The sequence below is a fragment of the Artibeus jamaicensis genome, unplaced genomic scaffold (genome assembly GCF_021234435.1).
Source record: "Artibeus jamaicensis isolate MK-2021 breed Jamaican fruit bat unplaced genomic scaffold, CSHL_Jam_final contig_700, whole genome shotgun sequence".
NCBI lineage: Eukaryota > Metazoa > Chordata > Mammalia > Chiroptera > Phyllostomidae > Artibeus > Artibeus jamaicensis.
Window position 1 is genome coordinate 9,224,625 of NW_026521930.1, and position 235,259 is coordinate 9,459,883.

The 235,259-nt window shown below is 52.7% G+C and overlaps 10 protein-coding genes across 26 annotated transcripts; 4 read left to right on the top strand and 6 right to left on the bottom strand.

Moving 5' to 3' along the window:
• Positions 1–33,382: 33,382 nt before the first annotated feature.
• LOC119058254 (mastin-like) lies at positions 33,383–35,859 on the bottom strand. The gene is made up of 6 exons (XM_037157359.2): positions 35,822–35,859; positions 35,666–35,726; positions 35,300–35,480; positions 34,924–35,195; positions 33,898–34,043; positions 33,383–33,808 (listed from the first exon to the last, which is right to left on the bottom strand). Exons 1-6 carry the CDS (start codon positions 35,837–35,839, stop codon positions 33,644–33,646), a joined length of 843 nt encoding a protein of 280 aa, XP_037013254.2. The 5' UTR covers positions 35,840–35,859; the 3' UTR covers positions 33,383–33,643.
• A 34,867-nt stretch (positions 35,860–70,726) lies between these two features.
• UBE2I (ubiquitin conjugating enzyme E2 I) lies at positions 70,727–87,102 on the top strand. 2 transcript variants are annotated; one of them, XM_037157242.2, is made up of 8 exons: positions 70,727–70,817; positions 72,402–72,490; positions 76,005–76,080; positions 76,275–76,358; positions 77,497–77,569; positions 82,096–82,205; positions 82,304–82,383; positions 85,006–87,102. In XM_037157242.2, exons 3-8 carry the CDS (start codon positions 76,015–76,017, stop codon positions 85,067–85,069), a joined length of 477 nt encoding a protein of 158 aa, XP_037013137.1. In that variant the 5' UTR covers positions 70,727–70,817; positions 72,402–72,490; positions 76,005–76,014; the 3' UTR covers positions 85,070–87,102. The 2 variants fall into 2 exon arrangements, with proteins under 2 accessions (XP_037013137.1, XP_037013138.1); XM_037157243.2 differs by lacking the exon at positions 72,402–72,490 and having other exon boundaries at positions 70,733–70,817.
• Positions 87,103–91,487: 4,385 nt separating this feature from the next.
• On the top strand, positions 91,488–105,372 carry BAIAP3 (BAI1 associated protein 3). Its single transcript, XM_037157234.2, has 34 exons — positions 91,488–91,538; positions 95,916–96,056; positions 96,256–96,343; positions 96,523–96,603; positions 96,944–97,051; positions 97,412–97,471; positions 97,609–97,675; positions 97,789–97,984; positions 98,287–98,331; positions 98,430–98,507; positions 98,592–98,694; positions 99,010–99,117; positions 99,207–99,302; positions 99,416–99,519; positions 99,683–99,803; positions 100,252–100,376; positions 100,455–100,545; positions 100,682–100,738; positions 100,831–100,928; positions 101,024–101,075; positions 101,167–101,297; positions 101,607–101,730; positions 101,809–101,952; positions 102,043–102,135; positions 102,237–102,428; positions 102,512–102,580; positions 102,673–102,752; positions 102,818–102,926; positions 103,297–103,368; positions 103,471–103,551; positions 103,632–103,752; positions 103,829–103,952; positions 104,029–104,234; positions 104,312–105,372. Exons 2-34 carry the CDS (start codon positions 95,926–95,928, stop codon positions 104,413–104,415), a joined length of 3,459 nt encoding a protein of 1,152 aa, XP_037013129.2. The 5' UTR covers positions 91,488–91,538; positions 95,916–95,925; the 3' UTR covers positions 104,416–105,372.
• On the bottom strand, positions 105,365–108,242 carry TSR3 (TSR3 ribosome maturation factor). Its single transcript, XM_037157232.2, has 6 exons — positions 108,022–108,242; positions 107,688–107,907; positions 106,895–107,088; positions 106,244–106,417; positions 106,034–106,097; positions 105,365–105,755 (listed from the first exon to the last, which is right to left on the bottom strand). Exons 1-6 carry the CDS (start codon positions 108,131–108,133, stop codon positions 105,572–105,574), a joined length of 948 nt encoding a protein of 315 aa, XP_037013127.2. The 5' UTR covers positions 108,134–108,242; the 3' UTR covers positions 105,365–105,571.
• Positions 108,240–126,139, top strand: GNPTG (N-acetylglucosamine-1-phosphate transferase subunit gamma). The gene is made up of 11 exons (XM_037157233.2): positions 108,240–108,341; positions 108,453–108,510; positions 108,595–108,662; positions 124,655–124,709; positions 124,775–124,858; positions 124,950–125,043; positions 125,114–125,228; positions 125,299–125,381; positions 125,459–125,590; positions 125,675–125,756; positions 125,851–126,139. Exons 1-11 carry the CDS (start codon positions 108,290–108,292, stop codon positions 125,943–125,945), a joined length of 918 nt encoding a protein of 305 aa, XP_037013128.2. The 5' UTR covers positions 108,240–108,289; the 3' UTR covers positions 125,946–126,139.
• Positions 126,140–128,471: 2,332 nt separating this feature from the next.
• Positions 128,472–180,318, bottom strand: UNKL (unk like zinc finger). 15 transcript variants are annotated; one of them, XM_053671617.1, is made up of 16 exons: positions 180,022–180,195; positions 178,579–178,788; positions 163,921–164,097; positions 163,374–163,507; positions 158,611–158,746; positions 157,671–157,788; positions 155,175–155,259; positions 154,365–154,450; positions 148,654–148,716; positions 141,665–141,842; positions 134,130–134,222; positions 132,538–132,765; positions 129,983–130,185; positions 129,633–129,887; positions 129,337–129,452; positions 128,640–128,721 (listed from the first exon to the last, which is right to left on the bottom strand). In XM_053671617.1, exons 1-16 carry the CDS (start codon positions 180,156–180,158, stop codon positions 128,718–128,720), a joined length of 2,223 nt encoding a protein of 740 aa, XP_053527592.1. In that variant the 5' UTR covers positions 180,159–180,195; the 3' UTR covers positions 128,640–128,717. The 15 variants fall into 15 exon arrangements, with proteins under 15 accessions (XP_037013009.2, XP_053527591.1, XP_037013012.2 ...); XM_037157114.2 differs by lacking the exons at positions 129,337–129,452; positions 180,022–180,195 and adding an exon at positions 180,221–180,318 and having other exon boundaries at positions 128,472–128,721; XM_053671616.1 differs by lacking the exon at positions 129,337–129,452 and having other exon boundaries at positions 128,472–128,721; positions 180,022–180,193.
• Positions 180,319–185,516: 5,198 nt separating this feature from the next.
• LOC119058258 (protein CCSMST1) lies at positions 185,517–186,478 on the bottom strand. Its single transcript, XM_037157364.2, has 2 exons — positions 186,407–186,478; positions 185,517–186,331 (listed from the first exon to the last, which is right to left on the bottom strand). The coding sequence occupies exons 1-2, from the start codon at positions 186,436–186,438 to the stop codon at positions 185,962–185,964; spliced, it is 402 nt and encodes a 133-aa protein (XP_037013259.2). The 5' UTR covers positions 186,439–186,478; the 3' UTR covers positions 185,517–185,961.
• Positions 186,479–194,749: 8,271 nt separating this feature from the next.
• PERCC1 (proline and glutamate rich with coiled coil 1) lies at positions 194,750–198,508 on the top strand. Its single transcript, XM_053671623.1, has 3 exons — positions 194,750–194,934; positions 196,426–198,163; positions 198,458–198,508. The coding sequence occupies exons 1-2, from the start codon at positions 194,881–194,883 to the stop codon at positions 197,284–197,286; spliced, it is 915 nt and encodes a 304-aa protein (XP_053527598.1). The 5' UTR covers positions 194,750–194,880; the 3' UTR covers positions 197,287–198,163; positions 198,458–198,508.
• CCDC154 (coiled-coil domain containing 154) lies at positions 198,123–207,849 on the bottom strand. The gene is made up of 20 exons (XM_053671735.1): positions 207,843–207,849; positions 207,541–207,725; positions 206,453–206,569; positions 206,167–206,282; positions 205,815–206,105; positions 205,541–205,730; positions 205,281–205,327; positions 204,841–204,936; positions 204,263–204,386; positions 202,416–202,517; positions 202,208–202,336; positions 202,010–202,134; positions 201,534–201,660; positions 201,315–201,452; positions 199,943–200,062; positions 199,784–199,860; positions 199,264–199,381; positions 198,839–198,925; positions 198,375–198,559; positions 198,123–198,273 (listed from the first exon to the last, which is right to left on the bottom strand). The coding sequence occupies exons 1-20, from the start codon at positions 207,847–207,849 to the stop codon at positions 198,156–198,158; spliced, it is 2,499 nt and encodes an 832-aa protein (XP_053527710.1). The 3' UTR covers positions 198,123–198,155.
• CLCN7 (chloride voltage-gated channel 7) lies at positions 207,287–234,643 on the bottom strand. Of its 2 annotated transcripts, XM_037157203.2 has the most exons (25): positions 234,448–234,643; positions 225,927–225,998; positions 222,120–222,191; positions 221,912–221,977; positions 221,304–221,436; positions 220,927–221,036; positions 220,080–220,160; positions 219,286–219,348; positions 219,106–219,189; positions 218,169–218,262; positions 217,830–217,894; positions 217,150–217,266; positions 216,041–216,095; positions 215,491–215,551; positions 214,812–214,950; positions 214,325–214,418; positions 213,401–213,570; positions 212,056–212,107; positions 211,693–211,820; positions 211,319–211,404; positions 210,808–210,937; positions 210,025–210,084; positions 209,753–209,929; positions 209,374–209,454; positions 207,287–209,183 (listed from the first exon to the last, which is right to left on the bottom strand). In XM_037157203.2, the coding sequence occupies exons 1-25, from the start codon at positions 234,598–234,600 to the stop codon at positions 209,097–209,099; spliced, it is 2,430 nt and encodes an 809-aa protein (XP_037013098.2). In that variant the 5' UTR covers positions 234,601–234,643; the 3' UTR covers positions 207,287–209,096. The 2 variants fall into 2 exon arrangements, with proteins under 2 accessions (XP_037013098.2, XP_053527590.1); XM_053671615.1 differs by lacking the exon at positions 225,927–225,998.
• Positions 234,644–235,259: the final 616 nt, after the last annotated feature.

Consider the following 235,259-nt stretch of genomic DNA (forward strand, 5'->3'; position numbering starts at 1 on the left):
AGACTGGCTCTGAATGGTGGCAGATAAACCAAGCTGGTAAACCGGGCATCCTGGGCCTGTCCTCTGCCTCTCACAGAGACATGGGGACAAGCCCTGGGGGCACTTCTGAACCATCTTCTCTAGGAGTGCAGAAGCCAGAGGCCTGAGGGGAGCTTGGGCCTGGGACTGGGTCAGAGGTGACTCTGCCAGTGTGGGCATCTGTGGCTGGAGAGAAGAGGTGAGGCTGGGCGTGCAGGAGTGAGTAGCCCCTCATGGCATCACTGACTCTCCTTACTTTTCCCTCCTGCTTCATTCTGGTTTCAGCAGCCTCTGCCCACAGCTGTTTCCTGTCTTCACGTTCAGTCTGGAGCTCCTAATGTTCCAAACTGGGGACAGAAGGTGGAGGAGCCACAGTCTGTGAAAGATGGAACCTGCGGGTTTTATAGACCCCCGGGGTGCGGCAGACTCTGGCCAGCAGAGTCTGCCTGTTGTGACTGACGACAAGAATGAATGCACAGGCTACAGCAACCCTGTGGAGAAAAGGGGGACGGCACGGCCACTCTCTCAAGGGGAGAGCACCCCGACCCTTGCCTGGACAGGCTTTTGTTGTTTTTCTCGGGTTTTACATCAAAGAAGGATTTATTATCTATTACATGCAGAATATTACTGTCTATAGTTTAGGTGCAATCAAGGAAATGAAAGTAACACATGCTGAAGGGAAAGGCAGTGAGCTGATTAGCTCTGTCCTTGGGAAAACTCACACAGGCTTGGAAATTACCTGGAAGATAGACATACACTTCTACTGTTTCAGACCAGGGTGAGGAATTTTTGGCAAGAGCAAGCCATAACAGTCTGTATGCATTTTCTAGGCCTGATTCTCATGGGAAAACTCGGTTTGAAGGTCTGGATCCTGCCCACCACCTCACTTCTGTAGGTTTTCCATACAGAACTGAGTCACATTTGCTAGACCAAATCAAACCAGTTCCCTACACCGGGCATCTGCTTACCTCAAGCCTCATCCCAGCCCCTACTGTGCAATGGATTTGGGGACAAAGAGGCAGCAAGTGAGTGGTGGTTTTTCCCTGTATCCTGATTTTCGGAAGCATGGTAGTCTCTGAGCTGCAGCTGTGCAGCTGGCTAACTAGCAGATGGTGCCTAACAGGATGGATGTACCCTCCTCCTGTGTGTGTGTGTGCGCATGCGCGCACACATGTATGCACATATACACACAGACTGTGTTTGCTGGGAGTGCCTCCTGCCCTCACAGGGCCTTCTCTGCAGTGCATTGTCCCAGGAAAGCAGATGCTGAGGGACTTCCTCCCGAGCCGTCTTCCGTAGGAATTTCCTCACCACGTGCTCCAAGGTGTCTTATGAGGGATAGCCTTCACTCAGCCGCAGGAGAAGTATCACTGTGCCTCAGAAACCGTGGGGCACCAACTGGATATAATGCACTGAAACCTCTCATTTGTCCAAATGTGGACCTTGGTCAAGCCATCTATCGTGGAAACTTGTAAGTCAGGGTCATGAACAAGTTTCTTGTAGCTAATGCAAATAACCTGAGGAGGCAGAACTGTCATTCCTGATATCCCATCCCCTGTTAGGATTGCTGTTCTTCATCCACTGGACTCCCCTTTCTGCACAGTCACTTCCTGTCCAGATCCCAGCTGTTCTTCAAAGTCCCAGATAGACACACCTACACCTTAGAAGAGCAGTAGGTGATTCCTGAATAAAAGTCATGGCTGATGTCCGGATCACCCGGGAAGAAGACTCTAACATGACAGCACCTTCTCCTTTCCCTGCCTTAGTGGGCTCAGTTCTGAAAGGCTTGGACTCTGTCCTTGGGGAGGCTGTCACTGTGGGCCATCTCGCTTGTGAGATCCGCACCAGAATGTGAGTTCGTGAGTGGCAGGGTCTCAGTCTCCTTGATGTTTCCCCTGTTGCTGTCTCACCCCTTGTGGCATGTGTCACCTGTTATGGGGTGCTCTGGTCATGCTCTCCTGTCCTTAGGGATCCCAGAACCTAGCAAACCCTAAGACTTTCCTGCAACTCAAAGTTGTATTTTGACCATGTTCGGCAGGAAGCAGTTACAGAAGTACAACTCTTGTCCCCAGCCCCTCAAGAATGAAAAGTGAAAAATCTCAGGAGGAATTGTTAAGTAGGAAAAGGGTCTGAAGGTCTGGGCAGTTCTTACTAAATCATGTCCTTGCTACATGGTAAGATGTAGCAGCCTATTTTTGCAGACACAGCTGTAAACAGGATGAGCTTGACAGGAACCCAACCAGAAAAGTGTAGCCAACTGCAAAGAAGAAATCAATGTGTGACTAGCCACATGTTGTATATGAGCAATGGCTACGCCTTCTTTCCAGAAGGCAGACTTTTGAATGTGAATCCTGTACGCTTTACTTGCTGCAAGTAAATAAAACTACCTAATAACAACCACGTCTCATTCTTGAATAGAACACCCCAAATGGCAAATCCCTTGAGTTTGATAACACTTGTGTTAATAGGGAGACTGGGGACAGTGGGGAGGGGGTAGGGGAAGGTACTTTCCTGAGGCAACACAGCAGACAGTAGAAGCAGGGGGTGGGAGTTCTCAGGATCCACACAGTCCCTGAGCCAAGGGCTACCTTCAGAGTGCCCTCATTCTCACATCCAATCAGAAACATATACGCAGGACCCTTCTCCTTGGGGCCCTTCCCCTTGGGGCACCAAGGTCAGGCCAGCAGTCCAGCCACATGTATCCTGCCTCTACACCACACCTTTGAGGTGCAGGTTCAGTGGGACCCCAGAGGTTCATAGAGTAAGCCACTTTCTGTAGAACCCCAGTCAGCCAGCCCTCATCACTCCCTAGTGATGTTTCCCCAAGTCTCCATCATACTTGCAATTTTTGCGATGTTACCCCAGCTGGTCACCCAGTACACTGTCCCAGGAAGGGCTCTAAGTGCGCCAGATGGGAGGATGACACGGCTGCCTGCTCGGAGAACAATACAGGTGCCCCTCCGGTTCCTGCAAGGTGATGTCCACATCCCCCCCAGGCAGACAAGCTCTAGTTGAACTTGGGGTGGTGGGTTATTTCCACCGCCTTAGGCAACTGGTCATGGGTCATAGAGTCTCAGCTGCCCAACTTGGACCCTAAAGCCACAGACTTCAAGTTCTCCCTGGGGAAAGGGGACCAAAAGCTTCTCAGAGAAGTTTGGAGAGGCCCAGAGCTGGGAAGGGGCCCACAGAAAGCCCACCTCCTGCACACAGCACACCTTCCCCACCTCTGCCTCCACCTACCTGTACCAGGTGAGGGGATGGGACCCAGGGCTGGCAGGAAGAAGGGGTACTCGCAGCTGGGTGCCACCATCTCTCCCAACTGGCCTGCCCCACCCCTGAGTGGGAGCAGTGAGCACTTGGCTGCTTCTGTATGTGCTCCAGGGGCAACCGCAGGTCACTCAGCCCATCCATCAGTCATGTCCAGGAAGGAGGCACATGCGGTCCCGATGGGAGGGGGTCTGGGGTCCTACCACAGGCAGGCACGCAGGCAGTGGGTCAGCTCTGCAGCAGTAAATGCAGACCAGCTTTGGGAGCAAGTGCCCGGAGCCAGGATGGCCGAGAGCAGCCCTGCTCAGCAAGCAGATCCTACCCCGGCCCTTCCCCAGGGACCAGACCCCCAGGATGCTGTGTCGGAGGGGGTTCTGGCTCCAGGCCTTAGGGACCCAGTATCTTGGTGCTTTTTCCCCTCTGGGGAACCACGGGTCTCTGGGGTTTCACAGCTAAGTCCCCTCTTGCCCCCTGACCATGGTGGTCTCCATCTACTGTCCCAGCTACTTCCAAGACTGGCCCCTCCATGATTATAGATCCTCTGCTTCTGATGGGGTCTTTCCCTGTCATGCCAAGATGACCACAGGGGCCTTCAAGGTCAGGCAGGAGTCTTACTCTGTGACTCCGTTTGGGGACTGGTCCGTGAGGCACAGACTTTGAAACCCATCTCCCGTGGCAGAATGTGAATTCATCTGAATGAGGGGCCAGCCCCACACTCCATATCCTTGCCCCATCATGGCCCTGTCCCCTAGATACTCACCACATAGTGCCCTCCTCTGCCCTGAGCCTGGACATCGTGTCTCTGGGGGCAGACTCTGAGGCGGCTGCCTCTTCCCAGGGCCCTGGACAAAGGGCTGGGAAGGGAGGAGAGAGCGTGCTAATTTCTCAGAAAGGACCTCACTGTCTCCTGGAGCCTGCACTCTGCCAGACTCCAGGGCAGAGATGAGTGGATCAAGCAAGATCTGTGTGTCTCAGCCACCTCCGGGCCCCAGATGGGACTAACACTGGATCCTCCCTTACTCACCTCCAGACCCGTCCCCAGACCGCAGGGTCGGGCAGTGTGGCTGCACCCTCACCTTGTATGACTGAAACAAAGTGGGGCCCAGGGCTACTTGTTCACCACCTGGATTAAGACCCCTCCTATACCCCTGGACCCATCTTGGGGTGAGGGTCTTGAACTGGATGGTAGGAAATGCTTTGCAACTGCACCAGCTGTTTCCACACTGTTCATGGGGTGTACGTCAACTCCACCCCCAATCATGGGGGGCGGTGAGAGAGTGTTCATTGCTCAACAACTGTGCAAACATGTGGTTTCACTGTACTTTTTCATTGTTCTCCAATCTGATGAGTGTGAAACCATTTCCTTCTATTTTCCTCAGTATTTCTCTGATTGTGAAGGAGGCCAGTCAATGCTTGTGACCATGCAGGTGTGTCTTCTGAGAATGGGGCGCAGGGCACTTTTTCTGTGAGCGCCTTGTTTCCTTTGCCCTGCACCATCCCTCTGAATCAGATTTCTTCTTCCTGGGATAGATCCTTAAATATCTATCTTAACGAGTGCCTGTAGGCAATAAACACTCTTCATGTTTTATGTCTTGTAATATCAGTATTTTGCCCTCCATGTTTCATGACAGTTTACCTGGGAATAAAACTTTATGTGGACAGTGTTTTTTCCTTGCACTTTAACGGCGTAGCTCCAGGCTCTCCCACCACCTGTCGCTGTTGATCAGAAATCCGCTGAGTCTGACAGTCATTTCTTTTTAGGTTAAACTGCCACTTGTTTCCACTGGCCTTTAATGTTTACATTTTGCAGTTTTACAAAAGTGGGTTTAAGGCAGGATTCATTTATATTTAAACTGCTGAATATTCACAGAGCACTTTCCGCTAAAGATCCATGTTTTTCTTTGATTCTATAAAATTCTCGGGTATTTTTGTACAAACATTGATTTTTAGTTTTTCCAGACAGTTTTTTGAGTTTCTTATAGAGGGTTCTGAATCTCTAATAAGCCTCTAATGTTGGAGGCTTTCAAACCATCTACCCAGAATCTTCAATGTTCTTTCATATTTTACGAGGTGTTTTTTTTTTTTAAGCTTCCTCTGTTTCTGACACTGAAGTTGAAAACTGAATAAGCCGACATTCAAATACACACTGAGCATGGCCCTCCATCCGCTCAAACCCCTCCCAAGCTCACGCTCTGTCCACACCGCCTCTGTTCCACTGCCTGGAGCTCCTTCCCCTGAGTCCCCATCCTGATCCTGCGTCATGAGCTAGGCCTGGCAGCTCAGCCCGGTCAGACCCACCCAACAGGTCCACGTTCTGTGTCACTCCAGCTTCGTCTCCATTACCTACCTCCACGCCATGTCCCACACTCACTGAAGCGGTGTGTTTATATGTCTGTTCTCAGCTCCCTGTGGATGTCAGCAGCCCAGGAACCAACTCGGTGAACTCCTTACTCCCAAGACCTTGCCCACACCAGGCACCTTTGATCAACGATAATTAAGAAAGGGAAGGAGAGATGATATAGGAAGAAAATGAGAAGAATATAGAGAAGCAGGGAAGGCAAATAGAAAGGAGGAAGAAGGAGGGAGGGAAGGAAGAAGTGAAAAGGGAGATGAAAGTGGAAGGAGGGAGGGAGGGACACTGGGGCGAGGACAACCCACCTGAGCTTCCAGAAATGCTATCACATGGAACTGCACCCCAGAAAACCTCCCCATGCCCAAACAGGGAGACCTGGAGCCCAGGGACCTCTCAGGGAGGCCCACACCACTCCCTCAGTCAATGCCATAATGAGGCCACACCACTATCCCAAGCCACAGTCTAGAGCCGTCTTTTTCAAATTCAATGAGAAACAGAGGGTGAGCAGGAGGCCATGGGTCCAGGCCCCTAACCCCTGGCCCAACCCACTGTGAGAGACACCAGCCTTCAGAGCATCTTCCTGTCTCTGCCACCCTAAAAGCAGGGAACATGGGGGCCCAGGAGGGCAGGAGAGTCTCAGCACCATGAGAGGGGTGAAGGGTGAGGAGGTTTGGGAGGATGAGGCTGGAATTGGGGAGGAAACAAGGGTAATCCCTGGCCTCATCTAGGGTCCAGGGGACAGAGAGACATATTGCTGGATCCAGGAAATGTAGCTCATCACTCGGGCATACACCCAGGGAAGTTGCGATGACCACAGACGTCTCCCCAGCTCACAGTCCCTGCTTGGATCCGGGTGCATTTCCAGCTGCACACTAGGGGCCCCCAGAGAAACCCTGTGGGGAGAGTCGGGACTCAGAGAACACCTCCACATGTGCAATGGAGCTTCTGAGTCCTGACTCCATGGGCTAGGAGGGGACAGAGGACAGAGGATGAAGGCAGCCGGTGGGGGTGGTCTCACCTGGTAGGAGTCCTGGCCCTCACTCCCAGCACATAGCGTGTTATCCTTGATAATCTAGCCAATGTTGTTTGATGAGTTCTGGTAGTACTGGTCACAGACCTCGTTCCCCACAATGGGGACCACCACTTCCTGAAGCTGGTAGGGTGGGGGCAGCGGTGTTGTGGGGAGGGGCTAGCTGAGAACCAGGGCTGGTCCAGGCTCCTGCCTTCTCCCAGCAACTCAGGTACTCCTTCCACTCCTGCTGGGCCACCCCTAGCTATCAGGGGAAGGCATGGGGAGCTGCTCTGTGGGCCCTGACCCTTGGGTCCAGAATCAGCTATACTGGCCCTGAGACTCAGCTTCCCTGCATTTACTAAACCCATTCAGTTCTAGGACTGTGATGCCCAACCTCATCAGCCAGAGGCTGGTCTCCACATGCCTGAGGACAGGCTCCAAGGAGAGTTATCCAGGATTTTTTTCCTTGAAAATGAATAGCTCAAGGGCTCATCACAAAGAAATATATTACAGCAGGAAGAAAACACTTCTGAGCTGATGAGTTCAGGTTTTCATTCTGATTTAGGCTCCTGTGCACTGTGAGATCATAGCAGGCCCTCGACACTCACTCCCAGGTTTATTCATGTTCAGGAAGACAATCAAGGTCCAAACACCCCCACACTGGCATGGGGAGAGATTGAGTTGTGAGGCTTTTGGGTGAGAGCCATTTTCCCCGTGTGCCCTGACAAGCTCTCTCTCTAAATGGCCAAATTTGCATCTGTTTTAGCCTGATGAACTCTACTTGCCTCATCCTGATGACCCCTTGAGGCCCTCCCCACTGCAAAATTTCTCAGGCCCCAGGCAAGAGGGGCTGGCCTTGGCGTACCTTCAGAACTTCACTGAGTGGCATCAAATCCAGCACTGGTGCCAAGTTTGAATCTGTATCAATCTGATGGTATCAGCACCGCTCAACCCTACCTGGTGACTCATTGAGAAACCAGCTCACGCAACTCGCATACTGCCAGAGGCCCCTGAAAGACACTACCCTGAAAGCCTAAAAGGCAGCTGACAGGAGGAGGCAGATTTTGGGGTGCCTTGTACCTTCTGTGTCCTGACCCAGGCTCAGTACTGGTGGAAACCACCCTTGGTATGTAGCTTGACCCCTCCCTCATGCAACCAGGTCCACTACAGAGGAAGCCACTTACTGTAGATCACTTTGTATCATCTCATCAGCAGCCCAGGGCTGGTCACAGGTGGTGTCTCATATTTGCCTGCACCGGAATTCCTCCCTAGAGGTCCCAGAATGAAGACACCCAGTGGCTGGCTACAGACCACATCAGAGTACAACCTGATTAGCACCACAAGCAGCGCACCCAAAGGGAGATCTCAGTAGGCACCAGACCCTGCTGGGGCACATTCTGCTTTTTGGGGTCAGCCTATGCACAGCAGTTCATATATTGTGGTTGGAGTTGGTCCTCACAGTCAGTCAGCCTGAGGGCCAACCCAACCTACAGACAGGCTGACAGCAATCGAGACTCGACTACAAAAGCAGTGCTCACATAAGGAACGTTCCTGCAGCACCTGGCTTAGATGATCAGGGAGACCACACCACTGAGCCCCACGGGACATGTACTAAATAAAGCCACCATACAAAGACTGGGAGACATAGCAGATCTACCCAACACGCAGGAACAAATGCAAAGAGGCAGCAAAAATTAAGAGACAAAGAAACATGCCACAAATAAAAGGAGAAGTCCCCAGAGAAAGAACTAAATGATGGAGGCAAACAATCTACCGGATACAGAGTTCAAAACAATGGTTATGAAGATGGTAAGGGAACTTAGGGGAAGAGCAGATGAATTCAGTGAGAACTTCAACAAAGAGATAATAAGCAAGAGAAATACATAAAAACCACAAAAAATCAAAAATGAAAATATAATATCTGAAATGAATACACTAGAAGGAATCAACAGCAGATTAGATGAAGCACATAATAGATTCTGCAATATGAAAGATAAGGTAGAAGAAAACACCTAATCAGAGCATCAGAAAGAAAAAAAGAATTTTAAAAGTTAGGATAATTTAAGGGACTTCTGGAATGACATCAAGCATAACACTACCTGCATCATAAGGGTAACAGAGGGAGGAGAGAGAGAGCAAGGGGTCAAGACCTATTTAAAGAAATAATGACCAATAAGTTCCTTAACCTGGTAAAGTAAAAAGACACACAAGTCCAGGAAGCACAGAGAGTCTCAACCAAGATGAACCCAAAGACACCCACACCAAGACACATCATAATTAAAATGACAAAGATTAAAGACAAAGAGAGACTCTTAAAAGCTGCAAGAGAAAGACAGTTACCCACAAGGGAGCTCCCATAAGACCAATTTCCCAACAGAAGCATTTCAGCCAGAAGGGATTCTCATGAAATATTTGAAGTGATGAAAATCAAGAATTTACAACCAAGACTACTCTACCCAGCAAGGCTGTCATTTAAAATTAAAAAAGAAATAAAGAACTTCCCAGAAAAGAAAAAGTTAAAAGGAGTTCATCACCACCAAATCACAAACAAAATGTTAAAGAAACTTCTTTAAGAAAAAAAATAGGAACATAAAAATGTTTAATACAAAGGCAGTAAGTAGGTACCTACTAATAATCATTTTAAATGTGAATGTATTAAGCCCTTCAATAAAAAAGATATAGGGTAGTTGAATGGAAAAGAAAACAACACCCATTTATATGCTGTTTACAAGAGACTCACTGCAGATCTGAAGACACACAGAGACTGAAAGTAAAGACATAGAAAAAGATAATGCATGCACATTGAATCCCCCCTGCAAGAAAAAAAAAAAAAGCTGAGGTGACCATACTTATATCAGACAAAAGAGGCTTTGAAACAAATAGATACAGAAAAACATTGCAGACTTTGGGCCAAGATGCAGATGTAGGTAGATATGCTGTATCTCCACTCACAACCAAAAAAAGAATAACAACAAATTTAAAAACAAAAAACAACCAAAACTGTCAAAAAATAAAACTGTATGGACGTTCAACAACCAAGAAGTTAAAGAAGAAACATTCATCCAGACTGGTAGGTGTTGGAAACCTCCCTGCCTGGTTTCAGGAGCTGTAACCCTCCATGGCTAAGGCTCAGTGACAGACCTTGGGACCATAAGCCACTGAAGAGACAAACCTTATCTCCCTGTCAGGGGCACCACCTCTACCCCCTTTACTTCACCCTGCTTGGCCCCAAGCCTGGCTCGTTAGCCAATGACAGGTAAGATTCCTCAAGAGAGGGACAACCTAAGACAGGCACAGTCATGAATGGGACTCCCGGGGAAGGACTTGGGGGGCTATAGAAAAAGGTGGTGATGAACCCTCACCCCTTAGCTTTGGCAGCCTGCATCCTCATTCTGTCTGCAAGAAGTCTCCTAATCTCTTGGCTGCCTTACTTCCCCTGCCTGACTTAAGCCTGAAACAATGATAGAGGGTGGTGCAGCCCTATGCTACAAAGGGTGGATTCCCCAGGGTGATCAGCCCTAAGAAAGAATACATAAAATCCCGTGAAACCTACTTTGCTAAGAATGCCCTCAATTTTATGAAAAGGGTCCAAGCAGGAAATGTTTGTTTCCCATTTCCCGAAGTTGTATAGCCCTTTAGCTAACTGACCCTGACTCAGAATAAGCCTTCATAGTTCTTTGTATGTTATCTATTGTTTGATCCTTACTGCCTGACAATGATTGATGAGCTTTACCTGTATTCCTGTGTAAATGAAACTCAGTAAAAGCCCATTGAGGAAAAGGCTCCTGGACCTTCTCCTTTGAGAGATCAGCCACCTTTCCTTTCCAAGCAGATCATGTCTTGGTAAACCTATTCTCATCCATGGCTCTGCTTGCAGAGCCCCACCACAGGTAGGAGGGGAAGAGACAGGCAGCAAGGAGGAGAGGACTTGAGGCAAGGCAGCAGCTGGAAGACTGAGTGAGGTGGCAGCTGGTGGAGCCAGTGGTTCCACATTTGCATGAGGATAAACAGAAAGGAACAACCAGGGAGCGAGACAGACCATGCAACCCAGGGTTCCAGCACAGGGAAATAAAGCCTCAAAACCTCTGGCTGAAAAATTCTGTGGGGGTTGCAGCAGCAGGAGAAATTACCAGACTCACAGGAAAGTTCACTGGAAAGACCCACATGGTCCTAGAATGCACACAAACCAACAGGAATCAGCCCAGGATGGGCCAAATTTGATTGTGGATAGCAGAGGAAGTGACTGAAAGCTGGCCCAGAGCTGAGCAAGCTGCACTGTTCCCTCTTGACCCCTCCACCACAGACAGCACCACAAAGTAGCAATGTGGATTTTCCCACCCTGGCCAATACCTGAGGCTCCACCCCTTACTGCATAACAGGTGCTCTGAGACAAAACAAATTGGCCCAAATGAAAGAACAGATCAAAGCTCCAGAAAAAATACAACTAAGCAATGAAAAGATAGTCAACCTATTGGGTGCACATTTCAAAACACTGATAATCAGGATTCTCACAGAAATGATTGAGCATAGTTGCAAAATAGAGAAAAAAGTGAAGACTATGAAAAGCTAAATAAAGGAAACTGTACTGGGAACCAACAGTGACAGGAAGAAAACCAGGATTCAAATAAAAAAAATTGGAGCAGAAGGAAGAAATAAACACTCAACCAGAACAGGATGAAGAAACAAGAATTCAAAACAATGATAAGAGGCTTAGAAAGCTCCAGGACAACTTTAAACATTCCAACATTGAAATCATATGGGTGCCAGGAGAAGAGGAAGAACAAGAAATGAAAAACTTATTTGAAAAAAATAATGAAGGAGAACTCCCCCAATCTGGCAAAGGAAATAGACTTCCAGGAAGTTCAGAAAGCTCAGAGAGCCCCAAAGAAATTGGACCCAAGAAAGCACACACCAAGGCACATCATAATTACATTACTCAAGATTAAAGATAAGGAGAGAATATTAAAAGCAGCAAGAGAAAAGGAGTTACCTACGAAGAAGTTCCCATAAGACTATCAGCTGATTTCTCAAAAGAAACCTTGCAAGCTAGAAAAGGCTGGAAAGAAGTATTCAAAGTCATGAAATGCAAGGACTTACATCCAAGATTACTCTATTTAGAAAAGTTATCATTTAGAATGGAATGGCAGGTATAGTGTGTCCCAGATAAGGCCAAGTTAAAGTAATTCATCATCACCAGAACTTTGTTATAGGAAATGTTAAAGGGACTTATCTAAGAAAAAGAAGATTAAAACTACGAACAGTAAAATGACAACAAACTCACAACTATCAGCAACCAAACCCAAAAAACAAAAACAAAAACAAAGGAAGCAAACAACTAGAATAGGAACAGAATCACAGAAATGGAATCACATGGAGGTTATCAGTGGGGGTGGGGGATGGGGAAAAGGTACAGAAAATAAGTAGCATAAATTGTAGGTATAAAATAGACATGGGTAGGTTAAGAATAGAATAAGAAATGTAGAAGCCAAAGACCTTATACGTCCAACCTATATGTTCATGGATATGAACTAAGGGGGAGGAGGGATACAGGTGTGAGTGGTACGCAGAATGGAGGGGAATAAAGCAGGGAAAATGGAACAACTGTAATAGCATAACCAATAAAGTATATTTTTAAAAAGAAAAACATTGCATAATTATAAAGGGACCAATCCAACAAAAGGTATAGCCTTTGTAAACATTTAGGCACCCAACACAGGAGCATCTAACTATATAAAGCAAATACAATGGACATAAAAAGACAGAATAACAGTAATACACTCATAGTACTCATAGTAGAGTACTTTAATACCCCATTTACATTAATGAATAGATTTTTCAGACATAAAGTCAACAACAGAGGCTTTAAATGAAACCCTAGACAAGATAGTTCTGATATTTTCAGAGTGTTTCACCCCAAAGCAGCAGAACATACATGGTTTTCAAGTACACATGAGACATTTTCCAGGGCACAAAAAAGTCTCAATAAATTTAAGAAGATTGTTGTAATATCAAGCATTTTCTCTGACCATAACAGCATGAAACTAGAAATTAATCACAAGAAAAAAAATGAAAAACACAAAAACATGGAGTCTAAATAACATGATACTAAACAATGAATGGATTAACGAGGAGAGCAAGGAAAAACATCAGCCCTGACTGGTGTGGCTCAGTGGATTGAGTGCTGGCCTGCTAATCAAAGAGCCAGTTCGATCCCCAGTCAGGGCACATGCCTGGCCAAGTCCCAGTGTGGGCAGTGTGAGAGGTAACCACACATTGATGTTTCTCTCCCTTTCCTTCTCCCTCTCTCCCCTTCTCTAAAAGTAAATGAATAAAATCTTTAAAAAATAAGGTAAATATTTTATAAAGGGAAAAATCAAAAGATACCTTGAAACAAATGAAAATGAAAACACAACAACTCAAAGTCTATGGGACAGAGTAATAGCAGTCCTAAGAGGGAAATTCATAGCTTACCTCAAGAAAAAAGAAAAATCTCAAATAAACAATCTAAATTTACATTTTAAAAAAACTAAACAAAGAACAACAAAGTCCAAAGTGAGTAGAAGAGAGGAAATAATAAAGATCAAGTATCAATAAACAAAATAGACTCTAAAAAATAATCAGAAAAGATAAATAAAACCACCCTGACTGGTGTGGTTCAACTGGTTGGGCATCTTCCTGCAAAATGAAAGGTCACTAGTTCAACTCCCAGCCAGGGTACATGTCTGGGTTGCAGGCAGGCTCCTGGTCAGGGTGCGTGTGAGAGGCGAAAGATCAGTGTCTCCCATTCTTTCTCCCTCCCTTCCCCTCTCTCTAAAATAAATAAATAAATAAAATCTTCAAAGATTGATAAAACCAAGGATTGGTTCTTTGAAAAGAGATAAACCTTTATCTCTCTTGGGTGGAGCACTCCCCTTCATGTGGCATCGGCCTCGGAGAAAGCAATGGTTCTACTCTCTGGACTCCCTCATACCTTACTCTGTGGAGCTTACACTCTGCTGAGGAGTCAGCTGCCTTGGCAGTACAGGGAAGGGAGTACAGGGCTGAGCAGGGGATGTTAGTGACTGAGCTGAGTGGCTTTAGGGTGCGGCCATTCTCTCCACTTTCCTGTGAACTTGAAGGGCACCTTCTCATGAGAGATCTTATAAACCTCCAGGCCTCTGGCAGACTCACTCTCTGTGCTCTGGAGGTCCCAGCAGCCCAATTCCTAGTGGCTCTATCCTGCTGAGGTTGAGGCAAAATCTGGGGCACACTGAGTAATGTGGCTCTGGGTGGGGGCCACCCCCCCCACTTTCCTTAAAGCTGGCCAACATCACCCCTTCACAGGGCAACCACTCACCTCTACCTAATAACTCATGTGAACCTAACTCATGCAATTTGACTACAACTAGAGGCTCTTTCAGTGACTTACCCTAACAGGCAGACAGCTGGTGGAGGCAGGCAGAGGCAAATCACAGGGTACTTTGGGATTTTTTCCATCTACCCCCAGGCTTGGTGCTGGTAAAACCTGGCCTTAGTGTACAGCTTGGTCCCTCCTGTGCAAACCCCAGCCCAGCAGAGGCAGCCACAAACTGTGGATCACTTGTAGTTCCAAATAGGTAACACAGGACCAGTCACAGACTGTCTGACATTGATCTGAAACAGAGTCCCTCCCAAGAGCCCAAGGACCAACCACACCCAGCGGCTAGCATCAAACATCAGAGCAGGATCCAATAAGCTTCACAAGCAGCATATGAAAAGGGAGATCTCAACAGGCACCAAACTCTGCTAAGATGAATTCTGCTCTTTGTGGTCAGCACCTGTATGGCAGCTTGCACACCATAGTCAATGTTGAGCCTCATGGTCAGCCACCTGAGGGTTGATCCCAGGCACAAATGGGCCAATAGCAATCAAGATTCAACTACAATAGGAGAACCTACATAAAATACACAAGGGACATCTCTGGAGCACCCAGCTCAGGTGATTAAGGAGATAGCACCATTGGACTCCACAGGACATGCACTACATAAGGCCGCCCACAAAGACTGGGAGTCATAGAGGATCTATCTAATACATAGAAGCAAATACAAAGAGGCAGTCAAAACAGAAAGATAAAGAAGCATGACCAGATGAAATAAAGGAGAAATCTCCAGAAAGAGCTAAATAAAATGTAGACAAACAATTTATCAGATTCACAGTAATGATTATAAGAATGCTCAACAACATGAAAAAGAATCTAGATATTATTTAAAAGGACCAGGCAGAAATGAAGAATACAATATCTGAAGTGAAGAATGCACTGGAAGGAATAAATAATAGGTTGGATATAACAAAGGATAGAAGCAGCAATTTAAAAAACAAGTTAAAAAAAAAACACCCAATCACAAAGGTAAGAAAAAAAGGAATTTAAAAAGTGAGGATAGTTTAAGGAACCTTTGTTACAACATGAAGTTTAACAATATCTGCATCATAGGGGTAACAGAAGGAGAGGAATGGATCAAGAATCTATTTTTAAAATAATGACTGAGAACTTCCCTAACCTGGTGAAGGGAAAGAAACACAAGTCCAGAAAGCTCAGAGCATCCTAAACAAGATTAACCCAAAGAAGCCCACACCACAACACATCATGACTAAAATGACAAAGGTTAATAGAGAAAGTGAGAATCTTAAAGGCTGCAAGAGAAAGGTAGTTAGTTACCTACAAGGGAGCTCCCATAAGACTGTCAGCTGATTTCTCAATGGAAACATTTCAGGCCAGAGGAATTGGAATGGAATATTCGAAGTGATGAGAAGCAAGGACCTACAACAAAGAGTACCTTACCCAAAAAGGCTTTTCTTTAAAACTGAAGGAAAAATAGAGAGCTTCCCAGACAAGAAATAGCTAAAGGAGTTTGTTACCACCAAACCAGCATTATATAAATGTTAAAGGGCCTATTTGAATAAAAGAGGAAGAAAGGAAGTGGTGGGGGAGAAGAAGAGGAACATAGTTAAAAGAATAAAATGAGAATAAATATATACCCATCAATAGTTACTTCAAATGGAAAAGATTTGCCCTTGCCTGTGTGGCTCAGTTGATTGGAATATCATGCTGAACACCAAAAGGCTGGGGGTTTGATTCCTGGTCACAGCACATACCTAAGTTGTAGGTTCATCACTGGTAAGGGCATATATGGAGTGCAACCAATCAATGTTCCTCTCTCACGTGAATGTTTCTCTCTCTCTCTCTCTCTCTCTCAACCTTCCTCTCTAAAATCAATTAAAAAATATTTTTTTAATTGTTAAAAGATCTTGCTGGTGTGGTTCAGTTGTTGGAGCATCGTTCCATACATCAAAAGGTTGGAGGTTCAATTCCCAGTCAGGGCACATACCTAGGCAGCAAATTCAGTCCCCAGTTGGGTCATGTATGGGAAGCAACCAATCAATGTTTCTCTCTCACATTGATGGTTTTTACTCTCCCCCTTCTTCTCTCTAAAATCAATAAACATCAAAAAATGTTTTTTAAAATAAGTATAAATTGTTTAGGTGCTCCAGTCAAAACACATAGGGCAGCTGAATGAATAAGAAAACGGGACCCATGTATATGCTGTCTATAAGACACCCATCTTAGAACAAAAGATACATACAGACTAAAAGTGAATGGATAGAGGAAGGTATTTCACACAAGTGGAAAGGAAAAGCGATGCTAGGATAGCAATACCCTCTATCTGACAAAATAGACTTTAAAACAAAGGTTATAGTAAGAAAAAAGAACATTCATCATGATAAAAGGAGCAATCTAACAAAAGGATATAACCCTCAAAAACCTTTAGGCATCCAAAATAGGAGCTCCTATAGACTTAAAGCAAACCTCGATGGACATGAGGAGAGAGATTAGCAGTAGTACCATAATAGCAGGGGATTTTAATACCTCATTGACATCAATGGATAAATCTCTCGGAGAGAAAATCAACAAGAATGGTGGACTTAAATTTCATACTAGATCAGATGAATTTATTTTTAAATATATTCATTGATTATGCTATTATACAGTTGTCCTAATTCCCCCCCCTTTGACCTACTCTACCTGGTACCCTTATTCTCTCCAGTAATCCCCCCTCTTAGTTCATGTCCATGGTTCATTCATATAAGTTCTTTGGCTTCTCCATTTCCTATACTATTCTTGAAATCCCCCTGTCTAATTTATACCTGGCAATTATGCTTCTTATTCCCTGTACCTTTTTCCCCATTCTCCACCCTTCTCTCATCTGATAACCCTCCAAATGATCGCCATATCTATGATTCTATTCCTATTCTGGTTGTTTGCTTAATTTGTTACTTTTAGATTCACTTGTGGATAGTTGTGAATTTGTTGCCTTTTTAATGTTCATAGTTTTGATCTTCTTTTCCTTAAATAAGTCCCTTTAACATTTCATATAGTCAGGGTTTGGTGATGATGAACTACTTTAGCATGACCTTATCTGGGAAGCACTCTATCTGGCCTTTAATCCTAAATTATAGTTTTGCTGGATAGAGTAATCTAAATCGTAGGTCCTTACTTTCCATCACCTGGAATACTTACCAATCCCTTCTAGATTGCAAAGTTTCTTTTGAGAAATCAACTGATAGTCTTATGAGCACTCCTTTGTAGGTAACTCTCTGCTTTTCTCTTTCTGTTTTTAAGGTTCTCTCTTTATTTTTAAACTTGGGCATTCTAATTATGATGTGTCTTGGTGTGATCCTGTTTGTGTCCATCTTATTTGGAACTCTCTGTGCTTCCTGGACTTGTATGCCTATTTCCTTCACCAAATTAGGAAGTTTTCTTCCATTCTTTTTTCTTCTATCTTTTTTCAATGTTCTTTTTTTAAGACTTTATTTATTTTTAGAGATGGAGAAGTAAAGGCAAAAGAGAGGAAGAGAAATGTCAATGTGTGGTTTCCTCTCATGCACCCCCCATGGGGGACCTGGCCCACAACCCAGGCATGTGCCCTGATGGGAACTGAACTGGGGACCCTTTGGTTTACGGCCCATACTCAATCCACTGAACTACACTAGCCAAGGCCTTTCATTATTTTTTTCAAATAAGTTTTCAATTTCTTGCTCTTTCTCTTCTCCTTCTGGTACCCCTATGACTAAAATGTTGGTACATTTGAAGTTGTCCCAGAGGCTCTTTACCCTGCCCTCATTTATTTGGATTTTTTTTCTTCTTGCTGCTATGATTAAACTTTTCTTCTTCCTTATGTTCCAAATCATTGATTTAATTTTTGGCTTCATCCACTCCACTGCTGATTCCCTGTAAATTTTTATTTATTTCACTTAGTGTGAACTTCATTTCTGCCTGGGTTTTTTTTTTTTATGTTGTTGAAATAGCCAATAAGTTCCTTGAACATCCTAATAGGGATGTTCCTAAACAGGGAAATTCATAGTATTACAGGCCTATCTCAAGAAACAAGAAAAATCACAAGTAAATAACCTAACTTTACACTTAAAGGAATTTGAAAAAGAGCAACAAATGAAGCCCAAAGTGAGTAGCAGAAAGGAAATAATAAAGATTAGGACAGAAATAAGTGAAATAGAGTCTTTAAAAAATACAAAAGATCAATGAAACCAAGAGCCAATTCTTTGAAAAGATAAACAAGATTAACAAACCTTTAACCTGACTCATCAAGAAAAAAAAGAGGACTCAAATAAATAAAATCAGAAATGAAACAGAAGTAACAACTGACATCAAACAAGTATGAAAGATTGTAAGAAATACAACAAAATGGACAATCTGAAAGTATTGGGTAAATTCCTAGAAACATACAATCTATCCAAAACTGAATAGAGAAGAATCAGAGAATTTGAATAGGCAGATCATAACCAATGAAATTGAGGAAGTAATCAGAGAACTTCCACCAAACAGAAGTCCAGGAAAGGATGTCTTCACAGGTGAATTTCATAAAACATTCAAAAAAGAACTAACACCTATCTTTCTCAAAGTATTTCAAAAATTCAAAAAAGCGGGCATGGCTGGTGTAGCTCAGTGGATTGAGCACGGGCCTGCGAACCAGACAATCATGGTTCAATTCCCAGTCAGGGCACATGCCTGGGTTGCAGGCTGGTTCCCTGCAGGCCAGTTCCCAGCAGGGGACGCACAAAAAGGCAACCATACATTGATGTTTCTCTCCCTCTCTCCCTCCCTTCCCCTCTAAAGAGAAATAAATAAAATCTTTTAAAAAATTCAAAGGAGGAAAGACTTACTAATTTTATGAGGCCAGCATTATCCTAATGCCAAAACCAGATAAAAAACATTACAAAGTAAGAAAAGTATAAGCCAATATCCCTGATGAACATAAATTCTAAAGTCCTCAACAAAATATTAGCAAATCAGATGCAGCAATACACTAAAAAGATCACACACAAGTGGGATTTATTCTGGGGTTGCAACATTGGTACAATATCTGCAAATCAATAAATGTGATAGACCACATAAGCAGAGTGGATAAAAATCATATGATCATAACAATAGATGCAAAAAAAGCATTCGATAAAATCCAACACCCATTTATAATTTAAAAAACCTCTCAGTAAAGTGGTAAGAGAGGGAACATACCTCAGCGTAATAAAGACCATATATGACAAACCCACAACCAACGTCATATTCAATGGGCAAAATATACAAGCTTTTCCCTTAATATTGGAACCAACACAGGAACATCCCCTTCACCAGTCTTTTTTTTTTAATTTTATTGCTTCCCTGAACCTTTCACCAGTTTTATTAAATATAGTATTAGAAGTTCTAGCCACAGCAATCAGACGAGGAAAATAAAAGGCATCCAAATTGAAAAGGAAGAAGTAAAACTGTCATTATTTGCAGATGACATAACATTGTATATAGAGAACTCTAAAGGTTTCACCAAAAAACTACTAGAAATGATTAATAAGTTTAGTAAAATAGCCATATACAAAATAAATATCCAGACACCAGTGGCATTTAATAGAACAATAATGAAGTATCAGAAAGGGAAACTAAAAAACAATTCCATTCACAATTGCTTTAAAAAATAAAATACCTAGGAATAAATCTGACCAAAAATTTAAAAGACTTGCCCTGGCTGACGTGGCTCAGTGGATTGAGAGCTGGCCTGAAAACCAAAGGGCATGGGTTCAATTCCCAGTCAGGACACATGCCTGAGTTGCAGGCCAATTCCCCAGTTGGAGGCACACAAGAGGCAACCACCCACTGAAGTTTCTCTCCCTCTCTTTCTCCTTTCCTTCCCCAGTCTCTATAAATAAATAAATAAATAAATAAATATTTTTAGAAAAGATCTATACTCAGAAAATTTAAGACACTGAAGAAAGAAATTGAAGAAGATACAGATAAGAGGAAGCATATATGTGTTCATGGATAGGAAGAATTAACATCATTAAAATGCCCATACCACCCAAAGCAATCTATAGGTTCAACACAATTTCTACCAAAATGCCAACAGCATATTTCATAAACTAGAACAAATATTTCAAAAATTTATGTGGAACCACAATAGGCTTTGAATAGCCACAGCAATCTTGAGAAAGAAGAACAAAGTTGGAAGAATCACGCTTCTGATATCAAACTATCCTACAAGATCATAGTAATCAAAACAGCATGGTATCGGCATAAAAACAGATGCATAGATCAATGGAACACAATAGAGAACCCAGAAATAAAGTCGTGCCTTTATAGTCAATTAATATTAGACAAAGGAGGAAAAAACATACAATAAGGCAAGATTGAACAGAATAGTGCAAAAAAAATAAAACTAGGCAACTTTCTTATCTGTACACAAGAGTAAACTTAAAATGGGCTAAAGACTTAAATGTTAGAATCAAAACCATAAAAATTCTAGAAGGAAACATAGGCAGTAAGATCTTGGACATTTCTCATTAATATTTTTTTGATACATCACCTCAGGCAAGAAAAATAAACAAAGGAGGTACATAAAACTAAAAAGTTTTGCACAGCGAAGGAAACCTTAAACAAAATGAAGAGACAACCCACTGAATGGAAGAACATATTCACCAGTGATACATCTGATAAGAGGTTAATATCCAACATTTATAAAGAACTTATATGACAAAAAATCCAATTTAAAAATTCAGCAAAGGACCTAAATAGACACTTCTCCAAAGAGGACATACAGATGTCCAATAAATGTGCAAAGATGTTTAATATCAGTAATCATCAGAGAAATACAAATTAAAACGACAATGAGATAGCATTTTCTACCTGTCAGAATGCCTATCATCAATAAATTAGCTAATATGTGGAGAAAAGACTCCTCATGCACTGTTGGTGAAAATGGGGATTAGTGCAACCACTGTGGAAAGCAATTTGGAGTTATTTCAAAAAATTAAAAATGGAACTGCCTTATAACCCGGTGATTCCACTTCTGGGAATATAGCCAAATAAACCTGAAATACTAATTCAAAACAATATATGCACCCCTAAGTTCATTGCAGCATTATTTACAATAGCTAATATTTGGAAGCAGCACAAGTGTCCAACAAGCGAATGAGTAGATTTTTAAAAAAGCTGCAGTACATTTACACAATGGAATGTTACTCAGCCACAAAAAAGAAGGAAATTTTACCCTTTGCAACACCATGGATAGACATGGAGAGCATTATAACAAGTGAAATAAGCCAGCTAGAGAAAGACAAGCACCGTATAATTTTAATTATATGTGGCATCTAATGAGCAAAATAAACAAACAGACAAAACAGAAACAGACTCATAGATATAAACAGACTGAAAACCGTCAGAGGGGAGGGGGGTTGTGGGGATAGATGGAAAAGGAGAAGGGATTAAGCAAAGACAAACAAACAAGCAAACAAACAAAACTCCTAGACACAGATGCCAGCATGGTGATTACCAGAGGGAAAGGTGGGTGGGGGAGGTGGAAGGGGAAATAGTGGGAACAAATGGTGATGTACAAAGACTTGATTGGGTGGTGAACACACAATACAATATACAGATGATGTATTATACAATGGTACACGTGAAACCTACATAATTTTACTATGTCATCCCAATAAAGTCTATAAAAAAAAATACTGAGACCTCCAGCCAAGATGAATGAATAGGTACATGCACTTTGCCTCCACATACAACCAAAAGAAGGACAACAACAAATTTAAAAACAGAAAACCACCAGAACTGCCAGAAAATCAAACTGTGCAGAAGTCCGACAACCAAGGAGTCAAAGAAGAAATATTCATCCAGACTGGTAGGAGGGGCAGAGATGGGCACCGGGGAGAAGAGAATGCTCATGGAAAGTGGCAGGTGGAGGACAAGGTGGGAGAGGCAGTGACTGGCAGACTGGGTGGTCCCACATTCCCACACACACACAAAAACGGGAGGAATAATGGAGGAGCAAGACAAACCACACATCCCAGAGTTCCAGCACTGGTAAATAAAGCCTCAAAAATTCTGACTGTAAAAATCTGTGGAGGGTGCAGCAGTGAAACTCCCAGCCTCACAGAAGAGCTCATTGGAGAGACCCACAGGGTCCCAGAACCTGCACAAACCCACCCACCCAGGAATCAGCACCAGAAGGGCCCAATTTGCTTGTGGGAGCAGAGAAACTGACTGAAAGCGGGTGGAGAGCTGAGCAAGCAGCACTGTTCCCTCTCAGCCCCCTCCCCATGGACAGCACCACAACGCAGCAACACACGCAGCCCTGCCCTGGTAAATACCTAACACTCCATCCTTTACAATGTAACAGGTACACTGAGAAAAAGAAACATGGCCCAAATGAAAGAGTAGATCAAAACTCCAGAAAAGGAACTAAGCAATAAGGAGACAGGCCACCTATCAGATGTGCAGTTTAAAACACTGGTAATCAGGATGCTCACAGAAATGGTTGAGTATGGTCACAAAATACAGGAAAAAGTGGAGGCTGTGTAAAATGAAATAAAGAAAAATATGCAGGGAACCAATAGTAAAGGGAAGGAAACCAGGATTCAATTAAACAATTCGGAGCAGAAGGAAGAAATAAACACTCAACCAGAACAGAATAAAGAAACAAGAATTCAAAACAATAAGGAGAGGCTTAGGAACCTCTGGGACAACTTTAAATGTTCCAACATCCGAATCATGGGGGCGCCAGAAGAGAAAAGAAAGAGCAAGAAATGGAAAATCTATTTGAAAAAATAATAATGAAGGAGAACTTCCCCAATCTAGCAAAAAAAAAAAATAGACCTTTAGGAAGTTCAGGAAGCTCAGAGAGTCCCAAAGAAATTGGACCCAAGAAGGAACACACCAAGGCACATCATCATTACATTAGCCAAGATTAAAATGAAGGAGAGAATCCTAGAAGCAGCAAGAGCTAAGGGGACAGTCACCTCCAAAGAAGTGCCCATAAGACTATAAGGTAATTTTTCAAAAGAAACCTTGCAGGCAACAAGGGGCTGTAGAGAAGTATTCAAAGTCATGACAGGCAAGGACCTCTATTCAAAATTACTCTGACCAGCAAAGCTGTCACTTAAAATGGAAGGGCAGATAAAGTGCTTCCAAGATAAGATCAAGTTAAAGGAGTTCATCGTCACCAAGCCCTTATCATATAAAATATTAAAGAGACTTATGTAAGAAAAAGAAGAAGATCAAAACTATGGACAATAAAATGACAACAAACACAACTATCAACAACTGAACCTAAAAAAATAAAAAAACTAGAACGAACTAACCAAACAAGTGGAACAGGAACAAAATCACAGAACTGGAGATCACATGGAGAATCATTAGTGGAGAATCATTAGTGGGAGAGGGGAGAACGGGGGGAAAGGTAGAGTGAATAAGAAGCATGATCGGTAGGCACAAACTAGACAGGAGGAGGTTAAGAACAGTATAGGAAATGGAGAAGCCAAAGAACTTACATGTACAACCCATGGACATGAGCTAAGGGGGTGGGAACGCTGGTGGGGGGTGCAGGGTGAAGGGGAATAAAGGGGATAAAAAAAATGGGACAACTGTAATAGCATAATCAATGATACACACACACATGATATAACAGCCTCAAATAGCACATTAGACCAAATGGACATGACTGACGTCTACAGGGCCTTTCACCCCAGAACACCAGGTTATACATTCTTCTCCAGGGCACGAGGAACATTCTCAAGGTTAGACCATATGTTAGAACACAAAACTAGCCTCTATGAATTTAAGAAAAGTAACATCATACCAAGCACGTACTCCAACCACGATGCTCTGAAAAGTCAAACTAACAGGAATGATAGGAGAACTCAGGTGTTAAAGAGCTTAGTCTTAATCGAAAAGCTCAAATGACTAATGCACATGAAAAGCTGTTTTTCCAAAACTGTGAAGCTTTAAAATAAAGACTCCTTTCGTTTATCCCCGAAGCGTTGCCTCTGGAATTTTGCCTGGAGGGTGGCGGGGGGGCAGTGGGACCCCACTTGCTGTTCAGTAAGATATGTATATAATGTATCATAGAATTATACACTTGAAACCCCTACAGTCTCACTAACCAATGTCATCCCAAGACATTTAATTTGTTTTTAAGGACAGACAAATGGCCAACAGACATATAAAAAGATGCTCAACATCACTAACCATCAGAGAAACTCAAATTAAAACCCCAGTGAGCTATCACCTCACGCCAGCCAGATGTCCATCATCAATAAATCAACAAACGAGAGCTGGCGAGACTGCGGAGAAAAGGAGCCCCTGGTGCACTGCTGAGGGGTGCAGACTGGTGCAGCCACTGTGGAAAACAGGATGGAGTTTCCTCCACAAATTAGAAATGGATCTGCCTTATGACTTAGTGACCCCACTTCCGGGCATACATCCGAAGGAACCCCAAACACCACCTGGAAAGGATGTGCGCACCCCCATGATCGCTGCAGCCTAAGTTACAATCGCCAAGACTCGGAAGCAGCTGAAGTGCCCAGTATGCTCAGTATCCAATGGACGGGTATAGAAAAGTGGTGGCACAAGCAGACGATGGATAAGGGGCCGTGAAAAGAATGACATCTTACCATTATGCTCAGTGAAGTCAGCCAGTCAGAGAAAGACAGATACCAGGGGTTTCACTTGTATGCAGAACCTAAAGAACAAAATAAACAAATAAAATAGGAACAGGCCACGGACACAGAAAACAGGCATGATTGCCAGAGTAGGGACAGGCGGCTGCGTGACAAAGGTGGAGGGATGCAGAAGGACGGAGCGGCCATCACAGACAGTCCCGGGGACGGCGCCCAGCGCAGGGAGCCAGGCCATGGTGCTGTGGGAACTGTGTGTGGTGCTGGGGGGAGCTGGGAGAAGAGTTTATAAAGTATTAATACATGATTATCTAACCACTGTGCTGTGCACCTGAAACAAAGACAAAATATTACTTATCAACTGCAAGTTAAAAATAAAATGGAGAACAGCCACTCTAACAGTTGCTTCAACACACAACAAGTTCATGGCAGCACCGTTCACAACAGCCAAAAGGTGAAAAGAGTCTATGAGCTCAGGTTGGACCAAAATGTGCTCCGTCCATACAATGGAATATTATTTGTCCATGAAAAGGAATGAAGTTCTGGCACGTGCTTTAAGGCAGTGGAACCTTGAAAAAAAGACCGTGCTAAGTGAAAGAAGCCACACACACACACACACACAAACACACACACTGTATGATTCCCATTTACATGAAATGGCCAGAACAGGTACCGTATTTTTCAGACTATAAGACACACCCACATTTCAGAATACAAAAAAATAAAATAAAGAAGAAGGCTCCTGCCTCCTGTGACGCCACTCCTCTGCCAAGCACCCCCCTTCCCCACAGTGAGCCAGGTAAGCGGCTTTCGGACTCTAAGACGCATCCCCATTTTTTCCCCAAACTTGGGAAGATGCATCTTATACTCTGAAAAATACGGTAGGTCAACAGAAAACAGAAAGCAGTGTTGTGACAACCAGGGCCCAGGGAGCAGAGTCATCACTGAGGGGGGACGAGCTTCTGTCTGGACGAGCGGGCGAGGACATCCTGGAGGAGGCGGTGGTGACGGCCGCACAGCAGTGTGAGTGTGCCAACGTCACTGACCTGTGTGCGTGACAGCGGTTAACACGGTCAGTTTTCCTTCTGTGTACTTTGCCACAGCCAAGGCGGAGGATTCCCCCAAAACCGCAGGGAACAAAGCATTTTCAGCGAAGCCACTCCCCCACACCCCGAGGACCGCCCTGCACCTGGCCTCCCGGAGCCTTTCCTCCGAGGCTGATGTAACCCTGCCGGTCACCCAGCACATCTTCCTCTCAGGGACCTTTAAACAGGCAGGCAGGAGAGCGGCCCGGCCGATGTGCTTGGAAGTGTCACCAGTGCCTCCAGGTTCAGTGGGGCAATGTCTGCCCCCCCCCCCCCCCCGCAGGCAGACAGGCTGCGTGCGGTTGAACTTGGGGCAGCAGATGATCTGAATCACATTTGTCGGTTTGTCCTGGGCAGAGTCTCAGCTGTCCAACTCGGACCCTGATGGCATAAGCCTCCAAGTCGTCCCTAAGGGACAGAGACCTGGAGCTTCTCAGAGGAGGCCAGGGGACAGGCCCCGTCTCAGCACAGCAGCAAGAACTCGGCCTTCCACTAACAGTGGCTTTCCCTGAGACCCAGAGACCTGCCCAAAACCCACTCCAATCACCACTTTGCGTGTTCCCCACCCCCACCGCTGCCCAGGGGCACCGGGCTGTGTGACTCACCACTGGGCACAGTGGGCAGTGGGCAGCACCCACTGCTGGTAGATGAGGGAGCCCCCACATGTGTGTGGCCACAGCTCAAGCTCTTCATGGTACTGTCGGAGGCTGACCTGCCAAGGCCACTGTTCAGCAGGGGCACTGTGTGCCCCCACAATGCCACCCTGTTTTCTCCTTGAGCTGGGATCTGGGAAGCAAAAAGGAGGCACCATCATAGACCCCAGCACGGCCTCTCACCCTCAGTCCCTCCCAGGAGTGGGCCCGCCAGTCCCACCCTGGGCTGGAGCTGAGGGTTCTGGACAGCCTGAGGCAGAAGACAGGGGCCGGGAGTCAGGACTCACTGGGAACAGAGGCACAAAGCCCCCAGGCCTGGGATGGTCAGGAACAGCAGCCACAGCATCTGTGGGGGTGGGCAGGGGCCTGGGTGAGGCCCCTGGGGGCCAGGACCCTGGCAGGAGATGGAGAAGCCCGGGTCTGAGCAGGGGCACCTGCATCCTGGTGGAAACCTCCTCTCACTCCCCTCCCGGCTCGCTGAGCCCCTTTACTCCCTGGCAGAGGAGGAGGCAGGAGGGGTCAGCCCCTTGGCTGGGCTGTGGGCAGGAAGCAGAGCTGCTACTTTCTCAGGCTCAGTCCAGGTCCGTGGCTCAGTCAACAGGCAACACAGAGCTCCTGCCCCCAGACCCGCCTCCAGGCTGTCAGTGGGGAACAAGTACACTCCAGCTGCAAGGACCTCAGCCTCAGAACAACCAACCAGGCCCATGGAGATGAGCAGAGGACAGGATGTCAAGAGGCGGGCAGGACAGGGGAGGCCGAGACACCAGGTGCTAGGCCACCGGAGCTGCAGGGCAGCCCCTCAACACGCTGAACCCCGGGAGGTGGCATGAGCGCACCACCCTTTGACTAGAGTGGGGCAGCCGCTGCCAGCGCTGCAGCCACCCTCACTGCCACCTGCTGAGGGACATGGCACACTGTCCTCACTGCAGGCTGAACTCTGCAGAAGCTGGCCCTGACACAGGGTGTTTCATGCAGGGTACAAATCGGGGAGAGGCGCCTGCAAGGTAGGTGGACAGAGCAAAGCAGGGCCGAGGGAGGGGCTGGAGCATAATGCAGGGCTGACAACGCCTCGGCCACCCCATGGGGACACCCAGTGCCCACGGGCCTCACTGCAACAGAATGCCAGTCCTTACCTCTTCCTGCAGGGACCAAGAGGGACCTGATGGGGTGACGCACAGGGAGCTGCTAGCCCTCCCGGACACTGGTCGCCAAGTCCAGCCCTGGAGGGAGCACTGAAGGCCCCTCTCTGCGTCCAGCACTGCCCAGCCTCCTCTGCCTCGTGTGCCGGGGACAGCTGTGCAGGACCACGGAGGACCTCTCCACCCACGCAAGGAGAGGTCGGAGCACAGCTGAGGCCATCGGGGCCCCTCCGCTGTCCGTGTGGATCTTCCCCCTTCGCTCTGGACCATGGCTCTGACCTGGTAGCACAAGGCAGATCCCCACCCCCGAGGGTCTGAGCTCTGTCTGGTCACATGGACTTCTCGGGACAGGTGGCTGCAGCTGCCCATCTGCCATTGCAATCGAGGAGGAGGTGCCCAGGGACACAGAAGTGTCCCTCATCTTCCCGGCCCTCCATTGTGACACAGAGGCCCTGCCTCCTCCTAGTGGTCAGTGTCATTGTCCCTACCAAGATGGTGGCACTTCTCGCTCACTGGCCCCTAGACACAGGAACTCAACACGCCCAGGCACCATCATAACTTACATCTCAGTACTATTCCTCGGACCCTGGCCAGTGCAGCTCAGCTGGTCGGAGCACCACCCCATACAGAAAGGTTGCAGGTTCGATTACCAGTCAGGGCACCTACCCAGCCTGCCGGTTTGGTCCCCAGTCTGGGTACAGGAGCGTGGGAGCCCGGTCCAAGTGGGAAGGATCCCGGTCTGGGCACGGCAGGGAGGCAAATCATTCTCCCTTCCTCTCTCTGTAAAAACCTCTCTCTGAAAAAAACGTATTTGGGCGAGGACAAAATAATAACAACAATAATGATAGTGGTAATATTCCTCGGTGCGCTCTGCGTGGCCCCGACGTTGCCACCACCACCCCCCCAGGGCTCGCCCACACCAACCTTTGACACCGCGTGTCTGCCGCGTCCCGCGGCACAGAGCGCGGCCTGGACCGGCAGCGGGCCCTTCCCAGCACTGGGCCTTCTCAGAACCCGCAGCCTTCGGTGTCGTCCTCCACCTGCCCGGCTGCGCAGCACTCGGAGGTGGGGCGCGCGGCCACCCGGGAGGTTCGGATGTCCTCACCGACCTGCTGTTGTGAAGGGGGTGCCCTGTACGCTTGACCAGGGGACCCCTAGATATTTAGTGTGGCAAGCCCCTGCATCTCCTCAGGGCGAAGCCCCCCTCTCAGCGGCAACAGCCTAACAGACGCCCTCACCGCAGAGGCAGATCCGTGCAGGTCAGTGAAGCCCGGACCTCAGAGCCAGGCCTTTTCTGGAAACAGGGTCACTGCGGGTGGAACTGCAGGTGTTAGGATGAGGTCGGACTGGAGTAGGGTGGGCCCGACATCCGAGGATGTCTGTCCTGGTAAGAAGAGGTGAGGTTGCAGACAGACCCAGAGGAGGCAGGGAGTGGGGAGGGGGCGAGACTCGGCCACAACCCAGGATTACCAGCTTCACCAGAAGTGGAAGAGGCGAGAGCCTCAAAATAGGTGTGGCCCCGGACACCTTGTTCGGACTCCCGGCCTCCAGGAAGTAAGGGGATGGATTTGTGTTGTTCTGAGCCCACTCCCCACCACCTGTGGGTTTTTGCTACTGCGACCCCAGGACACCGGCACAGGTGGGAGAGCCTGCCCCCAGGTAGAACACACTTCCAAGCCCTGACCGTGCCTCTCACTACCTCGGACAAGGGGAAGAGGCCAGCACCTGTGGGCCCTCACCCCAGAGTCCTCATGGGCACGGACCTGGCCCTGGAAGGGCCTCTCTGGGGTGACAATGTGTGGGAGCAACATTCTCGCAAGTCCCCCCAAGTGCCACGGGCACGAGTGAATCTGGCCAAGACATAACATGATCTGCTTGGGGAGGAGGAGTGGGCTGTGGCCAGTTTCTCAGGGGAGACAAAGGCCAGCAGCAGCCTCTCCTCAGAGAAACTGGCCCCGAGCCCCCTGCTCTATAGCCTTTTATTGGGTTGTAATACACAGGAATACAGGGCGGCAAGGATCAAACAATAGATAACATTTCAAAGAGATCTGAGGGCTTAGTATTGGTCAGTGTCTGTCAGGAAGAGAGTTGCAGAAACTTTGGGAGACATACTCATTTCCTCTCAGACCCTTATCATATGAATGAAAGCACTCTTAACAGAGCAGCTTAGCAGCTGCAGGTTTATCAGCAAGTCTTTGTGATGCCAGATTTTTCCCCAGGACATGCTCTAGCAAGGCAAGGAGCTGCACCCCTCCCATCAGGTATTCAGGCTGAGGGGGATTAGAGCCAGGAAGCGCTTCTCCCAGAGAACATGGGGACTCGGGCTATGTCAAAGGGGGGGGGGGACGGGGTCTTACCCATCATTGACTTCCGACCAAGCTCTGGGGGCAGGGAGAGGAACTGAGGCAGCATTTGCTACCAGGGATAAGCTTTGTCTCCTGCGGCTGGCATTCCAAAGGTCATCTCGCTCCCTTAGCCACAAGGGGTAGAGATACAGTTCCTAGAACCAGGCACAGCAGTCCACAACAACAGTGCCCTGCTGGCCCAGCTACCGCAGCACCCACCTCTGCCAGGCCAGAGCCCAGTTGGAACAGATCTCAGAGACTAGAAGCGACACGCCATCCCCAGCCTGCATCTCCAGCTCAGGCCTCCTGGCTCAACCAGCCTTGCATTGCAGCTGAGCCTAGGAGGTGAGGTGCTCTGGCGGTGATTTCAGCCAGATGGGGGCCAGGCCCTGGGCCTGATACAGGGTGCAGCCAGGGGGCCCCCCAAAAAAAGATTTGGAATAGTGTCCAGAATTTGAAGTGTATAGGAATATTGGAGAGACATATAAGATGTCCTCACACCTCCCCCCAGGGGGAAGAAACGAATGGAGCAGGGCCATTGAGAGCTGTTTTGCATAGCAACAGTTTTGGAGCTAACCTCTGGAATGGTTATTTAACATATGTATAACCTTTAACTGGTTTCATAGATATGTTAAATAGCAGTGGCCAAGTTTGGGGCCGAGGAAGAAGGGAGTAGCTGGAACTCAGGATGGAACAAGGGGCTGCACTCCTGAGTTGTCCGGCCCGCGGAGCAATCAACTGGGGCTCGACCACCTACCTAGAACAAATGAGTTGGGGGGACAAGAGGCGTGAAGAATGGCAGCAAGACAAAAGATTCTGATCAAGCTGCAAACTTTATTTTTCCGAACTGGGTATATATATAGGGGGGGGAGGGAGAGGAAGGAGATTAGGTTGCTTGCTATTGGCTAGCTTGAGACAAAGAAGGGCCCGCTTATTGATTACTTGGGTGCAACTGGTACTGGTGGACACCTCATGTGCCTGTAGCCGATTGGCTTTGTGGAGCGCACAGGTTCCTGTAATCAATGCAATGTTTTTAGCTAGAAGCCAGGTGTAAGGTTCCCAACACTGAGTGAGAAGGGTTTGGACTCAGAAGGTAACCAGGGGCTGCGCCCCTGAGTGGAAGGGCCGGTGTGTGGGAGCTTGGAAAAGACTGGCTCCAGGACATGAGGGGATAACTGCCCAGGTGAAAGGGAAAAACCACGCAGCTTTGCCAGAATGGAGATCCCTGCAGCCAGGTGAAGAAGAAAGCCACATGCTTTTGGTGGAGTGCAGACTCCTGCAACTTTGGTAGAAGAGGCCCACGCGGCTTTGGGGTGCCCCCTTTGGCCGCGGGGCCTGAAAAGCAAGAGAGAATTTGATTGGAACTGGGTACAAAGGACTCTTGCCAGTGGACCACAGTACTCCCACAGGAGAGGGTACCACAGTACTTTGGATTAACTAGAGAGAGATCCTGCCTGGACCGTGACACAGCTGACGGTGCCAGCGGCCTGCAACACAGACATGTGTTCTTTTCCTGATTTACGGTACCCGGAGTTGGGACAGTGGGAGAAGGGAGCGCTGTGTGGGTGTAGGTGTACAACCTAAAGGACTTTGATATTTTAGTGGTGGCGTTAGGCCTGAATAGCATTAAATAAACATTTTGTTTCCTTTTCACAAATCTCTGGCTTTAAGAGATGTCTTTCCAATTGGCGGCGGACAGAAGAGCCCAGTAGATATTAGTATTTTGTTCTTGGGAGGGGCCCCTGTTGTATAGCAGCTTTTGGCATCCCTAGGTGGGCCAAATATTGTATTGCCCATCCCTCGGACCTCTTGTTCGGTAACAGGCCCACCCTTTGGCCGTGCCTGCAGACACAGTTTCAGCTCGGGGGTCCAGCAGACCCGGCCCCGCCTCCAACACCAGGTCCCAGGTAAGTCCCTCTCCCTCCCTTGGGAGCTCCAGCCCCCAGTCTCTCAGACCCTCATTCTTCACCTACAAACACTAAAGTTCTGACCACTCCTCCCACCAGCGCAGGAAAGCTTTCACTGGCTGCAGATGGATTCATGATCCCACAGAACCCGCAGCAAGGCAGGCACACCCACACCCTCCTGCAGGCAGAGGGCGAACTGGATCTGGGTGCGTCACCCGGCAGCTGCCCTTCAGCGTGGCCTCATTGACATGTGCCTGGAACTCCAAGGAGGACGGTGCCAGGCTAAGCCTGTGTCAGCCCCTCTCTCTGCCAGGGTGCAGCAGACCCCCAAGGCGAGTCCATCTGCACAGTGGTGCCTTCCAGACGAATCTGAGGCTTCATTTTCCCAGAGAAGGGATTTGCTAGAGAGCTACTGGCTCCCAGGAAAGCCAGGCTTCAGTCCCTGGGCCCAAGGGGGAAGCAGCTGCTGACCCACCCTCTCTCAAACTTTCACTGTCCCTAACTCCAGGGTCCCACCTCCCCCCAGGCACCCGGTCACAGTCAGAGGAGAGGACTGTTTTCCCCTGGCCCCAGGGGGCAGGAGTCTTGGTTACTGAAAGGTCTCAAAGGCTGCCATCACATCTCCAAAATGAGACTCTGGGGACCAGCCTGTCTCTGAAGGGTGTGGAGGCCCCTCTCCCAAAATACAGGCCTGCATCAGGCTGCAAGGGCTCTCGTGGGTCCTGGCCCAACCTGAAGGTGCAGAGACCCACCCAGGAACGGGTGGGTTCAGCAGGACCATGCACATCGCTGCCTCGGGGTGGAGAGTGGCTTCACCGCTGACTAGATTTGAAATGGGGAGCTTTTCTGGTGCACTGGAACCCCCGTCCCACCCACGGAAAAAAGAGAGGAGCTCTGCAGAGGACTGGGAGGATGATGCAGCGCAGTTGCTCTCCAGCAGGGGGCGCCAACACCGGGAGAATGGTCTTGGTGAAGGCTCTACTTCAGCCTCTTCACTTCTCCTCCTCTCTGGCCACTTCAACCAAAGAGGACCCAGAAGTGAAGGGAGGGCAAGGACTTGGGATGGAAAGAATGGGAAACCGGACCTGTCCCTGGCCTTCTGCAGATTCCCCCGCCCAGGAGAAGCTCTGAATGAGAGACTGAGGTTCTGCATTGGAGCAGCTAGACTTTTTCGCCCCTAGAAATGGGACTGCACTTTATTTGGTCCAAGAAGCTGATCAAACTGGAGAATGAGGATTAGGTGCCCCGAGTCAGAAACAGCAGGGGCGACAATGGAAACACAAATCTTTCTGCTTTTATGCTGCCAAGTCAAGTCACTCAAAGCATCAGTTACAGGCTGATTGTGACTGAAGGAGGAAGGATGGAGTTCCCGTGCGGGACCACGGTGGGAGCAGTCCTCTGTGCCGAGGTTTCAGAGCCAGGGCAGAAATCCGCCCTTCACCCCACCAAGAGAACCCACCCACGTGGCCCTCTTCCATGCTGCGGTCAAGGTTGACTATCTGCCTCCCTCAACACCGTCCACCTTCTGTAGCCTGGGCTCCCCCTCCAAGAAGATGCCACCCACCAGCTGCCTCGGCCACACCCACAGGTAAGTACACTCAGTCCAGAGCCTGTGTTTGATGCAGTTTAATGAGCTACAGAGTGGGCCGGAGTCCTGGGATGCTGCCTCCCACCCCGGCCCCAGCCCCGCCTCTCCCTTCTACCTGTCAGGGGAGGGACGGAATGCTGAAGGAGGGGGCAGAGGCAGAAGGATCTCAGAGCAGGGGCTTGGAGGGGCAGTAGATGCAATGAAGAGCTAGCTTCGGGGAAGGAGCCGGGAGGGTCCCCAGGTGCCCTAGAGGGACTGTCTCCATCGCATGTGGGCAGCATCCTTGTCCACGTCCTGGGCTCAAGTAGAGGAGTGGAGGTAGCCATGGATCCAGGACAAGAAGGATGTCACTCGGGCATAGACTCCAGGAAAGTTGGGCAGGCCGCAGCCTTCACCCCAACTCACCACTCCAACCTGCAACCAGGTGCCCCTCCAGTTACAGACCAAGGGGCCCCCAGAGTCACACTGTGGGAAGAAGAAACAGATGTTCAATAATCAGGGTCCCTGTGAGCAGGAGCAGTGGATGGAGGCCACAGTCGGGGCAGGGGTCTCACCTGGCAGGAGTCCCGGCCCTTGCTCCCCGCACACAGCATGTCGGCCTTGATAAAGTCTCCGATCAGGCGGTACTGCTGCCTGCAGATTTTGTCTGCCACGATGGGGACCTCCACCTCCTGTAGGTGGTGGGGTGGGGGCAATGGTTCTGAAAAGAAGCCAAGAGAGCTTGTGGTCCTGAGGGGCAGACACTCATAGGTCGTGGGTTCCAGGAGCACCCTCCGAGCCTCAGTGCCCCAGGGACGCTGGGTGGGAGTTCCCCAGGGCTTCACCTCCCCGGGGTCATTCCAGGTCAGAGGCTGATAATCTCTAGGCTGACACTGTGGGCACCAGGCTCCGAAAAGAAGCAAAGGGATAGATTTTTTTGTTTGTTTTTTGTTTTTTAAAGGATTTTGTTTATTTATTTTTAGAGAGAGAGGAAGGGGCGAAGAAAGAGAGGGAGAGAAACACCAATGTGAGAGAGAAACATCAATTAGTTGCTTTTTGCACACCCCCAGCTGGGGACCTGACCCACAACCCAGGCGTGTGCCCTGACTGGGAATCCAACCAGCGACCTTTCAGTCCGCAGGCCGGCGCTCAGTCCATCGAGCCACACCAGCCAGGGCAGATGGCTCTTTCACCCACAAATAATTATTTTTAAAAAGCCAGAGCAAGTGCTTTCCCCCAGGAAATGCAGAGTGAGTTAAACATAGAGTGAAATTTGACTTTGTCCTTTTAATAATCAATCCTTGAGCAAGTCGCTCAGGTTCTCTCCCCTCGTTTTCCAACCCCCCTTCCAGACTGCGGGGAGAATGGGGACTGAGGAAAGGGGGAACCCACGTGAGGGCACACACAGGGCTTGGCCTGGCTCTGGCTCCTCTGGTCTCTGCTCCTGAACAGAGTCCTGGTGAGCTGCCTGCCTCCCCCTCCCAGGAGAGGCCCCAGCAAGCGTCCCCGCTAAGGCCTCACCTGCAAAGCCTGCCAGTCGCCCCACTGGGTCTGCCCCAGAGTCACCTCTTCCTGAGGTGACTCGTCATCCTGATTCTTACCATTGACAGCAATGTGACCCCAGCCTGTCACCCAGCACCTCGTGCCTGGGGGGACTGTGAGACTCGCTGGTGGGAGGGTGACACAGTTGACCAGGTTGGACAGTCTCACGGGCGCCTTCAGCTTGAGAAGTGCCACGTCGGCCCCACTTTTTACCCCCTGTGTAAAGTTGTACTTGGGGTGGCAGATGACCGCAGACACTGGCACTTTGTGATCGTTTGAGAGTGTCACTTGTCCCACTTGGACCATGAAGTGCCCAGGCACTGGGTTTTTCCTGGGGGACAGAAGACCAGAAGCTTCTAAGAGGCTGCGGCAGAGCAGAAAGAACCCTCCCGAGGTTGTGTGCCACGCCTCAGGGGCTGGCAGGTGGGGACTCACCCTGAAATGCAGTGGGCAGCGGTCAGCACCCACTGGGGGTGGATGAGGGAGCCCCCACAGCAGAAGGTCCACTTGTTATCTGCCTGGAACCGGTGCCACAGGCTCACCTGCCATGGCCACCTCCCAGGGCGGGCATTGTGCCCTCCCACGATGCCCACCAGCTCACCGCCTGGGCCAGGGTCTGGGGAAGCAGAGGAGGAGCCGTCAGGGACCCAGGCACCCCTGCCCGGAACTCAGCATGGCTCTCATACTCAGTCCCCCCAGGGCTGTCCCCGTGTGGAGACTGCCACCGAATCCTAGGGGTGGCCTCTGAGAGACCAGGGTCAGGAGTTTGGAGACAGGGCAGGCCTGGGGATCAGGACTCACCTGAGGTCACAGGCATGAAGCCCCCCAAGCAGGGGAGGGTCAGAAATAGCGGCCACAGCATCTGCAGGGAGAGAGGAGACCAGAGTGAGGGGAGACGTGGGGCAGGGCCCCAGGGACTGGCACGACAGAGGGCAGGGGGCTGAGCAGCACCCTCACCCTGCCCGGTCTCTGCATTCTGCCCCTGAACCCCTCGGAGCCCTTTTATCCCCCCGGCCCAGGAACTGCGCGGGGTGGGGGGGGGGGGGAAGCCCACCTTCCTTGGGGGTGGGGCATGGGAGGAGGCGGGGCTCACCCCTTCAGTGGGACTCGTGGTGACCAACAGGCCATCTGTCCAACAAGAAACACTGAGTGTCTTCTCTGAGCCCATCAGACGACCCGGTGCTGCAGACATGTCGGTAGTGAGATGAATAGTATGCACTTGGAAAAAAATTGTTAAAGATGAGACAAATAAAACAGAGTAAGGGCATGAATGGAATAAGGGGCTTTGCACCTGAGCCAAGAGCTAGGTGCTAGGAGACCCCGCACTTCCAATGCTCCCCTTCTTTTCAGGTGCACATCCTCCCCAGATGGGCAGACTTGCTGGAGCAGGAGTCAAAACTTGCCCGCAACACAGGGATTTGGAAGAGGTAGGAAGGACCCTTCCCTGGAGCCTTCGGAGGGAGCAGGGCCCTGCCGACACCTGAATGTTACACTTCCAGCCTCCAACACTGACAGGACACGTTTCTGTTGTGAGAGGCTCAGGGTTGTGGTATCTGTTCCCGCTGCCCAGGACACTCCCTCACACTTGTTCCACTGTCCTAATGCACCGTGCACACGGTCCAACTTTGTCAAAATGCACAGTGAACAGTGAGAGAGGTGCCAGTGTGATGCTCTTCTCCTCACCTCTCCTCACGTCCCGGGGGGACTGCTGCAGGCTCCCAGGCACCCGGCTGTCCCCCCCAGAGCTGGGAGCGCCCCCCACCCCACCCACGCTTCCTGCTTTCTGAACAGAGCAGCTCCGTCCCCCAAATCCAACTCCAGGCAGTGGCTGGCAATCCAGCCAGGCACAGACTTTTCCGTCCTTTTGACATTCTGAGACTCATTCTCCACCATCCGTGGGGTGGGGCCAGCCAATGGTTTGAGAGGAGAAGCAAGAGGAGGGGGGTCCCCACACTCCCAAACCACGGCCCTGTCCCCAGTGAGCCAGGTAACGAGGTCATCTAGGGGTGCTTTGCAGCACTTGGGAGAGCTCAGGACTCTAGAACCCCATCATTCCCTCTTGGGACCAGAGTCATGTCAACCTCGCTGAGGTTGTAGCTACTCTGGGGGCACCCGGAATCTTTAGGTGACACAATCAGGATCCAACGAGGCCAGGGGGCCCATCAGAGAGGGCGTTGTGAGCAACCAGGAGAGGAGGGGCTGGGCCCACAGGCCCCTGGGACGAACCCCCTGGGTGGTGAGGGTGGGGCTTCCTCCAGGGCCCCTGCTGCTGGTCTGGACCAGACCCCGGCCTTCACTCGCGCTCAGCTGCGGATGGGGTTTGGGGAAGGCTCCCCGGCCAGGTGACAGGAAGACAAGCCACAGATGTGTCAGCAAGAAGCCACATGTCCCAGACCCCAGCCTGACGCTGCACCCAGTCTTCCTGTCCCCCAGCCCCAGACCGAGTGATAACCGCCTGGGCCCAACTGACCGGAGACAAAGACAGCATTCGGACCTATGAGGGGAGCTACCAGAAGCAGAAGCAAGAGGTTCCTGGGGCTCGGGGGGACGTCTCGTGACGGTTGTTGGCAGATAACACAATCTTCCTCCCAGAAAACCAAAAGCCTCAACTGAAAAGGTTTTAAGATTAAGTTTCTCCAGGTGTCTAGATGGAAGATAAATGCTTTAAACACAAGTAAGAAGAGCAAGAAGAAGAAAGTCACCTTTTTAACCTCAGTACCAGCTAGTGAGGTGCCGGGGCCGCGCAGACGCAGTGCCCAGAGCACCCGGACGTTCCCACTGACCGGCTCTGAGAACCGCCTTCACTGGGGTGCTTCGGGGGCCAGGGCGCCACAGAGCTTTCCTCAGAAGGAAAACACCAGGGAATAAAACGCCATTCAGAGTCGCTGGAAAGAGACGCTGTCATCCAACACCAGCTCTTCGGAAACCCGAACAGAACACACACCACAGGCAGATCTGTTTGGAGACATTCCTTTGTTATCCTCACCTGACCAGGGGCCGAACCCACAACCCTGTGGTTTACGGGGCCATGTTCCAACCAAATGAGCCACAGTGGCCAGGGCTGATTCAGGTAACCGACGTTAAAAGTGATGCCCAAGTTTGTCTGGAGAAAAATACAGGTGAGGATGTCCCAGGAGCCACAAGGCGGAGCGTGGGGCAAATTATGCAGCTGGCATCAAGAAGTTGTGACAATGGAGGCCGGGCGGCCCTCCAGTCCAGCAGAATGGGCTGGAGGCTGGGCCTGCGTGCCCCTCCTCACACCCCCGCCGCAGCGACGGCCCAGCAGCAGACAAACAAGTGGTGTGAACTCAGAGGAAAGGAAGAGGGAGACGTCGGCACCATTGATGGACCCTGGGAATCAGATGCAGGGGGTGAGGAAGCTGGGGGCGGGGAGAAGTGCAGCCCACTTTTCTGGTGGTTGGCTTGAAGCCCCCTCCCACTGCCAGAACACATGAAGACAGGGCCCCTTGGTCCCCGAGGGACCCGGGCACCTTGCTCTCAGCAGGGGGTGAGGGGACAGTGTTGACGCAGGGATGGTGAACAGAGAGGTTGTTGAAGGTCTGGACACGCAGCTTCAGAGCCTCGTTAGGACGGACAGTCAGTTGAGCCCCGCACCCACCCCCCCCCCCAGGAAACAGGACCAGACTGTGTTCTGAAGCAGGTGTACCAGAGGCTGAAGGGCAGGGTCACCCAGCACAGAGGAGCAGAGGAAGGGGCAGCAGAGGCCCGAGGCTGGGACCCGGAACTGAGGGAAAACTGCCCGTGATCAGGACCCAGGGCCCCCTCTCCACCTGCACCCAGGGGCCACCCCCCAAGGGTAGGCTGGCGGACCCATCCCCTGAGAAACGCTGGGCCCCAAGCAATGCAGGACAGCGACTGCAGGGACTGGCTTGTTGCCCAGTCGTCTCGGAGTAAAACCAAATGGTGCGGCAGCCAAGCCGGCTGACAGATTCGCCTCAGCACTTGAGAACCTCACTCGTGGGATGGTGAACAGTGGGACAAAGGGGGAAGCATCATTCGGAGAACGTGTACCTGTGACCACAGACACGGACAGCAGTGTGCGGTGGACTGTGGGGGTGTGGCAGGGTGGGCGGAGGGCACAAAGGGGGACCATTGGGACAACTGCAGTAGAATAACAATAATAAAAAGAAAAGAAGCCACAAATTAGACAAACAGCAAAGAGTAGGAATTTGGAGATAAATGTTTTGTTATTCAATGACCTGTAATGCTCACGAAAACACAGATTTTGTCTTCACAGGAAACAAAGAGAGAGAACCTCAGTTGAGTTTGAACCGTTAATAAAAACAGTTGTTCTTGTTTGTCAGAAAAGTATACTTAGTTATGGTGGTAATTTTTGGCATAGAGTACCCCATTTTTCATAGCCTTCCGTTTTTCTTGTGTTTCGACCGTACTCAACCATTTCTGTGAGCATCCTGATCACCAGCGTTTTGAACTGCGCATCTGATAGGTTGCCTATCACCTCATTGCTCAGTTCCTTTTCTGGAGTTTTGATCTGTCCTTCCATCTGGGCCACATTTCTTTGTCTCAGTGCACCTGTTACATTGTAAGCAGTGGAGTGTTACGTGCTCACCAGGGTGGGGCAACCCCCATGGCTCTGTTGTGACGCCGTCTGTGGGGAGGGGTCCCCGAGGGAACAGCTCTGCTTGCTCAGCTCTCCCCAGCTTTCAGTCACTTCCCGCACTAGCAAAGTGGGCCCTTCTGAGGCTGGTTCCCAGGTGGGCAGGTTTGTGTACGTTCTAGGACCCTGTGGGTCTCTCCAGTGAACTCTCCTGTAAGGCTGGGAGTTTCTCCTGCCACCTCAACCCCCACAGGTGTTTACGGTCACAGGTTTTGAGGCTTTATTTCCCTGCACTGGGACCCTGGGTTGTGTGGTCTGTCTCACTTCTAACCCGTTCCTCCAGATTTACCCTCACACAAATGTGGACCGCAAGCTGCTGTCTGGCCCACTGGGTCCTCCAGCCACCACCTGGCCATGTGTCTCCTGTGCCCTGGCTTCAGGTCTGGGCCCTCCTCCCATCTGCATGAATGTTTCTTCTTTAACTCCTTGGTTGTTGGACTTGCATACGGGTCCATTTTCTAACAGTTCTGGTTATTTTTTGTTTTTAAATTTGTTGTTGTCCTTTTGGTTGTGCAAGCAGGCAAAGTATAACTACCTACACGTCCATCTGGGCCGGAAGGCTGCCTGATCTCTTCTTAAATATGAAGATAACAGTTGGGGCTGACCAGGGAAGCATTACATTGGAAAGTTAGAAAGCAAAGTAAAAACAGCTGAGAAAAAAAAGTTATTCAAAGCTATTCAACTAACAGCCCTGGCTGGTGTGGCTCAGTGGATTGAGTGCCAGAATGCAAACCAAAGGGACACGGGTTCGATTCCTGGTCAGGGCACAGGCCTGGGTTGTGGGCCAGGTCCCCACTGCGGGGTGTTCAAGAGGCAACCGCACATTAATGTTTCTGTCCCTCCTTTTCTTCCTCCCTTCCCCTCTGTCTAAAAGTAAGTAAATAAAATCTTAAAAAAAAAAAAAAACAAAGCTATTCAGCTAACAATGAAGAAAAATAGAAGAAGTCTGAGTAAATTTTCAGGGAGATGGGAGAAGACAATGCATTTATGAAACAAAGATTACAAAATCACGTAGTGTTTTTTCCTAATATCCTATACCAAAGAAATGACAACCAACTGCCCTTGGACACTAAAAATATACTAAATATTCCATTAAATATAAAATGCTAAATTAAATATAAATAAATACTCAAAAATATAATAAATATTCAATTCAATAAAAATGTAATTAATTATTCAATAAATACTTGAAAAGTTAACTCAAGAAAAGATCTTAAAAATGAAACAGAAGGACCAAAAATGGGTTTTCCTGATTTCTTAACAAACAGAATAAAAAAAAAAGACCATCTGTCACGTTCTTGGGTATTATCTGATCTGGTAAGACAAGAGCAGTCCGTGATGCTCTTACAGGTCGAACACAAGCTTGTCCCTCGCCCACTAGGAGGAATTTGTTGGGTACTAGGTTATGGGACAGCCTTTCCCCCTCGTGTAGCCCAGACACTGCGACCTTTGTACCCTCCTGTAAGGGAAGGACGACAGTGGGATCAGCAGGAGAAGCATCGGCAGGCTGTGGAGGAAGCGGCAGGCTGTGGAGGAAGCGAAAGGAACAGTTCAACCGGTCCAGGTGCCTGGTGTCTGGGAGCCAGCCCTGCCTGGAGAGCTGGATGTTCATGTAACCCGGGGTGGGGAGGGGGGTGTCACAGGGTCTTTGGCAACAGCAGGGAGGCTCTGCAGCCAACCGGGTTTGGGCCCCAGGTATAGAAAGGGGCTGAAGACAGACTCAGGCTAATGGAGAAACAGCTCTGTGCCACCCACCACGCCCCGCAAGCACCGGAGCCTCTAACCGGAAGCTCTGCTGGGATGGTGCGGACCACCTGTCCCACTGAGGGGTGGCTGCACCACCTGCCTCGCACTCTGAAGGCTGGCGTAGCACAGATGCAAACTACAGTGAAACGGAGCATTTACCTGCAACAGAGACACCTCCGTGCAACACCCCCCTTAGCCAGGGGCTGCAGGTGTTGCTGGGCCAGTCACCTTGGGGTCAGGAGGACATGCTGAAAAGAAACGCAAGGAAGAGCCTGGTGGCCCTTCGCCAGTGAAAGCTGGCGCGGTTCCGGTGCCACCCGAGCGTGGTGTGCTGCTGGCCCCTGCAAAGGGCAGCCCCCAAACGGCAAGCCATTGTGTGCCACCCCTCACAGAAGCCCTTTGGATGGAAGAGGCGGGAGGACAAAGGTCGTGGGCTACCCCAGAGGCTCACGGAAACTTCTGGTTTTGTGTGGCACTTCACATGCTACTGAAGGTGAGCAAGGGACCCAACTTACGGGACATTACACACAGGACTGGGCTGAGAGCCCCAATACTGAATGGTGACTGACAGAACGTCACAGGGGACTGCTGAGACATGCCCAGAAAGCTCTCAGCAGTTGCTTGGACACACAAGTTCACAGCAGCATGACTCACACCAACCAAAGATGGAAAGTCTCTCAGTTCAGGAATGGACAAGAAATATTCCGTCCATGAAGTGGACATTACTGGGACCATAAGACTCTCCGATGTCCTACTGACCGTGAATGAAAAGCCCCACCAGACCCACCTGCAGCGTTCCAGAGGTGGCGGCAGAAGTGGGCAATGCCCGAGAGTGCAAGTTCCAGCAACGGGCACTAAGGTGAGGCTTCTCCGGGAAGGTCTTACCTACGTTGCCAGCACCCAGGACGTACACTCTGCAGCTAGCGTATTAACCTGGCCCCCGGAAACTCAAACTGGCCCCCACTGGTGCGCTCTCCTGGACCCATAAGGAGAGGCTCTTGCCCAGGGTTTGCTTGTGCGACCTACCACTACTGGTCAATGGCCATCGACTATTCAAGTAAGAAACCCTGGGAAACTTACCGGGGCAGGTACCTTCATTACTTCCATCGGCAGATTCACACCCTACTCTCACGGCTAGCATTCCAGGCTGGGGGGGGGGGGCATCACTAGTCTAAAGGTGTGGCACGGGAGGCCATGGAGATCACCTGGACAAGCCACTGTCCCTACACCGGGTGGATGTGTCAGTGTCTTTGCATGACGCTCCCAGGGGAGAAGGGGAGCGAGCGCCGGGCCCTCCTTCGGCAAAGTCCTCAGCATCTCCCAGCCCGTCTGTCCAGGTGCCCAACATACCGGAGCCCCCCAGGGGGTGTTGCCCCCCGCCCAGACCCTGGTGTGCACAGAGGGCTCCCCACTGTCTGAGCAGTGAACCGCCACGAGGGGAAACTGCACTCCCCCCCAGCTTCTCACCAGCCACTTCCCCCAAAGCACCAGCTGTCCTGGGAGCCCTGGGACAGCAGGGCCACGTCTCGGGTTCACCCTTGAACCCGGGATAACAGGGGAGGGCTGGGCACAGAGTCTGAGCTCAGTTTTCACCCCCAAATGTGAGCAGACAACGGCCCCCAGCGAGGGCACCTGCCCCTCAGGACAGAGCTGCGGGGGGGGGGGCGCGAGTGCCAGACCCTCCCCCAGCCCTGGCTCCACGTCTTCTCCTTAAACTCGATCAGGTGTTGTGCACAATGCCCGTGATAAAAGCCACAGAAACGTGAAGTGCAGCATAGGAAGGGTGAGTAACAGCGTCAGAGTGACGACAGGATATTGTACGTCAGCTGTAATTGAAATACTTTAAATTCTTCAAATAAATAGTACATTTAATCAAATGATTAATAAAAGCTGGGATTTTTTTATTCTTTATTTTTAGAGAAGGGAAGGGAGGAAGAAAGAGAGGGAGAGAAACATCAGTGTGAGAGAGAAACATCCATCAGTTGCCTCTCAAACCAAACCCACAGCCCAGACCGAGGCCCTGACCAGGAGTCAAGCCCACCTCTCACTTTGTAGGTTGCCGACCAACCCACTGAGCCGCACCAGTCAGGGCTGAACCTGGGATTTAAAAACCCCTCTCCCTGCCGCGGGAGGGCACTCGCTGTGCTCCTGTGCTCGGGTGGAGCACCAGGCAGGTCCCACCCGCCAGCTGGCTGGGAGCACGGTCTCCGCCGCCCGACCTGGCCTGCACTTGCAAGCCCCGTCCCCGGGGCAGGGTCTCCTACTCAGAGAAGAATGAACAGGTAAAATACTTTGGGGTGGACAAAAATGAAGAGATGAAAGGCTAACGGAGCACAGTGGGTGGAGTTTTGCTTCTCAGCTAAAATCTACAACCCTGGGCGGGAACCGGCTGCCCCTGCCAGGAGGGCGGGGTCTGGGGTCCCCAGGGACCGCCGCTGCCCACAGCCTGGCTCAGATGGCACAGGGACCCAGGGCAGGGGGCTGAGAGGGGCCAGGCTGTGCCGAGGGACACTCAGGGCCCACACTGACCCAAAGACATTTGGTTGGGACCCCAGCCCTGACTTCTGCTGCTTTTTTCCCTGCTTTTCCCAGTTAGGCACCCATGTCCCCAAATGGTGAGGCTGCTTTCAGAATCAGGTGGTGGGTGACCCTTCCCGACGTCTGTCCTTGGGTCTGTGTGGCGTTGAGGAGACCCCCGGCTCAGGCACTGCTATCGCCCCCTCGTTGCCCGCGGGTTCCTGCCTGTACTTCTTCCCCCCCCTGCTATGCCGGCAGACCCGGCACAGGCCAAAGCCAGCAGCATGACCGTGAATGGCCAGCACTGCCTCAGGCGTGACAGTGCCTGTCCCCCGGGGGGACCCAGGCAAGAGCTTTTACACCCAGAAGGAGACCTTGCAGGAGGTCCACCTGGTGACCGTTGTTCCCCAGGCGGCTTTCCCAAGGTCACGACCATAAGCATTCTGTGAGTCCCCGCCAGCCGGCCCCACCCGACCTTGGCAAGCTTGAGCCTCTCAGTGTCTGCCCATCTGCTGCCCAGATAAGGGGGTCTCGGCGTGGCTCCAACGCGCTTCTCCCACAGGTGTGTTTTCACCTGAGAACACAACGAAGCTCCAGCTGCAGGGTGGAGTGGGCGGCCACGGGAGAAGAAGTGAGAGGGCCGCGCGGAGGGCGCGCTGGGCGCCGGCTGCCCGTCCGGAGGGCTGGGTGGGCAGTGCGTGTGTGTGTGGACACTTGCGGAGGCGGCTGCACCCCCGCAGCGCCTGAGTGTGCGACCTTGTAAACAAGATGCTCTCCTATGGGCGTCAGGTTGGAACTTTCCGTGAGAAAAGCATCCCTGGAGGCTGCAGGGGTCAGATGGGGGACGAGCTGGGTGGGGCCTCCAGGAGGAAGGCGTAGTGTGACCGCGGGTACGTGTCATTGTGCACGTGTCACAGCCGCAGGACGCACAAGGAGGGGTCCTGAGGCGAGCTGAGGCGTCCAGCTACTACAACCCTGTTCCTGTTGGTTCATCGGCTGTCACACACGCGCCGCACTAAGAGCTTCGTTCGTGGAAGGGGGACTGTGCACATGGCAGCTGGGCTGTGTCCACAACTGTCTGTGAACCTAAGCGTGAGGACACCTTCCATGTTTCAGGGACACATCCATGGGCTATGACGGTTTGCTGTGGTTGTGGGAAGACCAGGGTGAGAGGATGGTCTGGTCCACAACCTCCACTGACTGGACAGCCAGGGTCCAGCCTGCAGGACGCTCCAGGTCATCGGGAGAGACATGCAGGAACGTTCAGGCGGGAGGTCATGTCGCTGGCGGAGCCAGGCTGAGCCAGCAGGGAGAGGGAGGGGCGTGTCGGGTCTCTTGCTGGACCCGGTCCCCCCCACCCCCGACCCATGTCAGGCCCCTGGCCACGTATCCCACTGACTCCTGCATCAGGGACACCCTGGGCACCAGCCGCAGACACAGCTCTGGCGCCTGCAGCGAAGGGATCTCAGCGAAGGCTGCAGGAGCCCTTTCCACCTGCCAGGAAACAGGTTCGTGTGGACCCCTGGCCCCCCCCCAGGCAGAGGGTCGAAGTAGCCTGCCTGCCAGGTCCCGTCCACCAGGGCCCCGCTGGGGGTTCAGGGGGTCGGAGTTACTGGAATAGAGCAAGCTGATGGTGAAGACGGGCAAAAGAATTCTACAGGTAATGGTCAGAAAGGGAAAATCTAAGACACGGGAGAGCAGGTTAGGAAGACACAGGGAAATGGGGGCTCTGGGCTCTGAAGGCGAGTCAGGGCGTTCGGTTCCTGCAGCTGCCAGCCCAGCAGATGACAGCGACAGAAACGTGTTTCTTTTCCCTCCTCTCTCTATACGGGAGTGGTGGCCACGTCACCGCATCCTCCGTCTCCGCACTCACGCTGTCTCCGTGTCCCCCCTGTGTCTCTCATAAAAGCACACGTGGCTGCTTCAGGAGCCCCCACCCCATGACCCAGGAGAAGCCCCTCCTCTCAGGACCCCGAATCGCATCACCTGCCACCCAGTGTCACTGCTGCTGGTTCCGGAGATGAGGACACAGTCGGGCCTTTGGGGCGCCTTCACGGTGGGGTGAGCAGGAGGGCACGCATCGAGTCGGAAACGTCACTTAGCCACACTTGGTGAGGCTGGGTGTGCCTGGCCCCAATATTTGCCCCTGCGGGAAAATAGCCGGGGGAAGATTCTCACACAAGGAATAAGATCGTGGGTCATCAGAACAGGGGGCATCCTAGCAAAAAGGAAGCAACAAAGTAGAGGTTCGCTCAGCGACAAGGCCAGACCCCAGAAGCATCATGCTGAGTGAGGGGAGGGATCCCCTGAACTAGAATCCCCTACCTGAGGAAGGTGAGGGCAGACACCTGGGGCAGGGCCAGGGCCAGCAGGGAGCCACAGGCAGGGGTGGGGTGGGGTCAGAGGGAAAGACCTTCTGCCCAGCCAGGGTTGCAGCAGAGTTCCTCCAAGGGGGGCAGCAAGGAAAGGTCGGAAGATCTGGGCAGATTGAGCACCACTTGGTAATAGAAATTCTAACTGCTAAAACCCAGCAAGAGGACTCTTGGTCGTTTTCTGTGGATCTCCACTCACCTCCTCAGAGTCAGGCAGGGCTGACACAGGACGAGACTCGTCTTCTCAGCCAATGGTCCCTCTGTCTGTCCACCGGGGCTCCTTTCCCCTCTTCTGCACAGCCCAGCAGACTGCCCCAGCTCCCCACTGCCTTCCCCGAGGTGGAAGGGGGGCCCTAGTACCCACACCCCCAACCCCTGGCCCTCAGGGTGGAAGGAGTACTGGGATGCCAGAGGCCGAGTTGTGTGGATGTGACCAGCAGCATCATTCACTACTTCAGGTGTCAGCAAGGACCATGGGTGCACAAGTGAAACTTGGTTTCTTAATCCATATCAAGTTCCTGGTCTCACTCGGACAACTCAGTGCAGACACTTTCAGTTAACCAGTGCCGGCTGGCTCGTGCATTCAGCTCATCCCACAAATACTTACTGAGCAGCCACCACACACCAGGCACTGTTCTAGGCACTGGGAATACACAGTGAGCAGACAGACATGTGTTCACACGTGTGAATAGTCTAGTGCAAGAGACGAAAACCTAAACGAGACTAACAAGAGGGCACAGCAGGAACAGGTTTCTTAACCTCAGTTACTAGTGTCTCCAAAATACTGTGGGCATTTTACACTCTAAAACTGCTCACACCCACTGAGCATGCGCATCACACACACACACACACACACACACACACACACACACACTCCTGCACCCAAGTGTAAGCAGTTTCTGTAGATGCTAAAGCTTGTTCTTAGCAAGGGAGAAAAGCAGGCCACCCAGAAAGGCTCGAGTTTAACAGTTGCCTGTCAATCACCTCCCTAGGAGCCCCTGCAGGGCAGCCCAGCTCCTACCTGCACAGCTACCAGGTAGTAGGGCATCTGTCCCATCAACTACCAGGCCTTGGCCACATCCCTCCTCCAAGGGGCACGTGAGCCCCCGTGTGGCCACAAGGATTAACTACAGGCCCCCCTCCCTAAGCATCTCAACAGGCAAGGTCCCTGAGCAGCTGAGTTCAGAGGGTGGAGCAGCATGTGCAGGGGACATAGTGCAGATGAGGTCGGGGCACGATGTCAGAGGGCACAAGAGGTCAGGGCACAGAGGTCAGGGCCCCATTGTCCTGGTGGTAAGCCTGTCCTCGGTGCCCAATACAACCATCCCACCTGTAAGCGGGGTTCCTGGCTCAGGCCTCACTGCCCTCAGAAGGGTCCCCACTGACTCAGCGCTCATCCAGCCCAGCAGCAGCCGCAAGTTCTTCCCCCCCAATCCCTTGCTGGCCATTTCCCCCAAAGCACCAGGGGTCCTGGGAGCCCTTCCAGATCCAAACTGTATCAGGTTCATCCCTGGGTCCCTAGGGCATGGGGAGACAAGCGCTGGCATGGAATGGGCACTGAGTGTGCACTCCCAAATGTGAAGAGAACAGTGTCTGAGTGAGTAGTGCCAGCCCACAGGGTGCAGCGACCAGGGGAGGGCCACCAGCAGAGGCTGTGGCTTCTGCAGGGTCCTCACCATCAGCACTCACACCCTCACCCAGTCCTGGCTCAACCATTTTTATTCACCTTTGTTCAAATGTTTAATTAAGACCTGGAATTAAAATGAAAACTCTAAAGCACTGCCCGAAGTGGAAGGACAACGTCTCCTGCCATAAATGGAAACACAACACGATGCTGCATCAGTGGAGGTGAAATGTGCTGCCAGGTTCTGACTGTGCACAGCTACTGGTCAAGGGTGGCTGAGGTGTTAGGGACCCATTCCCGGCCCAGAGGAGAGGAGCGGGAGTGACGAGCTTCTCATTCTCCCAGAGGGAACTCTCCATCCACCCTGGAGCCATTATGGTGGCAGAGGCTAAGCAAAGCCCCTGGAAACGCCCCTCCCCCCTCTGGGCTGAGAGGCAGTGACATCCACTGTGGAACCACAAAGATGGCGCCGTGCTCAGACATCTCGGGTATGGGGGCGGGGTCCTGTCGTAGCCCCTGCAGACACCGTGTGGACTCTGCTGTGTGTTGTTAACATCAACTGGCATCTTTGCTAGGAGGGATCAGCACAGCCTCAAGCTCTGGGAAGGTGACTCCTGCTCTGGTGACTGTGTTCTTTCCAATCCCCATCAAACAAGAGGACCAAAGCAGGTCACCCCGCAGGGACACCAGTAGGCACCACGGTCTTGCCCGGGATAACCTAGCCTCCCAGCAGAGCATCCCACTGGTCCCCCACTCCGACGACACCATGGTCATCAGACTGCAGGAGCCAGCTTTGAAGACGCCCGCCTGCCATGGGAGTGACTCAAATGAAGTTTTTTGGGGCAGTGCTTGGGTGTGGTATGAAAGGATGGTGGAGACATCCTTTCCAAGGTAAAGGACAATTTGTATGTTGCACTTCCTGCTGTCACAGGTGGGCACAGGTAACCAAGTTCTTGGTGATCAGGACAAAGATTCGAACTGAACACCCAGAGTTTATAGTGGAGAACGTGGGAGCGGGCCAACTCCAAGCAGAGATTGACCTCATGGGCTGGAGGGACTCTATTCTTATAGGTCGGATCCTTCCTGGCTAGACTTGGCAGGCTTTTACTGTGACAGAGAGTTGTAAAGCTACTGCACATGTGGTCTCCCATGGTTTTCCCAGATTGGCCGCCAGGGAAGGGGTCCCACGGTGTTACCTAGTTGACCCCCCTTCTCCTGGGGTCCCCTGGACTAGGTTCACCTTTCCCTTCACCAGAGAATTATAGCTCTCCATGTTAGAGACCGGTGAAAAGGAAAACAATTATTTATTCTAGCTATGCAGACTTAAGAGTAATGACTTAATGTCTTCATCAAAGTCTCTTAAAATACCCACAAACACACACAGTCCTTCTTTCCCCCTTCACCCAGTCCAAGGTACCATATCTCAGGAAAAGAAATAGAGAGCCAGGTGGTGGTTCTCTGCAAAAGCTGAATGGTGGTTCCCTGCTAAAGCTGCACAATGATTCTTCTCATGGCTGTGGAGGGAGGGGGGATTCCCCCACTCTGGCCAAACCCGTGTGGTTCTCTCTGCTAAAGCTACATGGTGATTCCCTCTCACATGGCTGCGGGAGTCCCCATTCTGGCCAAAAGCACATAGTTCTCCCCTCAATGGCTGTTGTGTCTGCATTTAAATCCCCATGCCAATCTTCCTCTGCAATCCCATTTCTGACTCCTCCCACAATTGGCTACACTTGCCAGGACTCTCATATCCTCCCAGCTTTACTGGGCTGCCATAGTAAGTCTGGGCAGGCATGGCCCCATGGTGTGGAGCCAATCAACTCCAAGCTCTCAAGCAGGTGCTGTAATGGGGGCTGGGGAGTTGCCTCCCAGTTACATCTTGAGTGGAAGTCACTCCCTTCTCCCTGGCTCAAAGCATGGCCACAGCTATTTAGCATATCTATGAAACCAGTTAAAAGTTATAGATATGTTAAATGACCATTCTAGAGGTTAGCTGTGAAACTGTTGCTATGCAAAACAACTCAATGGCCCTGCTCCATATATCCCATCCCCAGCTCAGACTTGTGGGGGGTGAGGACGTCCCATATTTTTAATATTTCCTGGACACCCTGAGTTCTGGGCCCCATTACAAATCCTTTTGGGGCCCCCCTGGCTGCACCCTCCTACAAGTCTCCCCTTTCAGATATACAACCCCTTTATAATCATATAAGTGGACAATAGGCAAAGGTCTCATCTTCTTGTACCTACTTCCAGCTAGACATGGATGTTTTCCTACCTACCCTTGAGTCAGGGGTTCCCTGGAAGGGGGGGGGCAGCATAGAGGGCGTCCATCCTGTGAGGGGAAGGACCTTACAGAATTCAGGTCATTGGGCTGTCACCAGGAACTTGCAGGCTTGATGTCCAAAGGCTGGCATTACTGGACAGTTGGCATTCTCATCATATTCTGGAGGTGACAGATATGGCAAGACAGTTGGAAGGCACAATTAAATCATGACTACTAAATGACAAAGGCAGGGACTTAGGCAAAGAACGGCTCATCTGGAGGAAGGTGTACAAGGCATGCTACACCTATCCAAAGACCTTGTGGTCCACTATACTTAGCTCAGACTGAGGGGAATATTTTAGGATTTCCCCCCTTTCAGATTTCTGGGTTCTTTCTGTCCAAGCCATTAGGAAAGAAAAGGGAAAATCAGTTCAAGGTGAAGTCCACATACTCCTCCAACCTTTCATCAAACCAACCATTTAGTTCAGCCAAACCATTAAGTCTCGAGGGGCAATGATGAAGATGGGCTCCTTAAGTGAGGTCTATATGACAAGCAATCACTCAGGTAATGAGGTCATAGGTATATGCCCTATGAAAACAGAAGAAAGAACACACATGTCAATTCACACAACAATTCCCAAGCCAGTCTCTATGCCTGTGAGACTGTCTTTTGGGAAGACATTCGGTTGCCAGGCCTTTGCTGCAATGACGTCTAATAGTGGCAATTAGACAGGTCCTTAGTGCCTATAAGTTGAACATCTTTGGTGATATTACAAACCCAGTTTCAACTTCCAAATGAAAACAAACTTTTAAGTCAGTTAGCCTCATCATTCTGATATCCAATACTGAGCACTGTGATTTTCCTTGAACCACAATTTTTCTCCCTGAGATCATCCTCATTGTCATTGAAGGGACTACATTGAGTCCAGCTTTTAATTTTGCCTGTTTGTTTGCATAAACACACCAAGAGAAGCCTGGATCATCTATGATCTTTAAGTCTGCTTTGCAGACTCACACAGGGAACTTTTAGATTGACTTTTCAGTTCGCTCCTCTGGGCACAGAAGCAGAGCCACACGTCTGCCATCTGGCTTTGCCTGTACCAGTCATTTCACTCAAATCCTTGAGCCTCCATTGTGCCTACAGGTTCCTTTTTAGCCATCATGTAGGAAAGCAACCTTCATTCCTTCCCTGGAAAAGACCACCACAAACCGCACAACCAACCAAAGTACCAGGCTTTTCTCGTGGGCTTTTGCTAGCTTTGCAAGTCAATCCCAGTCCCTCGGGGCTTTCTGGTAACAACCAGAACCCAGACATACCTCCTTCAGGCATGATATTACAGTCAAAGTCTTGGTTAACAAAGCCACTATTAACAACTGGTCTTATTGGATTTATGCAAAGAAACATTATGTCATCACTCATTTCTTCAGAATGCCAAGTTCTGGAGGGATCAGGTGGGGAGGAAAGCACAAAGCTTGAAGGAAAATCCCTTTTCCTTCTACTTAAACTCAGTATCTGGCAGCTAAAAGTCCCTAGCACTATAGGCATCTTCCACTAAAAGTCCCTGGGTTTGCAGGGACATCCTGCAGCTTTCCGAGGCTTAGAACTTGCAAACACCTTATAAATCAGATGGTCACCCTTGGACACCAGTTCATGACCTTCAGAACCAGAGCCAGCCTATCAGAATGAGTTGTACAGAGAACCTGGCTGGTGCAGCGCCCACACAGCAGTAACACACAGCCCATAATCTGTAGAGAACACTTAGCCCACCACCTTGCCCAGTTCCAAGAGGTGGAACTCTCATGTGACCCATCATCCAAGATGGTGATACCCATGCATGACCCGTCTTCCATGGCAGCGCACCCACATGGCTTGGTGTCCACTCCCCAACATACACGTGGGCGGGGCTTACAGAGACTAGGGGTTCTGGGTGTGCAGCTGATCTACACGTTTATGGCCTCTTCCCAGATCTGCTGTTTCTCATCTGGGGAACAGCAGGTTGTCAGAATTATGTAAAAATCCCTCCATAACACACTAAAGACTAAAGTAAGAGTCTGGAAATTACTAGCGAAACAGGAAGGGTCCTCCGGAAAACTCCCTAGCCTGGCTTTACATTGTTGTAAATCAGTCACAGAGAAGGGCACTTGTACCCTTTTAGCGCCTTTGGTGCCTGCTACCTCCCTTGTGGGTAGGAGTGATGGGGAGATGAGAAGCACCACTCTTAGTACATCCTGCAGGGATGAGCTTTTCCTCAGCCTGTAGCTTTAGGTTGTTCACAGCATAAGGTGGTGGAGAGGTCGATCCCTCTAAGGTAGGGGCAGAGACTCCAGAACTCTGGGGTTCCCTTAAGTTCCCTTGAGAGACAGGTGGGGAACTAAGGAGGACATCTCCTAATTGATCAAGACTTGGGCCTGTAGGTTTTGTCAGGGTGAGGCCAGAACAAAATGAGGGATCTCAGTACAGAGCCATAAATGCCTGCATGTAAGGAATTTCAGACCATTTGCCTCCCTCCAGCAGAATAAATCCAACTGTAGGATAGTATTATAATTCCTACTCCCACTCTCAAGCCATATCCCTCCATCCCCTAATTTATATTGGGGCCAAACAGTGTTACAGAAGAAAACTAATCTCTTCCTTTTTAAATTGTTTGGGTCAAATTTATCCCAATTGCTAAGAATGCAACCCAATGGTGATTTGGAAGGGATGGAAGGTGTGGTTCCCATCTTGACTGCGGTGATCCTAAGGAGAGAGAAAAAAATCACAAATACTCCTTTGCAATCTAGAGGTGCCCCTCTTTTCTTGCCTCAGGAGCTCTCCTAGTGGGTACAGGGTGTCCCCTGGAATCCCTTCGATCTACCAGACGTCTCTGGCAAAACAAATCCTACTGAGTGTCATCTGATAGAAATTCTAAAAGAGTTGAGAGGATCACCACAGTCTACATCTGTTTCTTTCTCTGTTTAATTCAGAGGTTTTGAGTTCCCTGGACACCATTTGCAGGATTCATGCTCCTATACTGAGTGTCCAGGCTGCAAAGAACTGTTGGGAAGGAACCAGTCCAGCATTCTTGAGCAATTAATCCTGACAACCCCAAACTCATTGCTCTACCCTTGTGGCCCGAGTACATTTCCATTTCTGTATTCTCCGTCTATGGGAGACCCTCATTTTCCTGTAAGCTTTCAGGTCTGGGGCAAAGAAAGTGTCTTACTAGAAAAATAGTTTCTGGCCCTGTAAAACCATCAAGAGGGGCACTAAAATGATCTTATTATCAAATGACTCTTTTTCAAATCACAAAGAAGACCCTCAAGTATTCTATCTAATTTTCCAGAGCTTTAAGAAATTGTACCTGAGTCTGAAATTTCCCCAGAAAAGACCTCAAGAGGTGTCTAAAGCACCACCCTTCACAGTGGAGGTGGATCTCATACAGGAATGATGGACCGAGAAGGGAAATTAAAATACCCTTATAGGGGCAAGTAAACCGCCTTAGAATTCCAAATTCAATTAATCAGGTAAGAGTGGCTCCACGTGGCCATTCTAGTAACAGATGACCAGCAGGCACCTGTTAAGTGGTTCTGGGCGATATTGCTGCTTACAATGATAGTATATACATCCTGAGGATGCTACTGGCTCATTCCTACAACTGTACTTAGTGATGGGACCATTAGTGATCCAAGGTAGATATTCTTTGTAAAAGGACAGCAGGGTCCCTCCGTTCACAAAAGGCAAGCGGGGTATGAACGCAGGTATAAAGGCCAAAAGTCAGTCGGGAAGGACAAGCACAAAAGACTATCTGTGAGCCCAATAAGGAGCCTGCAAAAGGAAGTCATAGCGCAGGAGAGGTGGTGACTGATATCGGTATGGAAGGTCCAACTATGCCTAGCAGCTGACCTTCCATCAGGGAACATCAGACTCACCAAAATGGAATAGATGGCAACAGAAAGGGGTATCCCAGCTGTCAGAGCAACAAAGGGGTCTTAGCACTGCCGTGTCTTCACTCCTGGCTGGCTCGCCAAACACTGTCACATGTGGGCACAGGTAACCAGGTTCTTGGTGATCAGGACAAAGAATTGAATGAACACAGAGTTGATAGCAGAGACCATGGGAGCAGGCCAACTCCAAGCAGAGATTGACCTCATGGGCTGGAGGGACTCCATTCTTATAGGGCGGATCCTTCCTGGCTAGACTTGGCAGGCTTTTACTGTGGCAGGTAGTTGTAAAGCTACTGCACATGTGGTCTCCCATGATTATCCCAGATTGGCCGCCAGGGAAGGGGGTCCCCCAGTGTTACCTAGTTGACCCCCCTTCTCCTGGGGTCCCCCTGTACTAGGTTTATAACAGGGCGCAGCCAGGAGGGCCCCCCAAAAGGATTTGGAATGGGGTCCAGAACTCAAGGTTTCCAGGAAATATTAAGATGTCCTCACCCCCCACCCCCAGCGGGAAGGGAAAAATAGAGCAGGGCCATTGAGAGCTGTTTTGCATGGCAACAGTTTCACAGCTAACCTCTGGAATGGCCATTTAACATATCTATAACCTTTAACTGGTTTCATAGATATGTTAAATAGCTGTGGCCATGCTTTGAGCCAGGGAGAAGGGAGTGACTTCTACCCAGGATGTAACTGGGGGCTGGTCCCCTGAGTTACAGCACCTGCTTGAGAGTTTGGAGTTGATGGCTCCACACCATGGGGCCACACTTGCCCAGACTAACGATGGCAGCTTAGTAAAGCTGGGAGGATATGGGAGTCCTGGCAGGTATAACTGATTGTAGGAGGAGTCAGAAATGGGGCTGCAAAAAAGGACTGGAGCGGGGATTTAAACCCAGACTCGGCAGCCATTGGAGAGCCATGCAGTTTGGGGCAGAGTAAGGATCTCCTCTTGCCCAAGGGAGAGAGCCATGCGGTTTTGGCAGAGTGTAGACCCCCTCTTGCCCAAGTGAAGAAAGAACCATGCATTTTTGGTCAGAGTGCTGACCCTGCAGCTTTGATAGAAGAGGCCCACAAGGCTTTGGGGTGCTCCCCTTGGCTGCGTGGTCTGGGAAGCAGGAGAGACTTTGCCTGGAAAAATGGGTATGAAGAATTCTTGCCAGTAGACCATGAGAAGGTGCTACACGGCTTTGGAGTAGTTAGAGATCCTGCCTGGATGGTGACACAGCTGACAGTACCAGGAGCCCGAAACACGGACATTTGCTTCTTTTCCTGAGATACAGTACCCCGAATTAGGGCAGGGGGGAAGAAAGTACTGTGGGCATCTGTGGTTATCTTAAAGGACTTTGATATTTTAATGGGGACATCGGGTGACTACTTTAAGTCTGTATAGCTTTAAATAAACATTTCCTTTCCTTTTCACAAATCTCTGGCATTAAGAGATATCATTCCTCCGGTGGCAGACAGATGAGCCCAGTAGGTATTAGTATACCGTTCTCGGGAGGGGCCCCTGTTGCTCTGTAGCAGTTCTTGGCATCCCTGGGTGGGCCAAATATTGCCTACCTTGGACCCCTGCACTGTAACAGGTTCGCCTTTCCCTTTACCAGAGAATTATATCTCTCCATGTTAGAGACCGGTGAAAAGGAAAACAATTATTTATTCTAGCTATGCAGACTTAAGAGTAATGACTTAATGTCTTCATCAAAGTCCCTTAAAATACCCACAAACACACACAGTCCTTCTTTCCCCCTTCACCCAGTCCAAGGTACCATATCTCAGGAAAAGAAATAGAGAGCCAGGTGGTGGTTCTCTGCAAAAGCTGAATGGTGGTTCCCTGCTAAAGCTGCACAATGATTCTTCTCATGGCTGTGGGGGGAGGGGGGATTCCCCCACTCTGGCCAAACCCGTGTGGTTCTCTCTGCTAAAGCTACATGGTGATTCCCTCTCACATGGCTGCGGGAGTCCCCATTCTGGCCAAAAGCACATAGTTCTCCCCTCAATGGCTGTTGTGTCTGCATTTAAATCCCCATGCCAATCTTCCTCTGCAATCCCATTTCCGACTCCTCCCACAATTGGCTACACTTGCCAGGACTCTCATATCCTCCCAGCTTTACTGGGCTGCCATAGTAAGTCTGGGCAGGCATGGCCCCATGGTGTGGAGCCAATCAACTCCAAGCTCTCAAGCAGGTGCTGTAATGGGGGCTGGGGAGTTGCCTCCCAGGTACATCTTGAGTGGAAGTCACTCCCTTCTCCCTGGCTCAAAGCATGGCCACAGCTATTTAGCATATCTATGAAACCAGTTAAAGGTTATAGATATGTTAAATGGCCATTCTAGAGGTTAGCTGTGAAACTGTTGCTATGCAAAACAACTCAATGGCCCTGCTCCATGTATCCCATCCCCCCATCTCAGACTTGTGGGGGGTGAGGACATCCATATTTTTTAATATTTCCTGAACACCCTGAGTTCTGGACCCCATTACAAATCCTTCTTTTGGGGGCCCCGTGGCTGCACCATCCTACATTTCAAACAAAAAAAGAGGCAGAATGTTTAGTGGTATGTTGGCTTTTGGACACAGTGCACACACCAGGAGGCAGTACTCCAATCTAGTTATCCAGTGAAAACCCGCTTGTCGTCTGTGGATTCTGAATGGAGCCCAGAACGAGCAGGGCTCTGCAGCAGAATAAGGCTCGTTCGGTAGCCCTGGTGCCAAGGCTGCCTGACTCAGTACTGTGCAGAGCATGACCTTCCCAGGGCCTCCCAGCAGTTGGGGAGAGCTGGCACTGGGACTCTGTGTCCCAGGGCTTGTGGCCTTCCCAGACCCCTGAGCGTTCAGCACACGGGGTCTCACAGGCTGGTGCACAGACCAGACTTTCTCCTGCTTCAGACCCGACACCAGCTGGGCAGAGCCCATCCCGTATCCCAGCCACAGACAGCAGCTGTCACAGAGCAGGCTCGCTCCCTGCTCCAGGTTCCTCCCGCTTCACTGTGGGAAGCTGTTCCTTCCTTTGAGGCCTTGGTAGCAAATCCTCTGGGCTCCCTGACCTCTCAGCCATCCCACGTATCCACTCTCCTTTCTCAGAACCCTAGGCCATTCATTCATTCATGCAACATGCCTCTCCTAAGGTTCTCGCTGCATGCTAAGCACCATGACTAAATACTCCCCCTGCCCCAGGGTTGCTAGTCCCCAGCTCTGCAGTTGCTTCATGGATCTTTCCAGCCCCTGTGCATACTACCTCCCACTCCCCCTGTGGGCACCCACCCACTCCTCAGCTGTCAGCACTCTGCCCAGACTGAGCAGTGGGCCTCTCTTGCTCTCGCCAGTGCCTACCACCAGAGGGCGCCATTTAAACAGCAGCCTTTAAACTGGTCTTTGGGCAGGACAAGTGAAAGGACAGCTGACAGTAGGACAAGGGTGTGTGTTCTGAGGCCTCAGACACGCGGGATGGTCTCTTACGGGACTCAGGTCACCATAAGAAATGCCACAGGCTGGAGCTTGGGCTGAAAGTCTGAGACCAGGGTGCCAGCCTGGTCCCATTTCAGTGAAGGTCTCTCCCTGGCTGGCAGACAACCACCTTTCTGGGGTGTGCTCACATGGCAGAGAGTGAGAGAGGTTGCTCTCTCTTCCTTTTATAAGGCCGCCAGTCCTAGTGCATTAGGGCCCCAGCCTCATGACCGGTTTGCCTCAGTCACCTCCTAAAGCCCCATCGCCAGACACAGTCCCCCCGGAGGCAGGTCTTCCGTGAATGAATCGGGGGTAACTCAGTCCAGAGCAAAGGGTGTGGGGCCCACGCCCCTCACCATGACCCTGGTTGATTTTGGAATCTGGGCACCCCTCTCTGCCTGGGCAGGACGGTGCCTCTCAGGGGGCAGCAGGGTTAAAATCTGAGGCTCCCCTGAACCTGGGTGTGAGGGCACATCCCAGTGGCCGTTCACCTTGCTGGCTGTGCTCCCCAAACTCTTCTGCTCACACAGCCACCCCACAAGGTGGCACATAAAACCTCGCCACGGCCTATCCAGACCCAGAAACTCAACTGAGATGGGCACACAGTGCAGCACGCACCACCCCCACCCCCCCCCGCCCCGCCCTGCCCAGTCTCCCCATGCCTACAGTCCAGGCCTCCCCCCGATGGGCCTCGGTGTTCCACTCTGTGCATCCCTGGTCTCGGTCCCTCCTCTGGGAGTCCCTGACTGGTGCTCTTCTCCAGGAAACCAGCTTTTCAGGTTTGGGCGTCTTTCTAATGGTTTTTGTGAGTGCTTCATTTATGAAGGTTACTTACCCCTGGGCTCATTCTTACTGCTATGCCTTTTCTCGCCCCATTTTGGAAAAAAAGGTTTTCTCAATGCATTGCATTCACTGGCCTCATTAGCATTTAAACAAAGTCAAATTGCTGGGATTTAATATCAAAACGACCTAACTCTTTCCCTTCAGGGGCTTCTTCACTGCTCAAGGTTCTCACAGCCAGCCGCTTGTGGCCCACCAGCTGAGTTCACAGCCTCTCTCCCGCCCCCCACAGCCCTGCCCTTGCCCACTGAGCAAAGCAGTGGCTCTCCCACAGTCACTGGCCAATGGCACCAAACCTCGAGCTCCCCTCACCATCCTGGTGAGCCAGTAACCTGCCACCCTGGCTTACCCAGAACTGAAGGGTTTCCAGGAGGAGAGATTTCAGGACATCATCATTATTATTATTACTGTAAAACACAGAAAATTTGCCATTGTAACCATTTTTTAAAGTGAACACTTCAGTGACATTTAGCACAGTCCTAATGTTCTACAACCACCACCTCTGTCTACTTCCAGAACATTTTCATGCCCCAAAACCCTGCTCGTGAAGCCCTCGCTCCTTCCCCTGCCGGTGCCAACCACCAGTCTGCTGTCTGTCTCTGTGCACTTGCCTCTCTGGACACTGCATGTGAGTGAACTCACACATTACACGGACTCTCCCTCGGCTCGTTCTCCAGGTCCATCTACGCTGTGGCCTGTGTCAGGGACTCCTCCCCTTTTATGGCCGATTACTAGTTAGTTGTGTGGATGGACTGCCGTTTGTTAATTGTGTGTCTGCTGATGAGCCTGTGGGTTGTGCTCACTTTGTGGCTGCGAATGGCGATGCGTGAACATTCATTAACATGTTCTAGCGAGAGACCTACGGCCAAGATGGGGGCCTAGGCAGATACACTTGCCTCCTTGCACAACCAAAAGGACAACAACAGATTTAAAAACAAAAGCAACCAGAATTGCCAGAAAATCAAACTGTACGGAAGTCTGACAACCAAGCAATGAAAGACGAAACGTTAACCCAGACTGGTAGGAGGGGTGGAGTCGGGCAGCCAGGGTGGAGAGGAAGTGTTTCGAGGCGACACTGGCAGAGCAGGCAGTCCCACATTTGTGTGTGGATAAACTGGGAGGAGCAACTGGGGAGTGAGATAAACCTCACAACCCAGGGTTCCACCTCAAGGAAATAAAGCCTCAAAACCCCTGACTGGAAAAACCTGTGGGGGTTATGGAGGCAGGAGACTCCCAGCCTCACAGGACAATGCATTGGAGAGACCCACAGGGTCCTAGAGTGTACACATGCCCACCCACCCAGGAATCAGCACCAGAGGGGCCCAGTTTGCTTGTGGGGAGCAGAGGAACTGACTGAAAGTGGGTGGAGAGCCGAGCAGGCAGCACTGTTCCCTCTCAGACCCCTCCCCACGGACGGCACCACAACGCAGCAAGTGGGATGCTCCACGCTGGCCAGTACTTAAGGCTCCACCCCTTACAGTGTAACAGCTGCGCCAAGACAAATAAATGTGGCCCAAATGAAAAAACAGATCAAAATTCCAGAAAGAGAACTAAGAGACAAGGGGATAGCCGGCCTACCAGATGCACAGTTCAAAACACTGGTAATCGGGATGCTCACAGAATTTGTTGAATATGGTTGTAACACAGAGATAAAAATGAAGGCTATGAATAGTGAAATAAAGAAAAACATACAGGGGCCCTGGCTGGTGTAGCTCAATGGATTGAGTGTCGGGCTGTGAACCAGAGGACTGCAGTTTGATTCCCAGTCAGGGCACCTGCCTGGGTTGCAGGCCAGTTGCCAGCAGGGGATGCACAAGAGGCAACCATACACTGATATTTCTCTCCCTCCCTCTCTCTTTCCTTTTCCCTCTAAAGATAAATAAATAAATAAAATCTTTAAAAAAAAAAAAAGAAAGAAAGAAAAACATACAGGGAACCAACAGTGAAGGGAAGGAAACCAGAACTGAAATCAACAATTTGGAGCAGAAAGAAGAAAGAAATGGTCAACCAGAACAGAATGAAGAAACAAGAATTCAAAAAATGAGGAGAGGCTTAGGAACCTCAGGGACAACTTTAAATGTTCCAACATCTGAATCATAGGGGTGCCAGAGGGAGAAGAGGAAGAGCAATAAATTGAAAACTTATTTGAAAATATAATGAAGAAGAACTTCCCCAATCTGGCAAAGGAAACAGACTTCCAGGAAGTTCAGGAAACTCAGAGAGTCCCAAAGAAGTTAGACCTGAGGAAGCACACACGAAGGCACATTATAATTACATTACCCAAGGTTAAAAATGAGGAGAGAGCCCTGGCTGGTGTAGCTCAGTGGATTGAGTGCAGGCCTGCAACCCTGAGGATTGCAGTTTGATTCCCAGTCAGGGCACATACCCTGGTTGCAGGCCAGTTCCCAGCAGGGGACACACAAGAAGCAACCATACATTGATATTTCTCTCTCTTTCTCCTTCCCTCCCCCTCTAAAAGTAAATAAATAAATAATTTTAAAAATAAGGAATATTTTTTAAAATATATTTTATTGATTATGCCATTACAGTTATTCTATTTCCCCCCTTCATTCCCCTCCACCCTGCACATCCCCTCCCCCACCATTCCCCCCCTTTAGTTTATGTCCACATGTCTCAAGTTCTTTAGATTCTATATTTCCCATACTATTCTGGTCCTCCCCCTATTTTCTACCTCCCCGTCTATGCTACTTATTCTTTGTACCTTCTCCCCCCTTCTCCTCCTCCCACTCCCCTGTTGCTAACCCTCCATGAGATCTTCATTTCTATGGTTCCGCTTGTGATTTAGCTCTCCTCTTAGTTTGCTTTTATTTTGGGTGTGGTTCTAAATAACTGTGAGTTTGCTGTCCTTTCTCTGTTCATATTTTTATCTTCTTTTTCTTAGATAAGTCCCTTTAACATTTCATATAATAATGGCTTGGTGATGATGAACTCCTTGAATTTGACCTTATCTGAGAAGCACTTTATCTGTCCTTCCATTCTAAATGAAAGTTTTGCTGAATAGAGCAATCTTGGATGTAGGTCTTTGGATTTCATGACTTGGAATACTTCTTTCCAGCCCCTTCTTGCCTGTAAGGTCTCTTTTGAGAAATCAGCTGACAGTCTGATGGGAACTCCTTTGTAGGTGACTGTCCCCTTAGCTCCTGCTGCTTCTAGGATTCTCTCCTTCATTCTAATCTTGGCTAATGTAACTATGATGTGCCTTGGTGTGTTCCTTCTTGGGTCCAACTTCTTTGGGACTCTCTGAGCTTCCTGGATTTCCTGGACGTCTATTGCCTTTGCCAGATTGGGAAGTTCTCCTTTATTATTTGTTCAAATACGTTTTCCACTTGTTGCTCTTTCTCTTCCCCTTCTGGTACTTCTACAATTCGGATGGTGGAACGTTTAAAGATGTCCTGGAGGTTCCTAAGCCTCTCCTCATTTTTTTTTAATTCTTGTTTCTTCATCCTTTTCTGTCTGGTCATTTTTTTCTTCCTTCTGGTCCACTCCTTTGATTTGAGTCCCAGTTTCCTTTCCATCACTATTGGTTTCCTGTGCATTTCCCTTCATTTCAATTAGTTTAGCCTTCATTTGTTCCTCTAATTTGTGACTAAAATCAACCAGTTCTGTGAGCATCCTGATCATCAGTGCTTTGAACTGTGCATCTGATAGGTTGGCTATCTCTTGATTGCTTAGATTTATCGGCTCTGGGGCTTTTAGTTCTTTTTGAGCCATATTTTGGTCTGTTCATGCCTGTTACATACGAGGAGTGGAGCCTTAGGTGTTCACCAGGGTGGGGCCACCCAGGTGCTGGGTTGTGATGCTGTATGTGGGGGCGGGGTGAAAGGGGGGTAATGGTGGTCCCCTCTGCTGCTTCCTGCCACTGGGGCCTGTGGGGTCTGTCTCACTGCTCGCTCCTTTGCCTGGTTTATCTGTGTGAGAATGTGTGACTGCAGTCAGCCTGCTGCCTTGCACCCTCACTGGGTTCGCCATTGCTACCCCACGCCTGGGATCTGCCCTTGGCTGCCTGGGCACCTGGGTCAGGGGATCTTTCCTGCCCAACCCCGCTCCGCTGCTGGCTCCACCCCTCTTACAGGTCTGGCTGAACGATTCATTGTTGTCGGACTTCTGTAAAGTTCAATTCTCTGTGTTTTGACTGCGTTTTTGTTGCTAAAACTTTGTTGTATTTAAACTTGGTTGTGCGAGGAGGCACAGTGTTTCCACCTACACCTCCATCTTGGCGGAAGTCCCTGAACCTTGTTCAAAATGAGGAGAGAATCTTAAAAGCAGCAAGAGAAAAGGACATAGCAACCTACAAAGGAGTTCCCATAAGACTGTCAGCTGATTTCTCAAAAGAAATCTTGCAGGCAAGGGGCTGGAGAGAAGTATTCCAAGTCATGAAAGGCAAGGACCTACATCCAAGATTCCTCTATCCAGCGAAACTATCATTTAGAATGGAGGGCAGATAAAGTGCTTCCCAGATAAGGTCAAGTCAAAGGAGTTGATCATCACCAAGCCCTTATTCTATAAAATGTTAAAGGGACTTATCTAAGGAGAAGAACATAAAAACTATGAACAGTAAAATGACAACAAACTCACAACTATCAACAACTGAACCTAAAACACAATAAAAACTAAAACAAACTAAACAAACAACTAGAACAGGAACAGAATCACAGAAATGGAGATCACATGGAGGGTTATCTGTGGTGGGGGGAGAATGGGGAGAAGCACAGGGAATAAGAAGCATAACTGGTAGGTACAAAATAGAGGGAGGTTAAGAATAGTATGGGAAATGGAGAAGCCAAAGAACTTATATGTATAAACCCATGGATATGAACTAAGGTGGGTGGGGAATGTTTGTGGGACAGGGGCGCAGGGTGGAGGGGAATAAAGGGGAGAAAAACTGGGACAACTGTAATAGCATAATCAATTATATATATACACAAACCATGTTCTAGTGGGCATTCCTGGTTTCAGTTTTTTGAGTCTATACTCAAGAGTGGAGTTGGTGGGTCACACGGGAGGGGACTTTCAATGTTAAAACCAAACAGGGATGGCTTGGCCACTGCACGTGTTGCCTGCCCTCCCGGGGTGTCGCCCTGTTGCTCTGCTCTCCTTGGCGCCGCCCCACTTCCCTCCCGCCCCGGCGAGCTCCTCTGCTGGCTCCTCTGCGGGAGTCACTTGCTACCACCTGAGTGCTGGTGGTCTCAGGTCCACCTGACAGCAGGCCTTTCTGCTCTGTGTGTCACCCCTGCTGGGTGGTGTCCTCCACCCTGGGGCCTCAGACACACCTGCGCAGCACAGTTGCCCAGGTCTGCACCTGCATGGCTTGTCTCAGGACACCCGGAACTCAACATGCCCCACACTGGGCTCCCCCTCTCTGGGCTCCACAGGCCCGCAACCCCCCTTGGGACCTCCTGCTCCTAGCCACCCAACCTCAAGGCCAGGTGTCACCCTTGACTTCCCCTCCCCTCCCACCCCCATAAGTCTGAGTCCTAGATGTCCCCCCCCCACCCACCTCTCTCCTCTGTCCAGGCCACCAAAACCCCCCGCCCCCAATTCCATCAAGAGTCAGCTGGTTCTCTATTGGTCCCAACCTCTCCAGACTGTTGTGCACGCTCTGCAATTTAGACACAAATCCACTCATGTCACTAAAACCCTTCCCACCTCCCCTCCTGCAGGATGACATCTAAGTTCCTTGCTGGACCCTCATCCCCATTTTCAGGCCCTGGTCATTCTGAACCACCCCCAGCCCCTCCCTCTCTGACCGAATACCCCTTGCCATAGCCCCTAGAAAACCTCCCGCCCCCAGCACCTGCCTGCAGGAGGGCTGCCTGGCCGGTGTGACGACACTCTCCCTCCACCCCTCTGGTCAAGGGAATCTCACTGTGTGGCAAGGTCCCGCCTCCCGTCTCAGCTATCTCCCCACTGGAATGTCAGCTCTGGGTGTGGCAGGAATGGCGTCTCCCTCGTGACCCCCTGTACCCCAGTTCCAAGCTGGGCACATAGTGTGAACACACGTTGATTGAGAATCTGTTGTCTGAAAGGGAACAGAAAATAAATATGAAGTTGGAGGTCCCTTGGGGGTTTGAGCTCATTATCTGGAGAAGGCACATGGGAGGTGAGTCAGCACCACAGCCTGCCATGCGGCGAGCTGGTGGGCAAGGCCAGGGAAGTAGCGAACATGGCTGTCACCCCCTGGGAAGGGCCCCAGTGGACCGGGAAGATGGTGGGGCTGGCCCTGCGGCAGAGGAGTCCCTGCTGCGGCTGAGCTGACCACCCTGCCTCAGGGCTCTGGGAAGGGTGCCCTGGCCCTCCGAGACTGACCTGGTCCTGGGGGACAGGCTGCAGGGACAGACACCCGTAGTTCTGAGCATCATGTGGGACCTGGAGTCCAGGATGTGGAAGCAGAGCACCAGGAACCCAGGAGGAGGCGTGTCATGATGACCTTGGAGCGTGCTGGTGTTCACACTCCACGCACACGGCTCAGAGTGGGGACATGGAGAACACATGTCCTCAGGCGTGTCTTGAGGGTCAACCAACCGGTAGTAAACAATCTTGAATTAAAGACTGAAGGAGGCATTCGCAGTTCTTGTAAAGGCCCTTCTGATTAAAACGAAGAGAAACAGAAAGGCTCCACTCTGGACCAAGGAGGTTGCTCTAACACCTCTCCAAGTCCTGGTGTCCTCTGCCTCTCCTACCCCGTCTTTTCACAAGCCAGAACTGGAGAGGCCCAAATGTCGGCAAAGTAACACCACCTGGCCACGGAGCAGCAGCGTGGGCACAAGAAAGGCAGAGGGGCTGCCCCTACTCAGTTGTGATAGAAAGTCTCCTCTTAACACACCCTTATTCACCTGGATGAGTAAGCTAGGTCTCAGTGCTGGGCTGCAGGCTGCGCAAAACAGGGTGCAGGTCGAGCCTGGCTCGATCGCGGCTGCCACATGGGACCTGAGGGAGCTTTGCTGCCCCCTGATTGCCAAGGTGCGGGGGACCTGAAAATGCTGATGCGGCGTTGGAATCCCAGCCAGGTAGATGGGCTCTGTTTTCTTTTTTTGTATTTTTTAAATTTTTTGGGGGGGGGCTCTTTTCTTTACAATTTCATTTCTTTGTTTGTTTATTTATTTTAGATTTTATTTATTTATCTTTAGAGGGGAAGGGAAGGAGAGAGGGAAAGAAATATCACTGTATGGTTGCTTCTCATGCGACCCCTGCTGGGAACTGGCCCCTGCTGGGAACTGGCCTGCAACCCAGGCATGTGCCCTGACTGGGAATCGAACCGCGATCTTTTGGTTTGCAGGCCCGTGGGGTTCTGTTTTCTTGCGTTCTTCCGCCTGGCTTATTTTGAACTGCTTCTCCACGTGGGTGCAGGTTGGGAGGCAGACCCCACCCCATAAACAGATGGTTATAGTGTACGTGGGGAGGGCTTCCAAGGGTTGGGGAGAGGGCTGGGATTTAGACCAAGCGGGAGGGAGCCCCCTGGCTGTAGTTTTGGGAGAAGGGAGGGCACGCCTGCTGGCAGAGGGGATAGTGCAGGCAAAGGCCTGGAGGCAGAAAGGCAGCCGGGGTGTGGGAATGGTGGGCCCAGGAAGACGACTCAGAATCTTAGCCTCCTCATTTGAGGCTGAGCTGGCTGCAGTGGGGACTTGACTTGCTCACACGGGCAAGGGCAAGCACTGGAAGAAGCTCTGGGGTCCTCACAAGGCCTTGTGTAGACATGGGGGGGCCTGAGTCTGAAGGGGTATCTGGGGGAGAGGTTGGACCAGGTTGAGCTAAGGACTCTGGAAATGCCACCGTAGGCGAGTGTGCCTTCCTGGCATGAGAACAGGTACCTCCAGCTGTGCCCAGTGCTCACTTATGCTCATGTGTGTTCTTTCAATAAAAACAAACCCTACTGTGGCCCCGTGTTCAACAGAGAGGGAATAATGAACACATGCATGAATGAATACATACATACAATACATGTATGACTCAGTGGGAAGGGGTCTAGAGAAAAAAGGTAGGCTACCACCCTATGCGTCCCACTCCATGGCCTTTTCCCTCTGTTTCAGGGGTTTGGGGGGGCCAACTGTCAGTACCAGGCTCCTTCTGCACAGTAGTGAGGGGAACATCCCAGCTCCACCAGAAGTCCCTTTATCCTCTTTCAATGGAAACACTCAGATATTTTTATCCCTGGTGGCTCAGCTATTTGCTGGCCAGGTTGGAGCAGAAATGGAGACCTCACCCCCACTCCTCCCATGGTCCCCACCACCCATTAGTGGCTGGGAGGGACACACAGCTGGTGGTAAGCTGCAGCCAGGTTCTGAGTTCTCAGGCTCTCTCTTTGGTGATAGTGGTGATCTGGCAGTTGGCAGGATGGCATTCAACAACCATTTTCCTTTCTCTTTGGGGGCATGGAAAAGCAATCAAACCCACCAGTCATGGCACAGGCAGACAGAGCTGGTCTCAGACTTTACTCCTCCCTCTGTTCAAATGTAGGAACCACGAAGTGGATGGAATTGAGCAAGACCTGGGCTGCTGACCAGCTTCACATGTGTATAGAATGGGGGTGAACGACACCTTCACACAACCCCAGCATCCAAGCTTGGGACTACTAGAAGGTGCTCCTGTGCCCTGTGGGGTCAGACCAGGGGCTGATGAGGAGCCAAGTAGGGCCTGAGGGATGCCCAGCTCTTTGGAGACAGAGGGTTCCCTTGGGGAACTTGTGAAAGGAGCCCCTTGGAAAAGGGGCAGTGGGGCCAGAGTCACAGCCAAGTCACTGCCACACAGGAACGTTTTGTGAAAGGCTCAGCCTGGCCAGTCTGGGCTGCAGAACAGGAAGACCCGGAGACCCAGGCTGTGTCCTAAATGCAGCTGTTAGAAGAGGGAGCAAAGGCGCCATGGCTAGGAATGGAGGGGAGGAAGGCCGCGGGGACAGTGGGCACCAGCCCAGTGCCTCCCCCAGCGCCCCCCTGGCAATCCACATGCACTAACCCCCCCCCCAGAGATAGAAGACAAGACTCCCCATCCTTCGAGGATGGTTTCCAAGCTCCAGGAAGTGGGTTCAGCTCCTCCAAGGCCCCAGCATTCCTGCCTTCCAGACTTCTCTACACCAACTGCACCATTTTACACAACCACCAGCAATGCACGAGGCTTCCATTTTCTCCACATCTTCGTCAACATTTTCCATTTTTAAAAAAGAATATCTAATGGGTGTGAGATAGTACCTAGTGGTGGCCTTGATTTCCATTTCCATCATGATCGGGGCATTGAGTGTCTCCCACATGCTCAGTGGCCATGTGTATATCTTCTTTGGAGAAACGTCTGTTCAGACTTTTCACCCATTGTCAATTGGGTCGTTTCTATTTTTGTTGAGTTGAAGGGGTTCTTTATATATTATAGATAGTAACCCCTTATTAATATATAATTTGCAAGCATGTTCTCCCATTCTGCCTTTTTACTACTGTTAATAGCATCCTTTGATGCTCAAGTTTTTTATTTTAATGGAGTCCAATCTATCTGTTTTTTTTTTCTTTAGCTGCCTATGCTTTTGGTGTCATAGTCAAGAAATTGTTGCCAAATCCACTATCATGAAGATTATCCCCTATGTTTTCTTCTAAGAGTTTTCTGGTTTGGGCTCTCATGTTCAGGCTGCTGAGTTAGTTTTGTATGTAGTATGAGGCAGGAGTCCAACTTCATACTTTTGCACATGGATTTTCTTCCTGTTTAACCCAGCTCCTGGAGCAGCAGCCCCTGCACACAAACCTGTGTGCCCACAGCTTGGCTGGGGGTCATTCCTGCTCCAGGCAGCCTCCAGTCACACTGGCCCCTCACCATGGGCTGGGCAGAAGACCCGGCACAATCAGCCAGAAATCTTCTCCCAAGTTTTATATTTACTGATAGTGCACAAAGCCCTTACCCTCTGCAAGCTTCAGTTTCTCCTATGTACCCAGGGAGCTGAACCCAGTGAAATCCCCTCTTCCTTCTTCATTCTGAGCTGCACACACAGAAAAATCCCTAGCACCCTGGGAATGTTATGTGAGGTCTGGTGCCGACTGCCTGTCCCAACCCCACCCCATGCCACCTTCTCCCCTGCTCACTGTGCCCCAGCCACACAGCCTTTCCCTGATTACCCCACCTTCTGCTCCTTTTACCCAGAAGGCTCTTCCCCCACAGTTTGTGGGTACTGCTCCACAAACTCAGCAGCTTTAAACAAGGCTCACTTGCGTTCTGTGCAACAGGGGCCCAGGCTTAGTGGGTCCTCTGCTCAGGGTCTTGAGGTTGTGGTGGCATTCAGCTCCTTGCTATTGAAGGCCAAAGGCCCCAGCTTTCTTGCTGTCTGCCAGCAGGGGGCCATTCTCAGCTCCCGGATGCTGCCCCCAGTCCTCCGTCATGTGGCCCTGCCTACAATATAGAAGTGCTTCTTCAGGGCCAAAGCCAGTGCTGTATAAATGTTGTAAACCGGTGAATGGATGAACAAGAGGTCATCTCCAAGAACATGTGTGCCAGCATGCAAGCTGGTCAAAATAGCTCCTGGGCTGAGGATACCAGGTCTGAGGTAGCCTTATGCCCACCCGCTGCCCTCCTCCCACTCATGTTCCAGAGAAATGCTCCCTTTTCTCCCCACAAATCCTAACACTTTCCTTCCAGTGTGAGGGTCTTTGACCCTCACACCACTTTCCACCAGGATGGGAGTTCTCTCTGCTGGCTGGAACTCAGCAACCAGGGCAGGGCGGAGGGGCCACATCTCTACCATCTGCAGATATCCCCTCACCACACACACGGAACCAGAACACTGTCCTGAATCTCCTGTTCCACAACCTTCCATGACTCCCATAGCCCACAGGATCTGGCCCAGGCCCCCACAATCATATGCCATGTCTGGTCAGGGTCCTCAAACTACACCCCTCATCACTCCTCCAGGCCACCCCCACCTCTTCGCCCCCTGACTGAGTAGAGCCCACATGGACCCTTGGTTCTCTTTACTCTATCAATGGCCACCAGTTTTACTGGCTGTGGCTATTTGCTGGGTGCATTCCCCACGCAGCCCTGCACAAATCACCTGGAATCTAAATGAGAAAGATGGTGTTGGACTCATACGCCCATGTGCCTCAGCAAGAAGCTGGTCTCTTCGAGTGCAGCTCATAGGTGCTGTGAGGCCCAACTGGGGCACTTGTCACAATGCCAATTCCAGGACCGCTGTGAACCAAAGCTGGACCCCAAGCCTCATTTTGCTTTCCTAAAGTAAGAGGATGGCTGAGCACATGGAATTCAGCCACTGGGCATTTGCTAAGAGCACTGGGCCAGATGTGGGCCATAGGATACCCGAGCTGTGGTCCCCGCCCTTGGGGAAGCCAAAAGTCTCAGCAAGGGCCCAAAGAAGAGACTCAGGGGTAAAGAAGTAAGGAAGGAGAGAGAAGGGAAATGGCAGGAAGGAAGGAAAAAGGGAGGAAACGGAGTGAGTGAATGCAATTAACCTCCGCTGTCCAGTGCCCGCAGCCATTCGGCCTGGTCCAGAAGCCCTCCACACCCACTGTTGCCCGATCCCAAAGGGCCCACGGGCGGGCAAGGCGGGCTAACCTTGGAAAGCGCCCTCTCCACACCCAGAGCAGGGGTTTAGGTAGCGAATGTGGCCCGGGGGTGGGGGATGGGGGGGGGGGGGGGTTGCTGGGTGACTAGGGCTGGGGCTGAGGAGATTCCCACGGGGAAATACCCCGCGAGGTCAGGAAAGGCCAGCGTTTGCTAAAGGATTAGGGGTGGGCTCCATGGGACTTTTGACTGCAGCGGGGGTCACGGCTGGACCCTCTCCCGCCGCTTGCAGCTCCGGAACTCCTCCCCCTCGGTTGACACCCCCCCCCCCCCCCCCCCGGGTTAGGGAGCGTCCACATTTCTCCTCTCGTCGGTCAGGCCGGCTCTCAGCCATTTGTATCGATTCAACTCATTGGGCAGATTCTATGTAACCCCCGCCTAACGCCCGAAGCTAGCCAATTGCAATGGGCTTCACAGGGCTCGGACTCAGGGGATCGTCACCGTGCTGCGACGCTTCTGGGGATCCTTAGGCCTCGGTGGACTTTGCCCCCCAACCCTGAGCCTTAACCCTAAGGAGTCCTATGGGACCCGTGCCCGCAGAAGTGCCTACGGAACATCCGGGGAGCCCTTGGAGATCTTGGCCTCCAGCTCCCCTCGCTGCTTGCCGGCGTATCCTTGAGTGGACGCTCGCATCGCAAAGGGGATATTGCAGACGCTCCCTCACATCGGAATCACGGCTCCTTTAAGGGCGCAGGTGTCCAGGACGCCGCCTAATTGGAAAACTGCCCCTGGGCCGGGCTCCGGAGGCGAGCCCGGGTCACAGGCGCGCGGCAGCGGGGCGCAGGCGGCACGCAACGTGCGGCGGCAAGGGCCGCTCGGGACCCGGGGAAGTGGCGGCGACGCGCGGTATAGGCGCGCGGCAGACAGCCTCCACAGGCCCCGCCCCGCGCCCCGCCCGCGCCGGGGTCCTCTGAGCGCTCGGGCTGCGCGCGGAGCGGGCTCGGGAGGGAAGTCCCGAGACAAAGGAAGCGCCGCACCGCCTCCGTCGCCGCCGCCTAGTCCACCTCGCTCGCCGGGCCACGACCGCCCTAGGTGAGCGCGGGTTGGGGGCGCACAGGGTGCGGCGGCGGGGCGGGGACCAGGCCTCCGCAGCGCGGGGCCCCCGCCGCCGTCGGGCCGGGCCGGGGCGGGCGGGCGCTTCTCGACCAGCGATCCCCTGGGCCCCTGCCTTGCCTCTTGCTAGACCCCCGACCTGATCCCGATCTCGCGCCCGGGAACTGTCCTCCTCGCAGCTGTTTACGCCGTGGACTACAGTCCGACCCTGCCGGCCCAGCCTCGACGTCGTCCTGGCCTTGTCCCTTGGGCTCCCGTCTCTTTCCCTTGTGAAAGTGTTGGCGTCCCCTCCGGCGTGCGCTGGCGGTGCGGCCGGGGAGTCAAGGAGGGGTTGACAGGAGCTTCCCTCCACCGAGGGACGTGCGTTTCCGGGATCACGGGTCCGCACACAAACCTGTGGCGCTCTCCAGCTAGCCAGAGAGGCCCAGCAGAGAGTAAAAGTCTTGGATTGCAAAATTGCTGGCTCGATTAGGCCGGGGGAGGGGGTTGATGTCTAAAATTCAAAACAAGTCTGAGTTTTCGTGTACCTGTAGGGAGCTCCACTTGCCGTTTGTGGGAACCTGAACGTCAGCGCTTCGCCAGAGGGAGAGTTTTCTTTTGTTTTTAAGATTGCTTTGTATCAATTGAAGGGAGGTTGGACCTGGTAGTTTTTGTGAGAAGAAAAGGAAGGGAGTGACTAGATGGGTTAGGATCACAGCCCGCAATCGCTCCTAAATCACAGTTTTAACTGGTGTGGTTTGTATATTTTGAAAGCATGCTTAGTTCCTGGCTTTGCAAAGTTACTATACTGTGCTTGCTAAGTTGGCTCTTTGTTTCCTTTGAAAGAATACAGCGCTAAATGTTTCTTGCTATTAAGGAATTGTTACTTTTTGGTAGAGAAACTATGCAATAGACAACGGAGACGGATACTAGTTTGTCCTGACTTGCTTGTGACCTTTTGAATGGTTTAGGGGTTAATTCTGCATGCTGTTGTGCCTTTGGTGAGTCTTGGGATTTGGGACTTTGCTTCAGAAACAGCCTTGGAAAGAACGGGAAGTGAGGCTTGGGCAAGAGGGTGTCCTGATGCAGGGCGCTTGGGTCAAGCAAAGTGAATACCTTCCCTCTGAGGGAGTTTGTGTTTGCTGGGAAAAGACCATCCAGGGCATTTCGTGTACTATTTATTTGTCCTGGGCAAGCATGTGGGGTCAGAGTAGCATCGCCCATTTTATAGATGAGGAAGTTGAGGTTGGGGGAGATAAACAACTTGGCACACTCACAAAGCCAGTAAGACCTATGAAGTCAGCCGGCAGAGCTGATCTGAGAGGAGTGAGTTCAAGTACAGCCCACTTCTGGGGGGGGGGGGGCGCTGTAGGAAGGTGGAGGGCAGACCTCTCCACATAGCCTGGAGAATCCAGCCTTTGTCTCAGGTAGTTCATGGACGTTTTATCTTTACATCTACAGCTCTGTGCTCAGAACCATCTAGTAACAATGCTGCTCCTGAAGTGCTTCTCTGTTGGGAGAGAGGCCTAGTCTATTTTAAGTGGGATTCTAAATGGGTGTTTCTGTTTGTAATTAAAATGTTAGTAAATTGGCTGCTTACCCCTGGACCCCGAAAGGCCACTAGAAGTAGAAGCACCATTTTGAAGACCAGACGTCTGCCTGAGACAGTGCAGGTGAGCACCTGTAGCTCTTTGCCCTGGTGGCAGAAAGAATCTTATTGGTGCCTGGTCTGGCCCATTGGCACCCCTGAAGAGGGGGCTGCAGGAGGTCCTGTCTGATCCCTCATTAAACTTTCATACCTGCGACACCCACAGCTAGGTGCTAGGATAGGGCCTCCATGGGCACCTTTGTCCCATCTTCAGAAGAGGCAGTATCCTGGCATAGGGTCAGACTGTACTTGGGGTCACCCTGCTCCCCTCCCCTGAGACCAGGCCTGGGCCAGGCCCAGCCCCTCTGGAGTCCTCTGAGCATTGTGTCAACCCACATGGGGCCCATGTCTCCTCAGTGTTCTAGAGATGGCCTGGGGCTTCAGACACCTGTTTTGATGCCTGCCTGGCTCAGACGCACTAGAGACCTTACCTCTCACTGAAACAACCATTTACTGGGTTGCTTGTCTTCAGTTACTGAACTTCTGTGTTAGTTGATTCAGCAGAGGTGTCCTACCAGCCTGTGCTGTCTACTTTGCCCTGGCCAGGCATATGCCCTCTGGGAGCCCTGTTCGTGGGGGAAGTCAGTGGGCGGGGCAGTGCACCGGAAGGTAACATGCTCCATGCCCTCAAGCCTGGAAGTAGGGGTCGGGAGAGCATTGCCACTGGGATGGGGATAGCAGTGGGTCTTACCATTTAGAAGAACTAGCTGAAGTGAAGGGCTTGAGAAACTTAGAAATTAAGAATTTCCAGACATCAGGGCTACCACCTCAGCCTCCCAGCCAGCCATCACTATCACTGCCCACTTCGAGCTGAAGCCGGCTGGTGTGCTCCTCTGTCCCGCACCCCTGCGGGCTTTCCCTTGTGCAAGCCCGCTCTTTCCATGCCTCTTGCCCACAGGCCCTCCTGTTTCTGAGCCTGGAACAATATCCTGCCAGATTGCTGCAGGCTGTGCTCTGTGGCCACTATTTAAAAGCAGGTGCCTCTCCTCCCCATAATCCTGCTTTGCATCTCCTGGCATCTAGCACTTCCCAGGGCGGGACTTCCTCACCTGTGAGCCCCCCAGGGCAGTGTCCTGGCAGGCTCTTTACAAGTGTCTCAGTGAGGGGGTCAGACCCCCACCACCACCACCACCAAAGGAATGGGCAGGCCAGAGCTCTGGGCTTTGTGGTGGTGATCACAGCCAGAATGGGTGTGATCACCACCTGTCTCCCTGACAGTGTGCTTGACTGGAGGGCTTTGAGTTTGACCCCCCCCTCTCTGTTTCTTTTGAAGATTTTGTTTATTTTTTAAAGAGGGGAAGGGAGGGAGAAAGAGAGGGAAAGAAACATCAACGTGAGAGAGAAACATCAATCAGTTTGTGGCCTCTCCAATGTGCCCCAACTGGGAGTCAACCCAAGCATATGCCCTGGCCAGCAGTTGAACCAGCAGCCTTTGTTGTTGTTGTTGTTGGATGATGCGCACCCAACTGAGCCACACCGGTTAGGGCTGATCCTCACTTTCTTGTAATAACATAAGCGTACCTGTTTTTTGCAAACGTACAACATCGAGTAGGTCTGGTGGTTGATAGTATCTGGCCCAGTGTCCTGAGACCTGGACTCCTGGGTGGCGCTGGGTGCCACTGTGTTTCTGTAGTGGGGGTCCCAAACCCCGCCTTATTCTATGCCTGCTCTTTGGGAAAACAGTTGTAAGGAGCACTGGAGCCCACCCAGAGTTCCTGGCTCCATGGGGGGCTGGCCTGGGAATGTATATTTGATGTCTGCTGTCGAATTGTTGGCCTGACCTAGCCCCTCCTGTGCATATAGTGTGAGCCTGGGGAGATGGGGCCAGGCAGCCAAGCGGTGGGGAGCTGGGGTGAAGGGTGCAGTCTGGGTTGCTGAGGCAGGTGCAGGTCAGCTGGAGCGGAGATGGGGTGGGGAGGCTGAAGTACTAGGTACAGGGTTCTGGAGTGCTGCCCGGGAGGGAAAGTAGCTCTGCCACCCACCCACAGGGCTTCTGAGGGAGTTAGAAGCCCACTGGGTTTGTGTTGAGTCTCCACCCTTAGTAGGCAAGATACTCCGGACCTCCCTTCCTATCTCTAGTACAGGCCTGGTGGAGGCTGGGGCAGTGGGAGAGGTGGGGCTGGGAGGCATGGCTGCTGTTAAGTGTTGTCCTTGCTGGAGGTGTGTTTTGTCATACCTGGTTGAGAACCCTGTTGTAGTTGTAGTGGACATCACACATTGTGCTCGGGAACTTGAGGTGTTCCCTGCACCCTACAGAGGCAGGGAGGAGGGCTGTCCCCTGGCTTCAGCATAAACCTGAGGTCTTAGGGAAGCTGCTGGTCACCATTTGTCTTGTTAAAGCCTTGTTTGTGGTAAATACTTGGTTCAGAGTCTTTTCAGTGTTTCAGTGAACTTCAAAGACCAACAAATACACTTAAGGTCAAACTGGCCCGCAGGTTTTGTGACCATGTCACCTCTGTATCTGCTTCCTCACAGGTAGCTGGAGCCGGGGTTACAATTCAGCGCCCTGCAGTTTGGTCTGGTGTGCCAGGTGCCCGCATATGCTGCTTTACTTGAGGGCTCTAGGCTGCTCATATGAACAGCTCCAGGCTAGCCAAGCTCTGAGCATCTGTATTCCCAGCCTGCCGAGGTCTTCCTGCTCCTTCTAGTGTTCCTGGAGGGTTCTTGGGCCCTGCTAACCTGCTCCCCTTTTATTGACTTTCCCAGAGTAAATGGGAGATAGACCTTGATCACTAGTCTTCACAGAGTGCAGAGTAGGGTGGGGCTGTAGGAAGAGAAGGGGTGGGGGGACAGAGGAAGGAGCCTGGGACCCTGGTGGCAAGTGGGTCTTTCAGGTGCCGGGGCCGGGAATCCTGTCCCTGGACTTGTCCACAATGCAGTTGAGCAGCCCTTCGGCCTGGACCACTTTTCCACTTGGTGGCCTTCAATGGTCATCCTCCTGGCTGGGCCAGAATCTGAATTCTAAACCCTGATTCTAAGTCGTGGGTCTGAAATGGCCCCCACATTCCCACACCAGTAAAGGGAAGCAGTTCATCCCTGCTCTCCCCAGGTCTCAGGCCAGTGCTCTGGATGTCCCTGCCTTTTCTGTATAGTCTGATGGTAGGACCAGATCCCTGTCACTCCAGCCTGCTGCTGGGTGTGACTGAAGGCGGGCAGGACAGGGGCCAGGTGTCTGCTGGGAGTGCACAGCATCCCTCCCTGTGCACCACCTAGCAGCGCTGTGACCTGGCTCTGCAGCTTCGCCTCTCTGGACTCTGTGTCACCGTGAAATGGAGGCTGAGGGGTGAGCTGTGGAGTCTGGGGGTCTTCCCTGGTGATCTGCCTGTGGGAGAAGGCTGGTGCCTCCCAAGGAGACCTGGTACCTGTCCCGACTCTGGACGGAGCAGCTTTCTAAGAGCAAGTGTGGTTTCTGTGGGCTACTTGAGACCCTCAACTTACCTGCTTCTGGGAACCAAGTCTGCCCACTGGGCAGGAGTGAGAGGGAAGGGCCAGAAGGAGCCGAGTTTTCCTCCTGATTGCATCTCTGCTCTCTCTTTCAGGACTTTGAATATGTCGGGGATTGCCCTCAGCAGACTTGCCCAGGAGAGGAAAGCTTGGAGAAAAGACCACCCATTTGTAAGGACAGCTTTATTTCTTTGTGTAGTACAGTGGGTCATCCCCTGTGGCAGCGCCGCCCAGTCCCCGCGGAGGGACAGGGCCCAGTTCCGAGCCCTGTGCCGCCGGGGGGGGGGGGGGTGCACGGTAGTTCCTTCAAGCAGCTGACAGGAGCCGCCACAGCTCTAATGTGCTTGTGTGTGCTTTCCTGTCAGGGATTTGTGGCTGTCCCAACCAAAAATCCCGACGGCACGATGAACCTCATGAACTGGGAGTGCGCCATTCCAGGAAAGAAAGGGGTAAGGAGCGCCCGTGCGCGTGCGAGGGGCAGGCTGCTGGGGACACCCCAACCCTTCAGGAGGACGTAGGATCAAATGTGCATGACACATGACGGTCACACGGGCCAGGGGACAGGAGGTGGTAGGACAAGGTTAGGGCAGCAGGGCTTGTGGGCCCAGACCCTGCTATCTCCTTGGGAGTGAAGGGAGTCTTGGAGACAGGGTGGAGAAGGGGGCAGGGGTACCCTGAGGGTCTCCAGGTTTGTCCTTCTGGGCGTGGCACAGCTGGAGCAGCCTGGACACAGCAGTGCTCCTCCTGGCATCTGAGTCTGGAATGGTTGCAAAGCCCTGATGTACAGACCAGGCACTGACCACCTGTGATGGCAACATAGGGCCCCACGTGTCCCTAATACACAACCACAGTCCCCGCAATGTAGGGTCGCCTTGGCTTCTCTAAGTGGGTTGGGCAGTTAGAACCAGTTCATTTGAGGCATTAGGAATGGAGGGTCTCCAGTAACCCAGTGTACAGTTCTTCCTGGGGACTTCAAGAGAAGGAGACCCTGAGGTGTTTGGGTTGAGGCCTCATCACATCCACTTCCTGCCACCTATGGCCTCTTATGAGAATCTGCTATGCTCAGCCTTAGCACTTCCTGATGATCTCCTTCCCCTGAACCGAGCTGGCAGGATTAAGACTTTGTTCACAGGACTGTGTGGTCTGGTCATGCCCTGTTTCTGAAACTCTGGAGAGCCCAGCATGCATCCCAGCCTCCACTGAGGCCCTCGTCTTAGGGTGAGGCCAGTGGGCTGTAGCTGTCTCCCTCCCGGTCAGGAAGGAGTGTTGGACTAAGGAGCTGGGAGGGGATCCGCACTTGAGCTCACTTAAGTCACTGTAGCCACTCAGGCGCAGACCCTGACCCCCATCCTGGGGTTGGAGGGCACAGCTGCCATGAGCCACCTGTCTGCCCTCTGCAGGGAGGATTCTTTCCCACTGGCCCTCAGGACGCATAGAGGGCCCGCCGGTTGTGTTGTGGGGGCATTGGGCTGCGGGTGCGTCGCTGGGGCCCATGTGGGACTGTGTAGCAGCAGCATACCCCTCCTCTTCCTGGGCTCCCGCAGCAGAAGGTGTCACACCGCTGATTACAGCTTCACTTCCCAACAGACCCCTTGGGAAGGAGGCTTGTTTAAACTACGGATGCTCTTCAAAGACGACTATCCATCCTCACCTCCAAAATGTAAGTACAGTGGAGTCCTCAAAGGTTGGTTTGGACCATGCTCCAGCAGAGATCCGAGTCCCCTTCAGAGAGCCTGACCTCCAGGGGTGTCGGCTCCTTCACACACTGTTCTGCACGGGGCGGCCTGGCTCTCTGAACCCTGTGGCTGTGGTGGACTGTGGACCTGATTTTTCTCACCCTGGGGTGGGGGGGGGTGTACCTAACAGGCCAAGCCTCAGGTCTCAGCTCCATGACTGGGAAGTTCGTCGGTCCTAGAGGGAAGGATCATAAGATCCAGGTGAGGCTCCTGAACCCTTAGTGCCTGTCAGGGTTGAAGCCACCACATACTGGTTCCAGATGGGGACAGACGTGCAGAAGGACCACCATTCGGAGAATCGCACTCCCTGGAGGGTTTCGTTTGCCCTGACCTGTTGTCTGTCAGAGTTTCACAGCCGACTCGTGCCCACAACTGCAGTCTGGATGGGTAGCACAGTAAAGCCTCCAGCAAAGGAAGAACAGGCCGAGGCTGCATGTAAAACAGTTCTACAGCTACACCATCGTGATACAGTTTAGCAAAACTCAGGGCAGGGAGAGGGGCCGCCGAATCTCTCCCCTTGAAACACTATCCACGTCTAAGTTAATTAAATGAGTTGACATGGGCCCCAAAGTGTGGGAAGGTGCCCAGCACATGGGAAGGCAAGACTGTACGTGACCGCCGGCTCTTGTGGTCAGTGATCTGAGGGGTAGAAGTATGTTTCCCATTATAATGATATCCACCGGAGGAATTACTTAAATTATCAAGTCACAATGTTGCCTTTGGGGTGGAGACATTTCACTGGGGTGGTTCTTCACTGTTTAGTTTTTTGTTTTGTTTTGCCATGTGCAGGTATTAATTCAAATAAATGAGGTGAATTGTAGTTGCTTTCATCACATTGTATTAAAATTCCAAGCAAATGTAGCAAAGTGAGAAAAGGAAGTCCCAGCAGAGAGATGAGAAAGGAAGGCATAGGTCATAGACCATCTTTAAGTTTATTAAGATTCCTGAATAAAAGGTTAATAATAGGGGGATGACCCTCCCCCAAAAAAAACCCTGTAATTATCTTCTGGAGGGTGGGCGCCTTGTAGTACAGGCTTCCCCCACTAGGTGAGTGTTCTAGGGTCCCATCTGTATCAGTGTGCCGACTGGCATTGTGTTGAGACACTGTGTTCAGCTTCAGTGAATGTTTTTTGAAGACTGTTTCAGTGCATTTGTCCATTTCGTGAGGGGTGATTTACGAGCACATCTGGCCACACCACACTGTTCAGAAGTTTCTGACCAACGAAGGTGTGACCCCTGTGCTCCTTGTTCACCTGTTTTTGCCTCAAGCACCTTTTTTTTTGTTTCCTCAAATGAAAAAAGTCCTCAAAGGAAAACATTTTGCTGATGTGGAAGAGGTGAAACAAACAAACAAAAAAAATGGTAGAAGCACTAAAAGACATCAAAATCAACAAATTTGAAAACTGTTCTGACCAGTGGAAAAAAGTCTCAATAAGTATATTGCGTCAAATGGGGAGTACTTTGAAGGTGACTGAAGTTTAAACGTGAGAATAAATACACAATTTTTTAGAAATAATTTCCTGGGGTATTTTGGGTCCCCACTCATATATAAAAACCCATTTTCATACAGTTACAACAAATAAGAGCTGTAAAACTATACCCTTTATAGTAGTGTCAGGTACCTTGCAATAAATTCCAACAAAAGATGTTTTAAGACCTCTGTGCTAAGAACGAAAACGTTTCTGAGAGAATGAAAGGCAGCCTGAGGGATGGGCTGGACAGGCTGTGTGTGGGTCGGGACACACTGTTAGAAAAACGTCAGTTCTCCCGGCTGCTCTGCAGGGTCAGCGTAATCACAATCAGAATCCAAGCACGTTTCTGTGGAAATTGTCGCACGGGCTCTAAAATGTAGGGAATGCAGAGCACTGAGAGTTTCCGTGGCCCTTGGAGCCTTAGAAAGGAAGGATGGTGAGGCCCAGGTTGGGGCTTGTGGAGTAAAAAGTACCCAGACCCGTTAACAGGATGGCCAAGACATGAACCAGACTGAGACCTGCTGCAGAGACACAGTAATTGAAACACAGAGCGAAGAGCCCAGATAAACCAGGGGCACAGTGGCATGGTTTGTGACAGAGGTGATGCTACAGGTCATGGCAGGAGGATGGCCTTCTGATGCCATCCTCCCGGTTGTGGACTGGGACAACCAAGTGCCCCAGTGGAGGAGCAGGGAATTCAGTCTCCCTTCTGCCATAGCAGAGGCCTTCCAGATGGATTGCGAGGGCTGGTGGGAAGGCGAGTGGGACAGTACAGCTTTTAGAGGAAGACAGGAGGGTGCCTTCATGACTTGGGTAGGCAAAGCTTTCTTAACCAGGGTAGCATGAAAAGTGCTTTTCTCCAGAGGGGAGAAATGATCAGTTGGACTACACTGAAGTCGAGGCCATCTTGTCACTGAAAGACACCACTGAGAGTGAAGAGGTAAGGTTATATACATATATCAGTACTTATCCTGAATATGTCAAGAGCACCTACGAATCGTTAAGAAAAAGGCTAACCATTTGATGGAATAGGCCGTCTGGGAGAGGTTCTCCACCTGGCCACTCAGCATAGAAGAGATGCCTGACTTCTTTACTGGAGAGTTACAAGGCACAGCCACAGAGGGGACAGACAGGTGACTGAGGCAGGAGAGACTGCGGAGCAGCCAGTGCCCCCAGGCGCGTGCCGGAGAGAAAGGAAGTTTTGAACATTTCCTTGGGAAGGCTGTCTGCTATTTCTATTGAAGCTAAACTTATGCCTGCCTGCCTAAGAACCCAGCTGTTCCACTCAAGTCAGTATTCAGCAGAGGTGCACACGTGGTCCCCACAAATGGACAAGCGTGTTTATGGCAGCCCTGTCTGCAAGAGCCGAAACTGGGAGGCGCCGCAGGAGTGAAGAAGGTACAGGCACAGCACACGAATGAATCTCCCGAACGTACCCTCAGGTGGACGGAGACACACAGAGTAGTTCGTGCTGGAGGCCTTCTGTGAAGGTCAGCAACAGGCCGTGCGACAGGTGATGTGAGAGGCTGGGAGTGACTTTGTGTGGAAGACAACCAGACGAACCAGAAAGCAGGGCTGGGGGGCTTGGGTATGTTGGTGTTTGTCATTGGTACACTTTTCTTCTAAGAAACAAGATTCATAAATTAGATTAAATTAAAATTGTGTTCACAAAAATATACAATTAAAAGAGCAAAAAGGCAAACTTGGAGTGGGACGAGATACTTGCAAGACATGTAGTTGACAAAAGGCTTCTGTCCAGAATATGTAAAGAGGTCCTACAAATCAGAGAGACAACCCTGATAGAAAAGTGTGCAAGAGCCTTAAACAAGAACTTCTCCAAAGAAGTAGCCACTTCATCCCAATGAATGAAAGTTGCTCACCCCTGGTGGTTGCCAGGGCAATGCAGCTTAGAGCCCTGAGAAGCAACCACGATTCACCTGACAACAGCCAACGTCCAGAGCTGACATACAGGTGTTGACGAAGCCAGGAAACGGTGGGACAACAGTGGGTAGAGCCGCTTTGGAAACTGGCAGTGTCTGTCTGTGTTCGGCACAGACACCTGTGGTTCAATATTTCCATGGAACTACCTTCCAAGAACAATCGCTGCTCTATTTGAATTCGCTCCAGTGTGCACTGCAGTGGCCAAGTCTGTGGGGCAGCCAGGCCCCACGGGTGTTGTGCAGGAGTGAGGAAGGGCCACTGCCTGTGAGGACATGGCCCACACATGCCGAGTGGGTCCCCGTGCAGACAGCTCAAGACCTCTTCCCTCGGGGGTTGCAGTTTGGGTTAGTGGGGCAAATGGAGTGGGTATGAAGGAGTTTTCTAGGAAGCTGTTGGTAGATGTATTTGTTTTTTTGGTAATTCATCACACTGTACTGGGTCGCACTTTTCTAGGTATAATCCATGTTCTAGGTATAATCCATGTTTAAAAATAGAAAGGGAGAAGGTACCCAGAAGATAATAATGTGCTAGAATGTCAGCTGTGGTGAGCGTCCCTGAGTGGGGCTACTGGTAGTGGGGGTTTTTTTCCTGTGTGTATTGGTTTTTTTCTAAATAGAAAATACACTTTTTTTTTTTTTTAAAGAAAAAATATGGGGTCCTAAAAGCCTCTGTTTTTGAAGCAAAATGAGCTGCTGTGAAGACAGCCAACTCGTGCGGAAAGACCTTGGCCGCCTCCCCGGGAGCCTTACCACCTGCTGCGGCCGCCCTCCCCGTCCTCCCAGGGCCGGGCTGGCCGGCAGGGGCCGCCGTCCTGAAGCAGGGCCCTGGGCGGGGACGGCTCTGCCTCTGAAGGCACCCTTGCTCCTCCTCTCCTGCCTCCTCCCACCTTGTGGCCAGTTTTTTGTAAACAGTTCTTTGGGAAATGCCCAATGACCAGCAAGGTGTCCCAGTACAGGGGAGCTGGGGGTGTCGTCAGGATGGGACACGATTCTGTAGGACAACTGCCACCAAAACATGTTCCCTTCCGTGTGGCCCAGGCAAATTTGAACCGCCGTTGTTTCACCCGAACGTGTACCCTTCCGGCACCGTGTGCCTGTCCATCCTCGAGGAAGACAAGGACTGGAGGCCGGCCATCACGATTAAGCAGGTACGCGGCACGATGGCGTCGCCTCGCCCTTCCTCCGGACCGGGGTTCGCCTTTCAAACTACTGACCCCCCGCCTTGCTTTGTTTTTCTCTCACACAGATCTTGTTAGGAATACAGGAACTTCTAAATGAACCAAATATCCAAGATCCAGCTCAAGCAGAGGCCTACACAATTTACTGGTTAGTAGCTGTCTTGCTGCACTTGCTGTCACTGCTCATTGGCCTGTATGGCTTCCCTGGGAGTCCAGTCCCATCTGCCAGTAGGAAGCCGTGAGTGGGTGGGCAGTCCTGATGCCCCTGCCAGCCTAGACCCAAGCTCACATGGTGGCAGCAGGGGTCGGTGCCACAAAGAGGAAACTGAGGTGGCCATGGAGGCGCCTGGGGAGGAGCTGCACGTGCAAAGGGCCTGTGGTGGCGAGAGTGGGCAGCCAGGGCTGCTGTGGCCAGAGCAATGTTGGCGGGGCTTGGCGGGAGGCCGAGTTGGGGGACAGGGGCTCCTGTTGACCGCTTTGTCGCTGATGGGCTATGGCCAGGCAAACCCCATGCTTCCAGAAGCCCAGTCCAACTCAGGGAAGGGCGTCGGAGGACGAGGCCCCAGACCTCCCACCTCTCCTGTTTTTGGGCCCCGCCTGGGTGTGGCAACTCGAGGGACATGTTCCATTAGGGCAGTGTCTCTTGAGTTGCTTTTGGTACCCCAGCTGCTGTGACGTCCCAGCTGGGTGCTGTGAGAGGACAGCCTGCTGTGACTTAGTGTGGGTGGCAGAGCTACACCTGGCACATGGGGCTGGGTGGGTGGACAGTGAAGAAGACCCTGGCCTTCCTGGCCAGCCCTCCAGGCTGTTCTGGACAGGGTGGTGTTATTCTGGGCTGGGGGTCTGACCCCCTACTGCTCCACCTACCCATGTTCAGACAGTTGGAGCCCAAGGGGCTGACCCACAAGGAGAGGCCAGGCATGGACTTGTTCCTTCCAAGGGGACCTTTCTGGAATTGCAACAAGTTACAGGTAGGCCTCTCTGAGCAACACAGGTGGCCTGAGTTCATCTAAGAGAAGCACCCCATTGTAAGAGATACATTTCTTCCCCCCCCCAAATGGCTTCCAGTTCCTGGGTCCAACCTAGATGTTGGCTGGGGGAGCCCCCTGGTGGCTTTGAGTGACACGATGCTACTGGGTAGGAGTGAGGTCCACCTTCTCCCAGCTCCTGGGCTGGCAGCCCCTGCTTCAGACTTTCGTCCTGTTCTCCGTGAGGCCCAAGGAATTGCTCTGGGTGATTCCAGCAGACCTTGGCCTGAGGTGACTCGCGTCTCAGTGACTGCTGTGCATCAGCGGCTCTGGGAGAGGAGTCCTCATACCTGGACCCTTGAGCTGAATGCTGTTAGTTTTTACTGTGACTTCTGTCTGCATCGGGCCCTGTCAGCCTGCGCCTCTTTGTAAATAGGGCCACTCGGGTCCTTGCTGTCAGAGCCGAACCGCTGCAATAGATAGACCACGTCGCCCACAAAGCGAGAATGTCTTCTCGCAGGTCTTTAGAGAGCTCTCCAGTCCCGGAGTGTGTTGCGGTGGGTGCATTGCCTTGGGTGAGTGGTCTGTGTGTTGATGTCATGCCCGTGGCGCCATCTGCCGTGGCACTCACCGTGTGGTTGCAGAGCTGTGGCGTTCGCAGCAGGGGTTCTCAGGGCCGCTGCTCTGTGCCTGAGCCTGGTCCTGCCTGGTTGTGTGCTCCGGGCTCCTTACGTGCCAGACCGAGCTGTGCACTACTGCACAGGAATGAGACACTATTTCTCCAGTAGGCAACTAATTTACAGGCACCTCTCTCTTCAGGTCTCTTTTCTCATGCTTTTGGAAGGGTGTGTCCTACACTCTCAGGGGCTCTCTAGTACATGCAGCCTGTGCCTGGCCTCACTTGGTAAATATCAGGGCTGGACTAGGCTGCCCCTGCTGTCGCTTTCAGCTCCTTCCAGGGTTCTCCTAGCTAGCCGCCTCCACCCTGGGACTCCGGGCCCTTGGCCAGGGTGGCAGCACGGCCTAGCCGTAGAAGCTTGTCCTCTGTTCTTCATTCTTGGGCCTCAGCTGGACGTGGTGCTGCCATCGCAGTCTTTCCCCAGAGAGGCTGGCGAGGTCAGCCTGAGGCACCAGAGTGTTTTCTGCACTTGGCAGAGCCAAGGGAAATTCTTGTGGTGGCCCGTCTGTCCCTCGACCCCGGGGCCTGCATGCAGGCCAGGGCCAGTGCTCTGGGCGGCCTCACTTGTTGAGAGCACAGCTTTGAGGGAGGTTTGGCACGCTTACTGGGGTGCAAGTGCCCCCAAGAGCACGCGTCGCCTGGGCTCCGCAGAGGGCTCCTGATCGGCCCACGAGGTGTTTGACAGCTGTGATCTGGTGTGTCCAGGAGCCCTGTTCGTAAACATCGTCGTGTACCCTCAGACCTGGAGGTCACAGCGATCCCTGGGTGCAGCGAGTTTACTGCCCTCCCGCCCTGCTTGTCACTCTGGCCTGGGCAGTGCCCACCGGCCCCTTTTCCTTGGCAGCACACCTCATGCTGGAGTCCCAGTTGAGGTCCCTCCAGGCCCCCAGAAAGTCGCCCCCACCTCCACACCCTCCCACTCAGGACTGAGAGGCCCCCCACCCCCTGTGGGAAAGCCCACCAGATGTCCGTCTGTTCCCAAGACTCGGTGAGCAGTCTGCATTTTCTCTCCGGAATGACTCGTGCTGTTTCCAATGAGAGACAGAAAGCTGCTGGTCACCGGTTAGACTCTGGAACCTCCGGGCCTGGCCGTTCTAACGTCTCTCTCTCTTGACCTCCTCAGCCAAAACAGAGTGGAATATGAGAAAAGGGTTCGAGCACAAGCCAAGAAGTTTGCACCCTCATAAGCAGCGACCTGCGGCAACATCAAAAGGAAGGGATTGGTTTGGCAAGAACTTGTTTACAACGTTCGCAGATCTAGCATTGCTCTATACGATTTACTATTACTAGTCACCTAGGGGAGGCAGGCGGGCGCCATTTTCCATTTCCGCCGCTGGTACACAGTTCTCCACTCGCTGAATTGCCCAGTTTTTCATACAGGGTCTCTTCCTTCAGTCTTTTGTATTTTTGATTGTTATGTAAAACTTGCTTTTATTTTAATATTGATGTCAGTATTTCAACTGCTGTAAAATGATAAACTTTTATACTTCTACGAGTCCCTGAGGAGCTAGTTCCCTTCGCTCGTGGGTGCAGGCATGCTTCCCGCTGTCCGAGCTACACGTAGCCTCCAGCCGGCTGTACGAAAAAGAAACCGGCCCGTCCCCCGCCGCGCCTCTGGCCTCCGCTGCAGAACCCGGGTTGTGTTGCCGTGGGCCTCAGATCCAAAGTCAGCCGGCCTCTTGTTTCCGCACCACTTCCTTTGTGTTTATATGGCGTTTTGTCTGTGTTGCTGTTTAGAGTAAATAAACTGTTTATATAAAGGTTTTTGTTGCATTATCGTCATTAAAGGTGTGAGGAGGCAGCCTTGGGGTGTGTGCCCCACACACACGCAGCTGCAGGCCCCTCAGAGCACTGGCCCTGCCCCAGCTCGTCTTGCTGCCTGCGCCTGGTCCCACGTGGCGCTCGCCAGGCCCTTTGTAAATAGCTCTGTGTGCGGACGGCGTGTGTGCAGGGTTTCTCTGCACCCCACCCGGGTCTTCAGGCTGAAGAGCGCTAGAGTCCAGGTCTGGTCAAGTTGAAATCGGTGTCAGGACCCATCCTGCGTGTGCGCCACCTTAGCTATCAGGAGGAGGGGATGCCTCAGGCCTGGCCGGGGCAGAGCCCGAGTAGGGGCCACTCTAACCCACTCGCCCTCCTCAGGCGCTAGTGCAGGGTGGCTGGGCCACAGCATGTGACCCTCTCACATCTGTCACTGCCCTCGGACTTCTGCATGTAACTTCCAACCCCCCCCACCCCGTGCTCACCGCCACCTCAGCCCCCACCCCTAGATGCAGGTAGTGTCAGGCACGGGGACACCCCTATAGAGAGCAGCTCTGAGGGCCATTGTCACATACTGTTGCTGTCTCCTGGAGTGTTCTGAACCTGGTCACCCAAGGAAGCTGCTCTCAGAACCCTGGAGCCCATGGCAGAGCTTCCAAGAGTCGGCTGTTCTGTCAGGAACAGTCCCAGGTCCTGGCTCAGCAGGGAGGTGCTGTAGATGGAGACAGGAAGTGGCAGGCAGGGACCTGGCCCCGCATCCCGGTGAGCACACTGCTGGCTGGGCAGTACAGAGGCCCAGGGCCGGCCTCTACCAGCCAGCCTCGCCCTCCCACCCCAAGGACCCTTGTCAGAACCAGTTGCTCGTGGCTCTAGCACACGGACTGAGGTAGGGATGGTCCCCGAAGGGGCAGGGAGTGCAGGAGGGCTGGTCATCGGGCCCTCGGCCAGGAAGGGTGCCTCTTGACAGCGCAGCCAGAGGGCCCAGTGCCTTGTTCACTTGCTCGACCACACACCTGATGGGTTGCTGAGCCCTGAGCTCTCGGCCAATGTTGGTGGTTATCTAACGCAGAGGGCCTTATGCGGGGGTTCAGTGGGTCGTGTGTGTATCGCCCCTTCCAGAATGTCTTATTTTGTAATGACTGAACTACACTTAGTAATAGTTACACATGTATATGGTTAATATATATGGAAATGCAATATATTTTCTAGTTAAAGCATTCTAAAGTAATCAATGTTTCTAGCACATTGTCGTGACTTTGGCTAATGAAATGTCCTTTTGTGCCACAGTTCTTGGCTTAAAGATGTGAATCTTGTAACAGGAGAACTCTGAAATGTGATCGTTCTGTTTCTGCTGTAAGGGAAGAGAGTGTGCTCCCAGCATGAGGCACCTAATTAGTGAGGAATTGTGGGCAATAGATTAACCACTGTATCTAAAAATCTCTGATTAAAACATTTCCACAAACTGTTGCCTGCAGGGTGTGTCCTTTCCTGCCCCGCTCGCTGCTGCTGTGCCCGGGGGTGCTCCGGCCTTCTCTCTACGGTCTCCAGCGTCAGGCCCTCTGGCCCAAGGGTGGGGGGTGATGTTCCCTTGAACTGCAGTCAGATCCCTTCTGTCCTCTCCAAGACCCTGGCATGGGCGGGCAAGGCTGGAAGGCATCCTGTGCCGGCGGCCACTGGCCTGCTGGAGCAGGGTCTTCCCACTGGGGACCTGGGGCGGTTCTTGCAGAGGCGCACACAGGTCAGACCCTAATGGGGCTCCTGGGGTAATGTGTCCAGGGCTGAGGGGACTAGCCAGCCCTCAGCCTCCATCTCTCCATAGTGACTGCTTACAGGCCTGAGTCATCTGGTCAGACTGGGTCCCCTGTCCTTGGACAGTCCCGGCCAGACTAGTGCTGTGTCCTCACACCTGTCTACTCTCTTATCCACCTCTGTCCCTGAGCTGTTGGCCCAAGGCCTTCCCACATCAGGCTCTGCCAGTGTGAGGCTGCGATACGAGGTGTCAGGTCGGAAGCCCAGTGTTGACTTGGGCTGGCTCAAAGAGGTCTGAGTCAGCTTCAGCCGGGAGGCCTGCCCTGGCCACCCCTCCACTGAACCTGGACGTGTCTTGCTGCAGGGGCTCAGGAGGCGCCCAAAGGCTTCTAGATGCTGTGACTCCATCTGCAGAGGCTGTGGGCCCCATGGGGCTAGAGCACCAGGGTCCCATCCACCCCACTGTCCCCAGACCCGGCACTGGCAACAAGGAAGCAACAAAGTCACAGAGCACAGGCCTGGGTTTCTCCCTCCTGGGCTCTGCCCTTCCAGGTGACACCCACCCCTTCTTCCAGGATGCTCTCCTGAGGAGGGGCCTGCTGGATGCTCATGCTGCCCCTTCCATTCCTCCAGGGAGAGAGAAATTGGAGCCCCCAGAGCTAGGGACCAGGGCATCTCATCCTTTACTTGTGCCGAGAATGATGTCTGCTCTGCAGAGGAGCCAGTTCTAGGCCTACTTGCAGCTCTGTCTCCTGATACTGTCCAGGCCCCACAAAGGGGTGAATGTAGGAGGTGCTGTTGCTGGAGGTGGCCCCAGCATACCTGCCTCTGTGCCAAACGCTGATGGGAAGGCCAATGAACAGACTGCCTCTATGCCCTAGGCCTGGCACAGGCTTCACCTGTGCAGGTGCTGGTAACAGGACCCCCGCACTGAACTGGAGCCTATGCCCCAGGAAGCAGCATCTAAGGCAAAGAGTCACCTGGGGCAGGCCCTCTCCCACCTGAAGCCACCTCTGCTGGCAGAACCACTCAGGATGGCGGAGGCAATGGGACAGGTTCCTGCGGTTCTCAGCACCCTCCAGCCCCGAGCAGGCAAGGAGCCTTGCCCAAGTCCCATGGCCTACCCGCTTCCCCCCGCCTCTGTCCTGGACAGTTGCTAGGGTTCAGAGGGTGGTGGGAGGAGCCTGGCCCCCCAGAGGCTAGGCCTGCAATTCCAAAGGCTGCCACCAAAGAGGGTGAGCTGGTTTGTTATTAAAACCTGTAGCCTAGTGTGGACTCACTGAGGTGCCCTCATCTCCCACACCATCCTTTCCCCACTCAGCACGTCATCAGAGTGCTATCCACAGCCGGGCGCTTTTCTCCTGGCCTGAAGGAGGAGAAGCCAGTCCTCCCACCTGTCAGGCCCTTTCCTCCCAGAAACGCAGAGCCTTGACCTCCTTTAGGCAGAATGTCTTGTGTCCTGACACCTGCTGTGACACATGCGTGCCCCCACACGTGCCCTCACCACCTCCACTGCTCAGCACTGGCGTCGGGCAGAGGGTGACTCTTCAGAGCAGGGTCTGGGGTGCAGGTAGAAGAGTGGGGCAGCACCCTCCCCACCCTCTGCTGGCTGTGGGATCAACAGGATCGGCTTCCACCCCCAAACTTCAGGGGTGGAAACGTTCCGCTCCCCAGGCCACTGGAGGTCAGGCCAAACAGTTCCCACCCCTGTGGAATGAAGAGCATACAGCAGGAGGATTGCAGTTCGGTTCCCAGTCAGGGCACGTGCCTGAGCTGCAGGCCAGGTCCCAGCAGAGGACACACGAGAGGCAACCGTACATTGATATTTCTCTCCCTCTCTCCTTCCCCTATAAAGATAAATAAATAAAATAAAAAATTTTAAAAAGCACGCAGCAAGCGCTAACCAGCTGTGCTCCATGCTGAGACTTAGGTCTCCCAGAGGCCCCCAGGATGGACACTGCTATTTTACAAATGAGGGAAATCGTGGCCCAGGGCAACAGAGGGGGAACAGCAGAAAAGGGGTCTGATTGGCGCAGACAGGCGCAGCTTCGGTCTCAGAACAGAGAGGGAGGATGAAGGGATCAGACACAGATGGGACCATCTCTCCAGTCCCCGGAAGTGTGTGTGTGGAGGGAAGCCCTGGGGATCAAGCTTTCCTAGGGAAACTGAGGCTCAGGGCTGAGCTTGGGACCCAGCCTGTTGCTCTGTGGCCCTATTCAAGCCCTTCTCCCTGTCTGGGCCTCAGTTTGCCTGTCTAAGGAGAATGATGAAGTCTCCAGGGGCTTTCTGCCAACAGGTTAATTAGTTTTAGGACTACTGCCTCTGATGCCACTGGCCTTGCCCTTGGCACCCCCAGGGCATGAGTGAGTGGTGCAAGCAGCCCCTCCTAACTTCCTGTTTACAGCAGCTGCAGCCCTCAGCTCTTCCAAGCCATCATAATCACCATGGCAACCAGACTGGTGTGTTTATTCCAACAGGTTGGCAGAACCTGACACAAAGCTGCAGGGGTGAGGGGCACCAGCTCCAGGATCCTGGCTCAAGGACTCGGCAGTCACCCAGGGAAGGACAAGCTGGGCAGCACAGTGTCCAGGCCCCCTCCCCTGCTTCCCTGACTCAGGATACAAGTCACAAGAAGTTGATGCATATCCTAATCTGCCTGGCTGTCCCGGGTCAGAGCTTCCGGGAAAAGCTAACCTGCAGTGCCATCTCTAACTCCCCTGCAGTGCCGTGACATGCACACACACGCACACATATGCACGCATGCACACCACACACTGTAGGTGGACTGGCACAGGGTGGTTCAGATTCGGGTCTGCATCTGGCAGCTGAGCCAGGTGGTAGCCCCATCACAGCAGTGTCCACCCCATCCTTGTGTAAGGGGGGGGCGGGGGGGCAGACACCCTGTAAGCGGACAATTCACTGAAAGGCGCAGTTGTGACGGATGGCACCTCCCTGCGTGGAGCTAAGCTCTGGGGTCCTGTTCCTCCAGCCCGTGGCCCTCCCTTCTGTCCGCTCCCCCGACCCCTGGCTTCCCAGAGAGAAACGTCATTGCCTCTGGGCCTGAGCTGCAGAGGGCTCCAGACTCGTCTCTCTGTCTTTGGGATGAGAACTCCTAATCTCCACCTGGTCCCCAAGAACAAGGTGCTCCGAGGGTCCAGCCGGCTCAGCCAAAGGCAGGGCTGGGATCAGGACCCTGCGCGCCCCAGGACAGACCCTCTGCACAGCCCCCACACCTCTCCGAGTGCAGTCCCTGCAGGCCCAGCCGCATCTGGAGCTTTCCAGAAATGCAGATGTCCGCCCCAACCCAGGCTTTTGGAATCAGAGGGTTTGAGTGGCCCAGCAGTCTGTCCACAGACTCTAGGTGACCACGGTCAAGCTTCAGAATGCTGCGGTGCACTTGGAGCCCAGAAAGGGACACTGAAAGTGGGCTGGGAAACGCCTGGGCTGGGGCTCCGCAGGCTGTGCGACCAGGCCGGTGGCCAGCCTGGGGTGTTGGGGTTTCATCGGGATCATGAGCACGATCACACCAGCAGGTAGTCAGCGTTGTCGTGGGGCATCTTGGGTTGGTGACTGCTGCACCCGCGTGAGAGGCCCCGCGTGTGCCTACCCCCTCTGAGAAGAGGGAGCCCTTAGGCCTGAGACAGAGAAGTCCCCAGGTTGACAGCCCACGACTCAGGAAATGAGTGCACAGCCCTGTCTGAGCTGTGGGCCAGTCGAGCTTGTTGGGATTCAGGGACCCTACTAGCTTCCCTGGGGCCCTGGAGAGCAGGTACAGACGCCGAGCGGAGCCTGCCCCCGGGTCTGCACCCACCTGTGGATTGATTGACAGCCCAGTGCCCCCGAGCCCCGAGGGAGGGAGCTCCCTGGCTTGGCACTGGGGGCGCAGGGACCCTCACCTGGCCCCGCTGGGTCGGGGGGTGCAGGGGTTCAGAGAAGAGAAGGGGGCGCTCGGGGAGGGCCACCAGCAGCAGGGGCGGGGCGAGCAGGAGAGGTCCCGCCCCCACCCCCAGCTCTCGCTGCAGCCGCGGTGAGCCAGCTGCGCTCAGTAGTGGACGCGCGAGGCTGAGAGCAGTCCCTGTCCAGAGCATCCCGCAGTCGGTGCGAGCCGGACACCCGCAGGACCCCATCCCTGCCTGCGCTCAGCCCACGGTGAGTGCTGTGACTCTGTCTCGTGCCGTCGAAGCTTAGCTGCAGCCCACCTGGAGGGACCTGGGATGCCGCCCCCTTTGGCTCCTCCGTGCGCATCCCCAGAGACACCGAGAGGCCCCGCTGAGGCCCAGGGCGGCGGGAGGCCACAAAGACAGGCCCCTCCAGCTCCGGGGAAACTGAGGCTGCTGCTTGCTTGGAGGAGCGGGTCTCTGGCATTTCTACCCGCGCCCTGGGCGCCCTCCCCTAGGAACACAGAAGTAGGACGGGGTCAGGGGTGGGGAGGGCTGGTCAAGCTGTCACACCAGGGTGGGGAGGTTGGGGGGGGGCGGTTGGGGCCAAAAACCCCGGAGAGGCTTAGCGGTGTTTCCCAGGCAACCCACCGGGAGGAAGATGCCCCCAGCACACGGTCCCTTCTGGCCTTGCGTGGTCCTCATAGGACCCCAGCCTCCTGAAAATCCATGTCAGTGAATGGCCTGCCCGTCCCCTTCACCTACCCCAGGGATCTGGGGTGGGGGGAGGTTTAAAAAATCCATACTCACCTGACCATCTTCCGAACTTCTTGGACCACCCTTCCTCCAATGGAGGAGCCCCCTACTGAACTGGAAGGCCTCAGCTCCCCTGGGGAGCCCTGTCAGGAGCACCAAAGGGAGGGCAGGAGGGAGGGTCTCAGTGAGAGCAGCGTGGGGAGGAACGTGGCCTGGACACCGGTGAGTAAGAACAGGTAGGAGGGGGCCTCGAAGAAGAACGAAGTTTCCAGGGTGAATAGTTTTTCATGCGTTCATCCCAGAAGCATCTAGATAACCCTTTACAGCTAGCTCGTCTCAGCCTCGGTGGAGCTCCAAGAACACCGGCAGCGTTGGGGAAAATTCACACTCCTGGGTCCCTCCCCAGGGAGCAGCGTTTGCGAGGGGCACTGCCCCCAAGTTGTGCTGGCAGCACTGCCTGGGAAGTCGGCGAGGCCTGGGAGAGATGGAGCCAGAAATCAGCGAAAAGGAGTGAAGGGCCAGTGGGGGCCAGCGGGGGCCAGTGGGGGCCAGGCTGGGAAGACGAGACCAAGAAGAAGGCATGGAGAACTAGCGTGTGAGGCGAGATTCCCTGCCCCGCCCCCCGCAGCATCAGTGGGCCCCACCCCCAAGTTGCCGAGGACCTGATTTCAGTAAGAAGGGCGTCCCAGCACTCTGAAGGTGTCTGTCACCTCCAAGGGGCCCTGCTGGCCACCGGGAACACTGACTAGGGAGACTCATCTGGCTTTTTTGTTCAGCTCAGCTGCCCCAGATCACCTGCCTCAGAACCACCCAAGAGGCTAGTGGGGAAAAGCCTGGCCTAGACCTCTGGGTTCGAATCCTGGCTCTGGAGGTCACCCCAGTCCTGGGCTGTGCAATGGGATATCCATTTTGCAGTGTTGTCATTTCCCTTTCAACCTGGGCCTTGGGGACAGCCAGGGGACAAGGCCAACCTGACCATTTTGGCTCGTGGGCAGAGTCAGCATGGCCAGCCTCCGTTTACTTGTTGGACCGATGGGGACTGTGATTCTGGTCCTGGTGACTGGGCACTAGCAGGTATGTTCTGTGTGGTTGCCCTGGCCCAGGAGGGTGGGGCAGCTCAGGAAGGAGCCCCAGGGGGGCCCGTGACACAGAGGGAGGCCCCCGTAGCCCTGTGGCTGGCTTGCTCCTGCCCCATGTGAGCTGAGGGGCCCTGGCAGCCCGTGAGAGCTTCCTGGAGGGATGGCCACAGGCCCACTGTTGATGACAGCTCGGGGTGACGTGCTGGCTGGCTCCCAGGGCCAAGGCTGTTGGATGCCACGAGGCCATCAGCCGCCCAGGCAGCACGGGATTCCCGGGGGAACCCGAGGAGTCTCCGAGCACTCAAAATGAGCCATTTGTCCCAGACACCTGTGTGCAGACACCACTATTGCCGCCATCTGGGCAATGGGCTGAGGGAGCAGGGAGGCAGGCTGGTCCACTGGACCCCAGGACTCAGGACATGGCAGGAGCTCAGTGCTTGGACACAGGAACCAGGGAGACCTGGTCTCCACCTCAAACCACCTGCTGGCTCCACAGCCTTGGGCAGTGTCCTAAGCTCGGGGCCTCAGTTTCCTCATCCCAGTGAAGGGGACAGAGCAGCACCCCTCTGCAGGGCTGAGCACTGTCCGGTGAGCTGTTGAGTGGAAAATGCAGGGAGGCTGCTGCCCCCCAACTTGCACATTTTGTTCTCTGTCCCTGCAGCTCAGGGCACTGGGCTCCTGCGTCACGTTTGTCTCTGAGATGTAGAGCCCCTGTAGCCCCTGTCGCATGCAGACAGAGCCACTGGCGGTTGCCCTGGCAACAGCTCAAGCAGTGGCTGCTCTCTCAGCTTTGGGGGCTGCCTGCCGTGGGAGCAGCTCCTTCCACTCAGCTAGAGAGAGGGAAGGGGCCTCCCAGCCCCTGGGGACCTCACAGTTGGCTATCGGGGCCACAGCTTCTGGAAGCATGCGCCCAAGCCGCGGAACCCCCATCTTTGGTGGGAGGTGCCCAGCGGCAGGCACTGATAGGTATGAAAGAGGTGGGGCCGCATTTCTGATAACTATAGGGAGACAAGCTGCTTGCCTCTCCTGTCTGGAGATGGAGGGCCTGAGCTGGTGGGGGTATAAGCCGGGAACAGCAGCCCTGGACCACCAGGAGACAGACAGACAGACACAGCTGGAGCAGGGACCTGGCCTGGTCAACCAAGTCAATTTAGGCCCCACCTGGTCCTGGGTGTGCACTGGCCCCAGCTCTCTCAGCAGGACTTAAGATTCCAAGGAACAGGCAACAGATGCTTGGGAGGCTGCACATACATGGGCATGATTGCTGAGCAGTGGCCCCACCCAGGGAGGACAGCCTGGGCACACAGGGCAGAGCGGTCTCGTCTGGCACTCCCGCCATTAACTGCCCGTGAGGCCTGGGCTAGTAGATCCATCTGGCTGAGTCCCCATTTCTTATTTTGCCAAGTGAAAATGGCCGTAGCCCCTGCCCGGGCAGATGTGCCTGGCCTGGAGGCAGCCTCAATCTGTGGACCAGTTCCCATCAACCAGGAAGGGAGGCCCGGGCTGCCAGGTTAGGGGCGCCGTGCTGCTCCAAGGGCAGCAAGCTGTGTTCTCTGCACCAGAGGCCATCAAGCCTGGGCAGAGAGCTGAGGGGTGTGCACTGAACAAGCAGAGATGTCCTAGCAGAGGGTCCCCACTTTGCCATGATTGTTTTCAGGTGGAGCAAGGGGAACACCTTGGAGTGTGAGGGGCGCACAGGGCCCGCTGGTGCACAGCCAGAGAGAGGCAGGTGTCTGTCTGGACAGTGCAGTGGAAGGGGTGGTCATGAAGGACGAGGGGTGGCAGCGACCTAGCTCTCATCCCACCCTTCCTCCTGGGGTCTGCAGAGAACACTGAGCTTCCTGGAGGAAACGTTCCGGTGCCACCTCAAGCCAGGCCTACTCCCCGGCCGCAGGCAGGCTGGGCAAGAGGGCCTAGTGCCAGCAATGAGCAGAAGCAGTGAGGCTTCTTCGAGGGAGCTTGGCCCTGCCACCCGGACAAAAGGTGGACAGAGGTGCCTGCTGCTGGGGTCACTCTCCAAACCCTCCCAGGGCTGCAGACTTGTTCAGTCCGAGCCCTGTCTGCCACACAGAGCAGAATGACCAAGACTGAACTGGCTTGAAAGGGCAGGGGCTGCGGGGCCCAGGCTCCATTCCTGTCTTGGTAGGGGGCCCTTCCTGTGCTAGCTGTGGCACTGGGCTGTTCCACAGCACGGTGTCTCAGTTGCCATTTCAACATGGGGCAGTTGGAGCAGGACAGCACAGGGAGAAGGGGCTGTGGCCCCACACCTCACACCTTCCAGAAGGACCAGGACCTGCCCCACGCTCTCATTCCCAATGATTGGTGGGTGAAAACTCCGGGGACCCCTCCTGTGCATCCTGGCCACACAAAAACGGGAGCACAGGCTTTGCAGAGCACCTCACCATCTCTTAGCCTTGTCCCATCCCCAGAGCCACCCTGCAGGGGTTTCCCATTTTGCAGATTGGGATACTGTCAAGTGAAAATGGCAGTAGCCTTCTCCCCAGACTGATGACTTAGAGAGAACAGGTGACTTGACAGGAGTCCTCACGGCCCCCTGGGGTCAGGGGCGCGCTCGGGGGCCTCTGCCCTCCCAATGCCCTGCCTCTGGTGGCCGTGATGGTGCCAGCCATTGCTCTCCCGGGGAGGCCCCCTCTTCCTGCAGCAGGCTCTTCCCAGGTTCATGGCTGTTGTTGGTTTATGGTTCATTTGGTAGTTGCTCAACATGGCATGTAACATGCATATTGGGGACTGAATTGCAATGCTGAACTAATGAAGAAGCAGACGACTGGAAGCCACACCATCTCTGCCTGCAGGTCAGCCACCATGTCCACCTTGCTGGAGATCAAGAGCAGTGTGCTCAGGCAGGTGCAGGTCTGCCCATCCTTCCGCCGGAGGACTGAGGAGGAGCCGGGGAGCACCAGCACCGATCCGCAGGAGCCCACCGCGGGGGCCTGGTGGGTGCCCCGTGGCCCAGAGGGAGCCCAGGAGGGTCTGAACCCAAGGCTGTGGAGTGCCCTGTGGACATCACACTGTGCCCTGAGGCGTGGCTTGGGTCATGAGGGCTGGTGGGTGGTCCTGAGCTGGGACACATATGCTGTGAGCCCTGCGCTTTGGGGAGGGTCTGCTGACCCCAAGCCCTCCCTTTCTCGGCAGGAAACCAGGGGATGGCGTGGAGTTCTTCACCCAGATGCGCCTCATCCTGAAGAAGGGGGAAGGCAGACGGGGCCTGCCATGCCCTGAGGTGAGGTCAGGGCCCAGGCACTGCTGTGTGCACGAGGTGCCCTACGCCAGGCCTCCTCACAGGCCTCCTCTGAGTCCAGCCTCCACCCCCGCCACTCACTCCTTCTCTGGGCCACCCCCACCCAGCCGGCCACAGGGTCCTCACCTTCGGAGACCCTCCTCCACGCTCTCCCCTTTTAGGTTCTGCTACGCAGCAGCTCACCAGCCCCCACTGAGCCCATGGACCCCAACCGCGGCCTGAGAGCACTGACCCAGGAGGAGGTAAGACGGATGGGGCTCTGACTTGAGGCTGGGGCTGCGAGCACCTACTGTGTGCCAGGCTCGGAGTCTGGGAATTGGTGGGCAGTGAACCAGTTGGGGTGGCTGGGGTGGTGGCCAGGCCTCCCCATGGGAGCGAGTAGGGAGCCAAGGTGAGGGATGCGCAGGGGCCCCGAGTGGAGGGCTGTGCAGGTGCAAAGGCACCGAGGCAGGGAGTGGGCTCTGCGACTGCCAGGGGCTGCTGAGGGCTGAGGCCTGGACTTGGGGTGCGCCACAGGAGCCTGAGGGGAGACAACGGTGTGGCGGCAAGGGACTCAGGGCATGCTCCCCACACCACCCACAGGTAGAGATGCTCTACGAAGAAGCCTTGTACACCGTCCTTTACCGTGCGGGGACCATGGGCCCTGACCTGGTGGACAACCAGGAGGCCCTGCTGAGCTACCTACAGCAGGTGAGCCCCGTCGGCCCTGCTCACCGTGCTCCTAGAAGGACCCCTGCCCACCCCTAACTCCCTCCTTCACCCGATGACATCACTGTCACCTGAACAACATACACAGCTGTATCCCTGCATACAACACACACACATGTGTCTAGTCTGACAGGCCCATCCAGAAGGACGGACAGACACACAACACACAGAAGGGTGGGAAGAAGGGTAGACACTTCTTGCATCTTCACCTGTGTGTGCTCCCCGACCCATGACATTTGCAGTCAGGCATCCCTGGCTGGGGCCATGTCTAAGGTCCCCAGGGTGATGACTAGCGTCACTCTGGGGGTCACCTGGGCCCTCGCACCTGCCTGCCCTCTCCAGGTGTTCGGCACCAGCCCCGAGCAGCATGCAGAGGCCGTTGAGTGTGTGAAGAAAGCCAAGGTGAGGCTGCCACCTGCTTGTGCAGAGCTGACCAGCCACAGTGCCCATGTTCAGGGACTTGGGTGGGGGCATGGGAAAGGGCCCTGTTACGTTCACACTAAACTCCTAGAGGCCCCTCGGCACCTCTCTGCCCGCAGGCCCCCACATATGCTCTGAAAGTGTCCGTCATGCGTGCCAAGAATCTGCTGGCTAAAGACCCCAATGGTGAGTGAGGACCGACTGGGAAGTTAGCTGCAGCCAGACCTGGGGGTCGTGGCGGGGAGGACTGAGGACTGAGCCCCCTGGAGCTGGGGGCTGAGGCACTTGCTGTGTCCCAGGTTTCAGTGACCCGTACTGCATGCTGGGCATCCTGCCGGCCTCGGACACCCTGCGGGAGCCGGGCCCACACAAGCAACAACGCTTCAGCTTCCGCAAGGGTGCCAAGCGTGGCAGTCCGCTGCCGGCTAAGTGTGTCCAGGTCACTGAGGTCAAGAGCAGCACCCTCAACCCTGTCTGGAAGGAGCACTTCCTCTTGTAAGGCCCCTCGCCCAGCAGGATGGTCGGGCCATGCCAGAGCCAGTCCTGGGGATGCATGCAGGTGGCTGTGACCAGAGGGTCACAGCTATATGTGGTCTCAGTCAGTACCTGCCCCGGAGAACCAAGGGGACTGATCATAAGCCCACTTTCCAGAGGAGAAAACTAAGGATCAGAGAGAGGCCTCATGCCCCCACAGCCTGTCATGGCCCCCTCCTGTGGCTCCTGGAATTGTCCCTGCCCCAGCTCTGGGCAGAGGATCACCTCAGACACTCACGGGTACCTCTCCGTTTTCCTTGTAGTGAGATTGAGGATGTCCGCACGGACCAGCTGCGTCTGGACATCTGGTATAGGGGGTGTGGACGCCTCTGGTCTGAGGGTAGTGGGAGGGGGCATGTGGAGCCAGGCTTGGCTCCAGACAAGCCAGGTGCCCCCTACTACCCAGGGACCATGATGATGACGTGTCCCTGGTGGAAGCATGCAGGAAGCTGAATGAAGTCATCGGCCTGAAGGGCATGAGCAGGTACAGTAGGTGGGACCCTGGGCCCCCAGTGACGGTTGCTCTGGGGGGGAAGCACAGGTGTGACACCCGCCATGCTGTGCCCAGGTATTTCAAGCAGATTGTCAAGTCAGCCCGTGCAAACGGGAGGGCTGGGCCCCCAGAGGACCACACTGACGACTTCCTAGGCTGCCTCAACATACCCATATGGGTGAGTGGGCGCAGTGGCTTTGCTCGCACAACACCTGCTTGTGGGTGCCTCACTTTCCTGGGATACTGCCAGTGGCTGTGTCCTGTAACCCCCCCAAAGTCTACCATCCTTCATGGGCTGGGGGACACTCGCTGAGAAGGGGAAGAACAACCTCCTGGGGTGTCTCTGTCCAGTATCCCTGAATGCTCACTCTGTCTGTGCTAGTCGCCCAAGTTCAGTGGGAAGTGCGGAGGTCTATGTCCTCCCCACAGTCCCACAGCGTCTATATGGGAGAAGATGAGATAGGAATCGCCAGTCTGAACCCCATTCCTACAGGAGGTGCCGGTGGCTGGCGAGGACCGATGGTTCAAGCTGGAACCACGTTCGAGCGCCTCCCGCGTGCAGGGAGACTGCCAACTGGTGCTCAAGCTGATCACCACGCAGGTGGGGAGCCAAGAGGGATTGTGGGGACCTCTGTCCTGCACCCCAGTCCGTGGTTGCGGGACTTGGTAAGGACAGGCTCTGTCTTCCAGAGGGACACGGGCATGAGCCAGCGCGGACGGTCAGGCTTCCTGTCCTACTTGCTGCTGCTCAGCCGTCTGCTGCAGTTCGAGCACCGATCTGAGGAGGTAGAGGTGCCCTGGGAACCCTGGGGTAGCTGGAGGCTGCGCGGGGAGGGGGGAGGCGGGGAAGGAGGGTAAGCGAGTCTCCCACCATCACCCACACCCAACCCCTCCCCCAGCCGAACTCAAGCAGCTGGAGAGGCGAGCTCAGCGGGCCTGCAGCCACCGTGCTGTGTTTGCACGGAGCGCAAAGCAACTTGTCTGCGCTGCAACTGGCGGTGCTGTGAGTCAGCAGGACTGATGGAAAAGGGCGGGGCGGTGGCAGTGAGTGGGCGGAGCATAAGAAGGGGCGGTCCCCATTTGTGGGTGGGGCGCTTGGGGGGTCCACTGGGTTGTGGGAGTTCCGTCCCACGTCGCTGCCCTAGCTCTGGGCCGGGCCCCCACAGACACTGGCAGGTCTGCAGCCGCCACCATCAGACCTGCACCCTGGACTACGGCTACCTGCTGGGCCTCCTGGAGGACATGCAGGCGCACTGGGAGGAGGCGGCCTCGCTGCCTCAGGAGCAGGTGGGCTTCACTGTGTGGCCTGAAAATGTTGTTCCTGGAGGGCATGCTGTGGGCCTGCTTGGGCTGGGGCAGGTAGTGAGGCACAGAGTCCTCTCTTTGTTGGGTTCACGTGCCATGAGGGCAGTAGGAGGTTGAAAACAAACTGCATGATGTAGGAGAGAGCAAGTGGTAGGCAATACCAGCATTAGTGATGGGAAGGAAGGTCATGCACTTCTGCTGGTAAACAAAAGTGGGCACCGCAGAGACAGAGCAGGGGAGACAGCAGGTGGGGCAAAGGCGAGGCCATCTGTGCCACCAGGGGGAGCTCTCGAGGCTGAGGTTGGAAAGGCCAGAAGGAAGAGGACCATGGAGTTGGAAGCTGCTCCTCAGGGCAGACCTTTGCTGACCTGCTGGCCCCGCCTGGGAGAGGAGGGCCTGAGGTCAGCTATGAAGGGCCTTGTACCCTCAGGAGGAGAGCCTGGCTGACAGCTTCTCTGCCTTCTCCGAGTTCGCGCTGCGTCTACTGCGCCAGCTCCGGGACTACTTCCCTGCCACCAATAGCACAGCCATACACCGCCTGGAGCTGCTGCTTAAGTGGGTACAGCTGCTGGCACAAGGTGCGGTAGGGGACCCAGTGGGGCAGCCAGCAGTTAGCTGTGGCTCCTCACCTAGGTGCCTGGACAAGCTGCAGCTCTTCCAGCCTTCCTTTGAAGTCTGCCCCTTTGAGACCGAGCTAAACATGGACATCGCTGCTGCCCTGAAAGTGCGTCTGGCAGTCCGGGCTGGCCTAACTGCCCAGCCCCTGCCCCACCCACCAGCCCTGGACGATGCTGTAGTCCAGGCCCTAGCCCCTCTTCCTTCCCACCCACCACACTGCCCTGATGGTGTTTCCCTTGCAGAGAGGCAATCGTGAGTGGTATGACGGGCTCCTGAATGCTAAGAGTCCTCGAGAGCAGGTACAGCTCAGAGAGGACATGGCCATGAGGCGGGTAGAGGTGGGTGGGTGGGTGCAGGCCAAAAGATCGGTGTGAACAGTGCTTCCTTGCAGCCAGGGCTGCAGCGACTTGCTGGGCTGGTCGAGCTGGTCGATGCCATCTATGAGGACCTGCAATCCTGCTACAGCATCTATGCCAGCCTCTTCCACAGGTGGCGCTCAGAACTCTTCCTGCTGCCCCGGCACGCAGCCCCAAGTGCTGCCAGGGGACAGGGGTGAGCAGGTGTCTGAGATGTGTTCTTTGCAGCATCATCAAGATCGACTTCTTCACTCTCACCTTCCGGCAGCTTGAGCGGCTGGTGAGGCAGTGGGGGTGGGGAGAGGTTTCCCAGCTGGGAGGAGGCCTAGGCTTCCTAGTTGCTGGCAGCCTGACTCCACCTTTCTGGGCAGGTAGCTGAGGAGGTGTGGGTACTGACGGAGGAGCTGAGCCTCAAAATGACCCTCGAAGTGGCCGCACAGCTCTTCGAGCTCTACCTGTCCCTGGCAGACATCCAGCGCTTTTGGAGCAGCATCCTGGGCCGGTGGGTGTCCTATCCCACCTACTTTCTCCTCCCTCCCCCACCTGTCCCCTGTTCCGCCTGCGCCCTTCCTGCATCTGCTCTCCTCCTTCCACCTGTCCCCCTACCCAACCCACCTTATCTCCCCCTTCCCCTCCCTCACCTGTTGTCCTCCCCAACGTGTTTTCTAGCTTCCTCTAGGAAAGCTCTGGAACAAGAGCCCAAGAGCCTTGTGCTGGAGGCTCTCCTGGGTGCTCTTTAGGCAGGGGACCCTGGGCTATGCCAGCTCAGGCTGTCTCAGCTGGGCCTGCTTTGACTAGCTTCCCGCCACAGGGACAGCCGCTCCCTGGCCCTGGCCGGCATCCATGTCCCGTTCCTACCTGCTGTGAAGCTTTGGCTGCAGGTGCTGAGGGACCAGGCCAAATGGAGGCTTCAGGGAGCTGTTGATGTTGACACAGTGAGTAAGCGCCCAGGCCAAGGGTACTGGGACCTATCCCAGGTGCCGCCCCTGACCCAGGCCTCTTCTTCCTCCCAGTTGGAGCCTGTGGACAACTCCTCCAAGCACAGCAGCTCCGCAGCCACTGCAAGCCTCTGTTTCAGCCACATCCAGGAGCTATGGGCCTACCTGGCATGGCCAGACCCTGCCCAGGCCCAGGTGTTGGGCACCCAGCTTAGCCAGGTGGGAACCACAGCCAGAGCATAGGTCAGGGAACAGAGGGGCAGCAGGCCAGGGGGAGGTGGCCCACAGCAAGCACCTACGTCCTACCAGGACCTGTGTGAGGCTGCCGTCTTCTACACTGAGCTGCTGCGGAAGAAGGTGGACACTCAACCCAGGGCCTCAGGAGAGGCAGTGAGCGAACCAGTGAGTGGTGTGGCGGGCAGGTGGCGGGGGACGGGTGGCAGGGTGGAGCCACCACACAAACACAGGAACACTGCCTCGCCCCGTCTGGCACGTCTCTCCAGCTCTGCGTGGTCCTCAACAACGTGGAGCTCCTGCGCAGGGCTGTTGGCCAGGCACTTCGAGGCCTGGCTTGGTCAGAGGGGGCCTCAGCGCTCCCTGGCGGGCTCCCACGCACCGTGCTCAGCTGCACGCAGACCCTGGATGAGGACCTGGAGCGGGAGGCCTGCACTGTGACTGCGCACCTGACCTCCAAGGTGGGCAAAGAAGGTGGGGTAGGGACCTGACTCCCCACTCCGAGCCACCACTGCCCTCAGTGCTGAGCACCGCCCTCCCTCAGATGGTGGGTGACATCAGAAAGTACGTGCAGCACATCAGCCTCTCACCCGACTCCATCCAGAACGATGAGGTGAGTGCTCGGCCAGCTGAGGGCTCAGCCTGGTGGGAAGTCTGTGCGTGGTGGGAGCAGGTGCAGCCTGACCCCGAGGACCCTCCCCACAGGCTGTGGCCCCACTCATGAAATACCTGGATGAGAAGCTGGCCCTGCTGAAAGCCTTGCTGGTGAAGGAGAACCTGAACAGGTATGGCCTTGACCGGATGGAGTAGGTCAGACCGGGCTCCAGTCACAGATTTTGTGTCCCTGCAGGGTGCTGGAGGCCCTCTGGGAGCTGCTCCTGCAGGCCATTCTGCAGGCTCTGGGCACTAACCTTGATGTCTCTGCCGACTTCTGCAGCCGCTTCCACTTCACACTGGAGGTAGGACCTCGTGGAGGGTCCTTTCCCCTGCCGGGCTCCAGGGGACAAGGCTGCTGCCCCCGTGCTGGGACACCTGGTTTGTCCACTTTGGACAGCCCCTCCTCCAGAAGCCCCAGGCCAGCATTTCCTCCCTGCCCACCCACTTGGACCAGCAGCACCTGGGCTACCCGTTAAGACAGCTGTCTGGCCGCAGGCATCCGTGTTTTCCCAAACTTCATGGGGGCTTCTGCTGCTCCCCTCAGTGTGACAAGTGGCTCTTCCCTGGGCCCCTAAGATCCCAGTGCTACTCAGACTCAAAGCTGCACCTGTCTCAGTCTACTGCCACCAGCACACAACACAATCTGACTCCTCTTCCTTCTTGCTGATCTAGGCCCTGGTCGCTTTCTTCCACGCGGATGGACAGGGTCTGTCCCTGGAGAACCTGAAGGACGGAAGCTACAAGGTGAGGCCTAGCCCTGGGCCACCGCCCTGCAGTAGCTTGTGCCTTTAGGAGCCTGCGGGCTGGGGCGATTGGCAGCCACCTTCTTCCCTCCTTCCCCTGCAGAAGTTGGAGGAGGAGCTGCGTCTACACAAGTGTTCCACTCGCGAGTGCATCGAGCAGTATTACCTGGACAAACTCAAGCAGGTCTGCAGCCCAGGTGTGGGCACACTGCTTTGCCCCGGGGCCCTTGAGCTGGGCTCACTGGCCCAAGGGCCTTTTTGCAGAGGTCCCTGGGGCAGAACCGGTACGGGCGCCTGAGTGTTCGCTGCTACTATGAGGCGGCCGAGCAGCGGCTGGCGGTGGAGGTACTGCACGCTGCTGACCTGCTCCCCCTGGACACCAATGGTGAGGGGCCGAGGCATGGGCAGGTGGGGACAAGCCAGTGAGATGGTGGCAGTCTGCTCACATCCCTGCCCCCCAGGCCTGAGCGACCCCTTCGTAATCGTGGAGCTGGGCCCACCACATCTCTTCCCGCTGGTCCACAGCCAGAGGACCCAGGTCAAAAGCCGTACACTGCACCCCGTGTACGACGAACTCTTCTACTTGTGAGTGTTGCCCCCGCACGCCCAACGCCCGACCGAACAGGGAACAGGGCTTTAGGTGACTGCCCTCTGCTTGCAGTTCTGTGCCAGCAGAGGCGTGCCGCCGCCCTGGTGCCTGTGTGCTGTTCACGGTCATGGACCACGACTGGCTGTCCACCAATGACTTTGAAGGGGAGGCAGCCCTTGGCTTGGGCAGCATTGGCGGCATTGTGCGACCCCAAGTTGGGGGTAGCGTGAGGGTTGGACAGCCCATCACCCTGCATCTACGCCGGCCCAGAGCCCAGGGTGAGTGAGAGTCCAGGGGTGGTGCTGGGTCTAAGGGCTGGTAGGGCTTGATGCTGCCCCTGCCCTTCTGCTTGCAGTGAGGTCCACACTGAGGATGCTGGAGGGCCGCACCAACAGGGAGGCACAGGAGTTTGTCAAGAGACTCCGGGAACTGGAGAAATTCATGGAGGCAGACCCATGAGCCCCCTGTACCTGCCAGCCCCAGAAACTCCCCGAGTCCCTATAGTGTCATCTCAGCCTGTGGTCAGCTTGGTACACCAGGACTTGTGTCACCCCCTCCCCTGCTGTGTGGCATCTGTGCTGTGGCTGGGCTTTTGGGCTCCCGTCCGCCCTGGTATGTCCACGTGGTATGTGCTATGAACCCCTTGCACCCAAAAAGCACCCCGAACCCTGCATCTAGGCAGCCAGCTCAGCAGGGCCTGGACGCGGAGCAGAGGAGCCTGGCCACCAGGTTAGTTTCCCCACCTGACTCCTGGAGGTTCCACAGCCCCAAGGCGGGCAGGCCCTCCTCTTAGAGCAGGGTTCTTAGTGGGGGCTTTGCCTCCCACGGTACATTAAGCTGTATCTGGAGACACTTCTGGTGGTCACACTTGGGGGTTGAAGGGGGTGCCCCTGGTACCAGTGGACAAAGTTCAGGAATGCTGCTTAATATCCTGCAATAAGCCAGACAGGACCCTCTCCCCAACTAAGAATGGTTCACTCCCAATGTCTCCAGTGCCACAGCAGAGCCATCTAGGGCAAGAGGAGCTCAACGGGCTGAGAGGCAGGAGGACCAGGGTTTGAATCTGAACCACCCAAACCACAGAGAGAAGCAGCACCCAGGGCTGCAGGCAGAGGGAGAAAGTGGGCAGCCAGTGCTGTTGCCCTCTCTGAGCTCTAGAGCCCTCCACCCACAGAAGCCACGGGGAGGGTCCCTGGAGACACTCTGAGGCTGTTGGGTCAGTATCAGGGCTCCATGCTGACTGGTCACCTGTCTGGCTCCTCCTTGCACGTATGTGTTCGTACCCACACGAGACCTGCTCCATGGCCCACCATCCCCATGGCCCAGATCTTTCCAGGGTCTGCCTCACTAGAGGCTGACAGTCTCCCACGTGCCCAGGCCAAGTACAAAGACACAGAGGCTCACACAGTCTCCCTGTCTGCAGCTTCATTGGGCACTCTGAGGCAGGACCCGGGTGAGGCCTATGACAGGAGCTGTGGGAGAGAACCTGACAGGGTCCAGTGCTGCTCGAAGATGCAATGGGCCCAGGCCACTAGGCCGCTCTGTTCCCACCGACCCCGCTGCAGTCTCTAGTCGTCCTTATCACTCTGCCTCAGAAAATACATGTGTGCAACCTTCAGTCTCTCTGCCGTTTCTTGATTCCTTTCCAAACTTTGGTGGGGGCCCTGGCCTCTGACTCCTGCTCCAGTCTCTTCTCCTCTTCTGGGCTGCTGTCGCTGCTGCCTCCTCCACCCTCGGCTTCAGGCTCAAGTTCTTCAGACTCTTCCTCACTGTCACTGTCGCCAGTGTCCCTGGGCAGCCTGGAAAGAGAGGTTTGTTCACTGAACGCGTCATTCGTGGCTCATCTGAGGCAATCCTTCCCTGGTACACTGACCCACAAAAGCCCCCAGGCTGAGTATAAATGCCTCTGATTCCTTGTGTTCTCAAAACCAAAACTTCTCAGTGAGACATCGCACCTTCTTTTCCACGGTCAAAACCACCATCTCCTCCCCACCCCGCAGTAGGAGGGGCTGAGGCCAGAGGCAGAGGCCAACCCCGGATGTGAGCTGTCACACAACTGGGAAGCCTGAGGACCTACCGAGTGCCAGCCATAGGCCTGTTGGGGTTGGCAAACTCTCTTCCAGAATCCACGTCAAAAGGGTCTGAATGGAAAGAGCAGAGAGAACAGTGACATGTAGGTGCGCTTTGAGCAGAACCCAGCCTTCCACTCCTGGAGCTTCTCCGGAGGCAGCAGGCATGGAGGACCCTGGCTCCCACCCCGGGGGCTCAGGTCCATGTCCAGCCTCACCGATCTCGTCCTCGGGGCGCTCCTTGGCATGGGCCAGGAACTCTTGCTCTGCCTGCAGCACCTCCTCTGGGCCGCAGCAGGCTGCATACTTGTCCAGGAGCTGACGGTTCAGGTCTAGGAAGGCCTTACCCCACTTGAACTTCCGCAGCAAAATGACAGCAAGGTCTGAGAAGCCTGATGCCACAGAAACAGGGAACCCAAGAACGTCAACCATCCTTTTACAACCCTAAGTGTGTCCCCCACATACTCAATGCTGTCCCGGACTCTAAAAAGTCCCTGCCAGACACCACCTTATAATGCAGACAGCCCACGGCTGACGCTGAAGCCCACGAAATCTCCCAGCCCATGTCTCATGGGGCTGCCCATTGGGACCTCTATTGGGACCATAAAAATCTCTGAGGATGAGTTGAAGGTTGATGGAAGGCTCTCAAGGCAGTGGTGCCATGATAACAAGGCCAAACAGGAGTGCTTGCAGGCCAGCTATCCATTTTGCCACCCACAGAGTGAGGATTTTTAAGTGGGAGCTGGAATAGAAACCCTGGCCTGTCCATCTCAACCACTTCACACACACCCTCGTTTCTCCTGGGACTTGCCAGCAGAAAACACACTGCTGGGCGCACAGCCAGGCCTCTGCGCTGCCCTGACACTCACCCAGAATGCAGAAGGTGGCTGCAAAAGCCTCTACACAGGACAGTTTGCAGGGCCGGCCATAGTTCACGGGGTTGGCCGCCACCAGATGGGGCAGCAGCCGAAAGTGGCTCCCCCGCATCTTGCCGAACGGTGTCTCCTCCAGTCTGGCCCAGGAGCAGTCGATGACAGCTACCCCCGATTGTGCCACCAGCTGCCTGCCAAGAGCAGCATAGGGTTCTGGGGGCCAAAACCATCTTGATGATAGCCCTAGAACAGGTATGTCCTTGGAGACTAACCTCACTAGGGATACAAGAACATCATTCCTCAAATAACCCCTGAGGTCCCATATAGGCCAAGCTTTGAAGCAGCTAAGTAACTGGAACAGATTCATTTATTCACGTGACTGTTTATTTGAGATCTAATATATTCTGGGCTCTGTGCTAGATAATAGGCCCCCTGCAGGGTTGTCAATCTCATTTTCACGGGGGGGGGGGCACATCAGCCTAGCGATTACCTTCAAAGGGCCGAATGTATTTTAGGACTGTGTAAGTGTAACTACCCTTAACAGTTAAGCGGGAGCTCAGTGTTGCCGCGGGTAGAAACAAGGTGCCAGGTGCATAAAACAAGGTGGAGGGCCGGATTCCGCCCGAGGGCCTTGTGTTTGCCACCTGTGCAATAGGGGCAAGACAGACAAATAGTTATAAAAAGATGGGTCCTGAAAGGAATGATGTGCCAGAGTCGGGGCTTATTACAATGAGAGTCCATGCAGGCTTGCCGGCCATTCCCACCCCCTCCCCCGGCCTCTTGCGCCTACCTGTCAGCCGGAGACACGTACTGGGAGCCCATGGGGCTGAGCACTAGGCCGCTGAACCTGTGGCCAAGGCGCAGGCAGCGTACCAGGCCTAGGCGGGCCAGCTTGCGGCCGGTGCAGCGCCGGGGGTCGCAGTGGCCTAGCTCCCACATGGCCAGCGTGCAAGGCAGCTGCACCGGGCTCCGGCCGTCCACATCCTCGGCCGCTTCCGGCTTCACGGACGCTGCACGGAGCACAGAATGGGACCGGCGTCAGGCGTCACGCAGCCCGCGGACCCCGCGGACCCCGCACCTTCAACCCCAGCCCCGCCCTCGTCATCGGATCACTCCCCACTCACCGCGCAGCGCGGCTCCCACCTCCTCTGCAAACGCTTCCAGAGATCGGCCCCCGGGACGCCGAGTGTGGCCGCCCTCCGCCCCTGCCCCGCGCGCTGCCCTCCGGCGGCCCATGGCGGAGAGAGCAGAGCCTCCGCAACTCGCAGGCGAGCACCTCGGCGAGCAGTCCAGCAACGCGCCCTAAGCTGAGTTGAACGCCGCTTCTATTTCCGGTTCTCACGTGATCCGGCGGCGTTCACGTGACCGCGCGCTCGGTCCGTGCCGGGAGAGATGGCTGCAAGGTTGGCCCGCCTCTTGCTGGTAGTCGAGCTCATGGCGTTCGGTTAGTGTCCCGGGCCCCCACGCAGCTCCTGCGACCCTGAACCCCCTCCCCACCCATCCCCGCACCCCGGCCCTGCTGTCCGCCCTCCTCCTTACGCCTCGTTCCACTTAGGGCCCGGGTACGCGGGCGCCGCCAAGATGAAAGTGGTGGAGGAGCCCAACACGTTCGGGTGAGTAGCCTCGCGTGGCGCGGCGGGGTGGGCCGAGGGGTGGCCTAGGGCCTGGTTTTCCTCTGACCTTAGTGTTTCCTGCAGGCTGAACAACCCGTTCCTGCCGCAGACCAGTCGCCTGCAGCCCAAGAGAGAGCCTTCACCCGTTTCTGGTGAGTGCGGCACCCTTGCGGCAGACGTAGTTGTGGCCAGGGAGGGAGCAGGGAGCTCGCTTGGATTCTGGAGTGGACCTGGTCAGCGCCCGAGAACCTGCTCGAGAGGGGCAGGGAGGGAAGGATGGCGTCGCAGGCCAGGGGTCCTGAAAATTAGGGCCCGGAGGCTTATGCATTGGCTTGTCATCCTTTTAAAGTCGTTTTTGAGTGCGCGATAATATTGCAGAACGTTCTTGTACCAAGTTAAATAGTTGCCTCTGAACTTAGTCCTATATTTTCTTCTTTAGAGGTGGTCTCTGTGAACAGTTCGGTGTCCATCCTTCCAGATTTTATGGTTAGGTTTTTATGATTTTACGTGCCTAGATATACAAGTAAGAAAACGTGCAGTAATGTGTTTTGTGTGGTCTTTGTGGGGTTTTTCATCTTTATTTATTTTTTGGGGGGTGCCAAACCTGGGATCGAACCATTTGCGTTCTTTTTTTTTTAAACAATACTACTACCCCGGTCTGCGAATTTGCTGTTGTCATTCATTGTGTGCTTTGGAACTCTTAATGGTGATGGATGTAGATGTTCGTTCTGTTCATTTGATACTTGGTATTCTGCAGGATGGCTTTGCAGCACGTTATTGTTAAGCATTTTGTTGTTTATGTTTTTTGGTCATTAGAAACAGTGTTGTGAAGAACATGCCTTGTAAGGATTGTCTCTTAAGTGGTTTCCTAAGACAGGATCCTGGAAGTGGCTGCGTCGGGTGTATGAAAATTAAATATAAGAAACAAAATTCTATATGTTTTTTAAAGATTGTATTTGTTTGTAGATGGAGGGGAAGGGAGAGAGAAAGACGGAGAGAAACATCAGCGTGTGGTTGCCTGTGGTGTGCCCCCCCCCGCCCCCCACCAGGGACCTGGCTCGTAACCCAGGCATGTGCCCTGACTTGGAATGGCACCCAGGACCCTTCGGTTCTCAGGCTGGTGCTCAATCTACTGAGCCCCATCAACCAGGGCCTAACATTTTCTTTAATTGAATATGTGTTAGGGCTTGTGCTAGGGATGCAGAAAGAGCAAAACATAACAATGCTTGTCTTCGTGGACTTAAAGAGTTTAATGGGGGGTAGGCAATAAACAAAGAAGTAGGTCAAGTGTAGACTGATGAAAAATTCTCCATAGATGTGAAAAGCAGAGTTTGTGGAGGGGAGGGTGTCATGCTTTTTTAAGCAGGGAGCTCAGGAAAAGAGAAGCGATATTTTGGTCCAAAGGTAGAAGAGGAAAAGGAGTGAGGGGTAAACATGGATATGGGGTGGGGGTTGGGGTGGGAAGAGGGGTCCAGCAAAAGGAGTAGCCAGTAAAGGTCTTGAGCAGGGATCCGGAGGCCGGAGGGGATTAGTGGGTGGTAGAGACAGAGATAGAGTAGAGATGTGAGCTTTCACTCTAAACAGATCTGTTCCAGCTTTTTATTAGGGAAGGGACTGCATGGAAAAACAGGGACGAAACAGTGAACACCAGCATATTCTGCCTCAGTACAAGTGAACATCTTGCCTGCTCATTACTTCATCTTCCTGTTTTCATTTTTTAAAAAGTGAACTTTTCATTTGGCTGAACCATGTGACAACATTCAGTTGTAGACATCACGGTACTTTATCCCTAAATATTTCCAACGTGCTCTCCCATCCCAGCCCCCCAGAAGAGCAGTAATTCTGTAATAGAACTAGTCCAGGCCCACGTTGCCCTGTCGTCTCGGGAAGGCCTTCTGCAGTTGTCCTGCAGCAGCGTCAGGCAAGGCCCACACATGCATTTTGTTAGTTATGTGTCTTCTTCCGTCTTAACAGGTCCCATCCATCCCCTGCCCCATTTTAAAAGAAATTCTGCGACATTGACTTTGGGGGATGGGTCAGGCCAATTGCCTTACAGAATGTTTGACCATCTGGATTTGTCTGGTTCGTGACATCATTTAGCTTGCTCTACTTTACCCTCGAGTTCCAGAAGTGGGAAAATAGGCCTGAGAGCTTGACTACAAGTAGGTTAAGTAATTTGGGCGTGAACGCCTTTTAGGGAAGCAGTGGACTGACTGCATGTGGCATCGCATCAGAGGGCCAGTGTCGCCAGGGTTTGTCCGTTGTGGAGGTGGGATTCTCCCGCTGCTCTTAGCCTGCAGTCTGGGAGCCTCTTCAGCTCCAGGGAACACATTGTCCCCAGGAGCCTCACGCTCCAGCCTGATGGGGGAAGAGCCGGTTCTTTCCTCATGCCTCTTGCACTTACTAGCTAGTGGTCTCTTGTGAAAAAGCATTCCTACCCTGGCTGTGTGGCTCAGTTGTTCTGTGCTTGGAAGGGTTGCCAGTTCAATTCCTGGTCAAGGCGCATGCCTAGGTTGTGGGTTTGATCCCGGTTGGGTTGGGGTGCGTTGGCAGCCAGTCTGTGTTTCTCCCCCTCCTTCTCCCCCTCTGCCCCGCCCTTGCTGCTGTGCCACTTCTGCTTTTCCTAAAATCAATGGAAACATGTCCTCAGGTGGGGATTCTTTTAAAAAGCATTCCTTTTTCTTTTCAAATATTATAATTGGCTCCCATTTAAACCATATTTTTATTGAAGTGTAATTAACATGTTCAGTCTGATGAAGTTTGACAGTTGAGCCTATCTGTACAATTGCCACCCAAAATAAAATACAGGACAATTCCATCTCCCAGAGAATTCCTCTGTCCCTTTCCAAGTCCCCCACCCATCTCTGCCTGGTTTCCGTCACTACAGAGAAGTCTCAGCAGTGTGTGGACTTCAGGTAACAGAGGTGCACAGCCCCGTGCCTGGTGCTTCTCAGTACCACCGCTTTTTTCTTGGTGCCAAGTACACATAAAAACTGGGACTTCTCTCCTGGCCGGTGAGGCTCAGTTGGTTGGCGTGTCATCCTGTAACCAAAGGGCGGTGGGTTCAGTTCCTGGTCAGGGCAGGTATCCCTGGTTCCGGTGTGTACAGGAGGCAACCAGTCACATGCTCCCCTCTTGCATCAGTGTTCCTGTCTCTCCCTTCCGCTGCCTTTCTTTCCCTCTCAAAAAACAATGAAAAAAAATGTCCTCAGGTAAGGATAAAAAAACTTAAAAAAATCCTGTGACTTCTGAGTAAGGTCTGTTTCTAGTTCATTGTACCATGCCAGTATCAACTTCATGGTTTGGTGATGGGCTGATGCCGTGTGCAGGGTTAGTCTGGGGGGCGGCTGGAGACGAGCAAGGGCCTCTCAGTGCCTGCGCGGCAACTTCTTGTCAGTCTGCAGTTACGGAGCAGTTCAAAGTAAAAAACGCTTTTGTGTGTGTATGGACGCTGGAAGAATCAATGAAAACCATGTGATTTTAAATCTCCAGCTGAAATGTAATGTTGTTCTTTTTCCCTTTACTTTCTATTCCTGTCTTTTTCTCTAACACTGGAAAGGTGGGTTCTTAATCATGTCAATATATGTACTGGTTTTCTCGTATAATTTACATTAAGATGGTTTTAGAACTGTAATAACAGTACTACTACTAACTGTCAAATGAGGTTTGAGAGTTTTTTTAGTTTATTTTAGAATGTATGTAACCAAATGTTAGGGTTGGCTGGTGACCCAGACCGTGAAAGAATTCACAAAGAGAAGAACATGCAGAGAGCAAAGTGTCACTTTTACTTTCCCAAGAGAGGGAAGAGCTGGGTGTGGAGGAACGGCGCCAGCCCTGAGGGGCAGGGGCTGTGACTTTGTATTGTATCAAAAAAGGGGGAGGGGGTTGCAGCTGGGTACTCATGGCAAGAAGTCCATCAGAAGGTTTCAGGCTGGTCGTTCAGGCCTCGGTTTGTTCTGCTGTTATCTTTGGGTTCAGGGTCCGGGCGCTCTGGTGTGAGGTGTCCTGTTTGCATGAGTTTTAAAACACCTGTGGGAGGGATGCTTGTAGTAATCTTCCCAGTCCTGAGAACAGAGGCTCAGAAAAACAACAGTTAATTATACCCGCCAGGCTCAGGGAAGGAGAGAGCAAGCAAGCTCTGGTAAGGAGAGCCTGAAGGGGGCATTTTGCCCTTTCGCCAGAGGTGGACAGACGTCAGAGCTCAAAGTTGGCACGTCTTTGTTTTCCCTGTTATTTTAAGAGTTTATTTATTTGTTTTTAGAGAGGGAGAAAGAAAGGGAGAGAAACATCAGTGTGTGGTTGCCTCTCATGCACACCCCCCCCCCCCACCGGGACCTGGCCCACAACCCAGGCATGTGCCCTGACTGGGAATCGAACTGGCGACCCTTGGGTTTGCAGGCTGTTGTTTAATCCACTGAGCCACACCAGCCCGGGCTCTCTGTTATCAGTTTGATTCCTATGTTTCTGCTTGTGTTCAGTTTTACTACTTGCTATACATATTTTTCACTTTTGACTTTTCCTTAACCTTACATTTTTTCTGTATTACGGACAGTTTCAAGCGTATATAAAAGTGAAGGGAGATCATGTGAGGCACCAGGCGCCCTCGCCCAGCCCGCCCTCGCCCTGCTTTCTCTCAGTCACCCTTGCTGCTTTGAAACAAAGTTCTTACTTCTTTCATTTGTAAATATTTTGGTATGTGTCTCCTACGGGCATAGCCACAATACAGTCATCATACTCTTTAAAAAATGGTAATTCCTGCCCTGGCTGGTGTAGCTCAGCGGATTGAGTGTGGACCTGTGAACCAGAGGATCATGGTTTGATTCCCAGTCAGGGCACATGCCTGCATTGCAGGCCAGTTCCCAGCAGGGGACCCACTAGAGGCAACCATACATTGATATTTCTCTCCCTCTTTCCTTCCCTTCCCCCCTAAAGATACATAAATAAAATCTTAAAAAAAAAAAAAAGATAATTCCTTACCAATCGACAAAAATCCCCTTAGTGTTTTAGATACACTAATTGTCTCATGAATTAACTCTTTCCAGTCCTCACCCAAGGGCGTTGACTGACTTTGGAGACGGGGGAGAAACATCAGTTGGCTGCCTCCTGTGTGTGCCCCACCTGGGGATGGAGCCCACGGCCTAGGCATGTGCCCTGACCGGGGACTGAACCCACAGCCTTTTTGGTGCGTGGGATGATGCTCCAGGTAACTGAGCCACCTGGTCAGGGCCTGTAAATTTTTCATAGTTGGCTTGTCTGCATCAGTATCTAAGGTCTACATGCCGCTTATGCTTGACATGTCCCCACATGTCCTTTAAGCATCTGTTATTTTTACTTTTTGAGTGAGGTGGTATTCATTTTTTTCCTTTTTTTAAAAATATTTTTTGTCCATAAGTTTATTCAGCACAAAATAATTCCTCCAACTTTACTGATGTGGTTGACCACGTCCATGACCAAATCTGTCTCTAAACTGGAATTCAGTTGCTGACCCACACTTGGGTTTAAATTCTGGCGCAGATCTTCCTCTGTAAGCTCATTTCCGACCCTTTCCACACCGGGTTACATCTGCCCTTCCCATGTCACCTGCCCTTTTCAGCCGCCATTGTTAGTCTAGGTGGGTGTGGCCCGTGACTGAGGAGCCTCGCTGAGCGGCAGGGACTTGAATAGCACCAAACACTGGCCAGTTTCTTCAGATATGCAAAGTAACTTGCAGTGGCCCCGCCCCACTTCCACCTCTCCCAGCCAGGCTAGTGGGGTTGTCCCCCTTACTGGGGACCTCTAGCTCAGCACCCCATTACATCATGCATTTTGGAATGTTTTCGTTTTCACTTGTTTCAAAATAGTTTTTGACTTCCTGGTTAATTTTCTCTTTGGTCTATTGATAACATGTTGTTTAGTCTCCATGTATTTGCAATTTTTCCAGTTTTTTCCTATAGTTGATTTCTAGTTTCCTGCCATTGTGTTTGAAAAGGGTGCTTGAAATGATTGGTTTTCTTGACCATCGTGAGACTTGTTTCTCCCCTGGAGAACGTTCCATGTGTATTTGGAAAAAATGTGTATTTTGAAGTTTTTAGATGAAGTGCTCTGAAAATGTTTAAGTCACCTTGGTCTAGTGCGACCTTTAAGGCCATTACTTCCTTATTGAGTTTCTGTCTGATCTATCCATTGATGTAAGTAGGGTATTAAAATGCCCAACTGTTATTTTATTACTCTGGAGTTCTCCCTCTATGTCCATTAATAATTGCTTTATATACAGGCTGGAGCAAAAGTAGGTTTACAGTTGTGAGTAATTCGAACTACAGTTCATTATCGTGTTACCGCTGACTGTTCTGCCGCGTTCCACACACACAGCTGTGGCCCTTCTCGTTCCCTGCGTTCAGGTGCTACCTTGTTGCATGTGTAGATACTTAACAATTGTTACATCCTCTTGTTGAATTAACCCCCTTATAATTAGGTAATGTTTTGTCTTTTTTTACACTTTTTGTTTTTAAGTCTGTTTTGACTGAGTGTGCCCTGCTTTCTTTGTGTTTATTTGCATGAAATATCTTTTTTCAGCCCTTTATTTTTCCCTGTCTTTTAAAAAAATATTTTATTGATTATGCTATTACAGTTGTCCCATTTTTCTCTTTCATTCCCCTCCACCCTGCATACCCTATCCCACCCACATTCCCCCCTTCAGTCATGTCCATGGGTCACAAGTTCTTTAGCTTCTACATTTCCCACACTACTCTTGCCCTCCCCATGTCTATTTTCTACCTACCATCTATGCTACTTATTCTCTGTACCTTCTCCACCCCCCTCCTCCTACTGCCCTGTTGATAACCCCTCATGTGATCTCCATTTCTGTGGTTCTGGTCCTGTTCTAGTTGTTTGCTTAGTTTGCTTTTGTTTTAGGTGTGGTTGTTAATAACTGTGAGTTTGCTGTCTTTTTACTGTTCATATTTTTAATCTTTTTCTTAGATAAGTTCCTTTAACATTTCATACAGTAAGGGCTTGGTGATGATAAACTCCTTGAATTTGATCTTATCTGGGAAGCACTTTATCTGCCCTTCCATTCTAAATGAAAACTTTGCTGGGTAGAGCAATCTTGGTTGTAGGTCTTTGGATTTCATGACTTGGAATACCTCTTTCCAGCCCCTTCTTGCCTGTAAGGTCTCTTTTGAGAAATCCACTGACAGTCTGATGGGAACTCCTTTGTAGGTGACTGTCTCCTTATCTCTGGCTGCTTCTAGGATTCTCTCCTTCAGCTTAATCTTGGCTAATGTAATTATGATGTGCCTTGGTGTGTTCCTCCTTGGGTCCAACTTCTCTGGGACTCTCTGAGCTTCCTGGATTTCCTGGAAGCCTATTTCCTTTGCCAGTTTGGGGAAATTCTCCTTTATTATTTGTTCAAATAACTTTTCCACATGTTGCTGTTCCCCTTCCCCTTTCCATTCTGGCACCCCTGTAATTCGGATGTTGGAACATTTAAAGATGTCCTGGAGGTTCCTAAGCCTCTCCTCATTTTTTTTTGAATTCTTGTTTCTTCGTACTTTTCTGTTTGGTTGTTTCTTCCTTCTGGTCCACTGTATGTGGGGGTGGGGTCTGAGAGGGAACAATGGCGCTTGCTCTGCTCTCTGTCGGACCTCAGTCCCTTCCACTGCTTCCCCCAAGCAAACTGGGCCTTTCTGGTGCTGATTCCTGTGCGGGTGGGCTTGTGTACATTCTAGGACCCTGTGAGTCTCTTCCACGAACTCTCCTGTGAGGCTGGGAGTCTCTCCCTCTGCCTCAACCCCCACAGGTTTTTTCAGTCAGTGTTTTGAGGCTTTATTTCCCGGCACTAGGACCCTGGGTTGCACGGTCTGTCTCACTCCCCAATTATCTGCTCTAGAATGTGGGACCCCGGGTCAGCTGGTTGCCCTGCGCACAGTGCCTTGATTCTCAATCGTTGCCTCACTGGGTCTGCCCGTTGCCACCCCGCGCCCGGGTCTGCCAGCTACTGCCTGCGTGCCCAGGGTCCACCCACTGCGTCTTGTGCACCCTGGGAGCCTCGCGTGCCCAGTATCACCGCTTCTTGTGCTGTGGCCCCTCTCTGCCTGGCCACCTGATTCTGCCCCTCCTACCAGTCTGGATGAATGTGTCTATTTCAGCTCCTTGGCTGTCAGACTTCCCTAGGGTTCAATTTTCTGTCAGTTCTGCCTGTTACTTTGTTTCTAAATTGTCCTTATTTTGGTCGTGTTTGGAGGCTCAGTGTGTTTACCTACGCCTCCATCTTGGCCAGAAGTTCACTGTGTCTTTCAGTTTGACTGATAAGCAGCTTTTAATGGGTCATGTTTTTTTTTTTTATTTAGCCACCCTTTGTTTTTTATTGGAGCATTTAAGCCTTTTACATATAAAGTAATGTAATTTACATTTAAAGTCATGTGTGGAACTACATCAAACTAAAAAGCCTCTGCACCGCAAAAGAAACTGACAACAAAGCGAAAAGACAGCTGGCTTTCCATGAGATGTCACCTTGCAGCTGTTACAATGTCTGTTCTCAACAAGGCAGGTAATACCAGTGTTGGGAGAGGCTGCAGAGGAAAGGGAAGCCTCGTTCACTGATGGCGGGACACAGACTGTGCTGCCACCCTGGAAAACAGTCTGGTGGTTTTTCAAAAAATGAAGAATAGACTTACCATGTGACCCAGCAGCCCCTCTCCTGGGTATCTACCCAGGAAAACGTGTATTAGCAAAGATATATGCACCCCTGTGTTGGTTGTGCCATTATCACGGTGGCCAAGACATGGAGACAACCAGAGTGTCCTCGATAGAGGACTGGGTAATGAAGGTGTGGTACGTATGTACAATGGAATACTACTTAGCCTTAAGAAAAGATGAAACACATTGGTGACCTTGAGAGTACCATTATGCTAAGTGAAATAAGTCAGACAAGGCTAAGAACCGTATGATTCCACACAGGTGGGATGCACAGCTGACACTCGTCCACACAGCGGTGGGAGGTTCCCTGGGGGAGGGTGGGGGAGGGGCTGGTATGTGGTGGCAGGAGTCGGCCTGGCTTTGGGCGGCAGGCACACGGTGCAACACGCAGACCGCGTGTCGCAGAAACGCACCTTGAAATCTAGATAATCTTATTAATCGGTGTCACCCCATAATTTAATAAAACCTTTTAAAAATTTGCTATGTATGTCCTATTGCCATTTTACTGGGGTTTTTTTGGTTGTTTTCATAGTTCTCCTTGCTTCTCTTAATCTCTTGTGGCTGGTTTTCTTCAGTGTTTTGGATTCTTTCACTTTGCTCTTTGTCTCTTGTAGGTTTTTGGTTTGTGGTTATCATGAGGTTTGTGTACGTCACTCTTTGTGTAAAGCAGTCTGTTTAAGCTGGTAGGTGTTTAAATTCAGGTACATTCTGTAAGGATTGCATGTTTACTCCCCGCCTGCTCTGTGGTTCGGTGTCGTGGTTTTAGATCTACGGAGCTTTCGCCCTCTGTCTACGTGTCGTAGTTTGAGTGTGACACTTTTCTTTTGACCTTCATCACGGCTTTTTAATTATCTGATAGGCTGTGTTTATTAAATATTCGGCTTTACCTGTGAGATTTTTATCCCTTTTTCATGGTTTCTTATTTCTGGCTGTGGCCTTCCTTTCCTGCTAAAAGAAGGCCCTTTAACATTTCTTGTAAAGCTGGTTTAGTGGAGATGAACCCCTCTAGTTTTTGCTTGTCTGGGAAACTCCAGGATTTTTTTTATCTCTTCCTCAATTCTGAATGACAGCCTTGGTGGGTAAATTATTCTAGATTGTATTGTAGGTTCCTTTCTTTCAGCTCTTTAAAGTGCTCCTGCCACTCCCTTCTGCCCTCTAAAAGTTGTTGCTGAGAAATCAGTCGATAGCCTTAGGGGGTTTCCTTGTCGTTGTTTTCCTCTCGCTTTCTGCCCGTTGCCTGGCCGGCTGCCTGCACTGCTGAGAGCCGTGGTGCGAGTGGGAGTCCTCCTTTGCCCCTGACTCAGTCCCCTGCTCTCAGCCCTGCTGAAGGTGGTTTACAGCCAGGTGTTGAGTAGAGGAAGTTTCCAGTTCCTGGTTGTTGAGTTTTTACCGAGAATGGTATTTGATTTCATCAGTTGCTTTTTCTGCACCTATTCTGGGGATCCTAGGGTTTTTCTTTTGTAGGCTTTTTGTAGTGAGTGTAGTGAGCGGAATAGCATTATTTTGGAACATTGAGCCAACTGTGTATTTTCAGAGTAAACCCTACTTGGCCATGATGAATACAGTGACCCTAAGACAGTGCGGGGTTAGCCGTCCTGACCCCGTGCAGTCAGAAACCCACGTACAACTGAAGTCGGCCCTCCCATGGGTGGGTTCCCGACCACGAGTCAAAACTATAGCTGACCCTTGAACAACATGGTTTTAAGCTTCATGGCTCCACATACACATGGCTGTGTGGACGGACCCTTGAAATTTCAGCCCGTGTTCAAGGGTCACCTGTGCATATGTTTTATATATTGCTGCATTTAAATCACTAATTATTTCTGACTTTCATTTCAGTTACTTTGCTAATTTATGCTCAGATTTCCTATTTGTTTATTGTATTTTACTCCGTGCCCTTGAATGCAGTTGTAATAGGTGCTTTAAAAACCCTCTCGACTTCCAACACACGTGCCTTGTTGGGTCGGCCCCTGGTGAATGCCTCTGCTCTCAGGTGTGGTTCACACCTGCCTCCTTTTTGGAGGTCTGATGCTTTTGAAACACATCCTGCTGTGGGCTCTGATGTCTTCCCTTGAAGAGCATCATTTTTTCAGGGGGTTGGTTAGGCTGACTTCACACACTGGCCCTGCCTGGCCTTATGCTCTCTCTGGACTGTGCAGTTTTCTCCAGACTGTGTGCCCAGGGTTCAGCCAGACACGCACGCAGAGTTTATATGCAGTTTGGGGACGCCCTGTGGCACATTCCTTTGCGATATTGCTCCCGACTTTCCAGCGGCTAGGTCAGCTCTGCTGTCCCCATTCCTACCGCCAGTGAGACTGGTGGGTTGCCTGGCCTTAGCCGTGCGGCGGTGCCAGCAGGGCTGACCCTTTGGCAGAGCTGCGTAAACAGGAGTCACGTTCTCTCTCCGTTCAAGCACCGGCCCGTGTACCCCTCTCCTTCAGTCCGTTACGCTGTCAGTCACTCAGATGTTTTCTGCAGGGTGTTGTGGTTCCACCTCCTCGAGGTTCAGTCTCATATCAGCTGAAGTGGCCCCTAATATTGTCTACATAGTTATCTGCTTTATTCTAAAGCACATGTGTGATGACTTCAAAACTCTTAAGATGATATTACTGTTAGCTCGTGGAAGTACATGTTCGTTAATGACTAAGAGTGATTCTTTTCCCTCTGAGGCGATATGACTAACTGTACATGGTTTGGCTCATCTGCTTTGATCACAACTGTAGGGACCCTTCTCATTTCACGTTTAAACATGTGAACAGGTGCACACGGCTACCATGGAGAACCCCGGACACGGGCTTTCTGTTCCTGCCTCCTGCCATCACACTGGGCTCCCTCGGGGGGGCTGTTTGTTGTGGTGGGTTTTTGTTTTTTGCATAATTGACATATAACATTAGTTTCAGGTGTACAGCATGATAATTCAACATTTATACTTACTGCAAAATGATCACCACAATGAGTCTAGTTAACTTCCATCACCATATGTCATTAGTTTTGTTCTCGTAGTGAGAACTTTTAAGATCTACTCTCTTAACAACTTTCAAATATACAGTACAGTGTGTATTAACTGCAGTTACCTTGTTGTCCATTACATCCCCATGATGTGCTTATTCTGTAACCGGAAGTTTGTGTATCTGTCGACCCCTTTAACCATTTTGCCCCCCACATCCCTTGCCTCTGGCAACCAGAAATTTGTTTTCTGTATCTGAGCTTTGTGGGTTTTTTAAAAAATTCCACATATAAGTGAAAGCGTATGGTATTTATCTCTCTGATTTCACTTAGCACAATCAAGGAGATCAAGGCAAGATTGCCTCCCTTTTTATGCCTAAATAAATTCCACTATATGTATACATCTCACCATCTTTATTCATTCACTCACTGGTGTACATTAGGTTGCTTCCATATCTTGGTTTTTACAAATAACACTGCAGCGAACATAAGGAAAATACTTGTTCAAATCAGTGTTTTTTCTTTGAGTAAATACTCAGAAGCGGGATTTCTGTATCATATGGTGGCTGTAATTTTTGAGGGACTGTCACACTGTTTTCCGTGGTGGCTGCACCAGTGTACACTGCCAGCAGCAAGGTTTAAGACTCCTCTCTTCTCCACTTCCTCGCCACCACTTGTTAGTTCTTATTTCGTATCTTTTTAGTAACAGCCGTTCTAACAGGTGTGAGGTGGTGTCTCACTGTGGCCTCAATTTGCCGTCCCTGACGATGAGTGCCGTAGAGCACCTCGGCACACATCTGTTGGCCATCTGTGTGTTCTCTTCGGAAGTGTCTGTCCAGATGCTCTGCCCATTTCTTAACTGGATTTTTTTTTTGCTATTGTATGTCTTTAAAAAAGATTTTATTATAGGCTGACAGTGTCCAGAGGGGAGAGGGGAGGGAATTTCAGAGGAAAAGGGGGAGGGTTTACAGGAACAAGTATAAAGGACACAGGGACAAAAACTGGGGGGGAGGGTGGAGATGGGAGGGAGGGGGAGGGCTGGGTGTGTGGGCTGGGACGGGAGTGAAGGACAGAAAACTGTACTTAAACAACAATTTAAAAAATGGAAGGGGCACTAAAAAAAATAAACTAATTAAAATTTTTTTATTTACTTATTTTTAGAGAAGGGAGGGAGAAAGAGGGAAAGATCGATCAGTTGCTCCTCCTACACCCCCTACTGGGGACCTGGCCCACAACCCCGGCATGTGCCCTGACTGGGAATCCAACCGGTGACCTTTTGGTTCACAGGCTGGCGCTCAATCCGCTGAGCTACACCAGCCAGGGCAAATTGTATTAAATCTTTATATAGTTTGGATATTAACCACTTATATATGGTTTACATGATATACATGATTTACAAATATTTTCTCCCATTCAGTATGTTGCCTTTTCATTTTCTTGGTTTCCTTTGCTATACAGAAAGATTTTAGTTTAATATCCCATTTGTTTATTACTTTTGCATTTTTTAGTCAGATCTAAAAAATAATTGCTAAGACTAATGTCAGGAAGCTCACTGCCTATATTTTGTCCTTACTGCCAGGTGTTTTATAGTTTATGGTCTTATGTTCAAGCCCTTAATCCATTTTAGGTTAATTTTTATGTATGTTGAAGGTAACAGTCTAGCTTCAATTTTTTGCATGTGGCTGTGTAGTTTCACCATTTCTTGAGACTGTCCTTTCCTTATTGTGTATTCTTGGCTCCTTTGTCATAAATTGACCATGTATGTATGCATGGGTTTATATCTGGGCTATTTTATTCCATCTGTGTGTCAGTTTTTTTATGCCAGTATCACTGTTTTTGTTATTTTGTTACTTAACCTTCTGGTGTTTTGTTGTTTCGCAAGCCGAAAAAAATGTGAACCCCCCCCCCCGTTTGTTATAGTAAAGTGTACAAAAACCCCAGCAGCTCAGCCACATTTAGGGGCGCAGCTCAGAAGCGCGTGCACTAGCCTTGCAGTGTCAGCACCGTCCGACCCCGGAACCCCGCCCCCCGGGCGGAACCATCTCCGTCAGACACTGACCACACATTTGCTCCCAGACCTCGGCCCCTGGCCTCCACCATCCCCTCACTCTGTGAAAGTGACCGCTGTGGACACTTGATGTGGTCTGTCACCCCAAATTCATGTTGAAATCTTAACCCCTCACATGACATTAGGAGGTGGGGTCTTTGGGAGGTGCGGAAGTCCGGAGGGTGGAGCCATCACAGACGGGATTCCTGCGCTACGAAGGGGCTCCAGAGAGATGCTAGATCCACGCGAGGACACAGCGGAAAGGTGGCCTTGCTGGTGCTCTCCTGAAGTTTTAAAAGTCTGATTTGAAATTATGCCAGTACCAGCTTAACTTCAATTGCATATAAAAACTACCCTTAGGGAATTTAAGGGGAAAAAGGGGGAGGGATTTGAAGGAGCAAATAGGAAGGACACAGGGACGAGAACGAGAAGGAAATGGGAGGGAGGTGGGGAGCACGGGGCGGGGGAGGCTGGGATGGGAGAAATGGACAAAAAACTGTACTTGAAAAATAAAATTTTAAAAGAAAAAAAACTACCCTTATTCAGCTGTTTCTCCACCAGCTGTTACTGTTTTCACAAATTACCTCTTTAAACCTCGTGCACTTGCTGACATTTAAATTTTTTTTATGCATCTGTCTTTTAAATTTTTTTAAATTAATTTATTTATCTTTAGAGGGGAAGGGAGGGAGAGAGGGAGAGAAACATCAATGTATGGTTGCCTTTCGTGCATCCCCTGCTGGGAACTGGCCTGCAGGGAACTGGCCTGCAGGGAACTGGCCTGCAACCCCAGTATGTGCCCTGACTGGGAATCGAACCGCGATTGTCTGGTTCACAGGCCCGCGCTCAATGTCTTCTAAATTCTTATATGTGCACATCAAAATTGCAATGCTGGCTTTGTAATTTGCTCTTTATGGGAGGTTTTTGTAGGCTTTTCATCTTGAAGGACTCCCTTCTGCATTTTTTGTAGGGCAGTCTGATTGTGAACTTTCTCAGCTTTTATTTACCTCATTTTGGGAGGATATTTTTCCTGGATATAGAACCCTTGGTTTTCATTCCACTGTTTTCTGGTCTCCAAAGTTTCTGCAGAGAAATCAGTCTGTAATCTTATTTAAGACAAGTCACTTGTTGCTTTTGACGCTTGTTTCTTGTGTCTCAGTGTGAGTCTCTTCGAATTCATTATACTTGGAGCTTCTTGGGTTTGTGGAGTCATGCCTCCTATCAGACGATTGTCAGACGCTCTTGAAAGTCATTTCCTTAATCTCTCCTTTTCTTCTCCATCAGGGACTCCCATAATGCATCTCCCAGGACTCGTAAGTTCTGGTCCCTAATTTTTCTGTCTGCTCAGATTTGCTGTTGAATCCCTTGTGTGATTTTTCATCTCCAAGATTTTTTTTATTTCTTTCTTTAGTTTTGTTTTTAATGTTTTCTTTCAGCATTTTTTTTTTTTGAGAGGGGGAGAGAGAAGGAGAGGGAGAGAAAAATCAATTGGTTGCCTCTAGCATGTGCACCAACCAGGGACCGAACCCACAACCCAGGCATGTGCCCTGACCAGGAATCAAACCAGCGCCTTTCGCTCTGCAGGACACCTAACCCACTGAGCCACCCACTGAGTCAGGGTTCTTTCTGTAATTTTTATCTCTGTTACATGTCATTTGAAGATAGTTGATTAAAAGTCTTTAGTTAGTACAGTGTTTGGACTTTTCCTGCGGTGGCTCTGCTGGTTTTTGCCTATGAGTGTTTTCTGTTCCTTTGTATGCCTTGCGATATTTTACTGAAAAATGGTAGAGAAAAGACGTTTCTACCACTTGTTTGCAGACTGGCTCTGCCCTGGAGCAGACCTTCAATTGCTGGGCACACTCTGAGCCTGGGGAGCAGCAGCCTGAGGTGCATTTGCAGGCATGTACATACATGGCTACCCTTGAGTATCTCTATTTTCGAGTTTCACCCCAGCATCTCCCATTAACCTCCAGCACCGAACTTCTGAGTCCTGAGGGCCCCACAGCTTACGTGAGCAGTGCCTGTGTTCCTACCTGAGGTCTGAGTTAGGCAAAATGGGGACCAGTCCTCTGGTAGCCCCCAGCCAGGAGGGAATGTTGGAGACAAGGTCGGCCTGCTCCTTGTGACCATGCTTGGGGTGGGACTGGCACAGGGCAAGAGAAATGCTGCAACACTTGTGCGACCGGCTGGAAGGTGCCTTTGTTCTCTGTGTCCGCTTGGCTGCTGTACCTGTTTTCCAGAGCCCCTCTAAGTCAGCCCAGCCAGCTGCCGGTGCTCTTTCAGTGTTGCACAGGGAAATGAGCTTGGAACTTCCTTGGTCTGAGATTTTGCTGACATCACATGTGCTCTCGTGCTCCCTTAAAGCTTAAATCAACCTTTTTCCTCAGCAGCCTATTTTGTGGGTCGTTGGGATTTTTTTGCCTGGTCTGCAAGCTTGCTCCTAAACTGGACCCAGTATGTTGCATTCTCCTCTCCTAGGGCCTGTGCATCTCTTCAGACTCTCTGGCAAGTGCTTCAGCCTGGTGGAGTCCACGTGAGTGAGGGGAGGGGTGGCAGGGGAAGGGGCTGGGACGCCCCTGACGGCAGCTGTGCCCCCAGGTACAAGTACGAATTCTGCCCATTCCACAACGTGACCCAGCACGAGCAGACCTTCCGCTGGAATGCCTACAGTGGGATCCTCGGGTGAGCTGGGCACAGGGACGAGCACGTCACTGCAGGCCCCATGGCGTGGTGTCTCCCACCCACCCCAACTTTGTGTTCTGATCCTCCCCAGCATCTGGCACGAGTGGGAAATTGCCAATAACACCTTCAGGGGCATGTGGATGAGGGATGGTGACTCCTGCCACTCCCAGAGCCGGCAAAGCAAGGTGGGGCTGAATAGGAGGGGACCTGGAAAAGGGGCCCCCGCTTCACCCACCAACCAAGGTTTCCCTGCAGGTGGAGCTTACCTGTGGAAAAAGCAACCGATTAGCTCATGTGTCTGAGCCAAGCACCTGTGTGTACGCACTGACCTTCGAGACACCCCTTGTCTGCCACCCCCACTCCTTGTTAGGTAGTATGCTGGGGCCTGCAGGGGGTGGGGCAGAGGGGCTCAGCTAAGTCTGGGTTCTGTTGAATCTCAGTGTACCCAGCCCTGCCCATGGTCCTGCAGCAGAGGTGGGACCAGGTGGAACAGGACCTGGCTGACGAGCTCATCACTCCCCAGGTGAGGTGCTGGGTGGACACCCTTTGACTGGGTGTAGCACGGCCAGGAACTGGGTGTCCTTCTTCCTTTACATGCAGGGATATGAGAAGTTACTCAGAGCCCTTTTTGAGGATGCTGGCTATTTAAAGACCCCAGAAGAAAACCAATCAGCACAACAGGAAGGTGGTGTTCAGGGCCCAGTGTTTGAAACATTGGAGAGCTGCAGTAAGGTGTGGAATGGGGGCCGGCTGCCCTGCCGACAGCCAGCCTCCAGCCCAGGGGCCTGACCTTCCCTTCACACTCCTCTGTTACAGGCACATAAGGAACTGTCGAAGGAGGTTAAAAGACTTAGAAGTGTGCTGACCCAACATGGCATCACCTACAGCAGTCCTGCTGGTAAATCATGCATGGGGAAGGAGCCAGGCCCCGCCCTGGGACCCGCTGCCTGTGAGCCAGGCCCTGACCTGTCCTCCTCCTGGTATTTTGGCAGAAACTTCCAGCTCTGAGCACTTGGGCTCCAAGACACCCACGGACAGGACCGCAGAGCACCGAGGCAACCCAGGGTTGCTTGGGAACACCTTGTGACCTGGGTTGGGGGGAAGATGACCAGACTGGAACCCTGTAGCAGGAACAAGGGGCAGGCTGGGCCACGGTGTAGGGTGAGACGTCCCGGGACAAGCACACTACAGGCAGAGGACGGGCTTCTATCTAGGCCAGTGGCTCTCAGGGTTATACATGAAGATGTGGACAAATAAAGATTCAAAGTTTTAATTCCCATACTGATAAAAATAATTCCATGAATTCTGTAAACCATTGCATAAATGCTATAGTGTAAAAAAATTTAAACAAGTGTTACCTTTAAACAATTCACTACAAGTAAATGATTGTGCATTATAAATACTACCTTCTGGGTTACGAAAGTTCCATTCCAATAACATTCTCATCTAAATACTCAGAACACACATACAGATTGGGGGCTTCCATAAATGATCCACATGAAGCATTCACACTGACTTGAGGTCTCCTGATCGTTACGTGAGTGGTGTGACGATAGAATGTTACCGCTAACACTGAACACTAGAGCTGAGAGACACACAGCACCGCCCGGCCTCTGCTGCTACACCCAGCACTCCCTCACCCACAGGTGGGACGGTGAGACCCCCAGAGGCAGAGCCTGTCCCCAGCTCATCCTGTGAGGCCTGCAAAGTGCAGCTCCCTTGGGAGACCAGGGCTACTACGGGAACAGAGCACCCCAAGGGCAGTGCCCCCGGGGGACGCACCTCAGCGACAGGCCTGCCCGCGCTGGGCCACCCTTGGAACTCCATTCTGGGTCATCCTTTGGTCTTCCCACCACAGGTGTTCTCAGTGCCGGGCCTGCCCCGAGAAGGGTGCGCGCCCCGCCATGGGACCCCTGTGAGTACTACACGCCAGCCCCCAGACTCCACAGAACTGACCAGAGTAGCTTATAAATAGACCTAAAGCTTAATTGTTCTTGTTTATAATCTGAAAATGTCTAGGCTAGATATCAGTAATAAACACTGTCCTGTTATCCCAGGAAAGGCCAAAGCCTGAAATGGGAAACAAGTGCATAAATACTAATAAAAATAATTTTAAACAATGATAACAATAGCACAAAATATACGTAACTTCTAAGAGCTAATAAATCATCACTATAATTAAAAACATACTCACTAAAACCAAGGCAATAGTTAACCTTTAGTAGTAGCACACCAGCTGCGGAATGTCATGGGGCCACCTTAAAATGACTCTTTATCAGTCTGTCTTATGTTAAAAAATGTTTTAAACTTCTTACTACAGTAAATACATTCTAATTTAGTCACTGATAAAAATTTTTGCCTACTCACTTTGCACTTTAAAAATGCTATTAAAAGTCTTTGGCAAAGCCCCAGGCAAGTAGAAACACATCGGTGTTCACGTCCCGGCCCGAGGGGCCGGTACCCGCTGCCACCCCTCCAGCGGCAGGTTCTGCCCAGGTTTTCTCCCAGCAGCCTAGATCTGCTCCACCGAGAGCACAGTTGGGGTAAACGACAGACATGTTATACTTGCCAGAGGTCTAGAAAAACAGACCCATTATAGACCAAAGAAGATTTGAGTCATCACTAAAATCAGACCGCTTCTCAGGAGCACTTCTGCTGTGCCCTGAAGCCAGGCTGCTACTTGGGGGCGAAGGGAGCTGCGCCCCCTACCCTAGCATAGCGGCCTGGTCCTCACGAAAGACCGGTAATACCTGGACGCACAGATTGGATGGCAATGTCAGAAGTGCCCTAAAGTCAAACACACCAAAAACGGGTGAGCCTGTCCCCACTGGCAGGAGTCCCCGTGGCCCCAGAGTTATGGGGAGGACCTGTGGGCCGGCTGCAAAGCCCGCAGCCGGCTCTGGGAAGGAAGGGGCACTGCTGCCCCTGAGACTCGAAAACCGGCTTTCTAAAATGAACGTACTCCCATGGCTGCACGTTTTTAACCACTATCAAATTGTCTTACAAAGTTTCAAGGGAGAAAATAAAACCGAATGAACCATTCCCTTCACTTCTTTTGCAAGGCTCAGGCACTTGGAGAATGTGGCCCCAGATCACAGACACATGATTGAGCTCCCTCATTTCTCCGGGTTGGGAAATAAAATTCCAATCAGGGTGCATGTGCACACGTTTAGGAATAGTTCCTTTCATAAAATTAAAAACATCTAAATGTATGTCTTTCAATAATCACTCTGCTATAAATATTATTTGTTTCCACTTCATTTAAAACCTATAAAAATCCTAGGCATTTCTCACTACTAGATAAATGCTCATTTCATAAGGACTAATTTCAGAATATGAAATCTAATCATATTTACTATACTATGAATTAACAATAAACTGATAAGAAATTTTTGAGTTCACAGTACACATACAAAGCTTCATATAGCGTATTAAAAAAAACATGAACCTAGAAAGCAGCTTCTAGCAACTTAGCTTGTCCATTTAAATTCCTCAATTTACAAAAGTGCTCGGCCGGGATGTGAGTTCCCAGGATGTGGTCACAGTAGTGTCAGGACCGCACACCCTGTGTAATTACTGTGCTGCCCAGGGTGGGTGCTGCGTGTCTGCCTTTGAGGTCTGTGAGAATACCACAGAGCCGTGCGTGCAGCTCAGAGCCGGGGTCCCGACGTCGGTGGCACCAGGAAGTGAGGCCACCATGGCTGCCGTCACCACTGGAGGGGCTGGCCCTCGCAGTAGGGGCACTCGGGTGCACTGGCCACACAGGACTCGCAGAGCACGCGGTGCTGGCAGGGCTGCAGGACGGCGCCCCGGGACTGCTCCCCGCATACCACACACTGCTTCGCTCGGAGCTGGAAGATCACCTGTGGGCAGGAGAAGTTGGTGGGTCACTGAGACCCCACCCCACCAATGGCCCCCAGTTTGCCCAAAAGTGATTCAAGAACGCACAAAGGTAACGGCCCCCTGGCTAGCACCAGAAGACTCAGGGCTGGGGTGGGACACCTGTGCCAGGGGTCACCCGAGGAACACAAAGATGCGGTTGGCCCTGCTTTTTCACAAGCCCCTCAAGCAAAGGACTAGCTCCTGGGAGACCAAGCCTGGGTGTGGCGGGCGGGCCACAATGCAGGCCTGTGACCTGTAGCTGGCAGCTGGTGGCTAGCAAGTGCCAAGATTTGGGCTTACTGGGACCCTGGTCCGAGACCCAGGCTTTTAGCCATAGCCTGGAGATAGCACCTCAGGTGAAGCAGGTGTGCGTTTTGCAGCCAGACCATGGCTGGTCAACAGAGGGGGGGGGGGTGCTGAGAGGCAGGGCTGTGGAACCTTCCGGATGCTCTGAATTCTGACAAAATGCCCCGGTGTGGAAGAATTTTCTAGCTGAGCTGGAAACAGTGGGTTTTGTGCTACTCCAGAAAAAAAAGAAGAATGAAATCAGGCAAGGAGGTGACCAGTGACCCTGGAAGGTGACCTCAGTAACATACCTCAGACATACACCATGGTTCCAACTGTGTGGGGCAAGAGGGGGTGTCCATTCTATCCATGAGGGCACAGGAGGGGATAAACGTGGGAGGTTCCAGAAAGGAAGGGCAGGGCCAGCCTGGCAGGAGAGGTGGGACACACACTCCCTGGAGCAGAGCATGAGCTGCCACCAGAGGAGTCAGATGAGAGGGACTCACATGGGAAGTGGCAGCGCCTGGCCACGTCCCAGTCATCCCCCCACACATGCACACTGCCAGGGACAGACGTCAGGCACCTCAGAAACAAACCCAGGACTCACCTCATCCACCGCCTCCAAATCCAGGCGCAGCTGACTCTGCAGCGAATGCAGCTTGGGCAGCGGGATGGCACCGATGTCGCTGCAGCCCCGCAGCCCAGGCAGTGTGGACATGCCCCGGCCTTCCAGCTCCTCCTGCAGCTGCCTGAACTGGGCCTCCACCTCCTCCTTCTTCTGCAGTGCCAGCTGCCGGGCACTGTCAGCCGCCAGTGCACGCTCCTTTGCCTCCTTGGCCTCCCGCTGCCATGCGTCACAGGCCTGAAACCCAGGAGGCTATAGAGGCTGGCGTGGGGGAGGGAGCGTCCTGAATGGGCAAGAGTCTCCCTGAGTCCCGGCCCCTCCCCAGAACTCACCTGCTTCACCTGCTGCCAGGACTCCTCCCACTGCCTGATCTTCCTCTTAGCTTCGTCTAGCTGCCGCCTGACCCGAGCTAGCTCAGCACAGCTGGGACTTGCACTCGCAGAGGACGCGGAGCCAGCGTTCAGAATGGGGGATGGGCTGGGAGAGAAACTGCCGGAAACAAAGTCCCAGATGCTCCCAGGGACACCATTCAAACCTGAGTGCGGAGGAGACAGGTGTCAGCCCCAGGCGTGCTGAGACATCACAGACGGCTCTCAGGCAGGCTCTGGGACCTCTGGGGCTCCACTGACAAGGCTGCTGCCCCTGATCTTCCACCCAGGCCCCCTTCCGGCCCCCTGTGGGGTTTAAACAGAAAAGAAATTCAAAGTTTCTGTGGCTGCCTCATGTGGAGCAGCACTTCTCAAACTCTGCTCCCAGGAATCCTTTACACATGTAGGATTTTGAGGCCCCCAAAGAGCTTTTGCTTAAAGAGCTCCCATCACAGGAAAAAGTGACCCCTGTTCACAGAGCCACATGCCACAACAACATGAGGTATTTGAGAAATGCATCATCGGGCAGTTTCGCCGCTGAGCACTGCGGGCTGCATTTACACAAACCTAAAACGGCCCGGCCCCCTGCACCCCTGGGCTCTAAGGCACAGGTGGCAAACGCAAGGCCTGCAGGTCGAATCCAGCCTCCACCTTGTTTTATCCAGCACCTTGTTTCTACCCAGCGGCAGCGCCGAGCTCCTTGCCCCTAGTTAAGCAGTAGTTACATTTACACGGTCCTAAAATCACATTGGGCCCTTTGAAGGCAACCTGGAAGCTGGTGTGGCCCCTGAAGAAAAGGAGTTTGACAGCCTGCTCTACGGTAGGACCTTCTGCTTTGAGGCTACAAGGCTGTATGGCGTGTCACTGTACCAAGTACTGTAGGTGACTGTAACACAATGGTCAGGTCTTGTATATCTAAACAAAGAAAAGGTACAGTAAAAATACAGTATAAAAGGTAAAAGATGAGCCCTGGCTGGTGTGGCTCAGTGGACTGAGTACCAGCCTGTGAACCAAAGGGTCGCCTGTTCGATTTCCAGTCAGGACACATGCCTGGATTAAGGGCTAGGTCCCCAGTAGGGGAGCGTGTGAGAGGCAACCACACACTGATATTTCTGTCCCTCCCTTCCCCTCTCAAAAAATAAGAAATTAAATCTAAAGAAATAATAAAGATAAAAATGATAACGCCTGTCCACGGCACTCACCATGAACAGTGGCTGCAGGACTGCACGTGGCTGTGGGTGACCGTGGAGGCCCAGGCTACTGCTGTGCACTGCCGCAGACTTTGCGAGCAGCGCCCCGCACGCCCTGCCCCGCTCCCTTCTAGCAGGGCCAGAAACGGAGCACCGAAGCTGCCGGGGCTGCAGGACTGACTGGAAACGTCAGGAAGAAACCGGTTGGGTGGGGCGGGCCTCACCACAATGGTGACAGCAGGAGGGAGGGACAGGCGGTCTGAGGGTCAGCAGGAATGAAAGTAAACGGGGAGAGGAAGCAGCACAGGGCTCTGCCAGGCGCCGTGGCTTTGGAATTGGCAAGTCGAAGGAACTCTGTGGTGTTCCTTTAAAAAAAGAGTGTCGAGCCCTGGCTAGTGCAGCTCAGCTGACTGAGTGCCAGCCTAGGAACCCAAAGGTCGCCAGTTGGATCCCCGGTCAGGGCACAGCCACTGACCTGTTTCAGCACAGGAGAAAAACATCCCTACCAAACCACATGCCCTTCCATCTCCCCCAGCAAGTTCGGCCCCATTGCAATCACACAGGACCCGTTCGTAAGATGAGGTCCCTTGCTGACTGAGAAGCTGGTATGTGGTGCATGACCATTTAGGAATTGAACAGGTATTTTAAAAATACGTTTACTCTTTTAGCCCTGGCTGGTGTAGCTCAGTGGATTGAGTGCGGGCCTGTGAACCTGAGTATCCAGGTTCGATTCCCAGTCAGGGCACATGCCTGGGTTGCAGGCCAGTTCCCAGCGGGGGACACACGAGGGGCAACCATACATTGATGTTTCTCTCCCTCTCTCCTTCCCTTACCCCTCTAAAAATAAATTTTAAAAAATATGTCTACTCTTTTAAAGTATAACAGGTTACATAAAATGACTTTTCCAGTGAAAGCGTCACGTAAAGCGAGAAACAGCACTGTTTTTTCTGTTTTCCCAAACCCGCCTGCTCCTGCATCCGGTCTCTGGCAGCACCGCGCCTCCCCTGCCTCAGAACTGCGCTGCCCAGGTTTGAGCCACGCGGGCCACACCGCGGTGCGGTCATGGCCATGTTCCGCACACCGAGGCCCAGAAGAGGCCGATGAGCACACCCTGTTTGAGCCTGAGCCCCAGGACATCGCTGTGGGACCAGCAGAGGCACGGGCAAGGGGTCGCCTGAGAGAAATGCTGAGACCCACACCACGGAGAGTGTACAGGGCAGTGTGGCGGAACGGGAGGGCAACGAAGTGGGGACAGCCACTCAGGCCTCGGTTCACCCAACAGCAAACTGTCACTATAGGGCGGCCCCTCCCCCGTGAACCCCAGCTCACCTAGGGAGTTGTAGGTCGAGGCTGAGGAGCCCAGCACCCTGGGCTCCGACTTGAGGGACGGTGGCTGCTGGGGGGGCGTCATAGCCGAGGAGACAAGAGGCCCGGACAGAGGCTGGGAGAGCGAGCTGAGCGGGGAGGTGGACAGGGAAGACGAGGAGTGCAGGGACGGGGAGCGGGCCAGGCAGCCTGGAATGGTGACAGGCTCTGAGCCCCCCAGCGACCTCTGACCTGCGCAGAGTGGAGGGGCCCAGTTAGTAATAGGCAGCAGCAGCCCTCTCTGCCCAGGAGACAGCAGGCAATGCCTCTGAGCAGGGGTGCAGCGGCTGGGGCAGGCGCAGACGGGGGACAGGGAGTCCCAGGCTGCAGCGACGATGTGCAGGTGCAGAGACAGAGCTGCCCCCAAGCTGTGATGTGGCCACAGCCCTCAACTGCTCAGACAAGAGGCAAGTGCACGGGACCCAGGGCTCAGCAGGGTTCCCACAGAGGCCGGACACCACTAGGCCCTGCCAGCCTGCCCAGCCAATGATGGCATGGCAGTTTCAATACTTTTAGGGTCACCCAGAAGTGGATGAATTTGTATTAATATCAGAAGAAAAAGATGAGTTTTTAGGTCAAAGGAAATGATTCAGTATACGAGGTCTGTCCAGAAAAAATTCCAGCCATTGTTAATATAACAAGAACAGTTTGCACTACATCAACGTAACCTGGCAGCCAAGGACAGTGGACTGGAATGCGCGTGCGTGAACAATGACAACTTCGCTGTACTAGTCAGTGGGGGTGGGGATGGTAGATGCCATTGAGTGAGCTTGTGCACTGTGTGGCTGTTACATTCAAAATGACTGAGTAGAGCAACAAATCTGCATCAAATTTTACATTAAACTTAAAACATTTCTCCACAGAAACTATTCAGATGATTCAGAAGGCTGCAGCTATGGGCAACTGGTGACTGGAAGCTTTGTCAGGACAATGTGCCTGTTCATGCATGTCTATTGCAGAGTTTTTTTGTGAAACATCTAATCACCCAGGTGATTCAGTACCTTACAGCCCAGTTTTGATGTCCTGTGACTTCGGGCTTTTCCCCCAAACTAAACTCACCTGTGAAAGATTTTTCAGACCATTGATGAGATTCAGGAAAGTATGATGGGGCAGCTGATGGTGACTCAGAGAACCGTGCGAGGTCCCAAGGTGCCTACTTTGAAGGGGACTGAGGCGTTATTGTCCCACATACAATTGATTGTATCCGTATCTTCTTCAATAAATGTCTCTATTTCTCATGTTATGTGGCTGGACACCTGGACAGACCTCGTATGTTAATACATCCATCTTCACGCCAATGCAGTGATTAAAGTACCTCAGAAGGCCAAAAAGGCTGGCCGTCCCTGCCCCCAAACCCGCACACTCCACACCGTTGGCGCAGGCACTGCCTTACTCAGGTTGGAGTAAACTGAAGAGGTGAGAGGCAGACCCTGCCAGGGCTGCAGGGGCCTGAGGGCGGGGAGGGGGCCTCTCCCACCCTAGAGCCACTTCAGTAGGATTCTTGAAAGGAAAGGCCTGGCTGGCCCGGGGCCACCTGACAAGAGCATCATTCTTACCAGTGGGTCGCAGGTCACTTCCGTCCTGCTCGTCCAGCTCCTTATCCAGGGGGGCGAGGCTTAAATCACTAAGATGCAGGTCTACGGCAGAGCCTGTCCAACAAGACACTGCGTTACTGCTCAGAAGCACAGATCACTGCAGCGGGGAGCATGCCTGGTCTGGGGCTGCAGGGACACCCCGCCTCAGGGCGGGGGGCCCAGAGCGCACCCCTGCCACAGCCCTGGGAGACTCACTCTTCCCCCAGAACCAGAGCCTCCAGGCACCCCTGAATCACATGTCGTGCCTGAGTCACAGCCTCACCTCACTGATGTCTGCTTTCTGCCTCGGATTTCCAATCACTGGGTGATGTTTCACCATGGAAATGTAACTAGTAAAGAAAATTCCGGGAGGGTCTTGTCCATGGGAAAACAGTTCACAGACAATGGTGTACGGATGCACTGGAACTGGCACAGGGACCACTGACCTCTGCACTCAGAGCAGGGAGATCCCCGTCTTGTTCTCCCCAACCTAGCACTGAGCAGGGTCCCTCCTATTTCCATTCTGTTCCACTGAGGCCACCAATGTACCCCAGGCACATCTGTTAACAAAACAGGAATGGAATGATGGGCCCCTTAGAGCTGGCCCCCCACTTCCCAAAGCCTTCCTCAAAAACGCTTTCTGCAGGAGGGCCCCCAACTCAGCACAGAGCAGGAAGCTGTCTTGGGGTGGCTGAAGTCAGGCTGGCCCGCCCCCAAAGTCAGTGCATCTCATGAGTTCCTGAGGTCATGCAGGGTCAGCTCAGGGAAGGCAAGGGCAAAGGACCCTAGGGAGATGGCCAGGGGAGGGGCAGCAGGCACTCCTGGGACACACCCCGTGAGCCAGAGCTGCTTTCCCCACCCAAAGGTAGGCCGAGTCCGCAGGAGAGCTTGGTGACATCGAAGACATAGCACATCGAAGTTCTGACGCTAAGCCCCGTTCTCCCCCAACCCCAACTCTGGGGATCCCCTCTCTCTCCCTACAGCATGCCCCCCGAAGCAGGTGGATGTCTCCTGTGCGGCTGAGCCCTGACCATCTGGTGGCCGAGGGCCCCCTCAGCCTCTTATGATGCTTGGCCAAATATACCAGGTCTCATTTCAAGAGGCCACAAAACCACCTTGCCCCAGCCACCAAGACAGACATCTCCACAGCCCAGGGGACACTCCATGGGGGCCCTGGTCAGACTTGCTGCTCCCGGTGAGTGAGCTGGGCTTCTGGAGGCTCCCACCTCTGCCCTGCCCCTAGCTGCTTGTTGCCAAGTGTCACAGAGTTCCCTAGAGCATGTCCTATAACCAGGTCAAAGCTGCCCAGAGACAGGAGTCCCTGCCCAGTCCTGACCACATCCCACACTTGGCTTTGCCCAGATTCCAGGCTGCATCAGAGGGACAGCCACGTCCCCTGGACAGGGTCATGCCAGGATGCAGTTTCGGCCCAGGCTGCAGGAAGAAGCTGTTGGGTTGGGGTTGTTTTAAACAACTGCACTCAAATATAAGAGCTGAGCAAAGGCTAAGCCAAGGAAGAGGATGGAAGTGTGGCTCAAGGAACAGAGGAACCCACCTGCACCGGGGAAAAGGCTGCTGCCTTTACAATGAGAGACATTAACTGTAATCAGCAGGAAATAGGGGATAACAAAGAATGTTAGTCCCCAGCACACACAAATCCATGGGGAGCCAGCCGTGGACACAGGCAGAGTAGACCTGGGGTCTCGCCCAGACTGGCACCCTAGGCTGCACTGCTCCTGCCCTGCTCAGCCCCTGTGGGGACCACACAAGTTGAGGGCAAGAGGGCTTCTCGCCGATGAGAGATGCTCCGGAGTGCACACCCGAAAGAAAACCACTGGTTCCAGCCTTTGTGGTGTGAGGCCCCGTGCACACACCAGAAGGCAGAAGCAGGGGGGATCTCATGTCTGGAACATGAGGGAGCGGCAAGGCCCAGGGCCTGCATCTGTCTACTTGTTTCATCATTGCTGCTTGCAGAGGCGACCCCAACCTGATCACACTTGGGGTCCAGGGCCCAAAGCAAAGGAAGGACCATACTCCACTGGTCAGAGAGGGTACTGAGCAGATACTCTGAAGGCCTTGGCTCCCTCCCACACCTGGAGAACTGAGGCCAAGCTGCCAAGTCACCTGGAGAGCACTGTCCTCCCCGCACTGTTGTCTGTCATCAGGCGTAGTGGGGAGGCACCAGGGCCCTGCCCACTCCCAAGGAGAAATTATTCACACAACTCTGATTGTCTTATCTGGAAAGGCAGTGAGCATTCAGGGGGCTCCATCACTCCCACTTCAACCAGGAGTCCCCAGATTCCATCTTGGGAGGCAAACAGGTGCTAAGGCTGTGACACTGGCCCTGCAGATGCCTAACTCTGCAAAGACAACTGTGCAGGGAGCAGATGCAGGCCCCAGGCTGGCCATGCCACAAGCTCTTTAGTCCCCGAGGAGGCCGTGGAAAGACAACACCGCTCACTGTGGCCTCCCGAATGTGACACCCACACAGCAAAGACAGCACCCAATGCCACAGCCAAGGACCAGGCAGTGTGAACATGGCCTGCTGCCACAGTCTGTACAGAAAAGCCTTCAGGGAGACCTGGCAGCGGAGACACACAGGGCAGTCCCGACCTCTGGCCCTCACTCTCCCTCTGCCTGCTCCCTCCCCCATCAGCGCTGCTGCTCAAGCCCTTCTCTGCTGCCAGTCTCTCTCTCGCCACAGGCAGCTTCTTCCTAACACCCAGAAGCACGAGGGTCTTTGCCTCTGGGGGCCGGCTGAAAACAAGCGCCACACACCAGACAGCTTCAAACACCGCAAATCCATTCTCCTAGCTCTGGAGCCAGAAGCTGAGATCAAGGTGCACAGGGCTGCGTTCCCTCTGGAGGCTCCGTTCTGCCTCGTCCAGCTTCGGCTTAGTCAGAAACCCTTGGCCTTCCTTGGCTGGTGGATGCATCACCATGTGGCTGGCTCTCCTCTGTCTGTCTCCTCCTTCCTAGGACAGCAGTCACCTTGGATTAGGGGTGATGCTAATCACCCCTGGTCACCTTGGTCATGCTAATGACCTCAGTTCACCTTGATTACATCTGCACAAACCATTTCCAAATAAAATAAGGTCACATTCCCAGGTTGGTGGCAGGGGGGCAGGTCTGAGGGAATGTTTTGGGGAAACATAATTCAACCCACAATAATGGGGATCAACCTGGTGACACCCACCGCATCTGATCCATCCCCTCCAGGAGGCTGTGCTCTGGTACTTGAATTAGCACCTCCCACAAACCCATAGCCCAGACCTCTTAGGACCCCTTCCACCGTCAGACCTGTGTCCTGTTGCTGTGAATTCCATGAAGAAGGTCCAGGCTCTTGCTCACACTCACTCTTCGGGTCACAACCACAGCCCTGCAGGCGCTGCAGCCCCATGTGCAAGCCTGTCCCCATTGGTCCACCCCTTCTTGCCATCCCGTTTCCAGTGTACTGTTCAAGCTGCCACCTGGGCCTTGCTGCCCAGCCCTGTGCCATGCTCCAAAACCCCTCTGGTCAAAGGCAGCCCCTGCCTGCTGTTGGTCCCTCTCCCCTTCCTCTGAGTCAATCTCTGGGCCCTTCCATGTTCAGACATACATGGTTTCTGGGGCGCTCACCCCCAGATGCCTCTCAGTATGGCTGCATCACCTCCTCTGACCAGGGAGAGGCCCCTCTGCTGTACTGGAGCCTTCTCCATCTGGGCACAGGTGCCTCCCTCAGGCTGATGAACTTGGGCCAACTCACTGAGCACGAGCCCTGTGGGAACCCTTAGCTCCTCCTCCTCCTCTTAAACACACATCAGTCAGGCCCCAAGCTCCAGCCATCTCTGCAGCTGCCCTTTCACCCCAACCTACACTGTCTCAAGAGTGATCTTGGCATCAGCCAACCCTGTCATGTCATGAGTCCGGCCTCCCCTGGCAGGCAGGACACTGTCTGCTCTACCCTGCCCCATCCTGCACCTGCCCCAAGCAGCCTTCCCACCCCAAACTGGCTCCTCCTTTGTCTGAAAGTCATGACACTGCTATAGGCTGCAGCCTAGCATGGCTTCCATCAGCCTCACTAGTCCTGGGAGAACTCCTGCTCAGCCTTCAAAACCCTCTCAGTCTTCCCCTACTCCATTCCTGCACCTTAGCCTGGACTATGCAGGTGCACTGAGCCAGGGCTGACTGACATGCACTCACCCACCCTCTAAGAACAAGCACCTGACCCCCCACCTCTTCACTCTGCCCTTTTTGTCAAAAGACAAAAGGAGAAATTGTCTTTTGGAGGCAGACCTCCAAAAGAAAGGAGGCCCAAACCCACCCTTTGTGAGCTGGCCCGGCATGACTGCTCAGCCCAGGGTCCCAAGCCACTGTCCTGGACATGCTGGTCAGTTGGGCCTGAAAACATGGGTCCCGCTCTCAGCACCTACAGCCCTGGGATCAGGTCAGAGATATCCAGTTTCAAAGCTTGCAGAGTTCCAGAAGCACTTTTTTGAATCAAAGGCACAAAGGCATGGATGTATGAGAAAGCAGACTGGACCGCAGGAGCCTTTCTCACCTGAAAGTGATTTATCTCCCTAACCCCACCCCATGACTCAGCACACAGGTGCATCCCTGCTGCCCTCTGAGGTGCAGAAGTGGCACCTGACCAACCAGAGCCTGCATTCACCTTACAAGGCAGAGGCTACTGCTGCCAGGATGTGTCCCGGCCCACTTTCTCAGGAGCAGGGCTATTGTCCTACCACACCTTGTCGTTCCCTGAGGTCAGACCCAGGTCTCCCGAAATATTCTTAGAGAAGAACTGACGTTTAAAGAGGCTTTAGCACTCAAAAGCCAGAAGTACCCGTGAACATAAACTGTGCCATCTGACCTAGAACCAACCTCGGCAAAATCCCAGGCACCACCCAGATGTTAAGGAGAAATTGTCTGGAAGCTGCTGAGTAATGGCCCTGGCAAAGCCCTGTTCCTGACGTGACACAGCACATTGGAGAGGCGCCACGGTCCCAGGGTCAGGGGACACACGGGGACAACAAACACAATGCACAGAATTAAAGGTCAGATAGGAAGACCCAGAGATCGGGTGGAGCTCCCCACGCCCACCTGGTCCGGGCAGTTCTGCCCCGACTACAAAACAGAGAAACACCTGGCACACCTGCTCACCCCGGCCGACAGCGCAGGCACAGCAGGCGATTCGCTGGTGAGACAGGAAACCGTCCTCTCCCGGGAGCAAGAGACCCACCTTCTCTAGGTGATGAAGGATCCGCTGCAGAAGTCTCGCGGCTGGTGCCCACGCAAGGACCAGAGAGCGCCTCTGCAGAGCAGGCTCCTCAAGAGGGCATATCTGCATTTACCTCACCCCGCAGCCCCCAGGAAAACTGCTACCAACCCCTGCTTTCACACCTGGCGCACGCACCGAGGACCAATACGAGAGGCATCTGGAGAAGAGGGGAGGCAGACCTGCGAAAGGGGAAAGTGCACGGAGGAGGGGGGTTGGGGAGACGCACCTCACTTGGGGTGCTAGCGCGTGGAGGGGGCGCACATGCGGAGGGGGATCGGTGCACCACACCTTGAGGGGGAGGACATACCACCCGCTCCGCAGCTTCACGTTAGACCACCCGCACCCGGAGCCGCACGGCTGAGGATGCTGACTCACGGTCTGCCGTCGCGGTGGTGCTAGCGCCACCGCCGTGGATTCAAATAGGGCCCGCGGCCCGAGCCCCGCCCATCCCGCGCCCGCCGCGCCCACAAGTGACGCAAGCCTCAGACGCGCCTCGCCCCTGGCCCCGCCCCCATTACGCAGACCACAGTCGGGCGTGGTTCGCCTGAGGCTGAGTCGAAGCCGACCCCGCGATGCGGGGGACTCAAGGTTCCTGCTGCCCTTTGCTGCCAGTCTCGCCCGGCAATGAACTCCTTCGGTCACTATTTTAATCTGAAACCTGTTCATATGAAGTGAAAGGCAAAGAAAATAAAATCTGCCAAATGGCCCTGAAATGACTCCATTAAATCCATTAAATGCAGAATAGTTGGAAAAGGCACCTATTTATTTTTAGTTTACTCTAATGAATAACTTTAAAAATGGATGTTTTAAGTTCAGTGCATTAGTAATGACGTAACCTGAATGAAACTGTACTAGAGGAGAAAACAATACAGTCTACCCCTGTCAGCATCCACGCAGGAGCAGTGGACACTGGGTCCTGGGAGTCCACAGTAGAAAGGGCCCTCCTGGGGTCAGAGGGCGGGTCTGAGCATTCCATTACTTGCCATAACTGGGGCAGTAGTAGGATATAACTTTACACGTGACCTCAGGAGGGTGAGCAGAGAAAATGCAAGGATGGCACTGATGGCAGGAGCTCATTGCCTTAGCAAGAGCAACAAAAACGTGCTACCCTGAACCTGTAAGTGGAGGCAGTGTTGATCCTAAAAAAATTCACCTCTTCACTTCCTGGTAGTTAGTTCAAGAAATGTTTAAGTCAGTGAAAGAGCCCACAACAAGATGGTTAGTTACATACTTAAAACAGGCCGAGAGACTGCCCCTTAGGTGCTATGACAATGGCTGGAAAAATTACTAGAAATTATGCTAACTCCAATTGTAAGCTATCTATCACCTGTCCCAAGAGGCCACTTTCAAAGCATAGATGTGCCTAGTTCTATTTTCCACTCAGGTGAGCAGAGCTGAATAGGAATTTCATTTTCCTGATTATTTTTTTTCTTAGGCTCAAATTTTACTATTACTACCTTTATATTGGAAAAAGTAAGCTTTATGTTAAAATTTTTTGCACTTACCCATAATGTTACAATTCTGTGCTGCCAGGCCCAGCCTCTCACTGGGTGGGCCCCCTCTCCTGCCAACAGCCACAGCCACACCCTCCCGGCCAACCCCCAGACAGAGAACTTGGAACCGCCGCAACACAGAGGCCTTCCTGGAGTTTCTCCGTACCATACAGAGATGAGGGTGAGGGTCAGCTTGGCAATGCAGATGGTCCCCCGCTGGTGCCAGGTGCCCCACTGCCCTGATGTAGCCTGATGTGGCCTGAGGGGGCCAGACACAGTCCACCACCCCCAGGATTGTATCCATCCTGCTCCCTGCACTTCCACGACAGCCTGACTCCAATCACATTGGTCATCAGTCCACAGACCCTCAATGACTCCTAGCAGCTAAGGACCCCCAATAATTGGCAGCCATGCCCACTGCCTTCTGGCCTCATCTGCACCCGTTATGATTCCCTACCTTCTGCTGCCCTCGCTGCCCCCAACTCCCATTTAAATTTCTCTAAAGCCTCCCATTCTCTGCCTTGCCCTGGGGCCTGTACCACTGCCCCCACCTGAAGGCATATCATCAGCTCTGTAGTACCAGGCTGCTGCTAATGCAGGTATTTCCACAACCACATGCAATACAGCCAAAGTATCGCACAGACCACCAAAATACATGTGGCTTTTCCACCAAAACTTGCATTCTGAAAGTATCCCTAAGTAGATTATTCTTCAAATGCTACAATGTTAGTGCTAAGTCAGGGAAATGAGAATCTTGGGCTTACCTGGGATGGACTCGAGGGCACCGCCAGTGGAGTCCAGTGGGTGGGCACGCGCCGAGAGAGCGGGCAGAGCGGTGGGGGAGGAGCTGCTGGAGCCAGCACTGGATGCCAGGCTGGAGGCCACGCTGGAGCTCACACTGGGAGCAAGCGGGTGAACCACTGTGAACACCGCTAGGTGGTTCTGTGCAAAGACACAAACAGGATGAGCAGGCATACCTACATGGACGACAGCAGCATGACCTAAGTACAGAGTCATGGACAGACAGAAGCATCAGCCGGCCTCTCTCCCCAAAGCAAAACATAAAGAAAGTGGACTGTCCCCCTAAACATCTAGTTATTTACAATGACCATGACAAGCATACCCACTAGCAGGATTGGGAACAAACACATCTGGAAAGTGTCTTATCGAACAAACTGCTCTGCAGAAAGCAGTTTTCAAAAGCAGGCATTCGGCACTAGAAAACAACCCACCAACAGACAAAACACAGCACCAGTCCCTTCTGAAAACACAGATGAAATGGTCCCATGACCCCATTACCCAAGAAAAGTAAAAAGTGGGGGCAAGTCACATTTTCTTTATATGATAGGTAACGGGTTAAGGGAAAAAGAGCTAGCCCAATCTCGGTGTGCAGGGTGCCATGCATGAGAAAAGCACTCGCTGAAAGCGACACAAGGTGGGGCTGCAAGCCAGCCCCCAGGTGTCTCTGCAAGGCAGACTCTGGAGTCACTCGGAAACCTGGAGTCAGAGCTCATTGAGGTGAAATAGTGTGAATATCTGAGTTTTGCTTTAAAATAACACAGGAGAAGCCATGGCTGGTGTGGCGCAGTGGACTGAGCACATGCCTGTGAATGAAAGGTCACTGGTTCATTCCCAATCACAGTACACGCCTGGGTTGCAGGCCAGGTCCCTGGTTGGGGGTGTTCAAGAGAGAACCAATCTCTCACACAATGATGTTTCTCTCTTTTCCCTCTCCTCCCCTCTCTCTAAAAATAAATAAAATCTTTTAAAAATAGTAAAAAATAATAATAATTCAGAAGAAGTTAACCTGAAGGTGGAGCAGCTACAAGGCCAATAAGGCAGGGAGTGTGGTTACTAGTTTGTCAGCTTCCAGGAAGCTTTCCATACTAAGGAGTGTTACTCTGCGTATTGTCAGACAGAAATCTAGCACAGGACAGCTTCTCAAAGCGAATGTTTCTTGGTGCTGAGGCATCGCTCCCTGGGTTCACAGGCCCCCAGCCCCCCACTGAGGCTGGAGAGCTCCCCCTGAGAGACCATGGGTCCACGGGTACAGAGACCCCGGGACTGATCGCCACTGCGTGTTTGTGGTTAAAATTTAAAAATAAGAACTCAAACTACAGAAGCCTGGAGAGCCTTCTTTCCCGACGCTTTCTGGGGTCACCCACAAGCGGGCTTTCCTGTCCCTCCAGCAGTGGGTGTGACCACAGGCCTCTCATTCCTCTCTCCCTCCATTGGGCTGTGTGTCATCCCAGGGGAGCCAGGAACCACTAACCAACCATGGACACTGCAGATGCTCCAGACCAAACCCCACACACTGAGCCTGACCCGGAGCCACCAGCCTGAGGCACCCACTGTGACTTTACCCGCACACGCCAATTCACACTGCAGGAGGAAGTGCCCCTGCGAAGACACTGGGTGACACTTTGTCCTGAAAATCAAGAACATCCTGGCAGGCCCTTTCGCGGAGGCCATGGCAGTTACAAACGTGCCAAGATGGGTGGAGCACAGGGCACCGTCACCAGGGGAGGCTGACGCACAATCACCACCCTCCATCTCTGTAACTTTTCTCTCTCCCCAAACTGACACTGCCCCCATCAACCACTTACTCCCCACCCCCACCTCCCCCAGACCCTGGCACCACCATCCTACTTTCTATCTAGAAATCTGACTCCTCTAGGGGCCTTATATGAATGAAATCATACATAACGTGGTCCTTCACGGCTTGCTTCCTTCACTGGGCACAGTGTCTCTGTTACGGACTGATGGCCTGTGCTCCTCCATGAGACATGTGTTGAAGCCCTAATGCCCCGTGTGACTGTGTGTGGAGATGGGGCCTCAAAGGTGGTGATTTAAGGGGAAATGAGGTCAGAAGAATGGGGTCCTCATCCCACAGGACTGGCGTCCTTGGAAGAAGAGCAAGAGACGCCAGGGAGGTGCACACACGGAGGAAAGAATCTGAGCACACAGCGAGATGCCAGCATCTACAGGCCACGAGAGAGGCCTTGGAGAAGCCAAACCTGCCCACCCTTTTGATCTTGGACTTGCAGCCTCCAGAACTGTGAGGAAATACATTTGTTATTTTAGCCAGCCAGTGTGTGGTATTTTGTTAATGGGAGCACTAGCTCATGGCCTTCAGGGTTCACCCATGTTGTAGATGCCAAATTCCCTTCCTTTTTAAGGTTGAGTAATATTCCACTGTAGGTGTGCACATTTTGCTTATCCCTTCATCCGTCCAGCACTTAGGCTGCATCTGCCTTTTGGCAATTCTAAATAATGATGCTGTAAACATGGGTGAAACAAGTATCTCTCTGAGCTACTGCTTTTAATTCTTTTGAGTATACGAGGTCTCTCCAGAAAAAGTCCAGCCGCTATTAATATAACAAGAATGGTGTGAGTAACATCCATGTCACCTGGCAGCCAAGGAAAGTGGACTAAAATGCTCATGCGTGAACAATGATGACTTCACTGTACTAGTCAGTGGGGGCGGTAGACGCTTGAGTGAGCATGTGTATTGTGTGGCCGTTCGATTCCAAATGACTGAGCAAGTGGAGCAACGAATCTGCATTGAATTTTGTCTTAAGCTTGAACATTCCTCCACAGAAACTATTCAGATGATTCAGAAGGCCGCAGCTGTGGGCAATGGTGATTGGCAGCTTCATCATGACAATGCGCCTGCTCATGCATCACGTCTCATGCAGAGTTTTTTGGAGAAACATCAAATCACCCAGGTGACTCAGCCCCTTACAGCCCAGATTTGGCAGCCTACGACCTCTAAATTTTCCCCAAACTAAAATCATCTTGGAAAGGTAAGAGATTTCAATGCGACTCGGGAAAATACGATGGGGCAGCGGATGGCAACTGGGAGAACTATGTGAGGTCACAAGGTGCCCATTTTGAACGGGACTGAGGAATCACTATCCTATGTACAATGTTTCTTGTATCTCGTATCTTCTTTAATAAATGTCTCTATTTTCCATATTACCTGACTGGATACCTTCTAGACCTCATATATCCAGAGGTGAAGTCACTCTATCACATGGTAGTTCTGTTTTTAATTTTTCAAGGAACCACCCTACTATTTTCTAATTCATTACAGCTGTAATTTCTCCACATCCTCACCAACACATTATTTATGATTTTTTTTTTCAATTAGTATGAAAGTCGTATCTCATTGTGGATGTTAGATAGACAAGGATCTCAAGGTCTGGGCAGTTCCAAATGTTATTTCTTGTTAAATGTTAAAATACAGCACAGTATTTTGCAGCTGCAGCAGGAAACAGGATGAGCTGAGGGGATCTCAAAGCATGAAAGGAGCCAACTGCAAAGAAGAAATCAGCACGCAATTGACTGGCAGTGCACGTAAGCAATGGCCAGGCCTCCCCTAGGGGAGCCAGAGCTTTGATATAAATCCTGTCTTTCTGACTTGCTGTCAAGTAAATAAAACTACTTTGTGACAACCACCCCACCTTCTTTGAACAGAGCACCCTAAGTGGTGAACCCTTGAGTTCGGGAACATATGTGAGCTGTCTTTCCCTGATGACCCAGGGTGTGGGGCATCTCTTCATGGGCTTATGGGCTATTTCCTTTGGAAAAATGTCTGTTCGAGTCCCTGGTCCATCTTCAGTTGGGTTTGGTGGATGTGGAGTTGTAGGAGTTCTTTGTAAGTTGTGGACACTGGCTCCTCACCAGACACAGGGTCTGTGGATGCTTCCCCCATTCCACGGGCTGCCTTTTCACTCTGTTGATGGCGTTCTCTAACACTCAAGTATTTAACTCTGATGATGTATAACTGATATTTTTTTCTCTTTTGTTGCCTGTCTTTGGGCGTCATGTGCAAGAAATCATCGCCAATCCCAGTGTCATGAAGCTTTTCCATCTGCATGTCTTAAGTAATAGGCTGGAGGACAGCAACTTCCACCGACACAAAACATTAGGCCGAAGGAAACTTGAAGTGACTTGGGGTCTCACTGGAGTGCTAACCTTGAAAGCTTGCATGTTGGCAAGGAAGCAGGTACCCCACGGTTTCAGGACGATGACTGTGCCTAAACACACGGCTCTCACGAGGGCTGTGCTCTGGAGCTGGCAAGGAGATGGGTCTGGCTGCCCAAGGCTGGGCCTCCCAGGTGGAACAAGAGCAAGTCCTGGGCTCCGGGCACACCAGACACAGCACTTCCTCGGGCTCTGCAGCCAGCACGGGTCATCACGTGGGCCATGACGGGCAACCCCACTCTGAGCAACGTTGGAGCCACCAGCAGGATAGTTGTTTTGCTCCACACCTTCCAACAAGTGTGGCCTGGTGAGCAGGGGGAACGGAGCATCCAGGAAGGCAGACGGAACTCGGGGCGGGCCAGACTGAGCAGGAGTTAAACCATCTCAGTTCACCAAAGAAAACTGGGCAGCGAGGCTCCTGGTGCTCCCCTCTCCGACCCAATGGCCAAGGCCGGAAAACAGGAGCCACTGCCGGGGCTGTCGAAGAATGACGCTGGGGACACAGGGTCCTGCAGCTGACACAGAGGAGATAGGAGGTCCTGCAGATAGAGTGGCCAATGCTGTCTTTTGGCCAGAGCAGCTTGGTGCCCACATACAGGGAAGGGGTCCCAGATAGCTGTCTGTCCGTGAGAGCACGGTGTCACCTCGGTGTACCCTTCAGCTTTTCAAACTGGGAAGATGCCTGGGCGCAGGGAGTAGAGGGTTGGGGTAGGTTGTGGGGAAAAGGCTGGGAACACTAGCCTCACCTAGAGACCCTTGGTGCTAGGTCTCCAATCCTGTCCCAAGTGGTGCTCACTGGCCCTGGAGCCCGGCTTCACGTTGGAAGGGACGGGGGTCTCTGGGCACAGGTGGGAGCCGGCCTGTGGATGAACTTGGCCAGTTTACTATCAGTGCCAAGGAGTGGGGCTGCTGCCACAATGTGAGGACATACCAGCGTGGGGGACAGCACGATGTCCCAGGGCAGCTCACGCACTGGGATTTCCCAGCCCTCTCCTAGGGCTTCTGGACCCTGGCCTGGGTGGGGTCCCTCACCGTGCGACTTGGGGAGTCTGCCCTCCGGCTCCTTTCCAGGCCCTTCTTCAGCAGCCCTGACACAGGCAACATGCTACCTTACTGCTAAGATTTCATGTTTCAGATTCTTAATGAACATCTTGTCAATTTCATCTATGGAGAAAAAAAAACCATCACAAAATAACTAAGCTGCATTTTCACTTTCGACTATCCTGATTTCAAACATGTGTTTCAGAAGCTCCTAATAGAACATAAGTGACTGAGTGACTTGCTCCAGAGGAGAAATCTGCAGGGAGGTGCCTGGTGGGGGCGGGGGTTGGGGGGGAGAACATCGTGTACCCAGAACACCAGGAGAGAAAGAAAGGAGAGGTGCTGCCCATTCAGTAATTTAAAATAAAGATCATTACAGAGACCGCCACATCCCAGCTGTCCAAATGTTTACATCTCTGCCTTGTTACAGTGATGGATAAAAATAAGTTTTCAGCCTAGCTGGTGTGACTTAGTGGATTGAGTGCCCGCCTGTGAACAAGGCGTTGCTGGTTTGATTCCCAGTTGGGGCACATGCCTGGGTTGCAGGCTGGGTCCCCCATTTGGGGACGTGCAAGAAGCACCCACATGTTGATGTTTCTCTCCCTCTCTTTCTCCCTCCCTTCCATTCTCTAAAAATAAAAATAAAAAAAGTTTTCAGTCCTTAGGGCAGCAATGGGGTGGGGGTGAGGGGAGAATTGTTTCTCAAAACAAACAAGTAGGTTTGAACAAGCCCAACGCTGGGGTGGGCAGGACAGAGAAACAGACCCCAACTTTGCTGAAGCCTCAGGGCAGTGGAGGCTCAGCTGGAAGCGCCCCACTTCGCCTCACCAAGGAGGGCGAACAGTTAACAAAACCTCAAAGAACATGCTGACCATTATCTCAGATGTAACAATACGTTGTGTGACCTAGAGAGACCAAGCCAACTGTCTTGGATGCTGTCTGGGCTGAACTGTGCCCCTGACCCTCCTGACCCCAGAACCACTGAATGGTACTATACTTCGAAATGGGATCTCTAGCAAGGAAATAGTTAAGATGAGGCCATTAGGGTGAGTCCTAATCACTGTGACTGTGTCTTTATAAAAAGGGAAAATCTGGAGACAGACAAAAGAGAGAAGACGAGAGGGGACGGGAGAAGACAGTGTCTACAGGCCCAGACCAGAGGCCTGGGGCAGATCCTGCCAAACCTTGATCTCGGACTTCCAGCTGCAAGGGAATGAACTGGGTTGTTTAGGGCCCCGGCCCGTGGGGCTTTGTCACAGCAGCCCCAGGACACTGACCCAGAGGAGCTGTCTTGCTAGTCTTACTTTCCTGAGGAAACTTTCAAAGGTTTGGGTTTTGTTTTTTTCAATGTCTAGGCAGGCCTCATTTTATTGCGCTTCACAAATGTTGCATTTTTTTGCAAACTGAAGGCAAGACCCGCCACCAGCAAAGAGATTATGGCTCACTTTGTTGCCACACTCGCTGTACTGCAGCAGCCCGGAACCGAAACTGCAGTATCTCCAAGGTCTGCCTGCACGACACTGTTCTTTTAAGCATTTTAAAACAAAGGACACATGGAACAGACAACTTGGAAGAGGTAACTAAAAACACAGTTATATTACATGTGCGCATTAAGTAGGTCACTATGTGTCAGGAGTGAGCATGACTGAGTAAGTTAGGAAGCCGTGGCACAGGCCGCGGCCCACGCGCTCCCGGGGCAGCTCAACCCTGCCCAGGGTGGTACCTGCTTGCTGTCGTGCTCACTGGCTTTCTGGCCGCCTTCAGCAGGTGAGTCCCTCCGCTTTGTCTGCAACAGAAAAAGGAAACAGTTGGTTCAAAATATACAGCAACCTAAGCTTTGCTCAGAATGTAGAAAATGACATGTACTAAAGTCTCATAAAACAAAAAAGGCATTCAAATCGGCTAGCAATTCGTCAGTTCTCCTGAAGTCCACTTCTTCCACTGGGACACTGATCTTTGACCTCCGGCTTACTCTGTGTGAAGGTAGCAATGAGCTCTGCTACCCCACAACCAACCCTCAACGTGCCCTTCACCACAGGGAGGCCCCGAAAGAGCTGGGCAGTTCTGGAAATACCAACACCTGAGACAAAGAATGATTTATGGCAGTTCCCTCTCCTAGCCCTTGGTGAAGGTGGCTCCCCTACCCTCCCAGGAAGGCGATACCACCTCTTGTTTCATTAAGATTTTATTTATTTTTTAGAGAGAGGGGAAGGGAGGCAGAAAGTGAAGGCAACGTTGAACAGCTGCCTCTCACATGCTCCCCAACTGGGGACCTAGCCTGCAGCCCAGGCACATGCCCCAACCCGGAATAGAACCAACGACCTTTTGATTCACAGGCTGGCACTCAACCCATGGAGCCACACCAAGCAGACACCGCCTCCCAGCCACCTCAGACATCATGACTCGGGAGACTGCAGGAGGCTAAGTCTGCGTGACGCTCCTGATGGAACAGCCCTGGCCTTCCACCATCGTCTCAGATCTACCCTCACACAGCTCACCAGCCCAGAGGCAGAAACCCCTCTGGTCTCACCGGTTCTTTGGGTCTTGACCTCTTTTCTGAGAAGGACTTCATATGTGTTAGGTAATAAACTTTTTCTCCTGTTAATGCATCTTTTGTCAGTTTAATTTTCAGGGCCCCAGTCCCTGAACCTACAAGGGTGGAAGGAAAACTGTTTTTCCTCTCCTATGCATATAAAAACCCTAACTCTGTTGAGCTGCCCTCTGGGGTAACTGTGCCCGAGGATGGCTTTGCCCGGAGCTCAGGGTCTCTGCTCCCTCAGGACAAACATAAGCACCAAAACTGCAGACCAAAATGTCCTTCGGGTCTGAGGAGTGTTCTCATTTTTATGCCATCTTACATGTGAATTTGTAGTGGTGGCTGAGGTCACTGTGGCCTTTGTGGTGGTGTTGTTTTCTGGATCTGCAGAAGTGAGGCAGGACAGTAAAGAGCCAAGAAAATTCCTCAACAAGTAGAAGAGGGAACTGAGACAGACAGCTGAACATACTGGCTGAGCAACTTGGAGCCAGGTCACCTCCCTAAAGACAATATCTGAGCCTCAGCTACAGGCCCGGAAACCAGCAGACCAGGTGGCCGAGGCTCAGACCACCTGCAGTGACGAACAACCCCCCCCACAGTCACTGACCAATCAATCAGTGAGTCCGCCACCCTGACAAGGCACACCTGGAGAACTGAGGCATATTCTGTTGAGACTCCCCTGAAACCGCAGCAGCCCACACCATTCCCCTTTCCCTCTTCTTCCCCACAGGCACAGATCTCCTAAACTATAAGGGATCTCAAGACTTGCAATCAGGGGAGCCATGGGCGGCGGCGACTGTCTCAGATTAATCCCCTGAACCTGCCCCAAGGCCCCTTCTCTCTGACTTCCCAGTGAGTTAAGGCAGCTCCCCCCACCCCCCCTCCTGTTGCCTTTTTAAAAAAATTTTTATTTGATTATCCATTACAGTTGTTCTATTTCCCCCCTTCATTCCCCTCCACCCTGCACACCCTCCCCCACCATTCCCCCCCTTTAGTTTATGACCACATGTCTCAAGTTCTTTAGATTCTATATTTCCCATACTATTCTTGCCCTCCCCCTATTTTCTACCTATCGTCTATGCTACTTATTCTCTGTACCTTCTCTCCCTTCTCCTCCTCCCACTCCCCTGTTGCTAACCCTCCATGTGATCTCCATTTCTATGTTTCCACTCCTGATCTAGCTGTCCTTTTAGTTTGCTTTTGTTTTAGGTGTGGTTGTCAATAACTGTGAGTTTGCTGTCCTTTCACTGTTCATATTTTTTATCTTCTTTTTCTTAGGTAGTCTCTTTTACATTTCATATAGTAAGGGCTTGGTGATGGTGAACTTCTTGAATTTGATCTTATCTGAGAAGCACTTTATCTGCCCTTCCATTCTAAATGAAAGCTTTACTGGAAAGAGCAATCTTGGTTGTAGGTCTTTGGATTTCGTGACTTGGAATACTTCTTTCCAGCCCCTTCTTGCCTGTAAGGTCTCTTTTGAGAAATCCACTGACAGTCTGATGGGAACTCCTTTGTAGGTGACTGTCCCCTTATCTCTTGCTGCATCTAGGGTTCTCTCCTTCATTTTTTTTCTTCATTTTAATATTGGCTAATGTAATTATGATGTGCCTTGGTGTGTTCCTTCTTGGATCCAACTTCTTTGGGACTCTCTGAGCTTCCTGGATTTCCTGGAAGTCTACTGCCTTTGCCAGATTGGGGAAATTCTCCTTTATTATTTGTTCAAATAAGTTTTCCACTGGTGGCTGTTCCTTTCCCCCTTCTGGTACCCCTATAATTCAGATGTTGGAGCATTTAAAGATGTCCTGGAGGTTCCTAAGCCTCTCCTCATTTTTTTGAATTCTTGTTTCTTCATATTTTCCTGTTTGGTCATTTTTTTCTTCCTTCTGGTTCACTCCCTTGATTTGAGTCCCAGTTTCCTTTCCATCACTATTGGTTTCCTGTGCAATTTCCTTCATTTCAATTAGTATAGCCTTCATATGTTCCTCTAATTTGTGACTAAAATCAACCAGTTCTGTGAGCATCCTGATCACCAGTGTTTTGAACTCTGCATCTGAAAGTTTTGCTATTTCTTCATCACTTAGAGTTATGGGCTCTGGGGCTTTGAGATCTTCTTGAGCCATTCTTGGTCTGTTTGCGCCCATTAAGTATGAAGAGCAGAGCCTTAAGTGTTCACCAGGGCGGGGTCGCCCAGGTTGCTGGGTTGTGATGCTGTATGTGGGGGCGGGGTCAGAGTGGGGAAATGGTGGCCCCCTCTGCTGCCTCTGGATGCTGGGGCCTGCTCGGTCCCGTCTCACTGTCCACTCCCTCTCTGGTCTATCTGCGCACGAATTCGAGACCACAGTCAACCCGCACCCTCACCCTCCCTGGGTCTGCCCGTTGCAACCCCACGCTTGGGATCCACGCTGCCCTGCACCCTCCCTGGGTCTGCCCATTGCAACCCCACGCTTGGGATCCACGCTCCTGAGTCCATCTGACCGAGTTTTCCTGTGCAACCCCGCTCCTCCAGCTGCTGGCTTCACCCCTCTTACTGGTCAGGCTGAAGCATTTGTTGTTAACAGACTTCCGAAAAGTTCTGTTTTCGGTGTTCTGGCTGTGTTTTCTGTTGCTAATATTTAGTTGACTCTATACCTGGTTGTGTGAGAAAGCCCGGCACATCCACCTGTGCCTCCATCCTGGCGGAAGTCCCTGTTGCTTCTTCATGCCAAGCTTCTCCTTATTTTACCATCGCCAGCTTTGACAAGTGTTCCCTCATAGTCACCTGGACTTGTGTTTGAAACCTTTCCTGTGTGAAGCCGAAACACCCACACAATACCGCCTGGCCCCAAGCAGCCCCACCCAGGGGCAACCCCTCACCCCCACCCCCACCCCCGTCTGTAGCAGAAGGAATGAAAGAGCTTACTAAGGGCAGGAGAAGACAGGTGTCAGCGCAGGGGCTGACAGGGCCCTTCCCCTTCACTCATCGCAGAAAGCCTGCTGGGCCCCACCCTGAGGTCAGCCTGCTATGTCTGGATTCCCTGGGTTTCTCTAAGGCCGGAAGTGACCTCTCACTGCAGATCTGGGTGAGGGACTCCAAAACTGCTGATCAAAACCTGAGCACCAATCCCATTTTAAGACTAAGTTGTGAAGAAACCTTATTATCCTGAAACAGCTCTGCTTACCTTCAGAAAGCAAGTCCCGACCCCAGGCAGGCGCACAAAGCCCCCTGCAGTGGAATCACACCATCCAGGCCTCTCTCCTGCTACTCCTTCCCACTGCCCTCAGGCTACAGGGAGCAGGGGCAGCTCACGCTCTTGGGCCAGCAACACCCCATCACACAGGTGTGTGTCCTGTCACTAGAACAGTGTGTGGAACACTCAGGCAGACGGGAGGACCCAGGGAGCAGCCCACTCGGGCAAGCCACTGTAAGCTCTTTGCTTATGCTCAGCTTTGTTGTTGAGGGTGACTGAGATTCAGATAATTGGAAAGGGAAGCTACCTTCCATGAAAGAGCTTCTCTGGGACATCAAGATCCACACTGAGGTCTGACATTAAGGTCCCTACTGAAACCACATGCCCCCACCTGGATGCCTGAGCCCAAAAGAGCGGCCAGAGCTCTCCCGAGCACCTCGGCTCCCTGCACATCTTCCTACACACTTGACATTCACTCAGCTATCTACTGACAGCGCCACCAAGCAGAGCTAGCCAATTTCGATGCCTCAGTCACCCAAAAGTCTTGATGTTTCATACTCAAACAGTTTGTTCGACTCTTTTGAATAAACATTTCTTAGAGAGTTTTAACTTCTTCCTCAACTTTCACTCCTGGCCCTCAGGTCCACGTGAACTGTCTTGTGGAAAGACAACCAGTGCCCAGTCCAGTCAGACAGGGGTGGCTGCACGCTGAGAATGTACAGGTGCCACTTTGAAATGATTAATTTCAGCCCTGACCAGCATGGCTTAGTGGGTTGGGTGTCATACTGCAAATCGAAAGGTCCCCAGTTTAATTCCTGGTTGGGACACATGGCTGGGTTGTGGGCCAGGTCCCCAGCTTGGGGTGCAAGAGGCAACCAATTGATGTTTTCTCCCTCTCCTTCTCCCTCCCTTCTCCTCTCTCTAAAAATAAATAAGTAAATCTTTAAAAAAGACTAAATTTGAGTTCTGGCTGGTGTGGCTCAGTCGGCTGGAGCATCATACACCAAAGATCTGAACCCTGCCCCCACTGTCTCACTCTGCCCTCAACAACTGAGGGTTCCACCTCATCGGGGCCATCGGCTCCCACAAGGGACCCCCTCAGTAGCTCGCTCTCCCAGCAAACCTCCAGGACCACCCTGACTGAGACCCCTGAGGGTGCTCACGCCTAGGACTTGCCCATGCCAGCCTCGGCCTGCCCTAACCAGCACCGTCCCTCCCAGGCCGCAACCCGCCCTGAGACGACCCCCCCGCCTGAACTGGGGCCCTTTCTTCATGGTTGGCCCAAGACTATACCCTCACACACAGTCAACTTGCCAAAAGCAAGGCCCAAGCCAGAACTCAGCCAAGATTCTTTGAGAGTCTTCTAGGAGCCACCAATCCACAGGCGGCCTGCCTTCAAGACATCACCCAGAAATCACAACCGTCTGCCCTTATAGTCCGATTAACACCAAAGGACAGCCCTGGCCAGGTACTCAGCTGACACCTGGTTAGAAGCGTTGTCCCAACACACCAAGGTTGTGGGTTTGATCCCCAGTCAAGGCACATATAAGAAGCAACTAATGAATGTATAAATAAGCAGAACAACAAATCAGTGTTTCTCTCTTTCTCTCTCTCTCTATCCACCCCCACCCTCTCTAAAACCAATTTTAAAAAATAGAAGAACAACAAGAACAAAAACAAAAGACAGCAGGCGGCCAGCCAGGCGCCTTCCTCCGGACGCCACCCACTTACGTTTCCAGGGGGTGCGCAGCTGGCCACGGAGCTGCTGGTGGGGGTGAGGTCTCGGCAGCCCCAGTCACTGGCTGTTCCCAGGTTCTCTGCAGAAAAGGGAGAAGCGGGCCTTGAGCAGCTGTGGGCTGCACAGGGTCTCTGGTTAAAGGGTCCCCTACAAACCAGGAAAAGGGCGCGCACTGGTCTCACGCCAGCAGACCCTCCCCAGCAACAGGCGAGGGGGCATCTGAACCCCCACGGGAGCCATCACTGCAACGTGACCTTCAAATCTCAGGTGTGAGACTGGGATGATTTGAAGATCAGAAAACAATGTAAAATTTTAATAAGAAAAGCTACCCTCCCCATTTTAAAAAATCAGAAAGTAAAATTAGAGTTGCCAACTATACTCACAAAACTGGAACCTAAACTCAAAAGCTCTTAAGAAGTCCTCGGAATACCGGGGAAAGGCCAAGTCTGTGTGCATGTTCCCACCACCAAGATTCGCTTGTGCCTTTGGGAATACTTTACGGGCCCATCCGCCCACTGAAACTACCACTTCCCCCGCCCTGCCCAGAAAACAACAGCCCATCCCAGGGCCCAGCCCCTGTGCCTAGGGCCCCAGAGCGCCTGCGGGAAGGACCACTCTGGGCCCCACCAAGACTGACCTGCAACGAACCCCACCCCAAGAACCCTAAAACACGTGCTGGGGTGCTCCCGCCGGCCTCCACCGTTGGAGCTCACTCGGATGAACAGAAAGCGCCTGCGAGTCACCTGGCGTGGTGTGTCTACAACAGCCGCCCAGGCGGAGCCTGCTGGGTGTTGAGCACTTACTTTCCACGTGCGCAAAGGCACAGAAAGGACCCCGAGGGCAGTAGCCAGTTTGGCGCATGTCATTGCACTTTGTAGACTTGTAGATCTAGGAAACAAAAATAAAGTAAGGTAGACTGGATTGGAAATGGGTACCTGTGGGAAGCCCAGGGCCAGAGGTACCACAATGTGGAGGACTGAGCTCCCAACCCTAACAGGGGTCGTTTAGAGAGAGGGACATGAATGCGGCCCCTCCCCCACATGCCCGCAGTCCCAGATCCCCTCCTCTGCACAGGGCCAGTCAACCCCGCGGAACAAGAGCCTGCAGCCCCTGTCCTTGACATCACACGAGTCAGATTTCCCACTTGGTGTTTTCTGAAAGATGCAACTGATTCAGTGCCTGGTGCACAGAAGGTGTTCAAGAAATGCCTATTAGGTGAACACATGCATCTATCCAGGGCCAGACCCAATCCACTTCACTTGAGCCAAAAATACTCTCCTCCTGTCAGCAGGAGGTCTGCCCTGGCAGCACACCAGGACCCAGGAGGACCAGGCCAGTCGGGGCACAGATGCTGCTTGTGGACACTGCCCTGTCGGGACCTCTGCGCTTCTGTCCGGGCCCCAGATCGACATCTCACCACCTCTCCTCCCTTCCCCACCTGCAATGCCTCTCAGTTCCTGTGACGCTTCAACTGTCCCCTCGCAGCCACACCAACAAAAGCAATCTCAAAGGGTGTCAAATTCACTAAATTTATCAGGAAGCTAAATGTCACTTTATGTGCATTTTAAAGCATAGAATCTAAATAGAACACACTTTCAAGAAACGAAGTGCAATCACAACCCTCCGGGTGAGGTACCGCCCCTTCTGGGAGCCCAGGGCGCCTCCCCTGGCACAGCTCCGAACTCCCTCCAGCAGGGGCCTCCTGTGCACAGGGCTCGATGAGGGCGGGGCATGTTCTCTATTCTGGGTTTTGTCTTGCTTGAGCGTGCACCAAGGTGTGTGTGTAAAAACAGATGGCAAACAACCCAGAGGTAACAAGGTACATGAGACTGCAGTCACATATCTATGTGTGGCCCCAAACACCACCCACAGGCCTCGAATAAGGCCAGGTGTGAAGGCCCCATGGTGCCACCGGCTAGCTTTCCCTTCTGTACCAACTCACACCATTAAGAACACACATAGCTAAGTAGAGAATCACTGGTACCAGTGGGCTTCAGGCCCCTACTCTGCACCTACTTGACCCACACAGAAAGAATAGCATCAGTCTGGGACAGAGGTAAGAACCACTAGTGCTGCAGCAGCCATGGAACTGGGACAGGACTGCTGTGACCCTGGGGCGCACAGCCAGAGGTAGGGTGAGACTTCTCATTCAAATACTTCTGTTGTGAATGAACACAAAATATATTCTGAGTTTCAAATATCGAAAGAGTGAACGAATGACCATGTGAGTAGAAGAGCAAAGAAAAAACCTGAGAGCAGCGGCCGTACTCCCTGAAATGCACGTCTCTGCTTCACAGACAAGGTGGCAAGGGCTGGGAGTCCATCGAAGCCCACCGCATAGCCCAGTGCCTCCCTCCCACAGAGCCCGAAGCAACCCTCCGCCACAGAGGATGGCGCTCACCCGTGACCAGGCCATGCAAGCCACGGGGTCGCCCTCACCACCCTGCACGGGCCATTTCTCCTCCATAGGTTCCTGGAGGTCAGGAAATGAGCCCACCCCTTAGCTCGCGGGGACCAGCACCCATGTCACTGCCCCTGTAGGTGCATATCCACCACCCCTTCCCCGCCCAGCCCTGTCCCCACCCCTTGCCTGGTCCCCAGGTTCTCCTGCCAACTCATGCTCCGAAGGAGGTTCGTATATGTATTCATTTTTAACACTAATCCAAGTGAGCCCTGGTTAGCTCAGTGGATTCTTGTTGACCACATCCGGCACAGTCCAAAGGAAGGACTGGCTTCGACCAACTCCAATGAGCTGACCTCTGTGCCCCTAGAATGTCTTGCCCAGTAAGTGCCTACTTACCAGGACTTGGACAACAATGGACGGTGACCCTGTGTCTGGTGGGGGGGCCTGGGCCCCATGGCAATCGGTTCAACCTAGGTCACTCATGTCTCCAAAACCAACCCCCCCAAAAACCCTGGACACTAAGAAAAAACAAAACAAAACAAAACAAAACCAAGGCTCAGGCTGGGGCTCCCTGGCTGGGGACACTCTGTGCTGTCAAACAGAGTCACCAGCAGAAATGAGTACTGTCCCTCACTCAGTGGGAAGGGACAGTGGGAAGCTTGTGCCTGGTCGCTCAGGACCCTGCCGCCTACTGATTTCAGTCTGAACCCCTCTGGGGCAATGAACCACAACTGGGGACCTGATGGTTCCGTTGAGTCCCGTGAGTCCCTCTGGACCTGAGGGTCGTCTTAGGGACCCCAGAACATGGCAAGGAGAAGAGGCACCCAGACCCGCCCTCTCTCAGGCTGTGAGTGACGCTGACCGGCTAGCTGGAACCCCGCCTCCCCACTCATACCTCAGGGTGGAACTGCTGCTCTGTGCGTGAATGGCAGTACTGACAGCTGTCCCCACTGTCACACCTTGAGGGCTCACCCCACTCATCGCCGTGCTTTACACTGGGGCACGGAGTGGACCTGGAGGACAAGGGGAGTCATAGGTCAGTAGACATGTCCTTTTTGCATGCCTTGGGGAGCTGGTCTCTCCACCCATCACTGGCCTCGCCTCTCAGGATGGCGCACCCACGCCACAGAGGGCCACAGGCAAACGGTCCCTGGAAGGGCCGGTCTTTTTCCTTCTGAGGACAGGCAAGAGGGGGAAAGTGCCATCTGAACCCAGAAAGTACTCAGGAGCCGTGTTTGTTTTCCCTAAAAATTAAAGTGAGGCTAAGTCAAGGCTACCCACATGGAGGAGAAAAGTGTCTTGGAGAAGTGGCCGGCCCGCCTGAGGCCAGGGGGAGACAAGCCAGAGGCCACGGCCTAGCTTTTCTTGAGGTTGTTTCAAAACTGGATGTGAGACTTTTTCCCCACAATATGAAAATTCTAACCCAAATCCTCTATTTTTCAGGTATTTGACAGCTTCATTGTAACTTATTTGGATTCATTAAAAAAAATACCATCAGTGGTAAATAAGACTTTTTGTTTTATTGGGTTTCTTTAAGATAATTTTCTATCGTTCTGTACGCAGTAAATTTACTTGACCTTCCCAAGCTGATACTTGGTCACTAAAACTTAAGAGACTACTAATTTAGATTCTGTTCCTTTCTGGAACGAGTGAGAGAAAGAGCACTGACTGTGACAAACTAAGTCTCTGCCTGACCCAGCGGCTTCCTTGGCAAGGGAGGAGGCCTCAGGTAAGCAGAGAGTGGTTCTTCCCTCAAAGGAACAGCTGGACAAAGACCGCAGGGCCTGAAGGAGAATGCAGATAAAGGCCCAGGTGTCCCTGGTCCCAGGGCTCACCTATACTGGAACCTCCTGGGGTTCCGCCGTCTGTCCCTGCTGTTATGGTAGTGGGGACATGCATAGCCCTGGCGACAGAGGCGCGGAGGCTTCGGGCACTGCTCGGTCTTGTAGCTGCCCAGCACAAAGTTGGTGTCTGAAAAACAGGGGTCCACATGGAAACAAATACATGCATGCTCATATAGCCAAAAGAAAAAATAACCTGCCCTGGATGGTGTGGCTCAGTGAACTGAGCACCGGCCTGCAAACCAGAGTCTCCAGTTCAATTCCCAGTCAGGGCACATGCCTAGGTTGCAGGTTGGGTCCCTGGTAGCGGGTGCACAAGAGGCAACCACACATTAATGTTTTTCTCCCTGTCTTTCTCTCTCCCTTCCCCTGCATCTAAAAATGAAATAATACTTTAAAAAGAAAAAGAAGAAATAATGCACGTGTTCATCCACAGATGAACATACAATGTGGTCCATCCGCACAGAGGAAAACTGTTCGGCCATACAAAGGAATGCAGCACCGACACCTGCTGCAAAATGGACGAGCCGCAGAATCAGTCCGCTCGGTGGAAAAGGCTCGAGATGAAGGACCACACGCTGTGTGACTCCACTGATGTGGAGTGTGGAGAACAGGCAGATCTGCAGATAGAAGCAGACCAGTGGCTCCGGGGGCTGGGCGAGGGGAGCGCGGGGAGTGACGGTGATGGGTGTAGGGCTTCTGCGGGGAAACTAGAGAGAGTTTTAGGACTAGAAAAAGGTGGTGGTTGTACATTTGACTACACTAAAACGACTGGAATGCACGTTTCCTTGGTTCGTTTTAGCCCTGGAGTAAGTGAGGGACATGAGGTGCTGACGTGGCACAGGTCCAAGGCTGCGCCACGTGTCCCGCTGCGGCGGGGCTCTGGGCACACTGGGGCTCTCTGCACTTCCCAGCCAAGTGAAACCTAAAACTCCTCTGAAAAATAAAATCTATCTTTAAATGATAATTTCATGTATCTGAATTTTATTTCAAAGCAAAAACACCCAAAAAGCCCCCAGGGTCATCTAAAAACAGCAAACATTTAAAATAAATACATACATACATACAGTAAATAATGATGAGATTCCTAAAATTCCTACCCCCTTGAGCTGGTTAATAACTGACACCTTATTACATAGGCTGGGTTTCTTTCCATTCCAGTTGACATTCAACATTATTTAATATGTACAGCATAGTGGTTAGACATTTATACAGTATACAAAGTAACATCATACACAGTTATTATATATTATTTTCTAAGGCTTTATTTCAGGATTTTTAGAGAGAGGGGAAAGGAGGAAGAGAGGGAAACATGAGAGAGAGAGAGAGACAGAGAGAGAGAGAGAGAGAGAGAGAGAGAGAGTGTGTGTGTGTGTGTGTGTGTGTGTGGTTGCCTCTCTAGTGGCCCCTAGTGGCAACCTGGCCTGCAACCCAGGCATGTGCCCTGACTGGGAACCACACCTGCAACCCTTTGGTTCACAAGCCAGCACTGAATCCACTGAGCCACATCAGCCAGGGCTATTACAATATTATTCACTATACTCCCTATGCTGTACTTTGCATTCACGTGACTATTACGTAACTACCAGTTTGTACTTCTTAATATGCTATTGTTTGTAACTATGTCTGCTCAGTGGACTAAATAAACATTGGTGGATGAGGACCTGGCAGGAGAGAAGGAGCGAGGGGACAGTCCTGCTGTCCCCTCAATGCAGGTGGGAGCAAGCGGTGCTGTGCACAGGGCAGTCACATGACCATACCATCCGCCCACGCCACGTCCAATTGCAAATAACTTCTTACTCGACAAATGATGCTAGCCACATAGAGAGGCGGGCCACGTAAAGAAAATAAAAGGGGTTTTGACAACAAAATAGGTGATTTTAAGAAAATAAAAACTTACAGGTACTGACCAAGTGCCTGGAACAAATACGAGGTCCTGTATAAGCGATACGAACGTACAGACATGAGCTGCGTGACAACACCCGCAAGACACGGAGGCTCCCAGCTGTTCGTCAGCAGGTGAATGAACTAATACACCATGATCCACCCACACAAGGGAATGTTATTCAGTGATAAGAAATGAGCTACCAAACTACAAAAAGACACGGAGGAAGGAACCTTGAATTCACATGACTGAGTGAAAGCAGCCAGTCTGAAAAGGCTGCACCCTGGATGATTCCAGCTGTGACATTCCGGGAAACGGTAAAACTACAGAACGAAACAATGGAGCAAAAGATCTGTGGTCCCGGGGCTGGTGGCGCAGGCAGGAGCAGGTTGAGCACAGAGAATTTTTAGGGTATTGATACTACAATGGTAGATACATGTCATTACACTTCTGTGAAACCCAAAGAATCCACAGTACCAGGTGTTAACCCTGAAGTAAACTGTGATTAATAATAATGATGTATTAATCTTGGTTCATCAACTCTAACAAATACACAACAATGCAAGACACTCAAAATGAGGGAACCTGGGAGGGGGGGACATAGAAACTCTGTACTGTTTTTCTGTAAATCTAAAACTTCCCTAAAAAATATACAATCTACTGATGAACAACCTAAACACCACCTATGGGTGAGAAGCGCAAACGTGGAAGCAGTCTGGAACGGCTCTTCCCAGAGAGACGGTGGGTTTTAGCACCACTGGGGTTAGCTAGAGCACTCAGAAAACAGCACCGGGACTAGACACTCCTGACCCCAGGCCAGGTGCAGGCACTGAGGGGCACAGGCCCCTGCCTGCCCATCCCCTCTCACTTCCTTCCTCAAGCTCAGCAAGCCCTGTGCAGGCATGGGGACCTTCACCCACACCTGCAGTGTGAACCAAAGCCCTGCTTTACAGAGGTGGACATTAGGCATCTTCCAGCCAAGGGAGCCTACCAGACAGAAAACAAGAAATGGAACAATTTCAAAGGCATTTTCTCAAGGGAAGCATTTATCCTCGGCACTAGGAAGCAGGCTGCTGCGGGCACACAGTCCTTCCTCTGTGGGGGGGCTCTGCCCCAAGCAGGGACAGCAAACAAGACAACGGACACAACAGCACTGGCAGGTTCCCCTGAAACTTGGAATAGAGTCCCTGGGACACCCTCCACACCCAGACGAGGCAAAAGGCCACAGTCATCAGTGCTGCTCCAGCTGGGGGCCCAGTCCTGAGTCCCAAGTACTGGCCAGGCAGGTGCTGCACGTGGTACCAGAGCCCAAGGAGGGGAGGGGGGGCGGGGAGGAGAATCGGGAAAGGCTGGTGCAGTCACCTGAATTCACCCCTGGAACCAAAGCCCTGGCACAGACAGTCTACGAGCAGAGGAAAGGCACTGTAAGAGAATTCGCTACTTGAACAACCACACTTTTTGTGTTTTTTTTTTAATTTTTTAAAAATTGATTTTCACCTTAGCTGGTGTAGCTCAGTGGAGTGAGTATGGGCCTATGAACCAAAAGGCTGCTGGTTTGATTCCTGGTCAGGGCACATGCCTGGGTTGCAGGCAGGGTCTCCAGTGGGGTGCACCCAAGAGGCAACCACACATTGATGTTTCTTCCTCCCTTCTCCTTTCTCTAAAAATAAATAAATAAAATCTTTAAAAAGTTAATTTTAAGGAGAGAATGGGAGAAAGAAATCCACTTGTTATTCCACTCATTTTTTAAATTTTATTTATTTTTAGAGAGGAGAAGGGAGGGAGAAAGAGAGGGAGGGTAATATCAATGTGTGGTTGCCTCTCATGTTCCCCCTACTGGGGACCTGGCCCTTAACCCAGCCATGTGCCCTGACTGGGAATCTAAATGGTGACCCTTTGAGTTACAGGCTGGCACTCAACCACTGAGCCACACCAGCCAGGGCTGTTGTTCCACTTATTCATTCATTCGTTGGTTGATTCTTGTATATGCCCTGACCAGGGATTGAACCCGCAACCTTGCTGTATCAGGACGATGCTCTAACCAACCAAGCTATTCAGCCAGAGCCAAATAACTACAGTTTTAAAGTGTTGTTTATGCACGTGGAAGTCAGTAAAGGAAATCTGAGGAGACACATCATTACTTAGAGAGGTTTTCTTAAAACTTCACTGCTCTTTGGCAAAACATGGAACAGGTGAATACACAGAGACTGAAAGCAGACTAGCAGGGGCCAGGGGAGGGGCTGCATGATGGGAAATGGGTTTCTGTCCAGGGTGATGGAAGTGTTCTGGCATCGGACAGTAGTGGTGATTGTACAACTTTGAGAACGGACTAAATGCCAATGAATTGTTCACTTTTGGTTTAAAATGGAAAATTTGTATTATGTGTATTTTACCACAATAAAATAAAACAAAAAACCAAAAAAACTCCACTGCCCCTTGCTATGGAGACTGCTGGGACAGGACCCTGCAGCCCCAAGGGACATGGCCATGAATTCGTGTTTCAGAAAAACCCCCAAGGACCGAAGGCTGCTGATGAAGGCCACATGGAGGCCCACAGTGCAGGGGCAGGGAGCAACGTGAACACCGGCCGGCTCTGGGAAGGCATGTCTGGGAAGGAGCTGCGCCAGCTATGTGATCTCTGCTCAGAGAAGCCGTGGTATCAAGTTCACAGAAGCAGGGGGCCAGATGCCTGGGTTCATATGTCACTCAGTCCCCACCCCCTGGGACCAAGGGTAAAGTACTCAACTCAATGAGCCTGTTTCCCCATCTGATCTACAGATGAGGGCAACAAGGCCCACTGTGGGGGTCACTTTACATACAGTGATGAGGGCTACTCCTGCCCACCATCAGTGGCAGCCCTGGGGTTGGTTACCTTGCCACCGGGGGTCCTCCCCCAGGATCTTCTCAATCATGGCCTGGCTGGCCAAGACCCCAGGCTGCAGATCAGGGATGCCATCCCCACCGCCGAGCTGGCCGTTCTGCAAGGCTTCCTGGGCCTGCAGCTCCCTGTGACCAAACAACACATCGATTACAGCTCCGAGGTGTGTCCAAGGCCCTTCCAGAAGGTAAGAGAATCACTTGGTTCTGTTACTTTAAGAAGCCCCCCTGCTCATCACTGTATAGGCTGACTGCCTGGAGGGTGCGGGACAGGCATCTGGCACCCCTCAGACATACCCCCGTCCCGGGATGACAGTCTTGACCCAAATTCCAGGGACTTCAAGCTGGGTTGTGTTTAATAAGGATGCGTGCTCATCTCCCTCACCCCCAGTGTGCTCCCAAGGTACACAAGTCAGAAGGAAGGAAACTTTATTCGAATAAAATCAAAGCCCAGAAAAGGAGCTGTTTAAGACCAGTGATTGCGGAAATGCTGGGTAGGTGAGCTGCTTCCATGCCTGCCCAGCACAGGATGCCCCACTCACCTAATGTCACACACAGGTGGCCGCAGGTCCAGGGGGCCGTGTGCGAAGGCACAGTGCAGCCCGTTCTTCACGCAGTGGCCCCGGGCATCGGTCTCATGGATGCACGTGCCTGTCTTGTAGTAACGTAGGTGGTACTTGCGCTCTGTGTCTCCTGTTGTCCGGTGCAGATACGGACACCTGGGAAGCAGAGGAGGGACACACGCCATCTCGGCCTTATCACCTGGGGACAACCCTCAGTGCCAACCTGCTCCATTTCTCATGAGCACCCAGCCTACGGCTGGTTCCACTCTCCTTCACCCAAATATTTGCTCTAATGGAAGGGCTGACATAACTGGACAGAGCTCTTGTCCCTGATTTGGGACCCTCCCCCAAGGCACTCAGACCCTCGGAAACCCATCGATTACACATGGCAGAAAAACACCACACTGAATTTCTTTGAAAATCGTCCTTTATAATTTTTATTTATTTTTTAAAATTTTTATTTTATTTTTAGACAGAGAAGAAGGGAGGAATAAAGAAAGGGAGAGAAACATGAATGTGTGGTTGCCTCTTATGCACCCCCTACTAGGAACCTGGCCCGCAACTCAGGCATGTGCCCTGACTGGGAATCCAACCAGTGACCCTTTGGTTCTTTCTCAGCCTGTGCTCAACCAACTGAGCTATACCAGCCAGGGAAATCCTTTATAACTTTTAAAATAAAGTGTGGAAAAATAAAGTTCACCTCCAGGATGCAGCCATGTCATTCACATTTCCTGACAAGCTTCATCAGATAAAGGGTTGGTGGCCTCTCCCACCCCCATCCAGGTACTTTCAGAGGCCCCTCCAAGGAGGAAGGGGAGGAGCCAGAGGAGAAACATGGGAGCCTGGCCACGGCTGGAGGGGGTTGCTGGTGGGAGACAGGCCAGGAGAGAAGCAGATGCGGAGGAAAGACAGAAGGGGCAGTGTCACACAGGCCATGTAAGGCTCAGAGCCACTAGCTCCCTGGGAGAGTCACATGCGGTTCCCCAAGCAGTGACAGCAGCCAATGTTTCAGGGAGGCAGCAGTTGCAGAGGAGGTTCAGAAAGTTTTAGTACATGTGCAACACGGTGACCAAGCCTGCATGGAGGTCAGACCCCCAGACAAGAGACACAGCAAGAGGGGAAGGGATACACAAAGGACCAAATGCAGACTGTCCCCCGAGTGACCTGAGGGACAGGGCAGGGGCAGCTGCTGCAAGTCCCCAAATCAAAGGACAAGGCCCCTCACTTCCAGTAATGGCCAGGAGCACCACACGAGGCTTGGGAAAGGCCCACTCCCACCCTGCTGTCCAGCAAGCTGTAGGCCTGGACCTGGATTCTGGGAGCTCCTGTAGGTATGGATCCCCTGCAGAGCATAGATGGGTGGCCCTTTGCCACACGACAGGACCCAAAGGTAAAATCAAAAACGATTTAGTGAGCACTTCCGCCAAGATGGAGGCATAGGTGGATATCCGTGCCTTCTCACACAACCAAGTTTAGAGACAACTAAATATTAGCAACAGAAAACACAGCCAGAACACAGAAAACTGAACTTTTCGGAAGTCTGATAACAACAAATGCTTCAGCCTGACCAGTAAGGGACGAAACCAGCAGCTGGTGGAGCGGGGTTGCACCAGAAAACTTGGTCAGACAGATTCCGGCGCGCGGAATCCAGGCGCAGGGTTGGACCTAGTGAGCGACCGAGCGAGCGACCAAGTGAGCAACCGCGAGGAAACAGCGAGGGAGCAGGGATGCGGGTTGACTGTGGTCATGCATTTATGCGCAGACAGACAAGCGAGGGAGCGGGTGATTGGACCGGGACCCAGCGGGTGCCCGTGGCAAGCGGCAGGGAGAGCGCTGCCATTTCCCTGCTCTGACCCCACCTCCACATACAGCATCATAACCCAGCGACTCTGAGTGGCCCAGCCCTGGTGAACCACTTAAGGCTCTGCTCCTACCCAACGGTGCAAAACAGCAGAGGGGGCCCACCATTTCCCCGCTCTGACCACGCCCCCACATACAGTGTCACAACCCAGTGACCTGGGAGTCCAAGGCTCCATTCCTCACACTTAAAGGGCACGAACAGACCAAAAATGGCTCAAGAAGAGCTCAAAGCCCTGGAACCTATAAATCTAAGTGATGAAGAAATAGCAAAACTCTCAGACGCACAGTTTAAAACACTGGTGATCAGGATCCTCACAGAACTGGTTGATTATAGCCACAAATTAGACAAATATATGAAGGCGAAACTAATTTAAATGAATGGAATTGCACAGGAAACCAATAGCAATGAAAAGGAAACTGGGACTCAAATCAATGGAGTGGACCAGAAGAAAGCAAATAATGGCCAAACAGAAAAGAGTCAAGAAGCAAGAATTCAAAGAAATGAGGAGAGTCTTAGGAACCTCCAGGACATCTTTAAACGCTCTAACATCCGAATTATAGGGGTACCAGAAGGGGGAAAGGCACAGCCGCCAGTGGAAAACTTATTTGAGCAAATAATAAAGGAGAATTTCCCCAATCTGGCAAAGGAAATAGACTTCCAGGAAATCCAGGAAGCTCAGAGAGTCCCCAAGAAGTTGGACCCAAGAAGGAACACACCAAGGCACATCATAATTAAATTAGCCAAAATTAAAATGAAGGAGAGAATCCTAGAAGCAACAAGAGCTAAGGGGACAGTCACCTACAAAGGAGTCCCCATCAGACTGTCAGTGGATTTCTCAAAAGAGACCTTACAGGCAAGAAGGGGCTGGAAAGAAGTATTCCAAGTCATGAAATGCAAAGACCTACAACCAAGATTGCTCTATCCAGCAAAACTTTCATTTAGAATGGAAGGACAGATAAAGTGCTTCTCAGATAAGATCAAATTCAAGGAGTTCATCATCACCAAGCCCTTATTATATGAAATGTTAAAGGGACTTACCTAAGAAAAAGAAGATAAAAAATATGAAGAGTGAAAGGACAGCAAACTCACAGTTATTAACAACCACACCTAAAACAAAAGCAAACTAAAAGGACAGCTAGATCAGGAGTGGAAACATAGAAATGGAGATCACATGGAGGGTTATCAACAGGGGAGTGGGAGGAGGAGAAGGGGGGAGAAGGTACAGAAAATAAGTAGCGTAGACAGTAGATAGAAAATAGATGGGGGGGGCAAGAATAGCATGGGAAATACAGAATCTAAAGAACTTGAGACACATGGTCATAAACTAAAGGGGGGGTAATGGTGGGGACGGGGGGTAGGGTGGAGGGGAATGAAGGGGGGAATAGAACAACTGTAACAGCATAATCAATAAAAAAATATTAAAAAATTAAAAAAAAAACCATTTAGTGATCATCCAATCTAAACCCCTATCTCATAAGATAAAGAGACGAAGGCTCTGAGTTCAGATGGCTTTGCCCTGATCTAACGGAGCACCTGACGTAGGCAGGGAGCAAGGGGAGGGAAGACACAAGGGGCCAGGTAAGTAAGTCTCTGGGTCACTGGACCCAACCAAGCGAAAGTCTGATTAGAAGCGCACTGTGAGCCCTGAGAAGCACCCTGAAAAACTAGATGAAGGCTCTTCAGAGATATTTGTGCACCATGAGCTGATGAACACATAAGCAAAACGTGGTCCACCCAGACAATGGAATATTTTCACCCGTAAAAGAAATGAAGCCCCAACATGTTACAATGTGGAAGAAACCTTGAAAACATCCTGCTAAGTGAGAGATGCCAGACACAAAGAACACATATTACATACTCCCCTTACATGGGGTCCCTAGAACAGTCAAAGTCACAGGGACAGGAAGCAGAGGTTAGCAGGGGCTGGGGGAGCAGACAATGGGGAGTGACTCTGATGGGGACAGAGTTTCCACTTGTGGGACAAAAAGAGTTTAGAAATCAATAGTGATGATGGTCGTACAACATTGTAAATGTAATAATGCTGCCGAACTGTGCACTTTAAATGGCTAATCTGGCAAATTTGTATACATATTTTATCATAATTTTAGACAAGACCAGTGGTGAGAGAGAGAAGAGACAAATCTTCTTCTATATATTTGCACTGAAACATAACACACCCACGGAAAACTGCACAGGTCAGACTGGGCAGCGTGTGGCATTGCCACAAACTGACACACCTCAGTGAGCGCACCCAGACCCAAGAAACGTTTTCAGAAAATATAAGTGAGATGATCAAGTATTAGGATATTTACCATATTAAACTGATGTACCCTTGTCTAAAAACCCTAATATAGACTTCCGGCCAAGATGGGGGGTGGGTAGACATACTCTGCCTCCTTGTACAACCAAAATTAAGGACAATAAAAATTTAGAAACAAAAAAGCAACCAGAACTGACAGAAAACTGAACTGTACAGAAGTCCAACAACCATTCATCCAGACGGGTAAGAGGGGCGGAGTCTCAGCTGGCAGAGAGGGGTTGCAGCAGGTAAAAGCAGTGGTTGGCAGACCTGGGCATTGCGGGGCTAGCAGACCGCAGGCCCAGGGAGGAAATGAACAGACTCAGTGAGGCACACAAGGCCCCTGGCTGACGAGGTCCCACATTCACACACAGATAAATCAGGCAAAAACGGGCAGCAAAACAGACCAAGCAACCCAGGGCCCCAGTGCTGGGAAATAAAGCCTAAAAGCACTGACTGAAAACATTTGTGGGGGTTGAGGTGCTGGGAGAGACTCCCAGCCTCACAGGAGAATTCGCTGGAGAGACCCACAGGGTCCTAGAATGTACACAAGCCTACCCACCTCGAAACCAGGACCAGAAGGGCCCAATTTGCTTGTGGAAAGTGACAGAAGGGACTGAAATCCAAGAAACACCGGACCAAATGCCATTGTTCCCTCTTTGACCCCTCCCCCACATACAGCATCACAACCCAGCAACTGGGTTGCCTCGCCCTGATGAACAACTAAGGCTCCACCCCTTATATGCAACAGGCACAACCAGACCCCTCAACAAAAAATGGCTCAAACGGAAGAACAGATCAAAGCCCCAGAGCCAATACTTTTAAGCAACCAAGAGATAGCCAAATTATGCACACAGTTCAAAACACTGTTGATCAGGATGTTCACAGAACTGGTAGATTTGGGTCACAAATTAGATGAAAAAAATGAAGGCTACACTAAGTGAAATGAAGAAAAATGCACAGGAAACCAATAGTGATGGGAAGGAAACTGGGACTCAAATCAAGGGAGTGGACCAGAAGGAAGAAAGAAACAACCAAACAGAAAAGAATGAAGAAACAAGAATTCAAAAAAATGAGGACAGGCTTAGGAACCTCCAGGACATCTTTAAACGTTCCAACATCCAAATTAGAGGGGTACCAGAAGGAGAAGAAGAAGAACAAGTGGAAAAGTTATTTAAACAAATAATAAAGGAGAACTTCCCCAATCTGGCAAAGGAAATAGACTTCCAGGAAATCCAGGAAGCTCAGAGAGTCCCAAAGAAGTTGGACCCAAGAAGAAACATACCAAGGCACATCATAATTACATTAGCCAAGATTAAAATGAAGGAGAGAATTCTAGAAGCAGCAAGAGATAAGGGGACAGTCACCTACAAAGGAGTTCCTATCAGACTGTCAGTGGATTTCTCAAAAGAGACCTTACAGGCAAGAAGGGGCTGGAAAGAAGTATTCCAAGTCACGAAATCCAAAGACCTACAACCAAGATCGCTCTATCCAGCAAAACTTTCATTTAGAATGGAAGGACAGATAAAGTGCTTCTCAGATAAGATCAAATTCAAGGAGCTCATCATCACCAAGCCATTATATGAAATGTTAAAGGGACTTATCTCAGAAAAAGAAGATAAAAAATATGAACAGTAAAAAGGCAGCAAACTCGCAGTTATGAACAACCATTCCTACAACAAAAGCAAACTAAGCAAACAATGAGAACAGAAACAAAACCACAGAAATGGAGATCACATGGAGGGTTAGCAACAGGGGAGTGGGAGGAGGAGAAGGGAGAGAAGGTACAGAGAATAAGTAGCATAGACGGTAGGTAGAAAATAGATGGGGGAGGGCAAGAATAGTATGGGAAATGTAGAAGCTAAAGAACTTGTGACACATGGACATGAACTAAAAGGGGGGAATGTAAATGGGAGGGGGGTGTACAGAGTGGAGGGGAATGAAGGGAGGGAAATGGGACAACTGTAATGGCATAATCAATAAAATATATTTTAAAAAATAATAAAAAATAAAATAAAACAAAAACCCTAATATAAAGTTATACTTTACATATTTATGTGTATGTTATTATTTCAAGCTCCCCCCTCTAAGCCCTTCCCTGTGACTTCACACACCAGTGACATGTGCCTCAGTTTCCGGCCCCCAGGGAACTGAGACAGTCACGGAGAACCCTCTGCCACAGCAGGGAACCTAATCTAGAAAACAAGACCCCTCCCCTCCTTTTTACGTACATACACAGACTAATATCACTGATAAATAGAGCACTTGAAGTAATAAAGAGACCAGAAATTCACAGAAGGGGGATAGAGGAATAAACAAAGCATTCACAAGACAGGAAGTGCAGACGGGTCACGACCACGGAGAGGCACTGACCTCGCCTGTGAGTAGAGAGGCGCACAGAGCAGGCCCCAGCTCAGGGCAGTGGGGGGTAGGCACTGTCGCTGACAGGAAAGCAGAGTGCGGGACCTCTCTGGAGGGGAGTCTGGTGAGAGGTAACCAGGCGGCGGGGCCCCAGAGGCAGCTGGCAGAAAGAGAAAACGGTGCCCACACAACATGGCCCTGCAGGGCTGTGTGTCGTCATCAAAGGCAAGAGACAACGGCCAAGATGGGGCGCCGAGCGGCAATCAGGGATGGGGCTGGTATGGGCAATGAGGAAGGGGTACCAGGAGGTACCACCAGGGAAAGACATTAAGAAAAGGGTGTTGATATCAAGAGATGGAGAACAAGAATACATATATATCTGCCCTATCAAAAATGATGGGAGGAGCCACTGTTTAAGGGGGACAGTTTCTCTCTGAGGATGGAAAGCTCCAGAGATGAAGGTGATGATGGCCGCACCCCAATGGCAGCAGACTTCATACCACTAAACTGTATACTTAAAAAAGCTGATGATAAATTTTATATGATGCATGTTTTACCTTGACAAAAAATAAAAGTAACCTGCACTACTAGGAAAGCCCCCATTTTACAAAAACAGTCCCCATCGTCAGAACTGCTTATGTACCTACTGCAAGTTAAGCATGAGAAGGCCATGGCCTGGGGAGCGGGGCCCAGCACAGCAGAGCTGGAGCAGCCACGAGGGTTCCTCCGCAGAGCCCACTCTGCATCGCTGCAGCAGGCACAGCCAAGGGCTCCCAGATTCCCAAACGTTAAATCTAAACTTTCATTTGTTCCCAGTGGCCCCTCAGGGTGACTCTGAGCATCATTTCATTTCCTCTCCAGTATCATCCATCACTATGGCAACTAGAGCCAGTCCATGGCCTCTAATTCCCCAGCGCTGAGCACCAAACAAGCACTACCATTTCACTTGGAACAGGTCCTCTCCTTCACAGGTTAAAACTTAAACTGAACTTAAAATACTGGAGAATGTATCATGAGAAGAATGGCTTCACCTTAAGAACATCTAAGAGGCAAACAGAAAACCTCAGGGAAAACCCAGTGACAGGGGCAGGCGGCCTTCTGGGGCAGGAAAGGGGACAAAGAGGCCCTGAGGGCCAGCCTGACGCGGCGTAGATCCCTTGCAGATCCCTCCTCCCAGCAGCAGCGCATTCATCCACCCCTGGCCGTGGTGCTGCCAACCAGCAGTGCCACGCCAGCCCCGTAGCACTTGCCAAATTCAGGGTAACATTCATGGTTCTCAACCTTGTCCACAGTTAGTGACCCGAACAGTGTCATCAGGACAGGGCTCCACGATGGCACGGTGCAAGGGTACACGCTGGACAGCAGACGCAGCTCTGCCACGATGAGGCGGGACCACTGAGGCAGGTGGGAGGAACATGCCAGGGGCTCACCACCACCCCGTCCCTACATCTCCAGGACAGCCTGAAACAGCTCCTTTCCCTTCAGTAACTCTCACCTTGGAACAAAAGTGGACCCACCAAACTCAGACTGCTATACACCAAGATCAGTCTATGTGTGAGATCAAGGTGGCCACCAAACTCAAGTCCACTGCATGTTAACATCTGTCCGTGTACCAGGCCAGGGCTAGGCCTCAGCTCCCACACTGGAAAATGTGTCAGCATCACCCGGAGGGCAAGTTCCCAGGTGATGTTGATGCTGCCGGTCTAGGGGCCAGGCCAGGAGACCCAGTGGGCTGAGAAGGACACTCAAGACGACCCCCTCCCGGTCCTTGGAGCTCAGGCACAGGTGGGAGAGAACACAGCACAGAAACGAGTGAGGTGCAAAATGGAACAGAATCGAGCAACCTGATGGGGTTCAGGAAATGAGCAATAGTAGAAAGACAACTGGAGGGCCAGGGTAAGGGGTCAAGGGGTCAAGGAGTCAGGGGGTAGGGAGTGTTGAAAAGGTGGAGCCTGCAGCAAGAAGCTGCTGTGTCATCTCGTTGCCCTTTCCCTCAGACACTGTGAGTGGGACTTTACCAGGCGACCCCTCATACTGATCAAGTCCATCTGCTCAGGGCTGTGCCCTGCAGCCTCTGGCTTCCAAGTGCTGCCTGGACCCCAGAGCCAGGATAGTGACCCCTCATTAGTCCCTAAGGCAAGGCAGGAGCTCGAGCAGCAAATGCACCCCCTCCCTCTGCACCCACCAAGCTCTCACCCTCTCTAGGGGACAGAAACCATCTCTGCACAAGCCTCCAAGGGGCACCTGATCTCCCCACGGCAGGTGTTTCTTCTGGGCACCATTGCTGTCCTCAGCCCTTACCCAAAGGAGGAACTGAAGTACTGCAGTCACTCAGTGCTTTTAACATTTTCCTGCGGGTTTCTTACAAATCCAATTCAGTCACCTGATTGTAATTCTCTTAAGCTGGCTAATTTGTAAAAAGTGTGTTTTCATCTAGTCTGTAAACAACCCCCTGACTATTGACTTTTATGCTCTAATGTTCTACATCTGCCCTTGGTTTTCTACCTTACCCCAAAAGCACAAGCAGAGCGTACTCATAAAATGTTTAAACAATGCCTTGGTTGGTGTAGCTCAGTGGATTAAGTACAGGCTAAGAATCAAAGAGTCATAGGTTCAATTTCCAGTCAGGGCACATACCTAGGGACCATGTGGGAGGCAACCACACACTGATGTTTCTCTCCCTCTCTTCTTCCCTCCCTTCCCCTCTCTCTAAAAAAAATAAATAAAACCTTAAATGTTTAAACAACAAGTTCATAACCACCTTAAAGTTGAATGGATTTCTACCTAAGCTTCAGGTAGAAGTCTTGCTTGAGATTAAACTTGCTTAAAAATTAAACATTGTCTTGGCCATATAAAAGAAAATTTTACCCTTTGTGACAGTATGGATGGGCCTGGAGAACATTATGCTAAGTGAAATAAGCCAGTAGAGAAAGACAAATAATGTATGATTTCAGTCATATGTGGAATCTAATGAACTGAACTAACAAGTGAAATAAATACTCTGGTTTCTCTTCAGATCATATAAATCTTTCGCCTTTTACTGACAGGCAAAACAGACAGACTCATAGAGAACAGATGACAGCTAGTGGGGGGCAGGTTATGGGGTGGAGGGATTGAGGAAAAAGGAAAAAGGACTCACAGACATGGACAACAGGGTGGTGACTGCGGTGGGGTGGGGGTATAAGGGGCCTACATGGAAAAAATACAATAAATAAATAAACATTGCAAAAGTAGCTTTTGACAGAAAGGTCAGACTAACACATGACACAGCAGGCACACCAAACCTTAGACACAAAGAAAGGTTCTCTAACCAACCAGCTCCCACAGGCACACCCTCACTCACAAAAGAAGGTGCACCCGAGAGGAGAGGCCTGGGCCCCCAGAAACCCGGAGAGCGGTGAGGAGGGAGGGGCCTGAGGGGAGAAACGGCAGGGGCCCTGCAACAGATGATGCAGATCTCTGGGGTCAACCCGGAAACCTATACCTCTTGATGAGGAGGCTCACTCATTATTTCTTTCTTTCTTTTTTTAAACCATCACCCAAAGATATGTTTACTGATTTTTTAAAAGATTTTAATTTATTTATCTTTAGAGGGGAAGGGAAGGAGAGAGGGAGAGAAATACCAATGTATGGGTGCCTCTTTGTGTCCCCTGATGGGAACTGGCCTGCAACCCAGGCATGTGCCCTGACTGGGAATTGAACCGTAATCTTTTGATTCACAGGCCTGCGCTCAATCCACTGAACTAACACCATCCTGGGCTGTTTATTGATTTTTAAAGAGAGAGGAAGGGGCGGGGGAGAAGAAAAAGGCAAGTGAGAGAGAAACACTGATCAGTTGCCTCCTGTAGGTGTCCCTGCCTGGGACTGAAACTGCACCCTGGGTTTGTGACCTGATGGGGGGCAGTGGGGGAATCTGAACCCACCACCTTTCAGTGTATAGATAGATGCTCCAACAACTGGGCTGCCTGGCCACAGCTGGGCCCATTTCTTTTCTTTAAAAAAAAAAAAAAAAAAAAAAAGATTTTATTTATTTTTAGAGAGAGGGGAAGGGAAGGAGAAAGAGAGAGACAGAAACATCCACGTGAGAGAGAAATATGGATCAATTGCCTCTCCTATGAGCCCGGACTTGGGGTGGGGGGGGCCAGAACCCGAAATCCAGACATGTGCCCTGACCGGGAATCAAAATAGTGACATTTCTATTTGTGGAACGATGCCCAACCAACTGAGCCACACTGGTCAAGGCCCATTTCTTATTGAGACTAGAAAAGTTGCTCTAGCCAGTGTGGCTCGGTTGGTTGGAGCATCATGCCGTAACCCGTTTTGGGTTTGATTCTGGGTCAGTGCACACATCAGTGTTTCTCTTTCCCTTCCTCTCACTCTAAAAGCAACAAAATAATGTTCTTGAGTAAGAATTTTTTTAATTAGAAAAATAAAATAAAATAAAACAAGAGCCCTGGCTGGTGTGGCTCAGTGGACTGAGTGCTTCTCTGTGAGCCAAAGGGTCACCGGTTTGATTCCCAGTCAGGGCACATGCCTGGGTTGCAGGACAGGTACCCAGTAAGGGGCGCACAAAAGGCAACCACAAATTAATGTTTCTCTCCCTATCTTTCTCCCTCCCTTCCCCTCTCTAAAAATTAATAAATAAGATTTCAAAAAAAAATCTGCAACCATTAGAGTCAGGGACAGCCTGTCTAGGACGGGAACAGGGTTAACAGACAAAAGAGAACATTTACTTAGTACACACATAGTTGAGGGCTGCCTGAATTGTTTTCCAATAAAAAATGGGTCTCTGGATGGGTATCTCAGTCGCCAGGAGGGTTTTTTCTTTTTTAATGTCAGAACCGAAGTCTGTACATGCCTGACCAGCACTGAGAGCCGAGCTAGCAGGTCCCAACCACACCTGGGTTCCAGATGCAAAGACCACGCCCAGCCCTGATGACTCAGTCCAACCAGAGTGGGGCCTAGCGCTGTCCACACGCAATGTCCCTCTCAATCAGCTTTCAGGATGTTGCTTGACCTCATGAAACCTCCACACAAAAGTCGCTTTCCTGGAAGCCCCAGCCTAAGAAATACCCGAGATAGATCAGCTTAGGTGGGAACACTGGCCCTGTGGAGCTGGCCCGGACCTTAGGCTCCAAAGCGGTTTTCTGCACCGCCAACTCCTCGTGAATAGATTAGGGAGGACCTGCCTCTAGCTGCGGAACCAGCGGTCCGGGCAACTCCAACTCCGTGAGACCAGTTCCCACGGAGGAGGGGCGAGGGGCGGCACTCGTGACCGGACAGCCAATTACGGCCGGCGCAGAGGAAGGGGCGTGTCCACCAGAACAAAGGGCAGTGGGAATGGGAGGACAGCAGGACTCCCACACAGACAGGACCCTCCCAAAGGGGTGCCAGTCTACCAAAGGGGGTGGCAGCGAGGGCATGGCATCAGGGTAGGAGTCCACAGACAGAGGGTAAGAGGGTGACCGCCTGCCAAGGGAAAGGGGGGAGAATGGGTTGGGGGGATGACGGTGGGAGGCCATCCAGAGATGACAGGGGGAAATGGAGGGGAGTGTGGGACAGTGGAGGAGACTGACCACCTGCCAATGAAGGAAGGTGACAGCAGGGGAAGGGGTGGGATGAGAACCAGAGGGAGAGTGACTGCCTACCAAGTAAAAGGGGCGACAACAGGGGCTGCCAATGGGTTGTGAGCCGGGTCCCTGGTGTGGGGCATGTGGGAGGCAACCACACGTTGGTATTTCTGTCCCTCTTTTTCCCCTTCCCTTCCCCTGTGTCTGCAAATAAATAAATACTTTTTTTTAAAAAAAGAGACACATGTGACTTTCTTACTATGTACAGATACACAGAATACGTCCAAAACAAAAAATGTCAGGCAAGCGTCTTGGTCCCACTCATCCTGTTTCTCAATGATAACCTGCATTCCATTTAGATTACACTAGTATTTTTTATTTTAAAATGATATTTAATATTTTTATGATAAATTACATATCACTTAGTTACTGTTTGAACCCAGCTTAAAATGACCAGCTTCAGACAGATGCTCACTGCAGCACCTTCGTCATGGAAGAACCGGCCCCACCTGCACACCCAGCAGTGGGGCCGGATCGGCACCAGAACAACCAGACTCTGGGACTCAAGACGGCTGTTAAAACTTGCTTCTTTTCCTGTACCGACAGCAGCACCAGTGAATACTGCCACCTAATCCCCCATCCTGGACTCTGGATGGGGTCAGACACACCAAATGACTGGACCCCTGCACCAACATCAAGCAGCAGAGCAACTGAGGACCCAAGTCCAGAAAGGTGATTGACACAACCCAGGGAAACGGGGGACCTGATACCAGGCTTCAGCTGGACAAACACTTCTCTCTACTGAAGACCCATTTGCAGAAAACTACGGCTCAAGCAGCATTTAAAAAGGTACTTTTCAAACCTCACAGAAGTAAAGCAATCCTAACCTTGGTAGAGCTGGCTACATTATTTCAGCAGGCTTCAACAACACTATGTAACTAGTTTGGGTTAACTAAACACCTTTCAGTAGAGTATAAAGTTTATAGAATCACCACAGATTAAAAATGGACTCCCTGGCCTAGGCATGGTGGGAAATGAAGAAAAACAGACTCATACTGGCCCCTGTGTGTCGCAGGATAAAAAACAGCTTTCAAAAGGGAGCACGCCTGAAGAATCACCTCCCTCGGAGGGTCAGGGGATGGGGCTTGAGGACCTCCCTCCGGACAGAAGCATTCTCAGCTGCTTTCTTAGACGGTCCTAGGCAAAGTGATGCCGCCCTACCTCCTGGCAGGAATGTCCCCCCACCCCCATCAAATAGTCCATAGGAAAAAAGCAAAACCTGCCTGTAACTACCAATCTCTATCAATGAATATACCAGTTGACTGTGCTTTTTTCTGTTGTCCCATTCTGCGTGCAGGCTGGGACAAAAAGAAGTTTACAGTGCTTGCATGACAACATAATGACTGATAATAAACACAAGAATAAATTCTGTTTCCTCACACTCAAAACTGTAAACCTACTTTAGCCCCACCCTATATTTCAAAATAAAGACATCTGTTTAAACACCATCAGGAAACTTATAAAAAAAATCAATACCAACAAAATCTTGATTTCTGAAACTTTAAAAGTGCTGCATAATTGACAGCCTAATACATTTTTTAATTTTTAAAATTTTTTATTTATTTACTTATTTATTTATTTTTAGAGAGAGGGAAAAGGAGGGGAAAAGGGAGAGAAACATCAATGTGTGGTTGCCTCTCGGGAGAGAAACACCAATGTGTGGTTGCCTCTCGTGCACCCGGACCTGGGGACCTGGTCCCCAACCCAGGCGTGTGCCCTGACCGGGAATCAAACCCATGATGCTTTGGTTTGCAGGCCGGTACTTAATCTATTGAGCCGCACCAGGGAGGGTGTAAAATTGTTTTTTCAATTAAACATGTAAACAGCAAAAACAGTAACATTATAGATATATTTTCATAGTGTGAGTACATGTTTTAAAGAGCTCTGTTGCTACAAAAACAATGGACAACTCTTATGCAAAAATGGTGCCAAACCTAAAACATGTACCTCATTTGGGCTGCTCCTTTAAAAAAAAGATTTTATTTATTTTTAGAGAGAGCAGAAGGGAGAAAGAGAGGGAGAGAAACATCAATGTGTGGTTGCCTCTCAAAACTCCCACTGGGGACCCAGGCTGCAACCCATGCATGTGCCCTGACTGGGAACTGAAGAAGCGACCCTTTGGTTTGCAGGCCAGAACTCAATCAATCCATTGAGCCACCACAGCCAGGGCTGGGCTAGTTCTAATGCAATCGACAGTGGGAACTGAAACAAAATTCTGTTTGAACCACAAAAGGTTTATTCCCGAGGCACACAGTCCTTCCCACACGGGCCTAAAGATAGGGAAATGCCCCGCCCCCTCCAACCAGTCCTAGTCCCAGGAAAAACTTCAAAGTAAGGCAGGATCCCCTGCACAGGTGTCCTAGGTGCTTAAAAGAACCAGGGGTCTGCCCGCCCTGGCACGGACAGGTCCAGGGGCAGAGCAACAGGAGCTGTCCCCCTGGAGGCCGACATCCCCTCCCAACACACACACACACACACACACTCACTCGTCGCCGTCGGGGCACACGCCACTCGCCTCGTCGTACTTGGAGCAGTACACGTCTGGGCTGTAGTTGAAGGTGCCGTCGCGCCTGCGGAGCGGTCTGCGCCGACGCTGATTTAGGAAATGCCAATGGAAACAGGTAAATGGCCTGTGCTGGGTGCACTTGTGCTGCACAAACAGGGAGCACTGCTCTGTCCTAAACTCCTTTAGATACCTAAAAAGACAAACAGCGTTGCAGGTCGCTTCCGCCGGCGAGCAGCCTGGAAACTCGTGGGCGAGATGACCTGACCCCACAGGCCCAGAGGAACGCGACCTCAACGCGACCCCCATTCCGAGTCCAGGCGGCTTCCGACTGCCGCCGACTCCCCCATCCTCAGCCGGATCTCAGTCTCGATCCCTCAAACAACATGCACAGCCCCCCACAGCGATCAAAGACGCGACACTGCCACCCCAGACGCGCCCCGGCCCCCAAGCCCAGGTGTCATCCGCGACCCCACGCGTGACCCCTCGCTCGGTGTCCAAACGGCCGCAGCCCGCGCCGCGCCCGGGAGCGTCCTCGAATCCCGGGCCCAGTTCGCCGACCCCAGGCACCGCCTCCCCCATCCCCGACCCCAGGCGCGCCTGCCACTCTGACTCCCGCTGACCCCGGACGGCCGCCTCCCCCGCTGAGCCCAGGAGCCTTACCCGGGTCTCAGGTGCGACCCCCGGACTCCGTGCGGAGCCCCCCGTCCCGACCACAGACGCAGCTCCCAACTTAGGGCGCGACAGCGAGACCCCAGGGGCGCCGGACCCCAGAGCTCAGGTAACATCCCCGACCCCGGGCGGAGGCAGCAGCGGTCGGATGGCCGCCCAGGCGCCTTCTCCGCGCCCCCGCCCGGCCCCAGGCGCGGCTCCCCGACCCCTGAACGGAGGCGCGTGGACCCGGCGCGAACCGCAGCTCCCGAGCCTAGGTGGCACCCCAGACCGTGGGCGCCGACACCCGACCTCCGGCAGCTGCAGCCGGAGTCGGACAGCGGGACACCGGCCCGGAGCCCGGGCGCCGCGCCGGCGGAGGCCCGGGATGGCGCGCGGGGCGTGGGACGGGGGCGGCACCGGGCCCCAGGCCGCACCCAGCGGCGGCACCCGGGCCCAGGGGCACGGGGGCGCGGGCTGGGGGCGCCCAGGGCCACCCCGGCCCGCTCCTGCGGCGGCCGGGACACTGACCTGTAGTGGGTCGGCTTCTCCGTCTGCGGGGGGGACCCGCTGAGCGCCGCCGCGGCCGCTTTCGAAACAGACGGCATTTTCAGTCAAAACAATGCAGCGCGCATGCGCCGCGCAGGCCTGCCCCCGCCCCCCGCAGCGCCCCCGCGGCGGGAGCCCACCTTCCCGGCCCCGCGGGCCACGCCCACCCGCCCGGCCGGCCCCAGGGTGTGCCTCCCGGGAGCGGCGCGCCCAGCCGCCCGCTTACTTCCCGCGGCGATCCTCGGGGACCCCAGACCCAGCCCAGCCAGGGACACACCCCGTGGGCTTGGCCGAAGCCACTCTCGAGTCCCTCGGGCAAAACGTCGCTCCCTGCCTCGCGGGCGCCCGGCTGTCCCAGTGCATTCTCACAGCCCCTCATCCGCCCACTGCTGCCCGAAACACTAAGCTCGCCATGCGTCACCCACAGCTGGGCTCCAGGAGGAGATGGAGCCAACAGGTCCCGGGTTTTAGACAGCCTGCACAGGCTACTCAATTGCACGTCACTCATTCACTGACTCTGACCCGGGGCTACGTGGTGAGGCCAAAAAGAAGGTCCAATTGCTTCCGCCTGGTTGTGGGAGAGATGGGGCGACGAAGGGCGTCACTGGTCCCAGGGACAGAGTTTCTTTTAGGAAGTATGAACATGTTCTAAAATTACACTGTGGTGATGGGTGCCCCCCTGTGAATATACTAAATATCTTTTCACTGTATATTTTAAGTGAGTGAACTACTTTAACTATACATCAATAAAGCTGATTCTCTTATTTTTTAAATTATGCTATTAGAGTTCTCTTGATTTTTCCCCTTTGCCCCTCTTGACCCAGCACCCCCACTCCCTCAGGCAATCGCCCCCCATCATTATTCATGGCCATGGGTCATGCATAGGTTCTTTGGCTACTCTATTTCCTATAGATACTTTACATCCTACCTCTTCACCCATTTTCTCCGCCCCCCCCTCCCACATGGCAACCACACCAGCCAGGGCCTATCGCTGATTTCAAGATTCTCTATTTTTAATCTTTGGCATTTTGATTATGATGTGTCTTTGAGTGGGCCTCTTTGCATCCATCTTGTTTGGGAATTTTGTGGTTCCTGGAATTGCAAGTCTATTTCTTCTACCAAATTGGGCACACTTTCTTTCACTATTTTTTTCAGATAGATTTCCAATTTCTTGCTCTTTCTCTTCTCCTTCTGGCACCCCTGTGAAGAGAATATTAGACCTACTAAAGTTGTACCAGAGGATTTTTATACTGGCCTAATTGTTTCGGATTATTGGATTGTTTTCTTATTGTTCTGATTGGGGGTTTGTTGTTGTTGTTCCTCCCTCATGTTCCGAATCATCGATTTCTCACCTTCACCCACTCTTATTTCCCTGTAAATTGTTTATTTCAATTAGTGTATCCTTCCTTTCTGGCTGGGTCTTTTTTATGCTGCTGAGGTCCTCATTAAGTTCCTTGAGCATCCTTATAAAGTTTTGAACTCTGCATCTGATAAGATTGCTTATCTCCATTTCTTTTAGCTCTTTTTCTGCAGTTTTGATCTGTTCTTTCATTTGGGTTGTTACTTTGTCTCCTCATTCTGGCAGCCTCCCTGTGTTTGTTTCTATGTATTAAGTAGAGCTGCTTTGGCTCCTGTCTTGGTAGTGTGGCCTAATGTAGTAGGTGTCCTGTAGGGTCCAGTGGCACAGCCTCTGCTGGTACTGAGTACCCAAGCTAGGTACTGAGTGAGACACCCCCCCTCTTGTAGTTAAACCTATTGGCAGGTCAATGGGAGGGATTTGCCCAGGCCACTCAGCTGCAAGGACTGCCTGTGACCACTGACCACCACCCTCGTCTGTGGAGGATCAGCTGTACAGGGGCAGGGTGGTGGTGTTCTGAAGTGGTCTGCAGCTGTCCACTAGGTGCCCTGGCCCTGGAGTTTCCCAGGTGGTACAGGCCGAGGTCAACCCCCACCTGTGTTTTGGGCAGTGCACACACACTGCCTGAGCTGTAAAGCAGTCTTGAGTTGGTTGCTACTTGTGCTGGGCATGGAGGTTCCCAGGCAAAGCCAAGCTGTGAATCTAATCTGGCTGCCTCTAGGGCTCACTGAAGCCAGCTGATGCTTGTTTGATAGGAATTAGGAGCTGAGACCATCTATTCTTATGGAAAAGCAGGTTGGGTGGGCCCATAAAGTTGGGTAGGGTAGAGCCCGTGTGGATCTTTAAGGTGGGTCAGTGTTAGCAAGGTTGATGGAGTCTCAGACATGGCACCAGCCTACCTGCTCTGGGGGGGAGGGCTCAACAAAGGGACAATGGCCTCTGCTTGCCTGGATACTGGACACTTCAGTCTCTCCCTGCATCCCACTGGTGCTCAGGCTCAACTGAGTGAGTCTGAGTAGGTGAGTCCATGTGTTTCTTCTTTTTAAATAATGGTTTTTGGGTTTTTTTTAAGATTTTTATTCTTAGAAGGAAAGAGAGGGAGAGAAGCATCAATGTGTGATTACCTCTTGTGCACTCCCTCCTGGAGGGCCTGGCCCACAACCCAGACACGTGCTGACTGGGACCCAAACCTGTGACCCTTTGGTTTACAGGCCAACATTCAATCTACTGAACCACACCAGCCAGGGCGTGTGTGGGTTCTTTAAGAGGAACTGCTTGGGACTCCAGCAGCCTCCTCCACCAGTTCAATCCTTGCTGTTTTTTGCAGCCAGAAGTCGTGGGTACTTACCTTCCTGGGACTGGAACGCTGAGCTAGGGCCCTGGTTTGGGTCTGGGACACCTCCCTCCAGAGATATCCCTCCCAAATTCTTATTCACACGGGTGTGGGGCCTGCCCCTTTTGCACACACACCCCTCCTACCCATCTAGATGGATGTGGTTTAATTCCATAGTTGTCAGACTTCCATTCAACTCGATTTCTGATGTTCCTGAATGATGGTTGTTCTATATTTCAGTTGTATTTTTGATGTGTTTGTGCAAAGAGGCAAGCCATGTCTGTGTATGTTGACATCTTGACCAGAAGCCAGTAAAGCTGATTTTTAAAAAATCCGAGGCTCAGTGTCACCAACAGGGTGGGAACTCGGAAACAGCAGCAGCTGCCCCAGCTCAGCCAGCCATGGAGTAAGAACCAGGGTGTGCATTTCAGGATACAACCCAGGCCCAGAGTACATTATTCTATAAATATGTGGCAGAAGGGACATTTTTTATATGTTTAACTCTGCTAGTAATAAAAAAAAATTTCAAATGAAAACAAGGGTTGAGCACTGGAGCAGGCAGAGTTTTTTGTTCTGGACCGCAACCTGCAGTGTTGGTGGCTTGCAACAAGACAGACCGGAGCCCAGCTGGGAGGGCAAACAGATGCTGACCTTCACAGAAAAAATGTTCCATTTCTAGGAACTCTGACCTAAAAATAAATCAGATTCAGAGTACGATTCACATACAAAGGTAATAGTCATTTAGTAAAACCTTGAACATACCTAACAGTCCACGTGACATGGTTAAGTTTTGAGTGCTATGCCATGATTTAACGGCAATGCTACCTGAGAATTGTTAGTGACATGAAAAATACTATTTAAATGAAAAACAAAGCAAGATATAACAGTTCCATATATTTTTCCCCAAGTATGCAAGTTACTTTTTGCACTACAAGTAACACAATAAAATAAAAGCTATCACTTGCTTTTTATGTTCATTTTCTAAATGAATCATTACCTCTACAAACATCACATTTAAACCTGGGAAATGACAAAAAAAAAAAAAATCAGCATGGTAGTTTCTAAGATCAAGCAGGAACATGAAGCAGAGGACAGGGCCCACGGATTTGTTGAAGGAGGAATCAACAGATCTTAAAGACTGCCAGGAAAAGAGGAATGAGAAAGAAGTCGAAGGTAATTTCAAGGTCCCCAGCTTGGAAAGGATACCTAATAAAAAAACAGGTTTGGGAAGAGATGAATCCCATTTGGAACCTAAGAGAGATGTATAGCGAGGCACTTCAAGCTCCGAAAAGGAAGTTGGGGCTCCAGATCTTAAAGTCCAGGGGTCTTTGCTACAGAGATGGGAGTACCAAGATGCCCACTGCTCCTCCTCACCCACAAGGCCTCTTTCTGGAAGAGATCAAAGAAAATTCTGCTACGCTATTATTAAAATTCAGTGTAATTTTTTGTACTTTTGAAGACTGTTCTTAAAAGGCTAAGGCATATGAAATAACATCACACTGTAAATTTAGAAGTGTCTTTTGCAGCAGGGGCGTAAAGAAATGCACAGGACTGCCAGACCTTCCAACACTGTTCAGCTGCTTGGAAGATGTGAGACCATTTAGACAACTTACTCTTCCTTTAATTTTGAGACAATTTTCTCCTCCTTCTGCCCAATAATTTCTCATCACTGCAACCATTTCTGCTCTAGCATGCTTACACTCATCCTCTGTCTCCCAAATCCTTATTGGGTGCTTGCCTGAAGAAGTGAATGTCCCCAGCACCCTGAGAAAAATAAAGTCTACAGCCCAGTTGGGGAAATAAGACAAGCATACTACAAAAATAATTAAGTAATAAAAGGATTTCAATTACAGTTCACCAGTCTACCTAATTCTGCTACTACCCCTTTGCAAAATCCAGGTATTGGGAGGATCTGCCCACATTTGCCAGTGGCCCTTAGGTCCACCTTTTGTTTATGACAAAACCCAGGAAAGTCCGCATTAATAACCACCCTAGAGACACTCAGGATCTGCTGTATATGGTGTGGTGGTCTCTGTCTTTCTTTTGCCTGTTGTAGTGTCTAGCTTTACCAGATCAATCACATTGCTTTTCTCTTGAGTTACTTTTAATTAAAATAAAAATTTTCTTATTAGTTGATGTTTTTTTCTCACACAGGAGCAAGTGAGAACAAAGGAAGGGTTCAGGCTTGCATGCCTGTTGCTCAAACAAGAGTTCAGCCCTGGCTCACGCAGCTCAGGGGATTGAGTGCCAGCCTTCAAACCAAAGGGTCGCCAGTTCTACGATCAGTCAGGGCACATGACTGCTTTTCAGGCCAAGTCCCAGCAGGGGTGGGAGGCATGTGTGAGAGGCAACCACACACTGATGTTTCTCTCCCTCTCTTTCTCCTTCCCTTCTCCTCTAAAAAGAAATGTCTTAAAAAAAAAGTTCACAACACCAGGTCAAAGGACCCACTGCGACTGACAATGGAACTTGAGCTATGATTGGGCCAGTCTTTCCAAACCTTGGACTCTCCATCTTCAAAAAATGATACATACTTGTATCATCCCCACCTCCCTGACAAGCGTAATTTCCCAAGGTGTGCCAGACACTTAGAGCAATTCAGCAGAGGCCTTGTGCAAAGCCAGCGGTGTTTAAACACCCTATTGAGAAAACCCTCCAATTAACTTCAGCATCATACACACACCAAGGTAAAACCTTTCACTAGAACCTTACATAAATAAAATCTTGCTTTTATGCAGCATGTATTTCAGATTATGCAAGATTCCTAAGAAGTAGTTACAAAACATATTTAGATACCCAAAACACTGTCTATAATTTATCAAAAGAAATATATATCAGTTCTATTCAGAAAGTTGTTGTCTTGATAAAAACAAAAATTTGCAGAGAGCTAAGTTCCATTATTTCTGGTATCGTTTGATAATGTATTCCACAATTTACATTTATTTAGGTTTTTTCCTCAGTTCCTATTCTGGAAAAAAAGAGAAAAACAAAGGGACTGAAAAAGAACTAAAGAGATGCAAAAAAAAGGATATTAGCTTAATTCTATATTAGCAAATTAAAATTTATACACACCACAGTACATTATGAAATAGTTTAACTCTTCTGCCAGTTATTCTGTCTCAGAAAAGAAATGACCTGCAAACTGGCTTAGAAGTATTGCCAGAATTGTTTTGAAAACATGATAATATTGAGTAAAATCACAATACAACAGCACACGCTGCAACCAAAACCTTTCCTATGGTTCAAAAAAGTATCTGAACATATTCGTTCAGCATCAAGTATCAAGCAAGGGACCGATTCCGATCTGCAGACATTTTGCTCTCTCCTGCCCGCGGGTCAGCGTGGCCAGATGCGCCATCCAAACAAATCCTTCAGTGTGGGGACGCACTTAACCACGACAGAAACAGTCAAACGCCACGTCAAAGCCAAAGAGCGGCTGCCTGGTCCCTCGCTGCCCCCACATCAGGGCGCGATTTTTAAGTTCTCGCCCCACGGGCAGCCGGAATTCCAGGTTCCTCAGCACGATCGCTGGGCTCCGGCACCTCTTCTTCCAACACCTGTCTCAACCAGCGGTCCGCGCCGGTCTCCTGTCTAAAGAAGCACCAAATGACCAGAGCCATGAGGGACAGGCTTAGGGGCAGCACCCTGAACCAGGGCTGCTGCCGCTCCCCTCCCAGGGAATGCTCCACAGTCCAACGGCTTGGGTGGGCTTTGCTGGAGGAAAATACAATAGGTCGATTAGGGTCGTCCTCTTCCTCGCCCTCGGGCTGGGCCCGGGAAAGGGAACCAGGCGAAGACTGCAGGTTTCTGGAAGCCCAGCATAGGAGCCTCAGCTCCCGGACAGCTCTGGAAGAAAGACAGCAGTGAGCGCGGCACACGCTGAGCCCTCCCTCAGCCCTGCGGACACCGCGCCGAGCTCACCCCGCCACGCGCACAGTCAGGACGCGATACATCTCGACCTCGGATCTGCACTGGACTGTGCGGCGCGCTACAGATGCGTCACTTCCGTCGCCTGAAAACCGGAAACCAGCCACTGTTTTGGGTCTCAGCTCACGACTACAGAACGTGGGACTACTCGCGCAACGGAACTGACACGTGTCCTTTCGGCGTCTTCTTTCGACGACGCAGGCCCGGCCTGGGGAAGCCGCGAGGGCATGCCGGGAAATGTAGTTCTCTACTGGTCCGAAGGGGAACTAGCCTGAGGGTTCCTGGGCTGCGCCCCCGAGATTGAGGCCTGCGGGCAAAACAGGTTGCGTTCATCGTCCATCAACGAGCTGGACTCCAAGCGGTTTCTCCAGCGGGCCGGCCTCGCCCGAGATCGGAGCCCTGAGACTGCAACTGTCGCGCCCTGCTGGCTCAGTATCAGCACAGTCCTGGACACCTCCTCTCCGTAGTCTTTTGACGACTCAGTTTGGCATTCTCGTGAGACCAAGTGAAGGAAGTCATTTTGTTAACTCGATTAGTGATCCCACTAGGACCGAGTCCGTGAACACAGAGCCTGCCAACCGGCTCTCCCTGGCACGGAGCACCCCCGCGCCCTTTGGGCCCATCTATGCCCACCCCCAGGCCCTGGCCTTTTCCGTTGCTCTGCGCTGCATCTATACCTAAAGCTGCTCAGGTCCCAGGGCTGGCCAAACTGCCTAACAGGACAGGTATTGCCACGCAGTGTTCTCCCCACTGCAAGACCATGATCCCTCGCGCTCCGCAGCAGGGCACACCTAGGGCTCTTGGAGGAAGGCATCTTGCACTTGGACTCGGTTCCATCTCTTGCCCAGCGGAACCACGTGTGCACAGCCTAACATTCACCCTCTTTGTGGATGAGAGTGCAGTGAGCTCCCTCCACCTTCCTGAGTCAGGCTGGTAGGGTGCCCTGGGGCATGCTGCTCTACCTGGTTCCCCAGTTTGCTCCATAGGAGAGCTGCTGGAGCCTTTTGCCCTCAAGGCAAACTTGCCCTGGCTCTGCTGAGCGATCGTGTCTGAAGACTACATAGGAACGTGCAGGCATCATCAGAGACTCAGTGGGGTGTGTGTGTGTGTGTGTGTGTGTGTGTGTGTGTGTGTGTGTGTGTTGGGGGTGGAGTGACTTGGTGATAAAATCAGGAGGCCACCTTATGAACCAAAATGCGCTAGCCAGCTCAGCATCTTTGCCTCTGGAGCACACCTCTCCTGCATCTTCCTGGCAGGAAAAGCACCAGACTCCACCACTAGTTTTGGACCCCCAGAAACTCTCCAGACATTAGAGCAAGGGTGGTGGGCTAGAAATGTTCTGAACTCAGCAACATCTGGGAGTCCTCCACACCCCAGGAAGCCCAGCTCCAGATGCTTGGTGGCAGCTCAGCTCCCAGCCCAGGAGTTCAAAGATGCTACTTCAAGAGAGGCATCTGTGTGCCTAGATCCTCCTCATTGTGCCTTGCTCCACCATTTCCACCACGGAACCGCACCCAGAATCACTGCCAAACCAAGCGGCCCACAGGGAACCCCAGGAGCACCCACTGTGGATGGGAGGAGTGGGCACGAAATGGAAGGATGGGCCAGGAGGGCTTTTTAGAGGAGATGGAGATCAGAGAGCCCAGTGAAGTTCACGCTTACTGCCACCAAATTGCTGGGGCACTCTGAGGCCAGGGTCTGAAAGGAGCAGCTCGTGACCACAACAAAGAATGAGCAAACCCAGAATCCAATGGACCCTTCCCCTGTCCCCAGCTCCTGCTGCCACTTGGTTTCTGTTGTAGGTGAAGGCCTGATGCAAAGAACATAGATTTGTAGCCCTGACTGGTGTGGCTCAGTTGGTTGGAGCACTGTCACATAACCAAAAGGTTGCAGGTTCAATTCCCAGTCCAGGTGCTTGTGATTTCTGGTCTGGCACATGTGGGAGGCAACCTATCGATGCTTCTCTCTCCCTTTCCCTCTCTCTAAAAGCAATGAAAAAAAAATCCTCAGGGGAGGGTTTAAAAACAAAAGAAGACATAGATCCGTAGAGTCTGGACAGGATGGCAGCCCCGGCCTCCAGGAGCCACCCGATGCACTCAGCCAAAGCTTCCATTGGATGGAGACTGTGAGAGGACATCGGCGTTGGACCAGTCCTCTCCGTGACCATGACGGCCCCAAGTGAAACACAACCCCTCTAGTCACATCTGAACACAGACAAACACAGACACAGCCCAAACCTCAAAAAAGACCAGACACACCTGTCCTGGCTAAAGAAGGGGCGGCCTTCCTTTACCAGCCATGTGGGGGCCTTGCCTCTTCTGCCCTCCTCCTGACGTTTTAAGATGCTGTAGTGGGCTGAATAGTGTACCTCCCACCAGATTCACATCCACCCAGAACCTCAGCACGTGATCTCGTCTGTATATAGGGTCTTTGCAGATGTAATTTGTTAAAATTTGGTCATACTGGATAGGGTGGGCCGTAAGCCAAATGACTGGTATCCTTATAAGAAGAGGAGAAAAGACACTGAGACAAGTAGGGGAGCAGGCCACGTGAAGAGGCAGAGGCTGCAGCCCTGGCTGGTGTGGCTCAGTGAATTGAGTGCCAGCCTGCAAACCAAGGGGTCACCAGTTCGATTCCCAGTCAGGGCACATGCCTGGGTTGTGGGCCAGGTCCCCAGTAGGGGGGGTGTGAGAGGCAACCACACCCTGATGTTTCACTCCCTCTCTTTCTCCCTCCCTTCCCCTCTCTATAAATCAATCAATCAATCAATCAATCAATAAATCTTCAGAGGCTGCAGTGATGTGGCCATAAGTCAAGAAATACCAAGAATTGCCAGGAACACCAGAAGCTCAGAAAAAAGGCCTGAAAGACACTGTCCCTGGAGCCTTCAGATGGAGTATACTCCTGCCCACACCTTTGTTTGGGGTTTCTGCCCTTCAGAACGGTGAGAAAACAACTTACTGTTGTTTTAAATCATCCAGTTAGTGGTCCTTTGTTAGGGCAGCCCCAGGAGACCGAGACAGGCACCCACTCTCAGAGTCACCCTGCAACCTGACAGTGTGCAACCCAGGGCAAAGCCACTCACCCTGAGGCAGGAGATGGTCTGGAGGAGGAAACTGCGCAGGAGCCCCGGGGCTAAGATAAAGGACAATGATACGGGACGGAGACCATTTTCTGAGACCTGTTGTTCCGGCTTTCTGGAAAAGTGATGAATCATGGTGAATCATGAACGCACCTGAGCAGAAGATGCTACATGACCCCTGCTTCATTATAATAGCATTATAATAAAATAACATTGTGGGACCCCCTTCCCTAGTGGCCAATCAAGGGAAATCATGGGAGACCACATGCACAGTAGCTTTAAAGTAATATAACGACTGTACATGCGCAACGAAACCCTTCCAAAACTAGCCAGGAAATATCCTCCCTATAAGATTCAAATCCCTCCAGCCCCTGAGGTCCATCTCTGTTTGGAGTTGGCCTGCTCCTGTGTTCTGTGGGGTGTACTACCGCTTAATAAATCTGCTCTGGCTCTTTCTGCTATAAACTCTCTGTGTTTGGTTCAATTCTTTGTCTATGATCACCAAGAACCTGGTTACCTGTGCCCATCTGTGACAGCCCAACACTGGCCTGAATGCACAGCCCTTTCTCACACCCTCCTGCTGAGACACCCATATCCCCGTGCACTTTCTCCTTGGCTGCAAGGAGCACAAACCCACCTTGTTCAGCCACAGGTGTGTTCCAGGTGGCCTAGGCTGGAGGGCAGCGGCGGCCCCAACTACTGCAGTATACTTAACCCTTCAATGCACTGGAGCCCAGAGTGGACAAAGCCAGATGCCCTCCCCTCCCTGACCCTAGCAGGCCTAGCCAAGTACTGGGTGACAGGTGCCTGGCACTGCCAGCACTGCCTGCTCTTGGGCCCCCCTCCACCCTCCCAAGGACATAAACTAACACCTCAGCTTTCATTATCTCAAAGCACACAGAGAAACCTCACATGAGGCCTAATGCCCCATTAATGGGCAGGAAGGCTGAGCCCTTGTGTGCCCAGAGCCGGGAGTAATTCACTGTAGCGCCACTTGAGAGCTGACATATTGGAGCTATTGATTTTCTCTGGGAAGATCAATACGTGGTGCACGGGGACAAGCAGGTCCACGGCTCTTGGGAGAACAGAGTTTTTCTCCTGGGTGTCTGAGGCCTGATGACAGGTGGAAGCTGATGGGGACAGGATGAACACAGAGCTCCAAAGGGCCCGACGGTGCCCCAAACAGGAGGCTGGCTGGGAGCAGATGCTGAGACATATGCTGGGGCTCCCGCCCGAGTGGCTGAGTGCCTGTCTCCCAGCCCCACCCTAGGGGCTCGGTGGGGGCCAGGGGGCATGGGGCCCCCATGCAGCTTGGCCAGACCAGCCACCCAACATGGGCTGGACATGTATGGGAACCTGTGTCTCTCTGCCAATCCGAGTCCCCTCAGGGTGCTATACCCCAAACCAGCCTCGCCAGTAACAAGAGCCAGAGTTCTGCCTTTCTCTGCTAGACTCCTGGGTCCCTCGTGAACACGGCTCAAAGGCAAGAAAGAGACACCCTACTTTTCAGGAACACCCTACTACGATCCTAGATCTGCTTCTGAAATCCTCCTCACACCTGTCTCCTACCCCTAAACCCTCAGACTGTGCCTTGCTGGGCTCCATCATTGATTGCTGGGACTGGCACAGTAGCGCCTCCCCAGCCCAACCTCGTCTCTGGTCTCATTCTCTTGCCCAGATGCCCGCCCCACATGCACCGGCCAGGTTCCTCTCCCCAAACGTCTGTGTGCTCTGTCTCTCCCCCACTCTGGGAGTCTGTCTTAGAGAGACGGAGTTCCCTCCTTGGTCCCTGGTCAGGTGGAGGAAAGCACTGGGCATGTGCCAGCAAAGGACAAGGGTTTGGCTGTCTGTAGACAGTATTCCTATGGCTGGTGAGAGCAGACATCTCCTCACTGGGCCGCCCGGGGGACCCAAAGCCCCTGCTGTGGCCCCAGTTCCACTGACCAGGGGCCTGAGGCAGAGGCCAGGATGGGAAAGTAGTCCCGTGGGGTTGGAGGTGAAAACAGGGGCACCCAGGAAGGAGCAGGCCTTGGTGGTAGTAGCCATCATGGGCCCTCCTCCTGGCGAAAGCCCTAATCTCAGATCGGGCTCCAGTGACAGAGGGAAGAGCCGGGCACCTGGGCTTCCCTGTGGCTGGGAGGAAGGTCTGAACTCCACAGCTGGGCCACGAGGTCCTGCGGGCCACCCGCAGCCACTGGCCAGCTGGTGCTTCCGGTTGTGAGTTTCCTTTGCTGCTGGAATGAAGGCACACAGGCTGGGTGGTTGAAAACAATACTTATTGTTACTGTGCAGTCGAAAATGGGTCTCCCTGGCTGAAAGCCAAACTGTCTCCAGGGCTGCGCCCGGAGGCTGTGTGGGGAGAATCACTCCCTTTTGCTCTCTAGATCCTAGAGGCCCCCCCTCCTTGGCTCCTGGTGCCTCTCACCTTCAAGGCTGACAGGGAACCTGCCTCTGTTGTCACCTCTCCTCTCACTCTGACCCTCTTGCCTCCCCTTTCTGGGGGCCCAGTGTCATCTCTCATTCAGGTTCCTTACCTCAATCACCCATGCAGGGTCTCTTTGTCATGCGAGGTGACATATCTGAAGGTCCTGGGGATTAGGGCCTGGATGTCTTTGGGGCCATCATTCAGAGGACCCTCAGGCGCCAGCTCTTTGAGGTCTGGGTCTTCCCCGGGCTGTCCGCTCTGCAGGAACACCTTCACTGCCCGCAGTCTGGCCTGGCGAGCTGTGGCTCCTATCAGCTTCCCGCAAACGACCTCCTCTGGTCACACAGGCAGGGACCCCCTGGAGGGCAGGGCTGTGTCTCAGCTTCCTCAGTCCACCTGCCCCCTGCCCCCACCCATGCCTGGCACAGGGGAGGGTGGGAGACCAGAGCGAGGCCCTGGCCCTGGTCTCTCACGACTAGCAGCAGGGGGCGCTGTAGCTACAGCCTTGGCAGCTGCCGGGGTATGGCCATGGGAAAGTGATTTTCAACCTTTTTCATCTAGTGGCACACGTAAACTAAGTTACTAAAATTCTGTGGCACACCAAAAAATATATTTTTGCTAGTCTCACAAAAATATATATAATTTTGATTCATTTATACCAGATAGCTATTTTGGGGTTGGTGGTTGTAATTTTTAAATTTCACAGTCCAAGGGAAAAGAGGCCAGTGCCCCTGACTAAATAGTCAGGTATTGCATGGTGTAACGATTCTTGGGGCATGCCAGTTGAAAATCGCTGCCGTAGGGTCCAGGGCATGTATAGGTGGGGAGCTCGCTCAGCCAGCAGCGGGCAGGAGCAGTAGTACCTGGGCAGAGAGGGAATGGAGGGGCCCCAGCAGCCCAGGAGACACCTGGGGCCCCAACCCAGGCCTCCGCAGATGGTGGCTTGACAGCTGGGCTGGGCTGAGGCAGAGGGAGTCAGCCGCGGCTGAGGCAGGGACACCCCTCAGGCAGGACCCGGACAACGGTGTCACTGGACCAGACTCTCAGAGCAGAACTGTGGCTGTGCCTGAGGTCAATCCCTGGGGACTGAGGTCCAAACATGAACTGGGCCCATGCAACTGATCCTTGCCAGACACCCCTCGCCTGGGCCACGGCCTCACCCCAGGGCATTCGGAAGGCTCCGTAATGACCAATTGTATCTGCAGGCCTTACGAGACCTGGCCTGTCTCACATCCCTCCTCTCTCCCTGCAGCCTTTCCCTGTGGCCTGCGGTGACCCTGCCCCTCTGCCTTCTCGCCGGTCCCACCACAGGCAAACAACCTCGGCAGGTCACTCAGCTTGGCCCAGGCAGGTCCCGTTCTTGGGTGGCATGGAGCATCTGCGTGTGGCCTTCCAGACGCCTGAGAAATGATCAGCAGCAATCATGGGGGCAGGCTGGGTGGGGCAGGCGTCATCCCCTCTTGAAGGGGGTGGGGCCTGGAGCTGAAGGGCAAGGACCCAGGGAGGGGTGGAGTGGCATCTGTGACCCTCACAGTTCCATGGATGGGTGACCCCCACGTTTTGAAGGGAGATCAGGGACCACAAGTGACCATGGGCCCCAGGGATGGGGCACACGCCAAGCTGGCGGGGGCTGCTGTCCTGTCCTCAGAGCCTGGGCCACAGGCAGTGGCCACTGTGGGAGCCACAGCGGATGGGACTCTGGGGTCCCCTCAGCCAGCACCACAGGGGCTGATCCAGGGGGGCAAACCACCCAGCAGCGGCCACAATGAGGTGGGGGCCATGGCCACATATGGAGGGCACTTACGGGGCTGAACACTGCACCCGAACTCGGGTCCACGCGGACCTCAGGACAAGCCCTCTGTGGAAGCTGGGTCTTTATTCGTGTGGCCAAGCAAGCGGACTTGAGGCTGGAGTAGGTGGGCCCGCTCCAGTGAGGGTGTCCTCGTGAGAAGAGGAAGACGCGGACACAGGCACTGACGGGGACAGCAGAGAGGCCATGGAGGCCAAGTTTTGGCTACAAGCCTAGGATCTCCATGGATTGCTGGCCAGTGACACCACAGCCCAGGAGAGAGGCACAAGACCAATTCCCCTAGGAGTTCCTAGAAGGAACCAGCCCCAAAGGCCCTGGATTTTTTACTTCTGGCCTTCAGAGGGGAGAACCCCTCTGTTGTTGTCAGCCACCCTGTGTGTGGTGACTGGTCATGGTGGCTTCAGGACATTTGTGCAGCACCACAGGGCAGAGGGGGTGGGCTACCCGGGAGGGAGGACGGGAGGTTGGCTGGGCAGCGGCTCTGGGGCCCTGCCGGTGGTCGTAAGGCACTGGTGAGGTGCAGCAGTTTCCACAAGGCTGGTGGGGGCTACCAACCCCCGCAGAGAGAGGTGTGGGAGCCAAAACAGGAACCGGGAGGGGAGGGGCCATCTTAGCCTGGACACTGGGGACAAAACCCTGCGGAGGGAGCAGGGGTTCAGCCGCAGCTCTGGGACGGTGGGAGGTGGCCGAGCAGAGCGGCCTGAGCAGCAGCACCAGCAGCCCCGCCTGCCTGAGCCTGAGCCCCCCCCCCCCCCCCCGGGCTCTGGCTGGTGGTCCCCAGCCTCCCTCCCTTGACCTTCTCAGGTGCTGCTGCTGGCCAGGAGCCCCATTCACCCAGAGCACCGCACAAGCGGGGTGTCCTCTAGAGAAGGCTACTCCAGAAGTCAAAATAGCATGAAATTTAATTTTCCGCCTATCTGACAAGGCTTGGTTGGGGCCCCAATCAGCAGTGGAGATAAGGGTCCTCGGCCGGGTGTGAGCCAGCTGGGCGTGCAGCAAACACTCTCCTGTCCCCAGGCAGGCCCAGGCTCCCCCTTGTTGGGCCCTGGTTGCCGGGCGCTAAAACAAACGGAGTCTATTTGCCCAGTCTGCGATGACAATGCAGTCCCCAAATATTTGCCAGCCCTGCCGGCAGCAAAGCCCGGCTATAAATGCTTGAGCCCAGGTGGAGGTGGGCCTGCCCGGTAGAGCTGCAGGTCTCACAGGTAAGAGGAGGGCTGTGCAGCAGGTGGGGAGGGTCCTGGCTGTGGGGTCTGGCCTCCTCTCCCTCCTGGGAAGGCTGTGGGCCCTTCTGCCCAGGTGGTCTTTGGGGCCCTCCCACTCACTGGGATAGGGCACCAGCAGGGCTGAGCAGGGCCAGGCCCTTCAGGCGTGCAACAGGGAAAGCATGGGCCGGGGAAAGCGGGTGCCACCCCGCAGCTGGGGCCACTGGATGCCCCTGCAGGGAAGTGGGGCCCCAGCACTGTATACAAGACTGGGAGTGCAGCGTGGTCAGCGGCCGGCCTATCGGGAGCAAGGGAGGCCCACGCTCCCCAGGCCCACCTGCCTCTCCGCGATGCCTGTGGACTCACCCACCCCTGGGAGGTGTTTCCTGGCAAACTGGGAGACCCCGCTCCGTCTCTCCGAATGACCTTCCCTTTTCTTCCTTCCTTCCTTCCTTCCTTCCCTCCCTCCCTCCCTCCCTCCCTCCCTCCCTCCCTCCCTCCCTCCCTCCCTCCGTCCCTTCCTTCCTTCCTTCCCTCCCTCCCTGGCTCACTCTGCGGCCTCCCTGCCCAGGAGGGCCATGCCTGATTCATCCCTGGGTGGGGGGAGGCTTCAGCGTTCACAATCAGCTCCCCATACCCCTGCTCGGCCGCAGGCCCAGGGGAGAGCCACAGGCACCCCTGGTAGTCTCCTCCCCAAATCCCCTCCCCATCCTCCCGAGCCCCAGACAAGCAGACGCCCACAGGCCGCTCTGCCTCTGGAGGACCCTACCGAATCCTGCGGCATTGTCTCATTCACCCCTCGGTCAACTGACAGAGAACAAACGAAAGCCTGGGACTGTGCCTGCACTTATTGGAATTAGATGGGACTGGGAAAATGGGGGATGGGAGAAATAGTGCTGGCTCTGAAAGCTCCCAAAGCTGCTAGGGCTCTGGGCCCCAAGGCAGTCAGCCTCTGGGCTCAGTGTGGGCATCGCAAGGGCGAGGGGTCCCCTGTCCAGCACCTGGGCAGACAACGCCTCAACAAGCCTGTTTATCAAGAGCCGTAGCAACCCCACACTGGGACACGGCGTCCGCCCTCCAAGGCCCCAAACCCACTCTCACCCTAGCCCCTGGGGGCTGCCTTCCCACGTCCCCTGCTTCTCTCTCTGTGACTGCTCCTCACCACCAGCTCACTGTTCTGGCGGCACCAACCCTGTCTGTCACCCACCCTCATTCCCTCTGACCACCCTTCAGGATGCACTGCTCACAGGGCCCGTGACCATCTGACAGGCAGCGGCTGCTCTAAACTCCGGGACCCGCCCTCCGCAGGCTCCCCCACCCAACTCAGGCTGCGCCCACTGCCACGATGACACCCCCGCCCCGGCCCTTCCAACTCTCACCCACTTCTGAGCTCAGCTCCCTCTCCAAGAACAAGTGGCCATAGTGCCCAGTCCCACCAGGAGGGCTGCAGGCCCTGACTGACAACCTGTCCCCTCTCCCTTCCCTTCCCAGCGGCCCTGCTGCCCCAGAGGCTCCAACGTGAAGGACATGGCCACAGGAGTGATCCGACCTCTCTGTGACTTCCAGCTGCCCCTGCCTTCGCTTCAGCCCTTCCTGCCCTTAGACCCAGAGCCCCCAGACACTTCTGAGGAGGAGGAGGAAGAAGAAGAGGGGGAGGAGGAAGAAGAGGAGGATCTGAAGGGTGAGGGGCCAGGGTCCCACAGCCCAGCTCCCCGGAGCCCAGGTTGGGCCACAGTTGCCCCTGAAGAGGCCCCTGCAGGTCTGAGCAGCGCCGAGACGCCACTGCAGCTGCTACGGTTCTCTGAGCTCATCAGCGGCGACATCCAGAGGTACTTCGGCCGCAAGGACAGGGGACAGGACCCAGACACCTGCGACATCTATGCTGACGGCCACGGGGCCTGCAGCTCAGCCAGGGAGCGCTACTGCACAGATGCGATGCACCCGACCCAGGGTGGGCTCCCTGGTGACAACAGGGCCTCGGGGCCTGGGGCTCACTCTCCCCGGGGTCCCCAGGGGCAGGTGCAGGAGACAGGCCTTGGTGAGGAAAGGGTGCAGCCCCTGGGGCCACTGGCTGAGTTGTTCGACTACGGGCTGCGGCAGTTCTCAGGGCCCAGGGTGTCAGCTGGCCCCCAGCTGAGGCTGGAGCAGAAGTATGGCCACATCACCCCCATGACCCAGAGGAAGCTGCCCCCTTCCTTCTGGAAGGAGCCAGTGCCCAGCCCCCTGGGCCTGCTGCACCCGGGTACACCCGACTTCAGTGACCTGCTGGCTAGCTGGTCGGTAGAGGCTGGCCCCGAGCCGCCAGGCAGGGGTGCCCAGACCCTGGAGGGGGTACAGCTGGCTGAGGCCTAGTGAGCAGCCAAGGTTGGCAGGGTAAGCTGGGGCAGCAGGGGTCTGGGGTCCCCTCATGGCTGTCCTGCTGGGGGTCTCTGGGGCCCTCCGCAGTGGCAGCCACCAGGAGGACAGAGCAGCCTAGGTGGGGACTTTCCAGGCCTGGGGAGAGGGGCAGGGCTCATCCTGGGACCTGAAGCTGCAACCACCATAGGCCACCAGGGCAGGAATGTGCAGGGGCTGAAGTCCCAGCACCTGAACCGGCCACCCTGGCCTCAGTCCTTGGAGCTCTGCCCATAGGAAAGAATGGCAGGGCAGGAGCTGTGGCCACCTGGAGACTATGGGCTCAGGAGAAGGACACACTGTGCCCATCCAGACCAGGCCCCAAGACTCCCAAGGACAACCCTCCCACTGCCTGCCCACTGGCTAGTCCCAGGTGGCCCTTCCTGAAGCAGGTGGCAGGGCCAGCTACCCAAATGAGCCGAGAGTTTTCTTGGAGAGGCAGGAGGAGGAGGCGCTGCTGAGTGCATGAGCAAACACACTGTTTGCTCCCTAGATTAGGACAGGAAGAGATGATTCTCTGTTGGGCACCTCGCAGGTTTGAAGGGCATGGCTGACAGGCGGAGAGCCTGGGCCCGGGCCGGCCTGGCTGCCGGGGAACCCAGCTGGGCGCGGGTGTGGATTCCAGGCCCCCGGGCCTCTTGGCAGGAAGGCCCAGGAAACTGGCTGGAGCTCAGCTGGGCTTGGTCAAGAGAAGGGCATTCTGGGAGTCTGAGGATGGACAAGCTTTGACGATGGGTCCTCTTGGTCACTCCAGCCGCCTGGTCCCCCTGAACCCCTGGAGGGAATCCACACTCTGACAGCAGCAGGAGCTGGCATGTTTATTTCTGTCAAGGGGGTAAGGATGTGAGCTGGTGGGCAGGCTTCTGGCCAAGGGACCTCTCCAAGACTGTTCTTGGCCTCCGCCGGGCTACCTGGTTCATGAGGACAGCCTTCCACTGCAGCCACCTGCCCAGAAACATGGCTTACGGCCCACTGCCCTTGGGGCCTCCCCCAGCCCCGAACCCAGACCCAGAGGGGCCTCTAAAAGGCAGCTCCCCACTGCTCACCTCACAGCCTGATACACGCCCCAGCGGTTCACGGGTACCACCTCACCAGAGGCCACATCCTTGATGAACTGCTGTCTCCCCAGGGACATGAAGACCTTCCTGCTGCCCAGCGTCGGGGCCCACGGGCCGTCCTCACTCCACAGGCACATCAGGCACTCCCTCAGTGTGGCCATCTCCTCTTTGCGCTGAGAACAGAAGCGGGGGCGGCATGGGGGAGGCACGGATGCGGGAATGCGGGATGGGAATGGGGGGTGGGACAGCACACAGGATTATCTTCTTCTGGGCAAACCAGGGCAGACAGGCAGATAGTGCAGGAGACCAGAGACAGAGGGGCGGGCAGGCTGGGAGGGGTGAGGAAGAACTGGGACTCAGGCCCTGCACAGAGAAAGCAGCCCCCCACCCAGCCTGGGGGCCTGGGGCTGCAGCGGGAGGGCCTGTTGTGCCAGTACAGGGCTGCCTCTCACCAGCTTGGTTTCCGAATTAAACTTGAGATTCTGGATGGTCTTGTTGTCCTGGATGCTGTTTTCCAATTTCATTATTTGGTTCTGAAACTAAATACTGTCCCCCGTTTGTGGACATGGAAGCAGCCCCACCCCAATCCCCCAGAGGAGGAACCGACCTCTGATGTGTGGGTCATCACCCCTTGATGGGACGAAGGGGCATCACTCAGCCCAGCGATCAGGTGGGACCCGGCCAGTGCTCGGGGCCACTCCTTTCACCATGACCGCTGATGCCCCAGTGTTGGAACTTCCAAAGGCTAAGACATGGGGAGACCCCAGCAGGATATCTGTGACCCTCCCCAGGACCCCCCTCCCCAGGCAGCTGCCCACCCCCCGTCTGGACCAGATGACCTCCCGTTCTTCTGGGTGGGACGGGCCTGGGAGGGTACCGTGGCCAGCTTGCCCTGGATCTCAGCGATCTTCCGCCCAGGGCTGCCCTCCTTGAGCAGCTGCACAGACGACAGCAGAGCAGCCAGCTCCTGCCGCAAGGTCCCAACCTCGAATTCCCTATGGGGACAGGGGGCCGAGGCCACCAGGCTCTGGGGAGCACCCTGAGTTGACGGGCAGGGTAGGCAGAGGGAGGAGGTTCTGGGAAGAATACGGGACATTTGGCTTCACTACTCCTCCGGTGGGGGCTGGGGTCACCAACGGGTGAGAGAGGGGGAGACTTGGCGGTCTGTGCAGGCTGCTCCCAAGGGGGCTGAGCCAGGCCTTAGGGGGGCGGTTAGGGCGGCCACAGGTGCCAGGAGCTCACAGAGCAGCACCTGGGAGAAGCCCTGTTGGTGCAGCAAGGTGGTTCTCGGTCAGCCATACCCCCCCAGCCTACTCCCTGACAGTCAGCTCAGTGGAGCTCACTTCCCTTCCCAGGGGCCACGGTCCTACCAGGCTTCTGCCGGAGCTCAGCCTCACCTGGCTTTACCCTCGGCAGAAATTTTGAGGTCTGAGTCACTCTTGTGTAGGACACACCTGTCAGAGACGACTTCTATCTGAAACGGCAGAGTTGGGGGTGGGCTGGTGGCTAAGGGTGGGCACGGCAGGGGGGGGGGTGCAGCCCTGGCCCTCACCCACCTGCCAGGGCAGGCCGTCCACCGTCTCCCGCACCTCCCTCAGGGACGCCTGGGCCTCCTTCCGACACTGAGCCAGGCCCTCCAGCGATCTCCGCTCTGCGCCTTCCCACTCGGTCTTTGCCTGGGACACAGACACCCAGTGAGGCCAGAGCCGGGCCAGGGAGGGCGGCCAGGTGGACTTGGCACAACGGGTGCTGAGCACGTGCTCGCAGGTCTCACGCGGCCCAGACCACCCCACTGGGCACATGCAGGCCTCGCTCAGCCCCGCCCCCACTCCAGCCCCAGTGCCCCTGGAGTCGGTAGGGACAGGGACAGAGAAAAGACCACCTGCCCACACCTGCAGGAGAGGAGACACAGGGCAGACCCGGGGAACCTGGCCCCACAACCAAAGGGTACACATGTGTGTTCACAGCAATGCCATCTACATCGCTAACAAGGGCAGCAGCCCAGTGTCCATCAGCTGACAAACAGATAAACAAGTGGCGGTCCACCACACAGTGGAACAGCACTCGGCCACGAAAAGGGAAAAGGCACCTGTACGTGTTGCAACACCAATGTTTGTAAAAAAGTCGTGCTCTGTGGGAGAAGCCAGACACAGAAGGTCACGTAATGTGTGATTCCATTTCTGTGGAGTGTCCAGAATGGGCAGATCCAGAGACTAAAAGCAGATAGTGGGTACCAGGGGCTGGGGGTGGGGAGGGGAGTGACGACTTCATGAGGACAGCGTCTCCTTTGGGGTGACAAAAAGCTTCTAAAAGTGATTGTAGTGGCGATGGTACAACTCTGAATATATGCAAAAAATCTCACTGAATTATACATTTTTAAAAGGTGAATTTTATGGCTCTGGCTGGTGTAGCTCAGTGGATTGAGCACGGGCCTGCAAACCAGAGCATCAAGGTTTGATTCCCAGTCAGGGCACATGCCTGGGTTGCAGGCCTGGTCCCAGTAGGGGACACACGAGAGGCAACCATACATTGATATTTCTCTCCCTCTCTCCTTCCTTTCCCCTCTAAAGATAAATCAATAAAATCTTTTTTAAAAAGGTGAATTTTATGATAAGTGCATTAAACTTCCACAAAGCTATTACAAAAAAGAAGAAAAACACCCACGGGGCAGATTCTGCCTCGCCGGCCCCTCTGTGGAGCCCCTGTGCAGTAGGATCTCTGGGGCCTCTGAATGTCTCAGCGGCTGACCCTGGCTGCCCACTCTGGGCAGGAGGTCTCCCAGGAACAGGGTCACCCTGGGCTGCGCAAGCAGTCACTGGGTACACATGGGACCAGCTGGTCAGGCCTGCACCTATTGGATCGGGAGGGGGGCCAGGCCCCGCCCCACTGTCTCGGCTGCCTTTCCCCCAGGCAGCACCGCAGCCTTACCTCGCACAGCCTCTGGGTCAGTGTTTGCTCTTGCAGGTCCAGCCTCCAGCTCAGGGCCAAGAAGTGGTCACTCAGGTCCCTCACCTGTCTGACCAGCTCAGCCACGGACCCCTCCAAGGCCTGGCTCTTCTCTTGGAGCTGTGGGAGGTCAGGCTGAGCGGGGGTGCCTGTGTAGGTGGGGACCCCAGAGGAGACCCGACCCAGCCCTGCCGCCCTCACCAGCTCCAATGTGCCGCGCATCTCGTGCTGGGCCAGCTCGCTGGCCAGCCGCATGGCCTCCAGGTTTTCCTGCAGGTAGGCAGCCAGCTCTCCAGCCTGGCTTTCCTCCAAGCAACCCTTGGTGTCCCTGTGGGTTGGTGCCACTGAGAGAAACTGTCCCTCAGCTGGGGCTGGCCTGCCCCTCAGAGCTGGGCCAAGGAGGGGAGCCTGACTGCTGGTTCCAGAACCTTCCAGGAGACCCAGTGGACCAGAGGATGAGAGTGTCACCAGAGGGGCCACCAAAATGGGGCTGCGTCCCCCACTGCCACACTGAGTGTCCCCATGAGGGGCAGGTTGGGATGGGCAGCTACTCTGCCCTGGCGGCCCCACCAGGCCTGGCCCTGGGCTCAGGGTGCTAAGGCCTGGGGAGGGAGCCGTTCCAGTCCACCCAGCCCGACAGCGCTGTTCTCTGCCCACTGCTCTATTTGGATACCCACCGGGACTTCTGCTCCGCCAGGAGGACACGGTTCAGCGACACCTGGTTCTGGCGCACAAACTTGGTCAGCTGGACGACAGCCCGGTCCAGGCCCCGGCACTGCTCCAGGAGGTAGCACTCTTCCTGCTGTGGTGCAGGGGCGGCCCTGAGACCCGTGCCGCCCCCAACCAGGTGTCCAGCCTGTGCCCTAGCTGCTCACCTTGCACTGCCCCCGCAGGGCTCGCACGCGCTCCTCGGCCAGCTCCTGGAGGTTTTGCCACCTGCTTTCCAGCTCCTCCCGCAGACCGCTCTCCGCCTTCAGCCGTGTGCTCTCGGAGGCCTTCATTCTCTGCGAGAGACCCCACCCAGTGCTGCGAGCCCCGTGAGCAGGGGACACAGCACAGCCCCACCAGCCTGCAGGCTCCCACCTTCTCTAGTGCCAGGAAGCTCTTCTGCAGGAAGCCACACAGCTTAGCCTCCCTCTTGAGGAAGCGAAGGCTCATCTCCTCACCCAGTTTGGTCACCTGGGCCTGTGGAGGGGGCACACACGGGCACTGTGCTGCCACTTTGCTGGGTGCCCTCCTCCCACAGCCATCCCCCACACATGCCATCTTGGATGTTTTCTTGCCTAACCATCTCCATCTGGAGGGGGCTCTGGGTTCTGTATCCCTGGCTGTCCCCGAGCCTAGCAGAGCTGGGCCTGCCACACCCTCCTTAGGAAGAGAGGAAAGGCAGGCAGGGGTCACATGTCCAGGCAAAGGGACATGAAGGGTCTGCAGGCCATGTTCACGCAGGTCTAGGATACACTTGGTGCCCAAGGAGTGGCCATGAGGCACCCCTCAGGGGAGAAGGCATAGTAGCTACTACCAAACCACACCCAGAGCTGGCGGCCTCGGGACGGGAGGGCAAGTGCATGTGTGAGCACTCACTTGTACACACATGCACACATGCAAATGTGCACACTCATGCACACACACACCCTTTGCCCAGATAGGGGCCCTTTCCATTGCTCTCCCCCCTCTCAACTCCCTTCCTGCTGCACCAAGGGTCTGCGGGGGCGGGACCAGGGGAGTCAGGGCCCAGCCTGGCCCTGTCTCCCTGCCTAACACACCCACAGGGCAGGCAGGCCTCTGGCAGGAGGCACCTTCTCCAAGGCCACAGCGCCCTCTGGGAAGCTCCCGCAGCCCCCAGGGCCGTGAGCACCAGCCATGCTGGCCTCCTTGCCCATGCAGGATGACCTGGAGCAGGGCTGGGCAAATGATCTGTAAAGAGCCAGAGAGTAGACGTTTTAGGTTTACGGGCCACGGGATCTATGTCACAGTTCCTCCACTCTGTGGTTCCAGCGCAAAAGCAGCTTGGACAAAAGTAAATGAATGGGAATGGCCATGTGCCAATAAAACTTTATTTACAAAGCCAGGTGGCTGGCCATAGCTTGCAGATTCCAGCCCTAGAGTGGTCTTAGGGAAGAGGCAGGCATCCCACCCGGTGAATGGCATAGCAGGAATTTGTGCAGCTCCTGGCTGGCAGGCTGCTAGCAGTCTCTTGAGGGAACCAAGGTGCCAACTCCCCAAAGGGCCTGGGAGGGAAACACTTCCAGAGCTGAGCAGCTGAGTTATGCGGACGGCAGCTGGGGCCTCCCTGGTGTGCAGTGCAGTCCCTGGTCTCTATTTGCAGAGCGGAGGCTTTCCCATCCCCTGCCCCACCTCCTAAGGGGCCCCATGCAGCGGGGGAAACTGCACCAGCCAAGAAGTATAAGCACTGAGAGATGCATCTTCAGGAAGGTAACTTCCACTTTGCATAAGGGAAGCACCAAGGCTGAAAACGGCCAAGAAGGGGGCTTTGGGCTACAATGTTCTATTTCTAGATTTGGGTGCTGGTTATATAGAAAGGGAGGAGGAGGAGCAATGGCTGAGCTCGTGCTAACAACAAAACTTTCTGTGACAAGGAAGGTGCTCCATCTTGGTGCAGCCCCTGTCGACAGCCACTGGCCACACAAGGACTCTGAGAATTTAAAGTTTGGTTCGTGTGATCAAGGCACTGAGTTTTAAATTGCCTAAAATGTAGCTAATTTCAATATACAGAGTTACCTGAGGCTAGTGGCCAGTGTATTAAACAGCATAGGACTTGGGGATCACTCCCCCAGTCTGATCACGTGGAGGGGACTGCAAAGATAGCTGGAGCGAGGAAAGAACCCGAAAGGACGACATAGGTTGGGCTGGGAGCATGGGCGTTCCCTTCCAGACGGAGCCTGTCACCCAGCACCCTGCCTGGGTACCTGCAGCCTGGCCACCTCATGGTCCATCTTCTGGCTGGCGTCCTCCTGGCTCCTCTGCAGCGCACTGCAGGCCACCTCCCGGTTCTGCTCCTCCTGGTCCAGCTTCCCAGCCAAGTTGGCCAACCTGGGGGCACCGGCCAAAGGTCACAGCAGCCAGGCCAGCCAGAAGGGCTGGGGAACCACAGGGAGGCTGGCGGGACCTTTGAACTTCAAGAATCCTTCTCAGGCAAAGGCCTACATGGGGGTGGGGAGTGGGGGACTAGGCCGACTTACAGGCCTTTGGAGCGGGAAGTGCCTAACCTGCCTGAGTAAACAGAGAGGGGGCAAGATGCTGGCTTTCTGCCCCCACCTGAGAAGGTGCGAGCTGGGCCCCAGTGAGCATGACCTATGGAAAAGGGGAAGAGTTGGGAACCCCCTCGCTCAAGTCGCTTCTCCCACAGAGGGTCTACAGGCTCCCCATCAATCAGCAGCTTGGCACCGAGGGCAAGTGAACACCTGCCCTGCCTTGACGACTTCCACGCGACCACACACAGCAGGTCCAGAGCCAGCCCCTGGGGAGGGAGGCCAGAGCTGCTCACCTCAGGTTGGCCTCCTGCTCGGTGCTCTTCCGCTCAGAGTCCTGCAGTGCCTGCTTCCTCCTGATCTGGGTTAGAGCCTCCCGGACTTCCACCAACCTGGCACACAAGAGCCGCTTCTGCCTGGGGCCTGCCCAGCCAACCCTCCTGGTGGCCAGGAGAAGCCCAGAGCAGGCTGGGCAGCCTTCAGGGGCCGGGGTCCCAGCCAAGCGCCCCAGCAGCAAGCTCCCCACCCCTTTCCCAGGGCTCTGTAGGCTGCTGAGGCTCACACAAACCCAGAGCTTTTTAATGCTGCCACGGGCATGTACTGCTTGCCTGCGCATGACAACTAGTTGGGGAAACAAAGCCCTGTGGGTGATGCCCCAGTGGGCCTGGCACCAGCTACTGCTCTCCCAATGCCCACTTCACCCTTGCTAAGGCCTGCGCCACGAGTATGGGGATACCTCTTGTCCAAGGCCTGCATCTTGTTCTGGTTCTGGGGGCTGGGGAACTGCAAGGAGGAGGGTGTGGCTGAGTGCAGGCCATGGGCCCTCACAGCCTGACCAGCACAGACATAGCTTCTGGGGGTTCTTTGGGCTCCTGGCCTGGGCAGCACGGCTTGAGCTGAGTTCAGGGTCCAGGAAGCAGCTGCCCCAACACCCAGGAAAGGGGGAGCCTGGCTTGTGGGTGGGGACAAGCAGCCTCCCAGCCAATGGTGGCTCACCTCCAGGGTCTCCTTCTCAGGGGCCCAAGCTGCCTGCTGTACCTCTCGCTTCAGCTTCTTCAGCTCTGAGTCTTGCAGCTGCACACTGGCCTGCACTTGGTGCAGCTCACGTAGCAGGCTCAGTGTGGCATGCTCACAGTGGTCCTTGTGTCCCTGTAGGGATGCCACCTCGGCCTGCAGGTTAGTCACCCTAGCCAGAGAGAGAAGCAGGCCGAGGTGGCATCACGTGTGGGGCTGATGTGTGGCTCTCCAAACCTGCTCCCACAGGGCTCACCATTGCTTCAGCTGCTTCCAGAGCTTGGGGGTGTCCTGCTCTGGGACAGAGGTGGTAGATGCCCCGTGGCTGGATTCATACCTCCCGGAGATTTCCTCCAGACTCAGGGGCTCGGGGCTGGCCAGCCCTTCCTCCACGAGGTGCCCCAGGTCCTCCAGGGTAATAGTGCTTAGCTGGGAGGGGGGCGAAGCTCCGGACAAGCAGTTGCTATCAGCCAGCTCTGCAAGAGGCACCTTCAGGCTCACCACTTGGCCTTCTGGGGTGACAAGAGATGCTGGCTTCCGGATGGAGCTTAGGGTAACATGGACCCGAAATCAGTGCGACTGTCACTAAGTGTGCCTTCCCAGCTCACTCAGGCTCATTGTGCTGAGTGGCACGGCCCAGCCCAGAGAGGGCTTGGCTCTCAATACTCCACGACAGGAGGCTTAAGCTCAGAGAGGTGCAACCCCCGCCTTTGAACACATAGCCCTGGGCAGCAGAAATGGGAGTGTCCTGCTTGGCCAGCTCCAAAAGGAGCTCCCAGGCTGTAAAGCAACCTGGGGGTCAGGAAGCAGAGCTGTCCCATTGGTCCACACCCCTATGCAGTCCCCTCCCTGGACTGTCCTCCTGGCCTCTGCGCCAGCTGGCACCTGGCTCACCTGATCCAGCTTTACCAGCAGCCAGTCTTTGGCTTTGGCCACTGTCAAGAGGCCCGGGGCCAAGTGCCCTGTGACTGCCCAACGCAGGAAACCGGGGTAGTTGGGTGGGGGGAGTGGCTGGAGGGAGGCAGGGAAATTAAATCTGAAAGGCTCCAGGACCCTTTCAGGGGGAACACACAGGGAATGAAGGGGTGAGCTCCCGTCCTCACATCACACCTCCTTCCAAGACAATACCAAGGCAGGCGGGGCAGTGAGGGCTCTTCTGGAACCTTCTCCTCCTCACCAGAACCTTGTGACTTCCCAGCCCAACTGCCAGTGGAACCTTGTCTTCAACTCTCCGGTCCTGCAAGGCCTTCCCAACTGCCTGTTTCTGGACGGATCTGAGGGGGCACCGTTCGGCCAGCCAGACACTGGGAACAGGAGGCCTGTGGCCCGGCCAGGGCAGGAGGATGCCAAGGAGCAACTACCGGCTCTGCAGTTGTCAGGCCAAAGCAGGAAGGCGGGGGCCCCAGACTGAACACAGCCAGTCCTGCATCTGAAAACACAGAGGCCCCGGGGGACCATCCAAAAGCAACAGGATGTGCCCTGACCGGTGCAGCTCAGTGGGTTGGGCGTCATCCCACGAAGTGGAAGGTCACTGGTTTGATTCCTGGTCAGGGCACATGCCTGGGATGTGGGTTCAGTCCCTGGTTGGGGAGTGTGTGAGGCAACCCATCAATGTTTTTCTTTCTCCCTCCCTTCCCCTCTAAAAAGAAATAAAACCTAAAAAAAAAAAAAAAAAAAGCGCAACTCAATGACAAAAACTTTCTTAGCAGCCACAATAAGAAAACCGAGTAAATTTCAATAGTCCATTTTATTTAACCCAGGTCATCTAAAATATCATCATTTCAACATGTATTTAATACAAAAAAGTGATCGAAATGCTGTACTTGTTTTCTCCACACCGAGTCTTCAAAGGCTAGTGAAGGGTATTTTACGTCTCACTTCAGGGACGGATGCTCCAGCCCCTGGCCCTACCCATGCTGCCCAGACCCACCCACTGAGGGCTGGCTGGGGCTTCTGTGTGACCAGGTGAACACTCCTGTCACCCTCTCCTCCAGGGAGAGCTGCACCACACGCCTCATGGCCACGCAGAGCAGCGAGGAGAAAGGCGGCCCAGACAGAAGGGCCTCTGGGGAGAGGCCCCCCACCTGACTCTCCGGCCGCCCCAGGAGCAACGGCTGCCCAGGCATGTGAGTGAGGATGCGGTGGTTGGTGCCTGGGGAGCTCCCTCCTGAGGTATGGAAGGGCTGCAGCTGCACGCCACCTCCAGGTTTCTGGGTGTCTCCCTGTTAGGGGTGTCCACACTAGGGTGCTGCCCACCTGCACCATGCACTGAAGTGGGCCTCACCCGACATGCGCACCCCACGGTCCACGCTGAGCAGGAACAGGAAGCGGGCACTGGCTGTCTGACACAGTTTATTTCTCCCATTCCGATCCCACACATCGGACACCTGCTCCTCCCCAACCCCACCTGCCACAGAAACTGCCCACCAGGACAGGACCTGCAATCTGAGGCCCCACCCCCTTCTAAGGGCCTGAAACCAAGGTGCAGCACCACTGGCTCACCACAAAGGCATCTGAATCCCTCCATCAGAGATGGGCCGGGGACTTGGGAACCACCTTTTAAAAAGGTCCTATGGGACTGGTCCCACCCGGCCTCAGAGGAGCACAGGGTCTCTGCTCCAGGCTCACCAGCTCACCCCAGAGCCCAGCCACCAGGATGACAATCAGAGCTGCCCAGGAACACCGTCGTGGGCCAGGGGTCCTCAGAGGCCTTTGTTGCCCTCCCCGCCATGATGAGAAGACCCAATTTCCCAGATCCACATGGTGGCAACAGGTGTCCATCCGGCCTCCAGCTCCAGAGAGCGTGGGATGACAGAAGTGTGGTAGGACTTGGGTTCAGCCCCATCGGTGGTTCTCTGCTCTCCTTTGGCCAAGACTCCATCACAGGGCCCATGGAGTCCCCAAGTGGGGGTACAGCCCAGGGGGCACACATGGTGAGCTGGGAGAAGAGCCAGCTTCCTTACAGAGCGTGCTCCAGCATCCGCTCTCCAGGACTGTCCTGCTGGGCCCCTGCCCAGGTTGGTCCCAGCTGCACAGGCCTATCACCTCACGGTCACAGCATGAGCTGAGGGGGCAAGGCCAAAGGCTTCTGCCGTGGCCTCGTATCACCCAGGGCAGGGTACAGGTGGCACTGTCCTTCTGGGCCAGCAAGGAGAGGAACAAGGAGCAAAGAAGCAGAGATAGGGCCCTGCCCTGGGTGCCCGCAGCACTTGGAACCACGGGTCCCAGCTCACTCACTGGCTCACACATGTGAACACACATACATGCATGCACACACACACACACACGCAACCTCTCACTGGCTCTCAGGAAGCGAGCACTTGTGTGAACATCCGATCCCTGAAGGCTGAGAGACAGGAAGATGGAGAGTGACAACCAAGGGGCTGAGGCAAAGGGGAGTGTGTAGAACACTGACAAGGCACCCACTCGACAGTCACACTCACACTAGCTGGGTCATCCCTGAGGTCTGGAGGACAAGGATCGGCTGCTGTCCGAGGAGTGAGGTGGGGACCCCAGGTGAAGTGCCGGGGCCAGGATCTCATGTCTGGGCCAGTGAGAGCTCCTCCAGGCCCCCCTTTCCAAGCCGGTACCTGGCCAGATCTTTCCTCGTTACTAGTCCGACTACCTGTGGGAACAAAGCCAGGTCATGGGAATCCAGTGGCCCCTGCCTTACCTCTGGAAGCATTCAGGGGAGTAGCAGTTTGGAGGAGACCCGAAGTGGACATGTGGCCCTGAAGAAGCTGAGAGCAACTGTGCAGGGGTGGCCGGGGCAGGCAGGTCAAGGGGCACGGCCCTCTGCCCTCACGGCTCCTCACCTGATTATGGTTGTCCACCACCACCAGGTGCCTGAGGCCCAGGGCCCGGAAGAGCTTGAACACCCGGGGGAGGGAGGCCTCCTGCAACGTGGGCACAGTCTCAGTTTGCCTGCCGGCCCCACCACACGCAGTGTCGGCTGCCTCCCATCACACCCCCCACTGCCAGCACAGCAATGTGTGTCCTAAACCACCCCTTCTCCGTGTGCCTGCCCGCCTCCACTGCTTGGTCAGCATCTGGCGCCACGGCCACCCACATCCCCAGACCTTGTCCTGAGTGTAAGGATGGAGCTCTTCCCACTTTTCCGCTGACTGCACCCAAGCCCCTCCTGGCAGGCCACCGAAGGCCGCCTCCTGACCCCTGCAGGAGGGAATGAGGTACCTGGGGCACTGTGTAGGGGGAAGGGTTCATGAATTCGGACAGGTCCATGGTGCACTCTCGCTCATCCTGGGACACATGAATGGACTGGATGGGGGGGAAGCGTGGGTAGGCGTCCCGGAAGTCCTTCAGCCTCAGCCTCCGCTGTACCAGGCCCCTGTTGGACCGCTCAACAAACACCTGCAGGCAACAGGTGACGGGCAGGGGTGGTGCATATCAACACTGCAGCACCCAGCCTGGCACCTTCCACCACCTGGAGGCGCCGAGGAGCTTACCTTGTGCTTCAAGAGAACAATCAGCTGGGAGCGCAGAATCAGGCCCTGGAGCCGTGCTGACTGCAGCAAAAGACAACAGATGGCCTTGTCCATGGGCAGCGCCCAAGGCCCATGGCCCTGCCCACCTGGCTGCAGGCCCTGCAGAAAGCTCAGAGGTGTGGACAGAAGGGCAGGCAGTAACTCAGCAGCAGTTCTAGGACGTCTGCTTGGGAACCTTGGCTCTAGTCAGGCTGCCAATCATGCCCCTCATCAATGTGTGGCCACTGTCTACTGGTGCTGGCCTTGCCAAAAGCATTACACCTACACAAGCTTGTTAATCTCCAAACACTTGGGAGGGACAGTGGGAGCCACAACACAGCGAGGACCAAAGCGCCTTGGTGCCGGGGCGAGACGCAGACCTAGCCCTGACAAAGTTCTCCCCAGACCTGCGGGAACACGTTACTGGACGGGCCACACACTCCGTCAGGGCCTCTCCTGACACAGGCTGCGGCTGCAGCTCGCACTGCAGTTCAGGGTCAGAGTATGAGATACATGGGTGTGCCACCAGACCCACCCACAGGGACAAGGCTCCCACAGCCAGGTGACCAGGCTACTTTCATAGCAGAATTCTCTCACAAACCCAGACACGGGGTCTCTCCATCCCCACAACCCATACCTGCCCAACATGCCCTGTTTGACAGGTACACAGGGAAGAGGATGGCTTCCCTTTGAGGTCAAGGGAGGCAGGAGCTGACCTGAAGCTACTGGCTCCTGGGAGACGGCACCCAACCTAGGTCCCAGTACCTGGGTGTCATCAGTGGACTCCACCACAGGGAACCCGTTGTGATTGGACGCCGTGTTGCTGAGCACATCCACGATGACGCCTACTTTCTCTCTCCTCCGTAGGCAGGTGACTGGTGTACTCATTACCTCCCTGTGGAAGAGCGTGCACTTCGTTCACTGTCAGCCATGTGGTGATTAACCATGTGACCACGGGGGTTCCTGGCAGCCCCTCTACACACCAGGGCTGAAGTTCAGCAGGCATGAAGCCGCTGGACACAGTGAGCCAGGAGATGGGGATGTAGGAAACCCAGTGGCCGCAGACCCCAGATGCCGCCTTGGGAGAACTAGTCCTGGGGATGCCCATAGCCCTGACAGCCAGATGTCGGCACGCGGGCGTGTAGCTTCCTTCCTGACCACCCACACTTGCCCCGCCCGAGCATCAGCACCACTCACCGCCCCCAACCTAAGTGTGAGGAGAAAGCCCCAGGCCTGCAGGCCTTCAGCCTAAACCAAGACAGGGGAAACGTGATACCTGGCGGTGAGCGAGTGCGAGGTCACCGGGGCTTCCCAGTGCAGGAAGGGCACGCTTTGTAGCTGGATGTGCATGTCGTACAGGCCCTGAAGAGGGGCAGGCATCGTGCACAGTGGTGACACGGGGGCAGGGGTCCCAGGGCACAACCACCAGACACCAAGGGAGCGATCAGGGAGGGGTCCCAAGTGCACTGTGCCTGCCACCAAGGCAGAAGCTGTTTGGGGGATGGTTTCGCAGGGGCTCCCTTCTCGCCACCACTGCCACTACTGCCACAGAGCCTGAGTCCCCACGTTCTCAGGCTCTGAGACCACAGCATGGGGATGAGACCCAGAGCAAAGTTGAGGGGCAGGCCAGCCTTTCCCCACCAGCTGCACCTCAATGAAGATGTCTCCTATGATCTTGGCGGTCATTAGGACCAGCATGATGGGGAAGCCGTAGGTCACGTTGCTGGTGGCCTCCATCATGATAACTGTCAGGCTCAGTGTCATCCTCACGATCCCACCTGCCCGGGTAGGGAGAGGTGGGCTGGGGTGAGAAATGGGTGGTCCCTGTAGGCCACTTCTCTTCGCTTTTGCCTGCCCAAGTTCTGTGTGCAGGGCCTGGCCCCACCCACTCAGGGCCTAAGTGCACCCTTAGGGAGCGGCCGATGACAGTAAACGGAATACCCGGTCTTCAAGCTCCAATGAGGCACCTCCCTCTCCTGACCTTGGGATGCCCTCCTGGCAGACAAGACTTACCCAGCTGGGCAGCTGCTCCCATCAGGGCATACTTGCCGGGGTCTGCCCAGATCTGCAGGGATGACATGAAGGTGACATGAAGGTGACGTGAAGGTGGTAACCCCCTCCCAGGCCCACCATGTTCATGACACTACCAGAGCCTGCCTGGGCCCAGTAATTTCAAAGGCAGGAGAGTGTGCACACACGTGCAAGACAACCTACACTTGCTCAGAAACAAGAGAAGTCTGGAAATACCCATGAGTGGCCAGATCCAGGACGCCCTGAATGGGTCATGCCGCCTGCAAATGCCGGAGAACTCAGCAACGCGAGACAGGAGGACACCCTCGGTGTTCAGAGGAGGGAGAGCTACACACAGGTGTGTACAGGGGTGGGGGACAGCACGGTGTGTGCAGTGACCGTCACCTGCGCAGAACGCCTGCGCCACCCGAGGGAGTGCACGAAGGAGTAAAAATCTGACACGCACCACAGCACCGTGAACTCTGGGAACTGAGGGAAGCCGGACACAGACGGTCACACGGTGTGTGACTCCACCCACACGAAGCGGCAGGACAGGCCGGGTCCACTTAGACAGAATGCAGACGGAGCGGCCACCAAGGGCTGGACAGGGGCATGGCAGGGCATGCTAATAGGGAGGGGTTTCTTTTGGGGGGGATGAAAATGTCCTGAACCTACATAGTAATAATGGCCTCACACACTGAACACACCAAAGAAACAACGATTTATACTTTTAAAGGGTGGATTTATGGTATGAATCATGCTGTAATTAGAAAAACACAAAACATTGTGTCTGACAGGAAACCTGAGACCCAAGAACAGCGTGTCCCAAGTCTGGCAAGGGGGGTGAATGGTGGGACAGTGTGGGACAGACTCGGCTGCCTGTTCACAGCTTTTTAAAAAAACTTATTTGAATAAGGAAGAACAGGGAATAATGTAAAATTAAAACCAACTGTCCACGCAGGCAGGCAGAGGGAGGTCACACAGGCCGAGCGGCACGAGGCGGAGCCTGTGACACACACAGCCAGCCACCCCTTCCACAGCCTGGGTGCCACCCAGGGGCACCCAATCCTTCCACGTCACCTTCCTTCACCGAAAACCCCGAGCGTGTCTCCTTGGTATCATCTCCAGACCACACACAGAGACGGCCACACTAATGGCGTGGGGCTAGCACACAGCAGCAGCCAGAAAACTAGGGCGGAGTAAAATGACCAGAGGCTCTGATGTGCTGACCACCTGCACCGGGGGCCCAGCGCTCCCCCTCGCAGTGGCTCCAAGGCTGGGGCACCAGTACTCCCCCCCCAGCCCCGCTCTGGTCCTGTGTGCATGGTGCATGGAGACCCTCACTTACTGCGGCCCCGGTGAGGTAGGACAGCGAGATGCCGAAGAGCCGACCCCAAGCGGCCCCAATGAGCAGGGATGGGATGAAGACACCGGCGGACACTGTCAGCCCGTAAGTCCAACAGGCCAGGAAGAAGTAGACGAGGGTGAAGAGGCCGAGGGTCACAGGGTTGTAGGAGCCTAGTAGAGAGGGGCTGGCCAGGGCCTGTCATACAGCCTTGTGCCCAAGCAGGGCTGTCCATCCAACCACCCACCCATTGCAACCTCCGGGTCACATCCTGACCCCTACACACGATGAGTTCCCTGAAGACCCCCTGTTTTCTGAGGCTAGAGCACCAAGTTTTGGAGGCTGGGTCCTCTGAGGTGGGAGGATGGTTACCCCGCCCAGCCGGGGAAAGCAGGGCCCAGCGCCTCCAGCAGGACAGTGACCTGAGGTCAGGAGAATGTGTCCGCCAAAGTCTGTGTGCAAACAGTTGGCATCACAGTGCAGACCACTGGGGGTCAGGGGAGAAAGGCCACCAGCCACATTCTACACCAGATAACTTCCAGATGCAGGAAGACACCAAGCAAACCCTGAACTAGCACATGGAGAGGCCTGGTGCCAACTGCTGCCTTCGCTCGACACTTTCTAGAAAGGGCTTGGCTTTGCCACTCATTTAAATGCCTTTCTGTTAAATTTTGAGGGTTCCTGTCACGTGCACTGAGGGTTAGGACCAGGAAAGTTCTGGCAGCCTCATCTGCGACAGAAAATCACTGGAGACAACCTAAGGTCCCTGAGAGGTGGGACGCTGCCATGGAGCAGCACAGCAGAAAAGCCTGACGCCATCTGCTCTGGCTTGTGTGCTCAAGGGTCTGTGGGCTGCTGCAGACCAGGCCAGAGTGGGCGGCGCCCCACGGGGATGTGCGTCCAACAGCACGAAGCACAGGCACGCACCTGGGGGGTCATGGAAAAGGCCAACCACGCTCTTCTCTGGAGTGTTGAAGAAGGCTGCAGCCATTGAGTTGTACTCGCCATCTGCACAGAAGAGCTGCAAGGTTGGGAGAGAGAATGGGCCAGTGGAAGGGGCAGTTCTGGCCAGCACCAGTGCCAGCCACGTGGCAGGATGGGGTCGGGTTGCTGCCTCAGAGGAGAGGCAGGCTACGGTTCTCCGGTCCATACCCACAGCCCCCACTTCTGAAGTCCTCCATGGCCCTTGTCAGGCTGCTGTTTTGAGAGGAAGACTGGGTGAGTCTCCAGCTCCACGTAACAGCCAGCTTTCCTGGCACCCAACAGGCTGCCTAACCCCCTCAGAAGAGGCGCCAGCCTATTCAGCCCAGAGCTCTGGAGCTCTGCTATGTTAGCTGCCCTCCTGCCAGGAGAGGGGAGTGCTCCTCCTTGGAGGACCTGTCCTGGCCTCCGCTTGGTGAGTCCAACCTCCTACCTGGAGTGGGTAGGACACGGAGCTGCCCTGCAGGGGCTGGCAGTCCCGGGATGAGTAGATCAGCACAAAGGCGACAGTGGCTGTGACGGCGGCCACCAGCATGGCCTCAATCACCTGGAGGCAGGGCCGGTGGATGTACCTAGAACAAACACTGGGATGAACCAGGCCTCCAGACACCTGGGCAGTTGCCATGGCAACCTAAGCCTGTGACTCACTGAGAGCCACTGATACAACACCGATTAGGAGGGTGACACAGCACGTTCAAGCACCAGTCCACCCAGACTCCTGCACGTCCTCAGAAAACCCCCTGGATGCTCTCCAACGCATTTAAGTGCAAGAGGATGAGGAGGAAGTGTTCCCCAAGCCCGGAATCAGCGCCCACAAACTCCAGTAATGGCTGTCCTAATGGCAAAAGCAGCCATGCCAGCTGACTGTGCCGTGGGTCAAGACGGCCCTGGAGGGCCAGGCCCAGGCCAGGACGCTCAGGCAGTGCCTCCCCAGCCAGGCCTTTCCTGGCCTTACCCCACCTGTCCCCGGGCCACATACTGGTCTGTCCCCTTCCTGCACAAACCATCGCAGAGAAATGCACACCAGCATGGGGCATTCTGTGTGGCCCCGTGGGCACACAGCCCGCAACATGTACATTTTCACTGGGGCCGTGAAACAACAGGTTTCTCACCTGATTCGAAACATCGTCAGCCAGTAATTCAAGGCATTGAACACAGCCCCAAGAACACCACCTGAGATCGGGAAGGAGCCATGTATAAGGAACACGAAAGGAGGATGGAGGCTGCCCAGGCAGCAGAGGGAGAAGGTGGGGACAGGAGGGGATGGATGGTCTGTGAAAACACCTGTCCTCCATTGCCACACCCTGGTGGACAGACAGGGGCTTATTTCTGAAAGGCCTTGCCTTCCTTTCAGGGAAAAGGCTTTCACAGAGTAGTAAGTGCTGTCCGGGGCCTAATCTATTTCTTACACGGCTTTCCCAATGGAGCAGAGCTCCGGGGTCCCTGAAGTGTGGACTTCCTCCCCAGGTGGCCTGGAGCAGTGAGCAGAGTGTAGGGGCTGCAGCCCTCTCCAGCCACTTCAAAGCAGAGCCAGGCCTGGAGGCCCGCAGGCCCTGACCATACCGCCTGCTTTGCTCCTGCTGGGAGGTGCTGGCTGCCATCTTGAGTGATGGGGAAGGGTGGGGTCAGGCAGGTTGGTGTCCTGCTTGGGATGGCCCTTACCCACCACTCCCATGGCGATGAAGATGGGGATCTCATGGATCGTGTACACCATCGTCTGTGCAAAAGAGAAGAGCAGACGCTCTGTGAGGAAACTTGTCACCAGCATCTTGCCACTCAGACCAGACTCGAGGCCTGGAGGTGCTACACATCTGTCTCATGCACGGGAACAGCCTGGCACTTTCACACAGCGCTGTGCAGGACCCACAGGAAACACGTGGGGGATTTGGGGTGGACGGTGTGACTTCTCACATGGGCTGGTCTGCAAGGTGGTCAGAGGCCCTGTGAAGCTTTATCTTTGTAAGGCTTTCACCTACTCCTCACCCAGGCATGCGTCCACCTGAGAAGGGGGACGGCTCAAGCTCTGACAGAGGGGCGTCAAGGAGGGCAAGAGGAAGAACCTGATGAACACCTCTAGTGACCCGGACAACCCAAAAGCTCCAACGTGTCCGTGTCCCCACATCCTGGGAGTGAGTGTTCTGGGAGCAGGTCCTCCCTGCAGTGCGCGCTGCCTGCAGCGTGTGCGCCAGGCCTCCCTAGGGACCCGGCCTGCTCCTGCTCGCCCTCCGTAAGCTGGGGTGTGAGCAGGCCCCACAACATGTTTCAGTGTCACTGTCCAACAATCTGCAGACGGCCGAGATGCCCCTGGAGTGCCCCCTGGGTTAGAATGCCTTCACCCTACCCTGCACTGCCCAGTTGGATGTGTGTTTCTCTAGAGCACCTCTGGTCCCTGGTGCTTATTATTATTGTTCTTAAAGATTTTATTTATTTATTTTTAGAGAGAGGGAAAGGGAGAGAGACAGAGAGGGAGAAAAACATCAATGTGTGAGAGATACATTGATCGGTTGCCTCTCACATGTCCCCAGCTGGGTACCTGGCCCGCAACCCAGGCATGTGCCCTGACTGGGAATCAAACTGGTGACCTTTTGCTGTAAGAGTTAACGCCCAACCAACTGAGCCATGCCAGCCAAGGCCCCTGGTGCTTATAAACAAGAGCTCAATTTCCAACAAAGAAATGGAGTTTCCCAAAAGTCCAAGTTCTAGGGCTGACCCTTAGATATACAGCCATGGCCCCACACCAAGAACCAGAAACAATGAGCGGGACATGTTACCTCCGTATCAAATCTTCCAAAATTGATGAGGCCTGGGCTGGACAGGTCCCAGATGTTTCCATGGTAAATGCTTAACACAAAGTTCAGTGTGAAGGTGGAAATCATGGAAGCAAAGAACTGTGGGGACAGAGACAAGTGAGTACCATCAGAACAACAGTGCCGACCCAGATGAACCCCTGGAGTCGGGGGGACTGCAAGAGAGGGGGCTGCCTCTGCTCCTGTCATTCAGGAGGCCCCTGGTGGCCCTCCAAAGGCTAAAGGGAAGGAATCTGGAACCTCAATGGCCAGGCCCCTCAAGGCTGGGTAAGCCAGGCAAGTGTGGAGCCTCTAGCTTTTGCTGGATGAGTCTGGGGCCCAGCCGGGGCGGAGCTGAGGGAAGAAGGTGTGCAAGGTTTGGGGGTTCCCAGTGCAGCACTGAAGAGTAGCAGGTAGAAACAGTGACGACTGACAGAGGAAGGACAGGTGGTAGGAGGAGGCAACACCTCAGGGTCAAGTGAGGCACCGAGGTGGGCCATAATGACCCACAGGGGGCATGGCTCCTGCCACTGCTCAACAGGAACCTCGGGTAAGGGCTGTCAGGTGTGGACCCAGAGCATGGTATCCACTGGAACAGAGAGGCCACTGAGGTCAGATGTGGGCACTGCCTGACCTAGGGAGAGGCGCCGTCTGTGGGCACTTACAATTCTCCACGTCAGGAACTGGTTCCAAAAGGAGGCACCTTCCTCCAAGCTGAAGAGGACCCCGCCTGGAATGCAGGGGCCCAGCCCTGAAGTTCCCGCCCAGGCACAGGGAGCCCCAAGCATAAGAAGCCCATGCCCCCAGCCCCTCGTACCCTAGCCCCAGGGCACCAAGCCCACATCAGAGGCAGCCATGGGGCCTCTCGGGAGGCAGCCCACATTTTCATCACCACCCCGCACCCAAGTCTGCAAACACCTAGACTACTCCCTCACATGACAGGGACGGCCTGGCTCCTGCAACACAGGCAGTGACTTGTCAGACCAGGCAGGGCGCCTACTCACCCACAGGGGCCCCAAACGCAGCAGACACCCCAGCCGCAGCTCCTGCAGAGACGAAGTCCCGCTTCTCCGTATCTCTGCGGAAGTACTCGAAGATCTGAGATGGGAACAGAGCAGACAGGGACAGGGTCTTCGCCGGCTTCTCCAGGGGCACTTCTCACAAAGGCAGATGGTTGGCTAGAGGCCACCAAGGCAGGGGCCAAGGGGAGGGGGACGGAAGGAAGAAAGAGATGGGGACAGGGAGGAGGTGGGCATAGAGAAAGGGAGTCTCCAGACAGTCAACTCATCAACTACCGGACTCACAAAGACTGAAGAACCAAAGAGGCAACGAAAAGAATTCCCTCACATTCCAACAACCATGAGAAAATAAAGAGAGATCCATCACACCAAGAATTAAACTTTATGATCTGTGCAAGAGACACATTAAAAACCCAAAACTCCACCAAAAAACCTAACAAAAACTGAATAAATGAAAAACTTAAGCGTGTTCTTGATTTAAAAAGAGTCTGTTGTGTAAAAATGTTAACTGTCTCTAAATTCATATATAAATTCGGTGCGATACCCATCAAAAGCCTGGTGGTTTTTGGTGAAACTTGACAAAATTATTTTGAAGTGTATCTTAAAAATTTAGCATCTTTAAACTGCAGGCAGGTCATTCCTGACCTCTTTCTAGGTCATCCAGCCCTTGGAGAAGCTATTCACAGCTACAGGCCACTTCCTCAGAAAAACGCACGTCCCCACAACGCACTGGGTCAGGTTCCGAGTAGGATCCCTGGGCGGGCCCCAGGACAGCTGCCCAGGGCAGGCCACTGAGGGGACCCTCAGATTCACTATCGGGGACAGTCCTGGCAGAGCACACCTGTACAGAGCAGGAGAGACCCTGCTCTTTGACACACACAGTTACCCTCATCCTCAAGATCTGTATCACAAGAGAACTCACCTTGAAATCTCTCTTCAGCGACGTTGACCTCCCCTGGGAAATCCCAGCTGCAATCACGGAGCCTGAGTGAATCATTGGCCCCTCCTGGGAAGCACAGGACAGCTCACATCAGGCGAGTCCAGAGAGAACATGGGTTATAGAGGGACTCAGGCCAAAGCGATGCCCCTCGGGCTCCATTACCTTTCCCACGGCCAGTCCTCCCACCACGGATAGGATCACACCAGACACTTTGATCACCAGGGTCTGCAATATAAAGGAAAATGTATCAAGTCTCTGATTAGAAGCCACACACAGTCTGAGAACCTGAGCCACAGTACTGCACACGATGCAATACCAATAATGTAAACATCCTAGCACACATGAGTGACAAAGAGGGCACTCGGAAGCACCAGCACGACCCTCCCCTTGAGGTCATGCTGCTCCCCCATGTGCCCACCACTGCCACACTCCTGGGCTGTAGGACTCCAGGCTCCCAGGAGCATCGGCTCCCCACACAGGGGCAGGAGAAAAGCATGAGCAAATCCCAGGCTGAGACAGGCAGACTGAGTTACCGAAATGGCCACAGGAGAACGCCTGACTTCCCAGCCCCCTCAGAGTTAGCATGTCGTCAAGAACATTAAGCACGATGAGTATTAGGAAAATTTTTGACAAGTGGAAAATGCGTCTCCCCTCCAAACACAGGCACTCTCCTCTGGAGCGTTAACCACCATGGAGAACTTACGCATAGCTGCGACCATAGCACGTGCACCACTGGCGTGCTGCTGTGTTGTTTCAAACGTGCAGAGGAAGTTTTTACCACTTTCCAAAGAAAGTTTACAAAAAATCTGCCAGTGCATCTAGACACAGGCTTGTCAGCAGCACACAGAATGGGCGGGGGTGAGTTTTGGCGGTGCGGGTGGATGACAAAAGGCTCTGACGCAGCACAGAACCCCAACGATGAGCACCATGCTCCCAACCAAGGTTCACCTTCTCACCTTGAGCCGGACTACATGGGGGATCTTCACTCCATTGAGGAAGCACTTGATTTGGGGAATCCCGCTGCCAGCAGCGACTGGCTGAAAGGAGAGGGAAGTGTACACAGAGCTGGCCAAGCTCAGGAGCCATAGGTCCAGGGAGACCCAGCCTCATGGTGCCTGAGATGGGGGGAGGGGCCAACACGGAACTGGAACTGAATAGGACTGCTGCCTGGGAGAGAGGCTTCTCACCTTTCCCCACCCCAGATGTAGAATGACCACTGAGGGGTGCAAATGTTGTGGGATGTGGGAAGGGTTGGGAATGGAGATGGCCCAGTGCCTCCCAACGGGGAAGGAGGCAGGGATGGAGTGGGGATGGAGTGGGGATGCTCTACGACAGATGGGAGGTACACATCATGTACTAGCTGGAAGGAATTAGAGTTCCTTAAACTCCCTGGGGGAGCACTGCACCCCAGATAGAAGCTTCTAGATGCTTTCCCCTCTTCCTTCCAATACCTCATGACAAGGGAAGAGGCAGGCCACAGGAAGGGCTTCTGGGAGAGGTCCTGGAATGACGGGCCCCTAGGCATGTCTGATCCCCTCAGGTGGGGGTGGGAGGGTCCCCTCCACCTGGACACTGGGTTGGGTCAGCTGTGCAAACCCTAGGGACCCCCTAGACATGGGTTGTATGCTTCCCCCCATGGTCCTCGCTGTGAAAGGTGCTGGGCAGGGAGGCCCAGATACATGTTCTGTTCTTACTGAACTGTTCAACATCTGCACCAATGTGACCATGCAAACCTCACTGGCAGAAGCTGCAGTAGGTGAGCTGGAGGAGCTCCCACCACCCAGGGCTCCCTCATGGCCATACCTCTATGAAGGCAACAATCACAGAGCCAACCAGCACGAACGCCGAGTTCAGCGTGGCCCACAGCAGGAGGGAGAAGGACAGCCCCCCTTTCTCTGTGAATTTGTCGATATCTGGCTCATCAAGGAAGACTGTCAGCTTCACCACCTGAGGTGCCACACCCCCAGCCCCACCACACCTCTGTCTAACTGTACATCTCAGAGACATCCCACGGCCCAGCAAGAGATGCTACCCGCCCAGGCCCACCTCCCCCAGTTGGAGGGCAAATACCCAGAGATGCCTCCTTTCGGGCCCGCTCTGGGTGGCATGGCCACTTGTGGGACCCTGTGCTCTGCTCTGAGCTCCACCTGTCTGTGCCGCGCACCTTCTAGTAAGGATACTGTCCTTGACAACCTTGTATTTCAGGCCAGCCAAGTTCTCCACCATGATGTCGATGAAGCAGGCCACGAGCCCCGTGAGGATCCCTATCATGGCGCAAATGACCCAGCGCTTGATCTCCACTGTCCGGAAGGCCTGCGGGGGAGGCGCCAGCCAGAGGCAGGCGCAGTGGCAAGACATCAACCACAGGCTGCTGTGCTGACAACACGACTGACCTGGCATTCCGCAGGCCGCCGCCGCCATGCATGGTGCGCGGCACTCTGTATCCCCAAGTCCACGAGGGCAGCCTCTGGTCAGTGTGTCAGAGACAATGGAGCACTGGGGTTGGGGGTTTGTGTGTGGACCTTCCCAACCAACCCGTAATTAGTCACTGACATTCTAGATGCTGTAGCTGATATGTCTGAGACCAGCCTTCTTTGTTGTGACTGGGATGTGACACAACACCCTTTCCCATACCGGGTGTTGGGTGACACAAACCAGAACCCACAGCACAGGGACTGAGGACAAAGGGGAGAAAGAAGGGCACACATCGCCATGCCCAGGTGTGAGAGCAGCAGCAGACCAGCCCCTGGGTCGGCGGGGCAGTGCCCAGGCTCTGGCCCACACTCACCATGTGGTTGATGCGCCTCTCCTCCTCCAGGAACAGCTGGTTCTCACTGTTGTCATAGTCCAAGCTCTGTAGACCAGGGCAGCAGAGACAACACAATGACCAACCTCGATGTCCCAGGTTCACGCCGGGCAGCTGGAAGGCATGAGGCTGGAGAGGGGAGGAGTGCCTGGGGCTGCGTGGGGCAGGGGCACCCAGGGAGGGGGCCCACCTCATATTTGAGGGACAGGAGCTTCTCGTTGTGTGGGATCTCCTTGGGGAAAGGGTGAGAGGGGTCCACCTCCTGCAAAAGAAGAGGCAGAGATGGGCACTGGTGACCTAGCAACATTGAAGAATGAAGCAAAAGTGAGGAGAGGACGGAACACGTGTCCACTCGTCTCACAAAGCCATTACTCTCCTGACCCCAAAGCTAGACACGAACACCAGGAGAAAGGAAACCCACTACAAACGCACATCTCTCGTGAACAGACACAAAGTTCTCAACAAGACGCCAGCAGGTTGGATCCCGCAACACAGCGGGAATGCAAATGTGATTTAACACCGGCAAATCAACTGGAGAATATATTTTTGGTCTTTGTACCAATTCCTGGCACCTGGCTCCTAAAATCCTGGGCATCTCTGGGTAGTATCTTTTGGGAGCTAATGAGATAGAGCGAAGATGGCAGTTCCTAGGCTTTAGGATGGGGGCTGCCTGCCAGAGACATGTGATTAGAGGATAGGAACTTTCAGTCCTAACCTCCATGGAGAGTAGGACTGGAGACGGAGCTAATCACCAGTGGCTTAATCAGCCTGTGTAACGGAACCTCCATAAAAACCCTAAGTGAAGGGCTGGGGAGCCTTAGGACCGGTGAACACGAGGCGCTGGGAGGGTGGCGCTTCCCCCCTTCCCGCACCTCCCCCTGCATCCGCGGTCTGCGGTTCCCCAGGTGTGTCCTTATGATAGGTCAGTAAGCGGAAGTGAAGCCTTTCCCTGAGTTCTGGGAGCACTTCTAGCACATCATGGAATCTGAGGAGGGGGTCATGGTAACTGCAATTTATTTTTTTTAAGATTGTATTTATTTGTAGGGAGAAGGAAAGGAAAGGAGAAAGAGAGGGAGATATGATGATAATGTAGAAGAGATATATGAATCAGTTGCCTCTTGCACACCCACAAGTGGGGACCTGGCCTGCAACCCAGGCATGTGCCCTGACTGGGAATTGAACTGGCGACCTTTTGGTTCACAGGCCAGCACTCAATCCACTGAGCTACACCAGCCAGGGCAAGGGAACTGCAATTTAAACCTTGTCAGTCACAAGCACATATGACTACCTGGACCTATGACTGGGTCTGAAGTGCGGATGGTCTTGACCAAACCCTCAGCCCATCGGGTCTGTGCCAACATCACACAGTCAGTGTCAGAATGAACTGACTTGCATGACATCCAGGTGCTATCTGGCAAGTAGAACTGGCTGGAGTGAGGAAAAAAACCTACACATTTAGTGTTAGAAGTTTGTGGGTGAAAAGTTTAATACCATTTTAATAGAATAAAGGACAAAATATACGTGATCTCAACAGACATAAAAAAAGCATCTGACAAAATTTAACTTCTCTTCATAATTAAGATGCTCAACAACAAGGAATAGAGGGAGTTTCTTCAACCTGCTAAAGGTAGCAACACACTCAATGGTGAAAGACCGAGCTTTCCCCCAAGATCAGGACAAGACAAGGAAAATTCCTCGTGCCACTGCTACTCAGCCTTGTCCTGGAGGGTCTACTAGAGCAATTAGGCAAGAGAATAAACTGAAAAGCATTCCGATTGGAAAGGGAGAGGTGAAACTCTATTTGCAAATGGCATGGTCCCACGCGTGGAAAATCTCCCTAAAGTCACTGAACACGGGTAGAATTAACAGGCACTGGGTGAGACCGAAGGCCACAGCATGAGCACACTACCGCTGAGTGCGCTTCTACACACTGGCACTCAGCAACTGAAGTGAGATTAAGGAAACTCCTCACAACAGCACGAAAAGTAAAATATAGGAAATGAAATTTATTCCTAAAATTCATTTAACAAAAGTGTAAGATTTAGCCCTGACTGGTGTGGCTCGGTGGATTGAGTGCCAGCCTGTGAACCAAAAGGTCGCCAGTTTGACTTCTGGTCAGGACGCATGTCCAGGCTGCGGGCCAGGTCCCCAGCTTGGGGTGTGTGAGAGGCAACCAATTGATGTTTCTCTTGTACACTGATGTTACCCTCCCTCTCCCTCCCATCCCCACTCTCTAAAAAATAAAAGAAAAATCTTTTTTAAAAAGCGTAAGACTTGTATGTTAAAAATTATGTAATATTGTTGAAATAAACGGAAATATTCTGCATTCCTCAGAAGACTTAATATTAAGATTCAACATAATTCCTGCCTAAATTCCCCCTGGCATCACTGAAGAAACTGACGAGCTGATCCTAAAATCAATATGGAAATACAAGGGATCTCAAAGAGATACTGCCGTCCAACTGACATACGAAGCCCACAGAAAAAGGCATTTTGGCCTGAAATACCTGGTTGTCAAGGGCAGTATCCTTATGTGGAGGTGCTCAGCACCAACAGGGTAGAAAACTCTAACACCCTGACTTCAAAGCTATGGCTGTCAAGACAGTTGTGTGGGCTCAAGGACAGACACTGAGACTAATGGCAAGCAATCGAGAGTCAGAAATACGCCCTCACACATTTATGGTCAATTGATTTTAGACAAGAGTGCCAAGACAGTTCAATAGGGGAAGCATAGTCTTTTCACAGACTGCTACTGGGAAAACTGGACATCCAAGTGCAAAACAATGAACTTGGACTCTTATCTTACACCTGCACAAAATTAGTAAAAAATGCATCAAGATTTAAAACTGTAGAATATTTCAAAGAAAACACAGGAATAAGTCATTATGACCTTGGACTAGGAAATGGTTTCTTAGATACAACAAAAGCACAACAGAAGAAAATAAATAAACCAGACTTCATCAAAGCCCATGTACAGAAAGGTCAGTGGTTTGATTCTCGATCAGGGCATGTGCCTGGGTTGTGGGCCAGGTCCCCAGCTGGGGGTGTGTAAGAGGCAACCAATCGATGTATCTCTCACACATTGATGTGTCTCTCCCTCTCTCTACTAGTAAATAAATGAAATCTTTAAAAAAACAAATAAAGGCTTTTGTGCTTTATAGGACAGCATTAGAAAGTGAGAAGACACCCACAGAACAGGAAACAGTTTCTGTGAATCATGTACCTGATGAGCAATTTGTGTCTAAACTATATAAAAATGTATAAAAACTCTTGCAGCTCAATTAGAAAAAACAAATATCTCAATTAAAAATGGGCACAGAATCTAAATAGACATTTTTCCAAAGAAAACAAAAGGGCCACTGGCACAGGAAAGATGCTCAGCGTCACTGGAAATGAAAACCAGAACCATCAAACACCTGAGGAAGTCAAATGCGAGATTGGGGGAGGGGCTCAGGAAATGTTCCCCTGGCAGCTGCTGGACCATCTGGCCCTGGCACAGGGGCAGAAGAAAACATCACCGCTGTCCAGGGACACCCACCCTGAGATGCCCACCTTGCCCCCAGGGCCCTCCTCCAGGCTAGCTGGGTCCCCCCTTCCACCACGGCACCTGCCCCCCAGCCTGCTTCCTGCATCTACACGCAACATGCTCAATCAGCATTCCATACCTCTCACACATCTTCCTAGTCTCTGTTCATCTGTCCTGGCCTCAAGGAACATGGCCCCTTGGAACCGCATTCCCTGGTTACCCAGAATCTGCTCCTCATCCTGTCTCTCAGCTCTGGATGGCACCTGTCTGTCTCCGAGCTCTGTATGCCCTGCCCTTGTCTGTCCCTAAGCTCTGCAGAGAATGGCCTACGTCTTTCCCAGAGCCCGACATGGCCCTCCCCACATCCACCATCCTCTGGTTTGGCATTTTCTGTCTGCCCTCTGCCAGGCTGCAGCTCCACACAGCAGGCCTTATCTTTGCTGGGGATAAACAGGAATGATTCCTACTCACTGGGTTCAGAAGCTCATCGTCGAGCTCCATGTTGCTCATCTGTCCAATCTGGAAAGATGCCGAATGAGGTAACTGGAAACAAAAGAGAAATGACAGGGCGCTTAGCCACAGGGCCATCAGCACCCCACCAGGAGAGCCTGGCCTCATCTGCCCCTGAATGGGGAACACAGACCCACACCTGCTGTGTGGGATGACAGCAAGGCCGGTGCTGGACCCGGGCCTGCCCCCACCACCTGCAGCCTGTCCCCAAGAGGCCCAGCATGGAATGGGGCACCTGGGCCTTCCCTATCTCAGGGGCCCTGCCCTCCCTTGCTCTAGGGCACTTCAGGGATTAGATATCTGCTGGCCACCAGAACCTGGGGCTGCAGGCAACCATGTTGTTGTCCTTCTGACCAAAAAACATCAGGCACTCTGGGTCCTTTCTCTGGGAGCTTTTATGTCATTGCCCCCCACCCCATGTCCCCATCATGAAATCAAGTGGTTCTGCCAGGGGGTGCGTGCCGCAGGCCTCCAGGCCAACTCCACAGACACGCAGTCTGAGGCACCTCCTCCCCCAGGGCAGGGGTGCCCTCAGAACCCAGAGCCCTCCCACTTTGAAGTGGGGCCACATCCAGGACCCAGGGCACAGGTCAAACGCAGAGGACAACCAGGAGTGTGACTTCTCTCATACCCACTGCTGGGGCATGGCAGAGGGCTAGACTAGGAAACAAAACACAGGTATCAGTTCATTTTCATTTCAGAGAAAGAACAAATCATGTTTTAGCTTCAGCATCTCCCAAATATTGCATGGAACATACTTGAACTCAAATATGACTCACTGTTTCTCTGCAATGCAAACGCAGTTGGGCGCCCTGCATTTCACCTGGCAGCCCTGCACGCAGCAGGGAAACAAGCAGCCAGGACAGGGACTTACTCTGCTGCACACTCAACAACGCACATCCAGCCAGAGTGCACTGCGACTCTGCTATAGAACGTCGGCAGTCAGGGGAAACGACCTGTGCTGCCTCGAGTGGCTACTTATGGAGGGGACAGGAAAAGCAAGGGGCAATATGGGGATCAAAGGACATTGACTGATTGGGGGGTGGGGGTGTCTGAATCCCCTGGACTGCTGTAAACAATTACAACAGATGGGAGGGCGCTTAAATAGAGAAAAACTTATTCATTCCCAGCCTGGAGGCCAGAAGTCCAAACTCAAGGTGTCCACAGGAAGTATTCCCTCTCCAGGGTGACAAGGAGGCTCCTCCCTGCCTCTTCTAGCTTCTGATGGGTGAAATCCCTGAAATTCCTTGGCTTCTGGCCACATCACTCTAATTTATACTTCCGTAGTCACATAGCCTCCTTCTCATGTGTGTGCCGAGATTTCCTTCTCCCTACGAGGACACCTGTCTCTGGTGTCAGACTATGCTGGGCTGACCTCATCTTAACCTGATCACATTTGCAAAGATCCTATTTCCATGTGAGGTCCCGTGCACAGGTCCCAGGGGTTAGGAGTGGGCAGTCATTTGGGTAGTAATATGTGAGATTCGTGCTCTACTTGCACAACTCCGCACTTTTCTCTATGCACATATGGTAGATATCAGTAGAACAGGTGATTAATGAGAGAACATAGTTGTTCTTTCTTCTAAAAACAATTGACAATCCTCTCTAACTGCTGAATCTGATGAGAAAGGCAGGCAGAGGGGCCAGGTCCCCTGGCTACTGCGCTGGCCCAGGAAGGGATCCCAGTTGAGAGTGAACTCGAACCAGGAGGTGGCCTGGCACTGGCTGCAGTTCCCAACTCCAGACAGAACACATGATCTGGGAGCATGCATGGCCTGCAAGCCCGAACACAGCAACGCCAAATACACCTCCTTGGGGACGCGCCCACACATGCAGACCAGCCAAGCAGATGGGGCACAAAGATGGACAGACTCAGCTGAGCGATGCCCAGGCAGCACTGAGAGTCGGACTGTGAAAAGAAAATGGGAACAGCGGTACTGCCACCCACCCTGACAGATGAAGCCTACAGAAAAAGGCGTTGGGGTCACTTCCATCTTATTTGTCACTTGTCATAAAAACAGCTCAATTACATGAGACAGTTACTCCCCCCACAAGGATGTGGCCCAGAGTGAGGTACCACAGAGCATTTCTTCTGACATCGAAATAGTTTCTGGGGCCAGGCTGTGACCTCGCATGGCCTAGAGACAAGGGACAGAACTCACTCATTCAGGGGACTAGGGTTCCTCAGCACCTGGCCTCGAAAAAGCCAGATGAGCACAGGGTGCCAGCAGCCTGAGAGCATGTGGACCAGAGGGAGAGGCTCGAGAGGGAGGAGGCTGGGCCCTCTCCCTGCTCCATATTTTCACAGTTTCATTATGTTTTCTGAATCTTATGGGCATGTTTTAGGGACTATCTCTTGTGATGAATAAAAGCCATTTACTTAAAGTTCAACAATTTATTGTGTTTTATCTGTTTCCTTGTCTTTTCTTTTTTTTTTGCTGTTGACACTATTACAGGTGTCCCCATGTCCTCCCTTTTAGCCCCCTCTCCCCAACTCCTGGACTTCAACACATTTGTCGTCTGTGTCCATGAGCTATGCACATGTTCTTTGGCTGATCTTCCAGTCTCCCCTGCCCCCTCCTCTCTGACAACTGTTAGTCTATTCCATGTATCCAAAACTCTGATTTTATTTCATTTGTGTTTTTTTGCTCAATAGATTCCACATATAAGTGAGATCATACGGTATTTGTCTTTCTCTGAGTGGTTTATTTCACTTAGTATAAGAGACAATGGCTGCTGCCTGGCCTCTGGAGTTTTGTGCAGGAGGAAGCTGTGCCCAGACACTTCAGTTTCTCCCCACACACCACTGCTGCCCTTTGAGCTGCTGAGCCAGCGCTGCAGCCCAGAGGGAGTGAGTCTGCGTAAGTCCTAAGTCCACTGTGGGACCTTTAGGAGGAAACACATGAGAATCCTGTACTTTCTTCTGCTGCCCCAGTTCCCACTGGTTTTTACAGGTAGAAGTTATGGGGATTTGTCTTCCTGGCATTGGAACCCTGGGCTGGGTGGCTTGGTGTGCGGCCAGGATCCCTCACTCCTGAGATATGTCTCCCAATTTTTAGGCACCACACATGGGTGTGGGACCACCTGTTCCGCATCTCTGCCCCTCCTACCCATGTGAATGAATGTGACTTTTTTAAGTCCTTGGTTGTGGGACTTCCATACAGCTCAATTTTTTGACGATTCCGGGTGATAGGTGTTTTGTAGTTTAGTTGTAACTTTTGCTGTGGTTGTGCGAGGAGGTGAGCCATGTTTACCCACGCCTCCATCTTGACCAGAAGCTCCTTTTCTTTTCTTGAACACAAGTTGAATACTTGTTCTTCAAACTACTGATATGCACAACAGCCTGGCTGAAATCTTCCAGGGCGGGATGCTGAGTGAAAGTAGCAATGCCCAAAGATTTACATATTGTGCAGCCCTACTGACCTGGCATTGTCGAAATGTCAGGCCTGCAGGGATGAGAGCAGATCCGTGGGGGGTAGGGTGTGCGACTGTGAGGGGAAAACAAGGGCATCTTCCTGGTAATGGTTATGCTCTCTACTTCACTGCAGCGGCGCTCACACGGATCTACACAGGTGACGTAACAGCAGAGAACCACACACCACGCTGATGCCGACGCCTGGTGTCGCACTGCACTGATGTTCTATACAATGGAACCATTGGGAGAAACTGGGGGAAGGTGCACACGCCCTCTCTGCACTGTCTTTCAACTTCCTGTAAATCCACAATTATTAAAAGATTTAAAATATTTATACACAAATGGGACTACATCAAACTGAAAAACTTCTGTGCATCAAAGAAACGATACACAAAGTAAAAGGGCAACCTACAAAATGGGAGAAAATATTTACAAATAATAAGTTTGATAGAGTTAATATTCAGAATATATAAAGAACCTGTACAATTCAACAACAACAAAAAAAACTCTAACCAGATTAAAAAATGGACAAAGGACTTAAATAAACATTTTTCCAAGACATATGAATGGCCAGTAAGCACATGGAAATGGGCTCAATATCACTAATCACCAAGGAAAGGCAAATCAAAGCTACAATGATACCATTTCACACCTCTGAGGGTGGCTAGAGTGAAAACACGGAGGATAACAGGCGTCGGGAGGACGTGGAGCACAGGAGCCTGGTTCGCTGTGGCTGTGGATGCAAACGGAGGCGGGTGCTGTGGGAAAGTATGGCAGTTCCTCAAAAGGTTAAAAATAGAACTATCATATGATCCAAGAATTGCACCTCTGAGTTTACACCCAAAAGAATCGAAAGCAGTGTCTCAAAAGAGATGTTTGTACACTCATTCTCACACTAACATTACAGCAGCTAAAATGCAGAATCAATCCAAATGCCCATTGATGAGGAAGGGATAAACCAAATATGGCATACACATACACGGGAGTATCATTTGGCCTTAAAAAGAATAGAAATTCTCCACTTTGTTACCACATGGATGAACCTTGATGATATTAGAGTAAGAGAAAGGAGTTCTTTTCTTTCAGTCACGGAAAAACAGAAATACTGTATGATTTCCACTTATCTGCAGTCCCTGGAATAGATGAATTCACGGGGACAGAAAATGGAAAAGTGGTGGCCGGGGGGAGGGCAGGGAAAGCTCGTGTTTAACGGGCAGTTCAGCCCTGCAAGATGAAGAGTTCTGGGGATGGCTGGGGGTCACGGCTGCACAGTTGTGGGAGTGCACTCACTGCCGCTGAACTGTATTTAAACATGGTTAAGATGGTCAATTTTGTTTTTTGACCACAATTAAACCAAATTTTAAAAACAAGTTAAAGGTTGTTTGCCATCCCACTCTGCATTCTAGCATCCTCCAGGGTCCATGCTTAGCACTGAAGACACAGGGGCTCAGTGCTAAGCCCACAGCCGGGGCTCACAGTCAAACAACACAAGTTTCCCACGACAAGCGAGTGTGAACTGAGATTTGAGCTCAGTGGGTGGGTGACTAGGAGGCATGAGGCTGAGACCTAACGGAAGAAAAGGAGCAAGTTGTATGGGGGGGGCAGTAGAGTGGAAACAGCCCCACTGCTGCCCTCTCTGAACACTGTGGCCTCTGCAGAGGGGGTTGGGGGTGCCTCTCGAGACCCTCTGGTTAGGCCTGGGGTCATTCTTGTCCCTCAACTCTCTGCTCTGTCAGGCTGTGTGTCCTCGCCTGCCTCCCCAGATTGTGAACTTCCTGAGGCAGTGACTGTGCCCCACCCACACTGGTCCCCGACAGGTGCCCTTGGGGAGAGAGCAGGGTGAATGGCCTGGACCCTACAAAATGGTGCTGGGGAGTGTGGATAGAAAGATGGACAGGACAAGGACATCGGGGCAGAGGACTTCCTAGAGTGGCTCCCCTGGTGGCCGCTGCTGCCTAGAGAAAGGCAGGAGCTCACTCTTAATGAGCAGAACCCAAGGGGCTAGATGACAAATGATGGGCGGGCAGCTTCCCTGCAAAACCCCACCTCCCTGGCCTGCTCAGATGTAGTCTGTGGCACCGAGTCACCAGGGCAAGGCATGGTCCCACATGCTAACCCCAGTTCCCAGAGAAGTAAGATCCTCAGAATGATTCTGAACACCCACTAGGAAGTCTCAGGCAGAGCTGCCCGAAGCTGAGGTCCCTGGAAATGTCCTGCCTTTACAGCCACTGTAAATACCAAGTCCCTGCCCGAGTCCTGTTTCTGACTCAGATTTCCCTCTATAAGTTCCTAAAACAGTCCACTTCCTATTGCCAACACTCATGACCATGACTTGCTGGCTGACTTCACCCTCTCTGTGTCCCAGTAGCAGACAGGAGAGATAACTCATTAGATAGCCAACAAACCACAAAAAGGGGACAGCAACTTACAGGTGGCTCTAAATAGCCCGGTCCAGGATGGACAAAGGCTAAACTCAGGCTGGGCCAGGCCCACCCTACCCAGGGTTGTTTCTGCTCCTCACTGGGCACTTAGCAGCCTCACAGGGGAGCTGCTTGGACTCCCTCCGTCCAAAGCAGCTACTTCAGGGGAGTGGCAGGCTGTGCCCATGCTGAGGTGGCAACAATACCATGGTCCAACTCTGGAACTCTGGACATCCTGCAATAAACGCCCAGGGCCAGGAGGTTGTAAGGACAAGCTCTCGTGTCCACCTCCCTAGAACATTCCCATAGGGAGGTTGTTGGCCCAGGTCTTCACTTTAGTTCAAATGGCCCTGGACTGAGAGGCGCTTACAAGCTGCCTTCTGCTGTGACACTAGGTAGGGTGCACAAACCTAACCACGAACTCAGCCTGCTGGTCCACACCAGGCCCTCCCTGCAAGAAAGCCAGCAAGGAAGAGTCTGTCAGCTGCCAGCGGAGTTGCGCCATAAATGGCAATTCAAAGACAATCACTTTTGTGTAGCTGCTCTTAAAGCCACCGAGAGTGACTAACGTTTACTGTCTTGTGACAGACATTGTGCTCAGTGCTGCACAACTATTAACTTCTCTGCAGATGAGATACCTGGGAACCTGGTCCAGAGCAGTGCTCCTCACACAAATGCCTCCAGTCCCCTCTTTGCACCAGTCCTCACAAGGCAGGCTAATTTAAGACTTGAATTTCCAGCTTCCTCCTGAAGGGCTCTCCTGGAGATAAAGCAGCTGTCCCCTGCTAAGCCAGAGCCAGCATCTCACTCCAGCTTCCACTTCCCCACTCTGATTTACTTTCCAAACTCTTCAGGGTCTTAAACACACATCCCCTTATCCTTTCCCATCTGCCTATTTGCCTGAGGATCTTGCACTCTTCAAGACTGGACCCACATGTGACCTCTCCTGCCCTTGGGGACCCTTATACAGACCTTGCAGAGCACTGGCCTGCTTCTGCATGAGTCTGGTGCTAGTAGGAAGCTGCTTCACACACCTGTGTCCCAGGAAACTGCATGCAGGCAGCAAAAGTAGGTGCGTTACAAATTACTGAAAAAATTGTTTAAGAGCAGCTTCTCAGTTGTTATTAAATGCAAACAGACAAACATAAAAGCTTGCAAAGACTCAAGGGAATGATTTTTAAGGGAGGAGATCAACAGTGTTCTTCAAAAAAAGCCCACTCATGTACCTAGTAGCAAAGAGAAGTGCAAAACCACAACCCATTCATTCGGTCCCGCGATGAACCCAAATTTAACCTCAAGGTTTCCAATCTCTTTACCAGTCAATCCTTAAAGCTAGTTTATGTAGACTTCAGATAACTTTCTTTTCAAAGAGGAAAAAGGAACAAAAATGTTCCAAGAAAATAACAAAGCACCCACATCCCCATCACCCCAGATCTGCTCCTTTAGACCTGACACAGAAGCATTTCAGTAGATTTCTCACAAATGGAGCTGAGCAGCACCCGGCCTTCAGTCCAGTGAATTTCCAAGGGACTGGGGAAATCTAGCAGTAAGTTCTAAAGAAACACCTAATGTCCTTCTTAATCCTTAAACATTTTACACTTATTTAAAGGACTGATCTAGAACAGAAGGTCAGAAGTAAAGAATAATCAGAAGACAAAATAAACCCAATAAACAAAAAGCTCCTTAACTCAAAATTAACATAACACACAGATACACATTTAAAGGAACAAACTGCATCACTGACTGACATGCTGAGCACTTTTCCACCGCCCTGACTCACTGCTTAGTGTACCTGATGGCAATGAACTGCTGTGAGAAACTAAGTTCGAGTACTTGTCATTTCTGAGATGTCCCTGAAGTCTGTACTGATCCCTGTAGAGAAGGGTGGCAGAGCTCCTCAGTTCACTGCCAGAGTAAAGTCTGCACCCCAACTGTTAAAAATCTCCTGGGAATTGTTAAAAGAGTAGCTTATATTTTTATCACAATTTTGGGGATCACCTGGGCAGAATTCCATTTGCCTTCCCTTCAAAGTCATTTTGGAGGAAACTGTCAGGTAAATTAGCTTCATGCTGTCAAGGACACGACGGCAAATGTGCTAGTCTGAAACACCCGAGTGTAATGGCGAATTCCACCTGCTACTAGATAGACCCCTGCTGGGCACCAGACCCAGAACTTCTTCCCAAGACTCCAGAATCAAGGCCTAGGTTCTGATGTCAGCTCTGTCATTTGCCCAGCGAGACCCCGGTAGCGTTCCCGAACCCGTCTGCGACTCAACTTCCTTGTCTTTACAATGGGATGAACCACCCGAGTAAGGTATTCACGGAGTCCCCAGCTGAACGCTCAGCTGACACCGCGCACTGCGCAGCCCACGTCAGCGCCGTCCCGGCAAAGTGCCACCACCCGAGGACCCTGGGCCTGTCAGAGCCTCGGACCCCCGACTCGCAGCGGCCCCGGGCCACGCTCTTCCGTATGCGCCCTGCCACGGCGAGACCGGCTCCTGCGAGAAGGGAGACTGTGAGGCGCAGGTTACCAGGAGGCCGCCTCTTTCCGCCCCGCCACCCGGCTCTGCGTGTGGCTCGTAGGTGTTGGAAGTCTCTGCCGGCCGGGAGGCCAGGCGCGAGGCCTCAGTCTACCGCGAGCTTCTCACCGGGCGGGCAGCCGCAGGCCCGGCCCCGTTCAGCAGCGGCGTGCCCTCCTCCGCCGACGCCCCAGGCCGTGCCGCCCTCCGCAACAGCGGCGCCGCCTCATCGTCATCCTGGTCGCGGCCGGACCAAGACACTTTCTTGGAGACGTTAGCCATGGCCCGCAGCCTACCGGTGTTTTTTCTCGTGACCCGCGCTGAGGCCACGTGACCCAGGACAGCGGCCGCGTGACCTTGGTAGCCGCCACGTGACCACGAGTGGCGGTGCCGGGGGACGGGGGGTTGCAAGGCCTTCTGGGAGTTGTGGTCCGAGGGCCGCGGGCGTTGTGGCAGGCAGGACCCTGCACTGCGGAATACCGGGTTTGGAGGTCTCGCCAGAGGGCCTTGACCTCATGTGTGGGAGCACAGGTCTGCTGGAGGAACTTCAGTCTGTCCACATAGGCCTAGTCCATCAGATCCAATCACGACATAGCACCCGGGGTCTACACTAGCAGGAAGGGAGGAAAGGGGGAAGTGGGAAATGAGGACTCCTTCTTTACAATATGGGGTGGGGTGGGGTGGGGTGGGGTGGGGTGGGGTGGGGTGGGGTGGGGTGGGGCCCACCCAAAAACCAGTACCGAAATTACCTTCTGATGGGCAGCCCCTTGCAGAACAGGCTTCCCCCTAGGTGAGTGTTCTAGGAACCCATTCATACCAGCATACCAACTGGCATTGTTGTGAGAGGCTATGTTCAGCTTCAGTAAATTTTTTTTCTTTTATGGAGACTCTCTAGGTGTTTGCGCATTTCATGATGGGTGATTTATAAGCATGCCTGTCCA

Bases quoted from the DNA above. Each gene is read 5' to 3' on its own strand.
- LOC119058254 (XM_037157359.2), bottom strand. The intron at 34,044-34,923 runs GTAAGAATCAGG...GCTTCTTTTCAG, and splicing joins GGGTCACATTGCTGTCAATG to AACCATTGCCCCCACCCCAC. The intron at 33,809-33,897 runs GTGAGACCCCTG...TTCTTCCCACAG, and splicing joins AGGGCCGGGACTCCTGCCAG to TGTGACTCTGGGGGCCCCTT.
- UBE2I (XM_037157242.2), top strand. From the start codon at position 76,015: ATGTCGGGGATTGCCCTCAGCAGACTTGCCCAGGAGAGGAAAGCTTGG. The intron at 76,081-76,274 runs GTAAGGACAGCT...CTTTCCTGTCAG, and splicing joins GGAGAAAAGACCACCCATTT to GGATTTGTGGCTGTCCCAAC. The intron at 76,359-77,496 runs GTAAGGAGCGCC...ACTTCCCAACAG, and splicing joins CCATTCCAGGAAAGAAAGGG to ACCCCTTGGGAAGGAGGCTT.
- BAIAP3 (XM_037157234.2), top strand. From the start codon at position 95,926: ATGTCCACCTTGCTGGAGATCAAGAGCAGTGTGCTCAGGCAGGTGCAG. The intron at 96,344-96,522 runs GTGAGGTCAGGG...CTCCCCTTTTAG, and splicing joins GGGGCCTGCCATGCCCTGAG to GTTCTGCTACGCAGCAGCTC. The intron at 97,472-97,608 runs GTGAGGCTGCCA...CTCTGCCCGCAG, and splicing joins AGTGTGTGAAGAAAGCCAAG to GCCCCCACATATGCTCTGAA.
- TSR3 (XM_037157232.2), bottom strand. From the start codon at position 108,133: ATGGGCCGCCGGAGGGCAGCGCGCGGGGCAGGGGCGGAGGGCGGCCAC. The intron at 106,418-106,894 runs GTGAGTGTCAGG...CTGTGGCATCAG, and splicing joins AGCCACCTTCTGCATTCTGG to GCTTCTCAGACCTTGCTGTC. The intron at 105,756-106,033 runs GTAGGTCCTCAG...CTCTCTTTCCAG, and splicing joins AGGCCTATGGCTGGCACTCG to GCTGCCCAGGGACACTGGCG.
- GNPTG (XM_037157233.2), top strand. From the start codon at position 108,290: ATGGCTGCAAGGTTGGCCCGCCTCTTGCTGGTAGTCGAGCTCATGGCG. The intron at 124,710-124,774 runs GTGAGTGAGGGG...CTGTGCCCCCAG, and splicing joins TTCAGCCTGGTGGAGTCCAC to GTACAAGTACGAATTCTGCC. The intron at 125,044-125,113 runs GTGGGGCTGAAT...GTTTCCCTGCAG, and splicing joins CCCAGAGCCGGCAAAGCAAG to GTGGAGCTTACCTGTGGAAA.
- UNKL (XM_053671616.1), bottom strand. From the start codon at position 180,158: ATGCACTGGGACAGCCGGGCGCCCGCGAGGCAGGGAGCGACGTTTTGC. The intron at 164,098-178,578 runs GTGAGTGTGTGT...TCTGCTTCCCAG, and splicing joins GTGTGCCCCGACGGCGACGA to GTGTCCGTATCTGCACCGGA. The intron at 132,766-134,129 runs GTAAGAATGATG...CACTCTGCGCAG, and splicing joins AAGTGACCTGCGACCCACTG to GTCAGAGGTCGCTGGGGGGC.
- LOC119058258 (XM_037157364.2), bottom strand. From the start codon at position 186,438: ATGTATCGCGTCCTGACTGTGCGCGTGGCGGG. The intron at 186,332-186,406 runs GTGAGCTCGGCG...TCTTTCTTCCAG, and splicing joins CTGACTGTGCGCGTGGCGGG to AGCTGTCCGGGAGCTGAGGC.
- PERCC1 (XM_053671623.1), top strand. From the start codon at position 194,881: ATGCTTGAGCCCAGGTGGAGGTGGGCCTGCCCGGTAGAGCTGCAGGTC. The intron at 194,935-196,425 runs GTAAGAGGAGGG...TTCCCTTCCCAG, and splicing joins TAGAGCTGCAGGTCTCACAG to CGGCCCTGCTGCCCCAGAGG.
- CCDC154 (XM_053671735.1), bottom strand. The intron at 201,661-202,009 runs GTGGGTATCCAA...ACCAACCCACAG, and splicing joins CTGGCGGAGCAGAAGTCCCG to GGACACCAAGGGTTGCTTGG. The intron at 201,453-201,533 runs GTGAGGGCGGCA...GACCTCCCACAG, and splicing joins TGCGCGGCACATTGGAGCTG to CTCCAAGAGAAGAGCCAGGC.
- CLCN7 (XM_037157203.2), bottom strand. From the start codon at position 234,600: ATGGCTAACGTCTCCAAGAAAGTGTCTTGGTCCGGCCGCGACCAGGAT. The intron at 222,192-225,926 runs GTGAGTAGGAAT...CTTCTTTTGCAG, and splicing joins ACGATGAGCTTCTGAACCCA to GAGGTGGACCCCTCTCACCC. The intron at 221,437-221,911 runs GTGAGTGTGGGC...CCTCCCCCGCAG, and splicing joins AGAGGCGCATCAACCACATG to GCCTTCCGGACAGTGGAGAT.